The 288,358-nt window shown below is 36.0% G+C and overlaps 15 protein-coding genes and 1 long non-coding RNA gene across 39 annotated transcripts; 7 read left to right on the forward strand and 9 right to left on the reverse strand.

Annotated features, from left to right (window-relative positions):
* Positions 1-247: 247 nt before the first annotated feature.
* LOC126754132 (ral GTPase-activating protein subunit beta) lies at positions 248-14,479 on the reverse strand. 18 transcript variants are annotated; one of them, XM_050466038.1, is made up of 18 exons: positions 13,968-14,479; positions 13,678-13,897; positions 13,414-13,443; positions 12,945-13,343; positions 12,626-12,886; positions 11,492-12,112; positions 9,807-9,911; positions 9,518-9,658; positions 8,919-9,462; positions 8,090-8,304; positions 7,388-7,642; positions 7,027-7,167; positions 3,862-3,879; positions 2,718-3,293; positions 1,575-2,258; positions 974-1,510; positions 646-901; positions 248-566 (listed from the first exon to the last, which is right to left on the reverse strand). In XM_050466038.1, exons 1-18 carry the CDS (start codon positions 14,157-14,159, stop codon positions 452-454), a joined length of 5,310 nt encoding a protein of 1,769 aa, XP_050321995.1. In that variant the 5' UTR covers positions 14,160-14,479; the 3' UTR covers positions 248-451. The 18 variants fall into 18 exon arrangements, with proteins under 18 accessions (XP_050321995.1, XP_050321992.1, XP_050322006.1 ...); XM_050466035.1 differs by having other exon boundaries at positions 2,718-3,347; XM_050466049.1 differs by lacking the exon at positions 13,414-13,443.
* Positions 14,480-14,997: 518 nt separating this feature from the next.
* Positions 14,998-16,670, forward strand: LOC126754135 (uncharacterized). 4 transcript variants are annotated; one of them, XM_050466057.1, is made up of 4 exons: positions 14,998-15,039; positions 15,466-15,643; positions 15,714-16,067; positions 16,156-16,670. In XM_050466057.1, the coding sequence occupies exons 2-4, from the start codon at positions 15,533-15,535 to the stop codon at positions 16,567-16,569; spliced, it is 879 nt and encodes a 292-aa protein (XP_050322014.1). In that variant the 5' UTR covers positions 14,998-15,039; positions 15,466-15,532; the 3' UTR covers positions 16,570-16,670. The 4 variants fall into 4 exon arrangements, with proteins under 4 accessions (XP_050322014.1, XP_050322015.1, XP_050322016.1 ...); XM_050466058.1 differs by lacking the exon at positions 14,998-15,039 and adding an exon at positions 15,054-15,072 and having other exon boundaries at positions 15,558-15,643; XM_050466059.1 differs by lacking the exon at positions 14,998-15,039 and adding an exon at positions 15,370-15,451 and having other exon boundaries at positions 15,558-15,643.
* LOC126754134 (histidine protein methyltransferase 1 homolog) lies at positions 16,652-18,003 on the reverse strand. Its single transcript, XM_050466055.1, has 4 exons — positions 17,845-18,003; positions 17,556-17,791; positions 17,332-17,498; positions 16,652-17,241 (listed from the first exon to the last, which is right to left on the reverse strand). The coding sequence occupies exons 1-4, from the start codon at positions 17,937-17,939 to the stop codon at positions 16,774-16,776; spliced, it is 966 nt and encodes a 321-aa protein (XP_050322012.1). The 5' UTR covers positions 17,940-18,003; the 3' UTR covers positions 16,652-16,773.
* Positions 18,004-18,148: 145 nt separating this feature from the next.
* On the forward strand, positions 18,149-23,688 carry LOC126753639 (GATOR complex protein Wdr59). Its single transcript, XM_050465290.1, has 10 exons — positions 18,149-18,727; positions 18,805-19,015; positions 19,086-19,218; positions 19,277-19,427; positions 19,604-19,777; positions 19,843-20,292; positions 21,071-21,262; positions 21,347-22,378; positions 22,440-22,661; positions 22,744-23,688. The coding sequence occupies exons 1-10, from the start codon at positions 18,425-18,427 to the stop codon at positions 22,819-22,821; spliced, it is 2,946 nt and encodes a 981-aa protein (XP_050321247.1). The 5' UTR covers positions 18,149-18,424; the 3' UTR covers positions 22,822-23,688.
* Positions 23,689-24,105: 417 nt separating this feature from the next.
* LOC126753640 (peptidyl-alpha-hydroxyglycine alpha-amidating lyase 1) lies at positions 24,106-29,277 on the reverse strand. Its single transcript, XM_050465291.1, has 7 exons — positions 28,957-29,277; positions 28,018-28,186; positions 27,678-27,918; positions 27,328-27,623; positions 27,056-27,262; positions 26,434-26,967; positions 24,106-24,686 (listed from the first exon to the last, which is right to left on the reverse strand). The coding sequence occupies exons 1-7, from the start codon at positions 29,041-29,043 to the stop codon at positions 24,496-24,498; spliced, it is 1,725 nt and encodes a 574-aa protein (XP_050321248.1). The 5' UTR covers positions 29,044-29,277; the 3' UTR covers positions 24,106-24,495.
* A 1,331-nt stretch (positions 29,278-30,608) lies between these two features.
* LOC126753638 (mucin-19) lies at positions 30,609-65,555 on the reverse strand. 2 transcript variants are annotated; one of them, XM_050465289.1, is made up of 8 exons: positions 65,461-65,555; positions 49,366-49,631; positions 48,723-49,254; positions 47,919-48,057; positions 46,930-47,859; positions 45,994-46,250; positions 45,696-45,867; positions 30,609-38,030 (listed from the first exon to the last, which is right to left on the reverse strand). In XM_050465289.1, exons 1-8 carry the CDS (start codon positions 65,513-65,515, stop codon positions 36,404-36,406), a joined length of 3,978 nt encoding a protein of 1,325 aa, XP_050321246.1. In that variant the 5' UTR covers positions 65,516-65,555; the 3' UTR covers positions 30,609-36,403. The 2 variants fall into 2 exon arrangements, with proteins under 2 accessions (XP_050321246.1, XP_050321244.1); XM_050465287.1 differs by having other exon boundaries at positions 45,696-46,250.
* Position 65,556: 1 nt separating this feature from the next.
* LOC126753641 (putative mediator of RNA polymerase II transcription subunit 12) lies at positions 65,557-66,615 on the reverse strand (the record flags this gene model as incomplete). The annotated part of the gene is made up of 1 exon (XM_050465292.1): positions 65,557-66,615. A coding segment is annotated over one exon (1,059 nt), but the record flags the coding sequence as incomplete, so codon positions are not given.
* A 114-nt stretch (positions 66,616-66,729) lies between these two features.
* On the reverse strand, positions 66,730-125,936 carry LOC126753642 (uncharacterized). Its single transcript, XR_007666201.1, has 3 exons — positions 125,148-125,936; positions 101,035-101,085; positions 66,730-66,809 (listed from the first exon to the last, which is right to left on the reverse strand). It is a non-coding gene; the product is annotated as an uncharacterized LOC126753642 (long non-coding RNA).
* A 788-nt stretch (positions 125,937-126,724) lies between these two features.
* Positions 126,725-157,679, forward strand: LOC126752020 (mitochondrial carrier protein Rim2). Of its 3 annotated transcripts, none has more exons than XM_050462540.1 (8): positions 126,725-126,934; positions 127,000-127,814; positions 149,829-150,045; positions 150,178-150,248; positions 150,348-150,479; positions 151,383-151,656; positions 151,719-151,936; positions 154,602-157,679. In XM_050462540.1, exons 2-8 carry the CDS (start codon positions 127,768-127,770, stop codon positions 154,726-154,728), a joined length of 1,086 nt encoding a protein of 361 aa, XP_050318497.1. In that variant the 5' UTR covers positions 126,725-126,934; positions 127,000-127,767; the 3' UTR covers positions 154,729-157,679. The 3 variants fall into 3 exon arrangements, with proteins under 3 accessions (XP_050318497.1, XP_050318498.1, XP_050318499.1); XM_050462541.1 differs by having other exon boundaries at positions 126,725-126,926; XM_050462542.1 differs by having other exon boundaries at positions 126,725-127,814; positions 149,829-150,024.
* Positions 157,680-158,579: 900 nt separating this feature from the next.
* Positions 158,580-163,617, forward strand: LOC126753666 (WD repeat-containing and planar cell polarity effector protein fritz). The gene is made up of 8 exons (XM_050465338.1): positions 158,580-159,740; positions 160,029-160,329; positions 160,460-160,784; positions 160,859-161,484; positions 161,548-162,122; positions 162,208-162,842; positions 162,908-163,067; positions 163,125-163,617. The coding sequence occupies exons 1-8, from the start codon at positions 159,326-159,328 to the stop codon at positions 163,241-163,243; spliced, it is 3,156 nt and encodes a 1,051-aa protein (XP_050321295.1). The 5' UTR covers positions 158,580-159,325; the 3' UTR covers positions 163,244-163,617.
* Positions 163,499-164,462, reverse strand: LOC126753670 (39S ribosomal protein L48, mitochondrial). Its single transcript, XM_050465341.1, has 4 exons — positions 164,367-164,462; positions 164,195-164,308; positions 163,988-164,121; positions 163,499-163,928 (listed from the first exon to the last, which is right to left on the reverse strand). Exons 1-4 carry the CDS (start codon positions 164,376-164,378, stop codon positions 163,622-163,624), a joined length of 567 nt encoding a protein of 188 aa, XP_050321298.1. The 5' UTR covers positions 164,379-164,462; the 3' UTR covers positions 163,499-163,621.
* Positions 164,463-165,013: 551 nt separating this feature from the next.
* Positions 165,014-167,951, forward strand: LOC126752919 (transmembrane protein 87A). Its single transcript, XM_050463960.1, has 9 exons — positions 165,014-165,076; positions 165,170-165,230; positions 165,300-165,382; positions 166,246-166,416; positions 166,487-166,770; positions 166,919-167,128; positions 167,225-167,345; positions 167,402-167,555; positions 167,710-167,951. Exons 1-9 carry the CDS (start codon positions 165,014-165,016, stop codon positions 167,949-167,951), a joined length of 1,389 nt encoding a protein of 462 aa, XP_050319917.1.
* A 1-nt stretch (position 167,952) lies between these two features.
* On the forward strand, positions 167,953-186,096 carry LOC126753665 (disks large homolog 5). The gene is made up of 10 exons (XM_050465337.1): positions 167,953-170,062; positions 173,467-174,084; positions 177,880-177,976; positions 178,068-182,306; positions 183,242-183,841; positions 183,902-184,121; positions 184,203-184,441; positions 184,529-184,758; positions 185,470-185,686; positions 185,750-186,096. The coding sequence occupies exons 3-10, from the start codon at positions 177,922-177,924 to the stop codon at positions 185,848-185,850; spliced, it is 5,901 nt and encodes a 1,966-aa protein (XP_050321294.1). The 5' UTR covers positions 167,953-170,062; positions 173,467-174,084; positions 177,880-177,921; the 3' UTR covers positions 185,851-186,096.
* On the reverse strand, positions 170,428-173,211 carry LOC126753669 (F-actin-capping protein subunit beta). Its single transcript, XM_050465340.1, has 2 exons — positions 172,902-173,211; positions 170,428-172,473 (listed from the first exon to the last, which is right to left on the reverse strand). Exons 1-2 carry the CDS (start codon positions 172,902-172,904, stop codon positions 171,646-171,648), a joined length of 831 nt encoding a protein of 276 aa, XP_050321297.1. The 5' UTR covers positions 172,905-173,211; the 3' UTR covers positions 170,428-171,645.
* A 7,353-nt stretch (positions 186,097-193,449) lies between the features above and the next one.
* Positions 193,450-201,614, reverse strand: LOC126752921 (protein spaetzle 4). Its single transcript, XM_050463962.1, has 4 exons — positions 201,569-201,614; positions 201,311-201,338; positions 194,756-196,594; positions 193,450-194,228 (listed from the first exon to the last, which is right to left on the reverse strand). The coding sequence occupies exons 1-4, from the start codon at positions 201,612-201,614 to the stop codon at positions 193,691-193,693; spliced, it is 2,451 nt and encodes an 816-aa protein (XP_050319919.1). The 3' UTR covers positions 193,450-193,690.
* A 48,564-nt stretch (positions 201,615-250,178) lies between these two features.
* On the forward strand, positions 250,179-252,830 carry LOC126753668 (conserved oligomeric Golgi complex subunit 8). Its single transcript, XM_050465339.1, has 5 exons — positions 250,179-250,317; positions 250,377-250,849; positions 250,908-251,121; positions 251,195-251,370; positions 251,891-252,830. Exons 1-5 carry the CDS (start codon positions 250,263-250,265, stop codon positions 252,704-252,706), a joined length of 1,734 nt encoding a protein of 577 aa, XP_050321296.1. The 5' UTR covers positions 250,179-250,262; the 3' UTR covers positions 252,707-252,830.
* Positions 252,831-288,358: the final 35,528 nt, after the last annotated feature.

The raw sequence follows: 288,358 nt of genomic DNA on the forward strand, positions 1-288,358 counted from the left end.
GCCAGGAGCGCGTATTTATCAAAGTGATAAATGGTCGGCATGAGCGCGGTAGTGCAGGAAATCGTATACTGTCGTTTAATTAAAGCGCTTTGCTTACAGAAATACTTGCTAACCTTAGGCGAGTTGATTGTTGCGGTTTTCTTGCTTTTGTTTTTGTTCTTGTTTTGTTTTGTGTTGCATGTGGAGCAAACATTTGTTAATTTTATTGCGTTTACATTAGTTGCTTGTAATATTAAACGTGGCGGAGTTCAATTAAACAGCTTACATATTTTCGTTCAAAATACATTTTGTTGTTGTTGTTAAATACTTAATGGTAGTATGTGCACTTAATAAATAGCCCTTCACCTTGCAATTGCTTGAGTTGTGGTCAGTAAAGGTGAAGCTTAAATTAAAATTGAAAAAAATCGTAGGCGAACATTGAATGTTGGGTTAATACTATAGTGACACAGGCCTAGATGGCGCTTTTAAAGAGATGTGCCAGCAATTCCGGTTCACTCAAATCCATTTTGTATTTCTGGACTATGTCCTGTACTTTGAGTCTTCGGCGCACGTGTGGCGGTTGGTGGCTTTTAGCGCGAATAGTAATAGAGTAAAAATGTACCGTTAGCATATATGTATATATTTGTTATATTAGCATAAACTCACTTGTCATTATCCAAGCGCCGACGCTTAGCCATATTGTGCGCAGTCTGACGCACCAAATTGCCCACCACACGACGGCTCAGCACCATGCCATCCACCAGCGGTGTGGCGAAACTCATACGTCCCGTAGGCCCCTGTAATTTCACACGCAACAAGCCGGATTGCAAGGCGTGTAGGTATATGACATGACAGTCGCTGGCGCGCGGCATTTGCAGCGTTTGAGTTTCTTCGCCAGTGCGCGTGTAGGCCAACAAGTCATCTGGCATAGAAATATATATAGATTAAAACTTTGAAATGAAAATGTGATCCACTGTATAAAAATCACACTTACCGATTGGAAAGTTCAAGTGATCCTCAAACGACTCCAACCAAACTAGAAATATTTTGGCTGGCGGTTGTGCCTGCAATGACGGTTTCATAGCATTTGTCTTGCGACGCGTCGGCGGCACTGGTTCCTTTGCGCCAGCGCCTTTAGTGTCCAGCTCCAAAGAGAGATTACGTGATTTTTGGGTTTTAGCATTTTCGGCGTTCGCATCGGTGGCGCGCGCCCAAACATTGCCTGCCGATGCGGCCGATTGCAAGCTATCGCCCGAGGAGTGCGACGAACAGAGCGAAAGGCAGCTGCCATCGGTTTCGCAATGCATATTCCATTCGGTTGGTACGACGAAGGCGATTTCTGAGCTAACATCGGCCCAATAGAGCACCTTCGATTCGCCATTGAAGCGCAGATCAGCGTTGTTGGCAGCGGCTGAGTTGCCACGATTATGCGCTTGCTTGTCGCCATCGCGTTGGTTGGAGCTTTTAAGCGACCACGATGTGCTGACCAAACCAGTCCAGCCGGAGTGTTCCTCCAAGTCTACAGGCCAGCCTAAGGAAACAGAAATTGAAATATTCAAATATTGCTTTCAAATCTAACGGTAATCTTGACTTACCTAATGTTAACAGCATATTGCCGAAGTGCGCATCTAGGCTGCGTACATGCTCGTCACTCATATTGCCGATAATCTCTTGTGCCGTTGTCTGTCCTGATTTAACGTAGAACACATGTACTGTGTCGTAGGTGCGCGCGCTCAATTTGTCCAGCGTGCTCAGTTCCTGCGCAAATTGACTACGCTTCGTGTCGAGCACGATAAGCGGTCGTTGTGCCGGCGCGCCCAATGACTCGGACGGATTATTCGGATTGCGTTCCTCGAAAGTTAAAAAGCCAAAATGTGAGAGGAAGAGGCGCGCTGCCTGGAATTCGTGGCAGACCGCTGGTGGCACACTCTCCTGCGCATGCGACAGACTATCCGCACTGTTGTCGGTTGCTGCCCAGGCCAACTTCTCGTCAATACTTTGATTCTCAATCATAGTCTCCAACTGGCGGATGTTGTCGGCGCCATACTGCTCGCGTATTTGTTCCAGCGTCGGTATGGAGTAATCGGCAACACAGGGTGTTACCTTTTCGACACCGTCGGGAAAGAATTTTTGATCGAATTCGATGCGCTGTGGCGTGTCATTCATCGGTATGGGCCGTCCAGGATTGACAGCGTGATATTTCGTGCCCGATTTGCTGCGTGGCAAGTGACGCAATTGCATAGTCCAAGCGTGACGACCAAAGGGACCGCGTATAAGCACTGGAGTAGGCGAAGAAATTATTTTTTTATTTTAAAAAGGTTGATTTTTAACATTTTTAATGAATATATGATACTTAAATAAAAAAATAAATAAAGAAAAAAATTTAAAAAAATATATAAAAAAATAAAAACAAATATAAAATAAAACAAATAAAAAATAAAATAAACAAATAATTAAAAAATAAATAAAAATAAAATAAAAATAAGAAAATAAAAAAAAATAAGAAAATAAAAAAAAATTGTATAAAAAATAAAAATAAAATAAAAAAATTAGATTTAAAAAATAAAATCAAATAAAATATTACAATACTTAATTGCTTAAAGCTTACAAGGGCTTTTCAAAGCATACATATATTTACATATTTACGCTCAGCCAGTGGTCGAGCGTCTACTCAAGCCCCAGGTCGTTGAAGGGTTTCTACTTATAATCGTACTCTAAAGCTAATACTATCAACTCACGTGTCACTGTCGGCTGCGGATCTTCAGCGTTGCCAAGCGGCTCCTCCAAAAGCGCCAATATAGTCGAATTCTCTGTGACGAAATACTTAAACTTCGCTATGGCCTGCTCGGTTGTTATGGATGTGCCACCAACGCTGCCAGCGGCACTGTCCGGCATTGAATTACAGTGCTTCATCAAGGCCACTTCATCCAGCAACGACGATATCGACTCCGGACCACATTCACCGGGGAAGTAGCCGACTTGTTCGAGTATGATCGTAAGCAAACTTTCGGCAGCATCACGTACACGCATCGAGGCGGGCTTTAGTTCCTTCTCATCCTTGAATTTCGGTATGTCACCACTTTTGCCCACGCTCTTGGTGCCCGATATGCCCAATTCGACTACCTCCAACACCGTTTGTAGGCAATCCTTGTCCTGCAACAGGTACGGATGCTGCATCAACCAAGCCGAGGTGCATTGGAAGGCCGCCACAATGGTACTGTGCAAATCTTTGCTATGCGCTGGTGGCGGACGCGAGCACTGATAACAAATATAATCGCAGATCCATTTCACCGCTCGCTTACATTCTAACGCGTCTGTGGATATTATAGTTAAATTTTGACTTGGTTCTTCAATTTTAACTAAGGATTCTACGTGAGTTTGAATTGATTTGGTTTTGGTTTTGATTGAGTTCGAATTGTTTGAATTTATATTTTTGAGTTTTGATTTTGAAAACGATTTTTTCAATTTTTTTGTTGCAATTTTCATTTATTTTACAATCGATTCAATATTATTTTTCAATTTATTGAGTTGATTTTTTTTTGGTTTTTTGTTGTAAGTGTGCGAGTATTATTGTATATTGATTGATTTGATGAAGAAAATGTACAAAGAAAAACATGAAAAATGTTTTGTTCAATTAACCCGTTTCGCCCGTTAATAAAAAATATTTTTTTTTCAAATAAAATATACAAATAGCAGTTAAAAATGCATTTGTGTATGTACATATGTGTATATGCGTGTGTGTGTGTGAAGGGAAAGTGTTGTATGCAAAGAAAAATACAAGAAATCAGAGAATAGTATGTGTGATTTGTATAAAAATGAGAGAAAGAAACAGAGAGAAAGAACGAAAATGTTGTTAGTAAATATAGAAATGCCATTAATTACCGGTTGTAAATTTCCTGGCTGCACGGCGGCGTTGTATATACAGTTTACAAGTAATGTTATGTACAGAGTCATGTTTTTTGGGGAGGATGACAAGGGATAACCAACACACAAGGACACGGAAGGGGCATTTGTTGATGGGGGGGTTCAGAGAAGTGTGATTTTCGTGTTTATATTTTCAATGGACAAGTGAAAAGGGGGCGTGTGTGATAATTAATTGTGGGCGGTTTCAATTTATTTATAGTGTGTATAGTTTTAGCAATAAAAAAAGAGAGTAAACAAGAGAAGAAAATTTTGGATTTATTATAAGAAAACTTTTTTTTTGTAATGAGAATATGAGTTAGGAACAATTTAGTGACTTTTTTAGTTATTGGAAAATAACGCTGTTATATAATGAATTATATAAATAACAGTAAATTGCATCCTTTGCACGCATACATACACACAATGAGAGTAATAATGTTAATGGTTTGGGTATAAACTAAAATAAAGCATAGAAATCGGCTAATGGTAGCTTATACAGTATAACTGAAGAAGAGATGACGGCATTCCAAAATGCGGGTGAATACTTTTTTTTATTTTTTACAATAGATATTTTTATTTATTACAGTAGATACTTATAAGTCTGCTAGCAACCACGTGCAAAAATATTTTATTCACACAAGTTTTTGAAAGATGAAATTTTCAATATTTATAATTGATAGGTAAATCCATTTTTTTTGGATGGAGTCATGTGTAGAAGCAAGTGAGAAAAGTTCTCTGAGCTCCATTCACTAGGAAGTGGCCTTAAACAGTTCTTTTACATATGGCTCAAGCAGCTCACGACTTATGGTCTTTGACCAAGTATCCTCCAGGTAGCCAAAGAACATCTGTTTGAAGGCGAGCTAAAGTGAGAATGCAAAACATCCCTCCGAAGGGTTGTGCGCTATGTTTGGGACCCGCCACGTAAAAAACGCCCCAATGAAAATGAAACAACAGCCTCAGAAGAGAAACTTCCTATTGATACTCGTAACGACCAAAGCAAACGTAATAAGGACTATGATTTAAGTGCCTGCACTTGGAATGTGCAGTCCCTTTATTGGGAAGGTGCCGCTGCCGATATATGATATCCTCGTTAGAGTAAAGGCTGACATCACCGCTCTCCAAACAGTGTGATAGACGGGACAAGGACAAACGAATAGGACCCAGTGGCGATATAAAGGAGGGCAAATTCAGTGAGATTTTCGTGATGAGAGAGAGACTCCGTCGCCGAACGCAGGCATTCAACCCGGAGGATGAACGTCTATCACTGATTTGAGGGCACGCCCCGCCGGAAGAGAAGAACGATGTGAACAAAGACGCCTTCTATGAGCTCTTGCTGGGCACCTATGAAAGCTGCCCCCGCCGCGATGTCAAAACCGTGCTTGGCGACTTTAACGCCAGGGTGGGCAAGGAAGACCCGAAATATGGTTATCTGCAGTACTAGATTCCAGCATAAGAAGCCACCTAGCTGTCGCCGGATCGAAAAACCACCAATCAGATCGGTCATGTTGCGATAGACGTAAGACACGTCTCCAGTATTTTAGATGTGCGACGCGCTCCGAGGTCCTAACATCGACTCGGACCACTATCTTGTTGCAGCCAAGATTCGCGCCAGCCTCTGTGCAGCAAAAAACGCACGTTAACAAACACAAGAAGGGTTCGACTCGACTTGCACTCTGAGAGCACTCGTCAATAACTCGGTATAAGGGAATTGTAGGACGGCATTTCAAGCTCTTTACGTACATTTCAAGCTCCTTACGTACAACTGCAACCGAAACCTTTGGTTTTCGGAAAATGTAAAAGGACAGCTGGTACGATGAGGAACACCGTGTCGCAGCGGGGAGAAAACAGACTGCCTACTTCGCATCGTTACAATCGACCACAACACGAACGGGATACCGAGAGTTGCTGACAAAAAAAGAGAGGCCGAAATGCGTGAGTACGAAGAGCTTGACAAGCTGACCGACTGGGGTTATGCTCGAAAATTCTACGAAAAGATGCGGCGACCAACAGAAGGTTTCAAAACCGGAGTATGTATACTCTTGTAGAACTCCTGAGGTGATCTAGTGACTGATGCCCAGAGCATACTTCTCTAGCCTGCTGAATGGCAGTGAAAACATAACATCAGGAGATGATGAACCCGGGTCCTCAATTGATGACGATGGAGCAGACGTTTCATTGCCGGACCATGAAGAAGTTCGAAAAGCAATTACACATCTGAAGAACAATAAAGCGGCGGAGGCCGATGGATTGCCGGCCGAGCTATTCAAAGACGGCGGCAAAGAACTGTTAAGGAGCATGCATCAGCTTCTTTGTAGAATATAGTCAGACGAAAGCATGTCCAACGATTGGAATTTAAGTGTGCTCTGGCCAATCCACAAAAAGAGAGACCCCACCATCTGCGCCATCTACCGTGGGATAAGCCTCCTCAACGTCGCATATAAGGTTCTATCGAGCGTATTGTGTGAAAGATTAAAGCACACCGTCAACAAACTGATTGGATCAGGCTTTAGACCTGGCAAATCAACAACCGGCCAGATATTCACCATGCGCCAAATTTTGGAAAAGACCCGAGAAAAGAGAATCGACACGCATCACCTCTTCGTCGATTTCAAAGCTGCTTTTGACAGCACGAAAAGGAGCTGCCTTTATGCTGCGATGTCTGAATTTGGTATCCCCGCGAAACTAATACGGCTGTGTAAACTGACGTTGAGCAACACCAAAAGCTCCGTCAGGATCGGCAAGGACCTCTCCGAGCCGTTCGATACCAAACGAGGTTTCAGACAAGGCAACTCATTTCATGTAACTTCTTCGAGTTGTTTCGAATTGTACTAAATTTCCACCATATTTAGGTTCACATAACTGTGACATACCCAAAATTTTAACTGATCAAAGTTTTTTAACACGATAGCTTTCCACAAAATTATTTTTGGCACTTTAAACTAGCTTTTTCGAATACAAACACAACACTCAGTACCGATTTGGTATGCATATAGTAAACAACTTGAGCATTATTCTAGACAAAATGGCAATAAATGAATAAACCAAAAATGAAATGTACAATAGCAGTTTACGCAGCTAAATAATTTAATCCACAACCAATTCATACCATTACCATAGTAGTGAGTGAGATTTGCGAACGCTTACCTGAGTCACGTATGTGTAGACGTGCTAAGCCGGAGAGCAATTCCAAGGCGGCCAATGAAACATTCAAATCGGTTTTCCACGACGAAATCAAACGATGACAGACCAAATAGGTGGCGCGTACGAATAAGGCGTGCGCATTATCTGCATAAAAAAATAAGAGACGAATGAGAAATATATGCTTATCTGCGACTCGAGACAAATTGACACAGTACAAACACATTGGTACTAGGCAAGCGTGGTAAAGCAATCATAAACAATTTGAAATAAGGCAAAACAGTAAATACACAATGTAACAAAACAGATTTGGAGCAATAGATATTGTGGGTAAGGAAATTAAAAGGCGAATGCAAAGGAAAATTACCATAAACTGAAGCACTCTCAAATTCTTGTAGCAACTCCATGGGGAAATCATCCGATACGGTAAGGCTGGGAAAATCATGTTGTGATACGTTATCACGTCCAGCGTAACCACCGCCAACAGCAGCACCGCCCGTACCGGCTGTCAAGGGGGCGCTAGCGCCACCAGCAACGCCCGTTGCACCAATGGTAGCATTGCTGTGACCACCCAAACTTGAGTTGCCCGCGCTGGCTATCGATGCGGAACGTTCTGAGCAAGCTGTGCACACGCATGAGTAGAGGAGTGTCGAGTGTCGGTATAGGTGTTGCAGTGGTGACATTGCGTTTTACATTTGTGGTTTGACGTTTATGAGCGGTTGATATGATAGTGTGTGGCACGTATTTACATGGTAAATGGAACGTTGTTCATGTTTTTCACATATACACACACAAATTTACATAAAAAAGAAAAGAAAACAAAATGAATAAAAACAAAAAAATATAACTATAAATTTCTAAAATGGCAAATGTAAACATTTAAGCGCTGACAGCGCGTCGTATTTGACTGACGTTTAATTTACGAATAATGTGCCGTATAAGCCAGGCAATGTGATGAGTGTATTTACACAAATGATAGAATAAAAAATTATAGTATAAAATAATATAAAATTTATATAAAGAGCTATCTGTGTGATAAATATTTGTTTTACTACGATTTTCGTCATACCCGAACTCAGTAGATTCGTATCGCACGGCGTGGGTGAGGCGGCATGCAAATGCTCGGTGCCAACCAATTCCGTCTCCTCAAAGGTAACTGCATCCTGCACAGTCAGCAGCAGGCCACCAAGCAACATGTGCGTGTTCTGAGCATCGGTTTCCACTTGCAAGGCGTTCATGAGTATATTGATTAAGCGTGGCTTTAGTTGGATAAAAGAAATTACGCTGAAAACAAAGATATAAAAAAATATGTAGAGATATTGTAGAGTTGACTGGAACAATAACCTAAACAAAATTTTATAAAGATAACTTTTAAATTAAAAAGTTTTCAATACAAGAACTGAATTTGGAAAGATTAGTTTGTATGGTAGCTATATGCTATAGTGGTCCGATCTGAAGAGTTTCTGCGGTAATTTGTAGAGTTTCTTTAGACAATAATTTATGCCAAATTTTGTAAAGATATCTTTCTTAATGAAAAAGTTATCCATACAATAACGTAATTTTGAAAGATTAATTTTTATGGCAGCTATATGCTATAGTGGTCCGATCTGAACAATTTCTGCGGTAATTTTTAGAGTTTCTTTAGACCATAATTTATGTCAAATTTTGTAAAGATATATTCTCAAAATTAAAAAGTTTTCCATACAAGGACGGAATTTCGGAGGATTAAGTTGTATGGCAACTAGATGCTATAGTGGTCCGATCTGAACAATTTCTTCGAAGATTGTAGAGTTGCCAGGGACGATAATCTATGCCAAATTTCTTTGTCTTCTGCATGTTACAAACTTCGTGTCAAACTTAATAAACCCCGTTGAGGGTATATTTAACTAAACACTCACCGTTCAGTCGACTCATTCGTTAAATCGCGTATGGGTAGCGTTTGAAAGTGTAACGGTAAGGTGAGAATTGAGAGCAATATATTAATCGATGCACGTCGCAGCTCGGTTTTGTTGAAATGCATTGCCTGTGTTTTAATCTTCAAATCCTTATCCGGCAAAACAATCTCGAGAGCGCTTATAAAACCAGGTAGCAGCACTTGCACGCCATTCAAATCGAGCCGAAATAGATCAGATGAGTTCAACAAAATGCTCGCCAATGTTTCGTCACACTCCTTAGACTCGGTTATTTTCAAGCATTGCTGCAATGCCATATAGAAACGCGCCAAATAGACGGGGAGTATCTCCTCACCGGTCTTTTTAGCGCAAAATATCTTGCACAGCGTGCCTATGGCCTCCGCACGCCCCGACTCGTACTTATCGATGGTCAACGAGGGCGGCAAGCTGTTCGGATCGTTCAACGAATTCGGTTGCGACAGCGAAATACTGCCCTTACGATTCTCCATGATCATAGACGACGGACGCTTGCTAGCCTCGGTAGCTTGTTCTAAAATATACAAACAGTTATATAGTGGTGAACAATATAGGTGAATATAACTTACTCTTTGTGTTCATAAACCATGCATCGCCACCGATATGCGCCGCTTCGAAAAGCCATTCGCCAAATAAGTGCAAAATGCTATTGCATTTGGGCCGCGCAACAGCCAGAGGGGGGCGATTTTCGAAGCCCAGCGAAGGCAGCGCTAAACAAATAGAAAATCAGACAATTAATTATTCGTGAATTATTAAAAGGAATATAGTGTTGTTGTTGTAAATTTTAAACAGGCGTTTTTAGGATATAATTTTGTTGTCTTTGTAATTTGTGTTGGGAAAAATTGCCGTTAAACTTACATGTTAGGCTATTAGAGGATGGCGGACCAGACGTGGGTGTGAGTGGTGCTTGCGTTGTGGACAAACGTGCACCGGTTATGCCGATAAGCGCGGCTTTGCTCAAGCCTAAAGTGTGCGGTGACAACAACAAAAAAATATAGATATCATACAGAAAATTAATGGAAAGTGTTAGGCACAGCAATTGGAACAACAAGTTGTTTACACATACATACAAACAAAGACACAGGCACACTTACAAGTAAATTGCTTTTGTAGTTGTAAAATATAAGCAATTACAACAAATATGATAAGTTGCTACGAGAGATAAAAAATTAAAACAAAATATGGTGGGCGTAAACCTGATGATATCATGTACAGAAAACTAAGCCTGGAGAAGTGAAAATTTCAAAAATTCAAAAATATTTATTTACAAGTGGCTAGTGGTGCAACGGCTGCTGTAGCGTTTATATACAGCACACTGGCTTAGTTACAACACACGTTAAAATAGTCATCATTAAAAATTATACAACAAAAAACTTAAAGAAACTAATTCCAATAAGTACAAAATGGTTTATAATAAATACATATGTACATTTATATATATTAAATATATAACAAAAAACAAAACATATGTACCTACAAACCTAATACAAGTAAAATTTAAAAAAGTGGAGAATTAAAAACTACTAAACTGCAGCAAGACTTGGCTGGAGAACAAACTTTGTAAACAATAAATTTTTAAATATATAATTAATAGTTGTTTTAACAAGTCATTTATATTTAATAATGAAGAAATACATTTGGTTTTCTTCGCGGCTAACTGGTTGAACATACGAATCATGCAATTGATTAACTAAGGAATTCCGTAAGTCATTAACTTAACACAGCAAAGCTTTATCAAATATAATTATTAACAAGCAAATTTAATATTTCAAGAATTTTTATGTGAAAGTGAAGGAAGAAAGCGCTGAAACCATTTGCAAGAACGATCGAAAACAAGTTTACATTCGAAAAGCTTTTTATTTGAACAGATATCTTCAAGAAATTTGGCATAAGTCATTGTCTAAAACAATGTTACAAATTCTATAGAAATTGTGGAAATCGCGTCACTCTAGCATATAGCTACCATACAAACTTAACGTTCGAAAACAAGTTTATGTATGGAAAACTTCTTGATTTGACAGAATATCTTCACAAAATTTGTCAGGAATTATTGTGCTATAAATTGCTACAAACTACTAACAAATTGTTTAGATCGGACCACTATAGCATATAGCTGCCATACAAACTGAACGTTTGAAAACAAGTTTATGTAAGGAAAACTTTTTTATTTGACAAAATATCTTTACAAAATTTGGCATGAATTATTGTGCAATAAATTGCTACAAACTACCAACAAATTGTTTAGATCGAGCTACTATAGCATATAGCTGCATTACAAACTGAACGCTCAAAACAAATTTGTTGCATGGAAACTTTTTTATTTTTGAAGTGTAGTATTAGGCTTCAGCAAACAAGTAACTTATTCGACTTAACTTTGCTGTGAAAAGTTAAATTATTATTGGACTTGGCGAAATCATAAAACAAGCCAAGATTAGACACTAAATCAATAACTAATGTAGTGAGTGCAGCAAGCAAGTGAATTGTGCGCTTAAAAAACTGATAAAAAACACGCAGTCTAATAGCAAGACTCAAGACTCGCGCACCCTTTTGTTGCGTTACATTAACGTTGTTGTTGCCCAGTGCTGGTGCTACGCTAAAGCTCTTCGCCAAACGTCGTTGTAACGGTGGTGTGGGTGAATATGGCAAAGGTGCGCTTTGTTGTGCACCATCCACAGCCGACGAAGATGCCGATGTGGTAGTGGTGACGGCATTCAACGGTGTACCGAATGTTATCGAACCGACAACACCGGCCGATTGACTGCCACTACCGCTGGTATTGCCCGTTGCACTGCCGTTTCCAGTACCAGTATGAGCACCAGCGCTCGCTGGTGTTGACGCACTGCCATGATGACCCATTATGGCGTTCAGTGCTGAGCTGGCCGAACCGCTGATGAAGTTGTCGCGCAGAAATTGTCCAGCACCATGCAAATGCAAGTGCGGATGATAGTGATGATGATGGTGGTGCTGTTGTTGTTGTGCATTGTTTGTAGCAACGGTAGGTGCGCCGCCACCGCCCGAGTTTAGTGCACTATTACTGCCGTGATGGAAAAAACTATGAATACCCGCTGTGACCGAAGAGGCGGTCGCCTCGTTGAGTGAGAGGCGAATATCTAGTAAATTTGTGATTGCGTCTTCCGCTTGATGCGGCGGTGGTCGATAAATGCCTATGGTGTTTGCGCATCAGATGCGGTTAATAGCATTTTTTTGGAAATACATTTACAGGTTATAAAAAGATTATAGAGATTAAGGATGTCTAAAGCGACGCTTAACGTCTAATGGTAGGAATTAAACAATATATAACATCAATAAAAGTTTCTATAACATAATGTAGACTAAAAATATAAGTGACTTAAAAACTACAATACTTACTTAAAAACATAAAATTTATTTCTAATTTAAGAGACCATAAGTTTTTTATATAAGAGCCGGATGCATACCAATTTTTACAGCCAGCTTCACAGCAGTAAAAATATATGAAAAATATTCGAGTTTTTCATAAAAAATGGCATTTCTGAATGACAGATGTTGAAGCTACCAATTTAAATAGCGTATTTAACAAAATGCCAAATATGAGGCGAACATTTTAAGCTATTTACTAAATTCTAATTTGAAACACATTCAGTTAACCTCACTTTTGTAAATCGCTCGTCGCTTGGTTATTACAGTTAATTGCTTACCTAAAAATGCGTCAACTTGATTGGAAATGCCTTTGATTGCTTTCAGAAATATTTGTGGCAGCGCCTGCAAACATGGATGCTGATAAGTTTCAGCACCTTTGTCATGCGTGAGGGCCCACTGCATAAAATGCGATGATTTGCTGATAACATGAGGCGAGCATAATGCAGTCGGATTGCCAATTGTACGCAACAAACGATACCAGGTCTGCGCCACGCAGTCATTAGTCATATCCGCAGGTATTAGCTGTGCATCCTCTTCAGCTAGAAATACACAAATATTCATTTACAGTTTTCAATATAGTTTATCTAAAGTATATACATATTTTTAGTTCTGGAAAGGCCGGACCATATGTAAATTCCAGCAGACGTGCAGTTAAAGCGAGATTAACACGGTTCCATTGATCAATCAAAGCCATACGATGACGCCACATGGCACATGACTCTTGCAGTGTTTTCCACAATGAAGGTGAAGGAAAACAACGCACGCATGCTAAAAGCCAAACTTCGAAGAGCACAGATAACACCCTTTCACATAGTTGATCGCCAACATCATCTTTGACTGTGGGTGGCGCTAGCAGAACTTCATTGATGGCCAGCAAGAAGAGCAGTAATGCTTCCCATGTTTTCCGGTCCATTGTTTGTGAAATTTGTGCCGTTTGCTGCAGTGTACGTAAGACCCGGTGGCATAGCACTGCTTGACGGTTAATGGTATCAGCACCTTGAATTAAAATGTTCGCAGTTCAATAGTGTCGCAAACAAAATATTTAGCAATTAGCTCGAGCACCTACCAAGCGTATTTTGATATATAAATGGCAAGACTTGAAAGGGAAGGTAAAGCAGTTTTATAATGTGCACAATTATGTATTGAATAAGTATTTAAAAAGTAAAAATTACAGTACTATATACAAAGTGACAACCTAACGTTAAGTTTTTGAAAGTTGAAAAATTCATTCTAAAAATGCATATTTCTACAAGTGTATCATGCAATTAATTATTACTATATATTAATAATATTTAGCATTTAATTAATTTTGCACAAGATTTAAACATACTTTCCCCCTGGCGTGGCACAAACAAGTTATGGAAGTGGCTGACGATCTTCCTGCAGTACATGTTTGCATCTTCGCATATGGGTTTTGGCACACTTATTCGTGGCTGTGGATGCAAAGCTGTCAGCCATTCGCAGTAAACATTTACGCAATCTTTTATGGTCTCATGTTCTTGCAATGGTAGTGACAAACCAAAACAGATTACATCCATACACCAGTTAACCTACAGCAAAAAAAAAAACATTGAATAGAATTCATAAAACAATACAAAGATTTCAAAAATTTTACGATACCTCTTCATCGCGTACTAAATGACTCGGCTCAGCATTTTGAGTAATTCCCAAATTACTTGCTAGTTGACGTACAACAGACACTGTTACTTCACGGCCCGCGGAGGCAGGAAATTTATTGAGTACACTGCAAGACTGCGCTGCACAGCTGTCGGCCGAGATTTGTGAAGAAAGTGAAACCCATTCCGAATACATATTATTTATGTTTTGTATTTATTGTATTGATACAAAAACCAAAATATTGTAAATAAACCAAATTGCCGCAGCTATTGAGAACAGCTAAAAATTTTCACCAAAAACTAAGTCAACAAATCAAGCAGACATTCTCAATTACTCTATAAAGTATACGACTTTGGAAACTTGTATATTCCAAACATGTTTACGTTATTAAAATGCTTGTAAGTTAAAATAGAAATCTTTTAAAGTATTTATATTTTATTTTAACAATAATTTTACGCAAATTGGCTAGAGCGAAAGATTTTTTATACGTCAACAGTTAGGTTGCCAGACTGCAGCAAATAAATAATTTAATTTTTTTCATAATAATAAGGCTGTGTGCCAACTGGTAGCAATATGGAAATACTGACTGTTGAAAGTCAAATTTTGACATTTAATGTGATGATTATGTCTAAAATTTTCACAACTTATATGTGAATACTGTTATGCATTCACCAATAAATGAGTTTATATCAAACAAAAATATTGCGTAAAAATATAGTTTTATTGAAATATACGTTTTCGAGCAAAGTATATATATTTTACTAATATACAAATGGACTTACCCGAACTGTTAAGAAAAATTGTGAAATTTTATATTTTTATGTCTAGTGATTCATTCATCCATTTATTAACAAATATAAGTACACAAAAGCAATATCGAATAATAATTAAAATAAATATTGATAATTGGCTTACCTATTGTACATATTAAGAATATTAAATAAGATAAGAAACATGTAATTAATTAGATACGTAAGATTCCTAAAATAGTATATAAGCGATGAAGTTACTCAAATAAAATTAGAATGAATATATTCTTAGCTCAATAGAGATCTTTATATTTCCCCCACCAGCGGTAAGAGTGTAAAGATTTTTGATTGACCAAACAGTGAGTAATGTCGAAAGTTCTCGCTGATATATTGAAAAAAGGGACTTCCCCGAATTGAAAGAAAAATTTCGACATTTAGAGATTACATACTTGCATGTTTAGTGATAATAGTAATGTTGAATGTATGTATTTTGTTGAAAACTCATTTTTTGGTTAAACAATTTTATAATTTAAAAAACTATAATATACAATGTTACTTTCATTTAAAACTAACATCTTTTCTTTAAATATGTTTTGTATAGAAATATATATATATATATATAATCGAATAGAAATTACTGCATGAAATCAATATTTGTAATCGACTTTATTCGATTGTGTATATCGTATTTTGAATCACCAATATTTATTTAGATAAAGACAAACGGTAAAATATAAGGTAATTTATTTTAGCAAACGTAAATTAAAGTATTTAAAGAAGGTTACGAAGCGGTTCAATACCTCAGAAAAAAGCGTAACAATGGTTGGCAAATCCTCTGTTTCAGTGCTTCAGGAATATTGTGCTAAAAACAAAGTACCACCACCTACTTATGAATATCTAGACGAAGACGACGGTAGTTTTTGTTGCAAGGTAATATTGGGTATTCACATTTCCCATTACTATTTACAAAATAATCAGCTAATTGTATAATAATCTCCAGATTGAATTCATGGATACTGACGCTGTGGGTATAGGACGTTCTAAGCGTGATGCAAAACATAACGCAGCCGCTGTTATTATAAAAAAATTGCGCCTTGCTGATGCATCACAATTAGCGGATGATGGTGCGGCTAGCATACCACCTATTGATATGGTTGTGCAATTGCGCGATTATTGTGTGCAACAGAGTATGCCTTTGCCAACGTTCGAAATTGTACAGCAGGCTGGTACACCAGATGCACCCGAATTCACAGCTCTATGTACAATTGCTTCAATTCGTCGATATGGCGTATCGGAAAAGAAAAAGGACGCACGCCAAAAAGCAGCTTATGAAATGCTACTTGCCGTTGTTGATGTGAGTATGCAATATAGCACGAATACATATATTACGTGATAAATGGATATTTATTAGTTTTTTTGTTATATACATATTTGCTTAATAGGATGTGAATAAGCTTGAGCAAAATATGCAAATAGCTACACTTCAAAATGCCCAAGAAGACATTGAATCGGAGCGTTACAAAAAATTTAAAACTTATCGTGAGCTCACCGAATCCGGTACTGGTGATATACGGGGTGTGCTAATTTGTGATCGACATAACTATTTCAAAAAATTCTACCCTGAATTGAAGGAAACGGCGAATAAGATACTCAGATCTAGTTATGATTCGGTGCAGGATCAAGCAATGGATGTACTGGAATCATTGAAAATCACACCAAAAATTTCTCAAATGCCATCAATCAAAGCAGAACCCATGTTGTTTATCGAATTGAATTGCGAATATGATGTTGTATTTGCTGGACCGACGTCTACAGTATACGAAGATATAATTGCATATTTCAAAGTGATGCTTTAAAATACGAATACGCTCTTTAAATACTAAACATGTAGTACATAATTTATTTTATTGAAGTAATAATAATTAAATTCCAAATAAATCGCTTATTGTCAAATAGATATTATATTTTCAATATATGTATTTACAAGGCCTCAACACGCTTATAATTCTAGACAACAAAACAATCGATTTTCTGGAATTTCTTATTTTTTAATCCAACAATTACTTTAAACTTAATTCTAGTATTTCTCGTTTTACACCGTCCACACTTGACCAGACCACTTTAAATTGAAAACGCTTATCAGAAGTTATCAGTTCTTCGAATTGCCGTAGCCCACCACCAACACCGAAATAATAGGTTTTTGCTGCTACTAACACAACGCCGTTGGTATTTAATTTTGCATAGAATGTATCTAATAATTTTTGTTGATTTTGCGGATTGTATATAGTCTCTGAAGTAAGAATATAATCAAACTTATTTGTCTTGTCTTCGTCATTTTTTGTCGTCAGTTCCACGTACTCCCACCAATCGCCGGAATAAAATTGTAGATTTTCTTCCAGTGATTCAATGTCAAAATTCTCCTCTATTTCTGTTTCTGCAGCAGCAGACCCATCATCCACAGATTTTGACGGGGTTTTCACATTTAACATAACATTTGGTATTGTAATTTGTGTTAGTACATCTTTATTCTAAAGAGGAATTTGAAAATTAATTTTTTTAAACTACTATATATAGGTATGTGTATATATGTAATGATATGTTTGCTCAACGCGACTTACATAATCCTGAAAGTGCACTAACGCGCCACATATATATGCGTAAATACCCAGTAAACCAGCGCCACAGCCCAGATCTAACACACGTCTTCCATGCCAATTTTGCGGTTTGATAGTTTTAGCTAAATATTGAAGCAGGTCACCGGTACACTCCCAAATTTTTGCACCGCCTGTCAAGTTAACACGCATTATAATCGCATACAGTACATTTTTAATATTCTAAATACCTTCATAAACACCTGGTATGAGATCAGAATGGGTTTGTTCGGCTTTAGCGATGTCCTTATTATCACTGTCATTACATGTTATATGTTCAATCAGAAATCCTGTGACGATATGGTGAATTGGAACATCAGCTATGTTCAAAATGGTGGCATTCAACTTATAAACATCTAGGTTATCCAATATATCCACACCAATTGCAACTTTTTCCGATTTATACCATTCTGTTTTATCAGTCTTGCTGGAAGAATAATGTTAACATATTTCACAATGTGAAAATAATGTTTTTTTTACCTTGACGTGTTTATTACTTCCTTTTCGTTCGCAATATTTTCATAACAGAACGGATTGTTGCTATCTGCTTCAACATTAAAGTCGAACTTAAACATTTTGTAAATAAGATAAATTATGATCAATGAATATGTAAACAACCATCACCTACTACACGTGCATTTCGAGTTGCCAACTATTTTGAATTAGTGCCGGTCATTTGCTACAAGAATTCCGTAAAGAGGATTTATCAGTGAAATTTTAAGTATCGATACATTTATTATATCGCTGAAATTGATAAGATTCTCTCATCTATAGTTTAACGCTGATAACAGTAAACAAATTAATTTTTCTATTGTGTTTGGTTGTCTAGTTAGATGATTTTGACAATTTTGAAAATGTTTTGATTGTATTTAATTACAATAAAGCGTTGCAATACCTATAGATGTGTACAAACATAACTTTACAATATTTGTGACTATTTCGTTCTTAACTATAATGTAATACGCGTAGCCTTAGCCTGTATTTTTTTTGTACTTTAACACTTTAAGGATCACTATTTGTTGCCGTTTAAAGTTAATAGCATATTTCCTACAACAAAAATATGTCACCAACTTCGGAATCTGCAGCGGCTGGTGGCAACAGTATCCGTGGCCGCGAGCGTGAAAATGCACATATTATCCAGCAGAGCAACAAGTGTTATGAACACCGGGAACTGCAGGCTACTGCAATGTCTGTCGACTATACAGGCCAGTGGGTTTTGTTGGCTGGTCGACGCCACTTGGCATTGCAACGTCTCGGCCAGGATGATGGTACACTACGAGAATTCCAAAGAAATTCTAAATATGAAGTATCCGCAGCTGAATTCGCAACACTACCAAATCGGCAGGAATATTGTGCGATCGCAGTGAGTTCTAATAATTAGTGAATTGACAATGAGGAAATGATGTTTTATCATTATTATTATTTGTATTGCTTTGTTAGACCAGCGAACACATTGATGTTGTTACATGGGGTGCTGCAGACATGCAGCATTATCATTCATTGCGTGGTCACACACGCATGGTTACCGATATTGATTGGCATAGCAAAAATAGCAACCTACTGGTCAGCTGTTCAATTGATACATTTTCACACATTTGGGATTTGCGTGATCCCCGCAAGCCAACACTGTCCTTGAGTGCAGTTTGCATGTGTAAGTGTAATGTTTTAAAAAATACTTTTTATGTCTTCAGTTTATATCAAAATCTTTAATTTAATTGCAGCTGGCGCAACACAAGTTGGTTTCAATCGTGTTTCGGGTCATCTATTAGCGGCGGCACATGACGGCGATCTTCGCATATGGGATATGCGTAAGGGTTCGTGTCCTGTACACTATATCACAGCGCATTTGAACAGGTATTTTGACGAAATAAAAACATTATATTAAAATAATATTAAATAATTTTGCTTATAGAGTGCATGGCATCAATTGGAGTCATTTGCGTGAAACTTGCTTAGCTACCGCTAGTCAAGATGGCACAGTAAAGTACTTCGATGTAAATAATCCACGGCGTGCAGAGAAAATTATAACAATGTCATCGCCTGTGTGGCGAGCTCGTTATACCGTAAGTGAGGTTAATTTTTGTTTATAAATATTCATTTATTTTTAATTAATATTTTTTTTTTTTATATATTTTTCAAATTTTTTTAATGTATTTTTTAAAAAATTTTTTAATATATTTTTTTAAATTAATTATTTGCATATATTATTAATAATATTTGGGATCATATTTACTTGTAGCCTATAGGCAACGGTTTGGTTAGCATTGTTGTGCCCGCTATGGGACGCGGTGAGAACAGTTTACTGTTATGGAGTAATAACAAACAAACGGATCCTGTCTGCTCCTTTGTTGGGCATACTGATGTAATATTAGACTTTGAATGGCGTCCAAATCGTGAAAACACATCCGAGATTGTAAGTCACAGTGCTTTACAAATATTTAAAATACTCGTATTGTTCGTATTTATTATTAATTTTAGGAACTAGTTACATGGTCACGTGATCGTAGTTTACGCGTGTGGAAGATTGACGATATGATGCTGAAACTCTGCGAACCCGATTTCGATAGCAACGAAGTGTGCGATACACCTGACTCTTTTGCCGACACTCCAACTAAATTCCAACCGATACACTCATCATCTTTGTATCAGCCGACTTTGAGTTTGACGCGTGCTGGTGCCGCGTCATTGCCTTCAGAAAGCTCTGACAGTCTAACAATACCGACGTTATCGCGCTCGCCTCCGCCGCCAATGCGTAAAGAGGAGACACACATAGCACGTTCACTTACGGATCAGCCGACATGCTCGCTGCATCATGAGTTCTCGCTACTAAACAGGAATATGCCACATGTAGAGGTTGACCTATTAGATGCGATTAAACGTTTTGCAGTCTTCAAGATCTCAGCTGGTGGACACGTGGTGGTGTTGCAGGTTAGTCTCTTCTTGGCAAACTTTAAACATATTTACATAGTTTTTGTTTTTATTATACTCTTGCGACATGTATAGTCTATAATAACCGTATTTTTCACTTAAGTGTTGTTTGTATCACCTAAAACTTATCGATATAGGATTATATACATACCGAGATATCGAGAAATCTTGTCCAATAAAAAAATTGTCTACACAGGGACTGGTATAAAGAAAAGGTTCATTGACCTTAGAAAATGTAAACAAAGATGTCATTGAACTCGGTAAACAAAGGTTTTGTACTTGGCTAAATATTAACAAAAGGGTCATTGACCTTTGAAAAACGTAAACAAAATGGTTATTGACCACATAAAATGTCAAATGGGTCAATAACCCCAAAATTGTAAACAAAAAATGTAAAAAAATGGTTGGTAAATGAAAAATAAAGGTTGTGGAATTGGCTAATTATACACATATGGGTCATTGACCTCAGCAAAATGCAAACCTCATAAAATGTAAACAAATAGGTCGTTGACCTCATAAGTTGTAAAAAAAGGTCACCGACTCCAAATGTAAACAAAGGTTGTTGACTTGGGTAAATGTAAACAAAGGTCTGGACTTGGCTAAATGTAAACAAAGAGCCCTTGGACCTCATACAATGTAAACAAAGGGGTCATTGACCTAGTAAAAACGTAAACAAAAGAGGTCATAGTTTAACCCTTGCAAGTTGCTAGAGCATAAAATGTTCCATTACATCCGAACTTAGCTTTTCCCTACTTGTTTCTATTTTCTTTCCTTACAGACAGTTTTTCCGACTGAGTATCCGAGTCCGAATATTGGACCCGAATTCTCCTTTTGCGAAGGCACCACACTGCATGAACAACTGTCGGCCGTGCTGCTGAAGACACTCAGAACGAACGCTTTGCAACGCGTTAAAAAATCGCGCACCTGTGTCGAGCAATGCCTGCGCGCATTGGTGGGTGCCATGAAAAAGGTGGGTGTAGTCGACCCAGCGCTGTATTTTTAAAATATTTAAAAACCTTATTGCATTTATTCTATCGCATTTTTGCGAAAACAGTCTGTGGGCGGTGTCACCGACAAATCACAACTACGCCTACAGTCGCCACGCTTGGAGGGCGCACTAAGTGGTGCGCTACACGACGCCTGCATACCATATCCACGCACATCGGGTGTGAACTTCAACACCACCGGCCTTTTGGTCACCTTCGCGCAAGCGCCAAACGTTAAACGCTTAACCCTGCGTCATCAGAACACAACACCGCGCACATTTTCCGCCATTAGCGGTGGCGTACTCTTGGGTAATGTCTTTAATACGCATCGCGATTCAAATGCCTCCTTTTATCTGCAAGATCGCATGAGTGCGAAACATACGAAAAATCGTTCGATGCAAAAGCAAACCAATGCCACGCCCATCGTGCATATTTACGAAGCCTGCAAGCTGCTGAACATCAGCTGTGAAATGGCCAAAGAATTCTCACTGGACAAGCGCAATTTGCGCGCCACATGCCGTCGCAATCGACAAGTGTGCGAAACATATGGTCGTTACGACTTGGTGCCGATATGGACGCTCGCCGAACTGATCGCCAAACCGAATATACCGAACGAAACCAAATACGAGACACTCTTCTACAAAGACCCCTTTAAGAAATTTCTACTCGAGGCATTGATTATGCATTTTGCCAGCGCCGGCGATTTGCAGACGGCTGTCATGTTGGCGTGTCTCTTTCACAAATGCTCCTCAACAGCCGGCGATTTAGGCGATTTAATGTTGACCACAACGCAATGCTACCAGCACACCAATAAACTACAACAGTTAAATAATACTTCGCCGTATCACACAGTGTTGCCTATCGACTATCAAGCCTCACATCCGAAATCCAACTCGGCACTCGCGGTCAATGTGCATTTGAAGCAATTGCGCAGCAATTCTTGGTCAGACTCTTTGGACTGGGTGGACTCGAAAAATTGCAACTCTGACTCGTATTCATGCTCGCTGATAAGACGCACCAAAATGCCGTTATTCGACCACTTCAAGAAGGTGTATGCGGATATACTGTTCGGTTGGCAACTGCTGACCAAACGCTCGCTGGTAATATAACCTTTATTAATTTTTAAATACCGTTTTCTCTAATGTTGCATTACTCCTGCAGATACTAAAGCATACAATGTTCTCACAAAGCCAACCACACGGTGTCGAGTTCGTTACCGAGTGCACCGGTTGCAATAAAATTAAGCGCACGCCCTCATGCACCAGCTGCAAGCGTCCGGTGCTCTTCTGCCAGCTCTGCAATTTGCCGGTGAAGGGCGCGGCTAATGCGTGCTTGGCTTGCGGTCATGGCGGCCATATGGTGCATATGATGCAGTGGTTCAAGGTGAGTTGCCGGCAGCTGGACCGGATGCGTCATATCTTTAATGTAAGTTGTTTCTTTATTTTTCTTGCTCTCCATTCTGCAGAAACATAGCATTTGTGCCTCTGGTTGTGGTTGTAATTGTTTGAAGCAGACTGCAGCTCTGCTGGCGCTTATGAATTGATAGACTTCCTTGTGATTATTCTATTATATGTGCCATTTTTATATTATTGACCAAAAATGCCTTAAATTGTTGTGGCAAACATAAACTTGACTTCGATACGCGCGTGTTTTAAACATGTTGGTTCTACTTTTTGCTTACTTATATGCATATAACTGTAATATGGACAAAAAATAATATTTTTTAATTAATTTACCTAACCTAAAAATTCAAATAAATTCGAGACTACGCCATTTTTTACTTAGCGTCAAATATATTTGTTAAATAATTATATACAATATAACTCATATCTTAATAAATAGTTAAAATACATTTAATTTGTACAACAATAGTTAGATAATAGATAAAATTTGGCCACAGTTAGTTCTGACTTAGTATACTTAAAAAATGCGAGAATATGTTTTAAAAAACATCAAAAATATTTAATCACAAATACACAAAATTTAATACATACAGACATTCATACAAACAAATTTAGGATTTTTGACCAGATCAACCCTGGTAACTTTCCGTCGGAATTTCCGGTAGTCTCTTAGATTTTTATGAAAATCTTGGTCAACTTAAGTTGTTTTAAATCATTATAAATGGTATACACATAATATGCACAACATAACTGATAATTGATGCTAAAACAGTTAAGCATCCGGAAAGTTCCCAAGGACTTCGAGGAGACCTGAAATATCTGTATGTAGGTTTGATTTCTAAAATAAAGTATCACTCAGCCGTCAAGCACTTCTAATAAATGTTCACTAAGAATGTGTTCACACGAGTACGCTTTTGTTGCACAAGCCGGTTTTTTTTTTGTAGGCGAGGGGACGACATTGCTGAAGTAATTTCAACGAATGGTGCCGTGTTGACAGTTCTGAACCAGATAAAAATCCGTGACTGTTCCGGGTACTTAGATCCGACCGTCGTGGGAATGGAACCGATCGTTATGTTGTTTTTGTTGCAGCGACGGAAAACATTGCTGAAGTAATTTCGAGGTATAGTGGCGAATCGATAGTTCTGAACCGGATAAAAATTCGGATTTGTTCCGGTTACCAAGATTCGACCATCGTGAGAATGGAACCGCTCGTGTTGTTGTGGGTTTTATAGCGGCAGAAAGCATTCCTGCATTAATTTCGAGGTATGGTGCTGAGTTGACAGTTCTGGACCGGATAATAACCCGGGTCTGTTCCGGTTACTGAGATCCGACCATCATAGGTATGGAACCACTTGTGCTGGGTTGGTACGCATTGTGTTCTTGTTCGTAATAGTTCGTTGTTACGGAATTCATACATTGACATATGTATGTAATATGTAAATATGTATGAATATTTGAAGGATTCAAATTAGATAATAAAAAATATTTTCGTGCATTGCGTGCATGAAGCGTACAAGAACTTGAGAAAAACCATCCGACTCAATATGTCGGACTCGTGTCGCTCGCGTGAACGCAAAATGATCAAAAGTGAATTCACTGTTAAAGATGGGCGACAAAAGCAGCCCTCGTGTGAACGCAGTCTAATCGAACAAAACAAAATTTATACTCTCCGAGTCATAAGATTCCATATAGTGACGTCATAAGAAATCAGATAGTCTTCATTTCTTCAATAAAGCTTGTAGGCATTAATGCGCATTATACACACTTACATACATACATACAGCCATGTATACACTCATGTATAATGTAAGTACTTAAGCAAATGGCGCACTAGTCAACATATTTGTAGACGCTTCGTTCTCTTCGTCGCTGGCATTTTGATCGAGCTTCTCAAAGCCACCACGCTTGCCACGATCCAACAGGAGGCCGCCCAGTTTGAAACCTTCCGGCTTTGAGGGAAAATCCCAGGCATGACGACGATTCTTCACGCCAAATGGCAAACAACCTACAAGTAGAGGCAACAATTAAACGAAAACAGAGTCGGAAGCTTACACGAACAGCGAAACGAATCACAAATACAACAAATATTCAACGTAACACGCACTGCAAGTTAAAAACAACAAACAAATTAAAAAATAAAAATTTAAGAAAATAGGGAATGTAAAAAAAAATTTAAAATAAAAAACTTCAAAAAATTAAAAATACTATTAAAAAAATGCAAACAACATAGGTAATTATAAGAAAAATTTAAAAAATAAAAAAAATTACATAATTAAAGAAAAACTATAAAATTAAAAAATTGAAAAAGAGAAACTAAGGAAAACAATAAAAAAAAAATTAATTAAAGTAAATAAAACAATTTTAATTTAAAAAAAAACTTAAAAATAAACAAATTTAAAATAATAAAAAGCAAATAAAAAAATTAATAAATAAAAAAAACTACAAAAAATTAAGAAAACTAAACAAAATAGTAAATTAAAAAATTATAATAAACAATAAAAAAACTGAACAAGTTAAGTTGCTAAAAAAACAACTAAAATAATATATTTAGTTCAAAAATAAAATAAAACCTAACAAGAGTAAAGATACTATTAGAAAAAACATAATAAAAAATACAAACATAATTATAAGAAAACTTTAAAAAATAAACAAAAATTAAAACAAAGATGTAAATAAAATTAAAAAAATTTAAAATTATAAAAAACAAATAAGACTTAAAAAAATGTTAAAAATTAAAGAACAATTATAAAATTAAAAAAACTAAAAACATTTAGAAAACTAAAAAATAAAATTTGAAAAACTAAAACAAAATTAGAAAATGATAAAAAATACGAAAATAATTATTAGAAAACTTTAAAAAATAAATAACACTTAAACAAAAAATTACAAATTTAAAGAAAAAATATACATATAATAAAAAACTAAAAAAGATTTAGAGAACAAAAGAAATTAAAAAAAAAATAAAAAAAACGGAAAAACTAAAACAAAGATAAAAAACTTAAAAACTAAGAAAAGTTATGAAAATAAAAAAATTAAACAAAAAATATTAACTAAAAGAAAGACAACTAATTAAAAAAATTTAAAAGTAAAATAAAAAACAAATAAAATCAATTTTATTTTTTAATAAAAAAAGAATGCAAAAAAATTAAAGAGCTAAAAATTTTACTATAAAAAATTTTCGAAAAAATAATAATTAAAAGTAAAGAACAAATTAAGATAAAAATTTAAAAATTAAAAACAATTACAGAATACATTTAAAAAATTTTATTATCAATAAATTGTATAAAGGATACACACTAAAAGTACATGATGGTGATGTGTAAATAGTAAAAGCCAATAGAAAATTTGAAAAAAAATTTAAAAGCTGTCATAATTCAAGCTTACAATTTTAGTACACTAGTACATAAAGTAAAAAATTTAAGAAATGACAGATCAGCCTAATATACACTAACACTAAGTTGCAGTTTTTAAAAAGTAATATAATTTTTGCAAACAAGTGCACAGTTGCCAGAGTTAATTACAAACAAATACAAAATAAAAGGTTGTACAAATGAAAATACAACGAATAAAAATATAAAAAATGTACACACATATAAAGCATACATAAGTATAATTAAAAAATGGAAACACTAAGGGAAGTAAGAACACAAGATGGTATCATCAAGGGCATTCATCACAAACGTTTTGACTGGAAGCGACCAATTTGCGATACACCAATTCACTAGGTGGGCCAACACTCAACGTTTCGTTACCTCGTTTGCGTCGACGAGCTATAATGAATGCCAGCATAAATGTTAGCGAAGCAAAAAGCAACATTAGTGAAGCCACCAGTATGGCGGTGCCACCGGGATGGTGTGCTTTTGTTGTTGGCTGCGTTGAGATCTCTTCCATTTCTTGTGCGTTTGCACTTAGTGCTGGCTTGTTCGTGTTAGTGACGTTAGATTTGACCAAAACTTCGTCCACATGATATTCGGGACCGGTGCGACCCAATGTGTTGCTCTTGCTAAGCGTAGTTGTTTTTGCAGCTGACAGAGGCATCGATTTAGCCACGGTTTTATGTAGAAATTTGTGTACACGCATCGGATTCAATTCGGCGACATAAATTTCATTGCCATCCTTGGTGACGGCCACATCATGTGGGTTTGAAAATTGCATATCATTAGGACCAAACTTTGAGATCACCTGTTTGGTGCGCATATTGATCACATAGCCGCGTACTTCGTTGTAAGGTAGCGACCTGATGCCCAATTCACCGATCGGTCCATTAACAACGACAAGTTGACCGCCTGTAAACAATTGCCGTTACATGTTCTTAATTATTTTGCAATAAATTGACAGAAGTTATATATTTTATAAGCTGTAATGTTAATTTACCTTCCACTGGCGTATAATCCATGCTAAATAAGCGATCGCCTATAATTTGACTATGATATTGTGAATGGAATGTACCGTTGGTCCAGTAGAAACACTGTACACGACCATTTTCGCGATCAGCTGCGCAAATTAATTGCTGTTCGGGCACAAGCGTGAGCGCGTGCGGAATGGCGAAGTAGTTCTTTGGCGCCACCTCAAAGGACATGCCTACATATAGATTTTTTTTAGTTACTATATAGTTACATAAATTATTTACGTATGTAGTGACTAACCAGAGAATGAGTTTTGTCCCCATGAAAGGATTTTATTGCCAGCTTTATCATATTTCAAAATACGTGCATTGCAGTAACCATCTGCCACGAAGAAATCGCCATTCTCGAGTACGGCAACTGAAGTGGGCTTGCAAAATTTCGAATCACCTACGCCGGGTATAAAAGCAGTACCCAAAGTCAGCAGCGGTTTATCATTAGAGCCACGTGGACCAAATTTGAAAACTTGATGCAGCGCCACATCGGTTACCCAAGCATTATTCTCATGATCGATGGTCAAACCATGTGGCATATAGAATCTAAAATTAATTGTATTATAACATTTAATTTGTGTCACATCTACTGCAACTTACAAGTCCTTTCCCCAGCCATACACGACGTGACCACTTTTACGTTCTAATGCCAATACGGTATTAGCGCGTATGGGTCCTTTTTTCCGTTGTTGAAAGACATTGCGGTTGTTGAACGTATTGCCATCCCAAAGACGATCTACACGATGAAATATAACCACATTTCCTTCCTTGTCGAAACTCACCGCACTCACTGCACCCAATTTTAGCTCATCAGCTGGCCAAGCACTTTGATACACATAAGCTACAAGTAAGTTAATAGTACAATTTATATACATATAGTATACATATACATATGTATATACAGATATATTTATTTATATGGTATACTAAAGTTACTCACTTGTATTTAATTTCTCGATTTCTTCTTTCACATCGATTTTCTCAGCTTTTAATTTAGGTGGTTGTGGCCAACTTATATCAGCTGAGCCGCCCTGCATAATCTGTTGAATGCGCTTATTTGTGCTTAAACTTGTGTCATCTGAGGACAAATAGCGTTGTATTGAGAGATTCTGAAAATTTAGCACATTTAAAGAGTTTGTAATGAGGTATGTAAACATAAAAAGTTGTTTATTAATTTTACGATTTCTTATCAGCAAGCAAAACTAAAGTAAAACAAAAAAAAAACTAATATCAGTTGCACCGAAACTATACCGTTTACTTATAAAGAAGTTTTCATACAATAACTTGATTTTGAACGTTCAGTTTACATGGAAGCTATATTCTTGGGAAGAAACGGGCGTGTGCAAAAATTCGGACCAATATCTGAACAACGCAAGGACTAAATCGCGTGTAGACAGACAAAGCGACATGGCTAGTCCAACTCAGCTCTCTGAGTTTATATACATACATACTCCTCATGCTTATGATTTATAAACATATTTGATAGAACCTTTAAGTTTCCTTTGGTTACAAACTTCGTGGCAACCTTATTAATACATAGGTTTAGGGTATTAAAAACCAATATTCGCATCAAGCTCAGGCTAATCATCATCTAATTACATTACTATTAACAAGCCAACTAAAACTAATATCCAAATCTGCAGTTTTCCCCCATGCTAAGTGCTGACGTTACTCTTGTTGTTACTTTACTAGTTAGAATCGGTTCTGCCACAATAGCGCAACAGCATAATTCCCCACCCTAACAAAACTATGTATGCCCACACGTATAGAAGTTCTTCACACATACAACAAAAACTAGCATATGCCAACAAAGTATAAAACTTTCGGCTCTATATTTTATTATTATAAATATAACTTATTAGGAAATTTCAATGCTTACCTCATCGGTGGCAGAGTCGGCTATGCAAAATGCCAAAAACACCAGCGAAATGCTGCAGGTAGAACGCACAAAATTTGTAGTGATCATTTTGGCCACTTGTCTTTGTCCCTGAATGGTTTGTTTTTCGTTCGGTTGCACTCCCTTTGAGTGCGTCGTAATTTATAAATAGCGAGATTCGCAGGACAAATGACTATATGTATTTTCTAAATAAAATACTGAGTTTCTTTACATTATTAGTTTTGTATGAAATAAATAAATGCACAAAGCTGACAAAAATTACTGTATACGTCTGTAAACAGATGTCATTGAGCTAGAGCTGCTAGAATTGTATCGAAGTAACGATATCAAAACGATATTTAGTAAAAAATTTATTTTAAGCACTGCTGATATATATTTTTATGGCGAATTCTTACATCTCTAAGTTGGGGCTGCCACTTCAAGCCGCCAGAGAAATAAAAACACTAAACGCTGCCATCACGAACACGTATGAAACGCATGTTAATCGATCAGAAGTTTTAAAACTATCGATTGTTGTAAGTTTCTTTGCTAACCAACTATCGGTTAAAGTACTATTAAATTACCCAAAAGTGCTACCAAGAATTTCTGTCAAAGTTTGTATCAACATAATTACCATTCTAACCGAAACAAGTTTATATTTTTTGAGATAAATTACGCTATTGTTTACATTTTACGAGGTAAATGACATTTTCGTTTGCATTTAGCCAGGTCAACAATTTTTGTTTAAAGTTAGGGTCATTGACTCTTTCGTTTACATTTTATTGGATCAATGGACGCTTTGTTTACATTTGTGAGGTCAATAAGCCGTTCATTTTCATTTGTTCAAGTCTAGCACCTTTGTTTACAATTAGCGCTAGAGCACCCTTTATTGAAAACTTTTCATTTGATGAGATATCTTCACAAAATTTGACAGTTATTGCCTAAGGAAATAAAACAATCTTCAAATAAATGATTTTGATTCAAATCACATCACTTCGCGGCGTAAGAGTCACCTAAGCCTGCTTTATTTATATAGACTCAGCTGGCAGGCAGCTTCCCTAAGGTCACCTCATGACTTTTAAATCACATCACGTCAAAGCGTTAGAGTCCCCTCAGCACTAGCCAGCCGCGGAGACTGCTTTATTTACATAGAATCAGCTGCCAGCCAGCTACCGTTGAAGTCAACTTGTGACTTTCAATTCACATCAATGGTCGGCGTGAGTGTCGCACAAGCATTGGCCAGGCACGTTGCTTGCTTTTCTTATATAGAGGCAGCTGGCCGCCAGCTACCGTTGAAGTCACCTTGCGACTTTCAATTCACATCACTTCGCGGCGTGAGCGTCGCACAAGCACTGGCCAGGCACGCTGCCTGCTTTTCTTATATAGAGCCAGCTGGCCGCCAGCTACCGTTGAAGTCACCTTGTGACTTTCAATTCACATCACTTCGCGGCGTGAGCGTCGCACAAGCACTGGCCAGGCACGTTGCTTGCTTTTCTTATATAGATTCAACTGGCTCCCTTTAGGTCACCTCATGACTTGTTTATGATTTATTTTTGTAACTCACTTCTTTAAAAAAGAGCCAAAATCTGTACTTATCGTTTTCTAATTTACTCAATTTGTTTTTATTGCTTTCCAAATATTAATAAAACGTACTATTATATGTATTTTTAAATTTTTATTCATAATATTTTAATTTTTGTTTTTTTTTTTTTTGTTTTTTCGCTTACAAGTTTTATATGCACTGGATCTCGATACATTTAATTGTTAGTTTTTGGTTATATGCTATAAATATTGGTTTTTTATGTTAAATGAAAGGTTTATAAGCAAATAGTTGTGGATTTTAAATAAAAATACGTTTAAAAAATATTATTTTTTGAAACTTCATTAAGGTGTAGAGCACAATAAAAGTTTGCTGATTGAAGGCAGTCGAAATTAATTTACAACATATTGGCAAAGGAAGAAATATGTATTGAAAATAATAATAATAATAAGTTTAAACATTATTTTTGTATGACTTTGTCGACACTGTACAAACATAAGAAAATTGTTTTACAATATTTACTACATGTCAGTATGTATGTATGTATGTATATATATATGCTATGTATTAACGTTTGTTTACTTACACTTTTCTATGACTAATATGTTATTAGTGAGTTTGTACAACAATTTAAGGCAATTTATATGAATGTACATATGTATTATCTTTAATTCTATATGCATGCATATGAGCTAAGGTATTTATGTATTGTATGTGCTCATGTCACTATGTATGTATGTAAATTTTTTCTTACTTACACTAATGAGTTTTAATTTATTTTATTTATTTTTTTTGTTATGAAATGATTTATTTTTTATTATAATAGAATATTAAACACAGGTGTTACTTTTATGTATGAGCTTGTACATATGTATGTATATGTTTGTTGACTGATTTCTATTTTAATATAATAATTTAAAATCATTGTAGTTAATACTGGGTAGTCGAAAAAGTCTTTTCGTATTTCTAATCAAACTTCAACTTTTTTGGTGATTGGTAGCACTGGAGATATACGACTGCAACGACATCTATTGACAAAATACGAAAAGACTTTTTCGACCTACTCAATAAGTATAATAACTGTTTACAAAAAACGGTCTTAATAATTCTTCGAATATACATATTTATATGTTATACATATGTATATATGTTGATAATAGTAATGATAATAATGCACAGGTGATTATTATCCACAGAATGATAGGCATGTATGCCTGTATATATGTATGTATGTATATAAAAGGGTTGAACATAAAATTTATATTTAACGCGAGTTTGTACATATGTATATCGCTTAATTTAACATATAATGTGATTGCACTACAAAATATTGCAAATATAGTAAAAAGTTCATATATGTGTAAGTACATATATTTATGTATTTTAATGTAGCATGTTCGCCACATGTGCACATTTCTAAGATCTCATTTTATTTTATTTAAACAATAATTTTTTATTGTGTATATTTTCACTTTTTTTGTTTTGTTTTTATATTTACATAATTAGTACTACAAAATGTAAATGTTTTTGTTTCAGTTATTTTCTAGACATTAGGTACTTTCAGTTAATTATTAGATTTATTTTTCACAAGTCTAAATACTAATTTTTTTTACAAACAGTACGCATGCAAGTGTCTGTTTTTTTGTTTTGCGCAATATTCCCTCAACTATTGCGGTTGTCGTTTTTTATTTGAATAAAAAAAATGTATGCATATTTTTAAATAAACTTAAAAATATTTTTTATTTATATTTTTTGATAAAAAAAGTTATTTATGTTTTTTAATCAAATAAAAAATTATTTAAATTTTCTAATTAAAAAAGCTCTTTAATTTATTAAAATATATCAATTGTTATTTTTTTAATGTATAATGACCGTGCATATTCGATACAATTTGACATAAGACAATAAATATTTAAGGCATCTAAACCCATCAGATCTGGACTGCCTAATTATCAAAAAGAATTATCAAACAAAAAGTTGGATATTATCATCAGAAACTAATCGTTTATGGACAAAATGTTCAAATTTTAAAGTTTTGGACTCGGAATAAATAGAGAGATACTCGGAAATCCTTCCACACCGCATTTCAACACCCTCACTTAGGAGAAAGAATAATTTTGACGATTTCTCCTCAAAAACCGGCGATTTGCATCACATTTTTAATTTTTTAAATTTCTGTGTAAATCCAAATTTATTTTTTCTGTAATAAAAATATGCCCCATGCGATTCTGCGAATTTCTGCATTTTTATATTTTCTCTACGACCAGTAGTTTAGAAGTTATAAGCATTTTTGTATTCGGTGGCTGCTTGCTACATGCTCCTGGTCGCCTGGTAGAAATCTGAGATTTTGGCACCAAATTAAATGCAATTTTTCTGCAGCGGCGGCGGGATGCACCAAAAATTTGCGTGGGGCGTTGCATACGCAAAGGGGCCAAAATTGGAACCCGGAAGCGGGGCATATCACGGACCGGAAACCGGAACAGGGTATCGACCGGAAATGGAATAACGGTACCACACTTCCGGTCCGAAATCAAACCGGAAGTTGGCAACCGGAAACGGAAGTTCTCGACCGGAAATGTAGTTCCAACCGGAAGTTGTGGACAGGATAAGCACGGAAGGAAGCAGAATAACGGTATTCAGTGGTCACGGAAATGGCATAACGGTATTGTATTTCCGGCCTGATTTTCACACCGGAAATTAGAAACCGGAAGTGGCACCCGTTTCCGGTTAGATCCCGCACTTCCGTTTCCGGTTGTCGACTTCCGGTTTGGTTTCGGACCGGAAGTGTGGTACCGTTATTCCATTTCCGGTCGATACCCTGTTCCGGTTTCCGGTCCGTGATATGCTCTGCTTCCGGGTTCCAATTTTGGCCCCTTTGCGTATGCATTGTATATGCCCGCATCCGTGTTCCCAATTTCGCCCCTTTGCGTATGCTGCAAATTTGTAGTGCATCCCGCCGCCGCTGCAGAAAAATTGCATTTAATTTGGTGCCAAAATCTCAGATTTCTACCAGGCGACCAGGAGCATGTAGCAAGCAGCCACCGAATACAAAAATGCTTATAACTTCTAAACTACTGGTCGTAGAGAAAATATAAAAATGCAGAAATTCGCAGAATCGCTTGGGGCATATTTTTATTACAGAAAAAATAAATTTGGATTTACACAGAAATTTAAAAAATTAAAAATGTGATGCAAATCGCCGGTTTTTGAGGAGAAAATCGTCAAAATTATTCTTTCTCCTAAGTGAGGGTGTTGAAATGCGGTGTGGAAGGATTTCCGAGTATCTCTCTATTTATTCCGAGTCCAAAACTTTTAAATTCAAAGATTTTGTCCATAAAAATTGTGCTCCTTGATTTGCTTCCTTTCATTTAAAACATAAAACCAAATCCTTCAATTGGACAGATCAGAACTTCGTTTGGGAAGCTGAGAATATCTAGAGTAATAATAAAGGCTCGATTTTTCAGATTTTTTAAAACGTAAATAAAATTAATAAAATTTTTATGATAGAAAATTCTCAACATGCATATTTATACTAAATTATGGTATGTGAGTTTATTTTTTTATTAAAAAATATTATTTATGAAACATTTGAATATAAGATACCTATTTCTATGTACATATAAATGTCAATAACAACAATTTGAGTAAATGCTGCAACTTTAAATGATTTCAGTTTCATAAACCAATAACAATCTCTATTAACAATTTTAAAAACTCAGAAAATATTCAAATATTTAAGAATTCATAACCTCACATTATTTAGTTTGAATCTTCTTCTTCTTTATTGGCATAGACATCGCTTACGCGATTATAGCCGCAAAAGAATTCAGTTTAAATATCAACAATTATTTGCACTTCTTCATAACATAAATTCAATTGAATTAAATTACTTTTGATTCTTAATACGAAATATATTCATTGCGCTCATGATGTGATGTTTTAATATTATAAATTAAATTTTTAGTCAGTCAAACATTTTTAAAATTTAATTTCTTTAAATAAAAATAAAATCGTTACGCATTTTACAATAATTTTATTCTTATAAATAATAAATATTTATAATAGAAGGTTTCAAACCGAATTTCGCATAAATTGTCTACTGCTGAAGTTCCTTTAGGACTCCTAAAACACTATCTGCTTAAATACAAAATTTCATTAATGTACTGTAAATAATAGTTTAAAAATATTTATGAAAATATTCATAACAATGCCTAAAACTGAGAACTTGCTAAGTTATTGTTGACTCTCGCAGCTCCCAGTTATTAAGAGGGTATTCTTGTCTAGAAATAAAAAACACATACTTTTTTTTTATTTTCAAATTTTAATTATACAAGAACATGCTACAAGAGGATTTTTTAAAATTCAAATTGTTATCGGAGATTTGCTATTTTGCTGGCCCGGCGTCCCAACAGTTTTGGCCGGAAATAAACGAACAAAAGACTTTGCGGAATGCGTTTTTCCCAGAACTGTCTTTAAAGATACCCATGATTGCACCGATTTAACTGAAATTTTTGGAGAGTCTTTTTAATGAAATTGTCTATATCTGGAATTGGCCATAACCACAAATTTAAATTTTTACTATTTTTGAAAAATTCGAAAAAATTTAAAAATTTAAATTTGGAAATATTCGAAATATTTTTGAAAATTTAAATATTTAAAATTTGAAAAAAAATTTAAAATTTTTTTGAAAATTTGAATTTTTGAAAAATTTTGAAGTTGTACGCAAATTGTTTTTTTGTTCAGGCAGTCGCCGTTTCGTTAAAAAATTGAAATTTTTTTATAATTTCAGATACTCTTATTGCGATATTATTCAATATTAATATTTTTTCTGTGCCAGTTTGCTGGGTTGAAATCTTAGGTATGGCCACGTGCCAAGTTTATGGGACCTCTCACTTTATCAGCTGCTAATTTTTTCTTTTATTGTTTTTTAATTTTTTTGATTTTTCCTTGTATTATTTTACTGTTAATAAATACTAATAGAAAATTGGTTAGTAAAAATATCAATTGCCTTCTTTTAAAACACTTCAAAAATTACCTGAAAGTCATGCCTCTAGACTAGAATACCCCTTTAAGCGAATTCAGAAAAAAACTACATATTTTAACATGATCTCGCAAATATTCACTGATACCTTCTTGCTTTTCAACTTAATAAAATTTTTGATTTCTTAATTAATAATAATATATTAATAAAAAAAATACATGCATAAGGAAATGAGTAAAATTTATTACATAAAATATTGCATATTTTTTATTGCATTAAGAAAAATTCTCATTTACTCCTCCTTTGAGTGCATTAATTTCTCTTGATTCTGCTCAAAAGAAACAATAACAAACGCCAAATTGTGTGTCAATTGTTCAAGTGACGGCGAGATAGAGCTAGTTCGAGAGAATGAAACCTCTTGTAGCTCTGCAGACCAGCTACACACTACTCTTATATTTCGGGGCATCAACTGTTAACTCACCTAAACAGTGGTGAGTTACAGAGATCTCGTGCTAAATAATTTACAAAAACGACAAAAGTCGACACGAACGCATAGCAGCACGTTTATCAAGTCATAGTGATACAGTTATGTGCGTTAACATAAAAGTGTCTAAGAAATTATTTGAAATTATTTAACAAAGGATGCGTTTAGACAATATGAACTTAGCTTGCTCATTATAAATAAGCCACCACTTGGCTTGCGGTATCATTTACACACACACACATATTTAGTTGCATGCATTTACCTACAGTTTATATGCATATGTATATGTTTACGTACGTTTACATTACAATTTTTATATAAATATTTTTTTTTATAAATAATTTTTTTTACAAATATTTTTTTTATATATAAATATTTTTATATATATATATATACATAAATAAATTAAATAATGACGTAACAACTAAAAGCACCTGCGCCGCACTCAGTAACTGATTTTCTTGCGCAGCTTCAGTTTTGTCTCGCGCTCGACCGCCAACACCGCCGCCGCAGCATAGCGCGCGCCACTGCCGCGCTGCAAATACAAGCCATGCGCCGTGTTGGACGCCGTCGGTGTCGGTATGCCCGATGTGGAAGTCGACGACGCCGACGAAGCAGTGGATGACTCGAGCATGGTGTTGTTGGCGGACGTTGGCGCCGGCGCTGCGTTGGTTAAGTGATTGCGCGTGCGATAGCCGCCAACATGTGACACCGTGCGGTTGCTGCCACCAGCACTTAACTCAGCGCCAGCAGCACCACTGCCACCGCCGGCGCAACCACTTAGCTGGTTGTTGTTATTGTTGTTGTTGGCGTTATTGCTCCCACTTGCGCATGTGTTGTTGCTGTTACTCTGCATTGTCGCATTGCCATTGCTGCCAGCTGTTTTGCGCAGCAGTTTCGTATTGTACTCATCGCATTTGTCCTTTTCGAGGCGCGTGCTGCTCAGCGAACGTTTGTTGCGTTTCGTGATGCCCGTCGGGATGCCAGTGGGTGAGGCGCGCGCAGCAGCTGTTGTTGTTGAGTTGGCGGCGGCTGGTGATGTGTTGATCGCATCGTAACTGCCGCCGCGTCCGCTGCCAGCGCCGCAATTGTTGTTGCTACTCAGCCGGTTTGTATCTAGAGGCGGTGTGGAACGCAAATTTTCATTTATTTGTACATTAATATTGTTATTATTATTATTATTGTTGTTGTTGTTGCTATTATTATTATTAATATAGTTGATATTATGCTTATTGGCATTACTGCCATGACTATGATGATGGTGATGTCGCTGATAATAAATATGCGATTTTGGTAGCGAAGTCGACTGTGTCACTTTATTGTGCGCAAAGGCACTGACGCCGCTCGCATCGCCGCCCTGCAATGGATTCGAATTTAGATCAAGCGTTGCCGAAACGGAACGCGCGCCACCGACACCACCACCACCACCACTACAACCAGTGCCACCACCGCCGCCGCCGCCAGCGTCTAATGGCGTGGAAGCCGCCGTAGTCGTAGCGCTCGAAATTGTCGGTATTGCGGACGCGTCGCGGTAGTAACGCGCTGTTACAGTTGTGCAAGGGGGCTCCACAGTCGCGCCAACCGCGGCAGCGCCCGCGCGATTATAACGTATACGCGAGCGCCCACGCAATGTCATGTGATGATGTGGCGCGCGTGAGGCGCCGCCACGTGTTGGTGGTATTGTAGCGCATGAGCCTATACCGCTGCCGCTACTGCTGGCTGACGTTGTCGTCGGCGCGCCACTCACATCGATAAGTGCCGCGTTTGCGCGCACCACCGGTATCTTGCTCTCATTCATGCCTGCTGTGGCGACATTCAATGTCGAACTAATCAAAGTGTTGTTGTACGTTTTCGTTTGCTTATTGAGACTGCTCAGCGTAGGCGCGGTGACATCGTGATGATGGTGGTGGTGATGATGATGCGGCAGCGCACAGCCGCTGCTAGTCGTCGCCGTTGTGTTGTTGCCTGTTGCCACATTTCCAATTGCGCTGTTGCTATTGTTATTGTTCAGCTGTTGCTGTTGTTGTTGCAGTTGTTGTGTTTCCGCTTTGCGTAAGTGCATAAAACCCATTCTGTATATTATTACAACATTGTTTGGTTGTAACGGTTTTTTTGGTTAAGGGAGTTGCGGATGAATTTGTTTCATCGGTGCGTTTTCAATTAGTAGTGGAACAGGAGTGTTTAAAGCAGCCCCAGAAATACCGTAGAATATTTATAGTAATATATATATATGGATGTGCGCAGGTATTGTAGTAGTTTGCGCAGTGGAAGTGAAAGAGAGAGAAAAAGTAGAAGAATATCTTTGGATTAATTCATCTTTCATATACGATGGTTTTTTCTACTAGTCTAATCTTGAAACAGTGTTGCATTTTCTTACTTTTAAGCGGCAGAGGGCTTATGCAAAGCAATAAAAATGATTATAATTGTAGCATATTTTCTAACAATTAAATAGTTAGAAATTTATTATTATTTAAAATTATATTATTATTATACTATTAAAACAAATATATGTTTTGATTCCTACTTTTAGTGGCCGGCTTAGCTAATCAGGCAGCAAATACTTTTCATTTTATTTAATAATAAGCTTTAAATTATTTTTTTTTACTAAGAAATTAAATTTTTACCAACTAAACTCAATTTTGACTAAGTCTGTATTTATGATAAAAATCGGTAATTAATTTGCGCCTAATTTTATGATATTTTTTTTAATTTTTCTCAACTTTTTAAAGCACTTCTTTTGTCTTATATTTAAAAAAATAAATTTTTACCAGCTAAAGCCGATTTTGCATATAATAAATAGCAATTAATAATTTGCGCCTAATTGTAGGCAATTATTTATTTTTAACCAATTTTTTAAAGCATATCTGTTTTTTATATTTTATTTTCGCATATTTTTTCTTGAATACTTTTTTATGTTCTTTAATACATTACTTCGTAAATTTTTTCTATTTAATATTTAAAACTCAATAACTAAAGTGTTGAACATTTTTATTAAATTCAAAATATTCTTGACTATATTTAACTTTCAATAATTTTTTTTTTATTAAGAAATAAACTTTTAACTAACTAGGTCCAATTTCCACTAGGTCTGTGTATATTGTAAAAAAGGCGTAATTGATATGCGCCTAAATGTAAGCAACTATTTCTATCTATATTCAAGTTATTAAGGGATTCATGGGTTTACGGTTTTCAAAAATCGAATTATTTTATTATCTTATTAAATTTTATAACACCTGTAGAATATTGGCCAAATTTTCAAGTTGATCCGAGTAATAGTTTCGGAGATACAGTCCTGAGAACTTGTTCGTCGACTTTAAACGCATTTTTCTCGAAACTATGTGTTTGAAGTCTGTTAGCGGAAATTCTCGAGATCTTCATGAAATTTTACACAGGTCTTTGATAAAAAATTCCTAAAGACTTGGACTAAGGATTTTCTTTTTCGATTACAACTATTTGAAAAAAAATGGCGCGAAATTTTAATTTAATTTGTAAAAGTGTCTGCCAAAAATTCAATTTCCAGCTTTTCTTTTTCCTATTTTTAAAAAGGATGTATTGTAGTCTTGAAACAAAACCAAAAATCCAGCACCCAAGCTAGTTTGCCCGGAACTAATCGAGCAAAAGAATTCACGTGAAAAGTGTTTTTCTCGAAACTGACTTTTTAAAAACTATATCCACGATTTCGCAGTTTTTACTAAACTGATTTGCATAAAATTTTTAGAGAGTCTTCTTTATAGACTTGTCTATGTCTGAAACTATCCATATTCCCAAATTTAAATTTTTATTCTTTCTTAAAAAATTGGAAACAGTCAAAAAAGAAGTGTTAAAAAAAAAAATTTCTTACCAGCATTCGCCTTTCGTGAAATTGTTTTTTAACTATTCCGTATAACCAGGATTGCGACATTATTCTAGATTAATTTTTTTTGGTTTCAGATTTCTCGCAATACCAAAATCATGGATAAGGTCACGTGCCAATTTCAGCTGCCACTTCATCAGCTGCTAATTTTTAAAATTTTTTAAATTTTCAAATTATTTTACTTTTTTTTTAATTTTTTCCCGTGCTCTTGTAATGTCAATAAATAACTTAAAAAAATGATAGTATACATATTAATTTCCTTTTTCGAAAATTACCTGAAGGTTAAGTCTCTGAACTAGAAATCTTTAAACCTTTAACTTTTTTATTTTTTTTCTTGCTATATCAATGAATAACTCATAAAAAATGGATAGTAAAAATATTTACTGCCTTTCTTACGACCCTTCAAAAATTACCTGAAGGTCAAGCCTCTAGACTAGAATACCGCTTTAAAAATTTTTAAAGCATCTCTTTAAATTAATTGTCCATGAATACCTTTTTCAGATTTTTTTATATTTATTACTTCAAAAATTTTTTTTTGAAAAATTTTGAAATTTTTTTTTGAAAAAATTTTGATTTTTGTTTTGAAAAATTGATTAAATTTTTGTTTTGAAAAACATTTTTTTGGTGATTTGGTTAAGCTTCAAAATGATGTATATTTGAGTGCAATATTTCATATTTTATAAACTTTTATTATATATTTTATATTTTTCTTATATAAACGTTTGGTTTTATTTATTCTTTCAATTTTTTTAATAAAAATGCAACACTGTTTCAAGTATTTTCATACATAAAAATAAAGAGCCCTCAATAGCAAAAACTCAATGAGTTGTTGCCTCATTGCTGAAATGCCAAAGCCGAAAGCCGCAGGAAAACGGGACGGGAGCTTGGTAGGTGTGAAAGAAGAGCGAAAGGACTAGCAGAATTAGCACAAACTACTTACAAAAAAGAACAATCAAATAAAAATCAATGCACGCAGACGAAACAACCATACATATGTACAAATGTTCAATATAAAAAACGTACCAAATGCTTCAAAGGGGGAAATAAAGGATTTATTTACAAAACAAAGTTAGAGGAAACAGCGATGCCATACAAACTCAAATGCAAAAGGACGATTAGAAAAACGTTTGCCAAAAAGTATGTATGTAATGCCGAAAAAGTGTTTGCATGAACAAAAAAACAAATTCATAATTTGGTTGCGGTAAATCGATTTGGTGTTTATTAATAATATAATTGCTGGTTTTTATTTGATTTTATAAAAGTATTAATATTTCATGCAAATAACGCTTATGTAATTGTAAATATTAATTTTATTAATTTTTAATGCTAATGCTTAGCTGCATACAATGTTTAGCTAAAAACTATATTTTTTAATTTTAATTAAATTTTCAATTTTTTTTAAAACAAAGAACCTGGCAATAATATAAGGCGTTATAAATATGACTGTATATTATTTAATTACTATAATTATTGATATGTAAATATTTTGGGAAAAAATCTAGACTAGCTGTAGAAAGCGGGGAGATTAGAGATAAATTTAACTGAAAGCACGCTGTACAACTGTTTTCGATATAAGCGCGATATTTATATCAAATTTGAAAAATTGCAATTTTTTTAAAATTCCAGCTTTGCTGGAAGCTATTTTAGACGTGTCGCGCCATAATAACTAAGGAAGGCCGCATTATGCGCTGTTTTTATGGTATTCTGGAAAATGTTTAAAATCGGAACTAGCGATATTCAGTTCGGTATTTTTTTTTATAAAAAAATGTGAACATTATTTTTAACCTTAGATGGAATTGAAAATAATTTATAATTAATTTAATTAAAAAATTAACAATTTTTAGTATTTTTTTTTTTTAATAAAAAATGTCAACATTTTTGTATCTTAGATGGAACAAAAAAAAAATAATTAATTTAATTATAAATTCATAATTTATACTATTTTTTTTTAAGTAATTTTTTTTAAATATCGGAACTGGCAATATTCAGTTAGGTATTTTTGTTTTTGGAAATTTTCATAATTTTTAGTATTTCGTTTTATATAAAAAATGTCAACAATTTTTATAAATATTACATAGAATTTAAAAAAAATCAATAATTTATTTATTTAGGAAATTAATAATTGATGGTATTTTTTAAAATTAAAAATATTCATGTTTTTTAAACAATCTTAGACGGAAAAAAATAAAAATAAATTTTATTAAAAAATAAATTATAATTTTGGTATTTTTTGAAATAAAAATTAATTTTAATTTTATCAAAAATATTAATAATTTTAAATTAAAAATGCCAATTTTTTTTTTTTAATTTTAGACGAAATAAAAAATAATAATAAATTTTATTGAAAAAAATTTTTAATTTAAAATAAACAAATTTTAGACCGATAAAATATAATAATAAAAAAAATAATAAATCATTTAATTAAAAAAAATATTAATTATTAATTATTATTTTTTGAATTTAAAATTTATGAAAAATACCACAAATTATTATTTTTTTTTAATTATTATTCTTTTTTATTAAATTTAATTTTTTTTTATTCCGTTTAAGATATTTTTTTTATAAAAAATGTCAAAACTATAACTAACTCATCTTGGCTCAAATTAAAAAATAAATAACTAAACAAAATTGACCTAGAAAATTGCAATTTTTTTTTTACTTTAAAGAACAACAATTTATTTAATAAAAAAAATATATAAATCTTACTGAATTATGTGTACAAATAAAACTCAAGCATTTTGTCTGGGCTCATTCGGAAATTATTATTTGTTATACATACATATTATTATAAGCGATATTTTTTATTGCTATCGAAAAGGTAAACATTTTTTCATATTGTTAAATTCTCTTTGTAACCATTTTTTCTTTAGCCACATTCTTGTAATGCCAATTTGGCGTCCTAAATTACGTGACGAACGGGTTTCACGATTAGACAAATGCTTGTTACTACTAATTTTCTCAATTACCGTTATTGGCATACTTAACTTGCTTGCATTGGAGCGCACTTGCTTGTGATTATGATTTGAATTTTGCATAGACTTGATTGCATAATATTTTTGCTTGTTCAGTGCAGCCTTCAATTCAACGCGGTGGCATTGCTCGATTATTCTTAAAAATTAAACCGGCCGTTAGAATACGTAATAGGCTTAAAAATTAAGATATAAACGCGATAATAAAGAAACTATATAGGCTGCTGTTATAATAACATATTTGTGATTTGTATGGGCGTGGCTAGTGGTAGATTTTTGGTCGGTTTTGGTATATTGTTTATGTCTTTTTGCTAAATTAAAATTTTCTTTTGGCAAAATCTAATTTTTTTTATAAATATTTGCTTTTAATAATTCTGAAAGCGAAAGTTGTTTGCTCTTAAATTGATTTTCTACAGTGTTTTGTGTAAGGCTGACTTCGAAAAATGCAATTTTAATAGAAATTAAACATATTTATAATAAAAATCGTTAAAAAAATATAATTACATATGTACATATTATAAAGTATGCATTTATTTATATACATTATGCATTTATGCTTGTAAAAAATTAACTTATTATTTAGTACTATGGAATAATTGCTTAAATATTGTAACTTTTTTTAACTGCTTTATTAGTATTGGAGCGTGACTATAGTGGAGTGTTTTATACTTTATTAATAATTGTATTTCACCTAATATTAATATGTTATTTTAAATATAATTATTTAGCTTAAAGTTGGGGAAAGCACTGCATATAATTATTTGGTTTTGTATTAAAATTAAAAAACTACTTTGGGAAAGAACAGAAATCGGAAATATTATTGCACAGTTACGCTACGAAAACACAAAAACATTTATTAAAATATCGACACATTGTTTCGTATATCAAAGGCACAAAGTATAAAATTTGAATATAAAAAAATATATTTTTTGGCGGTAAACAGTTATAATAGTATATAATATATATATTTTTTATATAAAAAATAAAATATATGTATTGCTTTACAAGCAAAAAAAAGAAAATGTCCCTAACTGACACTAAAAAAATAATAAGTTAACTGTTTTTTTTTTTTTTTTTTTTTCAAATAAAAATTTTAATTTTTTCAAAATATACAGTTACTGACATTTAAATAGAATCAAAGGCAAAAAATTTTGGTATAGAAAATATTTTTTTTTTGGCGATAAACAGTTAAAGCAGTATTTAAAAATTTTACTTTTTTGTATATGTGACCTGGTCTACGAAAAGGGGGCTAACGTGCGAAAACTAGTTTTCTGGGAAAAGCTGTTAAAAATAATCGTCAGTTTCTCGTTATCTCATTAATTTTTCTCCTTTTTTTTGACACCAAAGCCTCCTTTTCGTAGACCAGGTCACATATACGTAAATAATAAATATAATATTATTGCAGCTAATTTTTTTTGTATTTATAAAACATTGCTTTTATTTTATTTTTTTTTAATGAAAAATAAAAAATATTGTATTTAATTTTTTTTTAATTTTTTGTTATATAAAAATAAAGTATACATATGTATGTATTACTTTACAAGCAAAAATTAAGAAAAACAATGAATTTCGCTAACTGAAACTAAAATAAAAATAATAAGTTAAATTTTTATATTTTGTTATTCACATTTTAATGACCAACATTAGAAAGTTTCATATTAAATTTTTTCCTCAAAAAAATAGTATCTATATCGTCGTGGATGCTATTCATTCATTGTATATAACGGTTAAAATACGATGTTCTGACTACTCTTATAATATACTGTCCAATTAGATTTCGGATATTACAAGTAGTTTCAAAAATAATTGCCTGTATATTTTTGCAGCTCCCTAAAATTTTTTGCGTCCGCGAACGTGTTAAGTACTATTTGTTGAAGAAATGGGGCGAGGTAAACATTGCACGGCTGCAGAGCGTAAGCTCATTAAAAAATTTGGGAAATAAACGTTTATACCCAAAGGGTAGTTATAACAGTCTACTATTTACGACCTTTGGTTCCGTGATTCTATTTTATTGTCAATTGAAATACCTGACAGTTCTTCTAAAAGTTGTCTGCTGATAATAATTAAATTTATATTAAGTTATATTTGCTTTCGAAATGTTTAAAATAATTTTTATCAACTATAAAAATTAATTGTTTCTTTCCTCCTAAGCATTGTGTTAACACTCTTTGAAACATTGAGAAAAAATTTTTGATTCTATTTTATTGTCAGTAACTATATAATTATTTAAGAACTGCATTTATTTTTATAAAACAAAGCTGCCATTGCAATTATATATATTTTTTATATATTGTCAATATTTCTTTAAAAGCATGCCATTAAATTTTTTACTATGTAAAAATAACATTCAAAATTTTAATAAATTGTACAAATATTATATAATACAAATATTTAAAAATTTCGTAATTTTTTTTTTTTTTAGAAAAAAAAAACACTGGCTCGGGCAACTGTGTTTTAAAAACGCGAGAAGGCCGAAAATTCTATACAAATACAGTAATTTCTCTTGTTAAAGAAAGTATTCTTAATAAAAAAAAGTATTTACATTACAAAACAATGTCGAATGAGCGTTACATACAACAACAAAAGCGCGCATATGCAGGATAATTGGAATTTTGCGTTATTTGCACTCGGAAATTATCAGGGAAGCGGTGCGTTATTGTGGTGCATTGTGTTGGCAAGTGGTGATTTGCAAGGCAACAACATGTTTTGGTTTGTATGCATGATAGCCGCTTTCATTTAAAGTTATGCTAATGATTTTTAAATTATATTTATTATATTTTATTTTGTTTTGTGTAATTTTTGCATGTTTTTATTTTGTTTTTGTTTGTTTGGTGACTGTTTGGTTAGCGTTGTTTGTTTGTTTTGCTTATTGTTGTTGCACATAATTTGTAACGGCACTTTATACATGCACTTACCTCTTGCTATAAATGGCCAGACTGCGCGCACGCGTCGTCACGCTGCCACCGCCACCGGGTAGTGTCGCTGCCGCAGCTGCCGACGTTGCTGTTGTGGTCGTTAGAGCAGTGCCACCTTCACCACGTGTGCCCGGTGCACCAGTTCCGGTTGTTACCGTTGTCGTGTGTGTTGCTGTTGTTAGAAGGTTAATGAGGTTATTATTAGTGCGTGTGTTATTATAATGGTTGTGGTTAGTGTTATTATTGTAGTTGTGGTTGTTAGTGTTTGTGTGTGTATTAAATACAAATCGATTATTACAATTGTAAAGATTTTTGTTGTTCAATGCCGCCGTTGCTGCCAGCATTGCCTCATGCGCCACCGCTGCCGCTGTAGCTGCTGCCGACGCCGCTGCTGCCGTTGCAGCGGCCATACTTTGACAATCTGCCTGTCGCAATGCATGTGGCAGCGCCATTTCTCCCGTCCCAGCAGTTCCATGTGCACTCGACATTATGTTGGTAATATTGTTGCGGAAGGGCTGTGAACGGGCGCGCATATGGCGTTCCAAATCAACGGAGCTGTTGTAGAAGGAAGAAAAGATGGATTGTTATTCTGTGGATCACATAATTCAGATTCCAAAAAAAGTGAGAAATCGGAAAATATGAGAAAAAAAGATCTTAGCTCCAGAATTTCAAAACAGCCTTATGAAAATAAAAAATTTCTGTACAATAGCTTGATTTTGATCGCTCTCAGTTTGTTGGTAGCTACATATATGCTATAGTGGACGGTACCAAACAATTTGTTGTCTTCTTTTAGGAATATACATCGTCAAAAAAAAGTTTTTCATACAGAAACTCGATTTTGATCGGTCAGTTTGTATGGTAGCTTTTTTCTGAGATTGTACCGTTGCCTTGGTCAATATTTTGTTCCACATTTCCCGAAGATCTGTCGTCAAATAAAAAAGTTTTTCCATACAGGAAGTTGAAGAAATCTTTGCAAATAAAAATATTTTCCCTACAAGGACTTGATTTTGATTAATCAGTTTATATGACAGCTATAAGTTATAGTGTTTCGATATCGGCGGACTAGATCGGGTATATACAAAAAAACGCGGACAGACGGATATGACTAAATCGACTCAGCAACGTCATGTCGATAATATATATATTGTATACATTTTATAGGGTCTCCGAAGTTTGCTACTGGGTGTTACAAACTTCGTGATATCCTGTTCAGGATCTAAAAAATTTAACTTACTATGCATTGGCGTTGGTGTTGTTGCCACGTGAATTATGCTGCGTTGTCAACTGTTGTTGTAATATCGTTGGTGGCGCCTGCTGTGACAGCTGTTGCACTGTTGTAGGCTGGTGTGTTTGTTGCTGATGTTGACGACGTAATGCTTTGATTTGATTTAATTTATCGCCTTGCGTCTGTGAGTTTTGCTTATCAATTGCGGCTTGTGTCATTTTCACCGTCGATGCGATTGTCGGACGCTGCGCTGCCTCCAAACCAATGCAGGGTTTCTTCAGTTTCTTTTCGGCATAGAGCGGCTCAGCGCCGCCAGCGGGTGACACACGCGTAACAGCTTCGCTTACAGCGATGGGTGGTGTGCGCCGTACCGGTGGCGTTGGCGGTTTTATACTGTCTACCAGCGAATTTACCGCTGCCGCGGAGGCTAGGGTGGTGCCAACATGTATTGTTGGTGATTTGCGTCGCCTCGTTGATGCTATATAAGTGGCATTGGAATTATCTGTAGTGTCTTCATCATCGCCATTCTCCTCCGTGATAGTGGTATCTTCATCACTGACGCTGCTCACATTCGCATTGCGACTATCGGCTTTGGCCTTATCCTTGGAACGGCGATTATGGGTCGTGAGCGTTGGCATGGTCGTTGTTGTATTGTTCGTAACGGTGTTGGCGGTAATTGGTGAACGTGCACGCGTTGTTACACCCGTTTTGACGTTGCCATTGGCGGATATCTCTTCGCTATCGTGCAGGTGCATTGTATCCACCTTTTGTGATATACCTTTGACGCAATTTTCTTTGGTTTGTGTCAACTGCGGCACACCACCGGTCGACAGGACTTGTTTCAGCGCAATGCTGTAAATGCCATACTTGTGTATGGGACACTGCGCACCAGAACGTTTGCGCATGCGCTCACCTTCGGCCCAGAGCCATGCTTGTTTGCTTTGGAAGGGAGAAATATGATATATAATATGAACAATATAAAAATATTTTAAATTTACTCTTCCATCCATTGTTGTTGGTGGCCAATAACTGAGCCTGGCCGACACAGTCGTAACCAGGCGATAGCTTCCAGCGCTGTAAAGTTATAATGCTTCATAATGTAGGCGCCGATAAGGCTGCCAGTGCGACCAAGACCAGCTGAAAATGTAAATTATATTAATTATAGCTACATTTTAGTTTATGACTATGTTCAGATATTTCGCAGTATAGGAAATTGAGCCAGCCTTTAGACAGCTTAACCTATCGGGCCCGGCTAAAAAATGTTATAAAAGTATATCGATTTTATAACGGATCAGGTAGAAGAATACAAATTGAAATTTGGCGTAGTAATTTCTCCAAGAGGGGAAGAAGAAGGGGAGGAAGACCTCCACTCCGTCAGAAAGACCAGTGGAGAAGGACCTGGCTTCGCTTGGAATCTCGAATTGGCGCCACATTGCGCAGAAGAAACGACTGGCGCGCTGTTGTTAACTCGGCCTTAACTGCGTAAGCGGTGTCTACTATCAGTAAAGAAGAAGAGTTTCTTCAAGAAATGGTTTCTTATTGAAGAGCTTGAACCTGGCGACTAAAGCCCCTAAATTAGGCAACGTCAGCAGATTGTTCTTGTTGATGTTGTAGCGGCAGAAACTGACGGGTTGCCAGTCCTTGACCGCATAAAAATTCGTGTCCGTTCCGATTACGTAGACCCAACTGTTGTGGAAACGGTCGGTGGAACGGACCTGTTTGCTCCAGCAGGTCAGAATTTTCTACATTTTAGTGCCCAACTATTAGGTTTTCTAACTAATTTCCCCAGTTTCAATACTCACCTTTGCAATGCACAGCTATGGCACCCTTCGTATTCTCGCATATGGTGAGGAATTTCTTCAATATCAAATCACTCGGCGTGCTGCCATCGATGAAGAACAGATCCTTATGATCGAATCCGGCATTTTCGAAGCTCGACGCATGATAAACCTTCGCATTCAAACGTATCACAGTGGTTACATTGTTCTCATGGAAATATTCAAAATAACGTTCGGGCGAATGACATGGATAACCGTTCGGCAGTGTTTTCGACTTCTGATGCGGACCACAAAAGGCAATAAACTTTTGCGGCACAATCCAATTGAAATCGCCATTCTCAACACGTTCGAAATATTCATATTCCTCCGCATCGAAATCGTCAAAGCTGAAGAAGCCAGCTTTCAGCGACTTGTAAACAGCATTCAAGCAATCAATTAGCGAAATCTTATAACCACTTGGCCCAAAAGAGGCATCACAGAAACGTGTGTAGGCGGGTATATCGCCAGCGACTAGCGGCCGATAGGCATCCATCGGTAATTTGTTTAGGTAGATGATCTACAAGTGAAAAGCAATTATACTCTAATACTCAAGTACATTACATATACATATATAGTATGTATGTATATATAGTAGTTATAAAGAAAATGTGGCTTGCTTGCGACTTACCGAGTATGAGCCAATCAAATAGGCGGCATTTAGACGCTTCGCCGCATTGAGCGTTGTGTAGTGTATGATTTTCTTGTTGGCATGACATTTTGCGGTCAATTTGGAATTTAATTTTTGGCAGTATCTATATAGCATGCAAATATTGAGTGGTCCAAAATCATTGTAAAAATTCTCATAAATATATTCTTCATCTATGCTGAAGTAGTGTGTGTTGGGTGTGCTCTGTGGTTTGATATTCTTCTTGAATGTGACAAAATACAAACGATCTGCAAAGAGTTCAAAGAAATAAACACAATTTTATTCATAAATTATATATTTATTAAAATAGTTTTTATAACCGAATAACATTAATAATGATTTATCACCCAAATTCTATAAAAATTGTAGATTTTCTACTCGACTTGCACTCCTGCTCTCTGAAAGCACTCGTCAGCAACTCAGTATAAGGGAAGTGTGAGACGGCATTTCAAGCTCCTTACGTACAGCTACAAACGAAACCATTGGTTTTCGGAAAATGCAAAAAGAACAGCTGGTGCGATGAGGAGTGTCGTGCCACAGTGGAGAAAAAACAAACTGCCTATCTCGCAACGTTACACTCGACTACAACACGTGCGGGATGGGATAGATATCGAGAGTGGAAGAGTACGAAGAGCTTGACAAGCTGGCCGATCGGTGTAATACTCGAAAATTCTACGAAAAGATGCGGCGACTAACAGAAAGTTTCAAGACCGGAGTATACTCTTTTAGAACCCCCGAGGTGATCCAGTGACTGATGCCCAGAGCATAGAAAAATTATGGAGGGAACACTTCTCCAGGCTGCTGAATGGCAGTCAAAGTATAACACCAGGAGATGGTAAACCCGATTCCGCAATCGATGACGACGGAGCAGACTCTCCAACGAACGACCATGAAGAGTTTCGAATAGTTATATTAATAATCTTGCAGACCTCAAAAAAAACATCTTCTCACTGCAAAAATGAGGTCTAACCGACGACAGTGGGCTAAGTACCAAAAAATGTGGATCTCTGCCGAATGGTAGAATGTTATATTTTCGGATGAATGCAAATTTAATATATCGGAGCAAATAGAGGCCAGAGGGTAAGTCAGAGAAATGAAGAAGGCTTTCAGATGAATAATTGTTGAGTATTGTAGAGCATTCTCCATACTTAATGATATGTGGAGCTGTCACAAGTCAAAGAGGTTCCACGAAGATTTTGTGAATGTTCAACAATAAATGTACATATGTATACCTGTTAGTGATCATGTGAAATACCTGGGGTTACACATAGATAGAAGGCTTACCTGGAAATATCATGTAAAAGCGAAAAAAGAACAAATTAATATTAAATTGAGAAGTCTTTATTGGCTTCTGGGTAAAAAATCTGTTCTTTCTCTTGAAAATAAACTGCTAATTTATAAAACGATCATCAAACCTATTTGGACTTATGCGATACAAATATGGGGCACGGCAAGCAATTCAAATATTGAAATAATACAGCGCGTTCAATCAAAAACTCTCAGGTCAATTACAAAAGCTCCATGGTATGTTTCAAATCATACTATTCACAGAGATTTAAAAATATGCAAAGTGAAAGATGAAATAAAAAGTTTAGAGAAAGATACAAAATCAGGTTAGAGATCCATCCCAATCCTTTAGCAGTGGCATTACTACAGGTACCCACTACAACAAGGTTAAAAAGAAAAGACATATTAAACTTGTAAACCAGCACGCATGCACGTAATGTAATTACATAACTTTAGCACAAACTAGTGTATGATTATGTTATTTTAACATAAAGAAAATAGCAAATAATTATGTAAATTAGTATGAATGTAGTTTGGATTTTTATTTTTATTATACTGTCACTAAACAGAGGGTCACTTAATGAAGTAACACTCACAATTTGTTTGTACCTTAACAGCACATTTACTTATTGTCTATTAACATTAAGACAGATTGTAAATTTAACTTGAAAAAAAAAAAAAAAAAAAATAAAAAAATTGTTTGAAGTGAGTTGTTCCGTTCCCACAATAGAGGAGTTATCGGCAGTAAAATCGGAGGTTCTGTTTCAGAACGATTCTGTACCTTGCCATCGAGCTGATTGTGTAAGATAGACACATGTTTTAAAATACTTGGGATGAACTTAGAATTTTCAAAACAAGTTAGAGTGATCTTTGCATTGTGTTTGATATTTCAGATTATTAAATTTAAGGATGAAATGAGAATAAAGTGCTTGGATGGCGCAGCAAACAGCCCGGACCAAAAGGCTTTTTCCTGTGGGGATAAGTAAAGCCTAAAGTCTATGCGGACAATCCCGCTTCGATTTAGGCCTTGAAGCAAAACATTACGCGTGTCATTCGCCAGTCATCAGTTGAAATGCTGGAACGAGTCATCGAAAATTGGACTCAACGGATATACCATCTGAGACGTAGCCGCGGCCAACATTTGAAAGAGATTATCTTCAAAAAATAAATGTGAAAGAATGTTCTTTCGAATGATAATAAAATTTCCCCATTAAATTTAAAGTTTATGTCTTTTTTCTTAAAAAAAAAGCACGGAATCTCGAAATGGATCCCCCTTTAGCTAAGCTGTAGTTGAATTTAATGATTGTTTTTCATTGTTTTTATTAACCCCACATTGATTTACAAAACCACAAACTACTGAAAGGTTAAAACGTTCAAACAATTGTAGTTTAATCTGAGCAAGAAAAAAAAAAAAAACGCGTAGACAAAATACACACGAACACGCAAATTGAGCAGCATAAATTTGGAATGAATACACAAGCATTTAATTCAATATGCCGCAGCATAACAAACAAATACTTTAAGCCGATTGACTCTTTGCCCACACATTAGGTAGTCTAATTGGCATGGCATGGCACACAACAACGCACGCAGTGGTCATGTTCGACAATTGGAGCACATAAAACAATATAACTGTAGTATGGCACGCATTGAATGACCTTGAATTTGTACAACAAATTTAAGCCACTCACTGAAGTCTAGAACGTGAACGCACCCACACTAAGTCGAGCAGCACGGTAACGTAAATTTGCTTAGGCGTTAGTGCAACCAATACCGGCGTGGAAAAATCGAAAAATATCGGAATTTCGAAGTCTGATCTCGAAATGCCAAACGTCTCAGCGGTTGTAACAAAGTGTGCATATACATATGTATGTACTTACATCCATACACAACTATCAACTGAAAAAAGTAAGCTTAAAATTCAACTCGACTGAGTTCGATAATCAACCAACAACATATAAATAGGTATGTATTGAGGTTTATGGCAAAAATACTATATTGCTTACAAACTTTGACAAGAAGTTCAATGTTGTTTGCCGCAATTGGCGTAACATGCAACATGCAAACGACAGCGATTAACAAACGAAAAATAATTCACTAGAAACTAAGCTCTTTTCGCTTGTATAGTATGTGCCACTTGGTGTATGCAGGGATGTGTGAAGGTGCAAAAATTTGCTTTACACATGCTACACAATGCGCACGAATGACTGCTGCAATTGATTGTGAATCGAAGGGGCAAAAATCACCAAAAACAATTCAGGAAACCGCAACTAAACTCAATTTCGGTTTATTAATGCTTATTCATGCATATGTATATTTAGTACAACTGGCAGAAAAGTCAAATTTTACACAATAGAGGGGCTAAACTGACTAAGTAGGCAATTCTACACCGCTTTCTTACTTTTGAGCCTTTGTCAAACCTCAGCTACTAACCGTTTAATTTGAGGAACATATTAAAACAGCAATAACATGCTGTGCAAGTGACAACACGATTAGTTGTTAACATTTTTACAAAGGTTTTGCGACTTTACATAAAACTAAGAAATAGCCGAAGTTTTTTTTTTTAAGTTGTTGGTGACCGTGAAGTGAAGTTGTTCGAGATAGCAGGCATCCTGAATATATCAACTCAACGTGTAAATCACATCATTGTGCAAAGTGGGTGCCGCACGAGCTCACTTTTGACCAAAAACAACGACGATTTGATGATTCGCAGCTGTGTTTGGAGATGTTCAAGCGAAATAAACTCGAGTTTTGGCACGCAATGATAATGGATACAACATGGCTCCAACATTTCACTCTGAAGTCTAACCGACAGTCATCCGATTGCAAAGCACAAGATGAGCCTGCTTCAAGCTAAACAGTCAGCTGGCAATGAATGATTTTAATTGACTTCCTTGAAAAAGAAAGGATCATCGAAAGTGACTATAATATAAATTTATTGGATCTGGATATTAGATTGAAGAAAAAATCGAAAAACGGCCGCAATTGTAGAACAAGAAAGTTCGGTTTCACCAAGCCAATGCACCGTGTCATAAGTCAGTGAAAAGGTTGGAAAAACCCCTGAATTGAGCTTCGAATTGCTTCCGCATTCTCCACATCTGACTCCCGACACTATTTTCTGTTCTTAGATCTCAAAAGAATGCTGGCTGAGTAGAACTGTTCGTCGAATGAGGAAGTGATCGCCGAAACTGAGGCATATTTTGAAGCAAAGGACAAATCGTAATACAAAAAATGGTATTAAAAAGTTAGAGGGTCGCTATAGTCAGAGAGAACTATGTTGAGTAAAAAAAAACGATTTTGCGTTTTGTTTTACTATAGGCGGGGAACTTTTTAACTGACCTGTTATAAGTAGACCGGCATAATACAGAGATCACTCACTTCTTCATCATAAGTAAGAGTTTGGTATTAAAACGTTGAATAATTCATAACTTTTGCATTTTTGCACTCATTCATTTTATAGCTTTGAAATCACTAAAGTTTCTTAGGCTTTCTTCAAAGATAGTGAAAGAATGCCTTGATTTCTTAGTAACATCCTATTTCACGATAAACCTACGATGGGTTTCAGATGAGCTAGCCAGAACGGGCGTCACACGACTCCAGAAAAGAGGGAATTTATATGTTTCTGGCTATTTAATCGGCAAACATCATAAATGATTATTGTAAAAGCTTTCAGAACGAAAGAAAAAGAGGAGACTATAAAACATCATTGTATAGAAAAACAATCGCAACTCCCGGTCGAGGATTCCTTGACGATATTTCGGATGTTGCACAATGCAACTTTTTGTACTTATGAACATAATCAGAAAGACGGTTTAGTTCAGAGTGGAGACAATAGAGCAAAACCCGAACCGAAAAATTACACAGAAAAGACAGATGAATTCTAAAAAAAAAATTCTACTAGAAGATATTGTCCGTACAAAGACTTACGGTCGAAAAAATCCAAATTTGACAAAGAGGCGAAATTAAAAAAAAGTTGAGTTCTAGCCTAAATGTTGATCGTTTTTAACCCTCCAAAATTCGGTTTTTGATCTGACGAATTTTCTCCAAGTAATCACTCAAGCAAATTTGAACGGCTTTAGTACTTTAGAGGACAGTAACTCAAAAACTATTTGAGATGAAAAAAAAACATTTTTTTTTAAATTTCACATAGGGTGTGCCCCTTAAACAGATTAGGCGATGACCATATTTACCACTTTAAAAAGGCATCCGTGTAATTTTAGTGCTTTAAAAATTAAAAATGCAACTCATGTAACTCCTGCAAGTTAAAGATTGCCTGTAATCGATAAGAACTTGCGACACTTGGGTATTTATATACGCTTAGTATCCTATTTCAACGGCAACTAATACGTAGCCACCTAGGCGTATGAGCAACATCCGACTCACACATGTTGAATGGCCGTAAAAGAAGATTTCATCATCAAGATGGCTGGGTATATGTACTATATGTGTGCTATAAAATATTGCTTTTGCGACGAACAGACAAGTAACGGATATACTAAACGAGTATGTTGCTTCTTTGTTAGTCACACCAAGCAGCAAGCAGCAGCAGGTGAATTGACAATTTCGCATAGCTATCAGGTGCCGTAACATTTCAAATAAACTTTTACGATTGCATTGGTAATAAATAAGTGCAGACGTGAGATTTGTAATTTTATTGTTGGAAATAAATTGAAATATTTACAACTCACTAGTAGCAATCTTAATTCAATCTACCTTTTTTATGCTGACGAGGGATAAAGATCATTACGTGTGTAGACACAAACTACGATTTAATTGAGGTTGAGCGGGAGTTTTTAAGTACTTATGTTAGTCTAAGAGTGGCAATCAAATATAGTCAAGGAATGCCTGTCCTCATTAAGGAAAGCATCAAGATACTTCATTGTCAAACTATGACTGGTAAGCCGATGAGCTAGCAAGAAGGGGTACCCATGTCACGCTCACATTGGAGTCGGTACGATTTAGATCTCCACTGTCATCGTGCGTTCTAATACTGGACTTATAGACCTCGAGTGCCCTTTGCTGGCGTTGGTCGACCACCAGCTTATGTGCGACAGCGAGATCCTTTTGACCTAAAAAATGCAGTAAATCTACTGAACTGCAAAAAGTTCATTTTGCCGCAATCTTAGTTGTTCTTACTGGACATTGTCCAAAAGGCATTGTGAGGTAGCCTTTTTAATCTAGCCTTTGCAAGAGTGAAGTTGAACGACACGACACGACAGTCTTACTTTTGGCGAACCAGGCGACATATCCGAAACCGACCTTATCCGTCATAGACTGAAAGCGATTTGTCGATTTATGTGGGTCTTATGATCAATTATATAGGAGTTTTTGGTCCCACAACGGACCTGCGTTCTAAACTGTAAAAGGAGATTTCTATTAGAATCGACAGGGGATCTAAGTATATGTACTTTTTTCAACCCGGAACCCTTATGGTAGTAGGCGAGTGACTGATGATGCACCTAAAAGCCCTCCGGGTCCTCGAACTCTAAGTCATATACCACTAGATGTCGCAAAAAGTTGAAAAATACCTGAATACTCTGGTGGGGTAGGGGGGAGGTTGATGGTTTTCCCGAAAACCCAGAGTATCCTCCAGGTAATCCACTTATTAATATTATTTTTGCTTAGTATGCGGGCAATACCGCTTCGATAATCGAACGAGTCATCGGAAATTGGACCTAACGGATGGAGACGTAGAAAAAGATAATCTTCAAAAAATAAATGCCAAACAATGTTCTTTCGAATGATAATAGACATCCCCATTAAATTTGAAGTTTCGGTGTTTTTCTTTAAAAAGTATGGAACCTCGAATGGATCAACCTATATGACCAGAGTGTATGAATGAATACACTTTATGATTTTCAAATGTTCTACAACGGCTGGTCTGAGACGGTAAGCGAGGCAAATAAAAAGGCAAAAATCAATATCACTAACAAGATTTTCTTTTACGCCTTTATGAGCCAGCAATGGAACAGTAACAAACGTCTGTATGTATGGCAAAATAGATACAAAAACGACAACAAAAACAAAATAAATAAGCACACAGAAATTACAACAAAAACAACTGCGCCAAAACAAAAAAATAGACCAGCGAAGACAACACCAAGCCAAACGAGTCAATACAAAGTGCCACCTTTGTATAAAAGACGACGACATAATAAATGAAAACAACAACTAACTAGCCAGGAAAAATACTAAAAAAAAGAAAAACCAAAGCAAAACAAAGTTGACAAAGCAAAAAAAAAAAAAAACAAGAAAATGAAAAGCAATGATTGGGAACGGCACTCAGTCATTATGGTTGGCTGAAAGAACAGTTGTTTGGCTATCGGCTGGCTGGCTGGCTCTGCCAACGAATTGTGGACGCAAAAGAAGGTCGTTTGTTGGACGTAAACAAAAAGGGTTGACGACTTTAACCAACAGTTTTTGTGTGTTGTTTGGCACGTAAAGACTTAATAAATAAAGGCTCACTTTGTAATCCTTAGCGTTTTTATGAGATGAGATAAGAATTAAGAAAAATATGCAATAGGTTGTTGAAATAAGACGGATAAGGCAGCTTATCGCTATGTAAATAAAAATTAATATTATTTTTACAAAATGTTGACATACCAAAAATGTGTTGCGACCGCAATTAAAAAATTTTATGTATAAGTCGTCAAAAGTTACGGAAAAAAGGTTAAGACCTTGAAAGGTTATATACAAATATTGGATTTCGGAATGAATTTCTGTTGCACATTTTAGCATATTGGTTCATATGTATACAAAAACAAGTAGACATTCGATTTATGACAATTAAAACTCTTTTACACCTTATTAAGCAAAGAAAGAAGACAGTTGTTGTTGCAGTATTGAACAAATTATTCGTTAAATATTTTTTTAAATATAATGTCTTCTTGATAATCTTTGGCTTCTTATCTTGGTCTTTTCCGGTTAGCCAGACTCTCTTTGTCTCCCTCACCTTCTCATATCTTCTCCTTATCTCTTTTTTTCTCTCTCGCACTCTCTGTATTTGAAACCACATATTGTTTTCGACAAATAGATGAAAGTTACTACTTTGTTGTTGCTGTAACAGACTCTCTCTGTCCCTCTCAACTCTTCATATCTGTTCCTTTCTCTCGATTTCATTTTTTCTCTTTCTCCAGCAATCTATATTTGAAATCAGATATTGTTTTCTCCAAATAGCGAAAGACACTACTTTGTTGTTGTTATAACAGGACCATAGATTATTATGCGATTCAGTAACTTCACATTTGACCGAACTGCTTCCAATTTTTGCAACATAAATATTTTCATTTTATTCGACAAAAGTAAGGTTTAAGGGGTTATATCCGTTTGGGAATTAAAAAAAAATCAATTGGTTTTGCATATCTGATCAATTTGAGAAAATTGTCAGAAATTATACTTCCTGAATATTTGAATCTTGTGAAAGGAAAATCTATGGTTAGAATCTGAACGCAGTACTGATGAAGATCAGTGGAAGTGGTTAAACTCCGTATAAATTCATCAACTTTCAAATACTTTCAGCGAAAACTCTATTTAATTCAGCGAATCATTGCATGAACCGAGTAGTAAATATGTCTGTATAGGCATTCTGAAAACATGTATCCTCAGCTATGACACTTTATTGAATGTGTTAAACCAGCGTGAACGATTTACAGCTGGAACGATTTTATCATATATGTATATATATACATATGTATATGTGTATATATTATATAAAAAAAAATCTTAATTTAAAAATCCACCAACTGCCGCAACCAATATGTCATTATAATCAAAAACAAATGATAATAATTCAAATGGAAATAACAGTTCAATAGAAAGCACCAATAATTGAGTAAAAATAAATGCGAAATGGCAATGGCAAAATATAAACAGAATAAAATAAAGAAAAGCGCGCAAAACAACACGTTACATACACTTCTATTGCCCGCCAACTAGTTTATGGCGAGCTGTCGATAACAATAAATACTGTAGGTTACTCATACGCCGTGTAGCGTGCACGAAGCAATGTTGGAAGTGAAACAAAAAGGGCTGCTAATTCAATGCAAATAGATCACGAAACAACATAGGCGGCGCGGAGGCAGGCAAGCGGCAAGTTATAACTTAAGAATAAATGAAGTTGAAGTAATTTATGATGGCTGACTTTTGGCTTGACAAACTGACTAACTAACTGCCTGCTTGCCCGCCTGCCTGCCTGGCTGACTGGAGAAATAACTGCCGCTTGACTGGTTAACGGTGCGGCACAGTGCGATGCGGTGCGGTGGTGTGTAGGTATTGGTTAGTTGCTGCGCAAAAAGCATAATCGAAGCGTACGATTCGAATGAAAGGTATTGAAGGTATTGGTAATGAAATGTATTTATAGATTTGCTTCGTAAATTTATGTTTATGTTTGCACGCATAGGTAGACTCATTTGTATACATTTATACATGTTAAAAGCAGAGGCCAGGTGAAATATGGTTAAATAATTCATTAAATGTATTCAATTGCAATCAATTGTAGCGGGGAAATAGTATTTATCTATTTTCAGTACATTTGCCGCTGACTCTATGAGAGACACATTATTATACCCTGAACAGAGTATATTAAGTTTGCCATGAAGTTTGTAGCACCCAAAATAAAACATCGGAGACCCTATAAACGTGACGAAATGTGAGTAGGGGTACCCCACAAGGTGGAGTTCTCTCTCCTCTTTTATGGGTCCTGATTGTTAACGACCTGCTTAAAAAACTTGAGGATCGTGGTTGCCGGGTGATGGCTTATGCAGATGTATTAGCACTTATGATCAAAGGAAAGTTCCTGAGTACCGTGTACGAGTTGATGCAAGGGTATCTCAGCGTCGTAACAAATTGGGCGGTCGGAAGTGGTCTCTCCATCAACCCAACTAAAACTGAGATGGTTTTATTTACTAGAATATATAAGATTCCGGTGGCACCGCTGCCGCAAATGGGAGGCATCCGTCTGCAACTGGCGGATACAATAAAATATCTAGGGCTCATCCTGGATAAGAAGCTTTCATGGAAGCCGAATATTGAAGAAAGAGCAAAAAAGGCTTCGATTGTCTTATACTGCTGTAGAAGAGTCATTGGCAAAAGGTGGGGTCTCTCACCGAAACTGGTCCTCTGGCTCTATGACACATTTGTCAAGTCCATTATGTTCTATGGAGTCTTTATGTGATGTAGGGTTCTAAAAAGATCACACTGGCAAACAAACGTAGACATCGTCGGAAGGTGTATGGCTGCGAAAATGGCTACCAGACTCTAAGAACTTGGGTTCTAAAAACCCAATTTGGGTTTTGGTATCTGAACACTCGGATATCCTGACAGACTTTGACTTCATACCGGATCACTTAAACCGACGAGGGAACTGTGGGAGGGACGAAGGTTGGTGGAGGGTTTTACTGTCGGGAGCTATCTATCAACTCCAGCTTCAGACTTCTTGACTATTGCAGTGTCTTCCAACCGAGGTTGCAGTCATTAAGGTAGCAGTAGAATTGCTGCTCGGGAGTGCAGCCTCCTTCCGAGAAGTGATCATCCGCCATACAAACGGAATGATCAAAATAAACTCCTTGTTTGGAAAACTATTTTATTTGGCAAGTTTTTTCCCCGAAGATTGTCTCGGATTATTGTCCAAAAAAGCGCTACAATTTCTTTGGTTCAGATCGGAATACTATAACATATAGCTGCCATACATACAGATCGATCAAAATCAAGTTATTATACGAAGAATTTTGCATTTGTGAAGGGTATTATATTTAACGTTTCTTCTTGTTTTTATATTTAACTTATTGTTTCTCGTGTTCTTTTTGTTTATATTGATTGTGCAGTACACGTTAGACAATTAAATCAGTGTTTAATTTGACAATTTATAAGCAGAGACACGCAATCTATAAACGAACTACGAATGTATGGAAATTACATATCTCGTGTATCAGAGTTTAGATTGTTAATTTTTTCAGATTTGCTATGAAATTAAATTCGATTAGAAGGCTGATGACCTACCCTCCGACCAACATTAAACAAAGTTTTTTCTAACAGAGCATGACACTCGGCTGACAATGCGAGTTTTTGACCTGAAAATCTAATAGATAAAACTTTCGTATTTTTATAAAATCTATTAGCATTTCTACGTCGACTAAAGGATTTTAGGTCCACAAAAGGAACCAAAAGCTCGGCCTAACATTCAGCAGAGGTGTAAGCAAAAATTATATAAAAGAAAACGAAATTATATTTAATAAATTGATACTTTTTTGGTCCATATTGCTTAGAATAGATAAATTAATTTAGTCTTTAATAATAATATTTAAGGAGGCCATAATAGTCAACTTCCCAATATATGGTCTGGTTTAGAGAGGTTTATTGGACTATAATGCCAACATTTTTACGAAATCCGCTTTCATTAATCCTAGAATAACTAAATGTGAATGCTGGCAAAAGAAGATCATTTACTGCCGTTTTTAAACCTAAAAAGTCATTCTGCTTTATTAGTAAAGGACGCCAAACCGTATACGTTATCAGCTGATACGTGCTATCATATGAGAGCTCAATGGAAATGAACCCTCGCCACTGCTTCTACTATGCGTAACGTGAGCTATCCGCGAAAATTGGATTTTTCCCGTAAAAAGGAGACAGATATTTGCTTACATTATGAAAAATTATAATCATATTTTCCGTTGTTTACTTATTACTTCAACTTGGAGACGGTCTGAGTCTAACCGGCTAAACCGATTAGTCTCAAAGCTTAGCAGGAGCTTCTTAAATATAGTTTTTAGTAAATAAAGGAAATTTTTTCTCACTGATAAATATGCTTTTTACAAACAATTTAAGGCCGAAATTTTGCTGAAAATAGTTTTTTTTTTTAGAAACCGCCTGTGGGACGAGCCACAATATATTATAATATTATATTTCAACTCTTAATACAATATGGCAACATCATGTCAGCAAGTCAGCAGCACCGCTGAAACGAATACTACACACATACGATCAACTCTCTTCTTCTGCTGACAGCCACTGTGTGCGCATCGTACAATAACCACCACACCGCCATTTGGTCAAACAATTTTATTTTGCTTACTTCTTCGATTAATTACTAGATTTAACATTACTTTAACAAAATCTGTTTGGTTTTTAAAATTCGGAGAATCCAGTTCAGAGACACCGCAAAACGTCTTTTTTGAGAGGAGCTCCCGGAGATCAGCTGTAGTTCTTTTCCAAATAAATATTTTTACTTATACTAAGTCTTATAATACAGTTAATATGTGTACAAGTATTTTGATCAATAAATTTAAAAGTTTTCTCAGAAAAAAAATCTGAAAAATTCGACATTTCGGTCTTCTAACTGTATATAAAACCTTAACATTTCCAAAAAAAAGAAATTTAAACGTTCTACATTGCTTTACACAAATAATGATTTTTAAACGCTATATAATTTACAGCCACATTGCCATTTCTCCGCTTTGCTTTCTTGAGTATTTCCGTCAGTTTACCCTTGTCAGGCATGTTTTCGCAATCATTCAGGGGTGTTGTGGAATCCAGAATTGCAAACCAATTCTGATTTTCAATGGTGTAACAGAATCTGTTTGGATTTTCGTCTTTTCGAACATACGAAGTCCAATATTCGAATCAGAGGTTTAGCAATTTGACAAAACATGCAAATGAATACATTTGAAAGCAATCCTATTAAAGTTTTTAGTGAGTTCCGAAATAAAGAAAGATTTTAAGAGATAGTATTTATTGAATGAAAAAAGACGCATTTGGCTGTTAAATTAGTTTATTTCGTTTTGTAAATCTTTTATCTTTAAATATCCGGATTTTTTTTCCAAAAACTCAATAATTAAGACATTTCATGTTTTATACTGATATTTTCCCCTATAGAAAAAAAGATAAATTAATTCGTAATAATAAAATAACTTGATTTCTTAACTTACATTTCAAATCTGTGAGCGACTATCTTCTTGCTTTATTTCTGTTAGCAAAACCGATAAAATTGGTTTCCGTGACACCCAAAACCGATACAAGTTCTGTTTCGAATATCAAACCAATAATATCTGAATTCATGACACCTACTACTTTTTTTGATCGGTTTCAATTCTGATTCCGACAACTATCAGATTCCACAACAGCCCTGATTATTATTCATTTTAATGTAGTTACATTTGTCCACTGTCGTATATGCCGTTAATAATTATTTATGGTATGCTTAAACTTTTTTGTCTGTATGTATGCAAATATGTGTTTTTGGCTTGTGGCTCACAAGTGTTAATTAAAAATAAATTACGTATACGTCATGTACAACCAGCCGTAATGGACTTCATTCACGGCACGCGCATCGAGATGAAGATCTCATATTCGAACCATAATTAATACGAGTATAACACAAGGAAGAATGGATGTAAATATATTTACAAAAACAACAACAATAAAACTTGAGTTCGGAAAAGCAAGTAAAAAGAATTTTTTGAAATTGGATTTTAAATAATGAAATCTATAAAATAATGAGGTAGTGAAATCATTGAATATTTCAGGCTAAAAGAGATGGAAAAGATTGTGGACAACCATATAAGATCAAAGGCGCTGAAAATCGCACCCCTACACGCCAGGCAGCACATGTACAGAGCCGGCAAATTCACTAACACTGCTCTGTACCAACTCACGACTGAACGCCTTTTTCACATCGAAAGTGCTTTTGATAATGCATTCCTTACGGCAAATGGATAGAGGCTTTACTGCTTAGTAGGGTATCTGAAACAACTGTGGGGGAGAGTAAGATTCGTCTTGGCGCTACGAGGGGTTACACACAGGGTGGAGTTCTATCCCCCCTGCTTTGGAGCCTTAAGGTGCTCACTAGCAATGAGATTCGATGCCTGGGTTACGCCGATGACATTGTCATAATGGCGCGTAACAAATTTGAGAACACGCTTAAGTCTAGCAAAGGGTTGGCGCAACACAGTAGGTTAAATATCAACCCGGCAAAACAACCGTGATCCCTTGAGGCCCCTAACATTCGGTGGCAGGAGGTTGAAATTGTCTAAAGAGGTCAAATTCCTTGGCCTCCCATTAGACTCAACCTTATGGAGGAGAAAACATTTAGATTTAACACTGTCCAAAGCCAACAAGGCACTCATAAGTTGCCTATTGTCACTTATAGAACGGTTGCCTGGGCATCTAAAGCAACGTAGAAGGTAGGCCTTCAACTATCAGCTGGAAGTATTCGCCTTTGTCTGCGCTTCAGGAGCAATGCGCACTTGTGCACGGCTGCATCTAGTGATCAAACAGGTAGCGAAACTAACCATGCTCCTAATGGCAGCAGAGGGTTTCGGCAAAGCGAAGATAATGCCGTCTCAACAAATGAAGGCCCTACGGAAAGACACATTACTGACACTTCTTTTCCGAGTATCTTTCAAGCAGATGTATTTGCTATAAGTCAGTGCGCAGAACTCAATCTCCCCCGCAACTATCACAACCAGCGATAGTCAAGCGGCGCTAAAGGCGATCTCACCGTATGAGGTTAAATCCTTTTTAGTGGAGGAGTGCATAGGAAGGCTGAATCGCCTATCAGTTTGCAACCGTGTACACCTAATCTTGTTATCGTTGCATAAAGGGGTAGCCGGCGATGAGCTGGCCGACGAACTAGTCCGCTCTGCGGCAGCGTCCAGGATGATGGGGCCAGAACAATGCATTGCAGTGGGGTCCCACACTTTAAAGGAGCTGGAAGAGGGATCACATTACGTCAGTCGCGCCTGGCAATGTTCATGATGTGATATAGGGGAGGCCACAATAGACCGTAGGTCGCAAAGCAAAAAAAAGTTATACATATATGTATGTATTATATAGTATATGTAAGTAAAACGCAGAAAGTATGCTAAAAAGATATTTTGGACAACTTAGCTCATATAATTATTATATTTTTCTAATCAGTTTGGTAATACTTTTATGAGTAGAAGAGCTTTCCATAGTTTTTCAACCCTGAACAAGGCATATTTAGTTTGTCACGGTATTTGCAACACCCAAAAGGAAACGTGGAAAAATTTGTACATGATTGTCATATATAATACAGGGTTTGTCCGGAAAGTAAGAGGACTGATTTTCTTCCGTCCCAACTGTACTTCTGAGCGTGCGCGCACCGAATAGATTCGGTACAGGGCGTTCCTAGCTAACGTACGAGCGGTTGCTCAGTTGTCTCCGAGCACTTGGAGAGTCAGGACAAACATTTTCGCGCGACGAGTTGTGGTGCAAGCCGAAAAGCAGCGTTCGTTAGAGCAGAGGTACGCGATTAAATTCTGTGTGAAACTCGGTAAGTCTGCGCATCGTCCACCATGAATTTGCTCCTCCTGGACAAACCGTCAACGCCAAGTTTTACTTGGAAGTCCTAAAGAGAATCAAACAAAGGGTCAATCGGGTCCGACAAGACATCGCAGCCAATTGGAAGTGGTGCAACGCCCCTGCTCTTCCCGCCTTTCTTATGAATTGCTACCTAACCAAGGCCGGCATCCCAACGCTTCTGCAGTCGCCCTACAGGCAAGATGTGGCCCCGGACCTTTTTTGTTTTCTTGCCTGAAGAAGACGATGAAAGGCAAGCATTTTAAGACGACAGAGGGGATCCAAATAGCCTATTACTTTCCGGACAAACCCTGTATAATGAATGAATATCCTACATTTTTAGCAAAATCAAATTTATATTCTAAAGGATTATGGGTAAAGCTTTGCTAGATATACTTTTATAAGAACTAAACTCTTTTTTAGATTTTATAATTGTCATAAATATCAAAGTGGTAAGAAAGGCAAATGCAAACTCACTGCGTTGTATTTCGGAAGCTGCAGCCAGCAAATCATTATTATCATCATCCAACATCTTATGTATGTGTGTGTGTTGGCAAGACGTTGCTTATGCGCTTAGTTTGGCGGCAGCTGCTCGTACGGCAAATAGGTACCGTGACAGTTACAATTGTAGAATTGCAGATTTGGTGGTTGATCTGGAGCGCTGCTGCTGTGGCTGTATTGTGGTGGCAACTGTGATGCCGGCAGCGATGGCGACAGAGAAGATTGCACTAGTTGCGGCTGTGGCAATTGTGCAGGCGACTGCGAATACGGCGGCAACTGCACAGTTTGTGAATATTGCGGCAACTGTGAATATTGTGGGGGAGATGGCGGAGGTGTGAGCGGGCCCGGCGACTGCGCAGCTGACTGGTGATAGTCGTATGGGTCGTAGGTTGCTGACGTTGCAAGTGCAGATGCTTGTGGATAAATAAATTGCGACTGTGGCAATTGGTGTTGTTGTTGTTGCGGCACTTGCTGATGCTGTATTATTGATTGTTGCTGTTGCTGATGCTGATGCTTATGCTGCAACTGCTGCTGCTGATGTGACAAATTCAGTTGTTGTTGCAAATGCTGTTGCTGCTGAAAAGCCTGTTGTGTATACTTTTCCTGCTGCTGCAATTGTTGTGCTTGCAACTGTTGTTGATGGTTCTCCTTTTCAAGCAGTGACGTCAAGTGCGGCAGTTGTGCCTCATCCGGCTTGAGTGGCGGCAATGGCAATAGATGATGCTCCTTTTCTTCGCCCTGTTGGCCCTGCTGTTGCGGCAGATGTATGTAGTGTGGATAGGGACTGTTGTAGACGCCGCTCAAGCGTGGCTCCCAACGGAAGTATGGCACACGTTCATATATGGTATACCAGCGCGTCTGCGGATTCACCTGATAGTAATAACGATCGCGTTTGAGTAACTGATTTGTCGAATGACGCTTTTCGGGTGTTCTCGCCGAACGCACGACAGCGCGACAGACCTGCGACTGGGAATTGTTGTGGCGTATACCGCGTCCACTTGGTGGTGACGCGTGTTGTGTTTGTTGCACGATGGGTGCTATAACACGCCGATTAGTGTTCTGATTGCAGCTGTTTGGGCTGCAACGGTTATTTTGGGCGTGGGATGCCGTTGCGCTGTTACTACGGAGAAGGGTTTATGGCGGTAAGAGCTATTCGCGCCCTCAACTATTATGCTGACTGTTCCTGTAGTTTTGGGTTATATTTATAGGGTTATGTTGGCGCACTTGTATGATTTTTTATTACACTACACATTCACTTGCTTTGGACACTATTCACGAATCACTTATAACTTTCAATTTAGACACCGAACCACTGCGAAGATTGTCTGTAAGAAAAAGGAGAAATGAAATTTATAAATGAAATTAATATATTGTTTTATTAAATTAATTACTAATATATGTTGAATATATATTTTTAATTCAATAATATTAAATTTTAAAAATTATCAACTTTAGCCTATTCCTATCAACTAATATGTTGCTAGCTGGATAAATAAGCCTCATCCCCCGACCTTAACATACACACCACACTGGCACACAACACCGACTCAGACTTACAACACTGATACGCAATTTTCACCACACTCACCATATCACCACTTACAGTCCACATTATACGCTACTCACGAGGGTACCACAAATCGACACCCACACGTAAGTACACCAACCAGAATCAAACCACACCAATTTTTTTTAAATAAAATTTTATACATATAAATTCGTTTTTCTTTTAACTTGAATAGGTGCTAAGGTCAACTAAAAGAAGGCGAGTGCACGCGAAGAAGGTTTAAAGTGTAAGAAAAGCTAAATATTCCTTCGGCTCTCAAAAAAAAGTACTTAAGTTCATCCAAAGTGATTGTAATCTTCATCTTCACCTGAAACCAAGCCCCATTAACTATTTTCAGCTGATTTCAAGCTAAATAGCGTCGTTCTTGGGTCAAAACTTTGTACTAATCTGAAGTTTAGGTTCAGTTTTTGAGTTTAAAAAACCTCCTCTTCAGGTGTCAAAAAGCGTTGACCTCTCAGTATATTTTTTACGTACGGGAATAAAAAGAAGTCAGTCGGTGCCAAGTCAGGACTATACGGTGGTTAGTTTTCTTGATTTTTTGAAAGACAACTGACAAACAAATATTTGTTGTACAGAATTTACTGTCCTGCGTTGTAATAGTGGTTTGTTTTCGACTTGTCCAGTTTTTTTTTTTTCCAAAAAAAAGGCAATCACTTGCTTGGAAGTGCTTCGTGCGCGAACAACTTTTGTTGAATTCGGCACATCTGGAAACATCCATACAGTCGACTGCTGCTTAGTTTCAGTCTAACACGAGTCAATCCACGATTTATCACCAAATCATGTTGTCATAGATGTTTTTCGAGGCACCGTTATCGTATTTTTTAACAGGAGAACGTTCCCGCGACAGTCGGGTCTACGCAACCTAAACGGACCAGCATCCGGCCAAGGACTGTCAACTCGACAAAATTCTGTCGCTACAACTAAAACAACAACTACAACAGCCTCAGTAATAAAAAGTTCATGCAATACAAAATGGATTGAGATCAAACTAATGCTTATAGCTGTCTCAATCTCACATATGACTATGCTGCAAGCAAACAACGATCCGGAAAAACAACTGATTTTGGACGACCTTCACTAAATTAGTCGTGAAGTGTTCTACGACCTGATCCACTGATCTTTGATGGATCTTCGTCGTCAAAAATTTAATTAAGTTCAAATAGATGCACAGTTGCTGAGTTAATTCTTGTCGAAACTTTTAAAAAAAATTTCGCGCGAAAGTGTTCTCGATTAAATTCCATTTTTGGACCGAGATGAATATTTTAAGTTACTGTATGTATAACATCAAAAATGTCAAACTTTACGATAAAGTTAAGAGTTACCAGATAGTTGCCAAATTCCGAAATATAAAAGGCAACCTTCTTGGACCTTTACCTAACGTTTGCAAATGTTAAATGAGCGTAAGCAATCCATAGCTCTCTCATCGTGTGCTTTGTACTTTATATCACCGATTTTATTTTAAAATCAAAACTGTGCTTATATGATTGTCGCACTCGATAATTTCCATTATTTTAACGATATTTAAAAAAAATCAAAATGACCGAAATAGAATAGACGAAACCACAAGCGCGTGTGATTGGCTACTACAGTAACTGAACCGTAAACTATTCGCACTCTCAACTGTCGGTAACGCAAGATACAGATTACTAAATTCATCTTATGAAAAAGTAATCGATTTTTTACTAGACTCTTTATTTGGACCTCTCAATTGGGAACCGGCAACTAATGAGGTACAGTTAATAAGGAACTGTAAACCATATAAACAGATACATAGTATTTCTAGAAAAAAGCTTTTAACATATTTTCAAACCATGTGCTCGTATACCGTCATTTTCACTTAAGAAGGTTGTCACTAATATTTTAGAGCAGCCAGAAAATTAAATATCAAAATATACCAGAGTATCAAAGTGCACTTTGATCACTCGTACTGATTGTAAAATCCGATTTTTGGAATGTTAGGGAACACCATTAAACACTATCTTAAGCCTTTAATACCACTCGTCTTCACGCTTTCCAGAATACAAGAATTCTTTATTTATTACTCAGGTCTACTAAGCATTAATACATTCTAAATTATCAGGCTTTTAAATACAGTTATAAATAATCTTTTCTTTCATTTATTTTCACTACGCAAACGCAAACAATAAATTAAAATTTAATTTTCGCAACCATTCATTAAAATTTTACAACTACTTTTGTAGAGAGAAAAAATTTCTAAAACAAAAAGAAAATAAATACTTTCGAAGCAAATATGCACACACCTGTTGCTTACGTATGCATATACCTATGTAAGCATAATTAATGAGCACATATTCTCTGATTCTGATTGCTACAGAAAAAACACCACACAACACAAAAAACACAACAACACAGTCTGATAGCCACATATGTAAGTGAGTCTGAGTGTATGTATGAAGATTTAGCGCACCAAAAAATTAAAAACAATATCAGCTACAAATGTACATACATGTACGACTAACAGTTAATCCACAAGCCAAAAGAATTTCGTAAAATTAACCGAATTAAAATGTAAAAAAGAATTTCAAGTTCAACGCGATGAAGCTGAAATTCAACTAAACAACAGTTGAGGCGACGAAAAGTTTTGTGGCTGCAGCGTAAGCTCGAAATATCCAAACGAGTGCGGTTGGGCTGAGTTTTGCTGGCAAAAGTTCTACAAACAAATATACAAATACCTAAATGGTATATATGCTTTAGTGAGTGTGTATGTGTAGGTGCATGAAAGTAGCAACGGAGAGCAGAGCAAAATAAAGCAACAAGAGCGGCAAAGAGAGTAAAAAAAGTAAATGTAAATAAATTCAACAACAAACTTTACGATTAGTTAGCCGTTTGACTGCTGCTTGTTTTGGCTGGTTAACGCATTGTTGTTGCCGCTGCCGGCGGCTAAGCTTTTCCACCTACATTAAACTTAGTGCCTTTGTATATAATACATATATGTTTGTATGTATATGAAATATAACCAAATTGAGAATGATTTTTGCAAAGCAGCAAAATAAACAATAAAAAAACAACAAATATTCCAATTTTATGGTTTAGAGTGGCAGCAAAAGGAATATATAAAAAGCTATATAAATATAAATACAGTGTATGTAAACGTCGAAGAAACGAGAGTAGAAAGCAGGTATGCTAATAAAAATATTAGAAATGTATCTTAATAACAATCTTCCTCTTCTTCATAATAATAATGGATTTAACGGCACGAAACTCACAATCACAAAAATGTACCTTTCATTCTTGTTTGGAATCGAAGTGAAAAGTTGCAGTCAAGTTAGTAAACAAATTTGTAAATTTATTATGGACCTCATTTCCGCCGGCCTGGCTTATCAACGGTTATGAAAAATGTAATTGGGAAACTAACGAAAGTAAGGTTAGACTCACATATGAGGTAGCATAAATGTCAACAGAAATTTTTAGCAAATAAAATCGTTCAGTTTTTGATATTTTTATCTCCTCTCCATGCTAGCTGTGATATTCTCATATATTAGGTTGTCAAATATCACCGCTTTTTTAGCTCTTTATTAAATGCTTTATAAAAATTTATTTACTTCAAATATGCGCCGTTTCGTTCGACAATCTGTTTCCATCTAGACGGCAGCTTCATAGTACCCTCCTCGTAGAAGCCCCCCTCCTTATTTGCGAAGAATTCGGAAAGCCACTTTTCACAAGCCTCTTTTGAGCTCAACTTTACACCGACAAGGACGTTCGCCATAGACAGGAACAGGTGGTAATCACTTGGCGCTATGTCCGGGCTATATGGTGGATGCGATAAAACCTCCCATCCGAGCTCCCGTAGCTTTTGACGCTTCTGGTCGATTGCCTGCTTCAAGCGGTCCAGTTGTTCGCAGTAGATGGTAGAATTAAGCGTCTGGCCATATGGGAGCAGCTCATAGTGGATGATTCCCTTCCAATCCCACCAAACACACAGCAAAACCTTCGTGGCCGTCAATCCGGCTTGGCCAATGTTTGGGACGATTCACCGGCCTTCGATCACGACCGTTTTCGCTTAATATTGTCGTATGTGATCCAATTTTTTGTCGCCAGCCACCATCCGAGCTAACTAGCGTAAGCGGTGTTTACGCCAGTAAAGAAAAAGAAGAGTAATTGAACAAAAAAGTCCTTCATTCAAGACCTTGTAAAGTATATCTCAAATACCAGTGTAAAATTTCATTAAAATCGGTTGAGTTGTTGACAAGATATCTTAACAACCAACTTTGACAGTTTCTAGAGATGTTATAGAATAAATCTTCTACTTTGAAGCTGTGAAACATACATATATCGCCCGTTAAGTTTAACGGTTTGTTTCTTCTCCAACAGTGGATCACAGTATCGAAATACTTGTAATACAAAGAAAATACAAAATTTCGTTTTTCTTTGATTCTAAAAACTCCAGACTCAAAATGTATTATAATGGTTTATAGAAAATAAAACTAAGGAAAAAGGTTTTTTACGCGAAAAAAAAAATAATTTCACGACTAAGAAGGAATCGTATCACAATTTCGCACTCGACTGAAGACAAAGTTAGCGTAGGGTAGCACCACAGGTGTTGCTTATTTGTTAGAACATCTCGTATAATTTGTTCGACAATCTACTCTCTAACGTTTGACAGCTAGTATATGGTATACTTTTTTCGATCGAGTTAGTGTAAATTTCGTAGGTTCTAGTATCTTCAAATCAATTCCGGAATAATTTCTTCAATTCGCTACTCTCCAACGCTTGACAACTCGAAGACAGCTAATATAAATTAATTTAGTTCAAATATCTTCAAATCTCTTTCTTCTGCTGGGGCAGTTTACTTTTATCAATCCATCATTAGTTGTGTCATTGTACACCTGAGAGTGTCTCAGCGAAACACCATTCAATATGATTCCATTTTATGAAGTTTCTGAAGATAAAACCTCAGTTCTAACCCGCAGAAGTCGATTAGAAATAAAATAAGTTCTGTCTGATAAGATCTAGTCTCTACAAACCATGGTTTGATATTTGTAAATTATTCAGAAGCTAACTTCATCGCTTTGGCTTGAGCCATAATAAAATTCATTCATTCATCTTTATGTCGTGTGTTCTCTGGCGTGTTGATTTTATCGCCGCAAGCTTTTTATGAGTTTTGAGAAATAATTATTAAATAAACAAAATGCTGTGTTGACAGTAATGTGTTGAGAAATTGTGATCAATTCGCAGTAGAGTAAATAAACATTTTTTTTTGTACTTTTTGTTGTTAGTGTATACGAAAAAGTCAAGTAAAATAATACAGTTTTGCTTTTCTACAAAAAAGTTCGGCGACTTATTATGACAAAGTTATTTAATTTAGTGTTTTTTTTTCCAAAGCCAACTTTAGTAGAGAAAGAGGCGAGTATAAGCTTCAGGAATCGTAAAACAGTTGGGCAATTGAACAAGTGACATGTTTATGGTTATTTATGGATTACTAATTACGCTTTTTCAGAAATAGGAAAACTTAAACAGCAAAAAATGTCTACATACATATTTTTGAAAATGCAAAGAAATGCTGTTATTCGCGTAAAAAGATATTACGATATTAAAAAGTTTGTGAATGTAGCTAAGTCAAGCAACCAAGCGGCGAATGTTTGGTCGTTAATCGGTTCAAGTTAATTGGCGCTACTTGTGTGACCATATATAAAATTTGGTCAAAAGAGCAGTGTTGCAAGATGATAAGACTGTATTAAGACAGATGCTTTAAAGTAATTTAACGTGATGGCGATGACGTAACCCTAACGCATTAACTAGGAGTTTTTCCAAGTTTCTTTTTATTTTATACTATGTACATATGTTTAAGCAATTTTATACGGCCGATAGATTTTATGAGAAACTTTTACATTTAAGAAATAAATTGGAATTTTTGTCAGCTGCAACATCTAACGCTAGTAATGTCTTGTTTTGGATCTTGAATTGGCAGAGATTCAAACCCGATAGTAACCCAGTACTTGACATGCAAATTTCAAAAAGATATCACCTCTCATTGGTATCAGTGGTGTCCAACGTAAAACATCAAGGATGGTACTTAATATCATTCTACATACAGCACCCGTGGACATAGCCTGCAGATGCATTGCCATCAATAGTGATATCAGAGAGGGGCATCTTACTTCGACTGCATCCCTTATAACTAGGACCACTGCGCTGCGGAAGCTACTGTCAGCTGCAGCTTCTCCTCCCACATACCTCCGACCGGATTCGCTGGAAAAGGGAGGTAAGCTTTTTCACGGATGAATCGAAGCTCAAGGAAGGTTGGAGGGTGAGTTTTCTGTCGGAATCTGTCGGAAGCTCTCAATCAATTCTTGTTTCACAGTAGGAATAGCAGCCGTCCAATTTACAGCAGATGTTCTTCTCCGCAGTGCGGCTTCTTTTAGGCAGGTATGTATGCATCCACTCGGATAGCAGAGCTCCAATACAGGCCTGGAACGTGTTGCCAATGAACTCTATGGACGCGCGAACTTAGCCAGCGTTGATCAGCAACCAGCACTTGTGGGGTTGGGAAAGCCTTCTGACCCAGAGTGGAACATAAAAGATTATTGATTTGTTATCTCAACTCAAGCGGAGAGGCTAAAGATTTTGGAATAGGCAACTTGTCAAGCAAGCAATGGGGAAGAGAGATGGAAACCTCTAGACGCATTTTTTCCCGCTGTCCAACTTTCACCAGACTAGGAATAGAACTCGGATGCCATACTTTTTACGAACCCGGCGAATTGGCTGGAGTAGAAATTAGCCGCCTCAACAAATTTGTGACAGGCTCTAAGCATTTTGTCGATATGCAATGATCTCTTTGATACCTGGCAGTTCGGGTCATAATAACGTACGAGCGTCTATATCAGTATAAATGGGATTATTCGTGACCTCACGAGTAATCAGCATATTTATCTAACCTAACTTATCACCTGATATGCAGTTATAAAAATTATTCAAAGCGGGTTGAGAACGCGTTGACGATGAACCACGTCCAGGACGCCATCAACATCAACTGATAATCAACACGCCATTAAAATAAAGATATTGGTTCTGAAGAATCGACGATTAAGAGTTAAAGATCTTACTGGCATCGTTGGAATATCGGAAGGATCTGTAAAAACCATTTTAAAAAATCATTTGAGTCTAAGAAAAGTGAAGGCCGGATTGTTTCCAAAATCACTCAATTTTTTCGACAAACCGCATTGCGTTCAAGTCTGTGAAACAGTGCTTTTCGACTACCAGGATGCTATGAAATGTATTATTATTGGCGATGAGTCTGGAATCTATGCTTAAGACCCAAAGGTGCGTCGAAGCCGAAAAAATCACGTGAAAGTAGGACAAAAATCAAGGTTATGTTCACAGTTTTCTTCGATTATCGCGGTATGGTGCACTCCGAATTCCTTCCGACCGACCAAACTGTCAACAAGGAATACTATTTGAGTGTTTGCGTCGTTTGAACGAAGCTATTGGTAAAAATAGGACGGAAATATGAGCCGACAACTCTTGGTTTTTTCACCATGTAATGCACAGTGGTATACTGCGTTGATTCTTCGTGAGTTTTTCCCCAAATTTTCAACCAATATCGTGCCGCAACCACCGTATTCAACTGATTTAGCTCCGTGTGACTTCTGAATGCTCAGTAAATTCAAACGACTGCTCTGGGAAACCGTTTTCAGTCTATTTGAAGACATTGAACGTGAATCGCTACGCGCGTTGAAGTCTCTTGCGGAAATTGACTTTAACAACTGTTTCAAGCTTGGAAAAAAAAAGTTTGCACAAGTTTATTGGGGCAAGGGGAATTTATTTGAGTGGGACGACATAGATATTGAAGAATATATTAAGTATTTGAAAATTGTGAACAAAATTTTACTATTTTTAACTCATAGTAGTTTCTCTATGATTATATTTATACACGAGCATAAACATACGGATTCATTTGTATGAAGTTTGAAAAGCAAAAACAAAATATTAAAATTATATGCAAAGCATCAAAGACTGCAAAAACCGGTAGGTATCAACAACAAATCATTACAACAATTTGCCAACAGCTAACAGATATCACAGACAGTAAGTCGCTTTTGCCTTTTTCGTAATGCTGCGATGAGGTGGACAACTCAACACCAAATTGATGACGCCAATGCATAATAAACATAAAGAACCGCAATAAAGTGTAGAATTTACAAATAAATTTATGGTTAAAAGGCATTAAAGACCGATGAATACATGAAAAATTAATAAATTGCAAAATAATAGAACAGGTTGAGAAGTGATCGTTTTTAGTGATAAAGTAGCAGCTTTAAATGAATAGTTATGTACATATATAGTATGTATGTATGTGTAAAATATTGGTCATTTAATGACAGATCGGTGATGGATCTGCAACCGACAGTTGCTAGTGTCTATTTATAGAGTTATGGAGAGACTCAAATGTGTCAAACTGTGGGAGCGCAGGAAAATTCAAGCAAAACGGATAAATATACTGGCGTGTATATATTAATGTATGTATGAACCCACAAAGTAATTCTCATGAATTGCTAATGAAAAAGGTACCTAAAGCACGACTACGTATATAGCGCGTGTTCGAAAGTAGTTAGATATTAAACCAAAAAAGGCAGAAGGAAGTGAAGCCCACATGCTAACCATTGGATAAGCGTTTATTTTTTCCGCACAGCTATAACTCAGAGCGCTGTCAATTGGCGTTTATTTACTTTTTGAGACAAACATTGTGGGCAGATAATTTACAGCAGCCAAAAGCGAATCGGCTGGCAGCCAATCAAAGAGCAAGCCATATGGTAACTGGAGGCACTTGGAAAAATAAAAAACTAATATGAATAAAAATCAGAAAGAACTCTAGTCTTGCTGCAGTGGCAATGACAATGGCAATGGCAGCGCTATAAAAGATACAAAAACAATTTCTGTGTGAAAAGGCAGTTAAATTTGCATTTATGTGACTTTCCGCATGAGGCGTACCCGCAGTAGACCACGAACTGATTATAAGTATGTGATGTAAGGTGTGAGATTGATTTTGATATGAAAATTAAAAAAAAATTGAAGAAATAAATTGGAAAATATTATTTTCGTATTATATAAATACAATCTCTGTTTAATGCTTCGTCAGGCTTATAATCTTATGTTGAGTATAATAAATGATCTATGGGACCTATGTGTTTCAATCACTCTACAAACGCTAAAAAAGATTTAATAAGCTGTCTCATGTTAGAAATAGACTCGGAGGTTTGACATTGTCTGCCGAGAATTAAGCGCTAGTCGAATTCTTTATAGCGGGTGATCGAAGGAGAGGTACTTTTTTCAATAGCCTTTTTGTGACAGATCGCGCATGAGTCATGTCAAGCTGTCATGTACTGTTATGTTCAGTATTGTTTGTCATTTCATCATGGAAAGAGTTACGCCTGAACAACGTTTACAAATCGTTCAACTTGGTTACGAAAATTCACGTTCTGTAAAGAATGTGTTTCGCGAGCTTCGCTCAACTTATTGTCAACATAATCGACCTACTGACCGTACTCTTCGCAGCACCATCACCCATCTTGAGACCCAGCATTAATTATTGGATAATATTGAACCGAATATACCACGTTCAACACGTAACCAAGAAAATTAGCAGCCGTAGCTGTGAATGTACACGAAGACCGTGGAGTCGACTCGGCGCCGTTCGCAGCAACTCGGCACTCGAACTGACGTATGGCACACTTGGCTCATTTTACGTCGAGATCTTAAATTGCAAGCGTACAAATACAGCTTTTGCAAGAACTGACTTTTCCAAACGACATCTTTTCGATCTATGATCTCTTGAAATGTTCCAAGAAGATCCAACGTTTTAGAGCCAAATTTTGTTCAGAGATGAGGCCCATTTCTCGAACAATGGGTATGTAAACAAGCAAAATTGCCGCATTCGGGACAGAAAGCAACCTGAAGAGATTCAAGAACCGCCATTTCATTCAGAAAAAACAACGGTTTGGTGTGGTTTGTGGGCCGGTGGAATCATCGATCCATATTTCTGCAAAAATGATGCCGGTGAAAACGTAACCGTCAAAGAAGGCAGTTATCGCACGATTGATAACCGACTATTTGATGCCTGAAATTGAAGCTCGTGATTTTGGCTACATTTGGTTTGTACAAGTCAGCGTCACTTCCCACACATCGGATCTATCAATAGATTTATTGAGAGAACACTTCGGTGAGCAGATTATTTTACGTTCTGGGCCGGTCGATTGTCCACCAAGAACATGTGATATCACACCGTTAGACTTTTTCCTGTGGAGATATGTAAATGCTAAATTCTAAGCGAAAAATCCTGCTTCGATTCAGGCTTTGGAGCAAAACATCACGTGTGATGGATCATCTGAGACGTAGCCGCGGCCAACATTTGATAGAGATAATATACAAAAAAATTAATGCCAAAAAATATTCTTTCGAATGATAATAAACATTCCTCATTAAATTTAAAGTTTCTGTGCTTTTTCTTTAATAAAGTAGAGAACCTCGATATTGATCACTCTTTATATATAATAAAAAATTCAGATTAAGCGTTGGCATGTTTGTTTTGGCTCAGTGGCCTATTGCAAAGGCGACAGTAAAGTATTGTATTAAATACGTTTTCGTCAGTCTGGGTCGAATTTGATCTGATGGTATCAAAGCATCAAGGTTACTAAGGTATCTCCTCTGCAGTAATTATAACCTATTAAAAGGGTATGGTAGCCCAATATATGTATATGTATGTTAAAAGTGTGACATGTTTAAAATAGAATTCGATGCGGCACGAATTTTACCTTCCCTACTTAGCACTACAATAATATTACACACCTACAGAAGCACATATTCGTATAGAACGACTGCTTTGTCACCTTTTTCGCTTTTAATTACTTATTGCTCAACCTTAGAAATATACACAAATTAATGAAGGCACACATATACACACATACCGACATTTAGAACTACAAATACCGGGTATGGTACATATATTTTTAACGAACTTGACATTTCCCTTTCAAAGAAGAAATAAACAAAAGTGAACGAATGAATGGAAAAGTGTAGGTGGCAAGAAGCAGACCAAAAGCAACCAAGCAAAATACGAGTGGAACCAGTACAAAAAGAGCGCAACGAAAACGAGACGGTGTTCAAAGGTAATTGTTTGGAAAATTGTATGTCCGTATTTAGGTGGTTGTGCATGTATGTGTGTGCGTTTCACGTGGATGATGTAATTGAATATTTCTTTTCTAAAAGAAAAATTAAGAAAGCGCAAAATTGTTGATGAGCGTGCATGAGAGTATTAATGAAGGTGATTATGGTGGCATAACTGTATAATTTATGGCAGATGATTTTATGAGATATACCGTTTGAATATGAGTGCATGGAATCAGAATTAATTGTATGAATTCATATCGTAGTTCTCAGTTTATTGATTTTTAAATTATTTTAATTGCTTTGTTAATTGTTCCCGGATGCGAATTGTAAACATAAAGATGGAAAACATTACTTTTTAAGGTTAAGACGGCGCAAGAAGAGATAAATAGATGATAGAAAAATTCAACAAACTTTGGTTTTGAAGCAGATTTGGTAATAAAATTTGTGAAGACAAATGCAAACAAAAATATTTAACTTTACACATAATTAAAGAGAGTTCTCAAAATCTTCTAAAAATGGAAAATATTCAATTCAACAGAAAACCATTATCGAAAATATGCAAATCTTCGCTTTTAACGAAAAGCATTTGGACAGAAGTCAGCCATTGGGCAATAATGTCCAAATAATGGTACAATATATATTTATATGTACAGTTATTTAGAAGAGGAAATTTCAAGCAAACATTGTAAGCCATTTAGCGTTTAGAAGCCGATGAGACGACAACAACACAATTGAATGCAATTTTCATGTCGTAAGTGAGAACACGAGAATGAAATTAATGTCCAAACTGAGAACAGCGCTGTATGATAAAGCGGCAGCATGAAAACTTGAAGAGAGCAGCAAAATAGGATTATTTTTCTGTCTTTAATGTAGCAGAAAGTATGATAACAAAATGTAAACAAATGAATACACAAGCGTTAGCAAGTATATGATTGTACATTTTGTGAAAAAAGTAACTTCACTATTTATTACTAGAATCTTAAAGGGATATGTCTTTCAGTCTCTCAGTTTCCGGTATTGGAATTTCAGATTGTAGCTCCATAGGGTATATAAATACATATATACATACAAGTTAATTTCAATAATATGAATAATTCAAAAAATACGTTTTTCTTTACATAAATTCGACGCTGTACAGAGGTCTTCCACTCAGTTGCCATACATATGTATATCGGGAAATGCGTATAAATACCGTGGCCGTAGCTAATAGTACAATACGCCGATAAGATAAACAAAGCAAACGTTGACACTGACATTAACGTGGCAATCGCACTCAAAACAGAGGCACAGCCAAATCGTCAAATACAATTGTTTAAATAAACACACAAGTGATTATTATGGGCTGGTCGCTAAAGCAATGTTTACGAAACGCGCTATGCTATATGAAAGGCAGACAGCTATTTTTGGACTATGATGGTGGGCTCGCAGCCAATTTGTTGACACATTGTATGTTTGTGAGTGCATATACTCCTATTTTAATGCGTTTCTTTTTCACGCTTATTTATAGGGCTATGGAATATTTACAAGCATGGCGTCATCAGCGTAGTGCTTTAATATGACGTAGCTGGGCTATAATTGCAAAGCAATTCTAAAAGATAATATACTAGTAGAAGACAATACAATAAATAGTCATATGATGGAGATTATGTTGGCTAAAATATGCAACAAGTTGATGCTAATTGCAATAGAAGTAGTCAAGAGTTTTTATTTATAAGACACAATGAAGGACGAATAATAAGGATGAAGCGAAGAAAATATATAAAATATAAATTAAATAATATTTCTGTATTAAAATATGTATGCGTGTAAGTGTGGCAACAAACACATGTCTCTGACATACCGTGCTAAATTGATGTGTAATACAACACGCCTGTTATTCAAGTGCCATTTGTAACTTTTATCGCATGCGATTATGTAGAAGTGTATTAATGTCACTCATACGCCGCGTAGCCCCCCAAAGGAAAGAAAATTTATTAATAACGCATGAATTCGTCTGCTTATTTATTTGCACATTTTTGTGCTTCTCTGAGAATTTAGGTGAGAAATCAATCATTGCTTCGCAAATAATTGAATTGTGTTTGCTTGTTTACTTGTTTGCTGGTTACAGCAGTGAGCTCAGCTCAAAATGATTGATGGAAGTTAGGCACACTTCAGCGAAGGAATGCGGATAAGTATGGTATAAAGCAATTTCTTAATGGCTTAACTTGCTGTTACGCAATTAGGAAACTTCACAAAAGATTTTGTTAAGGCAAATATTCAAATATGAAGGTACAATTGGTTACATTTTAAAGTAGAAATATTTAAATTATACCAATAGAAAACAGTAAGCTTTTAAAAGGAGATAAAAATTATTTGGATAAGCATTTTGATTGTTGAAAAATTTGGATAAGGGTTGATTTTCATGCATTGGCCTAGAACTACGGTCCGAAATAAAAGTTCAAAAATAAAATACATTTGAATTTCTTATATTCAAAGACACTAAAAACATAAAAATTTGGCTCGCACTAGTCCATATAAACTGCAACTAAATGGAGAATGTTGAACTCGTACCAAATTACCCAAAACGTATGCGAAAACGTAGCGATCGCAAAAGAGATGCTGGAAACATAGCTGAGCTGAGCGTGGACACCGCTTATGCGGTTATAACCGAGTTAACAACAGCGCGCCAGTCATTTCTTCTTTTTGCAATTGTGGTGGATTTTGAGAAAGAATTTGGGCATGCATCCTTAAAAAATTGTTTTCACTCAAGAACTTAAGTCATTGGACCAACGTAAACGTTGCAAATAGGCTGATTTAGCCTTTGGAACAACCACCTACAGACCTTTTCGCTGAGAACTGACGGAAAGAAAACCAAAACTCGATGGAACGAGCTACCTGAGTGCAAAACTGCAAAAGTCATGTGCAAAACGGTAGAACGGAAGTGCACAAAATCACTATTGGCACTCGATGGAAGAGACTGTAGGAACATGATCGGAATGCTAACCTGTCACTGTCTGGTGGCGGCACACGCAGCAGAAAAACAATGACGCATATCTCGAACTAGTCCCGGATTGGCGAGACTACGCCGTAAGCATCTGAAGTCCTTACGGTATGATACACTGGAGGAGGTATTGATAGTGAGGCCACAGGGCAGGCATCCTAACTACTACTACTTAAGGACTTAGTAACTGAACTTCATCTGGTATCGCAAAGTACCAAAACTGGTCTATGCGTGGCTCATTGGACTACCAGATTAACCTAACTTAAATTCAGAACTTAACTGCATCGATCGTGTTTTTTTTTAAATATATCACTCTAAGTGAAAATCACAAAAACTGTCAAAAATATGCATCTTTTTTTTGCACACATTTGTTTATTTATAAAATGACTTCACTCCGTGTCTCTAACTATTAATTAGTAATATTGCTCATCGCTACATATGCGCGAACGCCAATCATTTAAAAGAACACAAATATATTTCAATGAAATTAAAACAAATCACACAGTCTGACTAATGCGCGCGCAACAACAACAGCAGCAACAAAGTCAGCGCACCAACGCCAACAACGAGTGGGTGTGTACACTCATTAATTCCTACACTATTCGCACAACCGCCACATCACATATGTAAATAAAAATGTATATATGCAGTTAACTACTAGCAACAACTAAACCACATATGTGAATATGTATGTATGTCAGTAAGCGTGTGCTAAGCGGCAATATAAACAATGCACACAGCGTGCATCGCCAGTTTAGATTTCAAATGCGGAGTTGCGCGATTTTCCATTTAAGCAAAGGCAGCACAAAAAGCCACTTTCATCAAACGAGATGACCTTAAGCAGGTACAAATAAGCGAATTACGTCATGCCCCGAGCTAAGATGTGTGGCAAATTGCAAGAAAACGTTTAAGGTATGCAAATTACGGCCAGCTAAATTGCAAGGAAGCCAGCGTTTAGCGTTTAAAGTGTGCAATGTTGATGAAAAACATAAAATAGCTTTTAGCGGAGATGAGATAACAAATAAAATTTGTACGAATATGTAAAATGGCTGGTTGCATATACGAATCTGTTTGCAATGGTTAAATAATATGGCGAATAGTATTTTATGAGTAGATGATTAACTAATGATACCACTCGCTTGGTAATCAGGGCCACGTACCCGGAACTGGTCCCGACTTACATACATATATCTGGAAAAGAAAGTCTGCAAGAGCTGATGAATTTTCAATTTTAAGGGGCACACCTAAGGTGAAGTTTTGAAAACACTAGTTTTTTATTTATTGCATATTTCGATAGTCTATACTTAAATATCATAATAAAATTTCAAATGAATATTTCTAATAGTTTTTGAGCTCCCAGCTAAGTTGAATAATCAGTTTATCATAAAACGCCTTTTTTCGAAACTACATTTTAACTTGAGTGCTCACTCGGAGATAAATGAAACGAACCTCTCACTGTCATATTCTGCATATTCTCTAAACATTTAGTTCTCCATATAATGAAGTAATTTTAGTCAGTTTTTTGACCTGACCAGAAATCGAATTCGACCGTAGCCGTTGTAACAGGTGATCCAAGTAGAGGTACTTTTTTCGATAGACTCTTTTTGACAGATCACGCGTGAGTCGTGTCAATCTCTCATGTTATTCTTGTTCAGGATTGTTTTGAATTTCATAGTAGAAAGGCTTACGCCTGAAAAACGTTTACAAATCGATCAACTTTATTACAAAAAGTCAAGTTCTGTAAAGAACGTGTTCCACGCACTTCGCTTAACTTATGGTCAACATAATCGCCAACTGAGCGTCATCTCATCATCTCATCCATCTTGTGACCCAGCATTCATTTTGCTGATAGAAATATAGATTTTTGTAAATATAAAGTACACTTTGGGGTTTTAAAAATGTTATTCAATCCTTAGAATTGTCTCAGTCTAAACCTCTGAAGTGTCAAGTAGTCAATCAGCTTGGGCACGAATGCATAACTTTAAACGCGTTTATGTACATATGTCGAAACTGGATTAAACAAATCATACGCCTATTGCATAAACCCAATAGAAATGTTAACTGTAGTCTTACAGTGTCATTATCTAGTAAACTACTTGTATGTACGATTTCTTTATTATCATTGCAACTTTTTTAATGAGTTTGTTGTTTTCGATCAAATTTATAACATTTTACCTTTTTTTACAAGTCCGTAATTTTTTTAAAAATTTATAGAAATCTAAAAACATCCCTACCCAACTCTAATAGGAAAAAATCAACGTGTGACGAAGGTATTACGTAAGAAATTAGTTTTAATGATCATAAATTATTTCGCTCATTGAGGCGTTAAATATTTCGTTGGTGAAAATCAATCAATCTTAGTGAGTACTCATGTGGAAAAAATAAAAAAATTAAATAAAAAACGTTAACTTCGGTCGCACCGAAACTATAATACCCTTCTGAAATGCAACCATTCCTTACAAGAACTTGATTTTCTTCGGTCAGTTTAAATGGCAGCTATACCATATGCTATAGTGATTCAATGTGAACAATTCCTTCAGAGGTTGTAACGATACCTTAACGTCCGATCCAAATAATTTGTTTCGAGATTGTAATGTTGTCTTAGACATTAATCCATGCCACATTTCGTGAAGATATCCTGTCAGATAAAAAGTTTTCCATATTTCAGTTTGTATGACAGCTATACATACATATACCATAGTGGTCCGATATCGGCGAAAAAAAGGAAAACTAAGAATGAATGCGAATGCAAAATTTCAGATCGATACCTGAAAATCTGAGGGACTAGTTCACATATATACAGACAGACGGACATGGCTAAGCCGATTCAGCTCGTCAAACTGACTATTTATATGTTATATACATTTATTAGGACTTCCGACGCTTCCTTCTGTGTCTTACAAACTTCGTGGCAAACTTAATATACATTATATTCAGGGTATAAATATTACTACAATAGGAAAAGTGGTGATACATGCAGAAAAAGCGTATACACAATATATTTATACCAACGAAATGGTGGAGAAACAAAATTAACGCGCTTGCCGCCCATATATCTAGCAAAACAAAGGCATGTTTATTTACATTGTCAAATAGCGACAATGGTACAATAAAAATTAAATGCCTAAAGAAAGATAGAGATATTATATACTATATCGAACATTAAGGTGGGCTAAAAAACACCGACATTTTTTCCAGTTGGTACCCTGAAAATAGGTTCTTGAACACCTCTAAGAAAGTCTCTGCAAGTATGAGCTCTTAATTGTAACTGGAAGATCCTGCGTCTTACAATTTTTTTTTCCTATTATCAAATAGAAAAATTCAAATTTCCTTTCTACCTAGTTGATAAAATATCTGGTTTCATAGATTTTGTAGAAAATTCACTGCTCTACAAAAACGGTCGCACAGTCGCCATAAAAATAAACAAGAATGGTCATAAATACAAATATATGCTAACCGAAAATATAGCTAATGCTGGAGAGTGACTACAGAAAATAACAACTCACAAAAACGCATTAGGAGCAGTGTTCGATTCGCCACTGGTTTGAGCGTTGCTTTTAAAGCATGTGAAATCAACAACAAAGTTATCTTAAATTGAACTCAATACTTAAGAAAAGCAGAATTTCTCATTAGCTGAACTCTACTCTTATCTTAAGTTGAACTATATACAGAAAAAAGATTCATTAGATTACATTGACTGAAGGTTGAACTGTGACCTGGTCTTTCGTGCTCCCGCCTTTTATCCCAATACTTAATTTAACTCCGCTGAATCCCAAAGGCTATAGCATATCTCATCAAGGGATTACATGGGTTTATGGGTTTTAAAAAACCGATTTTTTTATTGTCTTATTAAATTCTACAACACCTCTAGAATATTGTCCTAAATTTTCAACTTGATGCGAGTAATAGTTTCGGAGGTACAGCCGTGAGAACTTGAACTCGAGGCTAAGTGCGCCGTCTTTAAACACGTTTTTCTCGAAACTGTGCTTTTGAAGTCGGTTGGCAAAATTTCTCGAAAACTACTCAAACGATCTTCTTGAAATTTTACACAAGTTTTTGAGATACAATTTATAAAAACTTGGACGAAGGATTTCTTTTTCGGTTACAACTATTTGAAAGAAAAATGTCGCGAAATTTTAATTTAATTTGTAAAAAGTCTGCCAAAAATCCAATTTTCAGTTGTTTTTCCTTCGTCCAAGTTCTAAGTTAAGGTTTTAGCTACAACAGGTATGTTTTCACTTTAGATGACCCTGTAAGGAGTTATGCTGCCAATGCTGGCGCATATTTTTTCGAGGGTCACCGGAAATGGCATCGCAAATAGCGAGTTTAAAATATTTTATTCCAAACATTTCAGAATTTCTTTGTTAATAGAAGTAAGCAGTTCTAATGAAATATCTAATTTTTTATATGAGAAGAAATTGTTGAAGAAACGGCTGTTTTTTACCCCAGGAAACCCATGTAACCCCTTAAAGTGCCAATAAGAAAAATTTTTTAACTTTCGGTATGCGATTAACCTATTTATGGCAATAACATTACATAATAAAATAATCCATATTTATTCGTTTACTTTTATAGGCTCTGAAAGGGGCAGGATAACTTTTGAGAGTAACTGTAAGCACATTTCTAGATGCCGTTCGATGATATAGTATTTGCTTTTATTGCTTTTCACCTCTTGTTTCGCCATAGAGAATTTATCTTTTTATTTCGGCGCTTCCTCCCGTTTTTTGCTGCGATGACGCGCGACCTTGAAATACGCGTTTGACAATTGTGGGCCTGTTCGTCAGTTTGTCACTTGGCATAATAGGGTATGTACACAACAACTACATGCACTGAGCATATGCTCGTGTGTATTCGTATTAGCATTTTCGCGCGCAAACCGTTGCGACTGACTGGTCGACAAAAATTAGCAAAAACACTGAGCAAAGCGAATATCGCTTCAACGCTTGCAGCGCCAGTCAACGCGCTGCGATCAATGGGCGACCGAGTGTAGCGTCAAAACTGTATTTGTCGAAATCAAATGTATGGTACATACATATGTATGTGTTTATGAAAAATCTAATAGAACACGAGTATGCACATTTGAAGCAATTTATTTATAAGCTAAAGGGAAGTGACAAAGCGAAAACTGCTAAAACAATAAAAAAGATGGCCACAAAAAATAAAAAAGGTATACAAGCACATACATATGTATAAATATACTTCGATGTATTTATACATAGCAGTGAGAGGGGAATGTAATCGCTTGCGAGGCAATTAATAAGCACTGTTTAAATACTTTTTTCCAACACACACACCAACGAGGTGCCACGATTGTTATATTTCAGTCATACTGGCAATTAGTTACTTATTTATGCAAATTGATTTAATATTTTTGCCAAGAGGCACTTTTTGGAATAAGTGGGAATTTTCCACTTACTTAAACAATTGGATAATAGCTTTTAGGAAAATAATTCAACTTCTGTGAGTGGAATTCTAATGGATTTGAAAATATTCTCATCGTTTGAGCATTCGGTGGCAGCTTTTAGCAAAAAATGATCTCAAACCCTGGACCAATCGTATCGGAACCATCTAGGCGGGCCTTCACTATCATTATCTTATCTAGGTTTAAGCTTGTTCTGGAATTTTACTTATTTCAATGAAAAATTTTATTAAATACTTACAAGGTGTGTTCCAAAGTAAACAGGAGATTTTGAATCTAAGGCCCCCCTGGTGGCACCATCTATATATCGACTGGTGCGTTAGAATCTGCTATCTTTATCGATTTTCCAGTGAGAATTTCATGATATTTCATTGATTGGAAGTGAAGTTATTGCGTTTTAAGTGTCAGTGTGTTTGTGTTATCGGTGCGAAAATGAGCTTCGAACAAAGAGCCAACATTACATTCTGTTTTATATTGACAAAACTTTTACCGAAACGTTTCAATTAATGAAACAAGTTTATGGCGATGATTGCCTATCCTGTAGCAGAGTGCACGAGTGGTTTCAACGTTTTCAAAGTCAAAATCAAAATCCGCAATGGACAAAGACTGAGACGAGTAGGTCCTTGTGGCATTTAGTACAGTGGTCATATAAAGAAACGGTATAAAGAAACGGTCGGTGTGGGATTCATGATGGGAGAGAGACTCCGTCGCCGAGTCCTGGCATTCTCCGCGGTGGATGAACGTCTAGCCACCATCCGCAACAAAGCGAAGTTCTTCAACATATCGCCTATTTGCGCCCCGCCCCAACGGAAGAGGGCGACGATTCGACCAATAGTGAATTATATGAGAGCTTGGAGCGCGCCTATGAGAGCTCCTCCGCCACGATGTTAAAATCGTGCTTGGCGGGCAAAAAAGGTAACTCTGGTACAAGAGGCGTTAAATTCAGCCTCCATGATTAAACATCAACAAATAGGTTGAGGCTGAACGACCGAAATATGGTTATCTGTAGTACTAGATTCAAGCAAAGAAAAATTCATCAAGCTACTTGGCTGTCTCCGAATCGAAAAGCCACCAGCCAGATCGATCATGTTAAGATGGACGGAAGACAAGTTTCCAGTATTTTAGACGTGTGTTCGATCCGAGATTCTAACATTGACATGGACACTGTCTTGTTGCAGCCAAGATACGCAACACCCGCCTCTGTGCAGCAAAAAACGCACGTCAACAAACACAAGGAAGGTTCGACGTCGAGAAGCTCCAATCACAACATACAGCCGAACGATTTTCTACTCGACTTGCACTCCTGCTCTCTAAGAGCACTCATCAACAAATCGGTATATGGAAACTGTTGGACTGCATTTCAAGCTCCTTACGTACAGCTGCAACCGAAACTATTGGTTTTCGGAAAATGCAAAAGAACAAGTAGATATCGATAGCTGAAGAGGGAAGCGAGACGAAAATTCAGAAAAAAAGGAGAGAGGAAGAAATGGAGGCATGGACAATAACATCATCTGATGTTGGCCTTAGGAGTGTTCAGGGGATAGGTTTAGCGGACGATTTTTAGTCCTTTTTTCATTGGCAACGCCGAGTATCGCAGTAGATTGAACGATGAGCTGTACGAGTTATACGGCGACATTGACATAGTTTAGCGAATCAAGAGACAGCGGCTGCGCTGGCTGGGTCATATTGTCCGGATGGACCTGGCTACACTTGGTATCTCGAATTGGCGTTAAATAGCGAGAAAAGTAATGATTGGCTCGCTCTTATTAACTGAGCTATAACCGCGTAAGCAGTGTCTACGTCAAGAAAGAAGCAGAAGAAATTCGAAGAGAATGATATGGCTAGGTATTTGATCAAACATTCTTCCATGACTTCAATTATACTCTGTCTCTTTAGCAGCAGTACAGCTAAATCTAAAACAGTTGCCTTATCCCAGCCAAAACACATGTTCGATCACATTGTCTGCCACGTCTCCACTAAACGAATGGGAAGAGCGTAAAGTGTTATAATGAAACCTAACTTTAAATTAGATAAGTACAACAATTAGCAAACGGTAAAAACTTTGGTGTTGATAACAATCTTCAAAGCCACAACAGAATACCGCAAAAGCGCGTAACGTCCGCTAAATTACGCGCCCCAACAAATACTCGTAAAACTCTAAGTAAACTTAGGACTAAGTAAACACTTACGGAAACCAACAGTCAAACGAACGTTGTGTGGCAACATCAAACAACAGTTCAGCAGAATAAAAAACGGTTAAAAAGGTGGAAAAATCGAAAAAAAGGTTGCAAGTTGCACACACAAGGGTTTCACTTTGCACTTCTTGTTTACTTTATTTACCGTATTCTGCCTTACAACGCTTAGTTTTGAGCGCAATTTTGTTTATTTTGTATAGACATTTATTTTTAGCTTTCCCTTTCATTTTCTTGTTTTTTGCATTTTCAATTATACTGGCGCTGCAGCGTGCAAAAAACGCAAGCAAAACTTGATGGGTGACATTAAAAATCACTTTTCTATTATGACGAGGGACGGCGGAGCGGCGGCAGTGACAGCCGGTGTGCGCTGAAATGTGATACACAAAGCAAAAAGAGCAAAGAGCAGCAAGTTCGGCAAGTACGTATGGTAGAGAGACGGGGAACGGCCGATGAAGCGGATTGGATTGCGTAAAAGTATTAAAAATAAATTTTCCGCACAAATAGTAAGCGAGAGCGTCAAGTCGACAACGCAAAGCGGGGCTGTGGCGGTGGTAGTGAAAGGATGTGCAAAAAATGCAACACTGAGTTTGCATTTATTGCGCTGCGTGTCCGAGCAACAGGAACGGCACTTCGCAACAAAACGGAGGAGGACACTTGCGTCACTTTGGTTTGACTTTTTGCGGCGGGCGACTATCAATTCAACCATGGACAATGGGGAAAAATGGTAAAATATTAACAGGAAGAGAACAAATAAGTACTTGCTGAAGCATTGCGCAGTAAGTGTCAACAACAACAGCAGCAACACTTGCCTGCTGCAGGCTGAATAATAATAATAATAAAGCGGACTACGAAAAGGGATGTGTGTACTTACATATGTGTATGGGTTTTGGGGGGAGTTTTTAATTAAATTTTATAAAAAATAAAGCAAAATTTAATTAAAAAATAAATTATAGTAAGTAAGAGGAAAAAGTGAAGACAAATGTACATAAACATCGTGACAAAAAGCACCCGAAATTGTTCTTAAATTCCTCGGGTACATGATATTTCAAAAACATTTATTTTGCTAAGTGGGTAGGACTGTCCTTAATTACTATGCAAAATTTGAGCGCGACCTGTCAACCAGTTTGTTTACAGCAGCTGCTTAAGTCCGTACAACTCAGTAGTGCGTTGCGATTTTTACAGTGGATAAAAATATGGAACAAAGAATTTGTCTCAAATTTTGTGGTTTCTAACCAAATTTCGTGTGCGGAATCGTTGCGAATGTTGGATAATTCAGTTTTATCGAAAATATAAGCCTACGAGTGGTACAAACCTTCATATACGGTGAAGAGATCGTTGAAGACATGCCTGGTTCTGGGCGATGTTCGACCTCTTCAACTGATGAAAATATTAAAAAAGTTAAGGATGGTGCTTGAAAATCGCCAGGCAAGTGTTAGAAAGATGGCGATCGAGCTCGACATCTCTCCCGAGTCCATTCGAATGATTTTGGGTATGAAACGGGTTCTCGTTCGACTCATCCCGACAAAGCTTAATTTTTTTCAAAAAAAAGTACCGTAAGCAGGTCTCTTTGGTGATGCTTGATCGTGCGATTTCTGATTCCACATTTAGGGAGAGCATTATAATTGCCGATGAGACATGGGTTAATGAGATTCATGGAAATAGGAGGAAAAACGAGCTGAAACCACGCCACAGCCACTCAAAAATCAAAGTGATACTTATTGATTTTTCGATATTCGTGATTTGGTGCATCATGAATTTGTTCTGGAGGGACAGACAGTCAAAAGGGATTCCGAAAACGGTCGGCATTATGGAAGAAGAATTCATGGATTTTACACGATGATAATGCACCATCGTATCAAGTCGCGATTGTGACCAAATTTAAAGCCAAAAAGGTAATGAATACCATCGATCAACCACCGTTTTCACCAGATTTGACTCTGTGTGATTTTTTCTTGTTCCCCAAACTAAAATTGCCGTTCCGTGGAATTCGGTTTCTGTCGATCAAAGAGATAAAAAAAAGATAAAAATTCGCTGAATAAACTGAAGGCCATGCCAAAAAGTATGAGGACTGGAGTTCCGGAACAATAACTGATTTTGGACGATCTTTACGAAGTTTGCCTTGGAGTTACCTACGACCTCGATTGAATTCACCATACCATCGATAAACACTGGTCCTTGATGGCGTTTCATTGTCAAAAATTTAATAAAGTTCATCAATGCACTGTTGCCGAGATTATAAACGTCGAAAGTTGTAAAGAAACACTTTTTGCGATTTAATTTCATTTATAGGCCGAAAAGAATATTTTAAGGTACTGCAAATAACGGAAATAGCGATCGTAGGTCAAAACGTTTCGTCTCTCTCGATGTTATGCATCGTATGGGTCCAGGACATTGTGAAAACCGAACTATTACATACAAGAGCGCTACATTCGATATTTATAAGGAACTCTCTTAAGCTCGTAGTATGGACTAAGGGGGAATAGCAGATAGATGTAACAAACAATTATTAAAAAAATTAAATCAGTTTGCTCAATACTGGATTTATTATTTTCCATTTTCTGATTTTCTAGTTTCTTATCTAAATTTCCAACAGTGATTTCTGCTTGTTATCGATTTTGTATACACGGTGTCAATTACACGAACAAAGCCACTTGATGGGTGGCTCAGTTCGCCTTCATATGTAAGAAGGTGTCGGAATAATAAACAGTACTATATATGAACGAGTACGTAAGTATTTGCCACTCCTTGCCATTTCGATATGGGTGCAATGTAAATAACCTTTATTGGGTCAAGGTATATAGTAAATAATAGCGTACACCTATTTTATACACAAAATGCAAAATAATCTAAATACGATATGAAAATGTACGTGTTTTCTTGGTTAGCCGAGCAACACACACTAAACGGATATTGCTTAAGTTACGTAACTATAGTTAGTATGCTAAACCCACAGCTGGAAGGATTGATTGTGCAAAAAGTACATATGTATGTACATAAATTTGTGAAATTTCGCTCAGTGAGTAACAAAATACAGAATAGGGGATCACACTATGAAATATAGTCCCCTTAACATTTTTTGTAGATTTTATCAGCTGTGGTTGAAGTCACACTGAGCTGAGGACGAATGATTTTTGATATATTGGTCCGAATTTCACGCATATAAGACCAAACTTCAACTGGTCGGAAGACCACATTTCCAAAAAACCTCAAATTCTTGAAAGCCTAAATCCGAAAAATTCAATTTTCAACGCGAAGGCTATTCCTGAGAATGCCTTCCGTGACGCCTTCAATGCTTGGAACTAAATTTTTTTTAAATCGACTCCAGTTTTATTACTTTCCGGAGAGACAAATAAGCAGTTAAGCCAGTGTAAATAATATGCCAAAGAGCTATGAAGAAGAAGCAAAAGAGGAAAAGTATGCGAAATAAATGTGTTTAAATTCATTGAAAGCAAAACAAATCTTGACGATTATGCAAACAACTGTTAATTAATTTTTGACCGTAACTAGTTCATAAGTAACTAGTTGCAAAGTAACTGGCCTCTAAAATAACTAGTCCAAAAGTAACTAGTATCAATTTAACTAGTCCCAAATTAACCAGTCTCAAAAGTAACTAGTTGCAAGGCTAAGTCAAAAGTAATTAGTTTCAAAAATAACTAGTCGCGAAGTAACTAGTTTTAAAAGTAACTAGTTTGTAAGTTGAAAACAGTTTCCCAATTAATTGAATACATACATAAATGTTACTAAGTCTCAAAGTTTGATTAAGGCCTGCAATGAACATTTTTCAAGTGGACCCTACATTTCACTCATGAAATATTAAAGTTGCGGGTAGAAAAAGAAGCTAGTCTGTAGGTAGGGTTGAAAAATTAAAAGTAGCGGAACTTAGCTCTAAATACTTTTTCGATTTGCCCCCAAATTCTGCAGTTGAATCTAAGAAAGCATATTACGTAATACCAAAATCCAAAATAAGTCTTTTTGATGGGTTTCATTTGCTAAGCAATATGTAGCATGTGTGGCATTAATGCAGGGGCATGTAGAGAAAATTGCCACTGTGCGCATGATATCCGGCTTAGGGCACCTGCCTTCTTAGGTTTAAAGCATGAATTGCATTCTTTACAAACACCTGCATAACATGCTATGTGCGGCTTTGCGTGTTGCCCTATTACCTTTTATGTGAATTTATTTTGTGGTGAATTTTCTTTTTTCCAAAAAACGCCAAGCTTTTGACTTTTTTGCACGAAGAGTGCAAAAATAATAATAAAATATAATTTTTATATCTTTATATATGAATCTACTATATATGCGTTTATATACATACGCTTATATACTTACATATACATATATGTACGGTTAGATGGACGTAATAAATCTTTATGCACCAACCAAAAACTTTGAAGCAACGCCAGTGAGGTGCTGCAGGGCACCTCCTCGCAAAGCCGTTACATTTGCGTGTCTAAATTAAATTTACTGCAACGTGCACTTCTAAAACTGTATGTTGCTGCTCGACTTCAAAGTTCAAAAGTCACTCGCACACAAGCGTTTACTCTAAGTTGACCGTTTCGTAAGCTTTGCTGTTCTTACCTTTTGCTCAGAAAAGGGAAAAGCAATTTCAGCGCAAATTATATGGTGCACTGCTTCCGCAATTTAGAGAAATTATAATTACTTAGCGCTTAACGGGCGAACGTTTGAGGCACAAAAAGTTGTGAACAACAACAAAAAAATCGATTGTTTAAAAAAATTAAGTACTCATACGCCCTGTTGGTCATTTAAGTCTACAAGCAGACATATGAATACCTACACAAATGCAATAGGAGAGTATATAATACGCGCGTGAGTGCATTATGTAAGGCAGTGAGTACTTAAATTCCAGTGTGAATACTTGAGCGAATGTACACAGTTGCGAAAAGCGCGCTCAAATAGCGCAAACTGGCACAATAGGAAACCGCAGTCGGCGCAAATGGGGCAATATGACACGCGTATAGTGACGACAACAATAACATCAACAACAACAACAACAGTAATACCATAAATGCGTAGTGGAAGTACTGCAAATGGCAGTTGGCAAATAAACAAACACAAATATGTGGCATTTAAAACGCTGCAGTGCTTTCGACGACGGCAGCATGCAGCTTACACAGCTTAAGCTTCAGCGTCAACACAGCCAATGTCATCGATGACAATGAGGGTGGGCGATTATTATTTTAAGTTTTTATTTGTTTTGCGCAACGGAAATTATTGGTTTTATAAAATTTGCACAGAGCATGGAAAGCTAAGTTCAACAAAAGCTTCAAAAGCGAGCTTTGCATGAAGGGCAATACGGATGGCACTAAGCTTAGTTGGATTGAGGGAATAATGAAAGGAATATCTACAAATAATAATTTAATGAATCGAATGAGACCCATAGTTAACGGCTCACCATGATAATATATGAATCGCGAGTAGATTCTTATAACTGTAAAGCTCTTAAAACTTTATTTTCGGCTTAGTAGAGCTTACAGCTACTCTTGAAGAGAATAATTTGAAAGGTAGAAAGACTGGAGAGCTGTTATAAACTCGGCTATAACCGCGTAAGCGATGTACGCCAGTAACGAAGAAGAATATTTGATATTACTACAAGAAAAGTCTGATATGCTCGGTTGTAGCCAAAAATACCACTTTCCAAATAAAGTTACATATTCTCAGGAGCAAATTCGCGGTTATTAAAATAAAAAAATCTCTTACAATGATGATTAGGTTAGGTTAGATTAGGTCGTAGGGTTGATCCAAAATCGACGGATCTCACTTAGAGAGGTATTCGTCTGTTGTGTTAGTCATTAACTCCTAAAAGTGGATTATCAGATCCCCATAAACGAAGCGTTTTGACAACAAATTTATCAACGCGCTTAATATCAATCTCGGCAACTTCGGACAAGATAGTGTCTAGTCAGAGTACTTACAATTGCGGCGAAATTGTTTCGCTAAGCATCAGTAATGGAAGATGGAGTCATCTGTAGAAATTCACGCAAGTGAGAAAAGTTCTCTAAGCGCCATTCACTTTGGAGTGGCCAAAAACGATTCTTTTACGTATGGCTCAAGCAGCTTACGACTTCCGGTCTTAGACCAAGTATCCTCTGCGTAGCCCAAGAAGATCCGTTTGAAGACGAGCCAAAAGGAGAAGCCGAACCATCCCTCCTAGGGTTCTGCGCTGGGTTTGGGACCCGCCATGTCAAAAACGCTCCAATGAAAAGAAAACAGCAGCCTTCGTTGTTGAAAACTCGTAAAAAGAAAATAAGCCAATAATTAGGAGGACCTCTTTCAATGCACTCTGGGCCAGCAAGGCCTCGGCGTCGCACACTGGTTGTAGACCAAAGCTTGCTGAGCTCACTGTAGGTCCATAGGTCCAACACGAGAACGCAAGAAGACATCGGAAAACCGACTCGCTTCCAGTCAAATGAAATTGGGAAAGGTATTACCGCTCGGCTGTAAATGCACACACCTTTGAAGGAAACTGCATTTCAAAGCATTCATCTACTGCTACCTTGATGGCAGCCAACTCCGCTAGAAAGACGCTACAGTGGTAAACTAAAACTAGAGTTGAGCTTTAAACAGCGCTTTTATTACCCACTGATAACTAAAAATTATAAAGAAAACTTATAATGCAGACGACCCCATCAAACAGCACGTTTCCTGGGCCTATCGTTGGATGACTCCGATGACAACTTATCTCAATCATACTACTCTAACTGTTACAACAACAACAACAACATTCATTACAAAAGTTTATTATTTCCAATACGAATGATAATCCGATTCTATAGAACCTTCAGGTATGTTTACCTTTGACTGAGGCTAAGCAAACATTTCATTCACTTGCTAAGTTCAAGAGAAGTAGTCATCGTTTAGGTTGCCTGCGCTTGACTCGAATTTTAACAGACTCTGCGGCCTCACTGTCGATACCAGCCCTGCTCTAGGCATTTCCTGGAGTCTTCGCCGCTGTGCTGTCACCAGACAGTGACCAGCTGGTCCTCCGGTATGAAATCAGTCAACTAATCAGTGATTCTCACAAAAAAATCATGATTTAAAAATCCTCACTAACCTCACCCTGATGTTTACACAGTCAACAATAGCTGCATCAGCGCTGGGTGGCCAACAGTGACATTAACTGATCGGTTGCTTAAATCAGAATGCATCACTGGTATTTAGTTTCATTTAATTGCCATTTCCATAGTCATTAGAGGAGACATGAGTCTATGTTAGTTCGGCGGCTTTATACAATATACTCATACAACCCTACTCTCTGCCGCTCTTCTGATTTACCTCTCAGCAGCAATTGCATCAAAGCAGCCTCAATTCAATTAAGTCTAAGTAGAAATGAAATTTGTTAACGTTTGTCGCTCGGTTTGTCGCTTGAATGGCATTGCAGTTGTCACTGCAACAGCATCGATTAAGATCTAATACCTGCCGTAAAAGATTAGTTTTTTATTTAGTTAACGCTTGATTGAATATTAGCTTGCAATGCATCAAACAAGCATTTGCAGCTGTGATTTAATTACAATCAACTTTAATTGTCGATTTGCATTTAATGTAGCGCTTAAGATCAAAGGTTTCCGGTAGATGTCATGAGGCTGAATCAACCACCAATTTTTTTAGTTTCTCGGCTCACTACGTTTGAGCTGTGTTCTTTTGCCAAATATTTTACTTGAGAAAGCAATAACAATGCAAATCAAACCAGTTCTATTCAATGCATACTCTTTTTACCTTCTTAACGGGGTATTTGCTAGTCTCTTTCTAATAAATTAAGACTGCTACTTTTAAATCTTTGTAATTTCATAATTGTAGTAATTGCAAAGAGTTTAGAAAGGGGGGGTGCGCTATACCATCACCCATCTTGAGACCCAACATTCATTATCGGATAATATTCGACCGAATAGACAACGAGCAGTACGCAGTGAAGAAATTATAACAGCCGATGCTGAGAGTGTACATGAAGACCGTGGAGAGTCAATTTGGCGCGGTTCGCAGCAACTCGCACTGACGTATGGAACGACTTGGCGCATTTTACCACGAGAGCTTAAATTGAGAGCGTACAAAATACAGCTTGTGCACGAAGTGCAGTCGTTCGACTTTCCCAAGCGACAACACTTCGTTCTATGGGCTCTTGAAAAGTTCCAAGTAGATCCAAAGTTTTCGAGAAAAATTTTGTTCAGAGAAGAGGCCCATTTCTGGCTCAATGGGTATGTGAACAAGCAAACTTGCCGCATTTGGTGTGATTTGTAGACCGTTGGAATCATCGGTTCATATTTCTTCAAAAATGATGCCGGTGAGAACATAACCGTCAATGGCGACCATTACCACGCCATGATAACCGACTATTTGATGCCTGAAATTGAAGCTCGGGAGCTCGGCAAGATTTGGCTTCAACAAGACGGCGCCACTGCCCGCACAACGCATCAATCAATGGATTTATTGAGAGAACACTTCGGTGAGCAGATAAATGAACGTTTTGGGTCGATTCAATTGGTAACCAACATCATGAGATATCGTACCGTTAGACTTTTTTCTGTGAGAATATGTAAGGCCTAAAGTGTATGCGGACAATTCCGCTTCAATTCAGGCCTTGGAGCAAATCATCATACATGTCATTCGCCAGTTACCAGTCGAAATGCTCGAAAAAGTTATCGAAAATTGGAGTCAACGGCCAATATTTGAAAGAGATAATCTTCAAAAAATAAATGCCAAGAATGTTTTTTCGAAAGTTAATAAAAATTCACCCATTAAATTTGAAGTTTCGGTGTTTTTTTCTTTAAAATAGTAGGGAAGCTCGAAATGGATCACCCTTTACCATCCAACACATTTATGTTCAGTATAATTTTGGAAATTATTAAGACTTGCACCGGAACAAAGTTTAGAACTCGTGGAAACCCGCATTCTCTATAGTAATCTTAAAATCTGATCGCCATTTTCATCGGCATATTAATTTCAGTGCACATTTCAAGCTTAAAAGTAGTAAGTGGGTTGCTACATGAATCAATATATAAACTTGTACACAATATGACTTTGGTAAGACCGCAGACAAAGATAGAACCGATATTTTCTAGACTTACCAGCAGAGGTATACAGTGAAAAGCAGATTTCTTGTCAAATAAATTGACCATACTAGGGATTGGTTAGGATCGGTCAGTTGTTATGAAAGCTACATCCTGCTATCAATGATTCCTGCTTCTTGAGGAGTAAAGAACTTCCACAAAATTTCAGTTCGATATTACAAAATGAAGCTGAAACTAATCATATTGCGCTCGTAATACAAATTCCTTTGCTTCCTCTGCTCAACAGCTTACTTTTCTTCTTCTTAATTTTAGGCCAAGCCTATTGACTATTAATTCGATAATGGTAATGCCACAATGACAATAGTTCATGACCACCAAACACGTTTGTCGTTTGCTATCTTTACAATCTGCTAGCTTTCAGCAAATATTCTATTGTCTGCGCCAAGCTTGTCGTTCACAGACGCTATCATTTTGGCTGACATATAATCAAGATTGTAGTCTAAATTTATAGGCGCTTCCCGGCAAATCAATGGCCCACCAAAGAATGAGAAAATGAAAGAAACAAGTGAACACTATCTGGCAGATATCATAATAGAAGATACATAGTGGAGGGACCTCAATTGACATGTGTAATAAAAATTGGCAAATGTCAAACCGCAGAACAGGCGCAGCCTAATAACCACCATACAATACACCTACAAACTATGCTAAAATGAATTGGATGCGAAATTGGTTTACCAAAACAGAGAAACGGAAAAGTGCAAATAAAAAGACGAAAACAGCAGCAATGAAGCCCGTAAAATACCAGCTAGTTGTGTACCGACATAAATAGTAGAACGGCAATTTGGCAGCGGAACAAACAGTTCAAGTCCCCGACAGCAGACATTGGGAAATTTTATTATGCGAAAAAAGGAGAAGAAGAGTAAGCAGCAACAGCAACAGCGTCAGCGCCAGCGCCTTCACAACAAACGTGCCGCCATCCTTTTTTGGCTTCTCGTTTTCGATTGTCGGTGATGTGTGTCGAAATGGCGCGGCGTCTGCAGATTAGTGTCGCGAGGCGAAGATGAAAACATGCGAAAAAGTGGACAAAAAATATGGTGCGAAGGTGGGAGGAAGTTATGGTGAAATTTATTTATTTCTTTTTTTTTGTGGTTTTTTATATTTTGTTGGGGTCCACAAATATGGAGCTGTTACAAAATAGTTAGACAATGAGATGCAGAAAATGGAGAGCATAAGAAAATTCAAAAACATTAGGGAAAAAGCTTTGGTCATTTACACTGGCTCAAGGTAGGTAATGTGCATTGGATCTCACTGACGGATTCCCACTGACAGCAATAAATGAAGATTTTTGATCTCGAACCTAACAACACAACACAATTTCATAATATAGTGTAGTATTCTGAGAGAAGTAAGAAGTATTCTGAAGGGGCCGAGCCGAAAAGTGGAGCGTGATCCCCTTCATATTCCTGGAAACTATATTTTGAAAGGCTCATCTGTCGCATAGACATCTATTAAAAAGAAGCCAAAGAGTGTTCAAAATCCCTAATAGTAATTAGAAATATTTGTGCCAAAAAAAGTTTTCAGACAATTTCTTGACTAAGTTTTGTTTAAGCATTCATCAAATGTAGGATCCAAGAGAAAACACGACATATTTTAGACCTTTTTTCAATAAACTTGAAAAGGCAAGTCCGGCAGCAGAACATTTGAATAGTATTTAATGTTCTTCTATAACAGCCAAACATCCAAACATTCTATTCCGGTAATTTTGTTGTCAAAGATACATCAGAATTTGGAACACCGATTGTTAAAGGTATCGAGAAAAAAAATGGAAATGGTCACGCCTGAAAGTCATGAAAGTATTGTTCAATTACCCAGGAGCTAAGCATTTCACGGTGGCGATGGTCTAGTCTCGGTGAGCCGGTGCATATATAGTGGCAAAGTCAGAATTGACGGTCAGGAAGGTTTTGCTATGTGTTTGATGAGATTTGCAGGGAATCATCTTCTATGTGCCACTCACCTACGGGCAAAGTCTTAACTCCGACCTGACAACAATTGGATTGTCTGATGGAAGCGAACGTCAAGAAGTGGCCAGCTTCGACTCATAGGAAGAACGTGTTCCATCAGGAAACCGCCAGGACGAAGCACGGACTCTCCAGCAGCTCAACAATTAACAGTCAGAGATCTTACTGGAATCGTTGGAATATCGGAAGGATCAGTGAAAACCATTTTGAAAGATCGCTTGGAAAGTGAAAGCACGATTGGTTCCAAAAAAATCTCCATTTTTTTGAAAGACAGCGCCACGTTTAGGTCCGTCAAAGCAGGTAAAAAATCAAGGTTATGTTCTTCGATTATCAAGGTGTGGTGCACTCCGAATTCTTCCTGACCGGCCAAACTGTCAACGAGAAATACTATTTGAGTGTTAGGCTAAACGAAGCTATTCGTAAAATGAGGCTGGAATTATGAGCCGAAAACTCTTGGTTTTCGCATAACGATAATGAACCCTCGCATAGTGCATTGATGCTTCCTGCGTTTCATGCCAATGTCGTGCCGCTACCACCATATTGGTCAAATGGGGCAAAATCGATTTTGAAGAATAAATTAATAATTTTATAATTAGAAACAAAGTCTTACTATTTTTTGCTCATAGTGGTATGAATAGAAAATTAAAATAGTGACCCCAATTACCTTTTTAATAATGATCAAGATGAGCACAGAGTGAAAACATCGATTAATTTAGTTAATTAATGAAGGAGCATCAAACCCATATTGCTCTCTCGAATCATATATACAATATACACATACACAGTACATAAGTACAGACATATCGATTTTCCACAACTGTCACTTAGTTAAATGTCAGTTGTTTTGAAATTTCAAGGTGCGGCAACAATATTTTCATGGTTACCTTCGAACTCTCGTAGCTTTTGCTTGAGTTGTTGGTTTGCAATTGGTTGGGAGTGCGAGAGGGCCAAATCAGCACAGACAGACGGTCTGTCTAACTATTACGTGCAAAGGGACAAAACTGTTTAAATAGTGGTGTATATGTGAGCATCTTGTTCAGTTTTACTATAAGCGTGACCTCGTAAATATAGTTATTCTTCTAAAACTGTTGAATTATGTTGACATTACTTTCATCGCTAGCAAATGGATATGTACAAATATATTTATATGTTTATATTATGAATTTAGAGATTTATTTACAATATTTACTTATTTTCTTTTTAAAGAGAGGTTTCACTTACCGTTTCCCAAAGAGCCTTGTTGTTTTTATAACAAGCATGAAAATTGCACAACTGTAAGGAGAGAAGAGTAAAAAATAAGTGAGGGATGTTGAAAGTTAAATAAATTTGTAAAAGTAAGAGGATGGAGTCATGTGTACAAGTTCACGCAAGTGAGAAAATTCTTCAACATATTGCTGATTTGCGCCCACGCCCCGACGGAAGAGAAGGACGATGTGATCAAAAATGTCTTCTATGAGTGATCACTCCAAGACGAGTTTCATGAAGGTAGCCCAAAATCAGTTGTTGTTTCGAAAACTATCGATGATTAAGGCAACTATAGCTATTAGTGGGACCAGCATACATTTAATATTACAAGAACATGAGACTGTAAAAAAATTATTCACGTTGGATTTGTCAATCGCTCAAAAAAGTTTGTGTCGATTGCTTGAGAGAAATGTTATAAAACACAACAGCGACACGTCTATGACATCGTGACAGGTGATGAATACTGGATTTACCCGTATGAATCCAAAAGTAAACAGCAGTCGACTATGTGGATGTTTCAAGATGAGCCGAATCCAATAAACGCTGTTCGCGCACGAAGCACTTCCAAGCAAATGGTCGACTTAGTTTTTCAAAAAACTGCACCTGTCACAACCATATCTCAAGAACAAGGCTGGACAGTTAATTCAGAGTGGTACACAAATATTTGTTTCTCACTTTTTTTTTCAAAAAATCAAGAAAACCAACCGCGGAGGTGGATCACGTTTCACCACAACAATCTGAGCTTTCACACATCGACTGAAAAAACTGCATTTTTGAGCACTCAAAACATCGAATTGATGACTCATCTACCCTAGAGTTTTTATTTGACGCTTCGAATGACTTCTTTTTATTCCCTGTTAAACTAAGAGGTTAACGTTTTGGACACCTGAAGAGGCGTTTGATAAATTCAGAATGTACTTTTTGGAAATACCTCAATCAAAGTGGAATAAGTGCTTCGTCAATTAGTTCAAACGCATACGAAATTTATAGATCTTAATGGAAATTACTTTGAAAAACACGAAAGCAATTTTTTCAAAAATTAAGATTTGTTTTTGTTCTCCAATACCGAAATATAAAAGGCAACCCTAATAGTACAGTTTTTCATTACATTACACTACTCTTTATCCAAATAAAAAGAAAATCATTAATTTCCATTAAACTGAAAGAATTTTCATTAAAAATAATTTGTTTTAAAGACATCAAATTTACCCAAAATTTATGTTGGCAATAAAGAAAAATATGAATAGTAAAATTAATAAAATAAATTCACTGAATATTTCCAGAATAATATTTTCTAAAATATTTAAGGCAACAGGAATCCCTTGAATAATTGCAATTTTCCATATTTTCAAACAAAAGGCTCGAAAAAACCCTTACATTAGCTAATCTTATGTACCCAAAGGAGACATTTTTTAACAATGAATTCCATCACTTGCCCTGCACTTACTCTTAAAAGAAGTATTCCCAAAATTACACACATTTCTACAACAACAAAAACATTCCACAAGAATGTTAGAAATTTAGAATACCCTTATCAGTCAAGGAATTTCGGCAAAGACAACAACATTGCAAATTGTTGCACAGTTCACCATACATAATTTAATATTTATACACATAAACATACCCCAAAATATATTAAAGCGAGCAGAAGCCTGTTGGGAGTTTAAATAAGGACTTAGATAAATTGCTTGCTTATTAAACATCAACCATGAATAAATATGTATACATATATGTTTTCAGGGTAATTCTCTGAAATTGCCACGCTCATATTCAAGTAAGCAATTAAATACGATGTTTTATTAAATGTGTAACACAAATACATGTATATGTATATAATTATATGTGAGAAATTAAGACGCAATCTGTTCATTAACCGTAATACATATTATTGTATGTATATGTGTATATGTATTTGTGCCTGTGTGTGTAGTAGGAGCCATCATTTTGCAGACATTTGATAAAATTAATAAAATTGCGCGCGCACTCAGACTGTTGCTGCAATTAGCAAAGTTGACGGGCGCCATCAGCACTCGCACGCCATGACGTATACGTAACTTACTCATGTTTGTACGCCGTGTTTAACTGGCGATGTGAAATTAATTGCACTATACGAGATTTAATAAGCCAAATGAAGATGATATTTTAATTTTCAAGAAAAAATAATGTCAATTATGTTTATTAAATTTTTTACCATAAAATTAAAAAATTTTTAGTATAAAATTAAGTAAATTATTTTAATACAAATTTTATTTTTCAACTGCTGCGAGTGAACTGCAAATAAGTTATCTACCATAAATTTGAATTTTACACTATTTTTGGAGAAAACAAATACGAAATACCATTTAATAACATAATATAGAGAGCTTAAGGTAGATTTTTGTATTTTTCAACCACAAAGAAAATGTCCTCATTTCCATTTTGTGGCGCAGCGCATAATTCATTTTGGTCTTAAAATCTTTAGCACAATGGAGGAGTTTTATGTTTGGCAGCGGTATTTTTGGTGGGTACACTGGCGAGCTTAACGACAGTATTAAAATATATAGAAGTAAAACATTTACCAAAAGCCAGCCAGCCACGTGAGCTAACTGGCGAGCTGGAGCTGAAGCTGCTTCGTGAATGTGAACTTGGGGAAAAAGGATTTTTATCTTGATTTTGATGGGCCAGTTTGTATAGCAGCTATATGTTATAGCCCGATCTGAGCAATATTTTCGGAAATTGTAGCATTGCTTTGGTTAATAGTTTATGCAAAATTTTGTAAAGATATCTTGTCAAACAGTTTTCCATGCAGGGACTTAGTTCCGAGCGGTCAGTTTGTATGGCAGCTATATGCTATAGTGATCCGATCTGAACCATTTCTTTGGATATTGCATCATTGTCTTAGATAATCGATCGCGCTGAATTTCGTGATGATATCTCGCCAAATGAAAAAGTTTTCCATATAAGAATTTGATTTCGATCGTTCTGTTTGTATGACAGCTATCTGCTATAATAGTCCGATCTGAATCATTTCTTCGCAGAATATTGTATTACTGTAGATAATAATCCGTGCTCAACTTCGTAAAAATATCTCTCCAAATAAAGAAGTTTTCTATACAAAGACTTGATTCCGATCGGTCAGTTTGTATGGCAGCTATATGCTATAGTGGTCCGATAACAAAAATTTCGACAAGTGAGCAGCATCGTGGGAAGAAAATAACGTATGCCAAATTTCAGAGCTGTATCTTTTAAACTAATTCGCGAATGTACAGGCAGACAGATATGGCTACTTCAACTCAGCTCGCAACGTTGATCATTTATAAATATATTTAATAGGATCCCCGACGTTTCCTACTGGGTCTTACAAACTGCTACCACCACTGGTTCATACCCGAATTTTGGGGATGCCTTATACATCTTTCATATTCTCCTTTTCTCGATTCATTCATTCTTCACGTTTTATTAGGTCTCTTCTTCTACTTCACAGTATTGTAAAATATCATCGTGATATTTCTACATCTAGGTGTGGCTTGTCTCAATATTGAAAAGGAATATATCTAACTTAATCTAAACTTCTCTATATACGAACTAAAAAGTCCAATATTTCTAAAAAGAATAAACGTACCTGCGTTCATATGAAAATCCATATAACTAAGCCTACAAACCGAAAATACACCCAAGCAAGACGCAGGCATGCATAATCGGACGCATCTACAGAAATATGAAAATTCAACGCATGAGAAAAATTGTGTGTGGAAAAAATAGACATATCTGCCAAAAGCGGGTCAATGACTTGGCAATTAAAGGCGCCGCCAACTTTGACGTTGTCGACAGCGTTAGCGCTACAAGAAATCTATACACACGCAATTGCGAGCGCGTAAATGTACTTAAGTGTAAACATAGGCATGTAGCTCAGGTATTCATGAATGCACCAACAAAAGTGTCACATTGTATGCGCATAAAAGCGGTGAGACGACGCACGCCACAGATGCACTCATTGCGGTAAAAAAAGTATGCGAGACAAAAAGTGAATAAATATCCAACAAATAATTAAGGTGTGTTGGAAAAATAATGAATTGCAATTTAATTGCGTTCAGTTATATAACATTTTGCTTAAAATTAGTATTTAAAATCATATTTGAAAATGTGTTACCAGAGTAAGACACTCTGAGAAAAAAAATATAAAAAACGTAAAATAAAAAAAAATTGTACAAATTGAAAATTTTCCTGCTGGGTAATCATAAGCACCAGCAATCGCACATACATAACAAACTTCAAGATTGTGTGGCAACACTGTTTGCAGTTGCAGTCTTCTTGGCATCGCTAAGTGTCACATACATACCTTGTCAACTCAATGCAGAGATCAACAAACAACAAACTTGGACGGAAGTGAATTATGGTTGAATACAAATACTTGCATATAAATGTGTATATAATTTACGGGTTAAACCTAAGGTACATATATGTATATAAAAAAATCCCTGCAAGGCAGAATTTTATAAAGCGTACATTAGGGTCAGGCAAAAAAAAGTTAATATCAAAATTTGCAGGTTAAATTTAAGCTATACGTTTTAAAAAAATATCCCTGCAGCGTAGAATTTTATAAATGTGTACATTAGGGTGAACCAAAAAAACCTAATAACGAATTTACGGGTTAAACAATATATAGAAAAAAATATCCCTGCAAGGCAGAATTTTATAAATGCGTGCATTAGGGTGAGCCAAAAAAAAGCTAATATGAAATTTACGAATTAAATTTAAGCTATTTATAGAAAAAAAAATATCCCTGCAGGCAGAATATTAGCTCAATTTTAAATTGTGCCGGTGAATATTCTTCCTTATAAATAACAAGCAAAAAATCAGTTTTCACTAAAAATACCTGAAGAGCATTTTTTACAATTCAAGAATTAGTTTTTTTTAACAAAATTGAAAAGTGAAAAAAATCAAATTGTGAAATGTCCATAAATTCGATATTACTTTTTTTTGGCGCACCCTTACTCATATTCATATTCATAGTATACACAACTACACAATCTTTATATACATAAATTACACACTTATATCGGGTGATTTTTAGGTGATGCTGCAGTTTTTTTAAAAAAAAACGCATAAAATTTGCAAAATCTCATCTCTTCTTTATTTGAAACGTTAGATTGGTTCATGACATTTACTTTTTGAATAAATTCATTTATTTATCATTGCGTCTTAGGTGGTCCATTCGAACAATTTTGGGCAACTTTTTTCGAGCATTTACAAATACAAAATTTCTTCGGAAATGTTGTCTTCAAAGCTGGAATAGTTGCTGGCTTATTTCTGAGACTTTATTTTAAGCCCCACAAAAAATAGTCTAAAGGCGTTAAATCGCATGATCTTGGTGGCCAATTAGCGGGTCCATTTCTTGAGATGAATTGTTCTCCGAAGTTTTCCCTCAAAATGGCCATAGAATCGCGAGCTGTATGGCATGTAGCGCCATCTTGTTGAAACCACATGTCAACCAAGTTCAGGTCTTCCATTTTTGGCAACAAAAAGTTTGTTAGCATCGAACGATAGCGATCGCCATTCACCGTAACGTTGCGTCCAACAGCATCTTTGAAAAAATACGGTCCAATGATTCCACCAGCGTACAAACCACACCAAACAGTGCATTTTTCGGGATGCATGGGCAGTTGGCCACCAAGATCATGCGATTTAACGCCTTTGTATTTTTTGTGGGGCTACGTCAAGTCTAAAGTCTACTAGAAATAAGTGCAACTATTCCAGCTTTGGAAGACAACATTTCCAAGAAATTCGGGCTATTCCGGCCGAAATGCTCGAAAAAGTTGCCCAAAATGGGACTTTCCGAATGGACCACCTAAGACGCAGCCGCGGTCAACATTTAAATGAAATTATCTTCAAAAAGTAAATGTCATGAACCAATCTAACGTTTCAAATAAAGAACCGAGATGATTTTGCAAATTTTATGCGTTTTTTTCAAAAAAAGTTATCAAGTCTTAAAAATCATTATATGTACATATTGTACCTTACTTAAGTGATGCTGCAGTGGTGATAAAAGTTATTCCACTCATCTCTCTCTTCTCTATTCTCGAATGAAGCAAAAAGACATTTATGCAATAAATAATTGCATTTATCATTGCTTATTGAACTTTTACCCCTTTTATTTTACAAATACAAAATCAATAGTTCTCAGTCAACGATAAAGGTGAGCTGAGCATATTTTAACGCAGCAATAAGAATTTAATTGACTTTATAGACTTATGAAATGAGCTGAGTGAAATAACTGTTTAAGAGAATGTATACAAATTTCTCTTTTTGTATTTTTAATAGAATTCAGTAAGTGTGATTTGAATAGAAATAACAAAAAGCAAGATAAATCATTTACTTTGGCTGCACCAATGCTATAACACTCTACACATATACCAAAATTCATTTCAAGAACTTTGATCGGTCAATTTATATGGCAGCTATATGATATGGTGACTCGGTCTGAATAATTTCTTCAGAGATTACACCGTTGCTTTGGGCAATAATCCATGCCAAATTTGATGGAAATATATCGCTAAATGAAAAAGTTTCCCATACAAGCACTTTATTCCGATCATTCCGTTTGTATGGTAGCTATATGCTATAGTGTTCCGATCTGAACAATTTCTTTAGATATTGCAATATTTTCCTGGAGAATAACCCATGCCAAATTTGATTGAAATATATTGTTAAATGAAAAAGTTCCCCATACAAGCACTTTATTCCGATCATTCAGTTTATATGACAGCTTTATGCTATAGTAGTTCGATATCTGTTGTTTCAACAAAATAACCAGCTTCTTGGTGAGAAAAAGAGATGTGCAATATATCATATCGATATCTCAAAAACTGATACACTAACTTTGCGAACAGAAAGTACATGGCCAAATCGACTCAATATAGTCGGCTAGTTATAGGCGAGTTTTCAACAGCGCGCCAGTCGTTCTTCCTTTTCGCGGTTTGGCGTCAATTGGAGATTCCAAGTGTAGCCAGGTCCTTCTCCATCTGATCTTTTTAACGGAGTGGAGGTTTTCTCTTCCTCTACTTCCTCCAGCGGGCAGTGCGTCGAATACCTTCAGAGCTGCAGTGTTTTCATCAGTTCGGACGGCATGACCTAGCCAGCGTAGCTGCTGTCTCTTAAATCGCTGAACTGTGTCAATGTGGCCGTATATCTCGTACAGCTCATCGTTCCATCGAATGCGGTATTCGCTGTTGCCGATTAATCTTCGGCAGAACCTTTCTCATAAAAACTCGTAAACCTACCTCATCGTTATCGTCATCGTCCAAACCTCTGCACCAAATATCAGGACGCTAATAATGACGGACTTATAGAGTTTGGTCTTTGTTGGTCGAGAGAGGACTTTACTTCTCAATTGCCTACTCAGTCCAAAGTATCAATAGTTATTCTGCGTTGGATTTCGATGCTGACGTTGTTGTTGGTGTTAATGCTGGTTCCAAGATAGACGAAATTATCTCCGACTTTGAAGTTATGACTGTCAACAGGCACGTGAGAGCCAAGTCCCGAGTGGGACGACTGTTTGTTTGATGACAGAAGATATTTCGTCTTGCCCTCCTTCACTAACACACACATTTCCTTCGCTTCCTTATCCTGTCTGAAGAAAGCCGAACTAACGGCGCGGTTGTTGAGCCCACCGCCAGCAGCTATACACTCTTATAGAAGAGTGTATGTTCTCTATTCAGACCTGAAGCTCGAGTTATTTTCTCCAGGAGTAGATTGAAGAAGTGACACGATAGAAAGTCGTCTTGTCTGAAACCTCATTTGGTATCGATCAGCTCGGACCTCTCCGACCCTGACGGACCTCTTGGTATTGTTTAAAGTCAGTTTACACAGCCGTATTAGTTTTGGACGGATACCAAATTCCGACATAGCGGCATAAAGGCTGCTTCTGTTTGTGTTATCAAAAGCAGCTTTGAAATCGACGAAGAGATGGTGTGTGTCGATCTTCTTTTCACAGGTCTTTTCCAAGATTTGGCGCATGGTGAATATCTGGTTAGTTGTTTATTTTCCAGGCCTAAAGCCACACCGATAAGGTCCAATAAGTTTATTGATGGTGGGCTTTAATCTTACACACAATATGTATGCTCGATAGAACGTTACACGCGATGTTGAGGATACTTATCCCACGGTAGTTGGCGCAGATTGTAGGTTCCCCCTTTTTGTGGTAATATTGCTTAGATTTTACCTTACTTGCTTACATTTTATCGACCGATATTCACCTCCTGCTTTTTGCTCTCACAACATATCATACATTAGGTACGAAATCCTTCTCAAACGCATTTTTATCCTCCAGTTGCCATAAAAATACAATTCAGATCCAATCGCATATTTATTGAACTATTACAAAGGAAGTCTTTCGAAATTCTGCGCGCAACTTGTTTATTTACGAGCATTACATTACAGTTAGCAGTACTTAAACTTTTACGTTTCCACGCGCTTTTACTTGCTGAGGCAAAAGTTTATATTTATTTTGTATAAATTTTTATCTTTTCTGGCTTTAATTGCACTTAAAGTTTGGTTTTGAATTTCGAAAACTTACTCCTAACTTTTTTATTTTATATCCAGAATTTTTTATATACCGCCAGTATCTACCTTATATACATATGTATGTACGTATATGTTATTATGTGTGTCACATGCAAGCAGCGCGCATGGCTAGGTGCTTGTTTTACAATATTCACATCTACCCGCCATGGAAACTTGTGTCTTCTTGGGCACTCGCACATAGTGGAGCGCATTTGTGAAACAAAAGACACTCATTATACAAAAGTTCTTCTTCTGCACATGCTCTGCAGCGCAGCGAGTGCGCCTCCACCAACAAAATGTCCTTGTCTACCACAAGCTCTACAAAACGTGTCCCTCAACTGCAGCGTGGCTGTGCTTGCGTATATGTGTGTGTGTTACGCTGCGCTGCAGTTTCAGAAGTTTTCTTTTTGTTGTTTGTGCTTTCATAATTTCTATGCAAACAAAAGTGCATAAATCCATATGAATAAATATATGAACAGCTGAAAATAGTCTATTGGTGTTGCTGTTGTTATTTTCAGTTTATTTTTGTTTTTTTTTTTCTGTTTGAATACTCACAGACGCACATGTTTGAGCACACAGAGAGTCATGGGTGCTTACAAATGTACATATTTATAAATACAAGTGTGTTCTGGTACTTTTGTTCCCATTTTAAAAGCAAAAAAAAAACATTATGGCAGGAAGATATTTATTGCAACCGTTTTACAACAATTGATTTTCTCATACGCATTTTGAAATATTCATTTGCTTATACGAGCACACATTACACAAACATACACAGCAGCAAACGTGTCTCCTGTTGTTGTTGTTGTTGTTTTAACGGAAATCTAATCCCCGTTGGGATGGTAAATGTCATTTGTGTTGTCGTCGATGTCATCTAACGGTAGGCCCAAGAAACATGCTGTTTCGACGGGGTCGGACCAAAGGGAGAAAGGTGTTAGATGGGTGGGGTTTGTGGGGCATGCAAAGAGGTGGTCAGTATCATGCGTAGACTCGTTGCATGCAGGACATACGTCGGGTATGTCAGGGTCTATTCTGGATAAGTAGGAGTTTAACCTGCTGCAGTATCCAGAACGAAGTTGCGCAAGGGTCACACGCGTTTCTCGCGGCAGCTGGAGCTCTTCGTCTGCGATGGGTGGTGGTTTAACTCCAAGAACGCCATTCACGGGAAGGGAGTCGGTGAAGGTGTTAATGGCTCCGCTGTGAATGGCGGTCAGTACCTGTCTGAAGTTAGTTGCGTCCGAAGTCCGGTCGGCGTACTGTACGATGTCGTCGACGTAATTCAGGAATGACCTTTTGATGCTCCTGGGAGGCGGTTCCGCTCCAAGCAGATGACTGCAGGGGTGGTTTCTGCGAAAGCATCCCAGCAGGAACTGCCTGGAGAGGAGTTCATTATGCTCCTTAACTGGGAGCATAAGCGTCTCACTGTGCAGGTGTTCAATGGGAGACATCAAAAGGCATCCTGTGCAGGTGTTCAATGGGAGACATCAAAAGGCATCCTGTAGTGGTCCGGAGTGCAGTGTTCTGACAGGTCTGTAGTTTCCTCATCTGCGTACCACTGTATCCAGGCGACCATATGGGGGCTGCGTAGTTGAGGACCGGCCGGCCGATTGCCTTGTATGTTGTTGCCAACAACGTTTCTTTGTCTTTTCCCCCTGTGCTGCCGGCTAGCGACTTGAGGATTTTGTTGCGGCTCTGTACTTTGGCGATAATCGCGGTCGTATGAGGAGAGAAGGAGCATAGACTGTCGAATGTTACACCTAAAATCTTAGGACGTGTCTCCTCAAGTGCCTCTGCGTATAATTGTAAGTAAAAGTAAGCAAAAATGTACTGCTTGCAATCGATTAATCACGGCGAGGGGTAGGGTAGCGTAAGACTATTTTTATTCAATTATTGTATCTCTGCATGCCACAATAATCAAAGATTACTAAGTGAAAAATTGTTTTGGGCTGGAGCATTTGTAGCAGTTTTCGCTCGGACCCTTGGTCTGAAGTGATAATAAAGTAAAAGGCACTGTTTATCCCTCTAACCAGCTTCTGTCTTATGAAATAACGGTTCAATAAAATTGATAAACATTTCTACGTGGAAATTAAAGGTCTGATAGTGGTCCCAAAAATCATCGAACAAGTTTGTGTGGACAAATATTCTAATTTATCTTTTCTCCATCGATTCTAGAGAAAGAAAGCACGCTAATATAGTTTTTACTCGCAAAATGTTGGCTACTGCGTCGTTGTAGAGCACCCGGTATAAAAAATTTCACAAAGAAACTGATAGCGCTCCCACTTAGTAATTTGAACAAATAAATTTTTTTTTGAACGCGGGTTTAACGTGATATATTCTGTTTTCATAATCAAATATGAGTACATATATGGGAAAGGAAGATTACAAATCGAAAATATTTGTTTTTTAAGCAATTAAAGCGATTTGAACATTTTTGATTTTCGTGCCCATATAACGTGGGTCTCCACGCTCTATTGCTGTCGAAAAAGAAGAAAGAGAAGCGGTCTTCTCAAAAATTCTGTAGACCGGTGTAATCTGTTTCGCTTATGTATTTTATATTAAACCTTTTCATAAGAGAAATACACTCCAAAGTTTGATTCGTTTATAGAGATTTGATAGTTTTTACAGAATAAGAATTATTTAACTATAATTTTAGTTTTTGCTATAATTTTAATTTTTGCTATAATTCGAATTTTGGCCATAATTTACTTTTTTGAAATAATTTTATAGTTTACGATAATATATGATTGTACTGTAATTGAAAATTTTGTTATGATATATTTTACGTAATTTAGGGTTTACTGTAATTATAGATTAAATTCGAGTTTAATATTTTACTACAATTTTAGGTTTTACTATAATTTAAAATCTCATTATTAATGTATTAAAGATATACTTTTATACTTGAGTTTAATTTTAGATTTCATTATAATTTTGGATTTATTATTTATGATTTTATTGTAATTGTGAATTTTTTTATAATTTGAAAGTTTACTATAATGAAAGATTACACTATAATTTAATATATACATTGTTATGTTATACATATTTTACTTAGTTTTAGGGTTTACCATAATTTTCGATTGGACTTGAGTTTTATATTTTAATATAATTTTGGGTTTTACTATAATTTAAAATTTTATCATTTAGGGTATAATTTTACATTTTATTAATATTTATAGTTTTACTATAATTATGAATTTTGTTATAATTTGAAAGTTTACTATAATGCAATATTTCACTGTAATTCAAGATATTGTTATGTTATACGTATTTTAGTTATTATAGTTTTAGAGTTTACCATAATTTTATATTGCTCTTGAGTTTAATATTTTACTATAATTTTAGATGTTTACTATAATTTAACAATTTGTTAATATTTTAGATTTTACAACTTAAAATGTTTTTCTATAATTTGAAAGTATACTATAATGTAAGATTGCACTATAATTTATAATATTGTTGAGTTATATTTTACCTAATTTTAGGGCTTACCATAATTTAAATTACACTATTGTATCGTAGTTTACTATAGTTTTACATTTAACTAACTAATTTTATTTGCTATAATTCTGGATTTTACTACAATTTTAGATTTTACTATAATTTAAAATTTCATTATTAAGATGTTATTTTAGGTTTAGCTATAAATTTAGGTTATGCCATAATTTAAGAAGTTGCCAGGGCAAACATAGAAACTGCTAATCATTAAGTGGTAATAATGCACTCCTGGTCTGTACCGACTACACCAACTGCAGTTTTTCATTTATACGTTGACTTGCGTACATACTTATGATGTATTTGTAGAGTAGTATGTTCAATAAAATTAGTAAACACATATGTCTAGTTAAAGTTGTTCGATGAATTATATATTCTACCTAAAGACTTTAATAGAACATTTTCAACATTTTTATGAAAGTACGTACATACATGCATATGTATATGGCCGAATTTTTATGTTTTTACATACTTATATTATAAATTCTCAAGCACCTACTCATATATGTAAATATATGCAAGACAGATAATTTAATGAACATATGCACCCAGATTCTACCGCTGATTACACATCTTATGCATAAATGTACATATGTACATATATATGTAAGTGGGTACACACCCATTTTGCCTGTCACTTTCACTGCAATGTCTTCATACGCGACTTTGATTACTTTTCGCGATAACAAGTTTATCAGCGCTTGTGCTCACGTATTTTCATTTACTACATACATATGTATGTATGTATGTGTGTTACATGTTAATGCCTTCAGTAAGAAGCTTGCACAGATTTTTAACATGACTCACTTCAAACAAAGATTGTGAAAAAGGAACCTTCATTCAAGTTTCTTACATTTTTCTTCGCTCTCTTGATCAATACAGGTGTTTAGAGCAATCATTTCCACTTCTACCAACAGACTGACAGCAAATGTATTCTCAAGATACACCAAGTAATTCTGAACCCTTTCTCAAATAAATATTACATATAGATTCTTGGTTTATACAGAAAAATTGATATTCCAGAAATGTCTTCTAAAATATAGAAGTTTTTAAATTTTAATAATTCCATTTTATGTGGTCGGCCTCTAATCATCTTTTAAGTTAGAATAATCGTGCTATGGACTTTAGATGCTCCAGTCAATTTCTTATTCCAAGATAAATTAGACGTTAGTTGTATAGTTGCTATATGCTATAGTGATTCGATTGATTGAACCATATTCGGAAATTTTAGCATTTTCTTGGATAATAATCAATGGCAAATTCCGCGAACAGAAGCTTTCCATACAAAATCTTGATTTTGATCGGGTAGAGCGTACTGTCTGAAAGGTTAAAGACCACCGTTAACAAACTGATTATACCGTTCGATACGAAACGATTTTTCAGACAAGGACACTCCCTATGGCGTGACTTCTTCAATCTATTGCGAGAGAAAATAATACGAGCTGCAGCAATGAATAGAGAAGGTACAATCTTCTACAAGAGTGTTAAAATGCCGGCGTACGCCGATGATATCGCTATCATTGGCCATAACAACCGCGTTGTGAGTTCTGCTTACTCCAGGTTGGGCAAAGAAGTGAAGTAAATGGGTCTGGTAGTGAATGAAGGCAAGGCGAAACGACGTATCTATCCTGTCCTCAAACAGACCGTCGTCGCATTCGCGACTTGGCTCTCAGTCACTGCTGACAAACATAACTTGATTGAATTGAGAAGTCAAGTTCCCTCTCGACGAACAAAAAGTCAAACTCTATAAGTCACTCATCATTTCCCGTCCTGCTATATGGTGCAGAGGCATGTACGTCGACAACATCTGATAAGTCGGTGTTCCGAGTTTTCGAGAGAAAGGTTTTGCGGAAGATTAATGGTCCTTTGCGCATTGACAATGGTGAATACCGCAGTCGATGGAACGATGAGCTGTACGAGATATGCGACTACATTGACATAGTTCAGCGAATTAGAGACAGCGGCTACGCTGTCTGGGTCATGTCATCCGTAGAAAACAATCCAGCTCTGAGGGTATTCAATGCAGTACCCGCAGGGGAAATCAGAGGATGAGGAAGACCTCCACTATGTTGTAGAGATTAGGGGGAGAAGATCCTGGCTGCACTAGGTATCGGAATAACGACTGAAGAAGAAGTTTGTATAACAGCTATATGTTATAGTGGTCCAATGTCGGGCCCGACAAATAAGCAACTTTTCGGAGAGATATGGATGTGTAAAAACATTGGGAACGATACCACAAAAACTGAGACACTAGTTCGCATATATACAGGCAGACAGACGTACATAGCAAAACCGACTCAGCTCGTCACGATAATTATTTATATACATATGTAAATATTTTATGAGGCCTCCGACGTATCTGTCAGTATATTACAAACTTCGTAGCAGACTTAATATACTCTGTTCAGAGTATAATAACTAAGCCCATGTTCTTCCTCTGTTTCACAAAAAATGTATTCCATCATACAAAATATCTGACTTCTGTTATCGAAAAATCTTTCGTCGCTTACGATTTATCTCTTCTCTGCTCGGGTATTTGAGCCCTATCCTCTTGTCAAAATATTTAAATACGAAAAACTACATCAATCTTATACAATTGAAATCAATAGGAGCGAAAATGGAGCTATATAAATAAAATGGTATAACCAAGTGTTATTTTATCTCTATTTAATTCGGATAGATGCTTGTTCGTTTCGCCACTCTTCGAGTTTTTACGAAACTTAAGCAGATTTCATGTATTTTCTTAGTGTTGAAGTTTTTGTTTTCTTTTGGAACGTGGTATGACTATTAGTCGAGTACTGAAAGTATACTTATATTTCTAAAGAAGTCTCATAGTAACCCATTTTTATCAAATTATCATACATTTTATCGCTTACATGAAATTCAAACACTCAAAATTCTTCCGTAGTTCAGTTTCTTTAAGTTTCTCATACCTTATAGTTTCATAGCACTGTTGCTCGTCTAGCAGGTGTTATGAATACTTGTACCCACCTCTACTCTACATTTTGCGTGTAATAATTCATACCTATATATGTGTGTATGTCCTTACCAGTTGCTTGGCTCCTTCGCATGTGCGTTTATACATATTTTATTTATTGCTTCCTCTTTGGACAGCACTAGGTGAACGTGAGTCCTCGCAACTACTCTAAGACAATCAAATTGTAGACAACAGAAAAAAGCAGTTTCATGCTTTCATGCATTAAATTCGCTCACACACTTGCATAATTAGGTTAGAAGTACTTTATACACTAACTTAGTGTTACTACGATGTAGATATGTATAAATACATAAATATATGCGTGTATCCTTAGCTGGCGTTTTATTATGCACGTACATACATATTTAATGGTATGACATAGAAACTCGCATATAAAATATTATTGTCCTACATTCACTATTCTTGTGTATGGACGAGGTCCTTGATGGTTCGACGCTTTGAAAGCGAAACTGAAAATTGATATAAATATCACTAGTACTTCACTAAGGAAACACAAGCAAAATAATCGAGCATTGTTAGTTGCTAAGCTGGCAGCTGACAGTGAGCAAATATGGTGTAGTAGTCGCTAAATTAAAAGATAAACCAGAATGATTTGAGTATTATATTATATGGGGCATATGTAGTTAATATGTGGAGGTATTTTGTACCTGGGCGATTCCAAAAAAAACAAACTGATATGATCCCAGGCCATTAATAAAGGCTACTTGATTTCCGATTAGTTTTAGTGAAGCGTATCAATCATGTCTTTAAGACGTAAACTCATTTTCAGTTTCATTTAAACTGTAACACCAATCTACCGTTGGGAACAAATGATTTCAGAATGACTTATGGTCTACCGACATACGATGGAGATTTAGATTCTTAGCAAGAGAAAAAATAACCGAAGATTCTTTCAAAACGAGCGAGTCTTCATGAAAAACAGATGAAAATTAAATTTGTGATTGAGAGCCTATACATGATAGAAAGCCTATAGAAGGATTGTATTATTAAACGCATCTGAGCTGGTAGTAGTCAGCTTTTTGCCGAAATGAACCTTTCGTAAAAGTCGTACAGGAATTTTTGTTAAAGAAAAGTCTGCTTTCAGACAACCTATTGTAAGATTTGTCTCGCTATAGTTCCTACCTTCACTCCATATATCAAATAACCACTACGGGAAAACGACATCACACGAATTAGGCCAAACAAATTTATGGAAGGGGCTAAATATTATATGGGCGAATGCTGTAAGTGTTCGGCAAATTTTAAAGATTATTGGAATTATTGAAGTAATTTCAAGAATCCTTGTAATTTCAAAAAAGCCTTTTAAAAGTTTTAAAAAATATTAATTTTCTAATTTATGTAATTTTTTACATTTTGAAACATTTTGAAGTTGATGAGATTATATCATGTGATCAAATTTGACTCGGAGTGGTCTATTTAAACTGCGCGAACAAACTGAGTGGTTCAAAGCGTTCATTGAAATTCATGAAGTCATTGAAAACCTGTCTCATGTGTGTCTTCTATCTACTTCTTTTAATGACGATAACATCGAAAAAGTTAAAGAGACTGTGCTTGAAAATCGTCGTGTTGGCTTCAGAGAGTTAGCAGTGGATCGCAACATTTCTTATGGATCGACTTAACACATTTTAGTTAATGTTTTAGATATAAAGGGTGTCAATGCTAAATACGTTCAGATGTTTTGCTGAACCTTATGCCAAAACGACGATGGGTGGAGATCGCAAAAGAGATGCTGGAGAACATAGTAGCATTGGACACGTCATTCATTAAACACATCAGGAGGTCAATAAATATATTATATCATTGTAATTTTCTGATAATCTAGCGAATCTTCTTCTTTAGCCAGTGTAGCCAAGTCCTGCTCCACCTGGTTTTTCCAAAGGAGTGGAGATATTCTTTTTTCTCTACTTTCGAATACTCTTAGATCTGGAATGTTTTCATCGGATTCATTCGGATGACAAGACCTAGCTAGCGTAGCCGCTGTTTCTTAATTCGTTGAACTATGTCAATGTCGTCGAATATCTGGTACAGCTCATCGTTCTAGCGACTGCGGTATTCGCTGTTGCCAATGCAAAAATCTTCCGCAGAAGATTTTTCTCGAAAACTCGTAACGAATACCACTCCAAAAATAAGTCGGAACCGAAAAAACCAGGTTAAAGTCGGTCAAAAATCAAAGTGATGATTTGGTGAGTAAAATAAGGAATACTATTTGGTCGATTTGAGGCATCTCTGAGGACTAGATGTCAGAACATTCACGGACTTTTCACCATGATAATCCGCCGTCATATGCTAGCATGACTGCGACTGAATTTTTGGCCAAACATCAAACGAGAATCAGCGCTAAGCAGCCGTATCCGCCAGATTTGGCTACCTAAGTCTATTTTCTGTTCTCGGAACTGGAAAATTCGCTTTGGGAAACGAAAAAATTTTTATCAGATGGTTTTTAAGTTTTTCGTTAAAAAAAAAAACAATAATTACAATTTTCAAATTTATAAATAAGCGGGATTTTTTTTTTTTTGAAAATTGTGATTGTAGAGCACACTGTACCTCATTGGTGTTCTAGAGGAATATTTTCGCTATTTTCTACGTGTCAAAGCTCCACACACACATAATTACATGTACACATGAACTTATTTTTGCCTTAGCACGTACATACATACAACCATACACACATTATCATTGTTCTTAGTCCGAACATTGTTCAAGTTGCGGTTGTGCAATTTTGTTTATGTTGTTGTATCGCATATTTTATATGCAACAATACTTTTTTTCCAGTGTTACCGTTGTTGCACTTGTTTTGCCTCTATCACTCGCTCTTATTGTTATTGCCGATGGTGATGGGGATGTCTGCAAATAAGCAGGGTTGGTGTCGCTTCGGTGTTTTTTTTTTGGTTTTGTTGTGTGCTGTTAATATTGAAGTACTCGCAATTGTTTTCCTAGCCACTTGAAAATATCCTGCAGACGTAAGCGAAAGCAGATGCAAAATAGAAAGCATGAAAGTTAAAAACAGAAACAAAGCAGCAACATTGGCACATCAGGTACGGCGGAAAGTAAATATAAAGCAACCACTAAGTCTTGCTTGGCAAATGGGCTGACACATCAAGCAATCCATCAAGTCAATTTGCTAGCTGGTTGGTCGATTGGTCGGTTAGTAGGCAACAGGAAGTGCATGTGTACTTAAATGCGGGCAGTTGCAAAGTCTTAATGCATTTATAATTTTCTAAGCTTCTACTCTGTTGAACTGGTATTACGTCAGTTTTTATAGGACTCTCTTTCGCCTCATTGGATTATTTTGATTTTCTTATAATTTATTTTGCCAATTTCCATAACCTCGTTGAGAATTACAGAGCCGTTCGATACCAAGCGAAGTTTCAGAAAAGTAGACTCCCTATCGTGTGACTGTTTCAATCTATTGCTGGGGAAAATAATACAAGCATCGCGTCGTTAGTTCGGCTTTCTCCAGACTGGATAAGGAAGCGAAGCGTTTGAGTCAAGTTGTGAACGAAATATCTCCTAGCATCAAACAAACAGTCGATGCACTCGCGACTTGACTCACATGTCATTGCTGATAGACATAACTCTGAAGTCAAAACTAACTTAGTCTATCTTGGCATCAGTATCAACACCTTGAAATCCAAAGCAGAATCACTCTTGCCAACAGATGCTACTTTGGACGGAGTAAACAAATGAAAAGTAAAGTACTCTCTCAACGAACAAAGATTAGTCGGTCTTAGGGGTGTTCGAGAGAAGGGTTTTGCGGACGATTTATTGTCTTTCTCTCTAGGGCTCATTCTGGAAAGGAAACTTTCATGGAAGGGAGAGACCCCACCTTTTGCCAGTGGCTCCTTTACATAGGTACAAGGAAATCAAAGAGAGAGAGCAAAAAAGGCATCGATTTCCTTGTACCTATGTAAAGGAGCCACTGGCAAGAGGTGGGGTCTCTCACCGAAAGTGATCTTCTGGCTCTACGACACCATAGTCAAGCCCATTATGTCCTATGGAACTTTATGTGGATTTCATCAGCTTGTGTGGTGCGCTAAGGTCAAATCCAACCATGGCACTTAAGGCCATCTTACACATATTGCCCGTGGACCTCGGTGGAATGTGTGTGGCCGCGAAAGTTGCGACCAGACTCAAAGAGTCTAGGTATCTAAAAGAATATGTGTCTGAATACACGTAAATCTCCTCATTTGACTTCATACCGGATCACTTGGATCATGGAGTCGCCAAACCGAACTCTGACTGCTCTTTCTCTACTCATATACCGGCGAGGAAGTTGTAGATAGAAAGAAGCCGTTGAAAGAGAGGGGCAGCGAGCATCTTCACGAATGGGTCAAAGCTTGGGGGGAAAGTTGGTGGAGGGGTTTACTGTGTGGAGCTCTCTATCAACCATAGTTTCAGACTTCCTAAATAATGCAGTGTCTTCCAGGCCGATTTGCAGCCATTGAGGTAGATTTAAGTGATTTCCATTAACTGTACATTCAGGACTGGTCAAAGAGTGCCTAACCTCGCTATCAATAGCATCGAGTGTCTTTATGATAAGACTGGTATGGGTGTCAGGCCACAGCGAAAAATGATGAGAGAATAAGGAGTCAGCGGCTTCCGTGGCCAGGTCATATTGTCCGGATGGAAGAGTGCACTCCAGCTTTGAAGGTTTTCGATTCAGTTACCGCTAGTAGAAGCAGAGGAAGAGGAAGACCTCCATTCCGTTAGAGAGATCAGGTGGAGAAGGACCTGGCTGCACTTGGTATATCGAATTGGCGCCAAATAGCGAAAAGAATAAACGGTTGATGTTCTGTTGTTAAGAAGAAGAAATGTTACGTATACGCTCTACGTGTTTACTTAAGGCGTCTTACTTGGGTCTAGTAGTTGGCGAATTGTCAACTTTTTAGCTAATAAAGTAATATTCAATAAACAAATTAGATAGATTGAAGTTTTTATTTAAAGCAACTTCTTATCTGTATAATTTCTAACCTCACAATTGTGACAACCCTATTTTTAATAAAGTTTCACACCAAAAACTTTTCATTTAATTGAAAAGCTTTCACTTGTGAGTACACAGCTTACATTCTCATGTTAACCTATAATATAAAAAGTAAATTACCGTTAAATGGAAATTTACCGCTTATATACAGAATATTTTAGCGGTGAACACAGGAGAAAACTGCTACAAATTCTTGTTGCATGCCACAACGCATTCGGTGGCACCTCAATTTGACCTCCAAAACGAAAATGGCTAAATACCGCCAAAATGTCACAGCTAAGCACAAACCACAACCACAAGAGAGAGGTAAGCTCCCATTCGTGAGGCACACTTCAAAATTACGCTTAACCAATGCCCACATTGCTTGTATGGCCCAGAGGCGCAGAAGGCGAACAACATAACAAAATATGCGAAATCAGCGTGGAGTAAATAACCGGTAACGGTAAAATTTGCATATGCGTCACATGTGTATATTTGGTACACAAGGAAGATGAGTGGAGAAGTGAGAGGCAGATTTTTTTATATTTTTTTTACTGTGTTGCCACTTCACGCGCCACTTGCTCGGAGGCGCTCATCATTATACGCTGTTGCTGCAACATTTTTGTCGAGTTTTCAACTTGAAAATTTCTGCTCGTGCAAATGTATACTAAAATACAATATACATACATGTACTATATACATACATGTATTTACAGCAAAATATATAAAATAATGCGCACTTGGTTTTGTGTTGCAAGGATGCGTGCCTTCAATTCGCATGATGCCAAGCATAAGACGAGGCGTGTGGTGGGGGTGTACCATGATAATGGAGTGAGCTATTGAGTGCCGCGCGTGCCTCAGTGTACTCGACGTACTCGTGCAGCCATTCCTTTGACGCTATAACATGCTACAACAAAAACAACAACACAACAATAAGCTAAAAGTTGCTGATGGTTATATTATGGAGGATTTTGACAAAACAAAAATATAAAATGGAATTTTTGTGCGCACGAAAACAACGCCGCGGCTAAAACAGTCATAACCAGAAGAAGAGTCCTACAATGAGTGTTAACATAAATAACATTGTCAGCATCACGCATTTCGTGTGTACATACATACATATGTACATATGTATGTACATGTGTATAAAGTATGAATGTGTGTATGCAGCATGTTGTTGAAGCGTAATGAGCCACGTTCCATGTCAAATGACGTAATGCAGGAGATATGCCTTGTTGTATGTATTTGTATACATATACATATGTACATACTTATAAACCACTAAACTAATGCGATTGGATGTTGTGACGCTCTATATTCAATTTTTGTGAGATTTACAATAGGGGTCAAAACAGTAATGCTAAAGATAACCGTTCCCGCGACAGATCGGATCCGGCCAAGATTTGACAACTCGGCAGTATTTCTCAAAAATATTTCAGCATTTTTTTCTCCCGCCACAACAACAACATGTTGTTTATGGTGTTTTTAATATGAAGAAATTAACAAAAAATCATTTGCTATGTATGTAATTATTTACAAACATACTTCGTCTGCCATAAATTCTGTTCATGGAAAGACTTGACACAACTTATGGTCAACATAATCGGCCTACTGAGCGCACTATTCACAACACAATCACCCATATTGAGACCCAGCATTCATTATTGGATAATATTCGTCAGAATAGACCACGTCCAACACGCAGTGAAGAAAATATAGCAGCCATAGCTGAGAGTGTTCATGAAGACCGTGGAGACTCAATTCTACGCCATTCGCAGCAACTCGGACTGATGTATGGACCGCCTTGGGCCCATTTTGCGTTCAAACCTTAAATTGAAGGTGGTAAATATAACTTGTGCCAGAACTGAAGCCACTCGACTTTCCAAAGAGACATGCTTGGCTCTATGGGCTCTTGAAAAGTTCCGATGCTTTCGAACCTTTATTAAACAAGCGACATTCAAAATTTTATTCGAATAACCCCCGTTTCTATTGATATTGAGGTGCTGCTCGAATCAAAGGATTTTTGAGACTCACTAAATTGGTGGGGTGTATTCGACATGGCCATATTCTGCAACACTGACCATAATCTCCAGTCTAATGGATTCAAATCTCGACTTCCAGACGGTCAAACATCTGCAGCTAAAAAACCAGGAATATTGCTTCTAAGCCATTCCCTGCTGGTTTTCATTGTGTGCTAAGCTGAATCTTGCTGGAAGTGCCAATGTTCTCGATCGAAAAAACTTCTTCGACAGTGAAAATTACTCCATCTGTAAAAAGGATAGATTCAAGGCCGTTGTGCCACCGAAGAAGCCGTTTGCATATATTGAGCCTAATTTGCTTTAAGCTTTAAGGGGTCGCATGGGTAGTAGTTGTTGTTGTTGTTATAACAGAAATCTAATTTAATATATTAGATATCTCGGGGTCTATTCTAGATAGGTAGGAGTTTAACCTGCTATAGTATCCAGAACGAAGTTGCGCAAGGGTCACTCTCGTTTTTCGCGCCAACTCGAGTTCTGCAATGGGTGGTGGTTTGATTCCAAGTGTCGATGGTGTTGATAGCTCCACTGTGAATGGTGTTCAGTGCTTGTCGGAAGTGAGTTGCGTTCGAAGTCTGGTCGGCGTATTGTCGGATGTCATAGACGTAGTTGAGGAGCAACCTCTTGATGCTCCTAGGAGGCGGTACGGCTCCAAGCAAGTGACTGCAAAGATTATTTCTGCGAAAGCACCCCATTAGGAACCGATTGGAGAGGAGTTCATTATGCTATCTAGCGGTGGCTATTAGGTAATGCTTACGATTGATCTGACACATACATATAGGACGAACAACAAATTGTTGTTTGCTTATGGTCAAATATTATATAAATTTGGTATAATAAATGGCAATTTTGTTCGTACAAAAATCTATCGCTAGGTTACTTACCTCATCTTTATTTTGATCATATATGTGTACATACACATTTACACATATTTTTGGATTACATATGTCTGTTGCAACGACATATCGCGATCAGCTGATTTTCATGCTCGCAATTCTTGTTGGACAAAATTCGAATAAAAAGAATTCACAATTCTCCTCCCCTACACAAAATGTAGTTTTGATATATCCAATTCACTAGTTTTTTGAAGGAAATCATAAGAAAATTCGACAAAATTCATAATATATAGAACACTTTGGACAAAATATATTATTTAAAAGATTCCTGTAAGAATTCAGCACAAGTTCTGATTGGAAATTCGCAAACACACAACGGACACATATGTACATACATATATGTATAAATAAGTACGGAGAATATTGGTTAAATTAGTCTCGTATCATTCACTAAGATGCGGATTTATTTTACAACTAAATTAAACAGCACTTTCATATCTTGATAAACAGAATAAAAACATATCACCGGCTTTTATAACAAAAAATTCAAACCTTTAATCACTTTCAACCTAATTTCGCTTCTATCTCACACAAATTTGATTGACAATTAATGCATATAAACCAACTCTTCCCCCCCACCAATTGGAAACGCAACCGCAAAAAACGCCCAATTATTAAAAGCCAAAAACTCAGCGCAGCGGTAGCAGCGACCGCAGCCAATGCAGCGTGTTTCGTACACAAAAGCCGACGCGACTTCAGCAGCGACTGCAGTTGCTGGTGTTTTTCAATCAATTCTATTTCCATTTTCTACACTTCTCGCGCAATCGGAAACAAACACAAATGCAAAGATAAGAAAAAATTAGTGCAGCGCTCTCGCAGACTACCTCGCTCACTCTCTCTCTCTTTTCATTCATTCGTTCGACGTGTGCTCCACACGCTCACGTAACGTTTTCTTCGTTGCGTAGCACACGTGGCCCCTTCACTGCTGACTCCCCCTTTTTAAACTTTCGTCACAATTTCGTCTTCGCCCCCTAACCACACTTTGCCCTTTGAGCATTCGACATTTTATCTTTTAAATAATGTACCTAAAAAGGCGGGGTACTAATAGATGTAATTTTAATTATATGCATATCTACATTAAATTTTATATCCTACATACATCTATTTTTCGCAATATGTCATATATGTACATATGTTAATATGGCTCAGATTTCCATGCTTACCTGCTAATTGCTGTCGCTGCCTTTTCCTCTTAGCCACCAACGCTTTTTTAGGCCGCGCGTATTTCGTACTTCTATTGCGTATTGTTGCTTGTAATACAGTCAATACTGTTATTTTTGTTGTTGTTCGATGCTGTTTACGTGTATCCCCAATGTTTTGAACTACAACAATTGTGTTTTTGCACTTTTCATTTACTAAATTTTCTCACTTTTCACAAACACGCTTATATTACTCACTTCATTTGGCAATTTTGTAGCTTTTACACTTAAATTTTGTTACAATTTTTTTTTTAATTTTTTATGTTCAATTAATGCAATCTCTGCACAAATTTATACAAAAATTCTTTCTGGTGTGAAATTTTCTATTTCAACTTAGTTTGAGAACTTTATTATTGTCAAATTTTTGACGTATTTCAAAGTGATATTTTTATCAATTATTGCGTAGTGGCAAACTTACTTTTGCGGTAGCTAGTATTTTTTTTAACTCTTTAAACGTTTTTGACTTTTCATCAATTTTAAATTTGGTTAATATACACTTGAGTTGGAAAGAAAATTATATTGTATCGCGCAAATTGCCGTCTACACACGTCCGTTCGTATCGAGCTCCAATTTTAACTTGGAGAATTTTTGTATAAAGTGCAAACTTTGACAAGTGGTTACGTCGGCATTCTCAGTCGGCGCCACCGTCGATAGCCATATTGCCAGTGCACTTGTACCAGAGAATGTTTGTGTATTCTGCTTGGTCTCCAATTGCTCCGACGTCGGCGCAATCGTCTGTCAACGTCGGCTATTTGGTCGTTCCGATTTGAATTTCCAATGGGTTAGTTCGTTTTTTACTCAAAATGTATACGTTCTCTGTTTCTTATCAGACATTTAACACATGTCTCTTTTAGTACCCGTTTATTGCTTTCAATTCTCATTATGACATTCGTAAACAAGCAGTTAACGTAGTCGCCACGTAAAGTTGGGTCATGTCTTTGCTAAACGTGGGCATAGATGTCGCTGCCATGCTCTTAATTTTATACAAATAAATTTAATTTTAAATTATTTGTATTAACTTATTTAAATATTTAAATACGTAGAGCTGAAAATGACAGAATGATATACTACCTGGTATTATATTATATAATTCAGAAACAGTTTTCAGAAAATAGAAAAAAATATTATATATTAACAAATAAATGTGCATTACAAGTTTAATTCGAAAGAGAAAATATATATGTGCATATATACAGACATAAATGTATATGTGAAAAATATAAACAGATCAAACAATTATAATTACCATATTTAATAATTAAAAAGCTGTGTACTTGTTAAAGGTCAATCAGTTATATTTACATTGATTTTATAATATCTTTAGAAGCACCTGACATGTTTACATATCTTTAAAAATATGTTTAAATAAATTAAAATTGTTAAAATCAAATATTTATAGCTGACTAGAAAATGTTATCATACTCATTATTTATTTTTGAAATGCCCTGTTACGGAGCTTCAATTGTTACGTTATCTTATAACGTTTTGACAAACAACTAAGTGTTACGTCACCTTGCTGTTTGTTATGAACGAAAGCTCAAATTAATTTCAATGGAAAAATCGCCGTCGTCGAGAGTTGATGTTAAACGCAGAACGCAAAAATATAGAACACATTTTCGCTTAAAGTGCCAAAGTGAAAAAATATAACAATAAAAAAACTCGCTGAATCAAACGAAGTTAAACGAATCGTGCGAAGGAGGAGAAAATTGCATAAAATATTCATTTATTTTTTGTCACTGCAGCGTAAACCAGTTGTGCAAATTTTTTGAGCAGATCTGAAATTGCAACCTTTCCAGAATAATCTGAAGAATTGAAGTTCAACTAATACAGAATTAGACTAAAGTTAATCAAATTTAACAGAAAATCTGTTTTACAATAAATTAAACATAGTGGGGCACGAAAACTTTCTGTGTAGCTCAGCGGTCTTCTTAGTGAGGGGTGCATTACATAAGCGTGCGGCAGGAAGAAGTGTTTTTCGACAATCGCTTGTGTAATAATAATTTTCCTTGAATTCAAAGCGGAATCAAACGAAAAAGTTAAGAAATCACAGAACGTGAAGCGGGCGGTACTCCCGTCCCAACGGTGTGAATTCTTTGTGTATTTTTAGCCCCCCCACTTACTCACATGCTACATTATCATACAAGTCGTGAGCATAAGTTATATTTTTGCAATTTCGTAAAGCAGTGCTTCGAATAAGCATATTGTGTGTATGTGTGTGAACTTTACTACGCTTGGTTGCCATCATATTTACGCGCACGAGCTGTAGGCACTGTCATCGTAACCAGTCGTCGGCTGATCCCCGCCAGAAGCGACGCAGTACAATTTCACAATATCAAACCACTAGAAATAAAGTACCTACAGTAGTGAAAACGTTTTCGAAAACGTGTTGCTTTGTTTGCCGGTCCTAGTAAAAGCTATTGCTACTATATAATTTGTATTCACACATTTTTTTATTGTTTGTGTACGACAACGAAGTGCTATAAAACCGGCAATCGCCGGCAATTTTGCTTTCTCTATTCAATTGTGTATTGAAATTTGAATTTATTATACATTTGCGGAGTGCGGAAAAAGTTCTCGCGTGATTATGTCCCAGAATCAACGTGACACTATAATACATTTAGTTGCTGGCGGGTAAGTGTTATATCAATTTGCGTATTTCACATAATTGGCTTATACAAATTTCATGTGCTCATACATATGAATATACAAATATAGTATATAGGTTCTAATGGAAAGTTACCAATTCATACATACTATAACATTTATAATTGCACAAGTGTATTTTTTATTATATGTCTGCCCCTTTTGGTGTCCTATTGACAAGTTCTTATCAGAAATAACATATTGCAGATGATTTGCAATTTTCAGATAAGAATGAAAAAATAATAATTAATCAACGATTAATGATGCAACAGCGTAAGCTAACTTGTACTCAAGTTTTATTTTTTATTAAACTATTGCTTAATATTTTTTCTTTATAACTACTTTGTGGTGTTACGCTTTTGCTGTGCTTCTCCGCGCCGTAACCTTACCTAATCTATACGATAATATTTGATAGCTTTATGTTTCAAGCCCACTCAAACTACTAATGATATGTAGTTCAATATGGGATCTAGCGGGATTGCGCTAAATTTATTTCGAGCTTATGTGTCTATATAAATAAAGTAAACTGTTGTGGAAAACAGAATTTTTTCAGTTATAATGAGGAGGGGGTATAAAAAAGCAAATACGGCTTAACCTTGAAACTATGAATTATGTGTGTCATTAGGCGTATGGAATACGTGCCCTCAGTTACGTCGCTTTTACGATACTAGGAATATCAGCGGAAATTATAGTAAATAATAGTGACCTGTGACAATAATCTCTAGCGAACGTGCTATTTAGAAAAAGAAAGTTTTATGCTAAAAAATGATTTAAAAAAAGGCAATTAAATGAACACGCCCACTTCACGTGCTTCCTCGCTTTTTAGAGATTAGGAGGCTATGTTTTACAAATAGCAATTGCAAAAATAGCTTGATAATAGAAAGCAAAAAGATAAGGAAATTTTTTCTAAAAAAACATGAATATTGACGTCAAGAAAATCCGAGAATGTGTGTTGGCAGGGGAGTGAATTTGACGCACTCTAAGTAAATGGTCATAGATGCATGTACTTATGTACATATGCACAATATGTAAATAGTTAGAAAAGTGAAATGCTTAAAACTTAAATATACTTTTATACTTAACTATAATTTGGTTGTTGCGCAATTTTTTTCCTATTGTTCACCTGATCAATTGGCAATATGCTTCCTATCCATTTATTATAACCTAGTTGTTTTTTTTTTATTTTTTTTTTAAATACAATACAATAAAATTGTTTGTATGGGGTACCTAAACACGCCGTCTGTAAGAAGTCTGTGCTAAGAGCTCTCGTAGATAAGCAGAGTGTGCTTTTAACGCGTTATAAAGCATAGTACACTGTACTCACTGATTTGATAAGATTTGATAACAAAATAAAAATACTTATAATTTTTTCCCTAAATGCCAACTTAAGTGCATTAATCTTGAAAAAATATGTGGAAAATTCCGTAGTAATAGAAATATGAAAAAGAAATTAAAAAGCAATTAAATATACTAAAAAAAACTTTTGTTTTGTTATATAATTTATCTTGTCTATTTTTTTTTGTTAATTTTAGCGACTTGGTTTGGTTGCTCGAAAAATTAAAAAAAAATATTTTTTCCTTTTTGTTTTGTTCACCATCTTTCACACTTTACTGCTGCACACGTCTTCGCAACAAATTGTAACTGGTTGTTTTGTTTTGTTTATACTGTGGATACATGTGTATATTGTTGTTAATTTTCCACTTTATTTTCGACATTTCGTTGATAGACAAAAAATTGTTTTCAATCTTGCTGTATACATACATACATACATATGTACAAATTAGATATTTGTTCGAGTGTATGTATAATATACATTTTAAGTATTAATACATGTACATACATATGTACATATGTATGTAATTGTATATAATGTATTTATAATTTACTCTCTGGCGCTACTGTGCTATTTTTAGTCAAAAATAAAACAATAGTACAAATGTTTAAAATTTTGTTCTGTGGATGGCGCATAATTTATTTATAAATTTATATATGTACATGAAAATACGTGGATATGTGCATCCGTAGTAAGGGATAAAAATGGGTAATACGGAAATTTATATGAAGACTTTCGTTATACAAACATAGTATGTATGTATGTACATATGTATGTATGTGACTGTCTAAATTATGTTTGAGGCTTTTTAATTAAATACATCCTAAGCATAGAATAACATTTTGTTGATTTTTGTCAGTCATTAACTGCTTATGTACTTATGTATGTATGCTTGCATGTTAATGTGTCAGCTTATTCGTAACTGCGCAGTTCAATCGCTTACCTAGTTTATACCTACTTCACAGACTGGCATAGGGGGGCTTATAACAAGTGTATGGATTAAGCTTAACTGACAGATGGCTGCTAACCAGACATTGAGAAAAATTATATTTTGTGATACGTGATTGTGGTTTTATTGGCCATAAGGTCTGGTAAAAAACATAATTTGCACACAAATATTGAAATTTTGCACTCGAGAATTTTTTTATTCATAAAAATATTTGTTCGTCGAAATACATTTATTAATTACTTCGAATTTTGTCATCACAGTATAATAATGCACAAAAAAGGTCAATTGGAAATTTTTGTATGGTTCAATAACTTCTTATTTTGTTTGTTTTGAAATTCGCTTGACCTTACTTAACTAGAAATTTCTAGTACATCCCAATTCTTATCGTCTGCATCAGAAAGAAATCAAAACAATATCATTAGGCAATGACCTTCGAGAAAATAACAAGTCGGGGATTTATTCGCACAGAGAAAACAATAAATTTCACAAGAAATAGTGAGTAACAAATGCATAGTATACAATCTTAATTTGTATTTGAATTTATATGTGTCTATATAAATATATACATATAAATATACCAACCATTACGCAAAAACTTGCTAATAAAACAATTAGATATTGGGGTAGTCGAAAAAGTATTTTCGTATTTGGTCAATATTGTCTAAATATAATATGTAAGTCAGTACATAATTTTAATATAAATATGCATATTTTTAAACCAAAACAATGTAACTAACCAACTTTTATTTTTCTTATGTCGCTTAAAATGTTTAACACTCCAGAATATTTCCGTTTTCACGGATAATTTTTAAAACTGCCGTGCTTGTTCAGCTAAGTCCTTGAAATTCATGCGCAAATATCTGAATAAATTTGCACATAAACACACATACATAGTACATACATCGCGGAGCCGAGCCGAGTAATCTGAGAGACGTAAGCCACTAACCTTCATTCTCCTCTTTGCGTGCTCGCTCCATGCAAGCAAAGAAGCTTATCTACGGACATGTTTGCTCGATTTGCACAAGTAGCATACAGTACACGAGCCTCCTGTCAATTTGCCAATGTGTATTTTTTAAATAATCGTAAATGACAGTCATGCAAATGTGTTAGTAGGTTCAAGAATATATTTAAATATGCATATTGAATACCCAAAAGAAAAGAAAATAGATGAAAAATTAAATTAATAAAAAAAATTTATACATTTTGGCAGCAAGAAGGGTTGCGATTATTATTTTTTAATTTAAAATTTTTTATTGAGATATGATATTTTTAATGGTCTATACTCGCGAACTAGTCCTTCAGTTTTTGAGATATCGATCTGAAGTTTTGCATGCATCCTTTACTCCGCCAGAAAAAAGGAGGGGGTGGGTCATTTATTGTTTTTGTTGTAGCGGCGAATTCTGCCAAGAGACAGTACTTACACGGATAAAAAATCCGAGTCCGTTCCGGTTACGTAGACCCGACTACCGAGGTGACATTTGTCAAAATCGTCTTTTTTTGGACCACAAAAGCTAGTTCTTGTATAGAAACCTTTAAACTATTGCCCAAAATAGCGAACAAATTTCTCAGATAGGACTATCATAGCTTCAATATAAACTGACCGATCAAAATCAAAACCTTTTTTCCTTTAAGAAATTCATTTAATATGAAAGTTTTATATTACGAAGAGATTTGGGGACCACTTCATTATGTATTTCCCGCTGGGCACACTGTGATAAATATATTTTTATTTACTTACTATAAAACTGTATCTACATATATACATATATGTATATACATATGTGTATCTCTCCTGGAGTGTTGTGGTGTTTAGAGAATATGACTATTTGGATCTGTTCAACCGAGTCGAAGGGTAAACATAAGTGACATAGTCATGAATTATTCATATACATACATATGTACATATGTATCTAATGTGTGAAAATCACGTTATAAAAATATTATCGCTTCATACATGCAGTTATTGCTCTGCAAATAAAATTTTATTATTATATTCTTTAACTAGTAACTATTATAAATATAATTATACTATTGGGAAATTACTTTTAATAGGCCAATTTAATACCGGGATTTTTACATAACTACTATATTAGGTGATGGCTTAATATTGTTAGAGTAATTAAAATTATTAAAATATATTAAGAGGTTAAAATTTTTTTTTTAACTATAAAAATATCTATGAATTATTTTAATTTATGTTTAGTGTATCTAACTATTAATTACAATAAAAATAATAATACTATATTTACATATATGTATATTTATTTACATTAAAAATAAATCGAATTTCGTCTATTTTTTTTCGTGAAAACTCGCTTATTTTTTTTTTTTGTTTATTTTAAAAATTTGGAAATTTCGAAATCATAAATAAATGTGTAACATATAGTATTGATAAGTAGAAAATATAAAATTCAAAACCCATTAAATTGAAACTTCAATATTTCAAATCCATAACCTCAAATATCCAAAAAAACTTAACACAGTTGAAAACATATAACGAATTTAAAACTTAAGCCTCAAAAAACTCATACTTTGATATGTATATCAATACCTCAATCAAAAACTAAAGAATTGAAAAATCTAAATTTTCAAAATTAAAATCCAAATATAAAGCTTAAAATCTTAAAATTTTTCCAAAACCAAAATTGAAAACTCTTAGCAAAAAAAAATTTTTGAAAACCTTAAAATACGAAACAGTAAAAACAAATTAATCTGTAAAAATGAGAAGTTTGGAAATCAGTAGGTATTCAAAATTGAAAACAAGCAATTACAATGCCAATTTTCATAAAAAGCACTATAAAAATAAATTTTTAAACACAAAATAAGGTCACAAAGCGGCGTCTATGTTTTTGAAATCTGAAAAACAAAATCTTGGAAGATATCTTAAAAAAATATACCTAAATACATATGTATGTATGTATAAATGTAATGTAATAAATTCCGCAATTAAAAACACACCCAAATTGAAATAATTTTTCAGACTAAAGTTAATGCATCAATTTAAAAACGGTAAATATTCCTGTGTTTTAATTTAAATCTAAAATCCATACACTTGTTCATACATACATATGTACATATGTATGTATATGACTAAATAATAATTGTTTACTGACAAAATAGAAGCACACAAAAATATTCATCACATTTGAAAAACAGCATTGAAACATTTTCTCGCTTAAAAACTGTGTTTTCTTCTAAACAAATGGCCACAAAACAACAGCATCTATTTTTCTTTTATTTATATTTTAATGGTCATTGGCAAATGTGCAAGAATTTTATGATTGAACGAAAGATGAGGCGACACAAACCATTCAAAACAAGCACAGCTCCCAAAAATAATTACATTGTACATTTTGAAAAACACTGTGCGACAAAATTGAGCGACCAAATTGTGCGATTTGGCAGATAATAAATGTCACCAAACTGTTTCGATTACAGTCGGTTCTACATAAAAGCGTACTAATGGTATAATCGACAAAGAACTGGAAAATTACCCTTCTTTTGAAAAAAAAAATACTTTTTTCGAATATTGTTTTAAGTATGCTAATAAGATATTCGGGAGTTTTTTAGCGAAAAGAAATTTCTAAATCCACTTGGGGCTGTCAGTTCCCTTCTCCGTTCTTAATTATTCCATTATCTGTGCCTCCCTGATTTTAACCGTTATTATAAAGGTTATAGTGTCAGCAGTTTTCATAGCATCTTCTAAAAAAATAATTTCCCTTTCTCAAAACACTCAATAACAACAACTCAATCGATAAATTTATACGCAGACGGTTTTAAAACTTTACTTGCAAAAATAAAAAGTCAAATCGCTCTGTCTGCAGTTAATAAAGTAATCATTAATTTTAAAATAGCCTTTGGCAAACATGTTTTGTTAGTTTTTTTTTTAATTTGCGGATAATAAACGAGCGTGAATACCTAACCATGTGTGATTTGGTCAAAATATATAACTACATTAGGGTGAACTGAAAATTAATATATCGAATTCATTAATTAAAATGAGCCTATGTAAAGAGAAAAATATCCCTACAAGGGAAATTTTTTTGTTATACTTTTTAAAGTTGTCTGTGGATGTGGAAAAAATATCCCTGCATAAGCAGCCATTTTAAATATCCCTGCAAGGGAAATTTTTTATTAGCATGCTTTTTAAAGTTGTCTATGAATATTCCAAGAAAAAATAAGTAAGGGAAGTTTTTATTAGCATACTTGTTAAAAGTGTTTGTGGATATTCAAAGTTTCCGCATAAAATAACCCATAAAAAACAGTTTTCATTAAAAATACCCCAACATTTGAAGCGTTTAGTATAAACTATTTTACAAAGCGGCTTATACATATGTATGTAGTATAAAATTTTCTAAAAAACCAACGCTCGTATATTCAACAGCTTTAAAAAGTGATGAGAGTTTCTGATTCACCCTAATGTACATGTAGGTAGACATAAGTATATATGTATTCGCATGATTTTGGTTGGCTGGTAGCTTGTCCGATTAGTGTTTACTGGCGCAGCTGTTGATGAGTGGTGTCATTGCACTGCCGCGCCTCGTGTTGCAATTACGGCGCCGGTTCGGGGGTGTGATTTTATCATTGTCAATTGCATGTTTGCTTTTATTTGTTTACCGGTTAGACACCTTGTTATTTATTATTCGCAGTATATGCTCATGTAATTTACACGATTTTAATTAGTTACAGTTTTTGTTTGCGATTCTAAATTTCAAAGTTTGTTTTTAGATGTACATATATAATAAAAAAATATTGTGGCAGGATCATAGATCAGTCTAAATTGGTGTGATGCGTCGTTTTGTATCAATTTCTGTATCTTAATAACAAAGTAGTAAACTTGAATCGAACTAGAACCACGCCTACTTTCCATAGAATGTAATTTTGTACGCAAATTATTCAATTATGTGTGAAGCAAAGATCGAAATGATAGTTGCCACTCAAAAAATGACTGAAATCGCTCTTTATCTTTTCCTAACCTCATATTCCGATTAAAATCGTTTATTGTCGTTTATTTTTCTTGTCTCTCGAACAAAAACAAATATTAATCATCGAAAAAATCGTTTTTATTAGTTTTCAAAATATTCTCCATTAAGATTTATACACTTTTGAACCTATTGTCGAAGCTGATTGAGGTATTTTCAAAACATGCCTTCTGGATGCATCAACCGCCTCTTCAGTGTCCAGAAACGTTGACTTCTTAGTTTATTCTTTTCACACGGGAATAAAATGAAATCATTCAATTTTGTGGGATCCAACGGGAATAATTTTTCTTGTATTGCAATATAACTCTGGCCCTCTAATGAAGCTTAATCGCCAAAAATTAATTTAAGTTCATCGATGTACTGTTACTGATTTAATCCACGTCGAGAGTTGCCAAAAAAAATCGCACACACAATTTTCGTGATTTAATTCCAATTTTTCGACCCAGATAAATATTTAAGTTACTGCAAAAAAATCGCACAAATAATTTTCGCAATTTAATTCCGATTTTTGACCCAGATAAATACTTTTAGTTACTGTAAAAAATAATCGCACAAAAATGTTTTACTCGGATGAATATTTTAAGTTACTGTAAAAAAAATCGCACAACAAATTTTCCCGATTTAATTCCAATTTTTGACCCAGATGAATATTTTAAGTTACTGTAAAAAATCGCACAACAAATTTTCCCGATTTAATTCCAATTTTTGACCCAGATGAATATTTTAAGATACTGTAAAAAAATCGCCCAAAAAATTTTCGCGATTTAATACCAGTTTTTGAGCGCGCTGAATATTTTAAGTTATTGTAAACAGTACAAATAGCGCTCGTATGTCAAAATGTTCTGAGTATTCTGAAATTGACCTACATTTTCTTTTAGATCACGCATACCGCCAAAACAATAACCGAGTTAACTGCTGAAACCTTTAAGAGTGTCGAATCGAACAAACAACTAGCATTAATAGAGTGGCAACTTTAAATGAAAAATCGTCCCCGTAACTTTCAGTGTTTCTTTATACTTTATTTTAGCATTACTTTACAGTTTATAAGTAAATGTTACTTATTTTTTAATTATAAATATTAAAATTTTGTTGACATAATGTTTGTTTTCCAAATGCTTCTAACGCGATTGCATTTATTGTGAAATGCTTTCTCATACTAAATTACTCACACATTCGTAGATGTTTATGCTCGCGGACATATTTCGGGGTCACACACTTTTTCTAGCACAATGACTTAGTTCAATGTAATTATCAGCACACGCTTACATACATATGTATGTGCAAGTGCAAGTACTATTTACGCGATTCATTCACGTTCTTTGTGCGTTTAATCATACCTACAAATACATACACATGTACATAGATAAGTAACCGAAACACGTGTGTGTAAATTTATTTAAAATTTGATTTAATCACTTCACGCTCAAGTGTCAATGCACACAAATTGTTTTCGTATATTCGAACATATATGTATATTATATGTATGTATGTAGATATATTTCGGTGTCTGTCGAAAATCTTTCAACGTTCTGCCCATTCCTTTGTGCAGGAGTATGTTGAACAAGCGATTCTTAAGTAATTTATATCGGTAAGAATTTTCGAGCGTTTCCCCTTTGTAAGTGTGATTTATTTGGCTTGGAAAGCATATACATACATATTATTTTATTTTATTCAATTAGGGTTTTCACAAGTCTCATAAAGTTATAAGTTATAACGATTCGAAAACATAGCATTGAGAATTGTAAATGTGTAAACTCATTTTTGTATGAAATCCAACAACATTTTTTTAAACAATTGTAAAAATTTATAATTTTACGATTTTACGATACTGTTTGCGATGGCCCCACACCGTTGTATGAAAATGACCCCAAATATATATTTCTTTATAAAATTATCTATATGTAATTTTAATACCTATTTTATTTCTGGATTTTCTTTCAATATAATAATTTTGAAACCAATGCCTTCAATATTTTTCTAAGCCTTTATTGTTTTTCTAATTTCTACTATTTTTTTATTTTTTCGTTAATTTTATATTTTTCCTTGAACACTTACAACCTTGCAATTCTTATTACCTTGTCGCCTTTGCTGTAACTTGTCTCTAAACACTTGAAACGTGTCCAGCTTTTTACATTTCATTGAAAATATCTTACCTTGAAGTAGAAACAAAAAACAAATTATCATATGTAATGTGCATTTTTTAGTATATCTCGTTTAGTATCGTAAATAATAAGCCTTTTTAAATATTATTGGCAAAAATTTCTTGGAAAATCTTTACTTGACACATTTTTTTGCAATTTTAAAACTAATTGAAATGGTTGTTATGGAAATTTATTTTCCGAAAAATACCCTGAACAAAGTACATACATACATATATTAAGTTTGCCATGAAGTTTGTAACACCCAGAAGGAAACATCTGAGGCCCTGAAGAATATATGTATAGTGACGAGTTCATTTCAGCGTCGTGTTCTGTCACGTCGTTGTATGGCTCTTCGACTTTTCCGATTTTGTGGAGGTACTTTTTGAAATATCCGTGACTGGATAACAGCTGAGTTGTGTAAACGTTGACATCTCCGAATTTACGGTTTATTCATAATCATAATCTGGCCGTCCATCTTCCGCGACTCTGATTCTCTCACCTTCGTTGCCCTTTTATATTTTTTTATTTGATCTATTGCGCTCTTATTACTTTCGGATGTTTTCTTAAGCTCACACAGCTTTTTACTTCCGTATGCCAGAAGGTCAAATGCCCTAAGCATTACCTCTTATAACTAATATTGCATCACCTGACACTGTTCGGTAGGCTGATGCAATTCTAACGGCTGCTGCACGGTGCACTCTGGCCGCTACTTTACGCCGGTTTTCCTCTTTAAGCGCATCTGCCCAGATCTCAGCGAAAATAGCAGCTCATTCCTTGGTTGGGGCCCTCTATCCCTCCATTATAGCATATAACTGCCATATAAACTGACTTATTAAAATCAAGTTCTCCTTAGAAAAAACTTTTTTATTTGCGTAGGTATCTTCATGAAATTTGTTATTTCTTCGCTGCAAATCTGAAGAAATTATTCATGTTGGACTATTATAGCAAATAGCTGTCATACAAACTGTTCGATCAAAATCAAAATATACATACCTATAGTAAATCCTGTAATGCCACTTTAAGCTTTTAGAATCGAACCTGTGTTGGCTACTAAATCTTCGGTGAAGCCGAAGTTAAAGTTGTAGTTTTGACGATGAATTTTTGACATCGTATTCATTGATTTGTGACACGGTATGATGTTTGATGAAACAGCACTTTCTTCTTCTTCAAATGGGGCCGTTTTTTTGCGATTTCGTTCTTCCAACGCTCCAATAACACAATGTAATAGTCGCTGTCAATGGTTTTCCTCCTTGAAGTTAGTCGATGAATATTATACCACGTGCAACCCAAAATATTGTTGTCATAACCTTGCCAGCAGACTTTTGGGTTTTTCCACGCTTTTAATTCGGTGCATCACGTGCAGTCCGATCGGCTGACAGTCGAATGGACTGCGGTGTGAAATTATGAAGCCGTGTTTCATCCATTGTCACCTAACGACGCAAAAATTCGGTGTTATTACGATAGAACTGCTTCAAACACTCCTGAGAATCATCAATTCCATGTTGTTTTTGAAAGATTGTGAGTTCACCCGGCATCCCCTTTGCACAGAGCTTTCGTGTTTCGAAATATTCATTCACAATATATCCAATACATTCCTTTGATATTCATTCACAATATATCCAAAACGTTCCTTTTTTATGTTGTTTTTGAAGGAATGTGAGTTCGCGCGGCATCCACTTTGCACAGAGCTTTCGTGTTTCGAAATATTCATTCACAATATATCAAACCCGTTCCTGTGATGTCTTCGGAGTTTCAGCTATCCCAAAAATCTTCGCTTTGTGGGCATCCGAAATTTTTTTGTGGACTTTTTTGATGTTTTCGTCGGTAACAGCCTCTTTAAGGCGTCCACTGCCTTCATTGTCCTCGGTGCTCATTTCGCCACGTTCAAACTTAGCAAACCAGTTTTCAACAGTTGATTTCCCTGCTGGACAGTACAAATAATGTTGATCAATCCAATCATCGGCTTCAACAGTATTTTTCCCCCCAAAAAGCAATGCTTTATTAACACATGATCTAGTTTTTGGAAAACTAAATAAGTTGCTTTACATCGCTTTTATGCAAAACAGTTACAATTTCGCTGTGCAGGAGCGGTCCGGAAGTCCTTTAGCTTGTCAATTTTTAATTACTTATCCACACCCACACTAACAACAACTTGTCATTACTGCCAAGCAGATTAATTAAGAGCTGGCAAATGTCGCCAATCAATTAAAATAATTTGTTTACAAACGTCTAGGAACTGATACCAAGAAAAGTAAGACAAATACAAAAAAGTAAGAAAAGCTTAAGCGTTAATAGAAACTAATAACGGAACTTAACAAATGCACTTTAATGGATTTGTGGAAAGTTTTGTTGGTCTACACTTAAAAAGTAAACATAACAGGGAGCACAGAGTGTACGATATTCTTTCTTGCACACGACGCGTTTTACAGAAGTTTGTCAAGATAAATACACACACAGGATTTTCAGTAAATATTGACTGGCAGTTAAATGATTAGAAATGCAAAAACAAATTTAAAGTCATAATAAGAACATTTACGCTAAAACATTTTCTACAAAATATACCACCTACAAATACGCAAAAAAGTTACTTAAATATTAAAAGCAATTATATATAATTATATTTACATATGCGCACTTAAGTAATAGACGCTCATTAGTGAAGTAATTCACTCAACCTCAAGATTCTAACCAATATCAGAGTCATCCTGAAATGCAAATACTTTATGCAAACAATCAATGCAGTTCTGTGGACTGGAAAAAAATCAATGAACGGCACGTTTTGCTGTCAATGACTGCAAAGGATGTAAATAAACCAAACAAAAATGTGCAAAAATCGAAGAAAAAACCTAAGTAGGTGTGTATATTTGCCTGGTGATTGCCCTTTGAAAGTGGGAAGCAAATCGGTGAAGGAAAAACATGGCAAATCGCGTGTTGTGACCAAGAACGCGTAAAATTTCTGCTACGCAAATAAACAGTGTTTAACTTTTCTACGCTTATTTGCCGCCTAATTGCGGACATTTAGCCATACAAACAGACATAGCGGTTAGCATTGCGCTTTTCTTGACTTGACCATGTAGACAGACCGTTTATAGACATTGGTTTCAATAGTGAAAGTGCTTATTGTGGGTTGCGTTAATAATAAATGTTAATTACTTTGATTACTGGAAAAATTTGTCTGTAACAGTAGTAGAAAATATATGCTTTTTCGTTTTGCTAATATTTTCTTACAGCATAGATGGCTTTTTATATACAAAAATAGATGCAGTGTATAAATTTTGATCTAAGCATTCACAATTTTAATTTCTTCTGATCAGCTCAAAAGGGTTAAGTCTATATTTTAATTAGGATCTTATCCTAGATAGAAGATAGTTATTCACATAACGGTTATTTATAACAGCATAAGTCATAACATAGATACATAGTAGATATTTTTCTTATTTTGAAATGAGTTCAGGCTATCACCTTTTAGGCGTTCTACATAAGATTTCTTGAATGATTATAATTTCAGTCATAGAAATTAGCACTTTAACCTTCACGAATAAATCACCACAAAACATATATTCACATACAAGTATATTTAGATTTGGTTTTCCAGTTTCTACCAGATATCATCCTTATCTTGCCACACTTATTGTGATGGAAAAGTGATTTTTTTTTACTTTTGATTTTTGTTTTGATAATAAAAACGCTTTATATGCATGAACTATTTTTTAAAATATTTTCCACTCAATGCCGTTGCTTAAAGTTGATGGTCAAAGTTGCCATAACACACACTTATCACTTGAATTAGAACAAAAAATTAATAATTATGATTAGACACCGTTAAACGCTCTTCTATTTCTTTATTACGAATACAATTGTAATCGCACATCAGCAATTACCCGCTGACGTTCAACGTTTTTCATGCGCCACCTGCATGTTTGCTCTTGATAGGCGTCCATTGTGGTCTTTCACAACATCATGGGTCAATAAACAATGGCACAAAAAACCGTTTTTACGAGATGCCAAGAAATTGTTTGTCATTATGACGTATGTAGTACTTAAAAATTCTAGACTGAGCTGATTTGCATTTTCAGAATGCGAGATGCAAAACTAATTTGCTTAATTGTTTTGCAAGACAATTTGATTTTTTGTTATTAATTTTTTAAATTTTATTAACAAAAAAATGTTGGATGTGTCCTTTTTTTAATCTCAACTAAATGGGCTGAAAGGCCCTTTCATACATTTTTTTTATAAAAATATGGTTTTATAATTATGTATCTTCATCTATAGAAATACATTTGCTGCAAGGCTCTACATTTCCATACTTATTCGTTAGTGTTAAGTTGAGAGACCTTAAAAATAGGTGTTTGTTTCCATCTTGATATTTCATCAGTTCTGTGAAAATCTTTTCTAGCGAGCCATTTTTTGAGCCTTGGAGATTTTCTTTTATTACCTAGTGTTCTTTTGTCGCTCGACTTATGGTAAATTACCCCCAATAAATTAAACTTTTCTATTTATACTCTCGCAACAATGTTGCTAAGGAGAGTATTATAGTTTTGTTCACATAACGGTTGTTTGTAAGTCCTAAAACTAAAAGAGTCAGATATAGGGTTATATATACCAAAGTGATCAGGGTGACGAGTAGAGTCGAAATCCGGATGTCTGTCTGTCCGTCCGTCCGCCCGTGCAAGCTGTAACTTGAGTAAAAATTGAGATATCATGATGAAACTTGGTACACGTATTCCTTGGCTCCATAAGAAGGTTAAGTTCGAAGATGGGCAAAATCGGCCAACTGCCACGCCCACAAAATGGCGGAAACCGAAAACCTATAAAGTGTCATAACTAAGCCATAAATAAAGATATTAAAGTGAAATTTGGCACAAGCGATCGCATTAGGGAGGGGCATATTTGGACGTAATTTTTTTGGAAAAGTGGGCGTGGCCCCGCCCCTACTAAGTTTTTTGTACATATCTCGGAAACTACTATAGCTATGTCAACCAAACTCTACAGAGTCGGTTTCTTTCAGGCATTTCCATATACAGTTCAAAAATGGAAGAAATCGGATAATAACCACGCCCACCTCCCATACAAAGGTTATGTTGAAAATCACTAAAAGTGCGTTAACGGACTAACAAAAAACGTCAGAAACACTAAATTTTACGGAAGAAATTACAGAAGGAAGCTGCACCCAGGCTTTTTTTTAAAATTGAAAATGGGCGTGGCCTCGCCCACTTATGGACCAAAAACCATATCTCAGGAGCTACTCGACCGATTTCAATGAAATTCAGTATATAATATTTTCTTAACACCCTGATGACATGTACGAAATATAGGTGAAATCGGTTCACAACCACGCCTTCTTCCAATATAACGCTATTTTGAATTCCATCTGATGCCTTCTCTGTATAATATATAGTACATTAGGAACCAATGATGATAGCCGAATAAAACTTTACAAAAATACGGTATTTGAAAAATATGTAAATGACGTATAATGAAATCTCGATTATCACTTTATCATGCGAGAGTATAAAATGTTCGGTGACACCCGAACTTAGCCCTTCCTTACTTGTTTCAATTACGTTTTGACGTAAATCTACATATACTAGTATATGTATGATGTTTACATGCATTAATATTCTATTATATACACAATTGCAAACGGCCAACAATAAATCTGCAAATTACCATATACTTTTATTATTGAGCCCCTTTGAATGCTAGCAATTTCACAATTCAATTTATAACGGGTGATCTAAGTAGAGGTACTTTTTCAGTTGCCTTTTTTGAAAGATCACGCGTGAGGCGTGTCAAGTTGTCATGTTATTTTTGTTCAGTTTGGTTTGGCATTTCATCATGGAAAGACTTACGCCTGAACAACGTTTGCAAATCATCTTGAGAGCCAGCATTCATTATTGAATATAATTCGACCGAATAGACCACGTCCAGCACGCAGCGAAGCAAATATAGCAGCCGTAGCTGAGAGTGTACACGAAGACCTTGGAGAGTCCGTTCAGCGCCGTTCGCAGTAACTCGAATTGACGTATAGAAAGATTTGATATATTTTACGTCGATATCTTAAATTAGAAACGTACAAGATACAGTTTGTGCAAGAACTGAAGCCGCTCGACCTTCCCAAACGACATCTCTTCGCTCGACGGGTTCCAAAAAGATCCAAAGTTTGTTCAGCCCATTTCTGGCTCAATAGATATATAAACAAGCAAATTTTCCGTATTCGGGACGAAGAGCAACTTGAAGAGATTCAAGAACTGCAATTTCTTCCAGAAAAAAAAATAGGTTTGGGGTGGCTTGTGGGCCGATGGGGATATGTAAAGTCGGAAGTCCATGCTGACAATCCCGCTTCGATTCAGGCCCTGGGACAAAACGTCACGCGTGTCATTGCCAGTTACCAGTCGAAATGCTCGATCAAGTCTTCGAAAATTCGACTCAAGTGAGAGACGTAGCAGCGGTCAACCTTAGAAAGAGATAGTCTTTAAAAAATAAAAGCCAAAGAATATTCTTTCGAATGATAGTAACCATTCCACGTTAAATTTGAAGTTTCTGTGTTTTTTTTTTCTTAAAAAAAAATAGGGAACTTCGAAATGGATCACCCTTTATATCGCACATGACGCCATCATGCTACAAGCAGCTGCAATCGATTACAATACATAAAATCACAAAACAATTAGAGCCATCTGTGTATAAAATATATTTTCCTGTAATTAATGCATTTCATCAACTTTTGGCGGTTATTAATAGCTTAAGTCAAAATTCGCAAGCATGAAAGTGAAATGACTCACGTATTTGAGGCGCATTTAAAAGCTTTCAATGCATTCGAAAATGTAGTTCAACAAGCATGCATTAGATTGATGCCAGAGTGAGCACATTGACACGGCGCCAATGACAATGAGGCCCTGTCATTACGGATAGGATGTAATTTTATTATTTATACCCTGTAGAGGGTATATTAAGTTTGCCAGGAAGTTTGTAACACCTAGAAGGAAATGTCTGCCTATATATACGAGAACTAGTCTAGTGAGACGTAGCAGATCTGAAATTTTGCACACGTGCATATCTCTCCAAAACGTTTTCATGACTCGTTCGAGCATTTAGACTGATAACTGGCGAATGACATGCGTTATGTTTTGCTCTGGACTTACAGAAAAAAGTCTGACGGTGTTATATCACACGATATTTGTGGCCAATCCGTGAAATTATCTGCTCACCGAAGTATTCTCTCAATAAATCCAATGATTGATGCGATGTGAAGGAATAGCGCCGTCTTGTGTAAGCCAAATGTCGCCGAGATCATGAGCTTAAATTTCAGGCATCAAATAGTGGGTTAGCAAAGCGCAATAACGCTCGCCATTGACGGTTACGTTCTCACCGGCATCATTTTTGAAGAAATAGGGACCCATGATTCCACTGGTCCATAAATCACACCAAACCCGTTGTTTTTTCTGGATGAAATGGCAGCTCTTGAATCCCTTCAGGCTGCTCTTCGTCCAAAATGGCTTTCTGTTCCTGTATTTGTTTATACCAGTTGCTTGTTCGATTCGCCAGTCTCTAAAGTGTGCGAAATCGAATACAACTATTATAAATTGAACTAAGCAGACGATATCTAAACAAAAAAGTGAAAATAATTAGATAAATTCCCTTAAGACACTTTAAATCGTTTTGCTGACGTGCAAATACTTACAACAAATACACTTAAGAATGAAAATAGTTTTTCGGCGAATAGTTTGCTAATGCAAAAAAGCAAAAGAAATTAACAATTAAATGCAGCTGTTGTGCAATCCATGAGCTGTTACCAATTTACATAGTGCACTAAAGTGGCGATAATTGTAAACAAAAACAAGTCTTTTTTTACTTAAAAATAAATTGTGTAAAAACAAACAGAAAGTGTGAATTTTCGAACAACAAATGCATTTCGCTTATGTAAAATTTGCTAATTTGCGATTCATACAGACCATTAATGGCATGCATTTGTGTGCACTGCTGTTTACATGAGTCAGCTGTTCTAAGAGGAAAGAGTGTGAATTTTGACAATACTTGCAGTCTGCTCTTTATCATTTTTATTTAAGATAAAAATGTTATATAATATTGAAAAGAAAAAGTATATAATGGATTGTCAAAAAAGGCTTGCGGTATTTTTATTGAATTTTTTCTTTATTGAAATTGAAATGAATTTTTGATGACTCATGCCCAGCTCTTGACCGATGCTACGGCTGCTACTATGCCGGTCTCTTTCGACCAATTCAGCGATTTTATCGCAATTTTCGACGACAGGCCTTCCGGAGCGTGGCGCATCTTCGACCACATCGTTCTGCGGTGGAAATGGAAACTGTATCAGGTCCATAAACTGCACAAATTTTATTGGCGGCTTGAGATGCATTTTTGCCTTTATCGTTGTAGTACTGTAAAATATGCCGTATTTTCTCTTTATTTTGCTCCATGTTTGCGACTGCTATAACTCACGAACGACTTAAAAGAAACGACAATCAATCAAACACGTGTTAGCGCGTGAAATGAGCTTTCCAAAAAGGTATAGGATGACCCGATGCGACGAATAAAACTAGAACTACGCGCTTTCAGCGCCAACTAGCGAAAATACCGCAAGACTTTTTTGACGAGTCCACTCGGAAAAGATAATCTTCAAAAAATAAATGTTAATGAATGTTCTTTCGATGAAAAATAAACGTTCCTCTCTGAATTTGAATTTTCTTGGATTTTTTTTTTCTTTAAAAAAGTAGGGAACTTCGAAATGGATCATTGAGTGCACAGTTCGGTGCACTATAGCATATAGCTGTCTTACAAACTGAAGGATCAAAGTTCTCGTAAGGAATCTTCTGCTTGTTTTTAGCTCAGTTCAGATTTCTAATTTGATTTTCATACACCATATTATTTCATATTGCCCCTAAATGTAGGCAATTCTATTTTTTATATATATAGATTTAGATACATAGATATTGTAAATCAAATTAAATTATCTTAATTACGCATAATAGACTTGTTTATTGCACCATATACTTTCTATGTAGACTAATCACGCTTTGCAATCTGATAGCTAATAACACTTGTGGGCTGTGGTGCAGCACCGCCAACTAACAATAGCCAAGCGACAAGTCAAGTTCATAGCTATACTTCTAAAACATATTTACAACTGAATGCAAATAGCTTACACAGCAGCTCTGTACATGTCTATGTATGTATGTATGTAATGCTGAAAGCGCATTGACAAGTGCGCCATAGAAATATCACATTCCACTTTTATGTGTAATTTAGCTATGTACATGGATTTTTTTTTATAATTTTACTGCAATGCATTGTTCCACGATTGGCTGGACAGTTGCCACAACGATAACGATGTGATTGATTGCCAATGCACTTAATTTGTCATATATACATACATATATGCATCAAATTAACTGACGTCACAAATCGTATGATTTATAGAAATATAATAAAATTGTGAAAAAATGCTATAATCAATTAATCGCAGTCAATGAAAACTCACAAAATTGCATACACACATATTTATGTACTGCTTACATATACATATGTATACTATTTAGTCCACAGTTACTCCCGACTCATGTGACTTGTTGTTGTTTTTAAAAAATTCGAAATAAAGCATGTGTTTTTCAAACGTCTCGCAGCGTGTATTACTTCCATGCGTTTTACAATAAACTGTCTGCCAACACGATTTCTACATCACTTTTAGCTACTGTTATTTTTGCATTTTTTTATTGTTTATTTTTGTCTCAAAAATTTCACAACAAAATCCCATATTTTCACGCCAGCTTACGTCAAACTGTATATGTCTCTGTATGTCGGTCTGTCTGCTGTTCTATTTCCAGACTTGGCTTGACGACCGAGCCGTTATTGGCCTGTGACCAAGCTTTCGAAAGATTTAAGTCAATTGAGCCGATATTTGTTCCTTAAATGCTGTTATCGCTAAACGTCAAACCGGTTTGACATTTTGAGGTTATCAGTAGCCGTCCGTTGTCACCCCGGGCAAAACCGGTTTGAGTCGGCTTGTGGTTGGTTTTACATTTTGTTTTGATTTGTTGTTTTATTTTTCTTTATAAAAACAAAACAAAAAAACGTGTGCGAATGAGGCACGTCAGTTCGTTCCTCTGTTGGTCGATTTTTCCCCCACTCCGTTAGGGATGAGTGAGTGATGGTGATAATATAATGTTTTCTTTATTTTGCCTTATATTTCTTATTAAACTGTCTATATTGATTTTAAATATAATTTTATTTATTATTTTTGTCTCAATTATAAATACATATACATATGTATGTTTTTTGTTGTTGTATGGCTTTAAAGCCTATATTAATTATTATTATTGTTTTTTATTTAGTTTTTATTGTCTGTTTTCTATTTTAATATTTTTTTTTTTTTTGGTTTGAATTTTTCTCTTTATGTTTTTTATTTGTGTTATCATTAGTATAAGTTTACAAGCCTTGTTGATGCTCTCTTTTATATACGTTGATATGTATGTATTACATAATACTTTTATATAATATTTTTATTATTTTACATCATATTATATGATTTATGACTTGTTTCCACTGTTCTGCCTTAATCCTCAACTTTTCCTCTTACTTTCTGTTTGCCACTTCTTTATGGTACTATTTGCTTACTGGCACTAGAACTTTCTATTTATTATCGACCAAACCATGCAATTTAATACACATTTAGATAAGCGAGCTGAAAGTATAAATAAACTACTTTTGTTTACTTTACAAAACTAATTAAATTCATTCATGCGCTCTGTGGTCGGTTGCATATCTTAAGAAAGGATAAATGACAAATTATAATTGGTTAGTTTGTTTTTTGGGAGGATAAAACTTAACGATAAATAATTTTGGATTTCTCGAACAAAATTTTAATTATTAAATTTAATTAATATATATTATAGATAAAGATTATTAGGCCGTTCACTGAAAGGATATATTCTCAATTTTTTATCCACGCAGGCAAAAACCTAGCCCAAGTGGTGTTTGTCGACCTGACCACATTCCATAGACAGATAGATAGTAAAAATTTACTTTTTGCACAGCAACCGTCGGCCAGCTCATTAGTTAGTTAGGGTATATATTTTGATCACAATTTTTATGATGCATGATACCTTTTTAAGTTTCTTTATGCTACAATATATGTATGCTATAATTTCAACTTTTTATAGTAACTTTTATATAGCATGGTATGGTACTAGCTTTATTCGTACAACTATCTGCGACACTTCAAAATTTGTGCTATAAAAATTATAATGCTATAAAAGAGTTACTGTATAAATTTATATTTATAGCATACTTATGTATATTATAATATAATATAGTATACAAAAGTGTAATGCATCAAAAAAATGATTATCAAAATATATGTATACCTTTACTAACTTTATTCGTCGACTATCTGCGATACTGAGTTATTCAATATCTTCAAATACATCATGCTTTAAAATTTGTGCTACAAAAAGTTACTTTAAAATTTTTAAATTATGGCATACATACATACATGTATTTTAACATCACAATATATGTATTATATACATATGTTACAATATACATACATATGTATGTATGCTATAATTTCAACTTTTTATAGTAACTTTTTTATAGCATGATAATGCTTCATAAAAATGGTGATCAAAATATATTTCTGTACTAGCTTTATTCGTACGACTATCTGCGATACTTCAAAATTTGTGCTATAAAAATTATAATGCTATAAATGAGTTACTATAAAAATTTATAATTATACCATACTTATATTATAATATAAAATAGCATACAAAACTGTAATGCATCATAAAAAAGTTGCTATAAAAATTATTTTTTTATATTTTAAATTATAGCGTTCCAATGGTTCTTCGCAGCATTTTTTTCGTCTACATAATTTTCCAGAAGGAATTTTATATTATATTATTATAAGATAATACTCCTGACTATCGTTTTCGAATGCTTTTTTTTTGCTGTTGCATAACGTATCTATAATTTTGCTGTCAAAATAAGCAATTTCCTTTGTGATTACCCAAACGTCAAAATTCCATAACAGATATGTTAAATTAAAAATAAAATAAATATTTAGATATTTTTATAAATAATTTCGAACATCGAAAGATAAACTGAAAATGGCAAACTAAACACTTATTTGCGGTTCTGCTCGACAAAATGCTATTTGTTCCTTCGCTTGGCGCTCAAATACGTCGGTGATGACGAGCCGCACGTCAATTGCGCTTGGTTATTTATAAAGACATTTTTAAAAGCAAATCAAATAAAAATGTGACAGAATGTCTTCCTGCCAACAACCGCGAATTTAAATGTACTCTGTCAGATGGCGTGACGCTCAAGCGTTACATGTATATTTGTATTTGTATTCGGTGTATGTACATACATAACCAAGCCTCCTGTTTATTTTTCAAGACTTGCATCAAAATCAATTGAATTTCCTATGCGCTTGCTTCATTCATTCGCTGATTGTCGCAAATATGCTTACAACACATACATATATGTACATATAAACGGGTTGATATTTATTATTATGTCTATATGTATTTGTATACTTATAATGTTATAATTATTAAATTTTCCTGTTTTTTCCAGAACTGCTGGCACAGTTGGTGCTGTCGTCACTTGTCCCTTGGAAGTGGTTAAGACACGCCTACAGAGTTCCAATGCTTTTCTCGGACCCACACGTCTCGAACCGCCAGGCTCAACCAATGGCGCTAGCGAATTGCTACGACCCGAACAGCGTCGTAAATTGAGCACAACCATTTTGCGTAAGAGGTCACAGCCACAGGTGATTGGGGGTGTGCGTAGGGTAGTACCAATTTTATGCAAATTTTCAATATATCTATTTTCATAATTTTTTCGTACTAAAATTTAACAATTATTTTTATTTTTAGAAAATAATATTTAATTTTTGTTTTTACACCCTTTTTGTTGACTACAGATCATGGCTATTTCTCATTGCGGCATCTCATCCACCTCCACAAAGTCAATGAGCATCATGCAGTGCTTGAGGTAAGTATAAAGTATAATATATATATATTTTTTTTTTTTTTTGTTGCGTCTAAAATGACTATTAATGTTTAAAATAATTTTTTATTTTATTTTTTCCAGGTACATAGTACAAAATGAAGGTCCACGCGCACTTTTCAAAGGTCTGGGCCCAAATCTCGTTGGCGTAGCGCCATCACGTGCGGTATATTTTTGCACCTACTCACAGACAAAGAATTTTTTGAATAATTTAAGGTGAGTTTCCGATTTTATTTTTGTTTTTCCCCGAGTTGAAAAAGCAGCTTCATAAATAAAATTGTTTGTGAATACATTTTTTGCACTATACAAGTTATATAATTCTGGTCAAGTAGAAAAAATTGCATACACAGCATTTATAAATAACTCTTAAAGTATGTATTTTGGCTCTTATCTTAAAATATTTTTATATTGTTTACCAATATACCGCGCAAAAATTTTGAAAAATAATAAAATGTATATTTCTGGGCATCCGAATGAAATAAATTACCATTTTTGATATGGATTTAGTTCCACTTGACAAACAAATTTTCCCAAACCCCGTAATGCAAGGCGCTGAAGGCTTTCGTTTGCGTTTTCTAAATATTTATGCACCTTCTGCCCATTACACCGTTTAATAATAAAACAATATATACGCAGTTTTGTTCTACTGGACTAGTACTAAAAAAATTTCACGTATTCGAAATACATAAATTATTGGCAGAAAATGTTAGGAAAATAAAAATATTTAATCGATAGACAATAATGCAGAAAAATGCCTCGAACTCGAACATCTGGTTACCAGTTGAAATTTACTGCGGAGCACCAATTTGCCACCATATTTTTCAAAAGGTGCACTCCATCCGATAATTTACTAAGTCGTCAAAAGCTGCTCGCACGTTTACGTAGGTTTAAATATCATGATAAATAATACTATCGTCGCCACTACAATTAATGTATCTCTTCAACAATGCAGTATGGCGTGTGGGTCACGTTCTCACGAAAACACCTCTCTCACCGCTTTTGATCTATGCACAGTTTTTTAGCGATTCACTAATTTTACCACTGGTAAAAGTTGCTTATTACAAACAAATTTAATAAATTAATTAAAAGAAGTATTATTTTCGCACAATTTTGTTACAGTTACATACAAACAGAGTCACCGCAAGTGCACATCTTGAGTGCCGCGAGCGCTGGTTTCGTCTCCTCCACACTAACGAATCCTATTTGGTTTGTAAAGACGCGCCTGCAGCTAGACTACAATTCCAAAGTGCAAATGACGGTGCGAGAATGCATTAATCGAGTGTATGCACAAGGCGGCATTGCCGGTTTCTACAAAGGCATTACAGCCAGCTATTTTGGCATCTGTGAGACCATGATACACTTTGTCATTTACGAGTTTATCAAATCGAAACTGGTAAGCTGGCGCTCTAATAAAATCTACATATATTTCCTAATATATTTATTTCGTTTTTACAGCTTGAAATGCGCAACTCACGTCACGAAGATGTTAAATCATCGAAGGACTTTCTGGAATTCATGATGGCTGGTGCCGTTTCAAAGACTGTAGCATCCTGTATTGCGTATCCACATGAGGTGGCACGCACAAGACTGCGTGAGGAGGGCAATAAATATAATACATTTTTCCAAACATTGCAGACTGTGTGGAAAGAGGAGGGTAGAGCTGGACTTTATCGGTAAGACGAACAACTAAATATCCAAATTTTAATAATTAATTAATAGAAGAATTAAAAGTGGCTGTTGTTGTTATTGTTGGTGTTGTAGGTACAGAAAATATTCTGCAATTAATTTGAGGAATACTCCCGAGTTTACAGTAATTTGTCGCATTTAAATCCGCCTTCATGTCGTTTATGTAAAAACGATTGTCGTGGCAACAATATTCAAAGTTGTCTTTACGTATTCTGATATCCCAGGGTTTCCACGATTCTCCTGAAGGAGATGTCATAAAATATATATAAAAGTAAAATATAATAAGTAAGGCGCTTTGTTGTTCTTCAGACGGGTAATTGTTCTTCGAACTTCTTCATGGTCGGGTCGTCTGCTCCATCGTCATCGATTGGGGAATCAGGTTCACCATCTCTGGTGTTATGCTTTCACTTCCATTCAGCAGAGGCAGGAGAAGTGTTCCCTCCATAATTTCAGTATGCTCTGGGCATCAGTCACTAGACCACCTCTGGGGGTTCTACAAGAGTATGCTCCGGTCCTGAAACCTTCTGTTAGTCCCGCATCTTTTCGTAGAATTTTCGAGCATTACAGCTGTCGGCCAGCTTGTCAAGTTCTTCGTCTTCTCTCTTTTTTTGTCTGGAAATGCGTCTCGCTTTCTTCTTCAACTCTCGGTATCTATTCCATGCCGCCCGTGCCGCGATTGTAACATTGCGAGGTAGGCAGTCTGTGTTTTAACACTATAGCATATAGCTGTTAAAACAGACCCATCAAAATTAAGATACATTTCTTCATAAAAGCTATATTTCCATCGTCAAATTGCAATTAAAATTCTCCATCAACTGACCTCGACTGCTAATTTTCATAATTGCAAGAAATAAAATGCTTTCTCTGTCAGCATTACAGTGCTCTTACGTGCGTACATATGTATTTCAAATATTCTCATTGTACAATTACATGCACAATGCGCTTACACTAATTGACCGAACACGCTGTAGCCACTTGTATGAGTCGTTGTGTCTATTTTTAATTTGCTTATCTCAATGAAATATAACGCAAACTTTTCGCACACACACAGATACATACATATGTATGTACATACATGCTGGCGCTACTTCACACCGTCTGTCAAATTCTTTTATGTCCCTTGGTGATTTATTTGTTTAGAGTTTTTATTGTTGCCAAATGACGCACTAGATTTCTTCCTCGCCATAAAGTACAATATTCTAAGCAAAGTCTGTTTATTTTTTAATTTTTCTTCTGCTTGTTTGCTAAATTATAATTGACTTTAAGTAATCGTTTAAATAAAAGCGCAAAAATGCATTTGCGCGTAGAAAATTGCGCACACAATTTGCGCTAGTTTTTATGAACACCCTGTGGAATTTCGCCAATCTTAAATGAGCTTGTTTATTAGTTATGCAAATAGCAGTAACTCGTGAGTAATTTTATTATTATTATTATTTGCTTAAATCTACTGCACTTTCCACTCTGGTTTCTCTAAATATTTTTTTTTTGTTAGGTTTTATTAAGTTCTAACGTTTTCATCAGCTATAAAAATAGATTTCAAAAGGATCTGTGGTAACAGAGATAATTTACAAACTAAATTCTACTTACTGAAGCTTTAAAATTTATTAAAAGTAAACAGTATATGTACATTAAAACAAAAAAGCGCCCGGAAATTGTGATTAAATTTCCGGATAAAAATATCGAACAAAGAATTTGCCTCAAATTTTGTATTTCTAACCAAATTTGGTGTGCGGAATCGTTGCGAATGTTGGAGAAGGCTTACGGTGATTCAGTTTTATCAAAAAGTCAAGCCTTCGAGTGCTATAAAGTCTTCAAAGACGGTCGATAGATCGTTGCCTCGTTCTGGACGACCTTTTCAATTCATGAATATATTAAAAAAGTGAAGAATAGTGTTAGAGAGATGGTAAGATAGCTAGACATCTCTCGTGAGTCCGTTCGAATTATTTTGTTGGATATTTTGGGTATGAAACGCGTTCTTGCTCGACTCGTCCTGATAAAGCAGAATTTTTTCAATTCGATTGTGACCAGATTTTGCTCCATCGCACTATATTAATTTTACGCCGAAATCAAAATCGGGTACTTTATCTATTTGCATCCTGAATGTATACTATTAAACTCACGCTTCAGCACAGGAAAAAAACGTTGCCTACATTTAGGCAAAACGTTGTTTAATAACGTGTTTGTTGTAGGGTTGTATACAGTTAGAAGGCCGAAAAAAGTGATTTTTCCAGAATTCAATTGAACGGAATCCTCTGAAATTAAAAAACCGAACAGATTTTTTTAAAGTAATGTTAAATCTATTTATTAATCGAAGGAATAAGATAAAAAAATATTGACAAAATGGCGGCTTCTCAAAAAAATGGAAATAAAAAAATCGATTTTTTTTCCCAACTGTATATAACCCCTTAAATAAATAAAATAAACGATAAAAATAATATAAAATTTACCAATCACGAAAAAAGTTTATTTTTTTTCGAAATTCGTAAAAGTTTATAATACAAAAAATGCTCTAAAACAATCTTTTTTTTCATATAAATATTGTCATATTTTATAAATAATTTAAAAATTCATAAATATATACATAATCTTTGACCACAAGAAAATTAATTGAAGGCATTAATCGACATTACTTGCATTATCTTATCTTTGCAGAGGCTTAGCGACACAATTGGTGCGACAAATACCTAACACAGCCATAATGATGGCCACCTACGAAGCAGTCGTGTATGTGTTAACGCGACGATTCAATAATAAAAGCAATGAATTCTACGACTTCTAGATTTGTTTTCGTTTATGGCTTGTAGCGTGATTAATTTGAACGACTATAAGTACAAAACGCCAACACACATACACAACGCTCAGGCGTAACTATAATGTGTGTATGTGTGTTTGTGGCGAATTAATGTGTGCATATAGGACTGGCGCGCGTGGTCAAGGAGACGTTGTCTTTTAAAACTTCTTAGCTACAAAGTTACTATGCAACTTTGTTGCTAAACAAATTATATAATAGAGAGGTGTAACAATTGTAGCGCACTTCTAGGCGCTTATAAGTAGACGTTAGAAGACTGCAGAACGCTGATATAAAAATTGTTACAATGCCGTTACAAAGGCGTACAACGAATTGAAAACTTGTTTGAAATAGCTTTAAATGCTAGCAATCACACTAATTAGTAGAATAGTATGTTGCAAAATGTGCGCCAAATTTTATGTTTTCTTTTATTTTTGTGCATGGGAAATGTTGTGCAGCAATTAAACAATCAATCAGCCAGTTAATAAACTACTTTCAAAAGCGTTATGGCAGGCCAACACTTGTAAAACACTTAATTTGTGCTCATAAAGTGAACTTAATAGTCTGCGGCCTGTAGTGCCACACACATTTCTTTTATGCAGCAAATTTATATTTGCAATATTTAATTTAAAAATTTTTTTTTTTTTTTTTTTTTTTTATTTTATTTAATTTACTTAATATATATTATCTCAACACAATTTTTGAATTTGTTGTGTTTAATATATTTTTTTCTTCAGATCTATAGTGTAGATCTTGCGGCTATAATATAAATTTATATATTTATTTGTATTATGCAATAAAAAAAAATCGCTAAACACACACACAGACTCACCTTAGTGCACATATAAAAACTAATTGTAAAACAATTATAAAAAAAAACGAAACCTTATTTATGTATCTAAAAGTATGTACTTTGTACGCTTTAATGTTTAAAAACGTTATTTTAGTGCTAAGTAATTTAATTATTCCACTTAAAATGTTAACTATAAATTATTATTTTTATACTAAGTATTGATTGAAATGAAGCAAAACAATTGGTTGAACGTTGATACATATTTGATGCGCTGACATATTTATGTATGTCGTCATATCTATAGATAAACACGATAAACACTTGAAGTGCTATATTTAATTTCCTACACACTCGTCTTTATGTTTATAAGTCATATGCACTATAATTAATGCAACTAAATGCATACGTACTTGCTCATGCCATAAACATTTTAATTTGTTAAGCACATTTTGGTTAGCCAAATATTTGCTTTAATGCTAAATAATATATATGTATGTACATGAAATAAGCATTAACATTTTTTTTTATTTTTTGCTTTAGTTATTTTACTGGTAGATGAAATTGACGACGAACAGAAACAAAAACAAAACACAAACAAATATATTTTAACCAAATTCGGAATCGAAACAATGAATAAGGCTGCTCTATAGTTAGACTGCAAAGTAGCTGATATAAAATTGTTAAAACAAATTTAAAAAAATCTTATTAACTACTGAGTATACTATAAATATTTAATTGGCACAAAATAGTAGTAAAAAATAAGTACTAAATATAAGTTGCTGTGTAAATAGTATGTAGTCGCAAAGAGGTGTGATAAAATTTATGTTAGTTTTTCCAAGATGTCACATGAGCTGTAAGACTGCGTGGTATAGCGCCTAAAAGTAGATTTGCACATGAAATATTTGAATTTAAATGGTACGAAATGATACACAGTTAATTTTGGCAGACTTAAACAAAATTACCAAAATAAAACTTAAAAAAAATTACCAAAATAAACAAATAAACGCGACAGCGTATTTGTTGCAAATTAGCATACTTTTAGGCGCATACATTCTACGTGTCTGCATTAGTTGTCTTGTAAACTCATCGTCGTCCAAAAAGTCATTTACTATATATATATGTACATAAACGCATAACAAAACGTTAGCAAATATCGCAATGCCTTGTATAAATTTAAGTTATATAAAGAACAACAATGAAATACATAAATATAATGCAAACAATATTAATAATTTTATTACAAAGTCCTTGAAGCACAACACTAGTGTTTGAAAACTCAAACTGCAACTTGAATTTCATATATAAACACAAACATATAAAACATGCATGCATGTATACAAAAATTCATAGATTATACTTATAAATATGTATGTATGTAATTATTATTATTTTTTTTTTGTAAAAAATATAAAATATTGCTTGTAGAGAAAACACTTGAAAATATATAAATTCCTTTTTGATTATAATTGTTCAAAGTCATTTTGGGTCACTTTGCCACCGTTAGTGTAAGAGGATGTTCACATCGTCATCTAAAATGCAAAACAATGTATCATCAATCACAACTGAAATTGAGTTATTTATTGCTTACGATACTTTACATCATTATTACACATATGTTAGATATAACCAGTATATAACCATTTTATAACCAAAACTCAAATTTTGTTTCTGTTATATCATTTTTCTTTGCATTTTAGGTGACGATATAATATTGAAAATATAAAGATTTGAAAAAAATGTTGTACGACACTTTGTCGTTAAGCTTGCAAGATTACTTTTGTGCGATGGAAGTTTAATGTTTTTGTAGCTGTTTAGTACAGATTTCCATATGTAATTACATAACATTAAGTATAAGAATAATTTACACACATATACATACATATATTTAAATATATACACGCAAATATATCCATGTTACTTGTTTTAGTGTCGTAAGGGTTTTTCGATTTTGCTTTAAAGTAAACTTGGCGTAGAAACTATGGCAAACTGAATGAAATACTTAAAAATTAAATTAAAAAAAACCTAAGTAAGCATATAAGAATGTGAACGAGAAACACGAAAAAAGATCTGTGAATTAATTTGTGAAATTGTTTATTTTACAATACATTACAACAACTGAAATGAAATAAAAGTTTTGTTTAAATAAAAACTTTGAATTTTTTTATTTTCTTATTGTAGTGGAGAAAGGTTTGTTGTGTGAAAAATATTTGAATTTTTTCAGGTAAATAAATACATTAGAGGAAATTTTAGCCTTATCTTTGGCAATAATTCGTGCCAAATTTCATGAAGATCTCTCGTCAAATAAAAAAGTTTCCATATGACGACTTGATTGAGTTTTGTATCGCAGCTACATATGTATATGCTACGGTGGCTCGATCCAAACATTTTATTAATATGTAGATTGTACCCTTGGCTTGCGTAAGGATCCGTGCCAAATTTCGTGGTGATATTTCGCCAAATAAAAAAGTTTCTCCTACATGAACTTTTTTTCCCTTCATCATTTCGTTTGTTCAGCCGCTTTAACCTATAGTGGTCTGAATTCGGCGATTTCGGCATATAAGCAGCTTCTTGGAAAGAAAAGAACGTGTTCGAATTTTCAGATCGATATCTCAAAAACTAAGCGAGAGTTAGCATATATACAGAGAGTCAGATGGACATGGCAAAATCGACTCAGCTCATGCCTACTTATTTTATAAGGTCTCCCACGCTTCCTGCTGGTTATTACAATCCTTATGGCATAGATGTTGAGGGTATAAAAATAAGTAACAGTTACTTGTTTAATTAATAAATTTATATATTTTTTGAATACTTAATATTTATACGCATAATGTTTTTCTTATTTAAAGAAAAAAATAGTTTCTTGTCTGTTTCAAATAAAAAATTATTATAGTGGTATTTGCGGTAAATAATAAACTATAGCAATTTACTTAATATACACATATTTTATATTCATTTGATATTTCAACAGATTATTGCTTCCAGTGTAGTTGTCATGACTTCTGTGTGCAACTCTGCTTTTCTCTCATCTCTGATCGTGCACTAATCGGGCAGAAGCAACAATTCATTGTTGATTGTCAATTTGTGTGCAATTTTTTTTATTGTTATTAGTGTTTATATATTTATTTTTAAACAAAATAGCTGCGATATTGTTGAGCAATTTTGAGAATACTTTGTGTTTTCATGCTACATACATACAAGTGTAAATAAGTGGAATAAAACATAAAATTGTTTGAAATACCAATACGCAGAAGCAACAGGTCTGCATAGTACAATGACTACAACGTAGGCAAACTTGCGCATCCATACGATCAGTAGGGCAATAAAAGGCACGCAGTTAACAGCAGCACAACAACAACAACGCAAACAACATTAACTACTAACTCAATAACAATAGCAACATATATCAAGTAATATTATTGCAGCGCATAAATTAGCCAAATTCTTCGGGAATCTAGCTGTGACGCTGTGGTGACGACGGCGACGCTAACCGCGAGACAGCAGCCGCATATAGAAATATACTTGTAGCGGTGTTTGTTCGCGATAAGTTTGGAATAACATTAGCACAAGTATGCTTAAAACGAGACCTGGAGTTGTGGTTTGTTAAATTCCCGTTGTGCATAAATTCATTAGGAAATTGCATGTGCAAAAAGTGTGGTAGTGCATCAAATCGTCTAACGATAAATGATGTGAGAGTATTGCAAGAATAAAACATTACAGAAATATATTATTTTATATAATATAAACAAAAGTTATTGAAAGTCAACGGCTTAACACTTGCAACCACAAGCGCTTGCAATGCTAACTCTCCTCGGTGAATGTCATCTGTGGAGTGTACGCGATGAGTTGCGCATTAAATCGACCGATCTAGGTGCCTTCCGTTACACACGCAATCGTGAGGCACAGCAACAGAACGCTGAGCTGACAGCAATCGCCAAGCGTGATTACATTGAACGGCGTAATGGTGTGACGGTGCTTAAGAATAGCCGCAAGGCACCTGGGCGGTTGAAGGATAACATTAAACGCTTGGAGGAATTACTGCGTAGTTATAAAATTGTGCATACCGAATGGCGTGATGCTGCGCAAGTGTTGCTTCTATTCGCCAACGGTATTATCGCACATATATCTGTGGATCCTGCGACAGGTGACATATTGCGCATGGTCTATGAGAAGTACTTTGTTGGCAAGCTGGCGTCGGAAGTTATCACCGACGGTAAGTGTATATGTACATACCATAGGCAGGGAAATAAAGGTGACAAAAAGTTGCGCGGCGAATATTTATCTGTGTGTATATACATACATAAATTCTCTAATGCTGATAGTGTGGAGAAATTTGCATTTGCGCATACCCATGAGCATGCGCGGATTCACACAGTTTCACATGCAATTAATGTTAATTAATTTCGCTACAACTTTGCTGTGTTTTGTTTGTTTTGCCTACAGTATTTCTGCATTACACTAGTAATACGTTTTATTGTCTCATGTTTTATCTCTGGTTTAGCATTTTTCACACGTTCCCACATCGTCTTAGCCTATAATACGAATCAGTTGACGGTGGTGCATTTACAAAAACCGAACACACGTCTGCAAGGACCTGAGAAAATTAGTAATATGGATCCACGCATATTTCATGTGATAATACCAGGACCGTCAGAGCGTAAATTATCGCGTCATCTAATTGTGAATAGTAGCGCGGATCTTTTTGTTATATGGACGAAATCTTCTCAGAACGAAGTTTATCCTTGGCGACCAACAATACGTGATCAGGATAGGGCGAATATACATGTTTTTAAATTAAAGGGGTGAGTGTAAAATACGCAAGAAAGTTTGAAAATATTACGGGCACAGCATTCTCCACAATTATATAACTCTGCTAAGCAGTTTTTCAGTTAATACTTTTACTCAAATAACAGTTCTCTTTGTCTTCTATAGCATGCAAATAGAGTCCGTTTCATATTGTTGGTCTGAGAATGATCCGCTCTCTGTGGATTTTCTACGCTCCGCCGAAAGTCAAATTTTGACAGTAGAGCAAAAAGTATCACGAAAAGGGGAAATATCTGCTGAAGTATGTACCTATGAGATAAATGCTGGTAAAATGCAACGCGCCACAGTGACGTCAATAACAATGGGAACGCAAATATGTTGTCATGCCTTCAGTCCAGACCAAGAGAAACTATTCTTGGGTTCAATCGATCGAAAAATTTGTCTGCATGATCTAGTACAGCAAGTTACCAAAGTCACAACACGTATAGACATCGTAAGTAAACAAATATTACATATATAATTAAATACAATAGTATTTCATATTATAAAATTTCATACACATTGCAGATACCCACGCAATGTGCTTGGCACTCGGATAGTAGTATTGTTATGGTAGCTAATGAGCGTGCGCAATTTCAATGTTTTGACCTCGCCCTCACGCCGGTAGGCAATCAATTGCAAAGCGAAGATGTCACACCGCTGAATTTGTTGGATCTTTCACACTACTTCACCATACAACCGACATTGTTGCACATTGCGTTTAGTCACAAGCCGGATTTGACGCAACGCTCTTTACCATATGGCCAAACCGATTGTTTGCTTTTGTTGCACTTCGAACAAGGTCCATTGGGTTGTTTGCGTTTTTTCGCTGGCGCCGGCATGCGCGGTGACATACACAATTCAGGCCTGACCGCTGATGTTTTGGTTGACAAATATCTAGCGCTGCATCAGCTGGAGAAAGCGGTGAATTTGTTATTGGCGATCAACTGGGAAACCTACGGCGCCATGTGTTTGATATCATTACACAAAATAGCTAATTACGTTTTCTTTCGTGGAGAGGCGAAACGCGCACGTGTAGAGCTGCTGGGAAAAGCGCTGAAGACATTCACCGATGAACTTTCCGAAGAAACAAAAGACGAGTTTAGCGATCAGGTGTTTGATTTGAAGAGACGTTTCTTCTTCTATCTGCTGCGGTAAGCCAGCATTAATAATGTATTTTAATGTATATTTAATCAAATTAATTATATATTATTTAGGAAACAAATGTATGCAGAGGCCTTTGAAGTTGCTGAAGACATTGAAGATTATGATCTATTCATGGATTTATTCAATGAGACCAAATCGAATGTAAACTTGTTGGAGTTTGCTACCGCCGCTTTCAGTCAGGCAGCAACTATACTGCATGAAGAGGAAGGACACGGTGGTGCTGTGAACGGTGTTGCGAATAGCAATTTAAGTTCGAGTGCCGATTATCGCTCCGAATCGGCCTGCTCACAATCAACATATGCCGACTTGCAGGTTGTGCAGCGCAGCAAGCTACAACATAACAAATATGCAAAAGAACATTTAAAGAACTATGTGCCACCATTGCCATCATTCAAATCGAAAGTATTTAGTGCCGAAATGATAAAAATTAATATTCCCAAACCCGAGTTGCGCACGGAGAGTACGCAAGATGCAATACGTGCACGTCCGCCACCACCACCGCCGCCTTTGCCTTCGTTGCGCAGCTTGAAACTCTTACAAAACACCACTAACACACCAACTATAAACAGCACACTTGCTGAGTTGTCTATAAAAAGTGGCAGTGATTTCAATAATACGGGCATTGGTAAGTATGACAAACATTATTCCTGTAGTCGCACACACAAAAATATTTTACTAATAATTCTAACTTTCTTTTGTACGTTTTGTAGCGCTGACCGCTCCCCCATCCGTCACACTTTTGCCATGGCAACAGCAGTTGCCAGCCGATGCAATGGCACCAAACAGTATAAACACACCCGCCGCCACAATGCTGCCAAGGTTTACCACCACTGGCAACAGCAGCAGCGCAAACACACTGTTAACCGTAAATTCAACACACCTGCAAACCATCACAACCAATTCGAATGTGATGCATCATGCCACACCGGCTGTGATTACTGACAATTCCTTGCCATTACAACAAAAACATATGCAACCGTTGCCACCAAGCGCGCTTGCGCCCACTTCAATTGCGTCCGTATCCGCGTTGCAGCCTGGTAATTATAAGCCGAAATATTATCAACATCCATTAGTTTCGGGCACAATACCACCAACTTTGGTTGTGACCACAAATAGTGAGGAACATCAAAAGCGTTTGTTGCAAAAGAAGCCAACGGCGTCAATACTATCGAATAGTTCAACACAACAACATAACGGTGCTAATTTAGTTAATGGTGGCAGTGGTGCAACGTATGCAAATGGCTTGAATAAAGAGTTGCCAAGTGGTGGTGGAAATGCACGCAATGCTGCGGGCGAAAAGAATAAAGTGAAGTTCTCGGATACGGTGCAGGTCGCCGTAGTGCCGGTGAGTGCTTGATTTCACTTTCAAAATATGACAACTAAAAAAATATTAAACATTTTTCATTGCAGGAGATCCCACGTAAAGAAAAACCACAATTGCCGAAACGTAATGGCTATTCGCGTCCCTTACCGCGTAACATTACAAATCCGAAAAAGGAATTAGCAGATAGCTTGCCGTTATGTCATCCACATGATGAATATTTAAAAGATTTCAATCCCTTATCAGCAGGTATTTATATTTTAGTTTTGTATATTGCGCTTCTAAAGCTGCTTCTATACGTTCCAGCCGATGAGTTACCTCGTCCGCCGATAAGGTCCTCAAATCGTGATGAAACCTCAAAGTCACGCAAATCGAATAATACATCTCAGCCTGCTATTAAAGTGGTGCACTTTGGTGTTGTCTAAATAAGCACATTTTTCTTCCAAAATCTCGCTTTGACGCTAAGGGTGCTATTCAGCATTACTTTAATAGAAGCTGTGCAGATTAAACGTCCATTTATATTATAAATATGTATGTAGGTTTAAGTTCTACACTCTTTGTGCCTACTTGTAATAATTTTTCGTATACATACACTTTGCTACAGATTTTGTTTTCATAACATTTCGTTGTAGCATTTATATTGCCGTCCAGTAGGGGAAAGCTTTAAATAGTACATTCCATTTAGACATTAAGCAGTTAATTTAGTATTTTTATTCACTTTAGTTTGTATAAATTAAGTGCTTGCTACAAATATATGCATGTACGTTGTACCCTCCGTGTACAATTAGAACAAAATACACACATTATTTCTTTTTGGGTCCACCCGGTCCGCCTGCTTGCATTCGTTCCAATTCGGCCTTTAAGTCTAACAAATCACGATCGGGTACATAGCGGCGCTCCTCAAACTCATCAGAGTGTTCTTGTACACTCAACTGCACACCTTCGGGCAAAGCGGCTTGCGCTATGCGTAAAAATACAGGATACACAGGTGCGTTTACATCGTTTATTTGCAGATTGCGTTCATACATTGTCAGCCTGTATTCGGCATCTACAACGGCGGAGTTAGGACGCAATCTTTGTACTTGTGTGGTTTGTGGTGGCAAAGCGTAACTAAAAGTAAAAATATACTTTATTATAGTGTCATTTTGAATATTTTTATGTACGCTCACCAATCGGAAACATCGATATCAAGGTATTCCGCAACACTATGCAAGTAACGCTGGTAGCTCTCAAGTATTGGGAAATCATAACCTTTCATTTGCACGTTGAGACAGGAATATTGTGGAAACTTGGGCTTCAAAGACTGTAAAATAAGCAGATATGGTAGAAAGTGTTTTAATACATTTGTATATAATTTAGTACATTCAATTATTTACCTCCAAATAGTCCGGTTCATATACACTTCGTCCATCGCTGTAATGCTGTGTTGGAGTTTTATTTAAGGAAGTAACAACATTATTGCATAGCAGGCGCGGCACAATTGGACTAAGCTGTGTAGTATAAGTAAACAATTTGTAAATGCAATAACAGAAAATAAAGTGGATTTACCTTTCTTAGCATCTTGTTTTCCTACCAATTTCCACTTAGTTTTTATGTGACTTATTAAAGAGGTTATGTCATACAAATACTGCCAATTCAATTTATTTTACCCCAAAAACATATGGTAGTTGTTTACATGACATAAAAGAGGACAATGCGGAACAGCTGTTTTGTTTATTAACAAAAAATTTATAAAAATCTCACTAACTTTAGCAGAAATTTATAATAAACTTTTACTGGCATATAATATCATTATATTGACGCAACATTTGTGAATTTGATTGCCTTAATACATTTCTAACAAAACTATCAAACATTTTTCTCAGTGCATTTATTGTTTGTTTTGTTTTAACGTTATTCCCAACAAATAGTCGGTATAAAAATTGACAATTAGCCCAACTAGAACTGTCAGAATTTTTATTTTCCTTTGCTTTACGCTATTCCACTTTGCTGAGTTTGCTTGTTGACGTCGATTTTCCGTGAAAATTTATTAGTTGCTACAGTAAATTGCAATTTACAAAAATTTTAACAATTTGCATTATTTTTTAAACTGTTTATTTAAACATTTTAGTGTTTAAGTGCAAGTTTAATCAATAAATAAAACAATGTGGAAAAGAAAATTACTAATATTGGTGAAGGTGTTTCTGCTGATGACAATGCTTGCCTCGGCAACGCAGGCAAATTCTGATGCTGGCAAAACTATTAAAACGTTAACACCGGTAAGTATGGAAATATATTTGTACACATAAGAATTAAAAGTTGCTAATTATATATATTTTTTTAACAATAATTTACATTTATTTCGCCTATAGAATGCCAACATTGCACGAGAGCAACGTCCCTTATTGGCCAATTCCAAAATAAAAGTTCATAGTAAGTGCTTTTTGATGAGTCAATAATAATAATTTTTTTTTGAATATTTTGTCTTTTTCAAACCATTAGTCGAATGTGAGGGTCGTGATGGCTTAGATGTAAACATTGAGTGGCAATTATACGAGCGCCAATGTTGGACGGACAAGCGCATGGTAAATGTCTACTTGGCATGCAACTTACACTTTGGTTATTTATTTCTTGCTTAAATTTACAGTATGATATACAAAAATATGATATAGAAGAAAATTTGCCAATGCAAAATAAATCGGAATTTGGTTTCATCACTATGGACTCAAAAACTACCGAATGTTCAACGCATCCAATTTTGTTGTCGGAAAAACAATGGCCGGTGCAAGAAACGGCAGCGTCTGGCATGGCAGCGTTATCACCAGAGGCAGCTGCTTTGGCATCGGTCAAGAAAATGAACAATACCAAAAAACATCCCACAGCGGTAATTAATAGTATTTTGCATAAACATTTAGAATAAGCAAAACCGTTATCTCGTCAATTTGTAGAAAGGAACTCGCATATTTACTGACAATATTACTTCGTCTGTTATGAAAACAATATTTTAGTATGATCATAAAATATGAAGTAATTATAGCAAGAATTAATTTCGCGTGTTAGTTGTCGCTGATAAGGTTATTTATTTTCTTTTTTTTATCATATTTGGCGTATTCGTAGAATTTTATCTTTTGGTAATATTTTATGAGTCAGCGTATGAGCGTCTATTTTTTTTGTAATTATCACATAGGAAGAGGAAGTAAGGGAATGTTGATAAAACTTACTTTGTGTTCGTGAAGATACAAAATTTGATTTCTGATTTCCTGTGAAATGTTAAATTTATATTGCGTTTAATAAGCCATATTTTTGAGGTTTATTTTTAATTACTTTTCAATGTTAGGAAAGTTTTTAAAATTTTCTGCTTTAGTATAAAATTGTTTATGCGTAATTATAAACCTTTCAAACCACTTCTCTGTTTTTTAAATTTAAAACTTTTTTTTTACTATATCAGCCATTAGATAAAAACATCATCACCATTGGCAGAGATGGCATTTATGAATTGACATTGAAAATTGAAGCTGTCAAAAGTTCAGAGCCCGTAGATTTTTCCGCACATGTACAACTGGACATTGTTGGTCCTGATGGCGGCTATCTTTCTGCGATTGATCATCCACTCTTGGCGGTAAATCAAACACAATTCTATATATAATAATTTTATTATTTGAAAAATTATTATTTTTTTATATTAACAGTTCTACGGCATAATGTGCGTCGTCTATGTAATTTTCGGCATTATCTGGCTCTTTGTGTCATTCATGCAATGGCGTGACCTTTTGCGCATACAATTCTGGATTGGCGGCGTAATATTGCTTGGCATGCTGGAGAAAGCTTTCTTCTATGCACAATACTATAGCCTGAATACCACGGGTGTACCGGTTGAGGGCGCCGAATTGATGGCAGAATTTGTTTCCTGCGCCAAACGCACACTAGCACGCATGCTTGTCATCATAATGAGTCTGGGTTTCGGTATTGTCAAGTGAGTGCATACAAATGTATATACATATACCAAATTTGAACACTTGCGCAAATATGCCTAAAAATTACGTTGTTCATCAAAACACTTGTGTTTAACTACCTAATCTCTTTAAGTTTATTTATTAATATAAGTTCATTTCCGTGTGTAGACCTCGTTTGGGTCCAATGCTTCATCGCGTGGTTGGCGTTGGCGCGCTGTACTTTGTCTTGGCTTGCGTTGAAAGTTACTTGCGTGTGACTAGCACGAAAACCGATGAACAGTTGGTGGCCGCTATACCGTTGGCTGTGCTGGACACAGGCATCTGTTGGTGGATATTCACATCGCTGGTGCAGACCACCAGAACGTTGCGCTTGAGAAGGTGTGTGTGTGTGTGTGTGTGTGTAAATTAGCGCTTTGAAGTGTGTTAATTATCATAACTTATTTATTGTGCTTGTTTTTGTTTTTTATCTTTCAGAAATATGGTGAAACTCTCATTGTACAGACACTTCACAAACACACTGATATTTTCAGTACTTGCATCAGTGATATTTATGTTATATGCTCTGCATGTGCGCAAGTCACAGAACTGTACACCAGTGAGTGCATAATACAAACAACAAAAACAAATTAAATATATATTTTTTTACAATAGATTTGGCGTAATATTTGGTTCGATGCCGCTTTCTGGCATATACTGTTTTCGGTATTATTGTTGGTTATTATGATTTTGTGGCGTCCCACAAATAATAATCAGCGCTATGCATTTACACCGTTACTTGATGCGCCCGACGATGAGGACGATGACGGTAAGTATTATTATTGTTGTAATTTTATTTTAATTAGATTCTTCAGAGAGATGACGAAAAGCCTTCTGTTTTTTATAATAGGCTAATTTCGAAATTGGAACTGATTTAGATCAGCCTGTTATTGCTATATTATATTTCCTTTTTGTCTTTGCAGAGGAAGATCAATTCGTCGCCGATGCGTATGGTGATGCGTATGGTGTAAAAATGCGCAGTTCGCATGCAAATGGCGGCACTAAAACACCACCAAATGCACAGCGCGGCACAACGACCGAAGAGGATGATCTACGCTGGGTGGAAGAGAATATACCCTCATCAATGGCCGATCCCGCGTTGCCGGTTTTAGATTCGGATGAAGAAATCATAAATACAAGATTCGAAGTTTCGAAAATGCAATAAAGCTAGACTATATAGTAAGAGCGAAAAAAACTAAAACATGTAAAACCATTTACATATAAGTACTAACAACAACAACAACACACACACACACACACACCTAACAAGAGAACAGAAGAAAAATGTTGATTTGTGATTTTCAGTATAATTTGCTTGCTTATATACATTAATATATATATTTTTTATATCAGCTATCACATATGCATTGTAAATGCTACATTGTTTTCTCGTTTAATGTTTATTATTGATTATATTTTAATTGCGTGAAAATAAAATTTTTGTTTGATTCAAGTGAATGTTATAATATAAGCAGCTAAAATATGTTTAAAATATGCACAAATTAACTAATTTAAGTTTACACTAGTTCTAAATTAAATAATAAGTTTCTAATTGTGCTTTGTTATTTTTTTCTTTTTTTATGGTTTTTTCGGTATTATTATAAAAATTGCTTTTTCACACATTTAAAGTATTTTGGATATGGTTTATTATTTGGTGTCTAATAAATAAGTAGTTTATTTTCAACAAATGTGTGTTCCTCGAAAACTAGTAAGAAAATTTCAATATATAAGAAAAACAATAATTTTAACTTGTACACAAATTATTTGACGTAAACCAGAGAAATATATAAGCAACATGTAAAATAAATATGAAACCCACATTTTATACGTGTACTATTTAGATGTAAACGCTTATTAAATCATTAATAACAAATTATTTGTAAGTTGTAGATAACAGTAACGCGCTGCGGCACTACATTTATTTCTAGTTAATAAACACACCACAAAAAAGCTCTTATAAACATACATACATACAGTTATTCTATATGTATGTAGTAATAAACAATTACTTGTAATTAACAATTCGAGGGCCATTTTTAACCAACACATTCATAACTGCAAGCATACACATAAGTATTGTTGTATATAGTTAAGAGTTATGTAATTATTATATTTTGTTTGTTTAGTTTTTCAACTGATGCATATTTTAAATATTATATGAAATATCTAATTAGTTTATTTAGTGTGCGGAAAAAGATTTATAAACATTTGCAATGGAAATAAAAAAGAAAAAAATAAAAAATAAAACTCGCCAACTAAAGTCAGCTTTCGTTTGAACTGACGTTCTATACAAAATAAAATTAAAAAAGCGTGCAATTTGTTTTTCCTAATAAATACAATAAATCCAAATAATGTATGTTTAACTCTACACTAAAATTACATATTTTTGCTATACAAAAAATTATCCTTTGAATAAACTGTAGTCAAGCTTAATTATTTTATCAACAGAAAATAAATAATAAAAACAATACATGCACACTCTGTATAAATAGTATCAAAACATACTGTAATTTACCTTGACACATGTCACTTGCATTTATGTAGCGGGTAACTGTTTTTAAGGCGGCGTAGTAAAGTGGGTGATTGCAGAGAAAGTCAAAATTGCAGAAAAAAGAAACTTCCCGTGAATTAGTAATTAAAAAATAAAATGAACAACGGATACAAAAATATTGAAGTGAATTGTGAGAACAAATAAACATGTGGTCCAAAAACAAATATAGAAAACAGCTGTTTTGGCGCTGTTATAAATAATGGAAAGGGTTGAAGAGTAATTTTTTAAAGATTTGTTAGATGTTGATGTTGTAGCGTCAGAAAACTATCCTCATGGAATTTTAAAGAATGCTGCAAGATAAAAATTCTGGTTAATTCCGGTTACATGCACCCGACAGTCGTGGAAATGAAATAATTTTGCTCTGCACAAGGCAATCTATGGAGTTCAAACGGAACTAGATTGATATACGTTTACAGAATTATTTCGTCGGAAACAAAACCAAATTTTCCAGCATTTATAAACATAGCACAATCTTGATTTAGCTATTAACTACAAAACGCTGATTTGAATAATGTAATTAGCTGAAGCAATGTAAGATGCATCACCGGTTGCGGAGTTTTACAATAGTTCAAAAGTTATTATATATATAATCACCATCGGTGAAATCTATTCCATATCAAAGGTACATTCAAATATCGGAAAATGAGTTCAAAAGTAGACACTTTACAGAAAAAGCGTCGAAAAAAGCGTATACCAACACAATTTTACACTTCCGGCTGAGACAGGTAAGTCTTCCACAAAAATCGAATTTATTGTTTTTTTAATTTTTTTGTTTGTTTTATTAGTGTCTTGTATAAAATTTTGCACATTTGTTTTGCGTTTTTTAATTAAATCAAATACAAATTAATACACTCGAAACTAGACATTTCAGCTGAGTTGTTGTTGGTTGTCGGTTTGTTTCGTTATAAATACAGAGCAGTGTAATAAAGTAAAGTATGTATGTATGTATATATGTATGCATGTGTAAGCACAATACGTAAACAGTAGTATATTTATAATAGTAGAAATTGTGTTAATTTTATTGCAGCTAATGCATAAACTTATAACTGTAAATACACAAATCAATCGTTTGATTTTTTTTATATTAATATTTTTTCGTTTTGTTTTGTTTTTTTTTTTTATTTATGTATGCATGTAAATATACTTTTCTCATTTAAAATTGATAAATCGGCTGTTGTTCAAAGTTCTAAATACACACATACATGCAGTGTAACTTAAATATTAATATTTTTTATATTTATTAACGTTGACGGAGAGAAACAAATAATTATAGTAATTGAGAGCAAAAAATAAAAATAAACAATACAAAATAGGCATTCACGTGGGTGGAAGGCGGGGGGAGAGTACAAACAATTGACAAGAAGTGTTATCGCTAAGCTTTGTTCACTTTGTTCTTTTCTTTTTTGTTTTTGCAATTTAAATGACAATCAGACTGTGGCGCATTACATATGTATGTACATATTTTGTTTACTTTTATAGGGACATACATATATAAATTAAACGTTCTTGCTTGGTAGTGATAGTTACATTATTCTGTATACTCTCTAATAATTAATTAATTACACATGTAGCTCGCTTACCAAACTTTACTCTCGATCACTTTGTGTTTAATATTTAGTTTCAATTTGTCTTCAAATTATTTCAACAACTTTAACAATTGCTACATTTAAATTGTTTTACTAAAAAATCACCACTACTGAACAATAATGCAAATGCTTTAGTTTACGTGTTATTGGTATGTTTTGTCCATTATATTTCGATGCGGTAATTTATTATAATTATAATTTGTATAACAGTATGTGCATGCAAGGAGGCGCCACACTCAAAAATGTGATTTTAAAACTTTCAAGTGCGAGATTGGCTACGAAATCCAGTTTTTTTTGCCGAGCTTCCAGCGAAAGTAATCGCCCACGTAAGTTTAGCGCTTACTGATGCACGCATGCATTATTACTGTCGATAAAATTTTCATTGTCTTATTAGGCATTCAAAACTTAGTTTGGATTATTTCTTTTTAAATGGAATTTGAGTATAATTGCATAGGATTTGTGTTTTTTCGTTTCCTTTTTGTGTGTTACTAGCATTGTTTTAATTATTTTTTAATTAAAAAAATTGCATCTATATGGTTTTATGCAGACAGTGCCTGCTAAGCACACTTCATCTACACTAATCGCCGTTTATTTAATCCTTTCGCTTGCTATTGCGCCATTATTTTCGTTTTCTTCTGCAACTTGAACTATATATATGTATATGTTGTATGTATGTATATTGCAAACGCCAATGTCATACTCCCCCATTACACACATGCACCTCAGTTCGATTCTGGTTTTACATTACGTTTTAATATTGCCGCAGCCAAGTCCTGTTTCATGGCTACCTCCTGCCGTTGATCGGCTAACGGCTGTACGCTACGTAAGCCGTTTATAATGTCTTTCGTTTTACCAAAATATATTTCATTAAGCGTATTGCGTATTTTATTCTCCATTTCTTCAACCATTTTGCCAATGTTTACAATATGCGGCGAAGATTCACTGACATTAGCATCTTGTTCTGTTTGACGTGTCAATGAGCCGCCCAGGTTCATTGTGCCAGAACCTTGTTTGTTCGTTTGTAGCCATAACATAGCTGTAGATGTTAGTTTGTAGTGTGCCGTTCGCCCCGTAGGTTTTTCTTGTACTTCAACGACATGTATGGAGTCCCAGCAGCCTCGTATCTTTTTATTGCCATCGCCTGCCTTTTTAATTAAAACTACCGCTGCAAAACCATGTTCCAGATCCCACAAATACACCGAAGATACTCCACCTTCATAGTACATTTCACGATATTGATCGAAGGCATAGTTAGCTTCTATTTCCAATTTACGTAAACGATCTGACGGCATTTGTCCGTCCTCTAGTGGCGGGTAGTAAGTGTTGGACCACGGCGATCGATACGAATCACCATCACGGTTGTAATCGCACAGCAGGTAATCTTTATTATGTTCCTTATCTTTTGCTATTTTAAGCGGTTGATCCACAGATGAGAGTAGATCCTCGCACAGTTCTGGCGCCAAATCAATCAAATCTATCAGATTCTTTTCGATTTGTTGTGGTGGCAGGCGACGCATCAAATCAAGTGCACTGTCCATTTGTACGTCCGACTGAAAGAGGCAGAAAGTAATTAACAATCAACCTATTGGTTATTACATTTTCACTATTTAAAAAAAAAATACTAAAAAAATTAGCAAATCGTGAAAGTGCTAAAATACTATAACAAAATTATATTTTGTTTTAGTGGGGTTATTGTAAGTTAACAACCGTTATGCTACCGATTTTGTTATAAATAACAAAGCCGTAGTTTGAACAACAACAACCATAACAATAGCAGGTATGATTACCATATATGGGCATGGTTTTTACTTGTAGTACTATTGCGCCTGCCCACTGCTTAATACGCGCATTGCACCGGCACACCTTCAAGACTTGTTTTAAAATATATCGTAAATTTATATCAAGGTTATGCACTTGATTAGGAGAACATTTCGCAATATCCAGTATAGATATTAAAGTATCAAAATGCATTACTCACCATTTTGGCTGCTCCGGTACTTCGTCGTTATCTCCCTTTGCTTCTGTTTCTTTTTCCGAGTTTTTGCCTCACTTTCAACTTGGCCCTATTGTGGCAATTCACCTACATATATTTTTATTACGTTCAGTTCAATTTCTTTTAGTAAACACTTGACCAAATTATATTGCAAAACAATTTGTGTGGAATATAAAAAAATTTAGTTATTTTTAAACTAAATATTATAGGGATTTCGTGTGTATTAATACGTTTGATAGGCCTTGTTTTTTTTCAAGTAGAGGTGGGCGAATGAGCAATACCTTCTGACAGCTGTCAGTTGCTACGAAATTGTGGGCGATGAAAAAGTGTCATAATGAAACAGGGTTGACTGGGTGAAAATAATAAAATTAAATATAGCATACAAGTTAGTTATATGTACAATTTCAAAAATGTAGTTATGTATAGAAGCTGTTGTTATATTTGTGTAATATATTAAATAACTCATATATTATATCATAAATAACTCATAAAAATCTATCTACTACAACATAATTTAAGTTTGCGCAATGCAATATCGGTTATCTTTCAGAAAGTTTCATATCCGCCGTACTACCCTGTCCATTTGACGTGTCTTGGCATTTAACCCAATTTGCCAGTATTTCCCGATCATTTGTCAAAAAACCGAATACTGGGAATCTGTCATCATCGGTCCGCTGGATCTTTTTTATTTTATTACTTCCCTGCTTTTGTACGTTGCGATAAAAAATTTCACCTTCTCTGCTGAAAAAATATTAAAGTGCCTTATTATTGGAAAATATGTGAAATTCGCGCATGAAAATTAGTGCAAATCGAAGATAAACCAATAAAGTGTATGAATTATATAAAATATAGTGCTAATAGTTGTTATATTTAATAAAAAATCTGTGAGAAAAATGGGCGTTAATCAAATTGTGAAAAAATAAAAAAAAATATAAAAAGTAGAGAAGCGTAGAAGAAGATTACAGTACAACTACAATCACAGCAATAATTCCAACAACAACAAAAAATAAAAGCAACGGCAGCAGCAACAGCAACAGTAGACAGCAGTAAACGTCAGCGCTAGCGACAGTCTTTCACAGTGTAGGCTCGCTTTGAAAGAGCACAAAGTGAAAGGCGATATTTTCTTTCTCCAAAGTGCGGCGTAGTGTAAAGGACACCTACATAAAAGGTATGTACATACATATTGCTGATCATCCTGTTAATTAGAAAGTATAGATGTTTAATGCCGTAGAATGACTTGATATTTTGGGTTGACATCAGCTTTTAGACCTAAGTTACTACTGCATCTTTACAATAATGCCTGAACTAATATTGGAATATATGTATGTACTATATATGGTTGAAATTTTGGTTGGTATTAATTTAAGCTGCACTGATCTCATCATACCACACTTTACATATATTTTGGTGCACAAAGCTTTCCCTCAAGCATATTTTTAACCAATAGCTAAATGTAAATAAAACTCAATTAAAAGAGGCGTTGAACGTTAAAATTATTCAAGTAAGTCTGCTGTCTGCAGTCTTAATGCACATATGTACATCAGCAATAGCACTGCATATATTATACCGATTCACAAACTCCAGTTGTGTGCGCTGTGCCACATGCAGCGCTTCGTCATCTTATTACTAACCACCCTACCCAGTACATAGCTATATGTAGATGTACATACATACGTAACAATACCGTCCAAATACTAATTAGTATGAAATCTACGATATATATGTATATAGTACGTCTGTAAGTATGTATGTGTTCACCTCGATTTTTGCTAATTACGCGAGAGTTGCCCCATTCAAATCATTCAACCATTGTGTATTGTGCGCGCAACAGTTGTGCTTCTTTACATTACCGTCCGTACGCCGGAGTACCACAGGTAGTTATTTGTTTTTGCTTTTGCTTTATCTATTCGTTGTTGTTATTCGCTGCTGATGTTTTGTTTTGTTTTCTTTTTTTTTGTCTGCTTGGGTGAGTTACTGGAGGTGGCTCTGCTAACTGGTTAGCTGCAAAGATTTCAGACCGGTGAATTATTACTGGTTTATTACTCGCCTTGTTGATTTGGCTATTTGCTTCATATTTTCATTGTGAAATGTACAGATTCGGAACATTTGGAAATTAGTTGTTTCACACTCATTTAACTTACGTTCATATTTATATGTATTTTATTTTTAATTTTTCGTTTATTGCGTGTTCTACTTTGAGCAAGTTTCGGTTTAAGTTTTGTGATCGCATTAAAACTTGGGGCGTGCGAAACGGTCACCTTAATCATCGTCGTCGTCGTCATCCATGCTGTTCACCGTGGTTGTGGTCAACACTACCAACATCTATAACTTCCACTTTGATGTTGCCTATACGATTTTTATTATGGTTGTTGTTTTTTTGTGTTGTTTTTTTGTGTTGTGTTGTGTCTTCAACAAGTTACCCGGATTTAAGCCGCTTTTCATACACGATTATTGGCGTTGGCTGCCGCGACTGCGATGTTTTGTTTTTGCTGTGTTTCATGTGTTGAGCATTGCCTCAGTTCATTTGCCCCTAAAGCAGCAAAAAAAAAAAACAATAAACAACAACCGCGGCAATAATCATAATAATTAAAGCTATTGTTTTGTTGTTGTTTTGACAGAGGCTTGAAATAAATAAAATAAATTAATAATTTATTTTTAATTTGCCTGCTCACTTGAGTTTGCAGGTTTCTCACCAACACCATCATTTCTTTACGATTGCTATGTAATCGTGTGTTGTTTATTTGTGGATTGTGTGCGTGTTTATTTTAGCTTTAAGTTTAAAAATAATAAAAAGCATTATTTTGCAATAATGTATCAACCAAAATAAAAGCGATAAGACTTTTTTTCTTATAAGTTTAATCGTCTAAAAAATTTGCATACGACCTTGTTCAATCATAAAAAATCGTATTAAAACGCAACAATGTCAGCAGCGGCATATTAGCGACCTTTTCTTCTATTTTTAAGCAAGTCGCGCTCAGCAGTAGCTGCGAAATTTTTGTAATCCAAATTAGAAAATGTGTTCGGTGTTTAAGGTATACAGTGAAATAGAAAGTTTTTTTGTGTTTAATTAATACTGTTTATAAATTCGGAAATATTTTTATTATTTTGTTTAAGTGACATATTTTATGTTGGTGATTCAGTGCTAACAAATTGGCACAAAATTGGCTATAGCTTATTTTTCAAAGCAAGCTTAAAATCTCCAAAGAAATTGTTCATTTCGGATCACCATAGCATAAAGCTGCCATACAAACTGATCGATCGTAATCAAGTTTTGTCTGGAAAATCTTTTTATACTTATCTTTTACATAGTGCAGCAAAAAGGGCATATATTTTTTTCCAAGGCAACTCTCTAATCTTCGTATAAATTGTTTAGTCCAAGGCAGCGGTATTCCAGCTTTGGTGCAGCCAAAATGTACGTTTTCGGAGAAATTCAAAAGATCTTGCTCATTAAATGCATATTTACTGCTTAAACACTGTAATTATATACAAGTAATGTTAGAACTTCAAATTTTTGACCCGCTATTTCCATAAATACAGCCAGCAACGCCTTTTTGTGCTTTAATAATTATGTTTAGTATCTGTAATTACGCATGGTGTACTTTAGGCGTGAGCAAATTTCAGGTGGGCAGTCACTAACACAATTACCGCGCAGCCATGAGTTTTGTTTCATCATTACACACTGACTCAACTTCCTACACCGACTTAGTGAGCCTGTTGCTCTTATCATTTTATATTCTAACTCATATCTTATTTTCAATTTATGAATGTAAGACTGTGTGTGGTTGTATTCAGTTCATGAAAAGTCAATAGTTAATGAATGTTTTATAATTTGTTTTAACTTTCAACTCAAATACAACCATTTGTAAGTGCTTATTTTTTACTACTTGTGCTGGTGCTGCTGCATTAGTATGAATGTAGATAACTTATCATATCTTGGTTTTGGATTCATTTTTTTATTATTTTTATTGTTTTAGTGCGTAGTACAAAAGGTGTAAAATATTTTTTTTATGCATACATACATACATATATTAACTTAATTTGAAACTAACAAGTGCGGTATAAAGGTTTGGCCGATTTAAATTAATGACATGTACTTCTTAAAATTATTTGCTTCGCTAATTGAGCTATCTTGAGTGTTATGTATGCATTAATTATGCCCTGAACAGAATTTATTAAGTGTGGCACGTAGTTTGTTACACCCTTCTGGGTGTTTATATATGATCAGCGTGAGAGCTCAGTCTATTTAGCCATGTCCGTCTGTCTGTTTACATGAGTTTATGAGATATCGATCTGAAAATTTCCACACGTTCTTTTTTCGCCAAGAAGCTGCTCATTTGTCGGAACCGCCGATATCATATCACTATAGCGCATATCAGCCATATAAACTGAACGATCGGAATCTAATGCTTGTATGGAAAACTTTTTCATTTGACGAGATATCTTCAATCAATTCAATTCTCTACAATCTCCTTAAAAATTGTTCAGGTGGGACCACTATAGCACATAGCTGTCATACAAAGCGACCAATCAAAGTCAAGTGCTTGTATGGAAAACATTTTCATTTGACGAGATATCTTTCCGAAATTTGACGTAGGCTATTGTTTGAAGTAAAGGTGCAATCTACGATGAAATTGACGCGTTCAAATTAATTTTTTTTTAATTTTTCTAACTGCTAACCCATCTTCTTGGAGTATCAGCCATTTAATCTAACCTAACAACTATAATTATGCTTATAATATTTACACGGTACGTTTGTTGTGCTAATATCGGTGAATGTTGCTTTCTTTTTAAAAATATCCCTCTCCCCATTGGTGCAATAGTTTCTTACAAGTTTGCGCAAACATTTATTATACATTCATACCATAATAGTAAATAACAAAAAAAAATTTAAATAAATTTAACAAAAAAAAATAAAATAAAATAAAATAAAAACAATAAACATTTACACTCTTCAAATCATCAGTGTATTTTAAAAGTGACCCTTGTGACTTGAGAAAATGGTGTGATGGCGAAGATGGCATCTGGAGATCTCTCTTTAACGAGTACGAGTAGCCAAGAAGGTTAGTAACAATTGAATTCTGCAATGTAAGACAAAAAAAAAAAACAAAAAACACAATTAAAATTACCATTTCAATTTATTTCCGTCTGCAGAAGAAAGTCCCGAGTATGTCGGCTATGACCGCACGCTTCGTCCCACATTGAATTCGAGTGCCAACACAAATGCGGCCAATTTGGCCAACAATAATGGACAAAACAGTGGTAACAGTAGTGGCGGTGGCAGCGGCGTTGTCAGCGGCAACACCGCTGGCGGTGGTGGCAATGTAAACAACGCCAATGTTTCGAATGGCTCACAATACGAGGTGATCAAGTCATCGCCGTATAGTCCGGCTTTCATGGAAATAAGTCAAATGCGACATCAGCGTGCCGATCCGTTGTGCCGCTGCGAAGAGTTGCGCGATCAGGTGGGCTACTATCAGGAGCAATATGTGAATGCCATGGCGCAATTGGAAAGCAGTGAACGTAATAAATTTATCGATGTTATGGCGGAGAATGCGCGTCTCAAGCAGCAGAATACAAAACTGGAGCGCCAGCTGATACGTTTGGAGAATGAGAATGGCAATAAGTCGGCTAATGCGGCGGCGAATGCGTACTATTATGGCGACGTGGCGGTCGGACGTGGCGCCGATAATGAAAAATTGTTGCAGCAAAGTGAAAAGTTGCTGGAGGAGTTGGATTTGTGTAAAGAACACAACGCTGAATTGGTGAATGAACGCAAATTGATTATTGCCGAGCGTGAAAAGTATAAGAAGAGCTTCAATTCGACATTTGCCGAACTGGACAATGTGAAGAAGGAACGCAATTTCTATCGTGAATCACGTGAGCATTTCAATTTAATGCGTGACACAATGGAAAAGGAGATACAAAAGTTGAAATCACTACTTTCCGAGGAGTCCAAGAAAGTGCTACTCATAACGGTCGAACGCAATCGCATCGATGAGGAGCTCAAACAGCTGCTGTCCGAGAAGGACAATGTATTGCATGAGCATCAGAAAATGTTCGACGACTTATCGGCAGCCAAAAAAGAAATTGAGAATTACAAGAAAAACGACTTATTATATCAGGCGGAGATCAATGAGTTGCATCAGGCCAATGCCGAATTGCAAAAGCGCGATTTACTCAAGTCCAACTCGTGGTCTAAGGAGTTCTCAGATAGCAAAGATGATTTCAAGGAGGTGGAAAAGTTGCGCAAAAGCCTCGAAAAGGCCAACTCGGAGGTGGAGCGCGCGCTGCAGGATGCCGAACAGGCGAAGGGCGTGCGCGATTGGGCCATTTCGCAGCGTGAGAAAATCGTACAGGAGCGTGATTCGGTAAAGTCGCTCTGCGATAATTTGCGCAAAGAACGCGACAAGGCGATCTCAGATCTGCTCTCGGCCATACGTGATAGCGAGAAAATAAAGAAGCAAAAGGATGAAGCGCAAAAGAAAATCGACGTATTGAAGGAGCAAATTGAAAATCAGAATATTGATAGCACGTCGCGACGCAGCTTTCGCATGAGCACCTACGAGGCCGAAGATCTGCTCGACATTGAGTTGAACTATCATTCCGATAGCGATATCGGCATAATATTGGATGACAGCAACAATCGCCAACTGGTGTGTGGCGTCACCAATAGTTCGCCCGCATTTGGCAAATTGAAAATGAATGATGTCATCTGTAAGGTGAATAATCTAGATTGTCAGACCATGACAAAGCGCATGGTGCTGGACGAGATACGTAGTAGTGCGCCGCGTTGTAAGTTGTTGGTGTCGCGCACGCGTCACAGCAAACGACACTTTTACACCGTGCATTTGAATATGCAAAATAATATGAATCATGGTTTGAGTCTGGACACCGGCGTCTTCATTTCGAAAATCGAGCCGAACTCGTTAGCGGCCTACGAGCCCGAATTGGATGTGGGCGATCGTGTGCTGAGCATTAATAACAAATCCATGGAAGGCATACATTCCGTCGACGATGTGATGGGTTTGCTGAACGATGAGCGCAACGATGCTATTACCATCTTCGCATTAAAGAATGTGCAGGATATGGGTTATAGCGATGGACAGCGACGCATGACCACTTCGTCGGCGCAAACCGATTCCATTGATTCGATGCATCGCATGACGAGCGCCAAGCATCCTTCGAAATTTTCGGAAATGTTAAGCATCTTCAAGAAGATACATATTTCGAAGCCAGGCACTGATGTCGATCACTTCACGCAAGAGCATGATGCGCTCGCCGAGTTGGATTCGGTGTTAAGCGAAAATTCGTCGGAGAAACCACGACGTGGTAAGCGTAGCAAAAAGGAGAAGGAAGCGGCTGCCAAGAGTATGGGTACTTGGCCACGTGCCAATATACTCAATGCCACACATGAGAATCCCACAGGCACCATAGTGCAGCAACGCGAGAAAAAGCGACCGCCACTTGCACTCTTCACAGCCGGTCCGATAAATGTCGACAAGGAGGATGAGCGTGAAACCTCCGATGAGCAGCCACCGCCATTGCCGCCGCAAGCTAAACCGCAAGCGCATATGCGCAACGGTATAACAGGTGCAGGGCAAGCCATCAAAACCAATCCTCATCGCAATTCCAATCCCATACCCGCCTCGGCGCTCTTCAGCCCCACACCCGGTACAACAGCGATGCCGAATGTGAATAGCGGCAATATCAATAGCAATAATGTTTATGCCAACTACAGACACTCCGTGTATGCGGAACCACAATTAGACAACGTGGGCCTGTTAGGCGAGCCGACTAAGCTGCTAAAACGACCGGCGCCCATATTGGGTGCGAATATGCGTGTGAAAATGCCGCCCGTGCCGGACAAATATGGCAATCAGCGTGCGCACAACTATCAAAACCGCTACTCGCTCAACATAACGCCGACGGAGTTCTACAAGACCAGCGGGCAACAGGCGCAGCAACAGGTCATACATAGCGGCACGGGTGCGGAGTTTCTGCCACGCAAACCGCACATTTTCGATATGTTGAACAGCGGCAATACGGGTATGGGCGGTGTTGGCATGCCTACAAGCGTCAGCTCTAGCAAATCGCAGCCACATCCGGCGCTCTTCACACCACTGAATCTCCATCCGCCGAGTTTTGGGCGTAGCGCTTCCACAACACAGCAGAATTCATTGGACATGATCTCGATTAAGTCGCAAAACTCCATCGATTCCATATTGTCGGCGAAGAGTCCGCCAAATAGTGAATGCGCGACGATCAATCACTATCAGAAGCGTGGCATACCAATGCCGCAAGCAGCAGCTAACAAGAATGTCTCCAAGTATCCAAGTGACAGCGAGAGTATTGCCTCGGGCATTATGAGCGCCAGTGTTGGCGGTGGAGGCATGAACGTTGGCGGTGGTGCTGGTGGCGGTATCGGCCACCATTTCCATTCGAATAACATGTCCGCCCCGATGCACAATCGCCACTCGCAGCTCTTTCCGACCTTCACGCAAAATTCCATAAATGCAATGCGTCAAATACGCCACTCTAGTCCGCTAACATTGCCCTCCTCACCGCCACTACACACGCATCCCCACTCTCACGGACCGCACTCGCACACGTCGACGCAGCAGTCTCAACACGGCGGCGTGGATACGGCAGCTGGCAGTGCGATTGGCATACCTACCAGCTCGGTGGACAAATTCGATATGGACTTTATGACGCCCGGTTTGCCTATGCATACGCAATACGTGCAAGATTACCCGCTTTCCACGCACTATCATCATCCACATAGCAGCGGTGGTATGCCCGGTGGAGGTGCTGGCGGTATCATCTATGAAGGTGGCACATTTCCACGCAAGAAGGATCATCAACGCTTGCGCATACCATCCAATCCGAGTGTGGCGAGTAAGAATAGTGCTGGCGTTAAGAACAGTTCCGGTTCGATTGATCATCACTATTGTGGCGTAAGCATGTCCGGCCCGCCACCATCGATGTTAATGCATCATTCAGCGATTGCTGCGGTCGCAGCGAATGGTGGCGGTAGCGGACGCGGTTCGCCGATGCCGCAAGTGCATGTCGAAGTGTTGAGTCATGGCGGTAGTAAGCGTAATTCGAATGCGCCGTCGGATTTTTTATGCCCTGGAGACCTTAGAAGAGTCACGATCGAGAAGAGCGACAAATCGCTCGGCATTACCATACAATGCAATAACAATGGTGGCGGCATCTTTGTATCGACTGTAGCCGATAAGAGCATAGCCACGCGTGCTGGTCTTCAGGTGGGCGATCAACTCTTAGAAGTTTGCGGCATAAATATGCGATCGGCTACAAATGACATTGCGGCGAATGTGTTACGTCAATGCGGCAACTCGATAACCATGCTGGTGCAGTACAATCCGGAAAGTGAGTAAAACAAATCCATTGAGTACAAAAAAAAATATTGTATTTCTATGTGTGGGCATTGAGCATTTGCAGGAAGAATTGAATTTTTATATTTTTTTTTACGATTCTTTACACTTTTAAATGTTTGAATTTGGCACGTTTGCGATCTCAAACAAATTTTTAGAAATTTCGGTAGTCTAACCTCAAATTTATCACTATAATCATGGATACTTTTTCGTACTGTAACATATTATTTCTTATTTCTTTTAAAATTTTTAATATTTGGATCGTATTTTTAAAGCCTTAAGTGATCTTTTATGGATCTTTAATGCTTCAAAGATATTTCGAGAAATTTCGCTAGCCTAACCTCAAATTTTCCACTACGATCAAAGATAGTTTTTGGTACTATATGATATTACTTCTTATTTTCTTTCAAATTTTTAATTTTTGCACTTTTATCGACATGCTTTCGATCTATCGCGATCTTCGTGCACTTCGGATCACGTTCCCGATCATTGTTATTAACCTTACCGTTATATTCAAACCGATGGCGATCATTGTTATTATTTTTACCGTTATAAACAAAGCACCCGATTATTGGGATAATTTTTACCGTTATAATCAAATCGATCCCGATTGTTGGTACTTTTTTTATCGTTATAATCAAAATTTTTAGTGGTTCTAAAACCCCATTTTTGAGACTTTTTAAATTATAATTTTTTGAAAAAAGTTTATATTTTTCAACGTGTTCGTTAAAATCATCGGAAGAGTTTTTAAAAATTTTAATTTTTGTGTTTTCGAAATTAAATGAGTATTTGAAAAAACTAACGGTTTTAAAAAAGAAGTTTAAGCAAGTGTACCAGACATATTTCTTTCAATATTTATGTGTTCGTGCCACACTGTTTTTCGAAAATTCCAATATGCCACATATTTTTTTAACACTTTTTGCGTTCAAGAATTTCACTCTGGCGAATACGACGGCACCAATAATCTCGAGACTGAATCTCCAGTGAATCACTCTGGCTCGCCCACACCTCGCAATTCACCACGACCACCGGTGCGTACCATGATGTCCTCACTACCACCACTACCAATCTCGGCACCCACCAGCAATCCCTTGGCACAGCAGACGAACATAATGCCACAATCGAGCTCATTGATCTCAACCCAGTCGATCAAGGATCAGAGTTTTGCCGATAGCCTGGAAAATCAATCGGACATGAGCAGCAGTCAAGATTTGCCCTCCTCGGCGGCTACAACTACCACTACAGCCTCAACTACATCGACCGTGTACGAGGAGGAGGCGCGCTATGTCACCCTATGCATGGATAAATCTAAGAATTTGGGCATCAAGCTATTCGGTGGCAACAAGGTGGGCATTTTCGTGCATGACGTACACCCTGGTTCACCGTCCGATATTGCTGGTATACGCAAAGGTGATCAGATATTGGAATACAATGGCGTAGACTTGCGTTGTGTTACGGCCGAGCAGGCGGCCAATGAGATATCGAAGTTGACGGACACTGTCACCTTGTTGGTGCAGAATAAATTGAAAAGTGAGTGTTTTAAGCGCACATAAATTATATTTTAACACATTCCAAAAAATTTCCGAACAGAATTAAAGCAAATTAAAGACAAGACAGGTGATTCCTTTTATATACGCGTCGGTTTCGATCGTACCGGCGAGCTGAATGATGGCGACTTGCGTTTCGTCAAGGATGAGGTGCTCTATGTGGACAATACGGTTTTCAATGGCACTTTCGGTCTGTGGCGCGCTTGGAAATTGGATGCAAAAGGCCACCGCAAGGAGTGCGGCATTATACCGAGTCAAATGAAGTATGTCCTCGTTGCTTCAAATAGCAAAATTTCTTGATTTTTTATATTTTTATTTCACAAATGCTACGTGCTTGCTTTTAGAGTGGAGGAGGAGCTGCGCGCTGGCGAAGTGGTCGACTGTGAGGGCGGCACCGCACGGCGTGGCAGCACATCGGCGCGTCGTTCGTTTTTTCGTCGAAAAAAGCACCAGCGTAGCTCATCGCGTGACTCCACCGAAATTGCCAGTTTCAGCAACACACAGCTAAGCTTCTTCCCCGACTCGGGCATATTGAATGATGACGGTGGCATATTGAGCTATCAGCGTGTTGAACGGTTGGATTGTGAGTAGCGCGGTTTATTAATTAACATTGAAAGTGCTAAAAAAGCTTTTTTTTAACTGATTTTTTGTCATTTATATTACGCTGCAGCACCTGTACGTCGGCCGGTGCTTATAATCGGTCCGCTATCGGAGCGTGTTATGGAACGTTTGACTATTGATTTTTCGAATTTATTCAAAATGTGCGAAGTGACCACAATGGATTGCTCACAAAATGCCATGGAAGAGGGCTTACAGGAAAATATTTTCGTTGACTACCGCCGTCGTGGCAATAAATTCGAGTGCACCACGGTGGAGAATATCAATAACGCATGCAAGAATGTGAGTAGCTTCGCTTTTCAATTGAGAAACTGTGGAAAAAGTTGTTGTGCAGCTGTTGTTGTAGCGGTGTAAAACATATGGAAGTGGATTTAGGGAGTAAACAGAACTTTACTTGGAAATTCAGCAACACTTTATATTTATATCAAAATCACCACAAACTTATTCTAAAATTAACGTTTTAACGGTATTAAAAGTATTCGATTGTGGAAAAGTCTTTGCTCGAATAATTTGGATGTCATATGGAATCGGTTGTTGCGGTCATAGATATCCAATACCCCATACTTCTTCTTTAAATGTTAACAACCAAACTGAATTCACCACTAATACTCAGTTTTTGACACTTTTCATACAAACAACCAATCTAAATACACCACTACACTACTTAGGCTTAAACACTCTTCATACATTTTGGTAACATAACCTCAAAATATAAATCGTCAATCGTGGCTTAGACACCCAATATTCAATTTTTCTCCTTTAAGCGTTAACAATCAATCTAAACTCCCCACTAATACTCCGCCTTAGACACTTTTCACACATTTTCGGCAACCTAACCGAAAAATATAAATCGTCAATCGTAGCTTAACGACTTGTTCTACAACAAAATTTGAAAATTTTTTTGCAACAACAACTAAATCAACAATAATACACAGTTTCAAAATTTTTTTTACCTAATTGCGCAATTGATTTAATTTTTTCCGCCCCTTGAAGGATCGTCGTCACTGCATTTTAGACATATCCCCCTCGGCTGTTGAACGTCTTCAGCGCCTACAAATCTATCCGATCGTTTTGCTCTTACGTTTCAAATCGGCAAAACAAATACGTGAAATACGTGACTTTGGCATTGATAAAATATCGGCCAAGGCCGCCAAGGAAATGTACGAACGCGCATTAAAACTCGAAGCAGACTACAAGCAGTACATATCGGGTGAGTGTTTGACATATTTTTGTCGTGACTATGAATATTAATATTTGTTATGTTGTCTTTCAGCTGTAATACCCGGCGTTAGTATCAAACACATGTGCACACAAATCAAGGATGCCGTGGACAAGGAACTGGATAAATTGCTGTGGGTGCCTGTAAGCGGCTAATCATTGTTGCCGGCTTCGAATTCTAATAAATATGCACTTGTATGGCATTTAAGTGCACGAATATAGTGTAATACGCACATTATAATTATTTAAAAAATTTCAGTTGATAATATTTTTTTTTTTTTTGGAATTAGTGAGACAGCAGACAATACATTTTTGTCGATTTGAAGCTTACATTTGTTGGCTTAAACACATTTTTTTCTGTTTGTTAAGCTTAAACTGCGCTTCTTCGTGAAAATTCTTAACATTTTCGCTTAATTTTTTTTTAGATTTAATTTTTTTTAAATTAAATTAATTTTTTTAATTAAATTATTATTTTTTTTAATTAATTTTTTTCCTTATTTTTTTTTATCCTTATTAATTTCTTTTTTATTTTTAAATTAATTTTTTTTTTAATTTTTAAATTAATTTTTTTTATTATTTTTTAAATTTAAAATTTTTAATCAAAGTTTTTTTTAATTTTTTTTTTCGTTTTTTTGAATCATTTTATTTTATACAAATTTTGTTTTTAGTTTTTTTATTTGTATTTTTTTTATTTGTTATTTTTATTTTTATATATATATATTTTTTTTAATTTTCTTTTATATTTTTTAATTTTTTTATATTTTTTAATTTTTTTTTATATTTTTTAATTTTTTTCTGTGTTTTAAACGTCATTCAATTAGACGTTTTGTGTTACTTTTTCCCCCTTTCTTGTTGTGTTTCGTCCTTTTATCTTTATCTATAGATAACTACTTTTGTATTAACTAACCTTCTAAGAAGTATTCACTTAGTATGATTTGCTTTTAGCTTGTATTAGTTGTTAACTATTAACTGTAAACTAAATTTACTCTAAACTACTTACTATTGCTTTACATTGTAGATTAATCATGTTGCAACAACAACAATAATGACAAATATTATTTTTCAGAGAGTGTCCAATGGCTTTTAGTTCAAACGCGTAATTTTTGTTTATATAAATTTATAATTAATTTTAAATCGCAAATTTTTAATTTTATTTGCATTTATGCAACAAAAAATGTAAAAAATATGACACGCGTTGCTCGTTGTACTATAAAATTACTTAACTTTTAGATTTCATCATTTTTTTTTGCGAAATTTCTTTCTATATATCTATTGTACATTTTCTGTTTTATTTTTCTCATTAAGCGCTCATAGCGCGCTTAAAACGCAAAGTATTTCGCCTCTTTATTATTATTATTTTTCGCTACATTTTCTTTTGTGTATTCTAAAGCTGTATTATTATTTTATATTATTCTAGTTTTGCTGAAATATTTTCCATTTATTTCTGCGAGTCTATTTTTATTGAAATTTTTAAGTATGTGACGCAAGAGAAAATTAAAAACATTTAGTTACTAAGCACAATATTCGAAATTGTAAAATATCAACATACTTTTCGGTATGTCTCTAGTTGAGTAAGCAACGAAAATGTTAGTTTTAAATTGTTATATTTTACTACAATTTGTTGTACTAAGTGGAGTAGAGTTTTGTGCAGGCCAAGCCTGTGTCCAATGCCTAAATTATTGTTTTCAATTCGCTTTTTCTTTTTGCGCTTCAAATTATGCTAATTTTACAGGGTTACAGGGTAAAACAATATTATAATGCAATTTTTTTATAAACTATACTTTTATTTACTTATAAATATGCATTACATATTCATTTATATATATCATATGTAATATAAAAAAGTGAAGATATTATATACATATACTATATATTATACATATGAGAAAAATATTTGTATTTGCTAAACGAAAGTAATTATGTATGTATATGCGATAAATGCTTTTTTCTAGTTTTAACTTTATATTTCAATTTTACAGTTTTATTTATAATCGAAAAATTATATAAACATTTAGTTTACTAAATTGTAAATTATAAACACAATTATATGCATCTATTTATTATTATTTACAAACATGTTAATATAAACAAAATTATAAACAGAAATTAAGTTAAAATTAAAATTAAAAAAATATATATTTCACTAGCCTTATAAATGAAAACTTTTTATTTGAGACTTCAAATTTGCACAAAAACTGGTATTTTTTAATTCTATTTATAAAACATTAAAACAATAAAAATATTGAAAAAAACTTTACTTGGTACTTTTTATTTTATTTCATTTATTTTATATTTTCATGAAATTTAATTATTGTTCTTTATATTTAAACAGATTCTAAATATATTGAAATTTACAATAATAAAAATTATTCAATATAAATTATCAGCAAAAATTTATTTCTTTTTTTTATTTAAAAATATAATATAAAATATTTTGAACGTAAAAATAAAATTTTAAAATTTGTTTTAATAAAAGTAATAAGTGGTTTTACGAGTATATAAAAATAATAACAAAATATTAATCAAACATTGCTAAAAATTATACATAAAAATTATTGAAAATAAATATAAAAAGAATAATATTTTATTAAAAAATATTTTACTTAATAAAACTATTTTCTTAAAAAAAAAAAACAAAATTTTATTCTTTTATACATTTTTTTTATAATTTTCATATTTTTTTGTATATATTTTATTTTTAACTAAAAAAAAATATATCACTTAATAAAAAAATTTTATAAATTACTTACTTCAAAATTATAAAAAAAAATATTTTTTAAAAATCATCATAAAAAATACTATTTTGTTAAAAAAAAATATATTTTTATAAGGTAAAATATTTTTTCGAATAAAATTTTAGCTAGTTATCAGTTTTCTTGTTAAATTTTAAAAGTAATAAAAAGAAAAAATGTAAAAATTTTTAATAAAAATTGTTTTCTTCTTTATTTTGTGTTGAAAAAATATGCATATTTTTATTCATAAAACATTTACTTAAAATACTAATATTTTATTAGAAAAAATATTTTACTTAATAAAAATATTCTCATTAAAAACCATAACGGTATTTTCTATATTTTTTTTTTAATATTTTTTAATAATAGTTTTTTTATAATATATTTTTTTATATACTTTTTATAACACAGACAAATTTGTTCTTATAAAAATTATGTAAAAAATTGTTTCAAAAAGTATTAATAAATATAATAAAAAATAATATTTTACTTAATAAAAATATTTTATGAAAAAAAAAAAAAAAAAATTTTTGTATACTTTCTTTAACACAAAATAATTTCTTTTTTTTGATTTTAAAATTTCTTGTTAATTAACTAATATTTTATTAGAAAAAATATTTTACTAAATAAAAATATTCTCTTAAAAATAAAACAAAATAGTATTTCTTTAGAATATTTTTTTATATTTTTATAACACAGATATGAAAATTTGTTTTTATAAAAATATTGTTAAAAAATTTTTCTAAAAAATTATCGTATTAAAAAAATATTACAAAAAATAATATTTTATTCTATGAAAATATTTGATTAAAATTGTTTATAATTTTGTTATAAGAATTTTGTTTAATAATATTTTTAATAATTTTTTTTAATAATTCTTTTTAAATATTTTTTTTCAACACAAAATAAAGAAAACTAATTTTTAATAATTTTTTTTTCAAAATATTTTATTGATTTTAAAATTTTTTGTTTATTAACTAATAAAATAATTTAACTGCTCAAGAAAGTTTACTCTTAAGTAAAAGTTTTGACATGCAAAATTTGCTTATATATTTTATATTAAATAAAAGTACGAAATATTAATTTTTATTGAAACAATAAAAACTTGCAAAACATGTGGCCTTAAAACGTTACAAAAAATTACTAAAATCAATTATGGTAAGCATATAGCTAAAAGATCATTTTATTATATACCATACATACAATGTATTTACATTACATATGTATATAAAAAATATTTTTATAAAATGTATATAATTTTGATATGCTCTAAGGATAGTGCATATGTATATGTAAATGTGCATACCTACATACAAGTATACCGTTATGCATTCACACATGCAAATAATATTAACTACATTATGATTATATTTATACAAAATGGTATACCACAATAATACATACATACTATATATACAGTGTTGATATATGCTAAAATATTATTGTACTACTTATGAAATGCACTTTAAAATGTATTAAATACAATAACAACAATAACAATTAGGCAACTAGCTTACATGTACATACATATCAATACATAAATATTTGTGCATTTGTAATAATAAAAATATATATAGATATATACATACATATATTTATATAATTGTTGTAATTTACAAACGCAAAAACTATGTCGATTGTATTCTAACGGTAAGCGAATTGATGTAAAGTTTTTTCATGTGCATGAAAGAGACAATGAATTTATTATTATACATACATACATACTTATTTTACAAATGAATTACAATGAATGAAAATTTTTTGCAATAAATACAATTAAAAAGACTTTTTTATAAACTTTTTTTTATTAATATTTTTTTAATTGTTTTTTTTAATTAATTTTTAATTGAAAAGAAAATTAAGAAAACAACCGTTGTTTTAAAGAAAGGTATTTGCTCTCTCATATTGATAGTATGTTCTATTTTTAGCACTATCAGTCGCTTTGCATGCCCGTCAATGCTAACTCTACTAACACATCTCAATTCAACCTTTTCGAAACCCTTTTTTGTCACCTCACTTCTTTTAAGAAATTGCTTGAGAAATTTGTGTACAGGATTCAAAAGCTTTTGCTTAATTTTAACATAAATACATTAATATTTATTAATCATAAGCCATCTTCACATTCTGCAAATATAGAGAGTGACGATTCGAACAAAGAACTGGTATAAATTAAATGAACTGGTATAAACGAGTAAATGATGATTAATGAAAGTAACTGCATATTCATTTGTAATGAAATAGAGAATGGCCAAGCGAACAAACAACTGGTATAAATCAAGGGGACGAGCATAATTGAATAGAAAGGGGAAAACTAGCTAGATAATTTTTCTTTTTTTTTCTAAATTATAGAAAATAGAGACAAAGACACATAAATTGAACAAATGACTGGTATAAATCTAATGAACTTGTATACTCGAATAGAAAGAGGTCATACGAGTTTAATAAGGTATTCGCATACTCCACTAATGAAGTATAATGGTATCGAAATTAAGGGTTACCTTGTTAGATTAGTATCTTGTAAAGTGGAATAAAGAGTAGTGAATAAGAAACATAACTGGTATAAATGTAATAGTCTGGCATAATCGAATAGAAAAAGTGTATAACAGTCTAATAAGGCATCTGTTTTCTTTTGTAAAGAAATAGAGAGCGAAATATCGAAAAAGTAACTGGTATAAATTTAATAGTTTGGCATAATCCATTAAAAAAGCAGTATAACAATATAACAAGACATCTGAATACTATCTTAAAAAGAAATAAAGTGCTAAAAATCATATAAGTAACTGGTATAAATTAAATAGACTGACATAATCGAGCAGAAAGTGAGTGTAACACACTAAAGAGGCCCTCGCTTACTTTTTGTTAGTGGCGGATCGAACAAACAACTGGTATAAATCAAGCAGCTGGTATAATCGAATAGAAAGGGGTATATTTAAAAATAAAAACTTTTTTTTTTTTGCAAAACTACAGAATTATCTGCAAGCGCGACTACCGCCCATCCAAATTTTCGTTATTTTGAAAATATTTAGAACATCGTTTTTCATTAACCCTGTAGTTCAATAGTTTTCAGCATTAAACAATTTTTATGGCCACAAATGTTTATTATTTATTTATAAATACACAAAGTAATAATTAAAAACTTAAAAATAAATATTTTATTTTATTTATATTTGCAATAATTTTGAAACATTTTTGTTGCTATATTTTATATAAATAATAATATTTTCAAAATTTAAAAAATAATGATAAAAATATGTTTCTCTTTACTTAAAATATTTTATGCTATTTCGCTATATTTAATTTTATTTACACTTTACATATATAATTAAACTTAAGCAAAGTGTGCATTTTTCATATACATATGCCCATGCATACATACATACACACCCGCGTGGGCATGCGCACACTCTGTCTTTAAGTATTCAAGGTACATTCGCTCGTGGTAAAAACTTCGTATTCGCAGCGCTATATCGCACAACTATATATACAACTGATATAACGCCGGTGTTGTTTTCTAAAAACTAAAATTATGAAAATTACAAATTAACAATAAAAATTTCGACTAGCTGCAAAAAAATATGAACATAAACTTAAAAAATATAATATTAATATACAGCAATTAATTAGCATAAACTTACAACTAAACTACAAAAATTAGAATAGACGAACAATATTTTTGTAATTTAAATGGAAATCATATTCTGGAGTTGCTGAAACGGAGTTAAAACATTGATTTTACTTCAACCCTGGGGCTGACAGATCGAGAAGACTGCAGGAAATGTCTAGAGCAGATCACCAGGGAAAACACTGAAGTATCTCTTGTGCACTTGTCCCGCATTGGCAAGACTACGCTGTAAGCATCTGGGGTCCGCACGGTATGATACACTGGAGGTGGTATCGTTAGTGAGGTCGCAGAGTCTGTTAAAACTCGCGTCAAGCGCAGGCAACTGACACCAGATGGAGTGTCGCAAGGGACCAAACTGGTCTATGCGTGGCTTATTGCTCTACCAGATTAACCTAACCTAATCTACTTGAACTCTTTAAATAAGGATTGGTATTTAACTTTTCGGTTATTCGTCAGCACTTAACAGATTAGCACCGTCATAACTGCTTATTTCTTCGTCAGTTGTAAGTTGGACCAGTGCCTTTCAAATTTCGAAACTTTTGACGAACATTGGTTATATTCAACGAAGTGTACCGCAGCTTTCGGAAGAGTCAAAAACTGAACTCTTCTAGGAAAATGTGTATAAAGGAAGGACAGCAGGTTTTATCGACCTCCAGACGCTTGATTTTCTGATTCATTCAAAAAAAAAATTTACTTGGTTTTTTTAGATATATATTTCGAACCAAAAAATTAATGCAGTGAAATCTACGGTAAGCAGTACCAGCTTTTCGGTTAATAGAGTTGTCCGCTTAATAGAGCGTCCGTTTAATAGAGCTTTCACTTTACTTCTGCCTTTACGAGATTAAGAGAAAAGATGGAAGACTGGCAATAACACCAGGTTTTATGGATAAAGGGCTCAAAACACTTCTGTAGAGGTATTCAAATGAAACGTTGTTTCCGAGATCCGGAAATCGAATTTTTCTGGGAAATATTTTGAGAATGAATTAGTTCAGCCTTCGTTTATTCATAGTTAGGGTACTCTTTAATCCAATCCAGGTAAGACATTTTCGTAACGTCAACAGAGGTACGATGATTTTCCACTTAGCCGATTATAGCTAACTGTCTGAATTTCCCAATTCTCTTGTCTAATTATAGACAATTTTTCGTTTAAAGGGTCGTTATTCTTCAAAGTTCTAACCTCACATTGTCCAAGGTATCAACAAGCAAAGATTTAAATAAGTCCGACTTAGTTAATACCAGATTTCAGTCATCAATTATTTAAATCTCACCTAATAACAAAGAATTCGATTTCGATTCGTCATAAAAAACTCAACTTTTCTCAAAACTTTCAAGTATTTTCCTCACCAAAAATTCTAATAAATTTGTTTTTCTTTTTTTTCAGGTCTTCAGAGTTCCTGTAATCGTAGTCTTGGTAAGTAAAAAAAAGTTTTACTTTTACCTTCATAAATTTGCATCCAAAATTTTATTGTCACTTCCTCTTACTTCTTACTTTTCAAACCACTTATTTCCTCAGCTAATTTTTGACTCACTTTATACTGAAAACTTTAACTAATTTCCACAAAACTCCAGTAATATGATTTCCTAAAAACTAATGAACTAAGACAGCTTTCATTAATGTCTTTGTTGCCATCACACACTAAATCTAACCTTCATAAAAATCGAATTCATCCTTCGGTCGATACCAATCTTCGGTTGCATGTTCGTAGATCGCTTGTCTCACCAAGCGCTCAGCAACATCAATCGGATGTTGCGAGTGTTGGTCTTCCACGGAATCCATGGAATTTTCTGCTTGCGCGCCATCATTATCATCGTCGAAATCGCTTTCTTCCGCCACAGTCTCAAAATCATCCATACGTTCGGAACGTGGACTACGCGATGTGGCTCGAAACTCTGACGGTATGCCATAGCATTTACAGATGCAGCATGAAGGAAAACGAAACCAATCGGAGAAAATACCGCGACATTCATTGTGCGGATCGTATGCTAATAAACGATGTAGCCGATATTGTTGTTCACAGCGGCAACCCTCTCGACAATACATCTGTCGATTTTCATGCGTGCATTTCTCCCAATGTACATACTGCTCGAAGGGGTAGAGATTTAGCAGAGCCAACACTTCACCGCGTGTATTGTTGGCCCAAAAGGGCGCGACCACCTCCTCCTTTACTGGGCAGGCATTACTGGAAAGAAGAAATAGAGTGAAGTTAAATGGAGTGTAAATTTTTAGTATTTTTATGGAAAACAAATTTTGGGTAATATCGGTGTTTGATGACAGGGAGTTCAGGAAGCTCTGTTTCCAAGGTTCAGACGAAAAAAGGCGTTGACGTCATGGATGAAGGATACTTCACCTAAAATTAAACAGAACCTTCATCTGGCTTTACTAAAGACCAGTAGAGCTATGTAAGGCGTGACAGCCGGCCAGTATACCTAGCCTAACCTTTCCCATCCTAGGAACAGAAGTTTTGGATAAACTGTCTACAAATTTATTTCCGAACAAAATTTGTACTATCACCAAATGTGGATCCGTTTTTCTTAAGACGGAAAGTTTATGAAATACTTGTTAAGAATATTAGTAAATGTCATAAAAGATGGAATACTAAAGTCTTGTATTACTATTTTTCAACCACCCCTTCTAAAATGAAATTTAACAAACTCGACGACCACTTTAATTGCCATCTAATTCCATTTATCACAATATTTCACTTACATGCCGCGCATATTGGGAGCCGGTTTCACCTCTTGCTTCAGCGCATCTTGATACAATTGGCCATCGCGTAGCACTGGTTTCGTTGACGCAGCCGCTGTAGCACTGATTGGTGTAGTCTGCGCTGGAGTAGCTTGCGGTGCTCGTTGCGGCGCCTGCTGTGGTCTCTGAAATTTCTCACCGGCTAACAGTTCAGTGTGTGTCGCTGAGGGTGCTGCCTCTACACCGGTTGTTGCAACACTTGATAAGCTTGTAGTCTTAGCAGCCGAAGATAGTTCGGCTTGTGTGGATGTGAGCTTCGTTGCGACTGTGGTTGGTGGTGTTTGCTCGACTGTCGTCGCTGCCGGCAGTTCGGCTTTATTCTCACCGTGAATATGTTGATTTTTGTTTTGAGTCAGCTCATATTTCAGCTGTGCGTTGTTTGCCAATGTTGCGGTAGGCGTCGCTGTTGCCGTCACGGTTGTTGTGACGTCCGTTGCGGCGTTCGTAGCGCCAATGCTTGACAGCGTCGCCCCATTATCGGCGTCCGTTGTGACGTCTGTATTGTCGTTCGCTGTTTTCTGCGGTTGTGTAGCGGCACTGTTGTTGTATACAGGTGCTATTGCCGTGGCGGTTTGTGTACGTTCACTTTCGTTGGTCGGTTTTGATTTTAATATCGAACTTTCTTTTATGCCGCTCGTATCGACATTTGTTGCTTGCGGTTTATTCACTTGTTGCAGTTTGAGTTTTTGTGATGGCTGTTGGCCAGGTCGTTGACGTTCCACTTGTGGTTTAAGTTGTTGTTGTAGTGGTGTGGGCGCTACCGGCGCCGGTGAAGCCGGTATTGCACCGGCTGCCGGTCGCATTTTGGTTGCAGGCGTTGAAACCACCTTAAGTGTGGTCGATATGGTGGCTGTCTCGGAGTTATTTCTTTCTTCAGTCAGGGGTTTTTGCATTTGTCCGAGTTGTGGTGATTCGATGATCTGTATGTTGTCGCCTATATGTATTGCCGCGTCCTGTAGTGTGGGTATTTCATAGACACTATTCGATGCGAGATTACCATCGTCTTCGGGTATTTCAAGTATAGTTTCTTCGTGTAATACCAACTCTCCAGGTTGTTCTACATTTTCCACTAGCGGCTGTGGTTCTTCTGTGGTTGTTGTTGTAGTCGTGCGTCGTCGTAACGACGAATGTGTCGGTCTATTACGGTTAACATAAACATTGACGCGCCGTCTATGTCCACTACCATTTGCATTGCCGTTAATTCTACGTCTTAGTGCGCCGTTCGGAGGTTTCACTGGTCGCTCTTCAGCTTCCATTTTCGCTTCTACTACGGTAGCCTCACTGGTTGTACTGCCAGTTTCGTCTTTTATTTCGTCCGGAGCGGCTGTTGTGGTAGTTGTTGTTGTGGAAACCGGTCGAAAATGCGGTTCCATCACTACATCATTGTTTTTAATACTGCCATATTCCTCCCGCGGCGCTTGCATGTATTTGGCCGCACGTGCTCTATGCGGCTCCTTCGAGTAACGTTCGGCGGCCACTTCAACATCATCCACATCGATCTCGTTGTTGAGTATCTCGTCGCGCAACACTGAAATATGTTTCACATCGCCATACATGCGTTTCATGAGTCCATGATTTTCGTGCACAAAACGCCGTACTGCATGCCAAGGATATGCCGAACCGGGTAGATGACAGTAGGCTTGTCGTGTCAGATCGCAGGGTATGGTGGCTAACATCTGTGCTCTGCCACGTCGTGAAAGCTTAGTTCCTTGTGTGCTGCACGAGTTGGCGGAATCAAAACCGAAACCCGCAGTTTGTGCACTGATGGCGACGATGAAGACCAAAAGAAAGATGATATTTGTCTGAAATGAAATGAAAGACGGAAATTTATCATTTAATAACTGTAATATCTAAAGCTTAGTACTTATTCTCTGCATATATGTAGTGTTTAAAAAAAATCGGGTATAAGGAAAATAATCACTCAGTAAAGCCACACTCTCTAAACAGCTAGAACGTGTGGAACGAGCGGTAACAGTGATGCAACAACGATGGCGCTTAATGCTGTTTTCTATATAGCAGCCGTGGACATAGTCGGCAGATGCATTGCTGCGAAGGGCGGTGTCATACTCCGGGAAACTGGGCAGATTGAGGGTCCCAGAGAGGGACATTCCGGATACGGATGGATCGAAGCTCAAAGGAAAGATTGGAGTGGGAGTCTTTTGTCGGGAGTTCTCAAGCAACTGTTGTTTCGGACTGCTCGACCATTGTGGTGTCTTTCAAGCAGAAGTGCCAGCCGCCAAGGTAGCAGCAGATGCAGCTTATTTTAGGAAGGTATGCATCCACTCTGATAGCAGTGCTGCTATACAGGTCTTGAGTTCGCTGACAGTGAGTGCACGACCTCATTACCAGCAGCATCTAGTTAATGAGATGGAAATATTTTGACATTTACTACGCCACTCTCCGGCCTTCGTCAGAGTAAGGTTGAGGCATCTTGGTAGCAATACTTTTTAATTGGCTGAAATTGATATTAGTCGCCTCGATAAATTTGTGGGAGGTTCCAGGCGTTTTATCGATATGCGACGGTGTTTTTGATTTAAATCTAGGAGTTCTGGGTATCACAACGGAAAATCCTCTCTAGCAGTCCAAGTGGGATTATTCGTGGCTGCATGAGAAATTAGTTTATTTACCTAAGATAAGAAAATAGATGACTCTCCTAAGTCACTGCTAGGTGCTAATGAGGCGATGTGATCCCTATTTGGAAACATGGATCCAAAGGTTTTTATCCTGCGTCTGCGGACTGCTATGCAGTCATTTAGCAAATGTTCTAGAGTTTCAGGCTCCCTGTCGCAGAACCGTCAATTTGCACTAGAAGTTAGGCTCATGCTTTGTAAGTGTTTCTTGAACTTACATTGGACATGTAGTCTGAGTTTGTAACCACCTATTAGCAACTTGGCATGGTGCATGCCTTGGACTTCAGGTCCTACCATCTTAGTGGTTGTAGCGAAGCGGGCGAGCTCATCAGCCATTTCATTCCCGGCTATATCTTTGTGACCGGGCACCCAGCTAAAGTGTACTTGATTACGTTCCGATAGAATATTTAGCCGTCTCTACACTCCTGCGATTTGACCTCCAGTAGCGATTTGACCGTAGGCAGAGATTGCTTTAGGTGCCGCTTGATTGTCGCTAAGTATGTTTATACGTTCGTTGCGATAGTTGCGTTTGAGGTTTGTCTCAACGCACCGACTTTTGGCAAAGACGTCTGTCTGAAATATGCTCGGACTTCTGTCTGGAATATGCTCGGAAAACTTCCCATAGCTTTGTAGAGTTCTATCCGTGGTCCTGTGACATACCTAACCTAAGCTACTTTGTCTTTCAACGCTGGATATCTAAAGACTAAATCTTGCCTTAAAGTAGTTAGCTTTAAGGATTTCTCCCCTGTTTTAATTTCTCCAATAAGTTAGGTGGCTAGAAATTTAGTAATGCTATCTATAGTCTACCTCTAGGCCCATCACACTACATCCAGTGTTAAGGTTAATAGAAGTGAGCTTTTACTATTCGTAGGTCTAGCATTGCTTGGGAATTACCATTGTCTTAGCTTACTTGAAGCATTCTTTATATGTTGTCAGAAATAAGCTGGACTTGCTTAATTATGTTGACTATTCTGCACAGCCCTATGTTCAGCAAAACTGAAAGCTGGATCTACTTAGGTTAGCCAAATTGATTATATACACTCTGTAGAAACGGCTCTGCGTTGAGTATACGTCCTCTCTATAGTAGGCACTTGGTCCATGAGCTAGTTCAATTTTTCGCAAAGCTTCAGGAGATATGCTGCCTACATTTCGGCGCGAAAAATTTTGCTAATGGTCGGAGGTATTTAATTGGGTGAGTAAGCGACTAAAGGGCTAAAAAGTTATTCAGGAGTTTCATAAACTTGCTATTTTAGTTGAGAGATCAATAAATACAAATCCGCTTTCACGAACTCGATACTAAATTAGCCCCAACTAAGGGGCAAACAGCCAAGAATGTGGTTAGCCAGCGTGGGATGATTATTTTCAGCGAGTTTGTACGTTGATTTACTACACAAATTTTTATTCATGCACTCAAAATGCATGAAAATTGACGGCTTTTTATAGCCAACTCTCCATCAATCGAGAAAAAGATGTAACCCATATGGTATTAAACTGAAAGTAAACGCGAGTGAAGCGGCTTCTTACCGCAAGCGCATGAAAACGAAAAGAGCAGAATGCGAGAAGAAAAACAAAAAGTCAGAAAACCACTCAACCGAAATGAAAAGAGAAATGCGTCAATCAAGCGAGCGTCGAACATCGCAAACAATACTAACCGATCAAGCGTTTCCAAGCCATTTCAATCATCTCACCGTCAACGTTACCCGCAAAAAGCTTTTATAACGGCACAAACAGCGTCACTACTGCAACGGGCCGGCTGAGTGAGTCGCATGACTGGGTGGGCAGACATTAGCCGACATTATCAGACGGGTACACCTCACAGCATAGCACGTTCATTGGCGGCAGCAGGTTGGTTTCACTTGCGGTTAAGTGAAAAGAGCGAAAAAAGAATGAATGAAGTAAATAGTCTCTTGGGAAAAGTATTGTCTGTTATTATCGCCATTTGCTGCACTTTTTCTCAGTTCTTTTTTCATGCTACGCGCTCATCACATTCTTGCTTTCTAATAATGTTTTTTGTTTTTTTTTTGTTTTGCTGATAGTAACCACTTTACGGTAAAAGTTGTAGTTATAGAATCAGGTGGTGCAATTGACGGTGATTGTTGTTGTAATGCCAGAAAATATTAAAAAAATTGTTTTGGACAAATGCTGCTGAGTTGACAATTCTTCGCTGAATATAAATCCATGTCTGTTCCAGTTATGTAAACACTACTTCCATGAGAACAGAGCTTGTGAAGGCGGTATAGATAGAGCTTAGATTGAAGGTAGGTTAGATAGCTGATCCCTCGTAGTGGAGTACAGTGTCCAGTTAGAACTTCTACAACTATTGAAAGGTGAGCCTTGCTGAGCGCGAAGAACTCCCTAGACCTCTTCCGATTTACCCTGTGCCAAAAAAATCTTGCGACTGCACAGCCGTCCAGTAGCAAAACACAGGAAGCCAACATAACTCCTACCTGTTCCCTTTCTGCAGTTATTAAAACTGGCACCTCTCCAAGTAAACCATCAGCCTTACAGTTTCCTGCAATATCGCTGTGGTCAGGCACCCACACCAGACTGATAGTGGATAGTCGCCATTCTTAAGGAGGCTGCTCTTTGATGCAGTATATTTACTGCTACGTTTATTATTTAGCCGTCTATCACAACATGATCGATCTGGTTGGTGGCTTTCCGATTCGGAGTCATAGAAACGCTCATAGAAGACATCTTTAGTCACATCGTCCTTTTCTTCTGTTGGGCGTGGGCGCAAATCCGCGATATTTTGGAGAACTTCGTTTTGATGCGGGTTGTGGCAAGACTTTCATCTAGCGGGGTAAGTGCCAGTATTCGGCAAAGGAGTCTCTCTCCCACCACGAATTTCACACCGAATTTGCGCTCCTTTATATGGCCACTGTAGTAAATGCCACAAGGACATATTCGTCTCAGTCCTTGTCCCGTCTATTTTGTAGTGGTCGTCATCAAAAGAGGAGTGTTTCATCCGAGGTAGTTTTCTTCTTTTCATTGGTAGTGTTTTTTTACATAGCGGGTCCCAAACCCAGCGCACAACAGTGGGGAGGAAATGTTTGGCCTTATCACTTTAGCTCGCCTTCAAACGGATGTATTTTGGCTACCCAGAGGATACATTGGTCTAAGACGGGAAGACGTGAGTTGCTTGAGCCATATGTGAAAAATCGTTACTAGCCACTCTTTCCTCACTTGCGTGAACATAGTTATAGCTCCATCCTCCCGTATCTCCGTATAGAAATGGTCAGCTGAGTCGATTTAGACATGTCCGCCTGTCTGTATATCTGTTTAGATCAGATAACTACATATTTCACAAGAAAATTTTGTCCACAAGCTATTGTGTAGACGCCGTTAGATCCTCTAGAAGGTACTGTTTGGTGTGCTTTATGGACAGAGGTAATCATTAGTCCACATTGCTTCAAAATATAGAGCCATGATTAATGATTTTTTCGTGCCTGAATTTGAGGATGTTGATGTGGTAGAACATTGGTTCCAACAAGATGGTCGCTAAATGTCATACAGCCAACGAAACAATCAATTCATTGAAGGTCACTTTGGGTGAATGGATTATCTTGCGTCGTGGACGTGTGGCGTATCCTCTACGATCGTGCGACTTAACACTGCTGAACTATTTTTTTGTGGGATTATGTAAAGTCTACGCAGATAAGCCCAAGACAATTGACACCTTGTAAGAGATACCACATATCTAAAAAACACCCTTTAGTATCTATAAAAAATGTGCCTGTGAGAGGTGTTATAACTCCGGTGCACCCGAAGTTAACGATCTTTCTTGTTTTTAAGTATTTTCATACTAATTTATGAATCTACTTTTTTCGTTTTTAATTTCGTGATACATATTTGTTTATACTCCCCATTTTGGAAATAATATAATAATATAATTGTTTCCAACAATTTCCAAACTTTTCACATATAAACCAATCAAAGCATATCTCTAATTTATGGTCTCGCTTTTACTTTTCAGTAAAACCTTTCCATTTCCCCATACATTTATGTACGAATGCACACTTGTATGCAAATATGTTTGTAATCAATATAAATGTGCTGCATAATTTCCATGTCGATGCCCTCTAAATGCAGTGAAAGCTTTTCAAAGCGTAACTTGGCTGAGTGATTGTCTATACTCGCTGACCGACGGCCGACTGACTGCCGGATATACGCTTCACCTTCATCAACATGGCAAATTGTACATAATGAAAGTGGTTTCATGCCCTGCTGGAAAATAGGAACAATAACATGAGGAAGAAGAGCCAGTTCATGTGTATAAAATCAGAATATCCCATTTTAACGCATCTTTCTTTTATTAGACTTTAAGTTAGTTCTTAAGGACTTGGCTTAATTGTTGCTGGATTTAATTCAGATATATCTACTAGATATATCTCTTTTACAAAAAGAGTTTCGTGATAAGTACTAAGTTGATAATAGGGTCTTCCAGAATTTTTATAGCCGTTTTATTTCCAGGAAGTTTAGTTATCACTAAGCGGTTTTGGATTAAAATTTGCTTATATAGGGTAGTCGAAAAAGTCTTTTCGTATTTCTAATCAAACTTCAACTTTTTTTTTTATATTTATAATTAACTTTAATGAACCAAATATGCACCATTTTGGACGATCACTTTTTGCCATTTTTCCGATAGAGACATTATTCCATCAGTGTAAAACTTTTCTGGTTTCTCGGCGAAAAACTGCGACAAGTAATTTTCACAGGCTTCTCTTGAAGCCAACTTTACTCCATTAAGGGAGTTCTGTATTGACCGAAAAAAATGGCTGTCCGACGATGCACGGATGCTATATGGTGGATGCATCAAAACTTCCCAGCCAAGCTCTCCCAGTTTTCGCCGATTCATCAAAGATGTGTATGGTCTAGCGTTGTCCTGATGGAAGACGAAGCCCTTTCTGTTGATCAGTTCTGGCCGTTTTTTCGGTTGCTTGCTTCAATCTCATCAGTTGTTGACAGTAAAATGTAGAATCAATCGTTCGACCTGGCTGGAGCAACTCATAGTGGATGATTCCTTTCCAATCCCACCAAACACTCAGAACAACCTTTCGAGGCGTCAATCCTGGGTTTGAGACCATTTGTTGAGCTTCACCACGCATGGACCTTTTTCTTTCATCTTTTTCGCACATTATTGTCGTATTTGATCCACTTTTCGTCTCCTTTTACCATTCGCTTCAGAAATGTTTAGATTTCATTTCGTTTCAGCAAAGAATCGCAGATGTTAATTCGGTCCATTAAATTCTTCACAAACAATTCATGTGGTACTCAAACATCGAGCTTCATTTTGTAGCCAGCCTTTTTTAAATGGTTCAAAACCGTTTGACGATGAATGTTAAGTTCCTTAGCGATGTCGTCGCTGCTTATATGACGGTCCTGGTCATTCTTTTCCATACCAGAGCGAGGTGCATGTTTCACAAATTTGCGATTTTATTCGGAGGATATGGAATGCTTGAAAAAGCAAGTCCAGAAATTTGTCAAGATCCCTCTTAAAAACAAAATTTGATGTTAGTTTCAACAGTTCAAATAAAAGTAGTTTTTCGTGAAATATTCCCAATGGGTGCGAATATTTTGCATAAAAAAGTATGTACAGAGGTTTGTTAAGATCGATTTCAGAAAAAAAAAATATTTTTGGTGTTATATTATACTTGGTCCCCAGACCTAATCCCAGTCTTCTATAAATATAAATAGAAGTTTTCACTGCAGATACGCTAAAGATGAACCTCCCTGGTGTCAAAGGAACCGTTTCATAGATGACATAAAGTTCTTTGCTTAGCCATACGAAGTTTATTGGTTTATCTGAGTCATTCAAGACCGACTATGAATTGCTTTGGGAATATTTTTTCAATAAATGCTTAATTTTTTTTACCGGTTGAACAGATCAAGAACTTTTTAATGGTCTTTACTACTATGTCAACGTGATCTAAACACCCTTACATTCTCTTTACTTTCACCCTTACATTTCTATTAGCTTTTCCTACAGGGTGGGGTAGGTATTTATGGCAGACACACAAGCATATAACTAAACAGCTAAATAAATGTATTATTGCACAACAATGTATATTTAATACATGCATTCCAGCGACACCAACAAATGTCACAACCAAATATTATATAATACAATAAAAAAATATATTTTTTTCACAACGACTGCAAGCTATTAAAACACCCATAAGATTTGAATATAGTTATTAGAAAAAAACAAGAGTTAAAAGCCAGAAGATATTCGTAAATCGACACGCTAAATGAAAACTAATAGAAATATTAATTTTTACAAACAATAATAACAATAAAAGACGTGAAGACAACCAGCAGCGTCACTAAAATGCACTGCAGCTCATATGCGGGTTTACTGCTGTTGTGGCTGATGGTAACCGGTTGTAAACTGATTTTTTTTTGTTTTGTTATAATTTTATGCATCTACGGATTTGCTGGTTATGTCAGCAAAGAAACCTAAGAGCAACAACTAATATTATATTTTGCACAACAAGGACTTATCAGCTAATAGAAATGCTGTAAAATTATATTGATTTTGTGGACTAAAATCGTTGTCTTACGTTTAAGTTAAGCGGAAGATTTGAAACAAATTTAAATAAAAAAAAGGGTGATCCATTTCGAGGTTCTCCACTTAAAAAAAAACATATAAACTTCAAATTTAATGGGGAATGTTTATTATCATTCGAAAGAACATTCATTGACGTTTAGCTCCAAGGCATGAATCGAAGCGGGATTGTCCGTATAGACTTTAGACTTTACATATCCCCACAGGAAAAAGTCTAAGGGTGTGATATCACACGATCTTGGTGGTGAATCAACAGGACCAAACGTGAAATAATGTGCTCACCGAATTGATTAACCATTGATTTACGCGATGTGTGAGAAGTGGCGCCGTCTTGCTGAAACGAAATGTCCCCGAGATTTATCGTTATTGAACAAAACGTTGCATATTTGACCTAAACCGGATCAGATTTACCAGACCTTATATGTAGGGTTTCTATAGTACTAGCCATAGTTCATTATTATGGTCACTTGAAACAGTTTATATCAACTCCATACCTATGTAACTCCTACCTATATAACAAACATAGACATAGTCACCGACAAATGCTCGTATATATACAGATATACATACATATATAGAGTAAACATAAATTTCTATGCACCCATAACTCCACGGTCGTTTTACTTGTCAGCTGTTAGCCGCTAGCTAGTAAAAGTGTTAGATAATCCATACAAATTTCTTTGTTCCGCCTTAATTAGCATTTTGATTTATGTATTTATGTGCAGGCGACATTTGTATAATTGTTTTTGGACCTCAATCGTTAATCGTTATGTTAATCGGCTTTATTTTTCCCTCTTCGATTTATGTTGATTACTATTTTTATTGCGCGCATTTTATGGAAATGAAAAGTGAATATCTGCACGTTGATTCACCTGTTGGCTTATTATTTATTGTTTATGACGGCGTTTCTTGTGTCTTTGAGAGCTTGAAGTTAATGTGATAAGTTTTTTCTTGATTGTGTGTGGACTTCGATTTTGTGTCTATGTGTGCATCATTAAAGTTTCATAAAGAAATCTAATATATATTTGAAGTTATCACCAAATGATTTATGATTTGATGTGCGAAATTGCGTAAGTACAAAGAATTTCAACACTAAATGATAGAGATGAAATAATAAGACCTAAAATTTATTACGTTGGATAATTATTTAAGCAATTTAGCGGTCGCGTTTAAAAAAGTATTTTATTAAGGGGAGGCTGAAAAATATTTAGCATTTTAAGGAAAGTCGCAGTTGCTTGGTGGAATTTGATTTTATTATGTAACAAATTTGTCATCGAAGGCGATACACCGATTATTGCTATCTTCAAACTTTTTGATACAATTTTTGTAGTACGATGTGTCTTTCCCTTTAAAATATTTCTCAGTTTCGTCTATTGTCTTTTTATTCTCGGAAAATTTATTATCCAAGAGAATTTTTTTGAGATCTGAGTACAGGAAGCGGCCGCTGGACGTCAGAGCCGGAGAACGCGATGAACACGGAAGCATCTTGAAGAAATTTGGTTATCGGTTTCATTTATTTGAGTCACAAAGAATCTTGATCAACTTGACAGATTGTGCAATTTTGTTCTTCAAATTCTTCAAAAACTCTGTGTAATGTTTCGAATGTCAAATGGGTTCATCGTATTAGATGATTACATCATCTGTTTTGCACAGGCACTGTTAAACACTGGCACAGAGATTAGAGCACACTTAAATTCCAATCGTTGGCCATGCTTTCGTCCGACCATATTCTACAAAGAAGCTGATGCATGCTCCTTATAAGTTCTTCGCCGCCGTGTTTGAATTGCACGACCGGCAATCCGTCGGCCCTCGCCGCATTGTTGTTCTTCAGGCGGGTAATTGCTATTTACACTTCTTCATGGTCGATCCCGCACGTGTCAGCAGTCTGTTTTCTCCCCGCTGCGACACGGCGCTCCCCATCGTGCCAGCTATTCTTTTGCATTTTCCGATAACCAATGGTTGCAACTGTATGTAAGGAGCTTGAAATGCAGTCTCACAGTTTCCTTATACCGAGTTGTTTGACGAGTGTTCTAAGAGAGCATGTACTAGTCGAGTCGAAAATCGTTCGGCTGTCGTTTGTGATTGCAGCTTCTTGCAGGCGGGCTGCAGCAAGATAGTGTCCGATCTGGTTGGTGGCTTGTCGATCCGGAGACAGCCAGGTAGCTTGGTGAATTTTTCTATGCTGGAATCTAGTACCATAGATAACCATATTTCGGGCCCCGGCGAAGTCGATCAGCCTCAACCCATTTGGGGATGTTTCCTCGTGGAGGCTGAATTTACCGATTGTTGTGACAAAGATATCTTCTTTGCCCACTCTGGCGTTAAAGTCGACAAGCACAATTTTGACATTGCGGCGGGTGCAGCTCTCATAGGTGTGCACCAAGCGCTCATAGAAGATATCTTTGGTCACATCGTCCTTCTCTTCCGTCGGCGCGTGGGCGCAAATCAGCGATATGTTGAAGAGCCTCGCTGTGATGCGGATTGTGGTGGTGTGTGATTCACCGGGGAGTCTCTTTCCCACCACGAATCCCACACCAAACATGCTTTCTTTTATATGGCCACTGTCCCGCCGATCGCATTTCTTGGACAGCAGTGATGTCAGCCTTTACTCTTACGAGGACATCAACCAGCTGGGCAGCGGCACCTTCTCAATTAAGAGACCGGACATTCCAGATGCATGCTCTCAAATCGTAATTCTTAGTTCGTTTGCCATGGTTGTCATAAAAAGAGAGGTCTCGCATCCGAGGCAGTTAGTAATTTTTCGTTGGGCGCATTTTTTATGCGGCCGGTCTAAAACCCATCGCGCAACCCCTTCTCACTTTAGCTCGCCTTCGAACGGATTTTCTTAGGCTACCCAGAGGATACTTGGTCTAAATCCGGAAGTCGTGAGCTGCTTGAGCCATATGTAAAAGAATCGTTTCTGGCCACTTCCAAGTGAATGGCGATCAGAGAATTTTCTTCACTTGCGTGAACTTCTACACATATTGTAATAATATATTTTTGATTTCTGGTTTTGAGATAAATTTAAGCAAAAAACTCTGGCTGCTTTGTTCGTAGGTCCTCCTGTCGATCCGCTACCAGATCAAGGGAATCCACATTTTTGTCTATTTGATTCTGTGAACGTCATAATTTTGTATTTATTTATTTTTACTAAATTACATGTTTCTTTCAAAAAATTCACAAAAAAAGATTTTTTCTGACTTGCCAATGCATAAAACCCCTTAAAACTTTCCCAATTTCAATGTGGTGCAATTAAATGTACCTTTGGATTTTTCCATTTTCTTTTCAAGTTTCCTTTCATCTCTAATGATGCATAACGTTGCCTACTCATTCATTACAAATGTATGTTGTTAGATATAAATCGCTCTTTTTGGTTTTCCAAGTTTCGGAAATTGCTCTGCGTACTTTCATATATTGGTACATACATATGTACATGTGTGGTATGTGCGTACACATACATGTCTTTAATTAGATATTATTAATTTCCTGTGATTACCAAGTTCTCCTTATGATTTACAACGAGAAAGCGAAAGTAGTAAAAAGTAATTAAGTTTTGTGGTTTCTTACTTTCGTTTGTACTTCATTGTATGTATGTATGCGGTGTGTGGAATGCAATTATGTGGCCACTTATACATACATATATAATTGGTTTCATAAATGTACAATGGCCTTATCGAAGTATCTATGGAGTGGCATTACGTCGAAAAAATATTTTGAAAGAAATAAAGAAAATAAAATTGTTCGAGATAGCTGAATTTTTTAAGATAAGGAAGCAACAGACATGTGGTTCATGAAAATTTTTAGTAGGCGAAAGCTTTGGGCTAAGTGGTTCTTGCGAGAGTTCCTATTCCATCGGTACATCGTGTCAGAAATCTATAAAGACGACAGCAATATTGCAGGAATTTAGCTCAAAATTCTTAGGAGCTCGCCAAACGTCAGTTTTTCAAGTTGAAGAGGTATTTACCGCGGCTCAGAGCTATTTTCTATAAAAGGCAAGTTTACCTTGTGAGTTTTTCCAGTTGTCCGATCTCGAAAATTTGCTCGCTGGAAGGAAATGTAGCGACAATGACGAGGTACCCTTCGATACTCAGACCTACATATATTATAGAAAAAAGCAAGTTTACTTTCGAAAATTAGCAAGGACGCTACAATTGTTGTAACGCCTTCCATGAGAATTATGCATGAACTCCATATCCATTCCGTTAATTATAACCGCAATGTGAATCAAATTCCTAAACACCGTGCAACATTTTGCGAAAGTATAAAAAATCCATAAGCAGACGCTAAGTGATAGCAACGTGCTTTCCACAAATATTTTCCCAATTGCTAACAGAAATTTTTCACTATTCATATTTTGCACACAATACAATTTTACTACGGTTTTACAACTATTTTACAATGCTTTTTTACTATCGCGGCTCATTAAGGCGCACATTGATGCAAAGAGCGGCACAAACAGTAGTTGCTTATGAGCCGTGACGCTTCTTTTCCCCAATGACCCATTTTTGCAACAAACAAAGCAACACACACACACACATTCATACACGTGCATTCGAGTGCGATGTGAGGGGATTGTCGTATTTATTAAGTCAACAGGCTGCAAAATGTGACTGTTAAATGACAAATGTCGCCACTGAATTCCTGGTGCATGCACAGGTGAATGGAGCAGCATATGCATATGTGTGTGCGCGTGTTATGTATAAATATTTATATGTGTATAAGTGTGTATCATACAGTTGGTTGAGTGTATATTAAGTCAAAGGCCGTGGCAAATTATATTTGTCAACTGAGATGACAGCTCTTGTTGTTGTTTTAGCTGTTTTTTGCATTGTTGTTGCTGTTTACGGTTTAAGTTGACATTTGATAATGGAAAATGTTTTTGTTTTTTAATTTTTTTTTGAAAATTTTCTAAATACCAGTTGTCATGGTATTTTCAACTAGCAGCATCACGCTCCTTCGTTCTATCGCCCAAAAATTCTGTTTTTAAACTTTAAGAACCCTAATTTAAAAAAAAAAATGTGTGAACAGCTCTAAAGGCGGGCTTAATTTTGTTCTCATTATTAAATTAAAGGCGATTTCTTTTTATTCAAAATTTGTTTTAAACTTGAAACCTTCTATAAACATTAATCTTCTAGTATATACATATATTAAGCACTTCTCTTTTACGTATTAGCCTCAGAATCAGATTCATTAAAATGCAATGATTCATTTAAAGCTAGTCGTTTCATCTCTGCTATTTGATGCCCATTCGAGATACCAAGTGTAGTCAGGTCCTTCTCTACTTGGATCTTCGAATGAGATATACGATGTGGAGGTCACCCTCTTCCTCCTTGGGGTACCGTTCCCATCCATTCGGACAACAAGACCTAGCCAGCGTCTCTTAATTCGATCGATTGTGGTATTCGCCTATGTCAATGCGCAAAAGACCATAAATCTTCCGCAGAACCTTTCTCTCGAATACTCGTAACTTCGACACATTTCATGTTGTCATCGTCCACGCCTCTGCACCATATATTAGGACAGGAATAATGAGTGACTTATAAAGATTGATCTTTCTCCGTGCAGGTGACATACTTTATTGCAATGTATAATACTGTAGTCAGTTCTGATATTGAATAGAAAAATTTTATAAAATAAAACGATGTGAGTCAAGTTTTGAGAGTCTTTCGAGAACTTCTTCTGCAGTGACTTTAATGTTATGATGTCTGTGCAGCATAGCCAGGCCGATCTTGAAGCATGTTCGTCCTCAGCCACGTTTTCAAGGTGCGAAGTATTGAAAAATAACGTTCAGAACTCGTATTCGTCACAGGAAGTGTGCAGAATATGCAAACAAAACTATGAATTATAGGGTATAGGTCTACATCGCAGTTCTTCAACGTTTCCAATGCAATAGTCGGTAACTTATTGTCTTTTGACTTTTGCTTCCGTGCCTAATGGCACTGCCAGTGACCAAGTTCACCTTTGAGCTTCAAACTTCGCACGACGTTGTTATTATCCGAAAAGCCTTTGTATCTATCTATCAAGCAGTCAATAAGATTTTCCATTTCTTTGGCTTTGAAAGTGCAAACTTTTTTTGTAAGTAGCAAACGCAGCTGAAATCCATCCAATACTTTTCTAGAAAAGCGCGTCTTCAAATCTTTGCCGATTGTATCCAACAGAAGAATGTACACTGACACACTGTAGTATTATTCGCAAGTTCTCACGCAGAAATATTCGCGTTTTGTTTGTCGGTCCCAGATTCTTGGTTTTTATTCGTAAACTTTCAGTTTTGCCGCCATTTTTTTCATGTTTGAATAAATGGATCAAAAATATTCCTCAGCTTTTTGTTTTCGATTTCGGAACGTTACAAGCAGCGTATCTATCATATTAGATGCCTTTTCTAGATCGATCGAATCTTTCTGAAGAATCACACTTAGTGAATGAGTTGAAGATATAATATCATAATGACAAAAAATATAAAATAAAATTTGCGTTAAATGTCAAAATGTTCGATGCGCAAAGGTTTTAGCTGTCAGTTGTTGGCTTTTCTATGTTGGAAAACTCGGATAATAAACCGCGGAGAATATATCAATCGAACAGATCCCAAATGAAGCTGAATGCAGCATCTATTTCAAGCTCTCTATCAAGCCGCGTCGTTTCAAATTTAGCACTTTCAGTTACGGAATGGAACAATTTGTAACTTCAGTGGTATCTTAGCATTCTTTAATATATTCAAAAATATAGGCAGTCTTTTATTTTGTTTCTGACTTAAAAAGGCAAATTTCTGGATTATATTTCTGTTACTTAATATTTTTTCAGAAAATTACTAATAAGCCATTTAACTCTTGGGATGAAGAAATTTCCCACCTCCGAAGCTGGTACTGTATTAATAGTATGTAGTACTGACAAAAATTAAATAAAATCGAGTCGATACTACCTCCAACTCCCATATACTACGTATTTTGTATATATATAATTGCTTATTGTAGATTCCGATCCTTTGGCTTACGTTTTGCACCTTAAGGTATTTCTCTGGCTTTCATTTTTGCAAGTTACAGAAAATGAACTTAGCCTTTTCTTACTTGTTGTATTAAGCTCTGCTAGGCCTGTTACACTAATAAGACCATAAACCCTAATCACATTTTCATCTTTTGGGTTGCGTTATCGCCTTAATCGCAGGAAAACTATATAATATTGCGTATTTTCTCTTTGTTGGTATCCATCTCTAACACGTGTTCAAACTATACTGAGTCGAGCAATCAAGAAATTGTTTAATAACTGTGTTAGTACGAAGTCTTGTCTTTCTAAGGCCATATAGCGTAACCCGATTGCACTTATATAACGTGTTATAAAGATTACTGAAGCCATCTAATTCTAGAAATGTAGTGTATATCTTTTTATTAGATCTTATATTTGTTCTTGCAACATTTTCGGGTTAAAAATAGAGAAATATTATGCAGCAAGAAAGTGATTCCGATTTTTATAAAAAATATGAAAAGTTTTAATTTGTAACGCTTCAATATTAAATAACAGCATATGGCAGCTATATGCTACAGTAGTCCAATCTACACAATTTGTTCGGAGATTGTGCCGTTGCCTTGAGCAATAATCCATGTCAAATTTCGTGAAGATATCTTGTTAAATAAAAAGTTTCCATACAAGGACATAATTTTGATTGTTCAGTTTGTATGGCAACTATATGCTATTTTGGTTCGATATCGACGGTTCCGACAAATACGCAGCTTCTTGGGAAGGAAAAGATGTGTTCAAAATTTCAGATCGATATCTCAAAAACTGAGTGATTAATTCGTATATGTACAGACGGATGGACAGACGGGCAGAAAGACGTACAAAATTTCAGTTCGATATTATGACTAAATCAACCTTAGCTCGTAACGCAGATAATTTAAGTATAGGAGTATATACTTCATAGGGTTTCGGAGGCTTCCTTCTGGTTCTTACAAACATTTCGTGGCAAACTTAATATACCTTGTTCAGAGAATAATAAAGTTAATAGTTTTTAGTGTACTTACTTAAATAACTTTCTTTAAACCAATTGCACACATACTGACTTTAAAGAGACTTGCGTCTCTATCAAGTATTTATATTACACAATTGTTCTATAGTGACAACAAAAGACTTAAGAAACGAACTTTTTCTATATCTGAACTTTTTTATTTAGAATTTAATATAATGACTTTATTCAAAATCTTTTAAACATTCAAACTATGTTGAAATGCTAATGTTTCGTTGCCTTATACATTTAACATAACTGTAAAGTAATATTGGTTATTTATTTATTATTATAAATATAAAAAAAAATAAGTAAAGTTTGATTAGAAATACAAAAAGACTTTTTCGACTACCCAATATATATTACATTTAGAAATGGAATTATCGCTTCTTTGTGTCATTTAAATAAATGTGTTAGCATGTAAACCAGTAATTGCTTTCCTAAAACACGCAGATGTTCAACTGATTTTATTCTGCTCCGTTGCCAACAACAATAACACCACAAACAGCAACAGCAGCGTTGCCGCCATCATCTTAAACGCCATTTCAATTACAAATCAATTGAATAGATGTTGTTAAATGAATTATTTATGTGCGAATAAGGAGCAGAATATGCACACCAGCAACCCGAAGCAGTTATAAGTACCTAACTATGTATATATAAATATATAGGTGTATGTGTGTGTGTGCAGTCGCCAACTGGCTGTTACACTTAGCCAAATTTAGTAATTCAAGCAACGAGCAGCTGGTGAAATTTTATCTGCGTTGTCTCAACCGAAATGGCAACTAAGCGCAACAACAACAACACAAAAGCAAAAGCAAAGCGCAGAACATAAAACAAAAGAGGAAGCAGCAAAAAGCAGGCAGTAGTTGTTGTTTAGTGTGGGAAAAGCCAGAAAGAAAGGTTATTATTAGAAATGTTCGCAGAATCTTATTGAACTCTTTGAAATCGCTTGATCTACAAAACGTTAATGGTCGTTTTGGTTAAACGGTCCTCAGCCGCGCTCGCAGTGAGCACATAAGTGGCAGTTAAGTGGCAGCTAATACTTAAGTGAAATCAGCTGAATGCACATTTAATTGTGTGTGTATGTGTGTGTGTAGAAGTGAGTGCGCGACTTATTAATTAGCGGTACTTTAACTAGAACGGTTAGAGTTTTCTTCGCTGCAGTTTGAGTGTTCGTTGGTAGAAAGAAAGTTAAGGAAAAGAAATACCATTGATTTTTCGTGGAAAGTGGCGTTTGTGTAGATTTGCAACAAACGACTTAAGAAACGAACTTTTCCCTGTTTTGGCTTAATTTTTTTCTGCATTTTTGAGGGTTTGTAATGTTTGGAGTAAATTATTTATATATATGTTAGTAGGTCGTGGTTTAAAATCTGGAATTTAAGGCGCTGCCAAACCACTAACTATAATATACATAAGTACTAATTATTTATTTATGTATGTATATGTTTGTTAGTGAAAGAGCTATATTTAAGTCAAAACAGTTCCAGATATTAATAATTAATATGAAGATGTGCTTAGAGTGGGCATTATTTAGGATAGTCGAAAAAGTTTTTTCGTATTTCTTATCAAACCTACTTTTTATATATATATAATATGTACCATTTTGGTCGACCACTTTTTGCCATTCTGCCGCTCGAGACATTATTCCATCAGTGTAAAACTTTTCTGGTTTCTCGGCGAAAAATTGCGATAAGTAATTTTCACATGCTTTTCTTGAAGCCAACTTTACTTCATTAAGAGAGTTCTGCATTGACCGAAACAAATGGTTGTCCGATGGTGCATGGTCAGGGCTATATGGTGTATGCATCAAAACTTCCCAACGAAGCTCTCCCAGTTTATGCCGAGTCATCAAAAATGTGTGTGGTATAGCGTTGTCCTGATGGAAGACGAAGCCTTTCTGTTGATCAGTTCTGGCCGCTTTTTTCGGTTGCTTGCTCCAATCTCATCAGTTGTTGACAGTAAAATGTAGAATCAATCGTTCGACCTGGCTGGAGCAACTCATAGTGGATGATTCCTTTCCAATCCCACCAAACACTCAGAACAACCTTTCGAGGCGTCAATCCTGGCATTGCGACCATTTGTTGAGCCTCACCATGCTTAGACCATGATCTTTTTCGCACATTATTGTCGTATTTGATCCACTTTTCGTCTCCTTTTACCATTCGCTTCAGAAATGGTTCGATTTAATTTCGTTTCAGCAAAGAATCGCAGATGTTAATTTGGTCCATAAAATTTTTCACAGACAATTCATGTGGTACCCAAACATCGAGTTTCTTTTTGTAGCCAGCCTTTTTTAAATGGTTCAAGACCGTTTCATGAGGAATGCTGAGTTCCTTAGCGATGTCATGGCTGCTTATGTGAGGGTCCTGGTCAATCTTTTCCATCATTTCATCGACTTTTTCAACGATAGGTCGACCAGAGCAAAATCCACTTCGTTGATAACTGCGGAATTCAAGTGGTCTTCAAAGCAAAAGAAATATCGAAGAAATGCTACCATCAGCTTTATTTCAATATATGGCCCAATATAGAAATTTTCTAAACCTTTAATAATTTGATATACCATACCATTTGATGTATCATATATACTTTGACAAACAAGAAAAAACGAAAACTTTGGCTACTTTGAAGCTAGAATACCTTTCACAAATAAATAAGTTTCCATACTCCGGAACATAATTTTGATCAGCCAGTTTGTATGGCAGCTATATGCTACAGTGGTCCAATCTAGAAAATTTCTTCACATATCGCGGTTTTTCATACAAGAAATTAATTTTAATTGGAACAGTGGAATTATATTAATCAATTTCTGAAGAAGTAATTTGTTTGTAAGATCCTAAGGCAACTGAAACTGCAACTTTTTCTTCTCTTTCTTCAAATCAGATTAGTGAGAAGAACTTAAAAATACACCAGGACGAAGGTAGCGATGAAAAAGTTACAAGCATTCAGTAAAGGTTGTGGAGTCATCGAAAACTTTTCTCATTCGAGTCGACCATTTAGCTCTATTAATGACGATAACATCGAAAAAGTTAAAGAAATAGTGCTTGAAAATCGTCGTGTTGGGAGAGAGACAGCAGAGAATCTCAAAATCTTTTATGGATCGATTCAACCATTTTTGGTAATATTTTGGGTACGAAACGTGTCTATGCTGGACTCGTACCAAAATACTTGATTTTCGAAACGCATCATTACTGGTGACAAGAAGCTTTTGAATATGACGTCCAAACTATCCAACGTTCTAGTGAATGGCGCTCCAAAAATGCGCCGAAACTTAAAAAATCACATCAAAGTCGGCCAAAAATTAAGGAGCTAAATGTGCCGTCGTTTTTGTTAAATGTATGGTTCACCATGAATTCGTTACTCGCGGTCAAACGGTCAAAAAAATACTACTTAGCAGTTTTGAGGTGTTTTCATGAAGCAATTCATCGAAAACGACCGGATTTTGTAGGCAGAAAATTTATTAATTTTTCAACAAGATAAAGTGCTGTCATATTCTTCGTTGATTGTGGCTAACTTTTGGGCCAAACATGAAACGAGAATCAGTGCTCAGCCAACGCATTCGTCAGATTCGGCTCCCTGTGACTTTTCTGTTTTCGAATTTGAAAAATCCGCTTTGGCGAACGTATCATGAATCCAATGAATCCATTGAAAATAATTCACAGGAGATGGAAATTGAATTAAGGATGAAGATTTTGAAGGCGATTACAAGGATTTGTATTAAAGTTTTTGAAAATCTTGTTTTTTTCCAGTCCTGATCAAATTTGATCAGATAGTATATCCTTTGCTTTTCTTTAGCATTTAGTGACACTGTTAGTAGCATTGAAATAGTATATAAAGAGGGCTTGACTTCACTTTCTTTTGTGAACTAATAAATCGGGCATTCCTATCAGTTTTGGGAAGATTTTTATCTATTATTAAATATAAAAAACCCTAATTCGGTTTTTATTCTTAAGATAATTGAGATATAAAGTATCTTTAAGTTCAACTAAACTGGGCACAGTGTGCTAAATTTTACTTAAGTCGGTACAGTAATTTAGGAGCTTAGTCCGGACAAAACGTGACACTTAATATTTATAAGCTTTAAGCGGTTTGATTTACAGAGAACTTAAAAAAAAAACAACTCTTTTATGCGGGAAATGTTCTACGAATCATAGTGAACAACTTTGCCTAAGAGACTATGGATCTAAAACCGGTTTTGAGCCAGCAATTTTTAAGTCGAAATTTGTTTTAGCGATCGCAAAAATTTGTTCGACAGATTTTGAGATATCCGAATGAAATTTAATACGTAGGTGCATTTTGATATTCCATTGAACATTTGTTGAATTGGTCAGATCGGACAACTATAACACATATCTCCCATGCAACGATTATTCAGATGTTTTAAACTTCGTCTCAAAAATCGCTGGATCTACAGCGGTTTTGGGCTCATGAACCAAGATGTTCAGAATGATGTTTTAATCAATGTTCTACAGTGACCGCATACGCGGTTTTATAGAAAAATCGACCCGCTCAAATATTGGGTAGTCGAAGAAGTCTTTTCATATTTTTTCAATAGATGTCGTTGCAGTCGTATATCTCCAGTGCTACCAATCACATTGTGTCATACCATATAGTATTGAAAAGGTGAGATTTTAAGCTTAATTTAACCAAAAATAACAATTAAATTCGGTTTAGAAATACGAAAAGACTTTTTCGACTACCCAATATACGTATGTAAAGATATTTTCCATGAAATAATTTTACTTGACATCATTAAAAAGCGCCTAAAGTTAATATCACACGGCGAGCTGTAAGCGAAATACGCCAACAATAATTCATTATAATTTTTTTTTACACAGTGCTTGACCAAAATTAGGCAACACTTGCTGAATTTCGCAAATGTCACCAAACTTTTCTCAACCGAACCATAAAAGCGGCGACTAGGAAGTAAAAAATCAAATAGAATTTCAAGAGTATTGTTAATTATGCACGCACAGTTGACTCAGTTGGCGACTTGCAATTTCACTTCCCGACCAATTCACACCGCCTTGCGACAATTGCGACACGAAACGCGCTCGTTCGCTAGCAACACGCAGCAGAAAACGTAAATTTTGGTGGCTTCCAGCGATTTTGCATACCAATGTTTGTTTTTGTTATATTTGTATGGCAGTTAGTGTTAAAAAACGTAATAATAATAAATAAATAAAAGCGTTATAGCAACAACAACAAAAAAAATCGAGCCGCAAGAGAAATGTGTCAAATCGTTTAACTATTCAAAAAGGCGAGCGCACCAAATATTCCACGACGATTTATGCTCTACGCGCCGCATGTAACACATACAATACATACATACATACATATGAATATACAGATATAAAGCAATGTAGACAAAACGTGAAAAACTTTACTCTCTTTTGCTCAACGCTGTACTGCGCCGCCAAATCCGCTTCCCTCCTATCGCTTACGGTAATATAGTGATTTCATTTATTTTTTATTGTTGTTGGTTATACTTTGTTTTTGGTGCGTAAACACTCCACTTTGGTGTTCATATTCGCATTGCCAAAGAAAGTGAAACTTTTTTGTATAAACAACAATGGATAAATACTATACTCATGGACGGCATATGTGCATGTGTGAGCGATAAAAGGAGCGTAAATATAAAATAAATGGAAAAAAGTGAAAAGAGAAAAGAAAAATGAAGTAGAAAAATATGAATATTTCAAAAAAAAGTAAAAAAAAATTATAATGAAAACGATTGCGTAGTCATGCGGCATAAATGCGGGTTGCTCTTGCTGTTATTGTTGTTGTTGTCATTTTCCGTATTTTGTAATTTGTATGCACGTGATTCATTGCATGGCCATAAGCTGCCTGGGTGCATATGAGTTTTTGAATATTTTACTTTAGTCAAATTTATTTTTGTGGCAGGCATTGGCGCCCATAAAATAATACAGTGCGGAGCAAAATTATTAGATCGGTGACAAATAGGTAGCTATGAAGATATTTAATATTTTATATTTTTTTAATAAAAATCTAGTATTTTATTGGTTTTCAAAAAATCTGAATTTTTGTAGCTTAAAGTACACTTTAGGTTCCAAAAATTTTTTTTTTAATAAATTCTAATATTTTTTTGATTTCAAAATTCTGCATTTTTGTGCCTTAAACTAACTTTGAGTCTGGTTGTGAAAGTGGATAAGACGAAATGTCTCTTGTTATCAAATAAACAGTCATCGCATTCGCTAGTTGGCTTACATGTCACTATTGACAGTTATAACACTGAAGTTGTAGATAATTTCGTCTGCCTTGGAACCAGCATTAACACCAATAACAAAATTAGCCTCAAAATCTAACGCAGAATCACTTTGCTTTCTTATATAACCTAAAAACCAACACCTTATATCAAATCACTTATTCATATCACATCCACACAACAGAGTCACATGGCTACTGACTAGCCACCCAGCCGCCCCTGCCAGCCTTTCTTATATAGAGCCAACAGCCAGAGGCTCAACACTTCAGTTCACATAAACACATCATTTGATATCACATCAACTCAATTATGTCACATGGCTACTAGCCAGCTTCCTGGCAGTCTTTCTTATATACAAGTAGTGCCATCCAGCCACAAGCCTGGCACTTCATATAACATTACATCAGTCACATGACTACTGGCTAGCCACCCTGCCGGTCGTTTTTATATAGAGCCAGTAGCAAAAACCCTTCGACTTCAGATCACAAAAACACATCCTTTGACAACACATCAACTCAACAGAGTAACACGGGTACGAGTATTCGAGAGTAAGGCTTTGCGGAAAATATATGGGCCTTCGCCCTTTGACAACGGCGAGTACCGCAGTCGATGGAGCGATGTGCTGTACGAGAAGTATGACGAGGCTGACATAGTTCAACGAATTAAGAGACAGCGGCTACGCTGGATAGTTCATGTTGTCCGCATGGAAGAGAACACTCTAGCTTTGGAGGTTTTCGATTCAGTACCCGCCGAAGAAACGACTGATAAATTCAAGAAGAGTAGTAATAAATTCAATTTCTCCTTTTACTCCCAAAATAAATATTCAAATTTTCTAATATTCAAATTTTAGGCCTTTTTTGAGGGTTCTAGACTGACCTAACAACTTTACAGCCTTATAGCATGAATATTCCAAATCTGTTTACTTATTATCGATAAAATCTTAGAGCAATTAATTTTTGATAAGGTTTTTTTAGCTAAAGCTTCCGGAAGATGGCGCTGTCTTAAAATGTTTCAAAATTTCATAGTTTTCATATAAAGATAATATTGCTATCTATCAGAAAACTGTGATATTTAGTCTTTTAAATAATTAACTTAGCTTAAACATTCAGAAGAGTTTATATTAAAAAATTGCTTTCAAATATTTTTGGAAGCTTAAGGGGTTATTCTAGACTAAAAATAAAAAAAAATTGATTTCTTGTTTATTTTCAAAGTTTAACTATTCAAGAATATGTCTGCAAGAGTGTTTTTCAAAACTTAAGTTATTTTCGGAGATAAAGATAGTAAACCGGAGATATATAGCATGTATGTATGTGAAGATATAGGTATATGCGAAACTTTAAAAGTGTGTTTTTTTTTAAACAGTCTTTTTCAAAACGATACCCACGGTTACTGAGGCTCTACCAGATCGATTTACCTGAAATTTTTAGAGAGTCTTCTTTATAGACTTATCTATGTCTGGAACTATTCATATTCCCAATTTTAAAATTTTACTGTTTTAAAAAAAAAAATTCGAAACAATCAGGTTCTATAAAAATATAAATAAAATATTAAAAAATCACGCTGGCAGGTGCCAAAATAAACGAATTGAACCGAAAGTCATCCGAAAATCTTTTTAAAAACTAATTGTGAACTATTTGCATCAAACATACTTCGAAATTCCCTCAAAACCTTCGAATCAAAAACTATATAATAAACAAAAAAAAAATTATGCTCCATTAGGCACATTCCCACAATACATACATAGACAGTTCATTTAATTGTTATCTTTATCTCTTATAAATAATTTACTACGCTCAACAGCTCACTGCCGCTATTCACTCACACATTCTATATATATACACACACACACACACACAACAAACGAAAGACTTAAGCCACAAACTCGCTTTCAATTAGGCAAGCCACTTTTATTCTGTTACATTCTCATTCTGCCGCGGCCAACAAGCGCATGCGCAAGCACGCCGTGGGAACTTTTGTGTTCGTGCGAAATTCGCAAAATATGTTTGTTTACTTACAATTAACGTTTTTGAGATTTTAAATCGCTTATCCATATTTATATATTCCATTGTGCCGGCCGATTACTGTGATTACCGCTGTGCTCCAGCTGTTGACGCTGTCTGGTGGCTGGCGTTTAATTATTATTGCTTTATTATTAACACTTTCTTTGTGCAAATGCACCTTTTCCAGTTAAAAGATATTGCAATTGTTTTGTTGTGTGTTCACTTGGACGTGCTGCTTTGTGTTATTCTGGTGCTCTAGCTGCAGGCAGCCAATTATAGATTGCACGTATTTCACTTTGAATGAAAAAACTGTAATTATTATTAAAAATTTTATTAATTAAAGGCTTGTTTGCTATTTTTTTGAAGAAAAATTATTTATTTTTATTTTAACTATAAACGCACGCCAATTTTTTAGACTTTTGAAATGTTTGTGAGTAGTTTTTTTTTAATGAAAATATTTTTTTATTTGTGTTGGACTTAGTTTTTTTAGCATTTAACAGTGTAGAGAATTAAATGGGTATAGTTTTTTTGTAAATTAATTGAATAAATTAAATTTTTAATTTTTTGTTATATTTTTTGCAATTTAATACTTGTTTTTCAAAATCATTGCTAATATAAATATTTGAACAGAAATTATTAAAAACTATAAAGAAAAAAGGCTAAGGGCTCTATTGGTATTTATTGTATAATTATGACTTCAAAAGCTTGTATTTTTTCTATAAGGTTTTGTTTGCAAAAGAGGGTTTTTTGCGTTTTGTATTTTTTGACAAATAAATATTATAATAATATAATAATATTTTTATTATTAATTCATTAGTATTTTAAGAATTTTAGTATTATAATTGTAGTGGTAGAATTATCAGTATTTTTAGAATTTTAAATTTTTTATGAAAATTTTGATTAACAATTTTTTTATCATATTACTAATTTTGTTTATTTTTAAATGGATTACATATTTTTATAGATTCTCTTTTCTTCAGTATATATATTTTTTATATTTTTATTTTTTCAATTTTCTAATTTTTTTTTAATAAAAAATTGAGATATATTTGTAGAGTTTTAAAATTTGTGTCTGGATTTTGAGTTCTTGTTTTTGTATCAGAATTTATGGATTTTTTGTTTATTTTTAAGTGCAATAAGTATTATAGAACCTCTTTCATTCAATTTAAAATACTTATTATTTATTGTTTCATTATTGAATGTTTTTAATTTTCTTTAAAAAAGTAAAGAATTTCAGTTATACATATATTTGAAATTAGTATTTTTAAATTTTTTCAAATATTTTTTTTTTATTTTTTTTTATTAATTTTTATACATTTTACTTTATTTCATATATTATATTATATTTTTCTCGAAATATTTTATTTTATTTATTTGTTTTTTTTTTATAAAAATTGTGAATCTCAATTAACAAATTAATTTTTTATTTGAAAATTATTTCTGAACTTTTTTTTTCTAAATTTTCTTTGAAAAAATAAACAATTTCAGTTAAATATTTTTTGAAATTAAAGTTTTTAAATAATAATTTTCAAAAATATTTTTTATTTTGTTTTATTTATTTATTTTATATTATTTTTCTTTATAAAAATAATGAACTTAAGTTAAAAATTATTTTATTTCTTATTATTATTTCTTTTCTAAAATTATGATCTTCAATTAATTTTTTTTTTAATTTTTATACATATTTCTGAGTTTTTATTTTTTCTAAAGTGTCTTCAAAAAATGAATAATGTCAGTTCTATATTTTTTAATATTAATATTTTTTCAAAAATATTGTTTCTTATTTTTTTTTTATAAATGTTACGTTATTTTATTAGATTTCTCTAAATTTTTTTATTCTATTTATTTCTCATACTATATTATTTTTTTTTATAAAAATAATGAGCAAAAGTGAAAAATTAATTTAATATTATTTCCTTTCTTTATAAAAATTATTATTTTTTTACAGTTTTTTTTTTTGAATTTTCGTAATTATTTCTGAGTTTATATTTTTTCTAAATTTTCTTTGAAAAAATAAACAATTTCAGTTGTATATAATTTAATATTAAAAATTTTAATATCTTTAAATAATGATTTTTCAAAAATATTTCTTCTTTATTTTTATTTTTTTATTTTAATAGGTATATTATTTTAATTTTACTTTATTTTATTATTTTTTTCTATATTTTTTATTTTATATTATTTTATTTTATAAAAATATTGATTTCAAATTAAAAATTCATACATTTTATAAAAATTATGATCCTTAATTAAAATTAGTTTTGAAACTTTATAATTATTTCTGAGTTTTTATTTTTTCAACAATTTTCTTCATTGTTTTATAAATCTCATGATGAATAAATATGTCGATAATTATATTATATGCGCAAAATAGTCCCACAGTTTTAGAGATATAGGAAATTTTGTACACATTTTTTTCTCTCTGTTTATTTGTCGGATCCGCCGATATCAAACTACTATGGCATACAAACTGAACGATTAAACTGAAGTTCTTGTATGAAAAACCTTTTTATTTGGCGAAAAGTTCTTCACGAAATTTGCCACAGATTATTCTCTAAGACAACGCTACAATCTAGGAATATATTATTCAGATCGGACCACTATAGCATATAGCTGTCAAGTTGATCGATCAAAATTAAGATAAATGTCTTTTTATAACCTTTTATATGCTTTTATGCTATAAGAATTACGCCTGTGAAGGGTATTGTGGCTTCGGTGCAACCAAAGTTAACGTTTGTTCTTGTTTCTTAATTTACACTATATTTTTTTAATTTATATAATTTTTTGTAAATTTTTATTATTTTTTTCTGATTTATATTATTTTTATTAATCTGTTTTTGGTTAAATTTTTTGTTCGCAGTTTCACCTTTTAATTTTGTAAATAAAATATTTTTAATTTTAAAATTTTTTTTTACTAATTTATTTGTGTTTGTAATTTAATACTTTTCCTTTTTATATGATATTTCTATAATTTTTTCAACTCCAGCTGCCACTTTTGGTCTTTTGAGTCTATATTATTATTTTATTATATTATTTTTTCTATTTTCTCACCACTGCATTAATTATTCATAAATTTAAGACTATTATTGATTATATATAAATTAATTTAATTTTTTCTTTATACTTGTTCAATTTTCGATTAAACTTCACTCTTACTTTACCGTTTTCTCGAAGCACTTTATGTACTTTTCTCACGTGCAACAACACTTACACAACAAAATATGAATTTCACCAACTTTGTTACATTTCTAAATGCACACATCGCCTTGGCGCTTAATTGTATTTCACTGCAACGCACCTCACACATACACACACTACGTTGTATGCGTGCGTACACATGCGCAGATATGCCACCTTAATTCCCTTTTATGAGTTTTTAATTTATTTCACGTTGATATTGTTGTTGTTGTTGCTATTGCTATTGCTGTTGCCGTTTTATCTTCAGCCGATTTATATTTCATGAACACTTCCTGCTAGCAGTTCACAGAATAACTAAATGGCAAATGTAGTACGCGACGCTTGGCTAAGTAACCGAAAGCAAAAACAAAACAAGACGAAGAAGAAAATCACGTTCACACGCTTGGCACTCACGTTTACAACTGTGCGCCGTACCAGCGGCGAAAACATCATCAACACCGAATGGCAGGCAGCAGGCAGCAAGCAGCAGCAAACACCAAACGCCACCAAACCAAACAGCGCAGACAGACCATAAGCCATAAAGCAAGTGTGATGGCAGCGCTGAGTCAAAGCAGAAGTGGCTAAAGCGGCAGCAGCAGCAGCCAATAAGCCAACACGAAAGCCGCGCGCAGAGCCAGACTCAGACTCAGGCGCAGTGTTTCAGACGCGCACGGCTAAGTTGAGTTAAGTGGCAAGAGACAGTTAAGTGAGCGGCAGCGGCGAATGTCAAACAGTTGGCAACCAACAAAGTGGCAAGTAGGTGGCGGATGGCGGGCGGCGCGCTGCTTTTGCTGATAGCGTTGGTAATGCGCCACCAAGCATGCGCGTTGTGCGGCAGGCGGCGGGCGGCCGGCGGTTGTTAAAGAAGCGCGCTTCCTAATGCCTTAGAGCGCGTTTGTGGGTAGGTGAGTGTGCGCAACATATATGTATATATTGCTTTGTGTTTACATTGCCGACTCTGTTGCGTGCGTTTGTGTGTGCATGCGCGCGTTTCTGACGTAGTGTTAGGCGCTCGCGTATAACAGTCACATTTGACGCCGCCGCAAAGAGTGCCGCTGGGGTCTTCTACTACTACTACTACCGGCTGCCTTTCCGCTCGTCTCCCGCATATCGCCATCAGACCAATGCTCGTCTGCAATTTACGCGCTGAAGTATAACTTTTTCTTATTTATTATTCGCGGCGGACAGCAACGACAGAAATCTACTGAAAACAAACAAAAACAAAAAGTTACTAAAAGAGACTACAACAACAGTGAAGTGCTAGTGAAGAAAGGCAAAAAAGGAGCGAAAGGTGAAAAGAGTAAAAACAAAAATAAAAACAGCGTTAACAGATATGTTTTTAGCGCCGCTGTAGCTTTCGAGCGATGAGCGATTTGCCACATTTGTATACAGGGATTTGTTTAATTGTTGCATTTTTGTTGTTGTTTTTTTATTATTATATTTGTAGCTGTATTTATGAATTTTGATAGCGCTACTACGATCAATACCATTTTTCAGCTGCTACTACCACTTTTACTACTACTTTTGCTATCACCAATACTAGTTGATTGCTTCTACTACTCTTTTACTGCTACTACTAGTTTTATTCCTCGTTTTTTTAATATTACTACTACTGCTATTTTGCTACAATCAATACTACTTTTTCTTTTCAAACTATTACTATTTTACCGCTGCTACTAGTTTTCATTACTACCAATACTAGTTTTATGCTTCTATTAATATTTTGTTACTACTATAAATTTTACTACTACATACTTTTTTTAATACTACTACTATTTCACTACAACTGCTACTAATTTTACTAATCTTTTTTTTAATACTGCTGCTCTCGAAATTGACATTGTGTCATATCTAGCTCTTATCAATATTATTGTGAACAATTTCTGTATTTGTGAAAACTCCAAATACAATACTACGAAATTTTTAATACTTATTATGAAAGTTGCAGTACTTACAGTTCTGTCACTGTTGTTGTTAGGTGGTGATTTATGCTATAAACTATTCGTACAATTTCATTATTTTAATACTATTTATTTTAGTTTTCTACTACTATTTTGTCTACTACTATTTATATTAATACTTTTTACCTTGTAGTAATAATAATTTGTAAACAAACTATGCCTACAATATCATTATTTTAATACCATTTTCTACTACTTTTTTCTATTACTATTCTCAAAACACTCCTACGCACGGCAGCAACTTTGTTTATGACGAACTACTTTCTGGCTTGCTTGTTTTTACTTTTTATACTACCCTTACAATTACTACCTTATTTACTACTATTTTTAATTTAACTACTGCTGCCTGGGAAGGAATTGCTTCCCTTTTCACTAAAGTGCAATTTAGCATCCAAGAAAGTAAAGAAATGTGCAAGCGGTGAAGATGAACTAGCCAATACTTAAAAACAGACAGACAGCTAGACAAACGGTTGGTCAAATGGTCGAACTGCTAGCCAGACACTCATCCACTCTGTGAGCAAGTTACCCAGCTGCTAGAAACTATAAGTATTCATATACATATACCAATGCTTGGGTGACTGCATCAGACTCAGCATGCCTGCACAGCAGTATAGCTGACGCGCACAGCTGATTGGACGCTCAACTACTACGAGCTCGCGCATTTTATACTCCGAACACCGCTGTGTGACTCCAAAATGTTTCACTACAAGCTTGCTACTACAACTTTTTACCACTGCCGAGCCTGTCAGCTCTGCCGCTGCGGCTTTTGCGTTGCCTAATCATCGCTTCACGTTCTACGCTTTGCGCGCATGCGCAGTGTGTCCGTATGTACGTCTGTCTCTGTAGTACCGTCTACTTGTTTCTCTCATTTTCTCGTTTTACTTTTTTTTTGTTTTTGCTTGCGCGCACACTTGTTGCTGCCGTGCGTTGTTGTGGTTTTCGCCGCATTAACGCGCTCCAACGCGCCTGCGCGCCTTAGTAGGTCAGTAGTGGTAATTGGCGCGTCATTGTTTGCTCGTCTTCGTTTACTCATTCGCCTTCAATTTTTCTACATTTTACTTGAGAGTTCTTTTAATTTTGCTATTTATATTCTTATCATTGCTATTTAATTTATTTCTCATTTTATTTACTTTCGGTTTGTTTGATTCCCTTGTCTTTTTTTGCGTAATTTTTGTGATTTTATTTATGTTTAATAACTGTAACCACATTAGATGGAAGTGTATTTTATAGGTATGCTTTACAAACTCTAAAAGCATCGTATTCAGTGTGTGGAAATGTTCATCTGTCTTCATAAACCATTAATTTGTACATTTCTAAAACTTTTTTTTTGGAAATGCCAAATGCTTTTCTCTCATTCCGTCACTTTTCAATCCAACAAAATAAAATGTAGTATACAATTGGGCGTAATACTAATTGTAAAGCTTTTTAGCAAAGTCGCAAACCTCCAAAAGTCATTTCAGAACTGCTGAGGCTTTTCTTCTGACAATGAGCAAGCTCTTTGTTTATTAGACTCTAGTAAATAAAACGGCTCTTAGTCTTAGCTTCTAGTCTTAAACGAATAATAAACGAATATATGGATCATCTCGAAAGATTATACATAGAATAGTTACTCTTGAACCATATAACAATCTTATGCCCGGCTGAATATAATGTATAAAAATGTTCATCTGTCTTCGAGAAGCATTACTTTGTACATTTCTAATTTTTTTTTTTTTTTGAAAAAGCGAGATGATTTCCACTCGTTCTGTCACTTTTCAATCCAGCATAATAAAATATGGCCTACAATTAGGCGTAATGCTAATTGTAAAGCTTTTTAGCAAAGTCACACACCTCCAAATGTCATTTTAGAGCTGTTGAAGCTATTCTTCAAACAATTACCAAGCTCTTTGTTTATTAGACTCTAGTAAATAAAACGGCTTTTAGTCTTAGCTTCTAATCTTAAACGTATATATTGATCGTCTTGATAGTTTATACATAGCTTAGCGGCTCTTGAACCATATAACAATCTAATGCCCGGCTGAAGGACTATTCTTGAAAAAAATTTAGGACAGTTCGAAAAACACTTCATATTTGTTAATACTTTTAGCCACTGCGTCCATATATAGATTTTTCCAAAAGCATTATTGACATAAAAAATGAGATCATTTGCTTGGTAGTTGGTCATTAAGCTCTAAATTGTATCAAAACTTCTTAAATAAAATTAAAAATATTATATTGAACAATTTTTTTTAAAGCGAGTTTAAGGATACTACAAATATGGGTTGCTCTCCAATATGGTAAAGTGATTCTTAGTATAAAATGCTTAAGAGAGTTGCCAACATAAAATTATAATAAAAAAAATTTGGTAAAAATTTCTGCTCTTGGTTAAAATATTTTGCAAATAATATTTGGTAACTGAAATAAATTTAGAAATTTCGTATAATATATTGCAAAAACGGGTTGCCATGTAGTACAATTTATAGTATTTTGTTTATTGAAGAAAACATATTTTTTTAAATAGTCAAACACGTCATGATAGATTATTGCAAAAAATTAAAAATAATATTTTAACATTAAACATAACATTAACAATTGAAATTAAGATTTATTTTTTCATAAAAAAATTACTAGAGTTGCCATAGTTGAAAATATTAATATAATTTTTTTGGAGTTAAGTGCTGAGAGCCGAACCAGTCATGATAGATTATTGCAAAAAATTATAAATAATATTTCTCTAAAAAATTAAATTAAATTTTATTCTTGAGTTGTCAAAATTTGCATAAAACAAGTTTACGTAAGTTTTAGCTTAAAGCATTCCTTAATAGAGTTGCCATCACTACAGCATACAGCATACAGCTAACAAACAAACGGAAATAATAAGCTACAAAATTAAGACTTGAAAATGGCAGAAAAAGATGTTGAAATACCTAAATTTACACATAATTGTAAAACCGGTATTAAACGAGTTACCAGAGTTGCCATATTATTTATTTTTATTTCGTTTACTTTATGTAAAGAAGTATAAAAAAGATGGAGCTATCAAAGCTGGTATGAAAATAGCAGTTTTGGCAAGTTTTAGCTTAAAGTATTCCTTAACAGAGTTGCCATCACTACAGAATTCCAGCTATCAAAAAAAATGGAAATAACAAAATTAAGACGTGAAAATTAAGACAAAATTAAGACTTGAAATGGCAGAAAAAATGTTGGAATACCTAAATTTATAAAATTTAGATAACCGATGCAAAACCAGATGGTAGAGTTGCCATATTATTTAATTGTATTTCGTTCAAGAAGTATATAAAAGATGTAGTTATCAAAACTGACAAGAAAATATATAAAATTGTATGTTTCATATACGCATTTATATATTTCACACAATGGCAACTCTGTCGGCTATTTCCTTGTAAAGTTTTTGCACTAATGCATATTTTAATTTTCTTATTCTAATATTGTTTACTGTACATTTTCGACAGTTTTCCTTTGTATAAACATGCTACTTTTTTCATGCAACATATTAGTTTTTGTTGTTGTTATTCGCAACAAACTACTACAATATGCAAAACACACAGCCACACAAACACGATTCCGGCGAGCGTGATGCTGAGCTGAGGTTGACTTTTCCATGCCCTCGTCTAAATGATAAATGTGCGACTAAACCGCACAAGCAGACGGCGAAAATCATAAAAACAAAAAACTGAAAAAAACAGTATACATATGTATATACAAAATATTCATTCGTGAGAATAGCGGCGGAGAGGGCTGAGGCTGCAACACTTCGACAATATGTTCACAAGGTGCAGCCGACATGCAATTGCTGTGTATTTTTCCCCCAAAGTGGAGGCGTTTGTTGCGAAAATTGGAAAATTCAATTTATTTTTCGGTGAACAGAAAATTTTAAGGTGAGCCCACCATGGCCGGGCCACAAAAGACTTAAGCAACAAACTTGCGCGGTGTAAAACCTAAATAACTCAACGCCGCCGCATATTGTGAGCGTGTGCATGTAGTGGTGCTGCCATCGGCTTTTAACTTTGCTTTTTCAGTATCTCTATTTTGCTATGAACAAATACGTGCGTATGTGTGTGTGTGTGGAAATGAAAGTGAATTTCTAGCGGTAAAGCTTGTTGGGTGTAACTATTTAAATTGCAGCTTCTCTAAATTGGCTAATGTTAAACAGACACATACATACATATATGTAGACAGGCGACTATTACTCGATACTGATGAAGACACCGAGAGCTACTCCATTTCGAGTGGAGTACCGCAGTTCTAGGCTCCCTATAAGTTATTGGAGCCGTCTATAGGAGCCAAAAGAGATGAGAGAGAGTCAAAGACGGTGAACCCACACACTGATATCGACAGACGACATGGGGACCTTGATTTCCACCTAACCCAAATACTAAGTAGACATGGGTGCGTCAGACCGCCATTAGTCCGAATTGTCCGACATGTCCAGAGTGCTTTGAAAACTCTGAGCATTTTTTTTGCCCTCGCTTTTTAAGTACAAGGGGAAACGGTGGAAAATTTTACGGCACTCATGTGTCATTCCATTGATAATTGTCGGAGAAGCGGCAGCCTCAATCAAAAGTGAGACACATATTACAGATTATGTGTCCGTCATTCTGTGCCATAGAGGAGACTTAAATGTTTTATCAACCTCAGAGTTGGGTTTAGTTGATTTAAGTTCCACACTTCGGCTTCTGACTTAAAACAAAAAAGCTTATAGACGTATATGTATATGCATACAGGGTGTGTCCGGAAAGTAATAAGACTGAGTTGATATAAAAAAAATCATTGAAGCAATCCTTACAATTCTTTAAAAATATTCAAAACAAGCTCCTTCTGCGTCGATGCAGCGCTGCCAGCGCGATTTCCAAGCATTGAAGGCGTAATGGAAGGCATTTTCCGGCATAGCCTTGAGAGACGAGGTGCATGCTGCATAGATCCGTCGTCTCTCAATCAAATCCTAAAAAAATTGCAAGTTAGCTTGAAAAGGTTCTCAATTTACAAACAAGTACTTTTGTAACTAACTGAAAATTAGATACAACTACGTTGAAATCTAAAAACTTGCAAATTAGTTGGAAAACTGTTTTCAACTTACAAACTAGTTACTTTTCAACTAGTTAATTTGCAACTTATTACTTTTGGACTAGTTGTATTCGGACCTAGTTACTTTTGGACCAGTTACATTCAAGACTAGTTACATGCGAGACTAAATGGTGGAAAACAACTTAAAAACTAGTTTCTTCCATTCGAAACTAGTTAAGTTTGGCCTAGATACTTTTGGTCTAGTTACTTTTGGACCAGTCACATTCGGGTCTAGTTACTTTTAGACCAGTTACTTCCGGGACTAGTTACTTTTGGACCAGTTCCTTTTAAAACTACTTGCCTGGGAAATAGTTACGGCCAAAAATTAATTAACAGATTTCACATAACCGGCACGATTTGTTTTGCTTTCAATGATTTTCAAATCTTTTGCTTCCTCTTCATAGCTCTTTGTTTACACTGGCTTATTTGGCTGTCTGAAAAGTAATAAGACTGAGTCGATTTAAAAAAAAGGTCCCTGTCGGACCCCATTGACCCTTCGGTTGAGTCTCTTGAGGACTTCCACGTAAAACTTAGCGTTTAGGGTTAGTCCAGGAGAAACAAATTCATGAAAGACGATGCCTCTGATGTCAAAAAAGCCAATGAGCATCGTTTTCAATTTGGACTTTCTCATTCTTCCCTTTTTTGGCCGTTTAAGCGTGCTTGATCATATCAAACGTCACTGTCGCAGATTCACCAAGTTTCACACAGAATTTAATCGCGTACCTCTGCTCTAACGAAGGCTGCATTTTCGACTTGCAACACGCACAGAAACACGTCGCCCGAGAATGTTTGTCCTGACTTCCCAGGTGCTCGGAGACAACTGACCAGCCGCTCGTTAGCTAAGAACGCCCTCTACCGAATCCAGTCGGTGCGCGCACGCTCTGAAGCACTGTCGCGGCGGAAGAAAATCATATAGTTTTGTTCACCTAACGGTTGTACCTATCACCTAAAACTTTCTCATTCTTCCCTTTTTTGGCCGTTTAAGCGTGCTTGATCATATCAAACGTCACTGTCGCAGATTCACCAAGTTTCACACAGAATTTAATCGCGTACCTCTGCTCTAACGAAGGCTGCATTTTCGGATTGCACCACTCACAAAAACACGCTGCGCTAAAATTTTTGTCCTGACTCTCTAGATGCTCGGAGACAACTGACCAGCCGTTCGTTTGTTAGCTCCAGTCGGTGCGCGCACGCTCTGAAGCACTGTCGCGGCGGAAGAAAATCATATAGTTTTGTTCACCTAACGGTTGTACCTATCACCTAAAACTAATCGACATAGATATGGGGTTATATATATATAAACGATCAGGATGACGAGAAAAGTTGAAATCCGGTTGAGATATCTCCCCGAGGGGTAGGAAACGCAATCATAAGTATGAAAGATGAAGAAAGGGAATTATTATATGGTAGGCAGGATTACGGAAAAAATTTCATTTCTGAGGATGTAGGAAGTAAACCTTCGAGGCAAATTTTTAATGCGAAAATTTAACAAGCTGTGCGTTTTAAGACGGAACACCGAACGAAGGAAAAATTCGGGCGAGCATTAATCGGACATATAAAAGATATAACATGATATGGAACGTTTGACCTTGATTCTGTCCAAGCCAACCCTATAAGGATTATGTTCTAACGAAGGACGGTATTAGCTAAACATCAAGATCCCGACCCCCGAAAGGCAGACAAGTGTATTCTTTAAGAAATCTAGAATATTTATTTCTAACGAAGTTTGGTTAGGGAATAAATATTGTAAGACGGTCTTTTAAAATACATAATTTTCAGCTTGTTAGAAGCGCAATAATTAATAAAAAGTGATCTAAGAAGTGAAGCTTATGAGCGGAAGTTGAGAGAATCTTTTCGTTTTCGAGCAGATTTACGGCAGTTGGTACGAAGATCCAATATACATAAATCTTCGACTCAGCCGATCGTGCAAGTTCCGATCTTATGAAATCTTCCTATAAAATTCAGAGCTCCACTGAGCACATTTTAGCCGTATATACATACATATATGTATGTATGTACAGTGGGTTGCCAAATTATTAGGGACAGTCACAAAAATACGGTATAAGTGAAGTATTGGTCTTTTTTAGTTATAAAAAGCTTTAATAGTAATAAAAGAGTAATTTACAAACTAACATAAGAACAAAAAATTAAAAATAATTGTTTCAAAAATATACATATGAGCGAGATAAAATATTTCTGATTAATAATCAGTACTTAGTCACATTTCCTTTCGCCTCAGTGAGTGCTTTAATCCGTCTGGCCATACTTTCTATGCACGTTAAGGCACTTTCTTTAATCATGGGGTTGTAGTGCCATACATTTATTAACTTTTCAATCAATTTTACCTTGGTACCTTGGTCTGCCATAAATTTTCTATGGGGCTTATGTCAGGTAAATTGCCAGGCCAAAGTAAAACTGGAATGTTATGGTCTGCCAGAAATTTGGTTATGCTTCTTGCTTTATGACATGGCGCTGAATCATGCATAAAAATGAAACCAATCCTTAAGTTTCGGTAACAGTCGAGTTTCCAAAACTTGTCTGTATTGGTCTTGCCTCATGGTAACCTGGACAATGTAGAGACGTCCAACCCCTTTAGCGCGTATGACAGACCACCCCATTATTTTAACAGGGTGTTTAACCCTCTCCACAATGCAGTCAGGGTGATATTTTTCGCCTGGACGTCGCCTGACGAAGCTGCTCTTGTCGGCCAGAATTTCAAATGTTGACTCATCTGAAAAACATACCTGAAAAAAAAAGTTGCTTATTATTTTCAAATATATGATTTAAAAAATGGTGTAAGATGACAGTAATAATAATAGCTGACCTTACTCTAGTCCTCATCAGTATTCTGGTGGTATTTTTGGGCCCAGGCAAGACGATTTTTCTTCATCGCATCTGTTAACCGAGGTTTCTTTGCAGGACGATAACCAGTCAACCCTTCTTCTGCTAACCTTCGCTGCACAGTTCTTTTGGATACTAGTACTCCAGACTCTTGAACTAATTGAGTTAAGAGCCCAGCACTTTTCTTCCTGTTTTGTAAGCAGATGTCCCGAATTCTCCGGTCAGATTGTGATGTTGTTATGCGTTTTCTTCCACTCTTGCCTTTTCTTTTTGGCGAAAGTGACTGATTTTGATCCAAACTAATCTTTATTTTATTCACTGCTGTCTTAGAAACTCCAGCTAGTTCTGCTACCTTCCTTTGCGAATGGCTTGTGTGCTGGAGAAGAGTTTTAATCTCTGATTTTTTCCTTGGGGACAAATCACACCCTCGACCCCTACTGGAGGAAAATAAAAAAATATTATAATGAAAATCGGTCCAAATTCATTATTTTTTTAATAATACAACTATGACACTTACATTTGATCTGCGTTTGTTGCACAAAAATGATAAAAACTTTTTTTAAATAATTAATTTCAACTTTCACTAAAATACGTGTTCAGCACCCTGCTAGTCTACCGTTAAAAAAAGAAAGAAAGTAAACAAATACATTAACTTTCAAAATCTACTTAAAGCTGGAGTTATCAAGATGTGGTGAACGCAAAAAGTACTTTCCTGTAAAGTTGTTCCTCTTAAAACCGCACTCAACTGCGCCCAAAGGAACAAATTGGGGAAAAATGCGACTGTCCCTAATAATTTGGCAACCCACTGTATATTGATATTGATGGATCATCTCCTTCTATTTGGTCTTTCTATTAAGTTCAATATTTGCAAGCAAAGTGTCGATTTTCAGACCTTCCGAAATAAAACAGGCTTCAGTTTCAGGCATTCGCAGTCGCTTTACAAAGCTTTAAACTCAAAAACTTGTTACTTCCAATAGTAGTTACGTTTAGAATCAGTTAAGTTTGGTCTAGCTACTTCCGAACTGGTTTCATTCGGAACTAGTTACTTTTGGACTAGTTACTTTCGGAACTAGTTACTTTTGGACCAGTTACTTTCAAACTAGTTACTTTTGGACCAGTTACTTTTGAAACTACTTACCTAGGAACTAGTTACGGTCAAAAATAAAAAAACCAGTTACTTGGGAACTAGTTACGGCCAAAAATTAATCAACGGCTTTTCGCATAATCGTCACGAGTTGTTTTGCTTTCAATGATTTTAAAAACACTTATTCGCATACTTTTCCTTCTTTGCTTTCTCTTCATAGCTCTTTGTTTACACTGGCTTATTTGGCTGTCTGAAAAGTAATAGGACTGAATCGATTTAAAAAAATTTATTGAACCAATCGTTACAATTCTTTAAAAACTTTCAAAATAGGCTTCTTCTGCTTCGATGCAGCGCTGCCAGCGCGATTTCCAAACAATGAAGGCATGGATCCCCTCTGTCGTCTCAAAATGCTTGCCTTTCATCGGCCTTTTCAGACAAGGAACTAAAAAAGGCCCACATCTGGGCTGTAAGGCGGCTGTAGAAGGGTTGTCCGGAGCGTTGTCGTGATGCGACTTCGAATCGGCTGCAATGTCCTGTCGGACCCCATTGATCCTTCGGTTGAGTCTCTTCAGGACTTCCACGTAATACTTAGCGTTTAGGGTTTGTCCAGGAGGAACAAATTCATGATGGACGATTCAAAAACGACAATGAGCATCGTTCCAATTTGGACTTTCTCATTCTTCCTTTTTTTGGCCGTTTAAGCGTGCTTGATTATATAAAACGTCTCTGTCGCAGATTCACCGAGTTTTACACAGAATTTAAACGCGTCTTCTCTGGCCTAACGAAGGCTGCATTTCCGGCTTGCAACGCTCACAAAAACACGTCGCCCGAGAATGTTTGTCCTGACTTCCCAGGTGCTCGGAAACAACTGACCAGCCGCTCGTTAGCTAAAATTCGAGCTTTAACCGCAAAAACTAGTTACTTCTAACAGTAGTTACATTTAGAATCAGTTAATTTTGGTCTACTTACTTACGAATTAGTTGCATCCGAAACTAGTAACGTTTGGACTAGTTACATCTGGAACTAGTTACTTTTGGACCAATTCCTTTTTAACCTACTTACGGTCAAAAATTAAAAAAACAAGTTACCTGGGAACTAGTTACGGCCAAAAATTAATTAACAGCATAATTTTCGCATAATCGTCACGATTTGTTTTGCTTTCAATGATTTTAAAAACACTTATTCGTTACAATTCTTTCAAAACTTTCAAAATAGCCTCCTTCTGCGTCGATGTAGCGCTACCAGCGCGATTTCCAAGCATTGAAGGCGTGTATCCCCTCAGCCGTCTCAAAATTCTTGATTTTCATCGGCCTTTTCAGACAAGGAAATAAAAAAAGTCTGGGCTGTAGAGCGGCTGCAGAAGCGTTGTCCGGGGCGTTGTCGTTGTGCGTTTTCCAATCGGCTGCGATGTCCTGTCGGACCCGTTTGATTCGCTTGAGGACTTCCACGTGAAATTTGCCGTTGACGGTTTGTCCAAGAAGAAATTCATGGTGGACGATGCCTTTGATGTCAAAAAAGATAATGAGCAACGATTTCACTTTGGATTTGCTCATTCTTCCCTTTTTTAGGCGAGGCCCTCCAAAAAGGCCTGATGCCACCGAAACACACCACTTCTTGCCAAAGCTGGTAAGCCTACGTGATCATACAAAAACGTCTCTGTCGCAGATTCACCGAGTTTCACACAGAATTTAATCGCGTACCTCTGCTCTAACGAAGGCTGCATTTTCGACTTGCAACACTCACAGAAACACGTCGCCCGAAAATGTTTGTCTGACTCTCCACCACTTCTTGATAAAGCAACAGTCTTCAGTTTGAGGCATTCGGAGTTGCTTTACAAACTTTGTTTTACTTTTAAACTTAAATACTAGTTACTGCCAAAAGTAGCTACACTTGGAACCAGTTAATTTCGGAACTAGTTACTTCTGGAGTAGTTACATTTGGAACTAGTCACTTTTGGACTAGTTACATTCGGAACTAGTTATTTTTGGACCAGTTACATCCGGGTCTAGTTACTTTTGGACCAGTTCCTTTTGAAGCTACTTACCTAGGAACTAGTTACGGTCAAAAATAAAAAACAAGTTACCTGGGAACTGTTACGGCCAAAAATTAATCAACGGCTTTCGCATAATCGTCACGATTTGGTTTGCTTTCAATGATTTTAAAAACACTTATTCGCATACTTTTCCTCTTTTGCTTCCTCTTCATAGCTCTTTGTTTATGATGAAAAGTAATAGGACTGAGTCGATTTAAAAAATTTATTGAACCAATCGTTACAATTCTTTAAAAACTTTCAAAATAGGCTTCTTCAGCTTCGATGCAGCGCTGCCAGCGCGATTTCCAAACAATGAAGGCGTGGATCCCCTCTGTCGTCTCAAAATACTTGCCTTTCATCGGCCTTTTCAGACAAGGAAATAAAAAAGGTCCGGGTGGCCCATTTGTCCTGTCGGACCCCATTGAAACCCTTCGGTTGAGTCTCTTGAAGACTTCCACGTAAAACTTAGCGTTTAGGGTTTGTCCAGCAGGAACAAATTCATGATGGACGATTCCTTTGATGTCAAAAAAGACAATGAGCATCGTTTTCAATTTGGACTTTCTCATTCTTCCTTTTTTTGGCCGTTTAAGCGTGCTTGATCATATCAAACGTCTCTGTCGCAGATTCACCGAGTTTCACACAGAATTTAAACGTGTCTCCTCTGGCCTAACGTCGCCCGAGAATGTTTGTCCTGACTCTCCAGGTGCTCGGAAACTACTGACCAGCCGCCCGTTAGGTAGGAACGCCCTCTACTGTACTGTCGCTGCGGAATAAAATCAGTCGTGTTACTTTCCGGACAAACTCTGTATTGTTTTGTTTTGTTCACCTAACGGTTGTATGTACGTATCACATAAAACTAATCGACATAGATATAGAGTTATATAACATAAAAAATAAAACAATGCGTTTTTATAAGCAGCACTATGTGCTTCTGTTGAGCTTTATTACAAAACTGACTACACTTAACTTTAAGGTTTATAATCTAACCTATGCTTGAGCCGGCCTACGTGACCAAAGATGCTTGGTCAGCTAAAAGGGTTTGCGCGTGTAGCGCTCACCTGCAGCTATTTGGTTTTGGGGGAGAAGACATGGTTGCGCGTGTTTCGCTCACTTAAGAATTTAGCGGATGCGCGTTTAGCGCAGTTGCACTTTTGGTTGTAATAGGACTCCAAAGTATGCAAACGGTTTGTATGTTTCTAGCATATAATGTGGGAATGGAATTTATGTAGAAGTTCATAAAATATTGTGTTAACTTATATACATACTTATATAAATGATCAGGATGATGAGAAAAGTTGAAATCCGGTTGAGATATCTCCCCGAGGGGAAGCAAATTACATTTGGCAAGAAATCCAGAATCTTTATTTCGAGTGGGGAATCGAGAAGAAAGGGAATTATTATATGGTAGGCAGCATTCCGGAGGAAATTTCATTTCTGAGGAAATAGTGAACCTTCGAAACAAGTCTTTTAAGCGAAAATTTAACAACTTGTGCGTTTTAAGACGGAACACCGAGCGAAGGGAAAATTCGGGCGAGCATTAATCAAAGACACATCAATGCTTTTACTCTGTATCATATAGAAATATAAAAGATATAACATGATATGGAACTTTTGACCTTGATTCTGTCCAAGCCAACCCATTAGGGATTATGTGCTAATGAAGGACGGAATTAGCTAAACATCAAGCTCCCGACCCCCGAAAGGCCGACAAGTGTATTCCTCAAGAAATCAAGAACATTTATTTCTGACGAAGTTGGTTAGGAAATAAATATTGTAAGACGGTCTTTTAAAATACATAATTTTCAAGCTTGTTAGAAGCGCAATAATAAATAATTAAGTGATCTAAGAAGTGAAGCTTATGAGCGGAAGTTGAGAGAATCTTTTCGTTTTCGAGCAGATTTACGGCAGTTGGTACGAAGATCCAATATAAATCTTCGACTCAGCCGGTCGTGCAAGTTCCGATCTTATGAAATCTTCCTATAAAATTCAGAGCTCCACTGAGCACATTTTAGCCGTATATATGTACATATATATTGATATTGATGGATCATCTCCTTCTATTTGGTCTTTCTATTAAGTGCAATATTTGCAAGCAAAGTGTCGATTTTCAGACCTTCCGAAATAAAACAGGCTTCAGTTTCAGGCATTCGCAGTCGCTTTACAAAGCTTTAAACTCAAAAACTTGTTACTTCCAATAGTAGTTACGTTTAGAATCAGTTAATTTTGGTCTAGCTACTTCCGAACTGGTTTCATTCGGAACTAGTTACTTTTGGACTAGTTATTTTCGGAACTAGTTACTTTTGGACCAGTTACTTTCAAACTAGTTACTTTTGGACCAGTTACTTTTGAAACTACTTACCTAGGAACTAGTTACGGTCAAAAATAAAAAACCAGTTACTTGGGAACTAGTTACGGCCAAAAATTAATCAACGGCTTTTCGCATAATCGTCACGAGTTGTTTTGCTTTCAATGATTTTAAAAACACTTATTCGCATACTTTTCCTTCTTTGCTTTCTCTTCATAGCTCTTTGTTTACACTGGCTTATTTGGCTGTCTGAAAAGTAATAGGACTGAATCGATTTAAAAAAATTTATTGAACCAATCGTTACAATTCTTTAAAAACTTTCAAAATAGGCTTCTTCTGCTTCGATGCAGCGCTGCCAACGCGATTTCCAAACAATGAAGGCATGGATCCCCTCTGTCGTCTCAAAATGCTTGCCTTTCATCGGCCTTTTCAGACAAGGAACTAAAAAAGGCCCACATCTGGGCTGTAGGGCGGCTGTAGAAGGGTTGTCCGGAGCGTTGTCGTGATGCGACTTCGAATCGGCTGCAATGCCCTGTCGGACCCCATTGACCCTTCGGTTGAGTCTCTTGAGGACTTCCACGTAAAACTTAGCGTTTAGGGTTCGTCCAGGAGGAACAAATTCATGATGGACGATTCAAAAACGACAATGAGCATCGTTCCAATTTGGACTTTCTCATTCTTCCTTTTTTTGGCCGTTTAAGCGTGCTTGATTATATAAAACGTCTCTGTCGCAGATTCACCGAGTTTTACACAGAATTTAAACGCGTCTTCTCTGGCCTAACGAAGGCTGCATTTTCGGCTTGCAACGCTCACAAAAACACGTCGCCCGAGAATGTTTGTCCTGACTTCCCAGGTGCTCGGAAACAACTGACCAGCCGCTCGTTAGCTAAAATTCGAGCTTTAACCGCAAAAACTAGTTACTTCCAACAGTAGTTACATTTAGAATCAGTTAATTTTGGTCTACTTACTTACGAATTAGTTGCATCCGAAACTAGTAACGTTTGGACTAGTTACATCTGGAACTAGTTACTTTTGGACCAATTCCTTTTGAACCTACTTACGGTCAAAAATTTAAAAAACAAGTTACCTGGGAACTAGTCACGGCCAAAAATTAATTAACAGCATAATTTTCGCATAATCGTCACGATTTGGTTTGCTTTCAATGATTTTAAAAACACTTATTCGTTACAATTCTTTCAAAACTTTCAAAATAGCCTCCTTCTGCGTCGATGCAGCGCTACCAGCGCGATTTCCAAGCATTGAAGGCGTGGATCCCCTCAGTCGTCTCAAAATTCTTGATTTTCATCGGCCTTTTCAGACAAGGAAATAAAAAAAGTCTGGGCTGTAGAGCGGCTGCAGAAGCGTTGTCCGGGGCGTTGTCGTTGTGCGTTTTCCAATCGGCTGCGATGTCCTGTCGGACCCGTTTGATTCGCTTGAGGACTTCCACGTGAAATTTGCCGTTGACGGTTTGTCCAAGAAGAAATTCATGGTGGACGATGCCTTTGATGTCAAAAAAGACAATGAGCATCGATTTCACTTTGGATTTGCTCATTCTTCCCTTTTTTGGGCGAGGCCCTCCAGAAAGGCCTGATGCCACCGAAACACACCACTTCTTGCCAAAGCAACTTCTGGGTAAGCCTACTTGATCATATCATATGTCTCTGTCGCAGATTCACCGAGTTTCACACAGAATTTAATCGCGTACCTCTGCTCTAACGAAGGCTGCATTTTCGACTTGCAACACTCACAGAAACACGTCGCCCGAAAATGTTTGTCTGACTCTCCACCACTTCTTGATAAAGCAACAGTCTTCAGTTTGAGGCATTCGGAGTGGCTTTACAAACTTTGTTTTACTTTTAAACTTAAAGACTAGTTACTGCCAAAAGTAGCTACACTTGGAACCAGTTAATTTCGGAACTAGTTACTTCTGGAGTAGTTACATTTGGAACTAGTCACTTTTGGACTAGTTACATTCGGAACTAGTTACTTTTGGACCAGTTACTTTCAAACTAGTTACTTTTGGACCAGTTACTTTTGGACCAGTTACTTTTGAAACTACTTACCTAAGAACTAGTTACGGTCAAAAATAAAAAAACAGTTAACGTAAAACTTAGCGTTTAGGGTTCGTCCAGGAGGAACAAATTCATGATGGACGATGCCTTTGATGTCAAAAAAGACAATGAGCATCGTTTTCAATTTGGACTTTCTCATTCTTCCTTGTTTTGGCCGTTTAAGCGTGCTTGATCATATCAAACGTCTCTGTCGCAGATTCACCGAGTTTCACACAGAATTTAAACGTGTCTCCCTCCTCTGGCTTAACGAAGGCTGCATTTTCGACTTGCAACACTCACAGAAACACGTCGCCCGAGAATGTTTGTCCTGACTTTCCAGGTGCTCGGAGACAACTGACTAACCGCGCTGACAACACCGGCGCTCCCAGCGCGATTTCCAAGCATTAAAGGCGTGGATTCTGCACATATTTTATAATGTGTTATATTTAAAGAAGTAGCATCTTATTTAATTTTTCGAAATGTTTGTACGAAAATATTTTTTTTCTGTAAACGCGTTAAAAGGTATTAGACGTTAAAAAAGGATAAATTAGTAAAATTAGTAGATCCAAGGCAGATCCCTCCCACATGAAGATACATATGTACATATATATAAAGTAATGACGGCTATTGTTGTTGTACCGGTATAAAACATTTCTGAAGTAATTTCGAGGAATTTTGTCGAGTTGGCAACCTTTGGCTAGATAAAAATCAGGGTCCATTTGCGTCCTATACCCGACTGTCATGGGAAAGGAAGTAGTAACGGTAATTAATTGACTGTCTGATGCACCGTTATAAGTAGTTGAGAAGAAATAGAGACATCCTCCGATTGCATCATTTTATTTATATTCAAATTTTCTCAACCTCTCAACCACTGTGCGCCATCATTTCCAATTACACCAAAAACAAATACTAAACTGACTGAAGATTAACAACCATAACAATGATGAAAAGTCAAAAGACAAAAAAAGAAAACTCAAAAAAAAAGAAAGAAAAAAAGCATACGCGGTTGGCTTCAGCCCCAGCGCAGACTTGCACAAATGAAAGCAGTACAAAATCGTGTTGACTTCAACGTCAACTTCATTGATCTTTCGTAACACCACGAGACTGAACGGACAAATAAACACTAAGTCAAGCTTATTGCACAACCACAATAAGAGAAGAAATATATTGAAAATAAGCTGAAGACGGGCGTTGAGCATCTCAACTCTTTGCCATGGGAAGAAAAAACGAAGAAGCAAAACAGGATAAATGAAAACAAAACTTACTTCGTATACAATGACAACGAGCACAAAGAGTCATGACTTTTCGCCTTGGTTCGTAGCCGAGGTAATGGCTGGTAGCGCCCCTATGTGCTCAGGAGGGGATATCAAAAATTGTTAAAGCAAATAATATTGGTGCTTAATGATTTTGCATATTATAATGGTTTAATCTTTCTTTGTATCCTTATTCCTTTAATATGTATGCGAAGAGTTAGAAATTTTGATCAAAATTAAAAAAAAGCGTTTTGTGAAGGCTTTCTTTTTAACACATGTTTCGATAGACTTGCCACCTTTTAATAAAAATACAACTGCACAAAATCTTACATAATGTACTTTAGTTAAAAACCATCCACAGATAGCTCTAAGAGAAAAACCGTCCAGAGAAAGCTCTGAAAGATTATACTTAAGACTTTTTGAACAGAGTTGCCACCTTTCAAAAAAATTATAACTGATAAAAGTCTTACATAATGTGCTTCATTCAAAATACCGTCCACAGAAAGCTGTGAATTATTTTAATTTAGATTTTTTGAATAGAGTTGCCACCTTTTGAAAAAGTACAACTGAACAAAATTTTTCATAATCTGTTTTAGTCAAAAACCGTCCAGAGAAAGCTCTGAAAGATTTTAATTTAGATTTTTTTAATTGAGTTGCCACCTTTCAAAAAAATTATAATTGAAAAAAGTCTTACATAATGTGCTTCATTCAAAAAAATCGTTCACAGATTTTAATTTAGAGTTTTTGAATAGAGTTGCCACCTTTTGGAAAAGTACAACTCACTCATCGTAAAATAGAAACCTTGCAAAATGTGTCTCTTACGCATTTTATGTTGTTTGGAAATAGGTTGATAGAGTGTTATATGTTTGAGGTTCCAGATTTTGTCAGACAATGCTCAAAATACTACATACATATGTCACCTTTGGATAATGTATAATGGGTTTAAATTAGATACTTAAAACTTCGTGGATTGTCCGTAAATGAATGACATCTCTTCTTCTTCTTTACTGTCGTAGAGACCGCTTACGCGATTATAGCCGAGCTAACAACAGGCCGACAGTCGCTCTTTTCGCAATGTGGCGCCAATTGGAAATTCCAAGCGAAGCCAGGTCGTTCTCCACTTTGTTTTTCAAACGGAGTGGAGGTCTTCCTTTGCTTCCCCCGGCGGGTATTGCGTTGAATAATTTCAGAGCTGGAGTGTTTTCGTTCTTACGTACGACATGACCTAGCCAGAGTAGTCTCTTAATTCGCTGAACTATGTATGTCAATGTGCGTTATTCTCTTCTTTCATTGAATGCGTTATTCTCTTCTTAGTTCCTTAAAATTCTTCCGAACTAGATCGATCTCATCGCGATATTCATTGATACATCTTGAAAACCTGCATTACAGATGAGATCTCTACGATTTTGTTTGGTTAAAAAGAAACTACCTATGTATTCTACTTTGAAAATATTGGTGTTTCCTTGCCTTTGATCAATCAAGGTTCGAATTACGATTTTTTCAGCTTTGTCGTTCGTTCCTATGATTACTTTTTTTTATCTTACCGCAAAGAATAGATTTTGATCCATATTATTGTAGGAATTAGTTCTTGATCTTTTCTAAAGGTTGCACAGTACTCTAGAACCTTCTATCGGGTCTATTCTACGTTTTCCCGTTTATAGATGGATTCCTTCAAGATATTTTTTTAATGCTTCTCGCTCATTCTCATTCTGAACCATTCAGGGCGGCAGCATGAGTTGGAGTACGGAAGGATTCCTTTAAGGATACCTACAGATGTTATAGTTTCTTTTCTTTCATAAAGGCATCGTTTATTGTGAGCGGAGCCGCGATCGGCAGAGGCTTAGGATTGTTTTATGAGCTTCCGCAAGTGTCATAGTTTCCTTTCTTTGGTAAAGGCATCCCTTATTGCGTTTAGAAAATTCTAATAACAAAATAGATCAGATATTCCCCGAAAACTCTACTAAAAAGATAGAGAGAATAACTCTCGCATTAACTATTTAGCGGTTTTAGTTTCGAAAATATTAATTTCTAATATTCTTTATTTCATATTTAGTGTTCTACTAAAATCTGAAACTAAAAGTGTTTCTCATTTTCCAACTTTTTGAGCTCCCCCCTTTCAAGTCCAAACATACATACACAATTATAATCATATGAACACAGCTGATTGCCAACATATAAGCAATTACATATATACATACATGCACTCAGGTAAATATAACAGCATAATAAACACACATATCTACAAGCTTCAGTCTTCACTTGGTCTTCTGCAAGATTAAACTAACCCAACCGTACACTTCAACTGTCGGCGAGTCGTTTGACGCAAAATTTATTGTCTGCGCTGACGCGTCGACTAAGTGACTGACTGGCTGGCCGATTGTCTGAATCAGTGTAGACTTTGTGATGCATGCTGCACCTCTTTCGGCTGGCTGCTGACTGCTGGCTTGGCTGACTGGCTGTTAGCTGCATGATTAAGTAGCAAAAGTGCAATGAAGTTGAGTTTTCGATTCCGCTCGCTTCGATGTGCCATGAGACTGGTAATGCTGGGAACTTTTTGTGTCATGAATGAAGAACGTGCTTGCTTGTTGTTGTTGTTGTTTTCATTGTTATTGCTATTGTTGTATATAGGTTTGTTTTTGCTGTGGGCAATGGTGTTTTAGTGCTTTCTTCGGAGAAAAGGCGAAAAATGGGTGGTCCGACCCTCAGTGCATTTTGTAGGGGGGAGAGGGCAAAAAATCTGTAAAAATACATACATACATATGTACATATTTATACATACATATATGTTAAATATGTGTAAGTACGTGTACGTATGCCTTGAAGAGGAATTATTAGGTTTGCCACGAAGTTTGTAACCCCCAGCAGGTAACGCGAGCCTTCAGTCCCTCAGTTTTTAATATATCGATTTGAAAGTTCGCACCCATCTTTTTTTCCACAAGAAATTGCTCATTTGTCGAAACCATCGATATCGGACCCATATAGCATATAGCTACCATACAAACTGAACGATCAAAAACAAGTCCTTGTAAGGAAAACTTCTTCATTTGACGAGATATCTTAATGAAATTTGGCATCGATTATTTTCTAAGGGAAAGGTGTATTCTCCCACAAAATTTTTCAGATCGGGCTACTATAGCTTATAGCTGCCATACAAACTGAACGGTCGGCATCAAATGTTTGTATGGAATACTTCTTCATTTGACGAGATATCTTCATGAAATTTGGCTTCCATTATTTTCCAAGATAGCGCAACAATCTCCGATTATATTGTTCAGATTGGACTACTATAGCATATAGCTGCCATACAAACTGACTGAAAAAAATCAAGTTAAAGATCTTTTTATACCCTTTCATGTCATAAGAATTACGCCTGTGAGGGGTATTATACGACCCGAAGTTCACTTTTTTTGTTTTGTTTAAAATATACATATGTATGTATATATTAAATATACATATATATTTTTAATTTTTTTTTGCTTTTTTTGAGTTGTTGGGTGTGTGAAAACTATAAAACGTCTTATTTATCATAGTTTTCGTTTTTTCCACTCCCTCATTGTTGTTTTCTACTTTGTGGCGAAAATGCACGCGAAATTTGCCGCTCACATACACACACTCACACATTCAATGACTGAAAAAGGGCGCTGAATGTTGTAGGAAATGACCAAAGCAGAGAGCTATAGTGCAATGCATATACCTACTATATGTGTATATGCATACTGACATATGTACATATTTGAGTATATACATATTTACATACATACATATATAAGTATATATATTAACGTTTACTTACGGTAAATTTAACCAAACGCGAAATGCCCACTTAACCACGGGTTGAGCGTACAAGCCACAATTCATAAATTGGGCGAACGAGCGTTGGGATCGCCTTATTTGCTTGCTGTGCCGCCGCCATTAAGTGAAAGTGCAAAATCGATGAAGTGAGGCCGAAAGCAAACTTAAAAAAAGTGTATAAAAAAATATTAAGTTAGTATTTCTCGTTAACTCGAGCGCTCGGCAAATGGGAGAGCGTGTTTAAATGCTAAATCAATCGAAAAATCTGTTTTCTTCCGCTTATACCAGTACATATGTATAGCCAACTCTTATATATGTACATATGTGTGAGTTTATATTATTTTTTATTATTTCGTCAACCAATAAAGCCGCCGTTCAGTTTGGCTCATTTTATTTTCCTTCTCTGTGTAAGTTACATCATCGCTGTTGTTGATTTTAAATCGGAGAAAGCAATATTTAGCGCTCTTCTCCACGCCACGACTTAATTATATAATTTTATTATCGGAAATGTAGGCAGATCTCGTATCAAGTCATTTATTAATGCGCTCAAGCCATTTTTATACGAGTTGCCATGTGTGTAACCACCGCGCGACTGGAAGATAATCACAGCTGAGGAAAAATATAAACAAATTTTGAGAAAAGGGAGCTTAATTATGAAAATAGCAATCCAAGGGAGATTTACTGAATTATCGACTTCTGTTCGTGAGGTACCAATAATTGTAGGCATTCTTTATTGCACAAATTTTATACCCAAAATAATTGGTTAAGTTGTAGTTAGTTGGTGACATATTCTTTGTAGAACTCGAATTTCCCAACACTGGAACCTAATATCTCCTTAACGCCTTTCGCTGTTGTTACAAATTTCTTCTCTATAAAACCGTAATACTTTCTAGCAACTGAAATAAAAACAACGAAGTTCAGTCGCAGAATTAGAAAGTAACTAAGATAGACGAGCATGCAAAACTTGTACAAATCTAAGAGAATAACAGCGAACCAGACAAGAATAAGCCACCCAACCGCTAAAGCAAAATCCAAGAAGAGGAAAAGAGGAACGCGCTAGTTGTGTTACCACTAGTGCGTGGCAACTCAACAACAACTACAAACAACTAACCGCAAAAAGACGCCAGTTTGTCTAGCTACGCAGACGGTGAAAATTTGCAAGAATCAAAAAGAACAAAAAGTAGATGAACAAAAAAAGCAAAATAAACATATTTAGAATACAAGAGAACAGGTGTTCAGCGGCAAGTTTATGCATGAGCACAACACTGCGCGACATTTATTTAGGTACATATACCAGAAAATCGAAAGCAAATCATTAATGGAGACAGTTTCGAAAAATACATTTTTAAGTTCGAATGTCATATCAATGTCCTTGAAAGTCAAAACATTAGAAGTGGCTTATTGACTATTCTATTGTAACTCTTAAAAATTTTGTTTTTGTGTCCAATAAGCCATTCGATTGTACAACATTTGTATTAAGATTACTTTAAAATTCAGGCAATATTATTATTATTGAATTTATTAAATTAAATTTTTTTCAAACATATGGCAAACCAGTTCAAAATTTTTTTTTAATTCTTTTTACTTTGTTGCACATTTTGTTATGTTTCATTATTTCTTTATTAAAACTTTTTCATATTTAAATTATTTTTAAACCAGTGGCAGCTCTTCATAATTTTTTTTTGTCAACTTAAAACTTCTTAGTTTGAAAAAAAAATTAAACTAAAATAACTCTTAACTGCTTTACATTTTGTAGCAATAATATTCGATAAGTTATTTTCAGACAGATGGCAACTCTTTTTTTAAATAAATTCGGATTTTTTAAAATCTGTTTTTGTTTTGTTAATTTTGTAACATATATTTATTTTTGTAGATTAAAAATAGGTGGCAACTGTCCTATTGTTTTTTTTTGGCTAAAACACTCTTTAATCTCCTTGTTAACTTAAGACTGCTTAGTTCGAAAAAGATTTCAACTGAAATAAGTCTTATCTACTTTAAATTTTATAGCATAGTCATTAAATAATTTCTTTTCAAATAGATGGCAACTCTTTTTTAAAATCAATTTGCCTTTTTAAATGTATTTTTTATTTTGCTTATTTTATAATACTATACTTATTTGAAAAATTTTTTTTTAATAAAAACTTTAAACAGGTGGCAATTCTTTTATATTTTTTAACTGTAGTCCTTTGTCAACTTTAAAATTTTTACCTTGAAAAATATTTTAACTAAAATAACTCTTAACTACTTTACTAGCAATATTATTTCATAAGTTATTTTCAAACAACTGGCAATTCTTTAAAATAAATTTTTTTTTTTTTAAATCTTTTTTTTATTGATTTTATAAAATTTTATTTATTTGAACATTTTTGCTGATTAAAAACTATAAGCAGGTGGCTACTCTTTTATTTCTTTTTAGCTGTAAGATACTAGTTTGAAAAAAAAATCAGTTTTTTTTATGTTAATTTTATAATACTAAATTTATTTGAAAATTTTTGTCGACTAAAAAATTTAAAAGGTGGTAACTTTTTTAATTTTTTTAGCTGTAAGGTTCTTAAAACTATTTGGTTTGATGTTTAATTAAAAACTTTGTTTTTTTTTACTTATTTTATTAGTTTCTTTTTAACAGCTGGCAACCCTTTCCGAATAAAACTATTTTCAATTGTGATTCGTTCTAAACCGCCTCAGTATGAAATCCATGAAGAAGAGTTATTTAGCTCTATTTTTCTTTTTTGTAATATTCGTCTTAAATTAATTATTTTTGTAACGAAATTTTTTGAACTATTGGCAACTTTACATAAAACATAAAAATAGTCAAATCGGTAATTTTCAAGGTCGGCTGCACTTTAAAAGTTTTTGAAACACACTGTTATAAAATATTCACATATTTAAGTAAATTACACAATTTTTTATTTATAAAATGTGTCTAAGCAAATTTCGCACACTGTATCAGCTTACTACAAGGAGTAGATCTTAGAATCAAAACAGAAAAAGCTTACGCAAATAATAAAACGCAGGCCATAAGAAGCGCATAACAAGCTAAAGAACAAGACCGAATGCCATCAAAGTCTCGGTAAATAAAAACAACAATAAATTACAGAAGACTTAAGACAGCAACGCATACAAACCAAGTAGTGATTTCCCAGGCCAAAAGATAACTTGAAACGATGCGCCACATGAATGCATCGTTGTTGAGCCGACGACTTTTAATTCTGCCTTTATTAAACTGCCTTAAGCAAAGCAATGCTTGCGCGCTCATTAATCCCAAGACCAAGCGACGGCGCGTAAAAACAATTCTCAGCCATAAAATCGCATGCTGGCAACAATTATGTCTGCAAGAAGCTGAAATCGCTGAGTAGGATGATCTGTCTAACGCAACTAAAGCGGTGAATATTATGTCGCAGAGTTTGCGGGGCGAGAAGAAGCGCTTGTAGACGATTTTAGTGGCATTTAGCAAGCAAATGTTCTACTTTCACCAAACGCTGCAGCGTCGATGAGCCGACGAGCCGCCCAGCCGCATTTAATTCAGCTCAACCGCAAGCGGTCGCGTGTCGTCCACAAAGCAGCGGCACTCAGTCAACCATATGCGCTCACAATGTGGCGACAGCGACTTGCACATACATAAAAAACAACAAAAAACAAAAAAGCGCCGCATACGCAAGTCGCATGTCGAAAGCGCGCGCAAAAAGAGCAAAAATTGCGAAAATTAGTCAACGAGCATAAAAAATGTAGTCTGTTGTGCTTTTTATTACGATTTCCTACTAAATTCTAGGTGGTCACGCATGCGCCGCCGCACATGTGTGGCAATACTCTCACGCTTTCTCTCTTTGCGCACAAGGCACTCTCTATTGTTGCAATGTGTAGTTCTAGTGCAAACAGATGGCTTCTGTAATCTATGTTAGCTTGTTTTGGGTCTGCGCAGACATTGTGGCAACAACACTCAAATTATAGTCATGCGGGTAGCAGTGGGAGAGAAGAAAGCTTGCATGCACTCCTGTAGAAAAAGAAGGGTTTTGATCATTCCTATTAATATTGAAATGCCTACTCTTCTGCTTTATAAAAAAAAAGAAATTGAAAGCACCACTTTGATGACATTAGTCTTCATTTTTCACACAATATTTTGTTATTTTAAAATACGCCTTTAGTTGTTTTAATAACCCATCCAACATAGACACTTCCTTTTAACCAAAAATAAACTTACAACAGTAACGACACATAAAGCACAAAGACTTCCTTTTAATCAAGGCTGCGAACCATACTCGTTCATTGAAATCTTTATAAATGTAAATTTATCCAACATTGAAACCATATTTAGCACAGACATAATCCCTTTTTCAGTTCTTATTCCACCCTCCACCCAGTGTTTCGTTCCATTTCTCACCTTATTCCAATCAGCTGTGACGCCAACTCAGCTGTTTGCATTTTGTCGACGCGCCCGAAAATACAAGTGTTGAATAAATTTGTTTAAATATTTCAGCTTAAAATATCATTAAAATGGATTTAGAGAATGAACGCGTGTTAAAATTGATTTTCCCGGATGGTTTGCCAGGTTTGTAAATAATTAAAAGTGCAAAGAAATCTTTATAATTAATTTCCATTTATTTACAGAGAACCTACGCGACAATCCAGAACTTTACAGTTATCTAGCTAATTTGGGCACCTACAAGGTTGAGCAACTGAAGAAGGAGCAAGCGCGTTTGGCCGACGAAAACAAACGTATTGTGGAGCAGACGCAGGAGTTGGCCATTTCCAATTATAGAACATTCATACATACAGCCGAGAATTCGCGTTCAATTTTCACCGAATTCAAAAATACAGAAGAACAAGTGGGCACCTTGCTGGATAAATTGCCCGTCTTTACGGCGGAGTGTGAAAAATTTCTCGCCAAAGCGGAGGATATAAATGAGGAAAGACGCATTAATTCGATTACATTGAAAAAGAATGCACAGCTGCTGGAGATACTTGAGCTGCCGCAGCTAATGGAGCGTTGCATACGCGAGGGCCGTTATGAAGAAGCATTGGAACTGGCAAGTTATGTGCAGAAATTAGGACACAACCATAGTGATATACCGATTATAAAGGTGAGAGTAGTTTATTAGTGGAAAATTTATATTTTAATTTCCATAATTATGCTTTCAGAGTATTGTACACTCAGTGGAGGCGCTTTGGCACACAATGTTGGTGCAGTTAGTGGCGCAGTTGCGCACCGATTTACAGTTGCCCAAATGCTTGCAAATTGTTGGTTATCTACGACGCATGCAGGCATTTAGCAATAATGAATTGAAGTTGAAATTTCTGCAAGCGCGTGATACGTGGCTTAAAAGCACATTGAAAGCGATCGCCAAGGATGATGGTGCGTTTGTTTCCCAAATTTTATTATTTAATAACATTTACTTATTATAAAATCATGTCCTTGCATATAACAGCTCAGCAACATTTGACCAAAACCATTGAGGTTACGCGCATTAATTTATTTAATATTATAACACAATATCGCGCGATATTTCCCGATGATGAGCCGAGTGTAGTGACAGCCGCCAAACCAATGCAAGGGGTGACTTGTGAGGGTGAGCGTTTGTTTCAGGCATGGCTGCATAGGAAGGTTAGTAGTTAAATAGGTTTTGTTGTTTATTTTTAGAATTGTGAAAAAACAAGAGTTGTGTATCTTTTGATAATTTAAAACTTTTCAAAATTGTGAAAAGACAATTGTGGTGTATTTTTTTAAATTTAGACCTTCACAAAATTACTTTGAATTTTATTTTTTGTATAATTTTACTAAATTTTATTTTCGTATTAAATTGAGCTCAGGGTTGCAAAAAATGCTTTAAAAACATAATTCCATTAACATTTGAATACAAATTTTTTTATGTTGTAATCCCGAAAATGTTGCTTCAAATTAAATTTTAAATAAAAACTTATTTTTTATTGCCAAAATTTAAATTAAAATTTCAAAATCAAATTTTTTCGCGTAATTAAATGTTGAAAATATAATTTTTAATCTAAATTTGTAATTAAAAATTCGCAATCGTGTTCAAGATTACTTAAAACTTCATTATTCTTATCATTCTACGATTAAATTGAGCTAAAAGTTGTTCTTATATAACTGAAATACATTTTTCCAGATCGACGATTTTCTGCACACTTTGGAATTCGATTTGGAGCGCGGCATCAGCTCATTTGACACCGTACTCGGCCAGTGCATGTATTTCGGACTCTCCTTCAGTCGCGTCGGTGCCGATTTTCGTGGGCTAATGGTGCCCATCTTTTTGCGAGTTATACGGCGTAATTTCGGTAATGGAATCTCTACCGTGAATCAAAGTTTCGCGCAAGAACTCGAACGTTACACGCTCATTAATAAAGTGACATTGCATACACGTGCACACAAAGTGGATACGGCCAGCAATAATCCGACTACTGCACAGGAGCAGGAATCGTATGCACCGCCCGAGACGTTGCTGGATTTCCATCCGCTAGCCTCACTCTGCAATGGCTACTTAAATGCGCTGAACGAATTGCGACTTTGTGCGCCCATCGCCTTGGCGAATGACGTCACACGCGCATTACAAACTTCACTGGAATTTGTCGCCACCAAAGTGTTGAGTTTCTATCGGCAAGAGCAGCAAGCGTTCACCAGTGCCGAGCGTGAGACATTCGTTAAGTTGTGTTCCAGTTTGGCTTACGATTTAATACCATATATACAGCGTTGCATACACGCTATATTTCCGCAACAGACATTAACCAATCATTTGGGTATTAATTTGTTGACGTTGGAGCAAGAAGGGATTACTTACTTGCAACAACAAAAGATATTGGAACCACTAAAACATTTGTTGCCCAACAAAATACCCGAAGTGCTGCTTAAGCAAGAGCAGGCGCCAACGACAGTGGAACCAGCGACAGCGCAGAGTGATACGAGCGCTGTGTCTGCCGAAAGTTGAAGCGAATAGCAGTAAAATTTGGCATATACATAACCAATAATATACGCGTATAACGAAATAAACTTAAGTTGTCTTTAAGCTACATATTAATAAATAATATATATATACAACGCTGCATACAAAACGAGGCTGCAATACATATAAACGCGTGTGCGCTTACGAAAAACTCATTTATGTGTTCGCCACAAGTGACCACAAATGCCACATTCATATGAGTCACAATCAGCAAACCACCCTCACATCACTTCATACAGTTTCATAAGTACATACATGTGTAAAATAAGTGCAAACATACACCACTGCATCACAACAACAAAAACAATTACTACATAATGTAATTTATGAATTACAATTAAAAAGGAAAAATTAGCCACATGAGCTGAAGCGCAAACAAGCTGAGCATCATCAGCGTTCGCAGCAGCCATAGCCGCTCCAAGCAGCATGTACATCTGTACATACATACATACAGCCCAGCCACCCACTACTACTCATTCATCCGCACATCTAACTAGCCATTCATTTAACCTCACCCTCACACACATGCACACCATCATACATACATATTTCTAATATTTGCGGCACTGCCGATTGCTCGAAGTTTTATTTCACTACTTTGGCGTTTGTGCTTTGGTCATCATTTTTGTGCAGCTGGTGTAATAAAACTCCCCATTTGGTCATTTGGCAATTATCCCGATAAATTAGCCGAAATAGTAGCGTTGCCCCAGCAAGCAAGCCGGCTAACTGTCAGAACAATAGCTGAAAATCAAATAAATGAGCAGCAGCAGCAAATAACAACAAGAACAATAACACCACATTGCTGTACTCACAGGTTCGTATGTATGTGCTGTATGTTCCTTTGTGTGTGTAGTAGTGTAGTGTAGTAGTGCAGAAGCTGACAAAATCGACAAATGAATGGACGAGTAGATAATTTTCGCATTTATAAAAAGGACAATGCGCTTAAGTAGCGCCAAAATGACAGCAGACTCGTGGTGGGGAGAAGGAGGGAGAGTGTGATGTGTGTGCGAATGCACGAGTGTTTTGGATATTTTTCGCATATTGCCACATGTACGAGCACATAGTTATCTTTCTGTCCACATTTATATTTGGCAATTATCTCTTTAATATATGTATGTATGTATATACATACATACATTTGTATATACATTCCCTGATACTTATATAAATTTATATACTTTATATGAAATGAGTTTACGGATATTCTAGTAATATTCTTATGATAATACATATATGTAAGCATGTATATATACAGATGTATTGTACATACATACATATGTATATTTCATAAAGTGTTTAAGGGACACACCTAAAAAAAAGTGATTTTAGGGAATTAAGAAATATAAAATCTTGAGGGTGTAATTTATACAAATTTTAAGAATACACAGTAAAATTTTTGAAGCAAAGAAAATTAATATAATTCGAGTTACAAGCCATCTTCATCGGGGCCCAAAAACAGGATCTCCTCTGTTGCGGTGATACCGATTTTCTCCGTGGATTAAACTAACAAACAAAAGAAAAAAACATTAACTTCGGTTGCACTGAAGCTATAATCTTCTTCTTCTTGCATAGACACCGCTTCTGCGGTTATAGCCGAGTTTACAAAAGCGCGCCGGTCGTTCTTCCTTTTCGCTGTTTGGAGATTCCAAGTGTAGCTAGGTCCTTTACCTGTTCTTTCCAACGGAGTCTTCCTCTTTCTCTGCTTCCCCCGGCAGGCACTGAATTGAAAACTTTCAGAGCTGGAGTGTTTCCTTCCATCCGGACAACATGACCTAGCCAGCGCAGCCCCTGTCTCTTAATTCGCTGAACTATGTCAGTGTCGTCGTATATCTCGTACAGCTCATCGTTCCATCGACTGCGGTACTTGCTCTTGCCAATGCGCAAAGGACAATAAATCTTCTGCAAAACCTTTCTCTCGAAAACTTGTAACATCGACATGCCTCTGCACCATATGATGATTGAATTGCAGAGTTTGGTCTTTGTTCATGGAGAGAGGAACTTTACTTCTCAATTACCTACTCAATCCGAAGTAGCACCTGTTGGCAAGAGTTATTCTGCGTTGAATTTCGAAGCTGACGTTGTTGGTGTTAATGCTGGTTGCAAGATAGACAAAATTATCTACGTCTTCGAAGTTATGACTGTCAACAGTGATGTGAGAGCCAAGTCGCGAGTGCCACGACTGTTTGATGACAGGAGATATTTCGTCTTGCCCTCCTTCACCATCAGCCCCATTTGATTCTTTGCCCAACCTTGGTTGTTATGGCCAATGGTATTGATGTCATTGGCGTACGCTAGCAGGTGTATACTCTTGTAGAAAACTTTACCTTCTCTATTCATCTCTGCACCTCGAACTATTTTCTCCAGCAGCAGGTTGAAGAAGTCGCGTGATAGGGAGTCGCCTTGTCTGAAACCTCGTTTGGTATTGAACGTCTCGCGGAGATCTTTCCCGATCCTGATGGAGCTTTTGGTATTGCTCAACGTCATTTTACACGGTTGTATTAGTTTTGCGGGGATACCAAATTCAGACATCGCGGCATAAAGGCAGCTCCTTTTCGTGCTGTCAAAAGTAGCTTTGAAATCGACGAATAGGTGATGGGTGTCGATCCTTTTTCCATGGGTCCTTTCCAAGATTTGGCGCATGGTGAATATCTGGTCAGTTGTTGATTTTCCAGGTCTAAAGTCACACTGATAAGGATAAGATCAGTTTCATGACATTGGTCTTTTCTTTCGCACAGTACGCTCGATAGAACATGTATGCGATGTCGAAGAGGCTTATCTCACGGTAGTTGGCGCAGATTATTGGGTATCCCTTTTTGTGGTTTGGGCAGAGCACACTTAAATTCCAATCATCGGTTTTGCTTTCGTCAGACCATATTCTACGAAAAACCTGATGCATGCTTCTTATCAGTTTTTCGCCGCCGTATTTGAATAGCTAGGTCAGCAATCCATCGACCCCCGCTTTGTTGTTCTTCAGGCGGGTAATAGCTATTCGAACTTCTTCATGGTCGGGTATTGAAACGTCTGCTCCATCGTCATCGATTGGGATTGGGCTCGCTTTCTCCTGCTGTTATGTTTTCACCGCCATTCAGCAGGCTGGAGAAGTGTTCCCTCCATAATTTCAGTATGATCTGGGCATAAATCACTCTATCGCCTCTGGCGGTATGCTCCGGTCTTGAAACCTTCTGTTAGTCGCCGCATTTTTTCGTAGAATTTTTGAGCATTATTCCTGTCGGTCAGCTTGTCAAGCTCTTCGTATTCACGCATTTCGGTCCCTCTCTTATTTTATCTGCAAATGCGTCTCGCTTTTCTCTTCAACTCTCGGTATCTATCCCATCCCGCACGTGTTGTGGTTGATGGTATCGGCTTTCGAAGTGGTTGGATTTGTTTTTTTTTTAGACCACTTGCCCTTTCCATTCCTGTACACAACCCAGTTTTCGGCGCCACTAACAACGCGCTCAAAAATGGTTTACTTTTTTGACTTTGGATAAACAAATCACTGTCGTTAATGCGACGAAACAAATTTCGTTCTGTAAGAATATGACGAAACCATATGCCAAGCTTCGAAATTAATCCCAGACGTTTCACGTGCTTAGTATTATCTAACCTATTATGGTCGCGTTAGATAAATTTAATCTTTCAGCAATCTCCTAAGTTTTTATGCGACAATTTACATCAACCATCGACTTTATTTTATCCCCATTGGTTTCAATAGTCCTTCCAGGATGTGGTACATCCTCAAGATCGAAATTGCCCGAAAGAAATCTTGCAATCCAATTTTAGCTTTGGCGTTAGGTCAACACATCTGCTCCGTATGCGTCACATTCGCTTTGCTTGAACTGCATTTTTACCATTTTTATCGTCAAACAGTAAAATATGCCGAAAATGCTGTTTTCGATCTTCCATCTTGGATAGGTGTGGTTCAAAAAAATTTAAAAATATTTTGTAAACAATCCGCAACGGGTTCAAATTGAATTTAATTTAAACGTTAAGCGCTATTTTTTTCAGAAAAAAAGTTCGCAGAAAGTTATTTTAAAACTGAGAACAGATGCACAACTGGGGACAGTTTGAAGTTTTTATTTGTTGAATATTTATTTACCGCATAAACATATATTTCGGTATTAATGCTGTATTTTTTCCCAAATTGTTTGCTTGCCAATCATTAAAATTATAAGCGTTCCTAAGAACAGTTGAATTTTAATGAATAAAAGGAGGCACTTCTATGGGTTTTCTAATATTTCTAATTTTCAGCTTACGAGAAGTTATTTTAAGACAGGGAACAGATGCACAACTGAGAACAGTTTGAAGTTTTTGTTTGTTGAATATTTATTTACTGTATACACATATTTTTGGTGTTAATACATACTTTTTTTTGAAATTGTTTAATGAATAAAAGGTCCATTCATTAAAAAGTTTGAAGCGTTCCTAAGAACAGTTTAAATTTTTTTTTTGAAATTGTTTAATAAAAAAGGTTTTTCTATGAATTTTCTAAGATATCTAAATTTTCAACTTACGAAATTTTGTTTTAAGTGTGGGAACGGATGCACAACTGAGACCAGTTTGAAGTTTTTATTTGTTGAATATTTATTTACTGTATACACATATTTTTGGTGTTAATACATACTTTTTTTTGAAATTGTTTAATGAATAAAAGGTGGCTTTTCTATGAATTTTCTAAGATATATAAATTTTCAACTTACGAAATTTTGATAGTGTGGGAACGGATGCTTCTAGGCCAGTTTAGTTTTTGGATGTATTATATGTATTCATTTTTTGGTGTTAATGAAAAAGTATTTCACATTTGAGAACAGTTTTCAATTTTGGTCACATTTTCCTCTAACTTTGATATTATATGTAGTTTGATTTCACCCCTTCAAATCAATTTTTGTTATTACTTGATTATACTATATATTTCACCCCTTCATATCGTTACTTGTTATTATTACTTGTATAGATACTATTTATCCAAATCGCCGAATAATAACCACATTTGGGTTTAGCGAATTGCCCATTGAATTTCGTGGATTTATGTACCAGCATTCAACGAATCTATGCGGCGCACAAACTTTTGACAATTGTACAAAGCTAGGGTCAATAAGTGTTCACACGTCTGACTAACTATTCACAAAGCTGCATTTTGTTGCTGTGCTCATGTGGGGTATGTTTCTGCAATGTCCTCCAGAAATTAAGTTGATAAATCTAAGTGCTTACAAAGTGCAACTAACACACATACCCATATACTTGTATACATATGTATGTATCATATTTTTATGGCGGCTTGTGCGCATTTGACTAACAAAAACCGCGGTGTTACAACGGTAAATTGAAACTGACGCATAAAGAACAACTAAAACCTATACAACAAATTGTTTGCGCGCAAAAGCAAAGTGCAATTCCAATTGATTGGTTGGCTGGGCGTTTTGAGCCTCAATATAAGTGTGTGTCGGTGTGTGTATGGGTGCGGTCGCGTAGTGTGCTTGTGGTCAGTTCAAGGCGAGTCAATATTTATGCAATTTCGCGCGCAATCACTAAAATACCCGAATTTCGTAAAATACCGAGCGAAAAAAACGCAACAACAACTACAAAGTAACAACAATTTTTCCTTTGTATGTAATCGATTGACGCGTTTGGTCGCGTATACGCCCCAGCGCACCAAGGACAGGCCAACGTTATTCATATAACGATATGCAATTTCGCGAACTAAATGCACACACATGCCAACATTTATACGAAATACACACATATATATATAGTATAGAGCGCAAGTCGACTGACTGTGCGGGGGTGCAGCGGGTGCTAGCTAGTCTTTTTGTACGCAAAAATAGTGCGAGCTTAACTGAGACGCAATTTTATGCATTTGCCTGCGTGTGTGCACTTGTTTGTATGTAAGTTGCTTGTTTGTGTGTATGCATTTTGATGCGTTTGATTGCGAAATTGTGCAACTTGTGTTGTTCTGCCTGCGTTCGCAGTGTATTTTTAAGCCCACCACTAAATATACACGAGTACAAGCGTAGGCATTCGACCAGTAGTAATCCGTCGGCAGCAAGTGCGGGTGAGAAGCTGACAAAACAGCGCACATAGCGCACCAACAACAGCGTCCGAATGGGCAACAACTCATTGCAAGCTGTCGAATTGAGCTATGGCTGGGGAAAAATGAAAATTACTCCTTCTCGTCTATGAAAATATTGCCAGCAAATGGCTCAATCGCTCTGTGCACAGTGCTCTCTAGGTTCTATTTCATAAACTTTCAAAATTTTTTACTTACTTTTCATCAATTTAAACTTCATTGACTTTCTTCTAGAGTCCAATTGTCATCCTTAAATCTCGTTGTTCCGTTTAAAATTTTCAAAATGGTTTGCGGAGTATGGTCAGGGGTATACTTTGAGAATCTTGATATCTTTCTCTCCAGCCGTCTATCACACTCAGCTAGCATCTTCCGAATAGAGATAGGATATCTTTGATATCTTTCTAATCAGCCGTCTACAATCTAAGCAAGCATCTTCCGAATGGAAAAAGTTCTCTTTACCCACGGGTTAAAAATGGTTTGAGGCGTAGTTTCGGTGGTATACTTCGAGGATCTTGATATCTTTTTCTCCAGTCGTCTACCAAACTCAGTTAGCATCTTCCGAATGGAAAAACAGGAATGTAGAGTTTTGCTAAATAACTATGGGAAGAATGTAGAGCTACAATATATACTGATAGCCAGGCGGAATTGCTAGCCTTGTCGTCGCCAAAGACAAACTTTAAGCTTACTGGCAGTTCAAATACACTTGTCATAATTTGGGTTTCCGGTCATATGAAAATTTTCGCCAACGAACAAACAGGCTAGTTGGCCTCTCTAGACGAGTGTGAGGGTGGTGTAATTTAAACAAATAGCTCAGAACAGATGGAAATCTACAACCAAATGTAAGGTAGCGAAACTGATATAGGCAAAATATGGCAACAACTAATACTATACGATTTTTTCTTTATAAAAAATCGTTCATTGCAGTGAGAAACCACATTCCAGTCGAAAAGCTCGAGTTCGTTATCGAGACAAGCAAGCTTTAGACAATTCTGGTTTGGGTATTGGTAACTACTACTACTCGGACATACCAAATGAAAACATGTTGTTGCACTATTACTCCTACGTATACATCCAATGAAAATCTTCTTATCGATCGACCTCTTACTATGACTTCCTATTGGGTGATGTCGAACAGTCCTTTATTTCTTATATCTAAACAGTATGGATTATTCGCTATGACAACACTAACGACGGGAACTATCTGTATATTCTCAACAGTTCACTGCATTGCCGAAATCTTCTGATATTTTAGCTCTTGTAGACACTTCTACAAAAACAAACAAGCTTGAAAGACCTTGACTCGATTATCAGTTATTACAGTGCAATGCAGAATTTGGGAATGATACCAGAATCTAAATATGTGGGTTTGATTTGTTCCAGCAACCTTCGAAAATCTCGAGCTTCACTCGTCGAACTATTGTGATAACTTTGTTTCTGAGCCTCAATACTATTAATTGAAATATAATCCCCATTTGATGTGGCGAAACTAGCCTTGACCTCACTAATCAAGCGTTCAGGGGTGGTTAAGAAATGCCTAACCTTGTTATCAACGGCATCGAGGCACTTTGTGATAAGACTAGTATGGGTGCTAGGCCACAGCGGAATCGCAGGCAACTGATGAGCTGACAAGGAAAGGTGGCATAGTTTTCCTTTTGATGTGAACGTGTCGGCGTTCCCTTCTCCTTGTGTTTTCTGATACTGGACAGCTGGCCTTCGGGGGTACTTGACCAGCGCTGGGTTACCATTGCTTCATACGCTGTCGCAAGATCCTTTCGGCGCATTATCGATCGTAACAGATCTACTGAGCTCTTTGTCTTAAGTAAGACTAGCCTCTCTCTAGTTGTGGAAGTTCCCAAATCGGTGTCCATGCTGTAGGGTTGAGAATTTTAAGGGACGCCAGCTGTATGGAATCAGACGAGATGTAAACGTATCAGCATTTCCTTTTTAATTGTTTCGCGTTTGCGATATCACGGCTTAAAGACTCACAGTTTCAGATATTCCACCAAGCTGGCGGGAATAGAAATTAAACGACCGAGTAAATTTTTATTGGCCTCAAAGCGCTGACCTATTAGTTCGACTTACAGGAGTTCTGTTTTTATGGCTTCACAAAGGACTGTATATAGACGTCCACTTGCGATCTCTGGATCAGCCGTCTTACCTAACCTAACCATGTCCGCTTGTGTTTTATTTGTCATATAGTAATCCATTGTTTTCATTCGTTTCCAAAAAATGTGATCCGCCTGTCTAACTGATGGACTACAGACTAATCTGGGTTGTTACCAAAAGTATATAAAAGTGAGATCATGAACTTTTGAGCCATCTCGGAGGGCAATGCTCTGCCAAATAATTCGCATTAATGGAAAGCTCGTTTAAACATTGGACCCACGAAAATTTAACAAAATTTCCAAATGCAATCGAGCGATCGACCGTGGGGTTTTGAGAATGTCTATATAGTATAAGTCTTCACATTCTTTGACATGAAATTTCCGCCATATTTAACCCTCCATAGAACACTGTACCCTTTCCGTACGCTTGAAGATGATGTAGGAATCCCTCTATTGCTGCATTTCAACACACTGGCAGGGTGTACTCAATTCAAATGGAATTTGGGATTTTGATTTTGATTGCGAATTCGAATAGATTGTGGTATTTTTGAAGCAGCCGTCTGCCAGCCCGGTGAAGTCTGCCGATTACGACGATTACGGCCGGACAGCACGAACTCCCTACTTCCAGCGCCCAACTCGTCAGCACAATATGGCGAGTGTGGGCGTGTGTGTGTGCAGTGAGTGCCTCAATGCATCAATTCAGTGCGTCGGCTGTTGTTCTAGGTTTGTTGAATTGTCAGCTTTCAGGCCTTTTTGTCCAACTGCTGGGCTGTCAGATTTTCGCTGTGTCGGCTGTGCGTGAGCACCAAGGAGGGGGAAGAGTGGGAGTGAGAGCGTGGGGTATGTGGCCGAGGTGCTTAGGCATTTTGCTCTGTGTTTTTACTTCAATGGCGAAACGATTGTTTGTTTGATTGACTGATTGGATGCGTTGCCTCAGAGTTGGAGTTGGCCGGCCGTTGGGTGCGTGGCATGTGTTTCCATGCTTTGGCTTTTATTTCTTATTTTCTGCTGCAACACACACACACACACACATGCATTTACACATCCTAACGTTTTTTTGTTTTTTGGTCGCTGCCTTGCAATGAGTCCACCGAGTCCATTTTATGGCGTTCTCCTGTGGGCTCGTCTATGTGCGTCGGCTTTTTGTGTGAACATTCAGGCATTTTAATTCGGTACAAATTTGATTTTGCTAACCTGGAAAAGCTGATTTGCACAAATAGTCGAAACCGCTTTGGCTCGTTGTTTTGCTGCTCGGCTGTGTGAGTCTCTATGTGTGTGTGTGTGTATGCGTACGACTATTTCGTTGGCTTTCGCATCAATACGCATTTATATTGCTCTATGGGCTTACATTGTACATCCCCCTCCCTTAGCCACATCTCCTACCAATGCTTTTGGACCGAAACGCTTGTGTACATACGGTCGTTGCAATTCACTTGCTTTCAGCGGATTTATTCGCTTCGTTGCATTTAACGTTTGCCAGGTTTTATGAACATTTTCGCCATTTCTTTCGATTTGAATCGAGCAAAAGTCCAAAAATGATTTCTGTAGAATTTCTGTTGCATTGAACACAATGTTTTTAGTTTTCGGGAAATATAAGTGCCTGCAAGTGAAAGGTAGGGGCTTCGATTTCCAAAGGTCGGCTGGGTCCCGGCAAAACTAATATGGCTGTGTAAACTAACATTGACCAGTACCAAAAGCTCCGGCAGTATCAGGATGAACCTCTCCGAGCCTTTCGATACCAAACGCTTTCAGAAGAGTGGTGTTAATTCTTCAATCTACTACTGGAGAAAATAACTCGGGATGCAGAGCGGAATAGAAGAAGGTACCATCTTCTATAAAAGTGTACAGCTGCTGGCGTACGCCGATGACATCGATATCATTGGCCATAATAACCGCGCCGTTAGTTCTGCTTTCTCCAGATTGGACAAAAAAGCAGAGCAAATGGGTCTGGTAGTGAACAAGGGCGAAACGAAATATCTCCTGTCATCAAACAAACAGTCGTCGCACTCGCGACATGCCTCTCGCGTCACTGTTGACAGTCATAACTTTGAAGTCGTAGATAATTTCGTCTATCTTGAAGCCAGTATCAACACCTACAACAAAACCAACCTTGAAATCGAACGCAGAACCACTCTTTCCAACAGGTGCCACTTCGGACTGAGTAGGCAATTGAGAAGTAAAGTCCTCTTTCGCCGAACAAAGACCAAACTCCACAAGACATTCATCACTCCCGTCCTTCTATACGGCGTTACGACTTTTTGGTAGAAAGGTTCTGCGGAAGATTTAAGGTCCTTTGCATATTGGCAAAGGTGAATACCGCAGTCTATGGAATGAAGAGCTGAACGAGGTATACGACGACATTGACATAGTTCAGCGAATTAAGAGACAGAGGCTACGCCAGCAAAGTCATGTCGTCCGAATGGAAGAAAACAGCTCATCAGAAACCACAGAGACTAAAATACCCTGACTCTATTATGTCCATTCCTGACGGACCAAAATCCCCTAACTCTATTGTCATCTCTCTGAACCACCCAGTGCTTCTGATGAAGTTAATCAGTACAAAAAGTTTTATCTGTGCAACTTTCGAAATATTGTAAAGAGACCCTCAACCGATGGTTGCAATACTTTTCCTATACAAAGTTTTACATTCGCATAGAAGTTGGCTTATAGTCTCCTCTTCTTCTAGCTGTTGATAACTGTAGTCATTATATACTATATAATAGCATTCCAAATTTTCTGGCAAGCCTTCTATTGGAGTCTCTATGTCATTTCTTTTGAATTCTAATAGTCATATGCAGCCCATAATCCATTCATGCCACGTTTATATGCTTTTTGAACAAATAAGGTATTGCCTCCAGCGAGACTCAACTATATTTATAACAAGTATGTCGATTAAATATCTAAAAAGAGCTAGAGGCATATAAATTCCATTTGGTGTTGTTTTAGCGTCAGAAAACATTCCTGAAGTAATTTCGATGCATGGTGCCGAGTTAACAGTCCTTGGCCGGATAAAAATTCAGTTCTGTTCCGACTGCCATGGGAACGGTTCCTTAAGGTGTCTTATTGTAGGGTGTTGCCTGTTCTGGCTACTTCATCTAATTCACAGTTACCAGGAATTACTGTCGTGGAAAGCATTACATGTTTATCCTTTCTAGTTTACATTAGCTTTCGAATACAATAACTGAAGATGCAGTGACGCTCTGTATTCTCTACTGATTTCACACTTTTGCTTTACAGAGCTTCGGGACACTATTCATTTTGAATTGCTATAAAATTATTTTGGGACCAATCAAAGCAATACTGGCCTCTCATAATATATATTTTCCCTATCGTGCAGACGGTTAACTTCTTTTACGGAAGACATTTTCTAGCTCCCATTATTTGTTTCCCGTCATTCACTTTCTTTTACTCTGAAGTTAAATAACTTAGAAGCAAGTGAGACTTGAAAGATTAACGGATGTTTCTGTATAGGATTTTGTTTGATATTATATGCTGAGACCCGGTAGCTATTCGATTTTTATGTTTTTAATACCCAAAAGGTAATTTCGCATACCCTAAAAATGTATATATAGACAAATGGTCACCGTGACAAGCTGAGTCCTTTTAGCTATGTCTGTCCGTCTGTACTGGTCGGCATGAGAGGATCTGTCATGTGTTGGTGAGCACGAAAAAAAAGTTGCCCAGTGAGAAATTGGAATTAAAATTAAGCAAATTTTATAATTAATTAAGAGTATAATGAAAATTAATAAGACGTCTTTTAAGGATATATTCCCTATTCTCTTTAAAAGACTTGGAACATAAAAGGCATTGCATGGCACCAAAGCCATTTAGAATCATAAAATATTTCTCGCAGGGCATATTTGGTTTTGCGCTATAGTCTTGCGTGATGTTAATTCGTTGCTGGCTCGACAACGACTGAACGATAGAGCGTAAGCGTACGTGTGAAAAATTTTGCTATGAAATGCCGACCACTGTTATAGATGCAATTTAGTTTAGTTTAGGATAGGTTATATATAGACCTACTGACCATTAGTAATTGCAGATGAAGGTTCAGTTTAGTTTGAGGTGAAGTATTCGTCATACAGGACGTCCACGCTTTTTGCGAACTTTAAAATCGACTTGATATCTAAATTTGATACTTCGCCTAGTCTTTTGAACTGCGAAGCTCTTAGATATTTAAGACCAGTTCTAGATAGTGTTGGACAGAGGCATATGAAATGTTCCAGCGTCTCTCTAATGCCTACTTCCTTGTATTTCTGCATGTATCGTCGTTACTTATGTTCATTCGGCTCGCAAGTGATGCCAGTAGCTTGTGTCCTACCAAAAGCCAAATTCCCGCCAGGCAGTCCTTTCGAGTAAAAAGCATGCGAGCATGCATTTCTTAAGGGGCACTTGCACATGCTCTTGGCGATTCTGCATGTACTTCAGTCAAGGGCGATATGACCCTGTCACGCGTGTCAGCCTTTTCGGGAAATTCATTGGGTATCTTTTTAGTGAGTTCCGTATTTTTCGGTGCTTGTTCGGTAATTAGGAGCATGACATTTTCGGCAATTTCATCAGTTGCTTCGTTTCTCAAAATTCCCTTGTGGCCTGAAACCCAGTATATATGCAGCCGCTTTCCTGCAGCCCATTCAAAGTAATCCTTCTTGGCCCCAATACACTTGTGCCAATGTTTTTTCCAATCATCGAAACAGTTGTTAAAGTCAATTTCCGGAGTAGCTTTCAATGCGCGTAGCGATTCACGTTTAATGTATTCAATCGACTCAAAACGGTTTCCCCGGAGCGGTCGTTTGGGTTTACTGAATAGCCAGAACTCACTCAGAGCTATTGCAGGAAAAATTGGCGAAAAATTGGCGAAAAACTCACGAAGTATCAATCAGTATGCGACGGTGCATTATTGTGGTACCAAAACCAAGAGTGGTCGGCCCATAATTCCGGCCTCTTTTTACGAATAGCTTCGCACAAGTCCCGCATAACACTTAAATAGTATTTCTTGTTGTCAGTTTGGCTGATCGGAAAGAATTCGTAGTGCAGCACACCTCGGTAATCGAAGAAACTGTCAACATAACCTTGACTTTTGACCTGCTTTGACGTGGTTTTTTCGGCTTCGGCTCACCTTTGCCACGCTATTTGACCGATTGATCGTCTGTTTCTGGGTCGTAAGCATAGATCCCCATCGCCAGTAATAATACGTTTTATGACATCCCGGTAGTGGGAAGGCATTGTTTCACAGACGTTAACGCGACGCTGTTTTTCGACAAAAATTGAGTGATTTTCGAACCAATCGTGCTTTCACTTTTCTTAGGCCCAAATTATTCTTCAAAATGGTTTTCACTGATCCTCCCGATATTCCAGCGATGCCAGTAAGATCTCTGACTGTTAATCGTCGTTTCTTCAGCACCAATTCCTTTATTTTATTGACGTGTTGATCATCAGTTGATGATGATGGTCGTCATGGACGTGGTTTGTCGTCAATGCGTTCTCGACTCTCTTTGAATAAGTTGTACCAATCAAAAACACTTGCTCCCGACAATGGTCACCAAAGGCCTTTTCCAATATTTTGAGCGTTTGGGCAGCAGAAATTTAATTCCGTACATAAAATTTAATGGAACTTCTTTGTTGAATAATTTCATTCAACGAAAAAAGCGCCGAATGCGCTTTATGTACTTCAGAAAGACAAGCGTATACTGAACACCAATGATTATTTCGATGTGAAATTTTGCCTTTTATACCCTTTCATGCTATAAAAAATCTAAGGGGTTACGTGGGTTTCCTAGGGTAAAAACAGAATTTTTTCGACAATATTTTTCTTATATAAAAAATGAAATATTTTATTAGAATTTTTGTATCGTTATAAACATACACTATTCATAAAGAAAGTCTGAAATTTTTGGAAAAAAATATTTTAAACTCGACCATTGCGGCGCCATTTCCGTTAGCCCTTTGGAAAAAAGGTAGCATAACTTCTTACAGGATCATCTAAAGCGAAAAAAATATATGTTTTAGTTAAAATCTTAACTTAGAACTTAGACGAAGGAAAAAAACTGAAAGTTGGATTTTTGGCTGACATTTTTATAAAACAATGAAAATTTTATTGAAAGTTTCTCGACTTTTTTTCAAATAGTTATAATCGAAAAAAAAAATCCTTCGTTCAAGTCTTTAAGAATTGTAACTCAAAAACCTGTGTAAAATTTCATGAAGATCAGTTGAGTAGTTCTCGAGAAATCTTGCCAAACGACTTAAAAAACACAGTTTCGAGAAAAACGTGTTTAAAGACGACGCACTTAGCCTAGTTAGGCTCGAGCGTATAAGTTCTCAAGGTTGTATCTCCGAATTTATTTAATAAGACAATAAAAAAAATCGATTTTTGACACCCGTAAACCCATGTAACCCCTTAAAGCTTCGATGCAGACAAAGTAGAAACTTTTTAAAGTTTTTTTTTTTAGTTTTAGGTCTTGCCTCATCACCCAGAGTAACCCACTATCCATTAAATGGTAGCCAAGTATTAGACGAAGTTACTTCTCCTTATTACCATTAGTAACCCTATACTACTTTTGATTTCCATAATGTGCCTCATCATATTATCTCTGGTGCAACATTCTCACTTTCCCTTCAAATGCCGTTATTCACTTCTATGAAACTTTTTAAACTAATCAATTCAACAAAAAAACTGATTATGTATAAAAATAAAGTGAATAAATGTAAAAGTCATGCAAGTCATAGCCGCGAGCGTTTAGTCGCACTCCAAAGTGTTACAAGCGACTTACGGTTTATGCGCCCTCGGCACACAAGCTACACTGAGAGCCAGCTGCTTAGCGCTTGCAGTCAGTTAAAGTTTGCTCGCTTCGCCCTTCGAGTGGGGTTATGAGCGGCGTTTGTGAGGACACACATAGGGTTATGAACATAATATATGCGCGCGGGTGTTGCTGTCAACGTTGTCGGCATTGTTCGTAAGTGAATAAGTGCGTTAGCAAAGTAAGCATGACAATAAAATTAAATCAATGACAAAGCATGTTTTTTTTTTGCAATTTTCCTTATCTTTTTTTAATAGCAACACTAACAAGTACATGTAATAAAATGAAGTGTAACTAAATATAAAGGCGAAAAAAGTAACTATTTTTGAAATTCGATACTTTTTTATGACTTGAGCCACTTTACTTGTCAGCTTTTGCGCTATTTTCCGTCACATTTTTCTTCACAATTTCGCTTTCAATTTGAACTTTAGGGAATTTGCCTAAAAAGCTGTCAGTGATTTGTTGTTCATGCCTTGTAGGCCTTGCCCCCACTCTCTCTCGTAAACTCACATGCTTGCCTCTTTAGTTGACTGTTGTAATTTTGTAGCGCCTAACGGCACTTTTTTGCGCTCACATATTCACATATGCCTTGAATGTGCCTTTGTATATGCTGCGCATGTGTGTGTTGGTATATTCTGTGCTTGTGTGTCTATGGTATTTTGTGCTGGATTAGATTATTTGAAAAATCACTAAAGTATCCTCGAATAGGAAAGGATTCCCCTAAGGGTATTTCGCGGCGTGCAAAGTGATTTGTTTGCCAATTTACATATTCATGCATTATGCTTATGGCTCAAAATAGCAGCAAACTCCAGCGCAAACTGCGCGCTGCCGCTCTAAGTCCCTTGCTGCTGACTTGCGGCGCCACCTCCACCACCAGCTTCCATGGCGGCAATCACCACTTCAGCGCGCTCTGCCGTTAACTAAGCATATGCGTGTGCTTTTCTATGCCATTTTTTCAATAAGCATTATTTTTTAAGTCATACTCATTCGATATTCATACTCGTATGTATGTATGTATGTATGTCTTCTTATTTGTGGGTGTCAATGCCATATCATATCCCAGCGCGTTTTCCAATTCGTTGCATTTTTCGTATTTTCACTTGCGTGTTGTTGTTCTTTTTATTTAAGTTTTTTGTTGTTGTATTTTTTCCCTATTGAATTTCAATAAAGTATTCGGCGATAATTTTGCATAAAGTATGGTGCTTCGCCGTCAAATTGAATCGTTAGAGAATTGAATTCAGTCAAAATTGAATGCAAAGTGCTCGACTATTTTATACCCACTGCATATTTAATCTTGCGAGTATTTTTGTTTTATAAGCAAGAAAAAATTATTGTTGGTTTGATGACAGGAGATATTTCGTTTTGTGCTCGTTCACAACCAAAGCTTTCCAGACGCTGTATGTACTACAAACTCTAGTACTACAGGCAATCATATTTCGGTCGCCTGCGAAGTCGATCAGCCTCAACCCATTTGGAGAGGTTTCGCCATGAAGGCTGAATTTTCCGACTGTAGTACCAAATATGCCTTGCCTTGGCTTTAAAATCGCCAAGCACAATTTTTACATCTTGACGGGGGCAGTTGTCATAAGCGCACTCCAGCCGCTCTTAAAAGCCATCGTTGGTCATATCGTCCTTTTCTTCCGTCGGGACGTGGGATAGTGTTATGTTGAAAAATGTGAGTGATGTCAGCCTTTATTCTAACGGGGACATCATCCAGCTGGGCATCGGTACTTTTCCAATTAATGGACCTGACATCCCACGTGCATGCCTTTAAATCCTAGTCCTTATTACGTTTGCCGTGGTCGTCATCAAAAGTGGGCTCTAACACACAAGGCTGTTGTTTCCTTTTCATTGGGAGTGGGTTCTACGTGGCGGGTTCCAAACCCAGCACACAATCTCGTTAAGCGAGTAGTATAAAGTTTTATATATGTACATTAATATAGCGAGCCGCTTGTTTCAAGACCGACAGTCGCACCTGTGATGAACAGACGCTCCAATTAGATTTCAGCGAGCCTTTAAACTGAATATGCCGATTAAATACTATACTTTATGTAATCTCCGGCGTTTCCTTCTGGGTGCCGTGGCTGATTATGAAGTTTTGGTCCACCGAGTTATATATTACTCTTTGTTACAACCCGATAGGGTTCCTCTGGCCTTCAAAGACGACGTCAACGATTCAACTGTCTGTGTTGTGGAAAAATTGGAAAAAATTCTTAATATGAACTTAGTAGTTCAGCACCATCTTTTTGGAGATCTTTCAATGGCATTTCTCATATATTTTTGTGGGATCCAGCCTGATCCTATATATCAAGAAAAAGACTTTCGCCAAAACTAATAATGAATCATATTATATATCCAGAAAAATGCCAAAACTATGGGAGATCCAATAAATGTCAAAGTCCAGCCTTCGATTGTATATATGACATGAAAAATTGTCGGCAAAGTCGAGACAAACACGAAAATGAAAGCCTAAGTTTATTAAAATGTCCATCCGAGGTATGAGCTTCTAAGGAAGCTTTTATTGTATAAGAGATATAACTTCTTCTTCATTCTTTGAAAAAATCATGTAGAGGGCTAGTGTCCTGGGTATAAAAGCCACGCTCGACTTCACCACTAAGCACACACGAACACAGCACTTCACTCGGACCGACTGCGGCACTTTTGTTACTTTTAAACAGCACTTTTTTCAATTCTTTTCTCAACACTTCTTATTTATTTGCACTTTTTTCGGCGTCTCTGCTTGTCTATTTCCAATATCCTTTTTTCGGCGAAAGGGGCTGCTGGTAACTGCTGTTTCCGCCATTGTGGCCATATGCTCGGCTGCTTTCGCGCTTTGGCGCTGCGACTCTTTAGCTCTTTGGCTTTGGTCGGTGTAAATAACATCTTCAAATCCAATTCAATTGCAACCTGAAATCAATTGTGGCAACCTTAAGTGGAAAATTCAATTTAATATGAAAGCAGATGACATTTATGCCGCGACGCGACGCTCGTATTAATATACCGGCGCGCGTTTTGCCCTCAAATGCTTTCAATTCGCGTTCTTGTATTGTTACATTACTTTCTTTTTTCTCAGATAAGAGGGGTGTGAGAGGGTTGTGATTGATAGTGTAAGTGATATAGTGCGGTTGATTAAGTCTAATGAAATTTAAAGAGGGTGCGTTGGTTAAAGTGCTAGAAAGTTAGGTACTTTTGCTGGGCTCTGAGTAAAATAAAGCACCAAAAAACATTAACTTTGTCTGTCATATCCTTTACTATTCTTCTTCTTCTTTATCGGCGTGGACACCCCATACGCGGTTATAGCAGAGTTAACAACAGCGCGCCAGTCGTTTCTTCTTTTCGCAAGGTGGCGCCAATTGGAGATTCTAAGCGGAACCAGGTCCTTCTCTACCTGATCTCCCCGAAGAGTGATGGTCTTCCTCTTCCAATGCTTCCATTGGCGGGTACTGCGTCGAATACTCTCAGAGCTGGGTGTTTTCACCCATTCGGACGACAAGCCAATGTCGTCGTATATCTAGTACAGCTAATCGTTCCATCGACTGCGGTATTCGCCGTTGGCAATACGCAAAGGACCATAAATCTTTCGTAGAACCTTTCTCTCGAAAACTCGTAACACCGACTCATCAGACATTGTCATCATTGACTGTCAACATTGTCCCTTCTCTATTAAGCTCTGCAGTTCGAATTAATTTCTCCAGCAGTAGATTGAAGAAGTCGGAAGATGGGGAGTTGCCTTGTCTGTAACCGCGTTTTGTATCGAACGGCTCGAAGGGTCTTCCCGATCCCTTACAAATCTCAGTAGTTTCCATATGGGGTTCCTCCTGAATTGTGAATATTAAATAAAAACGATTGTTACGGTTAGATCACAATTTGACTGTTAGAAATAATCCTTTGTGATGCCTGATAATTCTTGTGGTTGGATTTCAGATTGGACGAACTGCACATTTTGGGTAGTATGCTCGGGCTCAAGATATTTTAAATATAAGCTCTAGTAAAAAGAAATGCATTATTTTTAGTCAGAATGTTCCGATTATGGTCAAATATGCAGAAATCTCATTGAAACTCTTCTCTCTTTTGGCAAAGCTACTGTCCCAATAGATTTTCAGAAGCTTTTCTTGATGCGATTTTTTCACCTGCGAAATAGTTCGCTATAGAAAGTGGTAGGCAATAATGACTTAGTGCAGGTCCTGACTATGAGGTGGATGCACAGGAACCTCTCAACCAAGCTAACGGAGCTTTTGCCCAGTCAGTTTCCTCATGTGCGGCCTGGCTTAGTCCTGATCGACAATTTGTTTTGGCAGATGCTGGCTACTTCTAGACAATTACTTACTTTAGACGGTGAAAGTACAAAACCGAATAAAGAATTTGGCCGTAGGTGAACAGCTCATTGATTCCCTAGCAAAATCTCAACAAATACAACCTAAATCCTTCCTAACAATCAATCATAGCTCGGTCACCGTTTGCTTCGACTACCCGCTATTTGAGCACGGTTGTTTTTGCTTGACGTTGACACATAAGTGTCACTTTAGATCATCAGTAACCATCTTCAGGAATGGATATATTTTGTTGCGATTCAGTTAGCAATACGGTCAAATAAGGTATATTTTCGGTTACTCGTGAGGCACGCATAAATCGGTCTTATTTTTGTATCCACTTTTATTTAAGTGGTCGTAACGGCGCTGACTTAAGATTGGACTCAACAATTTCCAGTATTTTATCGATTTTCTCTGGTTCTATGGTCTGCCAGACATAAAAATTACCGGAACGGTAGCGACGAAACTAAAAATTTCCATATAGAGTAACTCGATACCACTTTAACAGATTACGAATGCCTTATATTAAAAAATAATGGATTTAATTTTACTCGATTGGCGCTAATGGCCGCAAAATAGCGACACGTTTTCTCTGCAAATTGGTTTTTGGGTGATTGCCACGCCCCTAGAAGGACTTCTAGGCGGTCTGAAATGTACCTCCGCGGCAACTCAAATTCGATAGCCCGAGTCATCCAGGTTTTCTGGTTAGGCGCTAATGGCGACACGTTTGCCCTCAAATTGGTTTTTGGGAGATTACACGCCCCTAGAAGGACTATCTAGGCGATTTGCATCTCTAAATAACATGCTATTTTACTATCGAAACTTATGTCATATAAGTCGAAGGGGGTATACTTATATTTTTATAAGTTTTTATCTAAGAAATAAGGGAGATAAGATTATGTAATTAATTTTTGAATATCTGACGGTTTTTATTAGCATTTCTTCTTGTCGGGAGGCACTTGTCTGTGTTAATGTCTGAAGTATTCAAAATGACAGAAGTCTATTATAAGATAATAATTTAGCTGACAATTGTAGTGTTGCATTCGAAATTACTCAACAGGAGATTAAAAACTTTCTGACTCATTTTTATTTCAAATGTATTATATACATACATATATATACATATATATATATATTGTACATAAATAACACGGTTTGACAATTGCCATTGCCATAAATGAAAATTTCTAATATATATGTACTTATATACATATTTTCATGTATGTACCCTTCTCTTTCATGAGCATATTATTTTCTTTATGTTAAGGGTAGAGGTCAGCCAGCAATGCCATAAAAGTAGTTAACTATATATCTACCCACACACACACACAAAGCATATAAGTGAGTAGTGGGGTTTATGTGCTCAAACCTAAGTGCAATATATAATACTCGTATAATACTTTATGTTCAAATACAATAAAATTATACGCACTGTTGCACATGCTACAATTCACACAAGTGCTGCTGCGGTCACTGAGTGCGGCGTCGGGACAAAAAACGAACATGAGTTAAGCGAAAAAATGTGGAAATGAAAAAGAAAGCTAAAAGGAAACACAAAATTATAGGTGTAAGGCAATGCTAGTGGGTGTACCAATGGGTGGTTCATAAATATGTTTGTTTATATGTGTGTCACTATGCGCCCTTACCAGTCACTCCATACCATTTGAAGCTATAAACCACAACTAAATCATATATTTGTATATAAAGTAAGAAAGTAGTGATATAACAAGAAAAAAACGTTAACTTTGACTGCACTAGAGCTATAATACCCTACACCTCTGCTTTTTTTGAGCATAATAGTGTATAAAATATTATTAGCTTGATTTTGAACCGCCAAATTGTATGGCAGCTATATGCTATAGTGGTGCTTTAGGAATTATTTGTTCGGGGATTGTATCTTTGCCTTAGATAATACCCCATGTAAAATTTTGTGAAAATATCTCATCAAATAAAAAAGTTTTCCATACAAGCATTTGAATCCGATCATTCAGTTTGTATGGCAGCTATATGCTATAGTGGTCCGACATGAACTTTTTTCTCGGAGATTGCAGCATTGCCTTAGACAATAATCTACGCTAAATTTTGTAAAGATATCTCGTCAAATAAGAAAGTTTTCCTTACAAGGACTTGATTTTGATCGTTCAGTTTGTATGGCAGCTATACTCTATAGTAGTCCGATCTGAATAATTTATTCGGAGATTTTAGCGCTTTTTTGGGCAATAATATTCTAAGTCAAATTTCGTGAAGATATCTCGTCAAATAAAAAAGTTTTCCTTGTAAGTACTTGATTTAGATCGTTCAGTTTGTATGACAGCTATACTTTATAGTTGTCCGATCTGAACAATTTGTTTGTAAATTGTAGCGCTTTCTTGGGCAATAATCTAAGTCAAATTTCGTGAAGATATCTCGTCAAATAAAAAAGTTTTCCTGACAAGGACTTGATTTTGCCTGTTCAGTTTATATGGTAGCTATACTCTATAGTAGTCCGATCTGAATAATTTTTTCAGAGATTGTAGCGCTTTCTTGGGCAATAATCTAAGTCAAATCTCGTGAAGATATCTCGTCAAATAAAAAAGTTTTCTTTACTAGGACTTGATTTTGCTCGATTAGTTTGTATTGCAGCTATATGCTATAGCGATCCGATATCGAAGATTCCGACAAATGAGATGCTTGTTTCGAAGAGAATTACGCGTGTGAAATTTCAGATCGATAACTTAAAACTGAGGCACTAGTTCCCGTATATAAAGACAGAGGGACATGGGTATATCGACTCAGCTTGTGCTGTAGATATAAATATAAATATATATATTCGTATGTATGTATGTACTCAAGTACATATTTACCGTTCTGGGTGGAGTAAAGCAACTAATAAAAGTATGACATCATATTTCAGCCACGTACATTTGGCCCATCCAACGCACACCCATTCATAAAGTATTCATACAAACACGCATACACACAACTAGCAGTTCGGTCCATTATACAGATATTTGTGTGTCCGTTATATATTTTTCGCATGTTGGAAGGCGTACCTTCTGTAATGCGCCACGTAAACGTAGCAACATTGTTATAAAAGTTCAAATAAACATCCCCATAACGATAGCCACACACACACATACACACATAAGCGCCATATATTATTACCACCCACTCACTCTCTGTTTGCATGTCTGTGTGTGTGTTTGCTTTTTCTACGTGGTCAGTCGTTCCAATGTTCATATTTCTATCTGCGCCCCCAGTGTTGCATTTCACTTCGTTTGACCACTATACACACATACACACATGAACACCTACTTGCGCCACGTTGTATGTGGCTCTGTTGACGCTCAAGGTGGTTAGCTTGAAATATTCTCTACCTTAGCTTCTTTTTTATTTCATTACCTCGTTTCGATTTTTTCCCTTCATTTGCTTTTCTTTTGTATTTTTTCCATGTTTTGCTCGACATGCTTTCTCAGGTTGCCATTGCTTGGGTTGCCTCAGCGCTGACCAGTGTCCGTTTGTATTTGTATGCCCCTCCGGTGAACGAAATGAAATATAAATACGTTGGATAAGAAGAAAAAATAATTTAATAGATTATTTTGGGGGCCAGTAGGAATTATGCAGCTGTTCGTAGTTCTTTCGGTCTTTGCTCTAGCGATAGGACGTTCCAGAAGATAAGAGTTCTTTCGGTCTTTGCTCTAGCGATATGACGTTCCAGGAGACTGATTGTCTATAATTTTTCGTTAGAGCATCCGACCATCAAGGTTAATATATTTATGCTGAAATATGTTATTTTTGGCGGAATTCTTCCAAGCTCTCTGATAAAAAACTAATAATTTCGTCGGGGTCCGATTTTTAATGAGTGCAGGGCAAAATATCGGCGACACGTTACTCTAAGCTTAGTTTATATAAGGTTCGAATAACAAAACTGTAAACAACGTTCCAACCAAAGCAGATTTTCTTGGGTTAGGATATACTTCTATCCCATGAAGTTGGTCTTTTTTAGATTTTTAATTCGACATGAGATCTGCTGTATAACTTCTTCCTAATCAGCCTTTGCCGGAATGTTGAAAGAGCTGAGTGGAACCTATATATCCGGTCTTTTCAGCGGACTGGAGGTCTTCCTCTTTCTCTGCTTCCCTTGGCGGGTACTACGTCGAATACTTTCAGAGCTGGAGTGGTTTCGCACATTCGGACGAAATGACCTAGCCAGCGTAGCTGCTGTCTCTTAATTCGCTGAACTATGTCAATGTCATCGTATATCTCGTACAGTTCATCGTTCCATTGAATGCGATACTTGCCGTTGCAAAAGCGTTGGGGGCCATCTTTCGTAGAATATTTCTCTCGAAAACCCATAACGTCGACTCATCGGATGTTGGTCTCATCCGATGCTGTTGTTTCCTTTTCATTGAGGGCGTACTTTACATGGCGGGTTCCAAACCTCTCCCACAACCCTGGGAAGGGATGGTTCTTTGGCTACCCAGAAGATTCTTGGTCTAAGACCGGAAGTCGTGAGCTGCTTGAGCCAAAAAGACTCGTTTCTGGCCACTCCCAAGTGAATGGCGGTCAGAGAACTTCTCTCACTTGCGTAAACTTCTACATATGACTCCATTTTTCACTTCTTAGTTCACTAATTAATTCCCTTCCCTCCGATCCTTGTTATTTATTATTGCGCTTCCAACAAGCTTGAAATTCATTTTAAAAGACCATCTTACAACACTTATTTCCAAATCAGACAGAAATAAATGTTCTAGATTTCTTGCCCAATACACCACTTCTCTTTCTTTCGGGGATCGGGAGCTTGTTGTTTAGTTAATATCGTCCTTCATAAGAACATAATCTTTATAAAGGTGGCTTCGACGGAATCAAGGTCAATAGTTCCATATTATGATATGTCTTTAATACCTTTATATGGTCCATAGTAAAAGCATTGATGTGACTATGGATAATGCTCGCCCGAACTTTTCCTTCGATCGTTGTTTTATTTTAAGTCGCACAGTTTATTCAATTCTCGTATAAAAAAATTGCCTCGAAGGTTCGCTTCTTAGTTCCTCAGAAATTAAATTTCTTCTGGAATGCTGGCGACTATATAATTCCCTTCCCTCCAATCCTTCTTACCTAGCCAGCTTGACACCCATTTTAAAAGACCGTCTTAAATATTAGATTTATATCCTAACAAGACTTCGTTAGATACGAGTATAATGGTTCTTGATTTCTTGCCTAATGTATTTCCTTCCCCTCGAGGATCGTGAGCTTGATATTTAGTTAATATCGCCCCTCGTCAGAGCTTGTCGAAATCAAGGTCATAGTTCACTGTCATGATAGATCTTTAATGTCTTTATACATAGTAAAAGCATTGATCACACTTTGGTAAGGGTTCCCCGAACTGTTCCTGCGGTCGCTGTTTAAATCTTATCTAACAAATTACCCAAAGCTTTATAAGGCTACTCCGAATGCCTGAAACTGAGGTTATAGCCCAATTTACAACAACGCGCCAGTCGTTCTCTTCTATCGGCAATTGGAGATTCCAAGTGTATCCAGGTTTTTCTATACCTCGTCTTTCCAACGCAGTGAAGATCTTCCTCTTCCTCTACTTCCTCCGGCGGGTATTGTGTCGAATACTTTCAGAGCTGGAGCGTTTTAATCCATTCGGACGACATGACCTAGCTAGCGTAACCGATTCATACTTAGCCTCAAGGCTAAAAGGTGTTGAATGGAGCCCAGAATTTTATAGGAGGATGTCATAAGATCGGAATTTGCGAAGGTTTATATTGGATCTTCATATCAACTCCCATAAAACTGCTCGAAGGCGAAAAGATGATCTCAACTTCCGCTCATAAGCAACACATGATGGTGCTGAATATTTCCGAGCGGGTTGAAAAGAGAATCCATACTTTCAAGCTCATAAATCAATACAAACAAACTTGCTGCATTTAATGTTGACCATCCATTCCTTTTTTCGCACGTTTCTTCATTCCAACGTTCCGATACAAAGCACGCCTGATATAACAACGTAATATCCTGGCGATTTTTCTGCAGCGCATTTTTATTTCCTGAATGGATGGACCGAGCGTCAGCCAACCAACCAGCCCTAGCCACACGGTGAGCCACAAACACACTACCTTCATATGAGCGGGGTCAACACGAAGTTATGAAGCTCTGGCGTAGAATACGAAATACATAAATAAAATGATAAAATAAAAATGGCAAATGGCAGATAAGAAATGAAATGGTGGCAGGGACTTGTGGAGTGCGCAGTCGGAGCAAAGGCAGAGGAGCCGAGCGGAAGCCGAAGCCGTGCATGAGTTGACAGAAAAATGAGAAACCATGCGGTTGTGGCGGAAGTAAAAATATAGCAAAACGAAAATAAGAAAAGAAATATGGCACTCGGAACAGAAATACATAAAGGATAAATGAAAAAGAATAAAATTTATAGCTGGCAACGGCGTAGGTAAGCAGACACCATAAGAAAGTGCAAAATGAAAAATAAAATAAATAATAAAACAGAAAGAAGAGGAAAATTGTGGAGTGAATCGAGTGAGTGCGACCGTAGAAAGCAGATATAATTTGCAGCGTTGGCTTTGGAAAATGAAAAATCGAATGAAATATTTTTATAACCAACAAAGGACAGCTTGTAAGAAATTTGCTGTAGAGAGGACAGCAGAGCATAAATAGGTGCTAAAAATACATTTACATTTATTTATTTAGAATCGGAAAGAAAGTATAGTATATGAAAGGATATATATTTTTATATATCTGTATATAAGCGCCTAAAAAGTATAGAGCAGACGCCTGGATAGGTGCAGAACACCTTTTCACAACGGAGTAAAAAAGGTACCAACAGAATAATGAAAAAGTCAAGACTCATAAAATATGAAGAACTACAAATACAGGCGCACGCGCATACATATATTAAGCAAGAAAAGGCAGAGAAAAGAGTTGGAAGCATCATAAAAGCTTTGAGCGAGCTCTTCTAAATGGTTTCAGCTGAGCCAAATGCTAATTCCAACATTATCAGCGCGGTCTCTAATTGTCAGTCGACGACAAGGCCCACGTCAGTAGAGGTTGATAATCGTCCCTATCGCGGTTCGTCTTTAACGCGATCTCGGCCCGCTTTGAACTCGGTGTACCACTTATAAACGTTTTTTTTTGTCATATATTGATCACCAAATCCCTTTTGGAACTGTAGCGGAGTTTACAACCGCCCGCCAGTAGCTCTTCCCTTTCTCTGTTTGGCGCCAATTGGAGATTTCAAGTGTAGCCAGGTCCACCTCCACGTGGTCTTTCCAACGGAGTGGAGATCTTCTTTCTCTGCTTCCCCCGACGGGTATACTCTCAAAACTGAAGTGTTTTCATCCATTCAGACGCCGCTGTTTCTTAATTCGCTGAACTATGTCAATGCAGGTCGAATTATTTCCTCCAGCAGTAGATTGAAGAAGTCGCAGGATAGCGAGTCGTCTTGTCTGAAACCTAGTTTGATATCGAACAGCTCGGAGAGGTCATGATAACGGATGTGCTCTAGAAGAAGTCTCATATTCTCATATGATTCCTTCATATGAACCGCATGTTACCGTTATGAACCTATACCGCCTTTAAACTAAGTTTAGAGGAATCAATGAATAGACGCCAATCACGTAGATCATGTTTCTGTCCTAGTGCGTTAAACAAAAGGTTAACTTCTGAACACTATACTAGACTCCCTTCTTGAAGAAAGCATTTTGTGAGGTATTTCTGCCTTTTTCTGTAAAAAGTAATATTTACATCACTTTGGAGAAGGTTCCAACCTTTTAGTCTGGATGTCTTCTAAAAGTTCGAACTGCAGTTTTAAAAGGCTTAGATCTCGAACTAAGTCATTAAGTTCACCCTATGAAATTAAATGCGGCACTGTTGAACATTCTGATAAATCAAATAAAGGATCGGTTGTCATTTCCTATGAGCTTTCTGTAACATCAAACGCTGTTTACTTCAAACAAGCAGGCGGAACCGGTCTAAACCGGATAAATCCTGATCGTATGAAATTATGAGATGATGAAATATAATGGCATTTTATGTATTGTAAAACCTAAAGCCGTAGGTTACAGAATATCTTTGGGTGATAAAAAAATTCTGTTTTCAGATTTGATTTCAGGGTATCAAAATGCATTAGAAACATCTAGGAATTTTCATGTCACAAATTATGTGTCTACCAAAGTTATGGAACATTTTTAGTGGTGCCAAATTATTTTATTTTCGAAGTCATATTCACATCAAGAGCAGTATTTATTGATTGAAATAAGAAATTAATAAAATAAGAATAAGATATAACAAAAAAGATCTTTTAATCCTTTTTTGTTATTGTATTTGATTATTAGCCTTTTTATTTTTTTTTTATTTTTGTATTATATTTTTTTCTTCTTTTTTTTACATTTTTTTTTTTATTTTTTGTTATTTTAGTTTTTATTTTATTATTATTTTTTATTAATTTTTTACTTTATTGTATTCTAATTTTTTTAATTTTTTTTTTTTTTTTTCGCAAAAAATTTGATGAATACAAATCGACTTTCTTTTCTTAGAAATTGGAGATGTTTTACTTATAGCTTAGTTCATCAAATTTTGCAAGTTGGTTTTGAATTGTTGTTGTTATGGGAAGGCGGAGTTGAAATATTGCGCATAAAATACAGTGTAAGCTTTATTTTCTTAAATGCGTTGTTGCTTTTCATTACAACATTATGTAGATACACGTGCGGAGCATAAAAGTATAAAAACAGAGTAAAAAAGTGTAGAAAAATGATAAAAATGGAATTGGAAATAATGCCAGCAAAAAAGGTGAACAAGGAAGAAGTTTTCATTTCAACTTACCAATAATATTGACAGAATATAACGGTGAGCTTAGAGAAAGGGAAGGGGGTGAGCATATGTTTTTATGGGTGTACGTGGGTGGGTTGGGCGAAGAACGGGTTGCTTGAATGTAAGCGTCGCTTTGGCACGGAAGATATATTGATGGCATACTATTGTATGTGTGTGTGTGTATATGGGTGTAGTGGTGTATATGTATATGAGGCATTAAACCCCCTCCCGCGGGAGAAATACAATAAAAGCGAATATATTTTATCTTTTCGATTGTATTTTTTATATGAAATGTTGGCTGATATATGAAATAAATAAACATTCCCCACACATACATATACATATCGGTGGTACGTGACCAATGGTCTGCCCGTTAGCCTGCCCGCCCCACATACACATATACACAAGTGTGTGTGTGTGCGCATTGGCAGCCGCAAGCTTTGAGCAGTCGCGCGCAATCTTTCAATCATCGATAAGAATTTCTCATTTTGAAAATACCAAAAATACTTGAATGTTGCATGCAACATACACTACATACTTGCCACATTGGCAGCAGAGCGCTCTTTGGCGTACAAATGTGATTGAAGTGGCAATAAAGGCGCGCAAAGCGCCAACAATAGACGCTGAAATGAAAGAAAGTTAAACGCTGATACAAAAGCCAAGCAGCGGGGAGAGCGGTAGTGAGCGGCGCCAAACGTGCTTCATGCGAAATATATATGTATGTATATATAGTAACTATAAATATATCAGAATTGTGAAGCACCTTTGGTCGGTGGCAGCACCCACCGGCAAGCGCACCAGCCGTGAACTTTTATGGCTGCAGTTGTTGCTGCTGTTGTTGTGCCGTCTGTGGTCGCCAGCTATCACCGCTTATGCCGAGGTGAGCGAGGTCACCACAAACAGTTCACTTGATCTCCGCGTCACCTGCCATCTTCGGTGCACCTCTGCCTTGACTCACACTCCCAGCGTCTCATCACTCCCACCTTTCGCTCTTTCTATATCATTTTTTCTTTTCATCCATATTCTTTCCACAATAGATTCCTCTGACCAATCGCATTTTAATGGCCGCAATTCTATAGACGTCCTCGTCGCCGGTTATTGGTTCACTTGCGCTTATAATACTTGCATTATATAATATAGGTATACAAGGAATATGAGAAAAAATGAAATGAAATCAAATCAATTTGATAACCACCACAAAAAGTTGCTTTAAAAAACTGTGGAAAATGGCGACTGGGTGTTGTTTGTTGTAGTTTTTCAGTTACTGTCCGCAAATGGAACAAATATGTAATTTTGTGTGCGGAATTTTTTGTTGTAAAAAATGAAGCAATTTTGATTGAAAGGAAATGAAGTTGATTTAATGCGCCCTGAGAGCTTCGAATCGCTGAAGTGAAGATTTCTCGGGAAACAAAATTTCTTTTATATTAGTTCATAGTGTTTGTTGTTAAATTGTAGAATATCCTAATGCGGATTCGGCTGAACTCTACTTATTTCCTCAGTTAAGTCTTTGTGTTCCATTTATGTATAAAAAATATTATATATTTTATACAGATGTTTATTTAAATCGTCGGAATCTTAAGCCCTGTTCTCAATCAACAACTGATTTCAGAGATAAAATATATAAAACTGAGTTTTGACTTAGTATTCTTATGTATGTTACTCAGGCATGGCCATTGGGGATCTGCATCATATCGTAGAAGGGTAAATATGAGAATGTGAGCCGAGCCGTTCGATACCAGACGAAGTTTTAGACAGAGTGATTCCCACTCGCACGTTTTTTTGTCAATATATTGTTGGAAAAATTGATACCATACATACATGCCGCTAAGCTGAACCGCAGAGGCACTGTCAACTTTATTCTACTCTACGCACCAGATGATATTGACATCGTAGGCCTTAACAACAGAGCCGTTAGCGCAAAGTTTTCCAGCTTGAGAAATAAACCAAAAAAGGTTGGTCTTGTGGGGAACGAGAGCAAGACAAAGTACATGATGTCACACACAAATCTTCTCGCGTCTTAGGAACTACGTCAGAGTTGGCAACTTTAGAGTATTCCACTTGTCATATCGGAGATATTAACTTCGTATCCTTATAAGGATAGGACGAGTTCTTCGAAATAGCTCCTTAACTGGTCATATATTTTTAGCTCTGTAGGTAAAAGTGTGTTGTGTAGAGTTGTATCAGTCTGTTAAGTGTTATGTAGTGAGCCTATTTGATCTGAATTTTAAAAAAGGTGTCCATATATTCCAATACTCTTTCAAAATATACTGATTTTCAGTTAACACAAGCAGTGCTTAATCCAATTTTGCATAGTATTCTTCAAGCTTCGGCTTTACAAGCTTTCAGCTAAGCTATTGCTAGGCATTTAACTGACTTTTTGTGTTCAGCGAGTATGTTTTAATATACAAAATTTAGTTGCTTTGGTTAGACTAAACCGACCAAGAGTCTCAAAGCCAAAAAATCAACAAAAATGCAATGAATCTATCCATTCCAGAATGGATAACCTTCTCCATCCTTTTCGCTTAATGATTAGAGCAAACATTTTGATAAAATAGAATGCCTATTGCAAGATTTTATTGGATAATTCTTTATCTCATAATAGTCACCACTTTTCTCCGTATAAAAACGGGCACGCTTTTTACTCGAAAGGACTGAAGGACAGTTGTAGTCTAACGACAGGTACCAAAATACTGGTATCACGCTCGAGTCAGATGGGGCATAAGTAACAAAGTAGGATAGTGAGAGGGATGCTGGAACTTCTCCAATGCTTCTGTCCAGCATTATCTAGAACTCGCCATAGACGTCTACAAGCTTCTTAGTTCAAGGTGATACTTGATAAAGTATCAAAATTAGACATCAAGTCGCTCTTAAGGTTCCGAAAAAAGCGTTGATGTCCTGTATGACGTATACTTCAGCTCAAAATACACTTCACCTCCATCTGGCATTACTACGGACTACATAGTAGGTCTACTTTTGGTGTCGTAGCCGGCCAGTATAACTTAACCTTTCTTTGTAGAAATATCTCTGAGAGCAATACACAAAAATCATATCATTTCGTAGTCCGTTTTGGATATGTCTGTATGTTTATTACTTCTTTGTACATTTCTTGACAAGTGAATTAAACTTCGTAAAGGAAATATAAACACAACATAACAAAATGTTCTTTTCTCGCATGGCAAGAATTTTTATTGGTGACTGGACAGCTTTGCTATTGGGCTAGGCCCATAAAAAGCATGTACATATGTATGTTATGATATAATAGATGTTGTGAATTTCATCAAACATGATTTATTTTGGCATTGTCTTATGACTTGTTTATGATGTGTAGATTTTATGTGCTTTGGTCTTTTTATTTGTATGAACAAAATTTAATCAATTTTAGTCAAGGAAATATTTTTATGTTATGTACGAGTATAGTTTGTTTTATACACAACTGTAATAGTTTTGTTCGCCTTACGGTTGTTAACAACCGATATGGAAATAATCGATACAGTCATACGAAAAGATTAACATATTGAAAAGGGGTATAAACCTTCGGTCACAAATTGGTCATTGAATTCTTTTTTTGTCTGTCTATTTGATTTGAGTAAGAGCAGTTATAAAATGAGGTCCGTACTTTTGGTTAAGAGTAAAGGCATACGAAAATCGAATAATGATAAAAAATTTTATGTATGATCTGATTGGCATTATATTTGTAGAAAAAAGAAAAGGTTTTACATTTGCAAACACTTAGCCCTCGAGGTGGCAATACAATCGAATTATTATTAATTTGGTGTGTAATAATTCACATCATAGCTTCAAAAGCATGTAAAATATCAAATAAGAGAGTAACATATCAGAGAACCATAAAATTGTTTATTTAGTGGGTTTGTCGAAGGATTTAATCGAGGTCTAGTGATCGAGGGAAGATTGAAGAGGTTCACCTGAGCTCAACTCTTCATACATTGTACCCAAAGTTTCGGTAATTTACTCTTTCTCTGTGCTAAATAATAAATAATGTACTAATGTACTAGTTATTTGTAAATTTAATATGAAAGTTGAAACAAAAAAGTTGTTAAATGTTTTAGGTCCGGAAATAAATTTTGTATATTGTTTCGATTATTACAGCATCTCTTGATAAAGCTTTATATCCAAATAACTACATTAGAGTGTAGGATCTGTTGTGGTTGTGCTGATGAGCGGGTATTTCAGTGGGCTCCCATAAATATATTGGGTAGTCGAAAAAGTCTTTTCGTATTTCTAAACAAACTTCAACTTATTTTCTCCGTAAACTTTACAAATTTCATTGGTGGTTTGCGTGGCATTGTTCCCTTTTTATACAAAAATTTCAAAATATAGCGAATTTCTTCATTATTTTCACATATTTTTGAACAGATGTAACTTTTTTTTCCATCTTTCCCGAATTTTTTTTTTTTGTGGTGAAATAAAGCTTAAAATCTCGCCTTTCCAACATGATACAATGTGATACGTAGGTTGCTATATATATTTCTGGCCTAATAATGTAAATAGGCATATTTATCAACGAAAATGGTTTTTATTTTTTTTTATTTTTTTTTTTTTTTTTTTTTTTTTTTATTTTTTTTTTTTTTTTTTTTTTTTTTTTTTTTTTTTTTTTTTTTTTTTTTTTTTTTTTCGATTGCTGTTTTGTTTTGGGCTCATACGCATAGATCCATGATTCGTCACCTGTGACGATCTTATAAACGTCTTTTAAAGCACCGCGATCGTATTTTTTCAGCATTTCTTTACACCAATCCACACGAGCCTTTTTTTGAGCGATTGTCAAATTGTGCGGGATCCAACGAGAACAAACTTTTTTTACGGCCAGGTGTTCATGCAATATCGAATGTATGCTGGTGGGAGAAATGCATAGGCATGCCTCTATCTGAAGGTATGTTACATGACGGTCTTGCATTATCAGTTCACGTACGGCATCGATGTTTTCTGGCACAACGGCTGTTTTTGGACGACCTTCACGGAATTCGTCTTTGAGCGAGCGTCGGCCACGATTGAATTCGTTGTACCAGTTTTTCACAGTGCTATAGGATGGTGCCTCATAGCCATTCAAAGATTTTAGTTCATCGATGCACTCTTGTCGTGATAATCCACATCGAAAGTTGTGAAAAATGATCGCACGAAAATGTTCACGAGTTAATTCCATTTTTTGGCCGAGATGAATTTTTTAATTCCCTGTAAATAAAACAATTCACGATTAAATGACAAAACGTTCTGAGTGATGTTATGCTAAAATATGTCAAACTTTCCAATGGAAATGTCAGATAGCACCTGACAACAATTAGTGTTGCCCTAGGCCAGAATATATATAGCAGCCCTCGTACACAACTGCAATGACATCTATTGACAAAATACGAAAAGACTTTTTCGACTACCGAATACAACGAACTTTCGAAAGATTTTGACGGCGAATGCAAACTGACAACTAAACTTAAAGTTTTAGGCTGCATACTAACTTTATATTGGGGCGCGGGTGTGTTCGGTTTGATAATGTATCGTCTATATTTATTAAAGAGTCAACAGATGATACTCAGCTTAGTGTCATGTAACCCTTGTTATTTGTTCTCCTTGTACTATTCTCCATGGGTTTTTAAGAACTTTGTGTAAAAATTTCAAGCCGATCGATCCAATCGTATCGAAACAATTTTGCTTACAGACTTAACGAAATGCGTGTTTTTGGGAGCTGATTACACTAAATCTTAAAAATTTTTACAAATGATATAGAAAAGACATCGTATTAGTGAAGATGTCATATTCACTAGTTGAAAAGATTTTTTGGACATATATGTATGTATACATATGTACATACTTAGTATGTTGAGTGTACATACATATATTTGAGAATGTTATCCGATAATTTGATATATACATATATATATATATATACATATATATATATATATATATATAGTATATATAATATAAATTGCAAACTAACACTTAGAAAATATATCTTATTAATCTGAGTAAAAACTTCTTTAATTGCAACAAAATAATTGCCTCTAATACCCTACACGCTCATTGTGACCGAACTCCTTACCCACTTCTCATATACATACATATGTACAGATAATTTCGCATAAATACACATAAATAAATATATAAAAATAACTGGCAGTGAAATATAAAATTCTGCTCATATCTATCCACATCCTTCCGCTACACCCCAGCCACATATCGCATTACGCTTGCCGTCCAAGCCCCTCACTCGCCTGCCTGGCAGCCAGCACATTTATGCCATTATAATTGGGTGCCGTCTCGCCTTTGCCTTCGTTTAGCTTTTGTTGTTATTGACATTTTTCTACGTTTGACTCACGTTTATTGCTTAACCACTGTTTTTGGTGTTGTAGTTGTTAGCAAACATATATAAGTGTAGCATATCTGTGACCGCATGAGGGTAGTTTTCACACACACACACATACATTCATTCATACCAAGTGTACAGGCTTTCTCTACGTTGCACTGTGGGTGCTCACAATGTTACCTCATCTCCCCCCTGCCTGCTTTCCACCCACATTCCCAGAGGAAAATTGGTGGTTGCTGCACGACTGCTTTTCACTGTCGTTTGCCTTATCTGCCGATATTACGCTGCTTGCTCTACGTTGTTGTAGTTTTTGTTGTTAATATTGACGTTTTTGTTGTTGCTACTCTGATTGTGGGTTGTAATATGAAATCATAACAGGCCAACTTTATGCGCTCATTGTGTGGGTGGGAGAATATAGAGAAGTGTGGTGTGGGGAAAATGTAGTCGAGTGGTGGATTTGGTGTAACACATACATACACCATACTTCTTTCTGTGGGTGTGTGTTATTTTATGAATTTCATTTGTTTTTCTTGTATATGAGTGAAATATAAAAAGGTTATGGATTATGATAGCATATTCCGTTATGCCAGCTATGACTTGTCGGCTGGCTTGCGCAATCGTAAGGCGTGGCAATGCCGCATGATTGGTTGAAAATTTTCCTTTTGAGGTTATGTGAAAGGATAGCAGTCATATTTTTTGCGGTTATGTAATTTCATAAGCAATATGAGGGTGTCTCAGCTAAATTTTGATTATGAAACGAGGGCAGTTTCATATTTGGCGTCGCAAAAAAATGGCGGATTTATAAATTTTATATGCGTGGGTGCCACTCATGCGAAAACAGACACAACTTCATATACACACATAGGCTGCCATATACAAAATACACTCATATACATACATACACACATACATATATGGCGCATAACCTTACCTGCAAAAAATTACCGCTATTTAAATGATAAATACACTTCGAGCTACAGCGAGCTGAGGCAGCAAAAAAGTGGAAGTCTAAACAAAACGAAAAAAAAAATTAAATAAATCACCAACCCTTGCTTTATGCCTTTGCTGACGCCTCACCGCACTTGACGCGTTGAGAAAGGTGCAAATCCACTAAGACAGATGTCTAGCAGTGGTCAGCTGAAAATAAATTATAGACCATATCGCAATGCCTTAAGCGATTGTTACCCCCCACAAACACACACACATCTGCAGACATTTTTATATATAAATGCCGTTATAAACA

The sequence above is a fragment of the Bactrocera neohumeralis genome, chromosome 3 (genome assembly GCF_024586455.1).
Source record: "Bactrocera neohumeralis isolate Rockhampton chromosome 3, APGP_CSIRO_Bneo_wtdbg2-racon-allhic-juicebox.fasta_v2, whole genome shotgun sequence".
NCBI classification, from domain to species: domain Eukaryota; kingdom Metazoa; phylum Arthropoda; class Insecta; order Diptera; family Tephritidae; genus Bactrocera; species Bactrocera neohumeralis.

Bases quoted from the DNA above. Each gene is read 5' to 3' on its own strand.
- LOC126753666 (XM_050465338.1), top strand. From the start codon at position 159,326: ATGCTAACTCTCCTCGGTGAATGTCATCTGTGGAGTGTACGCGATGAG. The intron at 160,785-160,858 runs GTAAGTAAACAA...TACACATTGCAG, and splicing joins TCACAACACGTATAGACATC to ATACCCACGCAATGTGCTTG. The intron at 161,485-161,547 runs GTAAGCCAGCAT...TATATTATTTAG, and splicing joins TTCTTCTTCTATCTGCTGCG to GAAACAAATGTATGCAGAGG.
- LOC126754134 (XM_050466055.1), bottom strand. From the start codon at position 17,939: ATGTTTAAGTTCGACTTTAATGTTGAAGCAGATAGCAACAATCCGTTC. The intron at 17,792-17,844 runs GTAAAAAAAACA...TTATTCTTCCAG, and splicing joins GAAGTAATAAACACGTCAAG to CAAGACTGATAAAACAGAAT. The intron at 17,242-17,331 runs GTAAGTCGCGTT...ATTCCTCTTTAG, and splicing joins TAGTGCACTTTCAGGATTAT to AATAAAGATGTACTAACACA.
- LOC126753639 (XM_050465290.1), top strand. From the start codon at position 18,425: ATGTCACCAACTTCGGAATCTGCAGCGGCTGGTGGCAACAGTATCCGT. The intron at 21,263-21,346 runs GTGGGTGTAGTC...TTGCGAAAACAG, and splicing joins TGGTGGGTGCCATGAAAAAG to TCTGTGGGCGGTGTCACCGA. The intron at 22,662-22,743 runs GTGAGTTGCCGG...TCCATTCTGCAG, and splicing joins ATATGATGCAGTGGTTCAAG to AAACATAGCATTTGTGCCTC.
- LOC126754132 (XM_050466035.1), bottom strand. From the start codon at position 14,159: ATGTATTCGGAATGGGTTTCACTTTCTTCACAAATCTCGGCCGACAGC. The intron at 12,887-12,944 runs GTATATACTTTA...GTGTATTTCTAG, and splicing joins CTTTCCAGAACTAAAAATAT to CTGAAGAGGATGCACAGCTA. The intron at 7,643-8,089 runs GTATGACGAAAA...GCGTGTGCACAG, and splicing joins TACGAATCTACTGAGTTCGG to CTTGCTCAGAACGTTCCGCA.
- LOC126752921 (XM_050463962.1), bottom strand. From the start codon at position 201,614: ATGTTGATGAAGGTGAAGCGTATATCCGGCAGTCAGTCGGCCGTCG. The intron at 196,595-201,310 runs ATTATATTATTT...TTCATTTCAGAC, and splicing joins TTGTTGGAAACAATTATATT to AAATATCATCTTTCTTTTGG. The intron at 194,229-194,755 runs GTAAGTGAAATA...TCTTCTTTCCAG, and splicing joins GCTCCCAATATGCGCGGCAT to TAATGCCTGCCCAGTAAAGG.
- LOC126752919 (XM_050463960.1), top strand. From the start codon at position 165,014: ATGCTTGCCTCGGCAACGCAGGCAAATTCTGATGCTGGCAAAACTATT. The intron at 165,231-165,299 runs GTAAGTGCTTTT...TCAAACCATTAG, and splicing joins TTCCAAAATAAAAGTTCATA to TCGAATGTGAGGGTCGTGAT. The intron at 167,556-167,709 runs GTAAGTATTATT...TTGTCTTTGCAG, and splicing joins CGACGATGAGGACGATGACG to AGGAAGATCAATTCGTCGCC.
- LOC126752020 (XM_050462540.1), top strand. From the start codon at position 127,768: ATGTCCCAGAATCAACGTGACACTATAATACATTTAGTTGCTGGCGG. The intron at 127,815-149,828 runs GTAAGTGTTATA...TGTTTTTTCCAG, and splicing joins ATACATTTAGTTGCTGGCGG to AACTGCTGGCACAGTTGGTG. The intron at 150,480-151,382 runs GTGAGTTTCCGA...ATTTTGTTACAG, and splicing joins AATTTTTTGAATAATTTAAG to TTACATACAAACAGAGTCAC.
- LOC126753670 (XM_050465341.1), bottom strand. The intron at 164,122-164,194 runs GTAAATAATTGA...CTTATTTTACAG, and splicing joins ATGAACCGGACTATTTGGAG to TCTTTGAAGCCCAAGTTTCC. The intron at 163,929-163,987 runs GTGAGCGTACAT...TTTTACTTTTAG, and splicing joins GATATCGATGTTTCCGATTG to TTACGCTTTGCCACCACAAA.
- LOC126753638 (XM_050465287.1), bottom strand. From the start codon at position 65,515: ATGTTGGATGATGATAATAATGATTTGCTGGCTGCAGCTTCCGAAATA. The intron at 46,251-46,929 runs GTAAGTTAAATT...CTTCTACAACAG, and splicing joins AACACCAACGCCAATGCATA to CTCCGTTGATTTGGAACGCC. The intron at 38,031-45,695 runs GTAAGTGCATGT...AATAATATACAG, and splicing joins CTGGCCATTTATAGCAAGAG to AATGGGTTTTATGCACTTAC.
- LOC126753640 (XM_050465291.1), bottom strand. From the start codon at position 29,043: ATGATCACTACAAATTTTGTGCGTTCTACCTGCAGCATTTCGCTGGTG. The intron at 28,187-28,956 runs GTAAGCATTGAA...CTAAATTTTCAG, and splicing joins CCGACTCTGCCACCGATGAG to AATCTCTCAATACAACGCTA. The intron at 26,968-27,055 runs GTAAATTAACAT...AATTGTTTACAG, and splicing joins GGATTATACGCCAGTGGAAG to GCGGTCAACTTGTCGTTGTT.
- LOC126753665 (XM_050465337.1), top strand. From the start codon at position 177,922: ATGGCGAAGATGGCATCTGGAGATCTCTCTTTAACGAGTACGAGTAGC. The intron at 177,977-178,067 runs GTTAGTAACAAT...TTCCGTCTGCAG, and splicing joins GAGTACGAGTAGCCAAGAAG to AAGAAAGTCCCGAGTATGTC. The intron at 184,442-184,528 runs GTGAGTAGCGCG...ATTACGCTGCAG, and splicing joins GCGTGTTGAACGGTTGGATT to CACCTGTACGTCGGCCGGTG.
- LOC126753668 (XM_050465339.1), top strand. From the start codon at position 250,263: ATGGATTTAGAGAATGAACGCGTGTTAAAATTGATTTTCCCGGATGGT. The intron at 251,122-251,194 runs GTGCGTTTGTTT...TGCATATAACAG, and splicing joins AGCGATCGCCAAGGATGATG to CTCAGCAACATTTGACCAAA. The intron at 251,371-251,890 runs GTTAGTAGTTAA...ACATTTTTCCAG, and splicing joins AGGCATGGCTGCATAGGAAG to ATCGACGATTTTCTGCACAC.
- LOC126754135 (XM_050466057.1), top strand. From the start codon at position 15,533: ATGGTTGGCAAATCCTCTGTTTCAGTGCTTCAGGAATATTGTGCTAAA. The intron at 15,644-15,713 runs GTAATATTGGGT...AATAATCTCCAG, and splicing joins ACGGTAGTTTTTGTTGCAAG to ATTGAATTCATGGATACTGA. The intron at 16,068-16,155 runs GTGAGTATGCAA...TTTGCTTAATAG, and splicing joins TGCTACTTGCCGTTGTTGAT to GATGTGAATAAGCTTGAGCA.